The sequence below is a fragment of the Erinaceus europaeus genome, chromosome 14, assembly GCF_950295315.1.
Source record: "Erinaceus europaeus chromosome 14, mEriEur2.1, whole genome shotgun sequence".
Classification (NCBI taxonomy): domain Eukaryota; kingdom Metazoa; phylum Chordata; class Mammalia; order Eulipotyphla; family Erinaceidae; genus Erinaceus; species Erinaceus europaeus.
In genome coordinates, this window is record NC_080175.1 from 18246662 (window position 1) to 18535019 (window position 288358).

Genomic DNA, 288358 nt, shown 5'->3' on the forward strand with positions numbered 1-288358 from the left:
CTAACTTATTTCTCTTAATAAAGAGTTCAAGGACCATCCATGTTGCTCAAAATGTCAAAACTATCTTTTTTTAAATACTTATTGTTGTAGTTATTATTGTTGATGTCATCATTGTTGGACAGGACAGAGAGAAATGGAGAGAGGAGGGGAAGACAGAGGGGGAGAGAAAGATAGACACCTGCAGACCTGCTTCATCACCTGTGAAGCGACTCCCCTGCAGGTGGGGAACCAGGGGTTCGAACCGGGATCCTTATGGCAGTCCTTGCGCTTGGCGTCACTTGCACTTAGCCCACTGCGCTACTGCCTGACTCCCAAGACTATCTTTTTTTGAATGGATATAAATGTCACATCTTCCTTATACAATCATTCATCTCAGGGATATTGGGTTTCTTCTATACCTTGCGTATTGCAAATAATGCTACAATTAATACAGGGGTTCACATGTCTTTTCAAAGCATCATTTTTGCTTTCTTCAGGCAATACAAAGAAATGGGATCACTGCATCGTATGGTAGTTCTACTTCTAATTTTCCAGTCCTCCAAACTGTTTCCCATAGAGGCTGCATTCATTTACTGTCCCACCAGCAGTGCACAGCTCTTTTGCCCCCACAGTTCATCTATTTCCCTTATGTTATTTGTATTTTGAGTGTCATATATGAGAAACCTCTGTCAAGGCCAAGATCACAGAAATGTATTCCAGAGAGCTAGGTGTTGCACCTGGTTGAGCACACATGTTGCAGAGGACAAAGACCAGGGCTCAAATCCTCAGTCCCCATGTTCAGAGGGAAACTTTGTGAGCAGTGAAGCAGCCTATCTATATCTATCTATCTATCTATCTATCTATCTATCTACCTATCTATCTATCTATCTATCTATCTATCTATCTATCTATCTATCTATCTTCCCCTTCCATCTATCCATCTATCCATCTATCTATCTATCTATCTATCTATCTATCTATCTATCTATCTATCTATCTATCTTCCCCTTCCCTCCTCTATCTATCTATCTATCTATCTATCTATCTATCTATCTATCTATCTATCTATATCTTCCCCTTCCCTCTCACTTTTTTCTATCTCTATCCAGTAAATAATTAAATAAAGATATCTTTAAATGTATTCATGAACTTTATTCTAAAATGTCATAGTTCTAGTGTTTTACAGTTTTTAAAAAGATCTTTGATCCACCTTTAGTTAAATTTTGTCGATGGATCTTCACTTGGCCCAGCACCATTTGTTAAAAAGACCTTTTCTTTTTTTCCTCCATTGAATGATCTTGGCACCTTTGTTGAAAATCAATTGACCACAAATATGACAGTTTATTTCTGGACTTTTGATTCTGTTCCATTGATCTGTGTGTCTCTCCTTAGGCTGACATTACTTAGCTTCATTACTGTAGCTTTATAGTAAATTTCGAGATTGGGAAGTATGAGTCCTCCAGTGTTGTTTTTCTTGTCAAAATGTTTTAGTTATTCTGAGGCCTTTGCATTTATATGCAAATTTTGGAATTAGTTTATATTTGCAAAGAAGACAGTTGGAATTTTGATAATGGTTGCTTTGAATTCTGTAGATCAATTTATGGGATAGTACCATTTTGATATTACCAACATTTCTAGTTTTATGAATATGTGCTGTTTTCCATTTATTTAGGGTTTTACTTTCTTTTTTTTAAAATTTATTTTTATTTAAGAAAGGAAAAATTAACAAAACTATAGGGTAGGAGGGGTACAATTCCACACAATTCCCACCACCCAATCTCCATATCCCATCCCCTCCCCTGATAGCCTTCCCATTCTCTAGCCCTCTGGGAGCATGGACCCAGGGTCGTTGTGGGTTGTAGAAGGTGGAAGGTCTGGCTTCTGTAATTGCTTCCCCACTGAACATGGACGTTGGCTGGTCGGTCCATACTCCCAGTCTGCCTCTCTCTCTTTCCCTAGTAGAGTAGGTCTCTGGGGAAGCAGAGCTCCAGGACACATTGGTGGGGTCTTCAGTCCAGGGAAGCCTGGCCGGCATCCTGATGGCATCTGGAACCTGGTGACTGAAAAGAGAGTTAACATACAAAGCCAAACAAATTGTTGAGCAATCATGGACCCAAAGCTTGGAATAGTGGAGAGGAAGTGTTGGGGGGGGGGGGGGTTTGTTACTCACTGCAAACTCTAGTGTACTTCTGCTTTCAGGTATATATTTTGCACTTGTTTATGGATACGTGTGAACATATGCTCTCTCTCACAGAACCTAGTGTATATCTAGGTTTTGGGATTTTGTTAGAAAGTGATCCACCTGGGATGGAATTAGAGAATGCTATGAAAGGAAAGGTCTCACCTGAGTAATGAAGCTGAAGGGTTGTCATTCCACACCTGAAGTCTCTGGACACAGTCTGAGCTGAAGCATATTGAGGTGGCAATCATTGCGTTGATTAGGTTGTGATCGGCTGATGCAATATTATTTGATATGGATTGGGAGAGGCATATGGGAAAGTGGGCCCTATCCTAAGGTTCCAGGACTGGGAGAAATATAGACTCTATAGTGGAGATGTGAGGTTCCTGCTGTCTTAGGGTTCAAAAAGACAATCGATAGTTAATGTTATCATCACATTATTTGGTAATTGGGTTAACTTTGAAAGGGTTTTACTTTCTTTCAGCAATACTTTTGCAATTTTGAATGTAAAATATTGCATTTCTTCTGATAAACTTATTCCTAAGTATATCATTCCTTTTGATACTATGATAGTATCAGTTACATTTACAATAATGTAATTGTTTTCTAGACATCATTTTTGGCTGTTCATTACTATTGTATAGAAATATAACATTTTTGGTGTATTGCACCGAAGCAGAGGACTCTGGGGAAGGAGAGAGAGGGACAGGTTGAAAGGACATCGGGATCTTGGTGTATCTCCTAGACATCAATCAAGGGAAGATGAGAGGCTGTGTCTATGTGTTAAAGACTATACTGTAAAACATTAACCCTATCAATAAAATTTAAAAAAAAAGAAATATAACTTGGCGGCTAATTGGCAGTAAGCTTTAAAGCAGAAAATGTTTAATAAACAGGAACTAAAAAGGAGAAATAGAGCAGATGAGAATAGGCATCTTAGGGAGGAAAAAGCTAGGAAGTCTCTTTTAGGTATGTTCCCAGGAGCCCGTCACTTTTTAGTAATTTATGTTAAAGCTTGATAACTAACATGGGGGTGGACAAAAATATTGTCTGAGAAGATGGTGTCAGAGTGGAGACTGGGGCTAGAAGCTGGATATAGGTAGAGAGTAGCTCTCAAACTTGAAGAAAATATACTTAAACCTAGGGCCTACATATATTCATATTTAACAAAGAAGCCTATATGACCTCCCAGTCCCTACTACTATGAACTTGTAGTCCATGATCACAGCTGACAGTGTTCTAGGCTGCACCCATCTCAGGGCCAGCTCTCTGCAAATGGCAGGGTAGGCTGACCCAGCCTCCCTTTTGGAAAGTCCTTACCATTACCAGTTTATAGTAGTAAGGGGAAGGTCCTGGTGGAGCCCACAAAAGGGCTAACAGCGTTCCTGATGGAAGTAACCAGTGATGATGGAAGGAGGGAACTGTTAGCTGTCTAGGCTGATTGTTTCTATGGGGGAATCCAAGGATACCCTGACTAGGGCCCCAGGTGATGGGGTGACCTGATAAGAGACCAAAAATACCATCATCAAGTGAGCCAGTCTCTTGCCCTTTTCTAGCTTTGGTGGTCTCTTCTTTATCTGATGAACCTAGACTTTCTCCCAGAGTTTCGTTTGTTATATCCAGACTGGTATTAGGTTTATGGCATCTGGCCTCATGTTAAGGAGGAAATATACCTAGGATTTCAGTGGGGTCTAAGTTAGCCTCAAATTTGACTGCATTTACTTATTTGGTGATTCTGATAATGGTTGTCAAAGGAGCAATAATGTTCTTTTAATTAATATATAAACTTATTTACTTATGTATTTATTTATTTATTGCCTCTAGAGTTATCACTGGGGCTCAGTGCTGGCACTAAAAATCTATCCAGTGGCCATTTTCCATTTTTAATTTTTTAAAAAATTTTATTTGATAGGACAGAGATAAATTGAGAGAGAAAGGGGAGAGAGAGAGAGAGGGAGAGAAAAAGATAGATACCTGCAGACCTGCTTCACCTCTCATGAAGCATCAGTGGGAAGTGGGGGCTTGAAGCTGGGTCCTTGCGCGTGTCCTTGGGCATAGCACTATGTGTGCTTAACTGGGTGCTCCACCTCCCAGCCCCCTAGTTGATATACATTTTTTTGCCATCTCTGGTTTGGCATTTCTGGATATACTCCAAAGCAAAAAGGCAGTGGTGGCATAATGTAGCATTGTGGCACTGGTTACTTTGATTTAGTTGAGGTCAGCAGAGGCAGTATGACAGGATAAGGGACTGAGAGGAGAGGAATCAAGAAATTCAAGCAGGGGGTCGGGTAGTTACGCAGCGGGTTAGGCCACATGGCGCAAAGTGCAAGGACCAGCGTAAGGATCCTGGTTCAAGCCCTGGCACCCCACCTGCAGGGGGGTCGCCTCACAAGCAGTAAAGCAGGTCTGCAGGTGTCTTTCTCTCCTCCTTTCTGTCTTCCCCTCCTCTCTCAAATTCTCTCTGTCCTATCCAACAACAATGACACCAATAACAATAATAATAACCACAACAACAATAAACAACAAGGGCAACAAAGGGGGAAAAATGGCCTCTAGGAGCAGTGGATTTGTAGTGCAGGCACCAAACCCCAGTGATAACTCTGGAGAAAAAAAAAAAAAAAAAGCAAAGTCCCAGTGGTTCCAAAACTAGGGAAAATATAGATTTTAAAGAGAATGGGGAAGGTTTCTTGTAGTCTTAGTGTTTAAAAAGGCAACAGATAATTTTTATTATAACCAAGTTAGTTGGGAGCTTCTTTTTCCCTGAAAAAAACCTCATGGTTGTTACTAATAGGTGTCATTAAATGACATAAAATACAATGAGGTGGTATAGTACTGTAAATTCCAACCATGGGATTTTCAAAGACCCAAGATTTTTTTTTAATTTCTTTGTTGGGGGATTAATTGTTTACAGTCAACAGTAAAAACAATATTTGCACATGCATAACGTTGCCCAGTTTCCCACATAACAATACAACCTCCCACTAAGTAATGACTCTGATCTCTCTTTTTAATATTATTTATTTATATATTTTTTAAACTTTAATTTTAAATTTTTATTACTTTTATTTATTTATTAGATAGAGACAGCCAGAAATCAAGAGAGAAGGGGAGGTAAGAGAGGGAGAGATAGAGAAAGACCTGCAACCCTGCTTCATCCTCTGTAAAGCTCCCCCTGCAGTGGAGGCTGGGGGCTTGAACACAGATCCTTGCACACTGTAGCATGTGCTCTCAGCCAGGTGGCCCCTATTTATTTATTTATTATTGGATAGAGACAGAGAGAAATTGAGAGGGGCAAGGGAGATAAAGAGGGAGAGAAACAGACACCTGCAGCCTTACTTCACCACTAGTGAAGCTTACCTCTCGCAGGTGGGGACCAGGGGCTTGAACCTGGGTCCTCGTACACTGTAATATGTGTGCTTAACCAAGTGCGCCACCACCTGACTCCAAAAAGATAATTTAGTTATTATTTTATTTATTTATTTATTCCCTTTTGTTGCCCTTATTGTTTTATTGTTGTAGTTATTATTGTTGTTGTTATTGATGTCGTCGTTGTTGGATAGGACAGAGAGAAAATGGAGAGAGGAGGGGAAGACAGAGAGGGGGAGAGAAAGACAGACACCTGCAGACCTGCTTCACTGCTTGTGAGGCAACCCCCTACAGAGAAGGGGAGAGAAAGATAGACACCTGCAGACCTGCTTCACCGCCTGTGAAGCGACTCCACCACAGGTGGGGAGCCGGGGACTGAACCAGGATCCTTATGCCAGTCCTTGCGCTTTGCGCCACTTGTGCTTAACCCGCTGTGCTACCACCCAACTCCCTAATTTAGTTATTATTTTTTAAAATTTATTCTTTTCTTATTTTCTTTCTTTTTATTTTATTTTAATGAGAGATACAGAGAGAGGGAAAGAGAGATAAGAGTGCTGCTCAGCTCTGGGATCTTGGAGCCTCAGGCATGAAAGTCTGTTTGCATAACCATTATGCTGCTATCTCCTCAGCCCAGAACTAAGGCTTCTGTATGCACAGTTTCACAGCTATACATCACTTCATTTGTTCACTCACTCACTCACTCACTCAGAGAGAGGACATACACAGCATGGAAGCATTCTCCACTGCCATAACACCTGCTAGGTGGAGCTGGCAATGGGCCACACACAGCAAGGCAGGCCTTCTAGCTGATAGCAAGCTCTCCCATCCATTGGGGAACACTGACAAGTACAGATTTCCTATGTGCTTCAGGAGATGGCACAGTGGATAAAGTGTTGGACTCTGAAGCATGATGTCCTGTGTTTGATTCCTTGCATCACACGTGCTAAAATGATATGTTGGTTCTCTTTCTTTCTCATAAATAAAGAAATATAAAAAACCATATAAAGTGCAGATTCTCAGGCCCCACTCTCAGATAGTGATGGGGCCTATGAATATATATGAAGAGTTTTTTGGTTTTTTTTTTTAAGTAGAAATAAGGAGGCAGAAAGAGAGTGAAAGAGATCATAGCACTGAGGGTCCCTTCAAAGCTGGGATTGGTGGGGTGGGGGTGGGGGTTGGGGAGCTGGGCTCAAACCCAGGTCGCACACAATCTGAGTGAGTTATTTCACCAACCCAAAAGGGTATTTGGCATATTGTGCTCAAGCTTGCCACTAGTCAATCACCGGAGTGCTTCCCACAAAGCCAAGTGTGTGGGAAGACAGGGTGAACAACTGGCACAATAGGAAGCCGAGGCTCTCTGCTCAGTGTTGCATCCCATGTGCCGGGGGGAAAGGAGGCAAGTTAGTACTGAGGTTCAGAGTATTCATCCCACTCTGGCTTAACCTGACCTGTAGCATCTCATTCGATTTTTAGATTTAGACCTCTGTCCTCCAGATCACTCCTCTATAGATGAACCATGTGAGGCTCAGAGGAATGGAGCTGCCTAAGGTCTCAACACGCCTTAGAGACTGGCTTCGAACAGGCACTGCTTAACTTGGCACTACTCTTTTTCCTCTCTGGACATTTCTCTACCCTGCATACACTCACGGTGTGCTGAAAGCCAAAGCACAAGTTAAAGTGTGGTGGCTGGGGCTGGCAAGACAGCAAGCCTAGGAAAGCGCCAGCTTAGTCATGTACAAGATCCAGGTTTGCGCTACTGTCCTGGGGGACACTTTGGAGCTATGGTATCTCTGTCTCTCTGAAAAAGTTGGCTCAGAGCAGTGAAGGCCTAAACACACACACACACACACACACACACACACACACACACACACTTCATTTTAAAGTCTAGGAGCTGAACGGGTCAATAAGGAAGGAACAAGATTTTTGATGTGTGGAATCTATGGTGAAGTTCTGGGTCAGACATTGGGAGGGGAAATTCAGAAGGGAGACAAATAGAGGGGAAAGAAGTTAATTTAATTTTAATTTTATTTTAGTGAGGCAGTGCACACACAGTTTATAAGCCCTTTGAACAGGGCTTTCTTGCCTTTGTACACTTGCCTGGCTTGTTACCAAATGCTCTCCCATCATGGTCAGAAACTCCTGTATGGAAAACATTTCTTAGCACCTAAGACTGAAAGCATGTGCTCTCAGGTGCTAAAGCTTATTTAGACATTATTTTTCACATGAGAAAACAAAGGTGCAGAGACATTAAATAATGTGCTTAAAACTGCACAACAAGTAAGTCATAAGACAGAGACAGAACCTTTGTTTTGAACACCTAGGCCAATCTCTCTCTCTCTCCTTTTACATTCTTTCCTTTCCTTTTCCTGCCAGGGTTATCCTTGAGACTCAGTGCCTACACTATGAATCCACCACTCTTGGCAGTCATTTTTTTCTTTCTACTTTTATTTGACAGGACAGAGAGAAATTGAGAGGGGAGGGGGGAAAAAGAAGAGAAGAGAAAGACAGACACCTGCAGATCTGCTTCAGTGGTCATGAAGCATTCCCCCTGTAGGTAGGGAGTAGGGGTTTGAGTCTGGGTCCTTGCATATAGTGATATGTACACTTAACAGAGTGTACCACTGCCTGGCTCCTACCAATGCTCTTTCCCTGGTGGAGTGAGTCTTAATTCCGAGTGCCTTGTGGGTTTCCTGTGGATTCTGATGACTGCTCTTCTCCATGTTGTGAGTGAGCACCATGGATGAGTGTGCTTGGAGGTGCTCAGAACCTAGGGAATATACTCCTCTTTGCTGTGAGGGACCCTCACGGAAGCAACAGTTTCACAGCCATGGATTATCCTCTCTCCAAGACACAAAAGAGCTGCCTAATCACAGGATTCTTCACAGACTGAAGGGGACCCGGAAACCATCAAAAGCTGAGACTGGGTAACCCCTGCTTCCTGCTTCTTGTCTCACTCCCCCACAACCATCACCACCGTGACCACGAAAATTGAGACCAAACCCATCACATGCCTTCTCTAAGTCATTCTCCTGTGATTTATCCACCTGTTTCCTGCTGATCTTGAAGGCTGTTCTAGTTCACAGCCTCTAACTTCTGTTTGCAGATCCTGGTACACCCCAGTTCTTCTGCCTCAAGAGGAAACAAGTATTTAAAGAAGAAAGTAAGAGAAGGTGGTAGATGGGTGATAGATAACAGGGTCTTGAGGGGTCAATATCCAGCCTCTCACCCATTTTTTCTAGAAAGGTGAAGCACCCCAGGAAGCGATGGTGCCTGATATGGGGGATCCAGGAAACTATGGTATAGACAAAAACGTGGGTAAGCTTTTCTTTGCCAAGGGCCATTTGGATATTTACAACATCACTCAAGAGTCATACAAAATTGTCAAATTAAAAATTAACACTTAATGTTGTTATGAAAAAAAGCTCCTAGATTTTTTGAATTTCAGTTCCCTTGCAGGGTCAGACCAAATGATTTTGAGGGCCTTATATGGCTCACTAGATGTTCCCCACTCCTAGTGTAAGCCCAGTTCAAACACTGCTAGGGACATGTTGAATGCAGCTTTGGACTAGTAAACCCTTCCTCCCACAAATGATTGTGAGGGTGTGGAAGGTAAAATAGCTATTTGGAATGATCCTATCATCACTGGGAGAGGACTGGTACAGGCTCAGTGCTATCACTATGAATCCTATCACTATTCTCAGCAGCCATTTCTCCTCTCACTGCCATTTATATTTCGTTTGATAGTACAGAGAGAAATTGAGAGGGAAGGGGGAGATAAATAGATAGATGGATAGATAGATAGATAGATAGATAGATAGATAGATAAAGATAGACTTTTGCAGACATGCTTTATTGCTTGTGAAGCATTGCCCCTGAAGGTGGGGAGCAGGGCTCAAACCTGGGCCTTCGTCCATGGTAATGTGTGTATTTGACCAGGTGGGCCCCCTCCGCTTTCTCTCTTTTATCTTGTTATGGCTCCAGAAAGGACTTAGCCTCACAGAAGGCAATGTTTTGGGTGGCTTGGGAGAAGGAAGGGGGTCAGGAAGCAGAAGCTCCCTCTGCACAGCTTAGGGATATAGAGCTGAAGGACAGAAGGCCTCTTCTTGGGAGCCAAAGCAGAGGGTTAAAGAAAATAATTTTCTAGCTCAAAGCGCAAGGACCGGTGGAAGGATCCTGGTTTTAGCCCCTGGCTCCCCACCTGCAGGGGAGTCGCTTCACAGGCGGTGAAGCAGGTCTGCAGGTGTCTATCTTTCTCTCCCCATCTCTGTCTCTTCTCCTCCTCTCTCCATTTCTCTCTGTCCTATCCAACAACAATGACATCAAGAACAACAATAATAACTACAACAGTAAAACAAGGGCAACAAAAAGGAAAATAAATAAATATTAAAGAAAAGAATTTTCACAGAGGACTTAGAATGCTCCCAAGCCTCTCTCTTCCCCACAGCCCCTGGAAATACAAAATCTTGAGAACAGAGATGGCTTAGACAGAGAATGTTGCCTGTGTTTGGTTTGATGGTGGTAGGTGGGCCCAGGCGGAGAGCAGATTTCCTTCCTCCCTCAGTTGCAAACTGTGCTGTGAGCCTTGGGCCTCTGGGGACAGGCCACAGGGCTGGTGGCTGAGGCTGGGTTCTCTCAAACAGCCCTGGGCTTCCCCTGAGTGCTGTCATCAGCAGGGCTGAAGAGACCCCGGTCTTTATTGGAAAAATTACCCACTGGCCCTGTGGAGCTGCCCAGGTCTGCCTCATAAGTTGGCACACTGGGGGCAGAGTGGAGATGGCACCAGGCCACTGAATTAGGGAGGGGAAGGGAGGGGGCATCAGCAAGGGAGTTCCAAGCTGCCAGGCCTCAGGCAGGAGGGCAACCCCTTGTTCCCACTGCCCTCCACGCCCTACTCCCCACTGCCCCCTCCCTGGGCTCGCCAGCCTTTGTCCAGCAGGCCCTGCTCACTGGCCTTAAAGTTAGTGGAGGCCCAGATGGAGGCATGGCAGGGAGCCATCTGGTCTTCTCCCAAGTCCCTCAGCATCCCCTCCCCAGCGTCTCTGCCTGCCTTGCCCCAGCCCTCCCTCTCTTCTCTACCAGAGTCTTTCTCTGTGTTTACTCTCTGTCAATTAGGCAGCCTCAATACCAGGCTTGCAGAAAGCCAGCCAGTCAAGCATGGTGATCCCAGCCCCCTCCCCTGCCTGCCTCACTCTTCCTCTAGCTTGGAGGTGGGGGTGAGGGGAGGAGGAAGGCACTCTGCAGTCTCTCCTCCAGCTAAAAGTGACCGTGACCATGGCTGGGGTCTCTCTGCAGTTGGCTGTTCCTCCCTGACCATAGTCGGAACTCCTGGGGTTCTGAGGAGGGATGTAGGCATGCAGACGTGTGTGTGTGTGTGTGTGTGTGTGTGTGTGTGTGTGTGTGTGAGCTGGAGGGTGGGGGTGTCGTTGCCATGGGACACGAGATCCCTGATTGACTAGAGGTTGACTCTGTTAACCTTTCCAGTTGAACAGTTGCAGGCCATTAACAGGTGTGTGCAGTGACCTGTCCCCAAGTGTCACTGGATACTCAGCCACATCTCTGACTACTTTGAGGCTTCTAGCCACAATGCTGGGAGAAAGAGACAGAATGAGGGTAGAGGAAAAGGAAGGCAATAGGAAGGGCATAGACACAGGGAATAGAGGGACACTCGAAGTGATGACATCAGGGTGCCTGGAGGGGCCCAATTCCAGGGCCAGGCACTTGACTTACAGATTCACCTGCAAAGCCCATTCCACAAGACAGATGAGCACATGTCCGTGTTACAGCTGAGGAAAAGGAGCTCAGAAAAGACATTTGCCGGTAGTATCTCTTCAGAAACTTTGCTGCAGACTTTCTGGCTTCAAAGGCCACCTGCTTACTCTCTCTCTCTCTTTTTTTTTTTCTTTTTCTTTCTTTCCTTTTTTTTTTTTTTTTTTTTTACAATATTTTATTTATAAAATGGAAATATTGACAAGACCATAGGATAGGAGGAGTACAATTTCACACAGTTCCCACCACAACTCCGTATCCCATCCCCTCCCCCTGATAGCTTTCCTATTCTTTTTCCCTCTGGGAGTATGGATCCAGGATCATTATGGAGTGAAGAAAGTGGAAGGTCTGGTGTCTGTTATTGCTTCTCCACTGAACATGGGCATTGGCAGGTCGATCCATACTCCCAGCCTGTCTCTCTCATTCCCTATGGGGCAGAGCTCTTTCTTTTCTTTTCTTTTCTTTTTTTTATTTTTTATTTAAGAAAGGATTAATTAATAAAACCATAGGGTAGGAGGGGTACAATTCCACACAATTCCCACCACCCAATCTCCATATCTCACCCCCTCCCATGATAGTTTTCCCACTCTCTATCCCTCTGGGAACATGGACCCAAGGTCATTGAGGGTTGCAGAAGGTGGAAGGTCCGGCTTCTGTAATCGCTTCCCCGCTGAACATGGGTGTTGACTGGTCGGTCCATACTCCCAGTCTGCCTCTCTCTTTCCCTAGTAGGGTGTGTCTCTGGGGAACCGGAGCTCCAGGACACATTGGTGGGGTCTTCAATCCAGGGAAGCCTGGCAGGCATCCTGATGACATCTGTAACCTGGTGACTGAAAAGAGAGTTAACATACAAAGCCAAACAAATTGTTGAGCAATCATGGACCCAAAGCTTGGAATAGTGGAGAGGAAGTGTTGGGGGGTTACTCATTGCAAACTCTAGTGTACTTCTGCTTTCAGGTATATATTTTGCAGTAGTTTATGGATACATGTGAACATATGCTCTCTCTCACAGAAACTGGTGTATATCTAGGTTTTGGGACTTTGTTAGAAAGTGAACCACCTGAGATGAAACTAGACTATACTATGAAAGGAAAGGTCTCACCCGAGTAATGAAGTTGAAGGGTTGTCATTCCACATGTGAAGTCTCTGGAAACAGTCTGAAGTGAAGCATGTTGAGGTGGCAATCGTTGCGTTGGTTAGGTTGTGATCGGCAGATGCAATATTATTTGATATGGATTGGGAGAGGCATACGGGAAAGTGGGCCCTATCCAATGGTTCCAGGACTGGGAGAAGTAGAGGCTCTATAGTGGAGATATGAGGTTCCTGCTGTCTTAGGGTTCAAAAAGACAATGGATAGTTAATGTTATCATCACATTATTTGGTAATTGGGTTAACTTTGAAAAGTCCTTTTGTTAGGGTTTGCTGTATAGTACCCAGTATCTTGTATATAGCTGTGCTATTGGGGGGCAGAGCTCTTTCTAGCCTTTTTTCCAACTCTGACACCAACTCCCCAGACAATATCTTTGGTCTGCCTGCATGTTAGCTGTCAGGCTGTGCCACGGTGGGGAGAGAAGAGATCGGAGTGGAGAGGGAACACAAATCTTTATTCACGTGGGTACCTCTGAGAGAGAGAGAGAGAGAGGACAGCGGTTGGGGCCATGTGGAGCTAGCAAAATGGCCACCTCCTGCTATGTGCAGCAACCCTTCTCTGTGTCTGGTCGCTGAGGTGAAAAGGGGCAAAAAGAGAGGGGAGGAAGCAGAAGGGATTTTATGGGAGAAATTCCAGAAGTGACAAGTCGGGACAGGATTGGCTAGGAAACAAGGCACTCTGGGAATAGAATTTCAACTCTCGCAGGAATTGACAATAATCTGAGGGGACAACATGGTGGATGTGACTGCATCTGCACAATTTCCCAACAGTTAGCTAGTTGGAAAAAATTAGTAAGGTCATGGGCCCCTTGGAATACCCCTAAAATAGACCTACTGGCTTTTTCCAAAACGAAGACCCCAAATCTCATCTGCTATATTCTTGCCTTTAGGTTCTTGATCATTTAACGATTTGTTCTGCTTTATAGCTTACTCTCATCTTGATCATCTGTTTCTGCCTGCCTCACTCCCCTGCTGTGGAGTCCTGACTCTTAGCCTGGTCTCAGTTCTGGCCACTTTGCTGGTCTCTCAGCTCTTGGTCCCAGGTGTGGTCAGGCCTGATTCTCAATCCTGGTTGCACCAGGCTGGGTGCTGCTTTCTCAAGGGAAGCTCATGGGTGATTTCAGACTTTAGATCTGACCTGGAAGAGACTGTGCAGAAGCAGGGGCTCACGCGAGCTATCCTGACAGCACCCCCACACTCAGACAGCCCTCTTCAGTTCTCAGAGAAGTGGGGGAGCAGAGGAAGCAGGGTCTCTACAGATATATTTTGGTTCAAAGTCTCAAGGGCCAGAGACCCCACCATGGACTCCCGAGCCCTTAGCACTGTCTTGGCAGGGTGTTTAGCCTCTATGGGCCCAAGGTTCTTCACTCTTAACATGGGAGACATCTCCAGGACAAGGGTCCGGGCAAAAGCCCCAGCAGGTGATTTTAGGCAGATCACCTATTTCAGGGTCTGTCTTTACTGTGTTTTCTGCACCAGACTGACCTCACCCAGGCCCACTGCCTCACACTCCAAAGATCTTGGGACCCTATAGCTGGCGGGGGTAGCAGCCCACCAGGCAGAGCTGGAGTCACCCACATTTGATAGAGATGGATGCTAACCCCTTTCTGGTGGGACTGTGGATTCATCCTGTTTTGTTCAGTGTCAGTGTCACCTGTGAGGAGGGGGTTCCTGTGAGGGTCAGCTTCTCCTGGGGGGAAGGGAATAGTCAATGCCAGTATCTGGTCTTAAAACCAGGAGGCAGGCCTGGGACAGGTAGAGAGGCAGCAGCCGGTTTGGGGGGTTGGGTCTCTCTCTGCCTGTCTCTCTATCCTGTGAGAGCTGTTCTGCCACCTCCAGAGAAGCCCTGCTTAGAGGGTGGCTTGCCCCAGACACACACTGCTCCATCCAGGAGGACCAAGCCCTGGGTGCCCCCACGTGTCCTGCTGATAAGACCCAGTATTTGCTGTCACTGAAGAGGCTTAACACAGAGGGAAGGGTGGCGACCCAAGTGGAGTGGGGTGGGGGCAGCGGTGGACTTTGAGTGCAGAGACCACACCCAGACACAAGCCCTGCTGTGAGCTAGAGCTTCAGCTTCATGCAAGAGGTTTCCATGTCTTCTCTCACCTCTGAGTTTCTTCATAGTCTTCTTGCAGCCACAGATGGTTGAAAAATATTTTTTACAAGAGTATTATTTGGGAGTCAGGTGGTAGCACAATGGGTTAAGCGCACATGGCAAGAAGCGCAAGGACCAGCATAAGGATCCCAGTTCGAGCCCCTGGCTCCCCACCTGTAGGCGAGTTGCTTCACAAGTGGTGAAACAGGTCTGCAGGTGTCTGTCTTTCTCTCCCCCCTCTGTCTCCCCTCCTCTCTCCATTTCTCTCTGTCCTATCCAACAACGACAATATCAGTAACAACAACAATAACTACAACAATAAAACAACAAGGGCGACAAAAGGGAATAAATAAATAAATATTTTTACAGTATTATTTTTATTTAGAGAAGAAGAGGAGTGAGAACAAGTATCACTTTGACATACATATTGCCAGGAATCAAACCTGGGACCTCATAGAGTCCAAGGCTCTATCCATTGTGCCACTTCCTGGGCCATGGAAGATACTTTCTTTCTTTTTTAAATTTTTATTTATAAAAAGGAAACACTGACAAAAACCATAGGATAAGAAAGATACAACTTCACACAATTCCCACCACCAGAACTCTGTATCCCACCTCATCCCCTGATAGCTTCCCTATTCTTTATCCCTCTGGGAGTATTGGAAGATACATTTTTTTTTTTTTTTTTAGATATTTACTTATTTATTATTGGATAGAGAGAGAGAGAAATGGAGTAGAGAGGGGGAGATAGAGAGGGAGAGAGACACTTGCAGCCCTGCTTCACCACTTGTGAAGCTTTCTCCCTGCAGGTGGGGACTGGGGGCTTGAACCCAGGTCCTTGCGCCCTGTAATGTGAACACTTAACCAGGTGTGCCACTACCTGGCTCCTTAGAAGATACTTTCTCAGAGTAATTATAGGAAGCTCTGTTCTCCCTTCTTTTCACTGGTGATCAGGATGGTATTGGGGCTATATGTTCAGCCTGACTGCAGCCCTAGGGGCCATAGCTTCAACTCCTAGCACTACCTTGTGTTAGAGCTGAGCAGTACTTTGGTCTTTCTCATAATAATAAATAAATGAGAGAGAGGGGAAGACACACACACACACACACACACACACACACACACACACACACACACACACACACGGGTGGAGAGAAATGAGTTTTGGTGCTCTTGGAGAAAAGGGCCCTGGTTAATAGCCCAATTAGCCTACACCTCACTCCAGCTCTGAATCTGACAGCAACACTTTGGTTCCTCAAATTTCCAAGCCAAGAAGAATTCTTTACATATGAAATGTGTAAGAGGACCAGTGCAGCAGAATCCTAGTGCTTCTCCAGGCATGAGCTCTCAGCAAAAAAGGTAGTGTTGATGAAAGAATTCAACAGAAAAGTCTGCTCCTGAGAGGAATGAGCAGCCATTGTTGGGGAGGCAGTGGGGGGAAAGAAGAGTAGGAATTCACAGCATGTCCTCCAGCATCCCAAAGAGCTGGTCCTGCCTGTACCAGGTACCACTCTGCAGCAGCCAAGAAGAAGCCATCTCCCCTCAGAGGAAAGCATCCATGTGACAGTGTCTGGGAGGACAGTGTGGGGAGAGATCTATATTTGGACAAGGACGCTGGGGTGGGCGGGTGGTGCCCTGGCTTTATCAGGCCTCCACAGTCTAGCATGGCACTGGGGAAGATGGGCTGAGCCCTCTCCACCCTCTTGCACTTGGCTCAGTCCCCGTGAGAGGGAGGACCTTGTCTTCACACACTCCTGTGCTCAGTGTCAACCTACCCCACTGACCTCGCTGGCCTCCATGCCACAGTCCAAGTCCAGAGGGGTTGGCTGACTTTCAAAGTCAGGTATGAGGTGATGCCCAGCACTGCTGGACCTGGGCACATACCCTCTATGGCAAAAGGCAGGGGCGAGTGTCTGCAGGAAGATTAACACCTGTTTGATGCCAGATGGTTTAGAAATGAGTTAAACAGCTCAGTCAGAATCCATTAAGTTTGGAATATTAATCACATTTCTCCCTAGTAGCCAAGTGACCATGGCTTAGCTAAGTCAAGGTAGCAAATTGTGGAGACTGCTTTCCCTTCCCCAACCTGGAGGGGTGACGAGGCAGCACTGAGCCCAGGCTGGCATATCTGATGCTGCTCTGATACTAGTCATGTGACCCGGACAAGATAGACCTCTGCCTAGAGGCTTGCTGTCCTCATCTGTAAGACAAGACTGCACCTGGTTGAACGCACATGTTACAGTGCTCAAGGACCCAGGTTCAAGCCCTCAGTCCCCATCACCAGGGGGAAAGCTTGAGAGTGGTGAAGCAGTGTTGCATGTGTGTCTCTCTGTCTCTCCTCCTTCCCTCTCAATTTCCGAATGTCTCTCTCTAATAAATAAAAATGAAGGGGAAAAAAAGGCACAAGGACAAGACTGCCTTTTGAAAAAAAAATTAAAACATAGTTTGACATAATAATGGGTGTGAACTACAGAGCCTGGGAAATAGCAGGTGCTTGCTAGGTGTTCCCACCTTCCAAAAAATCACTTCCCTTCCTTCCTCAGTGTGTTCACCTTCTCATTCCCACTATTTGATATGGGCGAATTCCCATCATTTATTATACCCTGTGACTTAAAACTATGACCGTGAATTTGTTAACAGTCCTCTTAATAACCTCCCAGTGAAGATGGGCTCGACTTTGTGTCAGGTTTCTAATGAAGAGGATATGGCAGAAATGGGGTGTGTGACTTCAGAGGCAAGGTTACAAAAGGCTTGTGGTTTCTGCCTAGTTCTTTCTTGGGCGCCACCCTGTCCTGAGGAGACCCACAAGGGAGGATCAAACTTGCCAGCCATCCTGGAATCAGAACCTCCAGCTTCGGTCCAGCCTTCTTACAATTGCAGCTCTGGCTGATGCCTTTACTGCAAATTCTTTCACTGAGTATATATATATATAAATTCGAAAGGCCCCAAGGCAGAATGCTCTCACTTTTCTGAAGCAAAAGAACTGTGAACTGTAACAGATACAGTATTTTCTGAAAAATACTTTCAGTACTTTCTGGAAAGGTTTGAAACTATTTATCTATGAAGGCATAACAAAGTAAATAGTAAACTATTAAGACAAGATTTGAAAGGGGAGTGAGTAAATGGGGCACGTATAGGGAAGAGTCTGACTGTCCCAGTGATACTTCATACATTCATAAGCAAATAATATACCTGTTGGTCCTTTTATCAAGTGGTATCATACTAAAGACACTGTCCTGTGTCTATTATTATTAGTATTATTAATATTAATTTTGCCACCAGGGTTATCACTGGGACTTGGTGTTGGAACTACAAATCCACTGCTCCTGGTGACCGTTTTTTCCTTTTCTACTGAATAGTACAGAGAGAAATTGAGAGGGGTGGGGGAGATAGAGAGAGAAAGAAAGACACCTGCAGACCTGCTTCATCACTCATGAAGGGTCTCCCCTATAGGTGGGAAGCGGGGGCTCAAACCCAGGTCTTTATACATGATAGTGTGTGTGCTTAACTGGGTGTGCCACCACCCAAGCCTCCCACCCTTTATTATTCATAATTAATGTGACATAAACATAACATTTCTCATAGTTGTCACACCTTTTTCCCCCTGAGTTTGTTAATATTTAGTTATTTATTATGGGTGAGAGAAAGGACCGGACGGAGTACAGCTGGCTCTGGCATAAGGTGGTGAGGGGATTGAACCTGTGGCCTCAGACATATATTTAAGTTGGTGCTCTGAGCTAAGCTTAGCTCTAAGCTATTTCCCTGGCCCTGTTTTTACTGAGTTAAAAAATTGTTTTTTCTGTTTAAACTTTGGAAATATAAGAGTCAAGGAAGTAAATAGCAATTGTAATCCCACCACTGAGAATTCAACACTGTTAAGTGTACCCAGTTTGAGTGTATTCTGGCCTGTTTTCTCGCTCTCAATCTGAATATGAATGTGTTTAATATGTTTAATTAAAAAACATCTGGCACCAAACTGCAGACAAAGTTTCATGTTCTGGGGTTTCCCCCATTAATTTTTATATCTCACAATTACTCCCACCATAGATTGTTATACTATGAGCAGGGTTTTCTTAAGAAGAATTTCTTCTCTTTTTAAAAAAAATATTATCTTTATATTTATTGAATATAGACAGCTAGAAATACAGAGGGAGAGAGACAGAGAGACACACCTACAACAATGCTTCACCATTTGCAAAGCTTTCCCCCTGTAGGTGGGGACTGGGGACTTGAACCCAGGCCCTTGCACATAGTAACATGTGCACTCAACCAGGTGCACCACCACCCGGTCCCAGAATTCATTCTCTTAATGATATTCTCCCCCATGCAGGATGGATTTGACCCTGCCTTGTCAGGGTCTACTCTGTGCTATTGGGAATAACTTGGGCCAACCTCTGTTATCAGGGCATCTGCCAAGAGGGAAATGCTAAATGATGAAGCATCAATTGAGTTCTTTCACAGAGAACTTTCTTGGATTGCCAAGAGGAGACATTTGGGGTTACAAAGTTGCAGGTGACCAGCTCCTGCATGATGGCACTCAGCCATCATGGGACAGAGTTCCTTTTAGCGAGAGCCCCTAAAGTGGTTGCATTCACTGTGAATCTTAGAATCACAGAGCTCTACTCTTGCCCTATAGGATCCTCCGGGAAGTTGTCTTAAATCAGGTATTTCCACTGATTTTTTTTTTAAGTGTTCGCTTTAAAACACCTCTTTTGGAGAACGTAAGTACAAATCCTTCACCCATCATCTTCCCAGGGCACCAACCATACTTTCCAACAAGGTTTCTTACTGGAGAACGGTAAGTTAAATATGGTTAACTCTCCACTTCCTCATCTTCTATCCCTTTTCAGAGATTGGAATACTGGCTATATTTGTGCACAGAATTCTCAAGAGGAGACAGGAATAACTACATGTCAAATGGCTCACAGTGAAAGGAATCAGTTAGTTATAGTTTCTCTTTTCTCCTGATATGTGTTTTACTTCCAGGAGATAAAGAAGTCATATGATGAAACTCTCAACATTAATCGAAGGCTTACTAATAGCCAGGCTCCACACTGTGTGTAATGGGTACATTATAATCTTGAGGAATTCTTAACTTCCTCTCCCTCAAGAGCTTGGTTTATAGAAAAGTGAAGAACTAGAAGTCAAACAAGTCTCTGCTTTATGGCATACTCTCACTTTAATTACACTACTGTTTTATTATCAAACAGAAAAAAATGGTACAATTTCAAATGTGAGAAATTTCAGGGCATTCTAGGTAAAAAAAAAATTTTTTTTTCAGTAAGATGTTACAAATCTATGTGCTATAGCTTGAGTATTCTATCACTGAAGTGGCTGGGAGGGAAAGAAAACAGAAACTGAGTAGAACACAAGTTTATTTAATTAATGTCTGCAGCCCCCAGAATCCATGTAAATTAAGAACTTAAGACAGCAATTAACCTTGGGAACTAAAGATAATAGAAGTACAAATGCTCCAGTTTGATCACAGAGGTCAGAACCCCAACTTTGCAACTTGCTAATTGTGTGACCTTAGGCAACTTCTCTAAATTTCAGATTTACCACTTGTAAAATGGAGGCTAATAGGATCTGCCTCAGAATCGTGTTGTATTAAGTGAATGTATTCATTTTTAAGCACTTTTAAGCACTCCTTGTGCTGTCAATTCCACTACTAGGTTTTCTTTACAAAATTATGATGTTGCACCAGTTTTTTAAAAAAACATTTATTTATTTATTCCCTTTTGTTGCCCTTGTTGTTTTATTGTTGTAGTTGTTATTGTTGTTATTGATGTCGGTGTTCTTGGTCAGAACAGAGAGAAATGGAAAGAGGAGGGGAAGAGAAAAATAGACACCTGCAGAAGCTGCAGACCTGCTTCGCAGCCTGCGAAGCGATCCCCCTGCAGGTGGGGAGCTGGGGGCTTGAGTTCCACCAGTTTTTATGATAGCTGTCATCAGTTAATTAGTGAAGGCCCAGTGAGCAAAACATCAATTAAAATACTATACTGTTGATCAGGATATAGTAGAGATAGTGTCCTTCATTGTATTATTATACTTACTTGTAGACAGATTTGCTAAGGAAAGACCAGTGACACAGTTTTCTATTTGTAGATTCCTCCATGTTGTTCTTGGGTTCCTGAGCAAGAGCCTGGTGCATCCTTCACAGGAAACACCTTCTGAGTTAGTGAACGCCAGTGGGCCTTCTGGCAAAAGGCTATTATTACCACCAAAGGGATAGAGAGGACATGTGATTTAGAATCAAAGCCACTTTGCTGTCTAACGTGAGCCTCGTTTCTTTTTTCAGAAGGAGGAAGCATAGGCCACTCTTTCTGATTCTCTTCTATCCAGTTAATACTCTGGAGGAACATCTTACAATGACCCCCTCCCTGTGTGTATTGAAAGTAGAGTCATCACTAGAGTTCACTTATTTCCTCTGGTCAAATTGTGCCTTCAGAGAGGCCAAATTAGTTTGCAGGGAACATATGGCCATCTTCACAGCTAGTGTTTTGGTAGGAATTGGCTTGTCTTTAGTCTTCTGAGGTAGATTCTGGTGTGAAATGTTAATAACCCCGTCTGATTGCCCTGAGCACTCTCACATGGGGCTGATTCTACTGTGAGAGTCAGCTCGGGCTGTTTCTCCTCTCTGGACCTCTCCCATTCCCCAGTAGCTGGGCTCTCTGGCCTCTCCTGGATGTGGTTCCCAGAACTATTGCTAATGAGGCTGGAGGACCAGAGGTAGCCCTAGTTCTGGGCTGAGGAACTTGCTCAACACACTCCTGCCTACTGTCAGTTGTGACTTTGTGTCTTGGTTCTGACACTGCCTTGCTCCTGGGATTGTGAGCAGTGTCATGTCCCTCAGCTCTGCTAACAAGATCCCCATCTGTCATTCTCCTTAGCTCGGAGTTCCTGTCCTGAAGAACTGTGTTCTATGGGCTCTTGTAGCTCAAGGCCCTGTCTTGATCTTGCCATTGCCCCACAGGAAGTAGAGGAAGCGCTGCTCTTGAAGCTTAGCCTGAGGTGGGGCTCCTTAAAATGCTACCAGACCTTTGTAGTTTGCTTTCCTGCTCTGGATTCCTGAGTGGGACTTATACTGCCCTAATGCAGACCACTTTACCAGATTGTGCTTTTGGTTGATTGCCATGTCCTTCAGACTCTGTTTCACATTTTGGGCTGGACTTCCTACAGTCTTGCAGCCTAGGCTGTTCCCCCAATGCTCGACTTTGTTCAGTGAGTGGGTAGTATTACAGAGCTTGCCCCACCCAGTCTGCCCTGTTCCTCAGCAGTTAGTTGAGCCACACTCAGCTTGACATTAGCAAGGATATGTGTGTGTATGGACTCTTGCATAATAGTAACCTAGAGGCCAAAATGGAGACACGAGACACCTATGTATAAAATCATTTCCTATAGCGGATGCTGAAATAGAAAACTAAAAATATTTTTAAAACAAAATATCTCAGTTACATATATATGTATATGAATGTGTGTATATATATATTTTTTTATAGGATAGAGAGAAATGGAGAGGGGGAAGAAAAGAGACACCCACAGCCCTGCTTCACTTGTTTGTGAAGCTTCCACCCATGCAGATGGGGACTGGAAGCTTGAACTCAGGTCCTTGTGCATGTTAATGTGTGCACTCAACTGGTGCCTCACCACTTGGTCCCCACCAATTTACATATTTTAAAGTGCCTATATACTCAAATATCTGGATGCAGTGGAAGATCCACTCCCAACTCCTCTCCCCTCACATGGACCAGTAAACAATGCTTGGAAAAAATATATATACATATATATTGGTTGTCTTGAAAGCCTCAACTGAAGTAATTGAAGGCAACATTTCTAAAATTGAAACCAGTTAGGAAGTAATGTTTAATCTTAACTTGTTAGCCCAGTAAATACCTCTGGAAGAGAATGCTTGTGCCTGCCAACAAGTTGGCTATATATACATGGTCTCTCATAAAACTGAGATCATCTATTCTTAAGTCAAAGTCTATCTAGCCAGTCACCACTGAAATCCAGCCCCTGGAGTGTTACTCAAGAAAAGGGTGAGTTATATAGTACAACGACTTCCTCTGTAGCTCCTGCTCACTAAGAATCTTCAGAAGCTATTCCTTTGGTTAAAAAAAAAGTTTAGATCTAGTTTATGAAAGAAAATGCCCTCCTTACTTTGAGGACAGATATTCACTAGTCTGGCAAGCCATTGAAAAGGTCTCTTAACATGGTAGTTTCAGGTCCAGGCTGAGACTGTCTTTACCAACTTTTTTTTTTTTTAACTCAGAAAGGATGATTTAAGAGTAGGAAACCCACAGAACAGTCTACTTTTTAGCTCATGCATTTGTATAATTATACCACTTCTTTTTTTCCCCACCCCTCATCTGTTAGATTATTACTACTTTAAGAAATCCAAGTAGTGGGTGGGAGTAGATAGCATAGCGGTTATGCAAAGAGACTCTCATACCTGAGGCTCCAAAGTCTCAGGTTCAATCCCCCACACCCCAAGCCAGAGCTGAGTAGTGCTCTGGTAAAGAAAGGAAAAAAAGAAAAAAAAAAAAAAGAAAGAAAGAAAGAAAAAAGAAATCCAAGTATTGGGTTGGTGGGATAGCTCATCTGGGAAGGCACCTGTCTGCTATGTGTGCAATCTAGATTCTAGCTCCTTCCCCCACACCCTCCAAGGCACTGGGGGAACGCTTCAATTCTGTGGTCTTTCTCTATCCAAAAAAGTTGGCCTAGATCGGTAAAGATCCAGTGACAAAATAAATAAAAAAGGGAAACAGCATTTTCTTGAAAAATCTTGTCTATCAAGCTGTCTGATCTAAAGAAGTTCAATTAATTCACACTCCAAATTGGTTTTTGCATTGAGCTTTCACAAATCACTGGCTTTTTGAGGGACAGTCTAATATAACTAGACAATGAGGAAAGTCCCATCTCTAAGATTTTGTACTACAGATTGGTTCTTACTGCCATTTTGAAAGCATATTAAAGATGTTCTTGGGAATTTAATATTCTGTAGTGTACAACCAAATTAGATTTATTAAAATCTATGCCACTGATTTTAAGGTATGACATTTAGCAAGGAATTAGTATTTTGTTTAGTGACAGAAACCACCTGGGATGGAAAATAAAGAACTTAGTTTGCATACAAATAAAACAAAAGCTAGCTTAATCAACAACCTTTACTAATGCTTTAGTAAGATCAAACCAAAAACAACCTTAAAAAAAGACTAGACTTGTGGCCAAGGAGGTGGTAGTGTGATGACCAAGGTTTGATGCCTAGCATTGCATATGAAAGTAGTGCTCTGGACTCTCTCATATAAATAAATAAATCTTGGGTGTATTGCACCAAAGTAAAAGACTTTGCGTGGGAGGGGGGAGGGTTCAGGTCCTGGAACAGGATGGCAGAGGACCCAGGGGGGTTGTATTGTTATATGGAAAACTGGGAAATGTTTTGCATGTACAAACTATTGTATTTACTGTACCGTAAAACATTAATTCCCCATAGAGAAATTTTTATTAGAAAATCACCTGAAAAAAATAAATCTTTAAAATATGCTTGTGAACTGGCTATATACCCATCTCTTTCTACTAGATAAAACAGAAACATTGTTCTTGATAGCTGCATAGTATTCCATTGTGTATCTATACCACAGCTTTCTCAGCCACTCATCTGTTGTTGGGCACCTGGGTTGCTTCCAGGTTTTAGCTATTATGGATTGTGCTGCTATGAACATAGGAGTACACACCTCTTTTTGGTTGGGTGTTATGGAGTCCTTGGAGTATAACCCCAGGAGAGGAATTACTGGATCATATGGAAGGTCCATGTCTAGCCTTCTGAGAGTTTTCCAGACTGCTCTCCACAGAGGCTGTACCAATTTACATTCCCACCAGCAATGTAAAAGGGTTCCTCTGTCCCCACAACCTCTCCAGCATTTGTTGCTGCTGTCCTTTTTGATGTATGCCATTCTTACAGGAGTGAGGTGGTATCTTAGTGTTGTCTTAATTTGCATTTCTCTGACAATCAGTGACCTAGAGCAGTTTTTCATATGTTTGTTAGCCTTTTGGATCTCCTCTGAGGTGAATGTTTTGTTCATATCCTCTGCCCATTTTTGGATGGGGTCATTTGCTTTTTTGGTGCTAAGTTTGCTGAGCTCTTTATATATTTTGGTGATTAGTTTCTTGTCTGATGTATGGCATGTGAAGATCTTCTCCCATTCTGTGAGGGGTCTCTCTGTTTAATAGTTTCTTTGGCTGTGCAGAAGCTTTTCAATTTGATGTAGTCCCATTGGTTTGTTTCTGCTTTAGTCTTCCTCTGACCCATCTTGGACAGAGCTAGAAGGAATTATGTTAAGTGAGCTAAGTCAGAAAGATAAAGATGAGTATGGGATGATCCCACTCAACAGAAGTTGAGAAAGAAGATCTGAAAGGGAAACTAAAAGCAGGACCTGACCAAATTGTAAGTAGGGCACCAAAGTAAAAACCCTGTGGTGAGGGGTAGACATGCAGCTTCCTGGGCCAGTGGGGAGTGGGAGTAGATTGGAGGGATGGGTCACAGTCTTTTGGTGGTGGGAATGGTGTTTATGTACACTCCTAGTAAAATGTAGTAATCTAAATCACTAGTTAATATGAGAGGGGGAAAATTAATTGTATGTCTCGAGGTTTTTTAAAACACAGACTGAATCTTTTTAATATATAGGCTGTGTATTTGATAGGCGGACTCTCTCAAAAGCCTAGACCAAGTAGATCAGAAGCAACCAATAGCACAGCTATATACAAAATACTGGGTACTGTACAGCAAACCCTAACAAAAGGACTTTTCAAAGTTACCCCAACTACCAAATAATGTGATGATGACATTAGTTATTGATCTTATTTTTGAGCCCTAAGACAGCAGGAACCTCACATCTCCACTATAGAGCCTCTACTTCCCCCAGTCCTGGAACCCTTGGATATGGCCCACTTTCCCGCATGCCTCTCCCAATCCATATCAAATAATATTGCATCTGCCGATCACAACCTAATCAATGCAACAATGGCCACCTCAACATGCTTCACTTCAGACTGTCCAGAGACTTCACGTGTGGAATGACAACCCTTCAGCTTCATTACTCAGGTGAGACCTTTCCTTTCATAGTATACTCTAATTCCATCTCAGGTGGTTCACTTTCTAACAAAGTCCCAAAACCTAGATATACACCAGTTTCTGTGAGAGAGAGCAAATATTCACACGTATCCATAAACTACTGCAAATATATACCTGAAAGCAGAAGTACACTAGAGTTTGCAGTGAGTAACACCCCCCCTCCCCAACACTTCTCTCCACTATTCCAAGCTTTGGGTCCATGATTGCTCAACAGTTTGTTTGGCTTTGTATGTTAACTCTCTTTTCAGTCACCAGGTTCCAGATGTCATCAGGATGCTGGCCAGGCTTCCCTGGACTGAAGATCCCACCAATGTGGTCTGGAGCTCCGCTTCTCCAGAGACCCACCCTACTAGGGAAAGAGAGAGGCAGACTGGGAGTATGGACCGACCAGTCAACGCCCATGTTCATCAGGGAAGCAATTACAGAAGCCAGACCTTCCACCTTCTGCAACCCACAACAACCCTGGTTCCATGCTCCCAGAGGGATAGAGAATGGGAAAGCTATCGGGGAGGGGGTGGGAAATGGAGATTGGGTGGTGGGAATTGTGTGGAATTGTACCCCTCCTACCCTATGGTTTTGTTAATTTATCATTTTTTAAATAAATAAATAAATAAACAAAAACAGAAACATTGTTGCAATGGGAGGGATATAAAAATGTGCCAATTTATCACCTATGTACAAATGACACTTCAAATGCCAAAGTGGCAGCAAAAGAATTGGCATCATTTAAAAACAAAGGTATACTTGACATAGGGCATTAACTTAGTTTCAGGTGTATAATATAATGACTTGATAGGAAAAATCATAATAAGTCTAGTCATCATTCATCACTATATGTAGCTATACTTTTTGATGAGAACTTTCAAGATTTACTCTTAGCAACTTTCATATCTGTAATTACAAAAATATTATTGACTATTTTACAATGCTGTAATATTGCATCTCGATATCTTATTTTGTGACTGGAAGTTTATACCTTTGAACCCCCCTCACCATTTCATCTGCAGTCATCAATGTATTCTCCGTATCAGTGCACCTGGTTTAACCAATCAGTACCTTGACTTACGAGAGAATATGCAAAAACCTTCACTGAATATCTAATTGGCTGGAAACTATAGGGAGAAAGTTCTAATTAATATATAGCTTGAACTTTTCATGTTTCTAAACATATTTGCAGATAATTTCAAGAAAATTGCATATTTCTCTATTCTTTGGTTAAGATTTGATAGGTTTCTAGGGAAGATGGATGAGATGCAGGCTGTAAAGACCTCTGCCTGAATCCTGGTTAATAAGAACCACATGCTGGCTTTTCATGAGTTAGAACATGACACTAGGCTATAAGTAATGGATATAGTAGTCATTTGGTATCTATCAACTTTCCTCTACTTTAAACTGAATCTAGAAATGTACAACTCTGAATAAAATTCTAAATCTAAGCCCAAAGCTACTTTAAAGGAAATTCCCTCAAATGTATTGAAACTAAATTTAGACCCACGATTGCCCTCTAATGGCCATATCTTAGAAATGAACCCTCTTTGAAAACTATCAAACTTTAGATTCAGTTTTTCCCCTCCAAAGCTCCCCCAAGCTTATCTTTAACCTCATCTATTGAATGTACACAAGGTGTCTCTCCCAGGGATAATCTCCAAATGTATTTAAGTAAAGTTGAATGTTGATTATTTATATTTACTATCATTAAAACTCCATCTATAACTAGATCAAATCTGAACCCTAAATCTTCAGTTTTTTACAGTTAACACTTCTCTTAGAATGGTTTTCCTATTCCCTCCAGAATTGAAAATCAAAAAAGAAACATTAAAAGCAATAGATAAAGGGCTTCTACCAAAGACTTTGTTGCATCTTAAGCAAAAGTATAAGGAAAAGTCAGTGGCTGGTTCTTCACGCTAAACGATGTAGTCATTACTGGCTGTCCTCGTTTGCGAGATATTCACCACTCTTCATTTTTAGGTGGCATATTGAAAACAAAATCTTCCAGATAAAAAGTTAATGTTTAATCCAAAACCTACATGCATCAAAACATGAATTCTTCATGTCTGGCTTAAGCCTGGATTAAGTTCAAACTAAGGAAAACACTTTTTCCCAAATATACCACAAAAACACGCACTGGAACCACAGAGCTTAGCAATCTCTAGCTGAAGTTTAGAAATATTAGTGCTTCCTTTCCCTTCTATCAGCCTTAGTTTCATTATCTACAAAATGAGGATAATTCTGTGGTCATGACTAAGAACATTCCAAGCTGCCCCAATATCAACCCATCTTTCTCAGGTGTAGCATAGTGTGTTGTCCAGCCTCCCTTCGGAGGATGGAACAGTCTCTATCGTTTTTGATCCAAGTTGAGGGCAAGGTCCTATGGGGGCCCACAAAGGGGTCTATTTTGTTGTTCCTGATAGAAATGACCGGTAACAATAGAGAGAGGGATTTATTCGAGGTCTAGGCCCATGTCTGTGTGGGAATCTCAGGACTCCCCAACTAGGTCCCCAGCTGATGGGGTGGCCTGATAGTGACTAAAGAGTCGTCATTAAAGTATGCCAGTCTCTTGCCCTTATATTCAGCTTTTGTAGTCCTTGCTTTGATATGGTTAACTTAGGAGTGACTGAGGGAAGTACAATAGAAAAAAAAAAAAAGGACAATTATCTACTTTGCCAGGATGCTGGGAAGACCAAATCAGTTAAAACACGAAAAGTAATTAGCAGTATTTTTGAAACACAGAAGGCAAAAAGTGATAGATATTATCAGCTATCTCTAGTCAGATAATGCCAGTCACTGAAAGCGTCACAGCAAGAAAACTGGCCCCTGAAGAGTAATTTTCTACCATGATTTTTTTCCTCTGAGACTCCATCTCAAAAACTTTCAAAGTTCTCCAAGGCCAAATTAGAATATCCACTGGTGGTATTGGCATAGTTGAAAAATGGCTCACCAGACAAGGACAGTATAGTGTGGAGGATAATAAGCCACAAAAGAAATGTTTGAACAGTTCAATAAACACGGTAGTGCTTCCAGAGGGGAAAAAAGTGCAAGGACTAGAAATAGTAGGTTTGTTAGGTCTAGTCCACCCTCTAGTGGTCACAAAGCAGACTTAAAAAAAAAATCCTGGTTTGGTCAAGACTGAGTTGGATGCGTAACTACCAGTTGCTAAATTAAAAACACAACAAAACAAAAACAATCAGCTTGTCTGTGGTCTTTTTTTTTGGTCTACCTCAAAAAACATTAATGCTATAAGCTCTTAAGATTGAACTGTGATCACAGTTTGATCTACTTGGCTCTCGTTATTCCTTGCTGAATGAAAATACTAATCTACAGAGGAAAAGACACAGGTATTACTACCTTTCATGTTCTATGGGTTCTCAAAGAATTTTGCTTTATGGAAGAGGATTTTGAAACGAGCATCCTTCCAAACAGCAATTTTTTCACCACATGGTTATTCACAAGCCAAGGTAATAATTAAAAATCCTCAGGACGATGAATCTATTCTCCTGTCTTAACCCTTCATTTTTATAATGGATAATTATAGTAAAAACTTCACTTAACCAGAACCCTCAATTAACATGATTTCCCCTCTTGCACTCTATTTTAGGACAAAGTAGGGGAAAACATAAGAAATAAATCATGTAAGGTATTTAGCATGAGAAATCTCTCAGGATGAATTATGTTAAGTAGGAAAAAAAACTTAGAATAAAGATAGTTTGTAATAGGATGGCCAATATATAGAAAACATAGCTGAACAAAAGCTGGAAGGGCAAAATGCTCAAAGATCCAGGTTCGAGGCCCTGGCCCCCACCTGCAGGGGGAAAGCTTTGCGAGTAGTGAAGCAGTGCTGCATGTCTCTTTCTCTTTCTCTTTCTCTGAATAGTTTTATTATTACTAGATAGAGACAGAAATTGAGAGAAGAGGGGGAGAGATGGGAGGGAGAGACAACTGCAGCACTGTTTCACTACATGTGAAGCCTTCCCCCTGCAGCTGGGTCCTTGTACACTGTAATGTGTGCACTTAACCAGGTGTACCACCACCTGGCCTCCCTGCGGGTATCCCTCTATCTTCCCCTATCCTCTCAATTTCTAGCTACCTCTATCCAATACATACAGATAATAAAAAATAAAATAAAATAAAAAAGACTGGAAGGGAATTTTTCTCAGGTTGGTGTGACTGAATTGTAGTTTCTCTTAGTTTCTTTTGTTATATATACTGCTACATAAATAAAAATCAAAAAGAGTAACATACAAATATGCAATATTCTGCAACATTTTCTACTCAACATAGATATGAATAGCAGAACTGAAATCAAAATCAGAACCCTAAATCCTTCAAAGATCTTATAGGTTTCAGAGATACAGTTAAGGTTGAAATCACAATACTGAGAAAAAAAAGGTCACTTTCCTCCAATATCAACTGAAATAGGGTATCACATAGTTAATTTTCAATTATTTTGAAATAATTGGATACCCCTTATTTAGAAGTATCAATCAAGCTCAAGATATTGACAACCTTACTGCAGCAGAAACTCCATAGTCTATAAGATATTCAGGCTAAGTAACAATCCCCGAATTGAAAGATCATGATACCAAGCCAATCTACTTAAAATACTGTTTATTTGTGATTTAACATTAATTAGCATTACATCTAAGAGCAATATCAGATAACATTTATACATTTTCCACAGGACACAGAGGTTCATTGGCTCATTCTTTATGCCAAAGCAAGTAAATAGAGGCATTAGCAAAAGGTGCAAATAGTTCACTGTTGCATTTAAAAAATATTTATGCACATTGCATTCATTTAAGATATATATATATTTTAAAAAATTATGGAAAAGCATAGTTCACAGGTTACTGTTTCCACATACATAGTAATACAACAGAAATGATGAACAAAACAGGACTTCAAATACATAATTAGCAACTGAAAGTTTCCACTAAGAGATTAAAACACCGATTCCAGTAGTTAGTGAGATCTAAAATGAAGTTTCCAGGTTCTGTTTCAACTTTGCATCATCATACACACACAAACAGAACCAGTCTGAGAACACACTGTAATCAATGTAGTTTTTTCACATGCCGACTCACCCTCCAGAAACACTTGGGATTGTTTATACTCACTGACCATTTTGATCATTTAATTTTACACTGATTTGTGACATCACTTGGGTGAAGGGGGGAAAAACTATATTAAGTCTAGGTTTAAATCTGTATTTACATTAAAAATAAAGGTAACTGAAAAACAAGAACGATTTGTAAAAAAAAATCAGTAAGTGGTAGTTCTCTCACTGGGGGAATTAGAATCACTTTTCTTTTAATGTTGCCCTCTAAGATTATATATGTTAGAGATTTGACCCTTTTAAAATGAAAATATCAACCAAAAAATACAATGATTTTGGCAGAGAATTAGAACTTTAGAAAAACTGGATATGTTTCAAATAAGCACTATTTCCAATTCAACTGTGAATAAATAGGTCATTATGAAACTAGAATTCTTTCCATCACATCTTTTTTTGGTTCCCTTCTATTTGTTTCTCATTCTTTTTCCTTTGGTTACCTAATGAAAGCTTCATTTGTCAGCAATACTAAGAGAAAATATATTAAAGATCCAAATATGAACTTAAAGGTATAACCTTTAAATGTGATAATCCCCTTTTTGATACCAAGTCCCAGGATTTTTGAAATATATTTAAGTATACTTAGTATAAAGCAGACTCAAATATGCTCTACTGTTAAATGACTGGCTAATATACTTCTGACATTTTTATACTGAATGGTATACAAACACCTCAACATACAAAAATTGGTTTTGCCATAGTTAAACTAACCCATGTTATGTATACAAAATCCCCTTTGTTGAAAAATATGGGGCTTTCTAAACTAATAAAAAAGGAAGTTTTCAAAAATTATAGCTTACTAAAATGATTTTTTTGGCAAAGTAAGTTACTTTAGGTGAAGAAATTTTATACTTTGAATAAAATTTCAAACGAGGTTTTTCTTAAATTTTTTTTAAAAAGTATGTGCCAGTGTATTCTAATGCTAGAGAGTATTATTTTAGAAGCTTTTAAAACATTCTGCCAATACCCACTGAAACAATGGGAAGCACAAAGGTACAGTCTATAATCATGATAAAAAATTATAAACTGATTACCAAATGAACCAAGTGTAGAGAAATAAAAATTCTTACTTGTTCACTGGTAATTTCTTTCCAAGAGATGTTCTGAAGGCCTGAAGTAACTCAGGCAAATCTGTTTGAGGTGAATTATAAATGTACTTCACGAGGGCAGAGCTAATTAAAACTAGTCATTGAAAAATTTGAAGCCATTTTTGACATATGAGAGATGAACTTGAAAATATCTTTATATTGTTTTTCTTTTAGTAAAATCTTTTTCCAGTTCTGAAAGTCCAGTTTGCTACAGACCCCCAATCTGATCTACCACTGCATAACAATGATCAACTTAAATGCGGTATTTAAGTGTGCAACATCACATTGTAGTAATAATAACTATAAAAGAGATTTTAGTTAGGCTTCAACTTTTTCCTTTTTTTTGTTCTTTTTCAGAAATGAAGGAGTACGGAATTTCTTCTTTTTCTTGGATGGTGATTTTGAAGGGGATCCTTCAGCTGACAGCACTTCTTCGATCTTTTCTGGAGACTGAATAGTAATCTCGATGTTTTCTATGGTCGTGCTTGTAGTCAACCTACTCACTCGCTTGGCAAGCTCCTCTTCAACATCATGCACATCATCCTTGCCATTCATTATCATGACAGGCACATCCATGGAGGTGAAGCTCTTGGAAAATAGCTCATGGTTTTCTACAAAAGGGGAGGTGTTTTCATTTTGTTATTTTATATGATTAACATTTTTACTTTATTTTACAAAGTTGAAATGTTTGTACTAAGGTATTACTTTCCAACAAAGATAGATAATTATTTTATTTCCTTATGGATTAGCATAAAGCTAATTTTCTTATATGATAAAAAGGGGAAGGTAACAAAGTTATTAGATCAAAGACTGAAGGCTACATAAATATGATTGAATGACTTGACAGTTCATTGGAAATCAAGTTAGTAAGAAGGACAACATGTTTTTCTTTAACTTGGGGGGTCATTTGGCAATCAAAACAATAACAAAACAAGTTCATGCTTCTAACTGAAAAGCATAAACAAATTTTGATTTCACAAATTCTTAAAAAGTACAGGTTACCAAAATCCAGACTAAAGAAAATAGTGAACACAAACACTGAATGAAAGTAGCAACTCATTTATTAAAAAGCTTAAAATTATTGGGAGCTTTAACTAAAATCCATGGGAAACTTACTGCTGTAAGATGTTCAAATTATCTAGTGGGGAAAAAAAAAAAGGCAGAGGGACAGAATTAAGATTAACTTAAGAGAATGCTATGGGAAACTGCATTCAATACCTTCTAATTTTTCAGGGATATTTTGCGGTGACTGAGGTTGAGACTGAATTTGTGAAATAGATGAAGCGTCATCTGAGAGTAACTCTTGCTCTGCATCTGTTGGATAAGAGTTTAGTTAAAAGCCATGCAAAACAAAGAAGCAGAAGATTTTATGGCGGTTAGTGCATATATCAAATGCTTTTACACAGAGATGATAGTCTCTTCAATAAGCTCAGCATGCTAGCAGTTATTCCATATGTTGACAATTATGTATTAAGAGAATATTAATGTGTTAACATTTTTGGCTACTTAATAGTAATGTGACATACAGACTTACCAAGGAAGCACAGCACAGCTACTAGCAGCTCAGTAAATAATAAATACGCATTTAGATTTTGCTAGTGTTAAGAAAACAAAGTACATTGGACAGCCAGATGCAAAAAGTTATTAAGCCTTACCAGTGATGCAACAGTAAAAAATCAGAATGGTCCACTGCTGTTGTTGGATAGGACAGAGAGAAATCGAGAGAGGAAGGGAAGGCAGAGGGGGAGAGAAAGAGACTCCTGCAGACCTGCTTCACTGCTTGTGAAGTGACACACCCCTCCCTTCAGGTGGGAAGCTAGAGGCTTACCTAGCCATGTGCCTACATTTACTTTAGTTATTAATCTTTTACTCATTTGAGGATTTCAGTTTACTGACTTTCTAGCAATCAGATGCCTTTGAGGAAGACAGTTTTCTCTGCATGGCAAGTTATATGGTCTGTGGCAGCTTTCTTCATGTTAGCTCCACCTATCATCAGGACAGAACCAGGAGAGATGGCAAATGACAGTCCACTGGAAAGGGGAAATTAAAATAAAACTTTTACAGCCTTCTATCATCCAACTCTAAGTGCTCCATTACTAGCAGCGTGATTATCCCAGGCTTACCAACAGTTTATCTTGTCTAAAAATCAACTGACCTTCCAGGCCTTGTTGCTTACGTTCGATTGTCTTCTTATACTCTTCAAGTTCTCTTTCTGTGAGATGGCTGAAGGGGTTGGGAGGAGCTGGTGGGGCTTGATCGTCATCTTCAAATTGCATGGTCTTAAGATGAAAAATATTGACTCATTAAGAGTTTTAGTATATCACTCTACATATCTCTGTATTTATACACAGAACACACACACACACATATATATTCACATATGTACATATAAATGTAAACATGATGCTAGCAACACCTCACTTGACAATAATCATAAGAAGTGATAAACACTATTGGCTTAAAAATTTCATATCAGATTAGTGCTTTTTAAAAAATATTTAATTTATTTATTCCTTTTTGTTGCCCTTGTTGTTTTATTGTTGTAGTTATTATTGTTGTTGTTGGATAGGACAGAGAGAAATGGAGAGAGGAGGGGAAGACAGAGAGGAGGAGAGAAAGACAGACACCTGCAGACCTGCTTCACCGCCTGTGAAGCGACTCCCCTGCAGGTGGGGAGCCGGGGTTCGAACCGGGATCCTTATGCCGGTCCTTGTGCTTTGCGCCACCTGCGCTTAACCCGCTGCGCTACAGCCGGACTCCCAGATTAGTGCTTTTTGACCACCAATCCAACAGACTAAAATTGCCAATGAAATTTCCTCAATAATCCTATATTTTAATATTAACAATTAAAAATAGTCAAGGTCTAATGAGTTTTACATAATTAATAAATATCTTAAAAGCAAATTAATTCCTCCATCTCAAAAAAAACCTTTGTAAAAGAAGGCTTAGAAAGATGAAATGTACCAAAAGAACTTTGAAAATGAGACATTTAGCTAACTCTGGCAGGCTGAACATCTGGGGGTTTCCCCAGAGAAATACCCTGCTTCATATCCAATCACCCTATAGTTAAGCTCATCAATGCTCAAACCTTGCACATGTTTAGAGTCTGACTGACTTTCAGTGTCTATTATTAAGCAGACTGTCACCGATTACCAGAAACTTGAGGTAAGGTTCAATATGGAAGAGAAAGGCCAGAGTAGACAATAAAATGTGAACTCAAGAAACAAAGATAATAAAAGCAACTGAAGAAAATTTAACATTGATTCCCTTAAAACAATATGAGAATGGGGTTAGAATGTTTTGCAGAAAACAGAAATTTTATACATGTACTAACAATGGTATTCACTGTAAACCATTAATCCCACCAATAAAATATTAAATAAAATTCAAATAAAGAACAGCAAGAGAAAATATTATATTCACTAAAGAAAAACAGAAATTCAGGTTTTTAAAAAAGAAGAACATTTGGGAAACATAGCTTAACAATTTAAAAAAAATATATAGAAATAGAAAGTTAAACAGAATAATTAGAAAATAAAATCAAGCAAAGAAAATTAGGATAAAAAAATAAATGCAAAGTAAGAAAAAATATCAGAGGCTTGATAAAAGAGAAACACTGTTTAACAGTATTTCTTTATTTTTTAACTAAAATATTTATTTATTCCCTTTTGTTGCCCTTGTTGTTTTATTGTTATGGTTATTATTGTTGTCATCGTTGTTGGACAGGACAGAGAGAAATGGAAGAGAGGAGGGGAAGAAAGAGAGGGAGAGAGAAAGACAGACACCTGCAGACCTGCTTCACCGCTTGTGAAGTGACTCCCCTGCAGGTGGGAAGCTGGGGGCTTATTCCGGGATCCTTACTCCGGTCCTTGTGCTTTGTGCCACATGCGCTTAACCTGCTGCGCTACTGCCCAATTCCCACTAACAGTATTTCTTGACAGAAAAAGAAGTTTCAGAAAAAAATTCCCTCAAATGAATATTACCTGGCAGGTTTAAAGTAGTTACTACATACTAAAATAAAGACTAGAAAGATATCGACTATAAAGCACTTATTACATTATATGACATCATAATATAACACACCACACTTTTTTTTTTAAATATTTATTTTATTTATTTATTCCCTTTTGTTGCCCTTGTTGTTTTTTTTTATTGTTGTAGTTATTATTGTTGTTGTCGTTGTTGGATAGGACAGAGAGAAATGGAGAGAGGAGGGGAAGACAGAGAGGGGGAGAGAAAGACAGACACCTGCAGACCTGCTTCACCGCCTGTAAAGCGACTTCCCTGCAGGTGGGGAGCCGGGGTTCGAACCGGGATTTTCTTATGCGGGTCCTTGTGCTTTGCGCCACCTGCGCTTAACCCGCTGCGCTACAGCCTGACTCCCTACACACCACACTTTTGAACAGCAAGGATAAAATGAAGATCTAGAAGATTAAATAAAAGGGTCCTCAAACAAGGTACATGAATCCTAGTGCTCTTCAACTTCTCCACAATACCATTGAGTCAGGGGACAAGAGAATGATGTTTTTCACATTTTGGAAGAAAATCATTCCCAAAGTAGAATTCTAAGCCCATTATATGCACTATTTAGCTCAGCAGTGAAAGTTTAATGATACAAACACTGAAAGCTGAATTACTACAAGAAATGTGTCATTACCTGACTGGAAGTGTGAAAAAGGAAAATGGGTGTTAACAGTTTAAATCCTCATCTTCCATAAAAAATGTATGTCACATCTTTAATTAAAAAAAAATATTTATTTTTCCCTTTCTGTTGTCCTTGTTTTTTATTGTTGTTGTAGTTATTGTTGTTGTTGTTATTGATGTTGTTGTTGTTGTTGGATAGGACAGAGAGAAATGAAGAGAGGAGGAGAAGACAGAGAGGCGAAGAGAAAGACAGACACCCTAACCCTAACCTGCAGACCTGCTTCACTGCTTGTGAAGCTACTCTCCTGCAGGTGGGGAGCCGGGGGCTCGAACCAGGATCCTTATGCTGGTCCTTGCGCTTAGCACCACGTGCGCTTAACCTGCTGCGCTACTGCTCGACTCCCACATCTTTAATTTTATGATATACTTTACTTAAACAATTTCCCATCTCTGAAAATGGACTTCATCTTATAACTAATGGATCGTGTTGTATAGTTAGAACTGTCATTATTATTTTCTCTTTTAGTGATACATAGCATACTCAGTAGAGTATGTCCCTTACCATGTTTGAGGTCCTGGGGTTAAGCCCTTTAACCATGGATGGCTCTGGAGGGAGCTCCAGGGATGATGGAGCAGTGCTGAGGTGTCTCTCCTCTCTCTTATCTCTAAATAAAAAAATTACAGACTTGGGCCTGATCAATAATTTTGTTATCTTGCTATGAAAGAGACTAGCCTGCGCCCAGAAATGCAGTATGTGTATCATACTTTTTTAAGACCAAGATTTTATTTTTTTTAATTTTTAAAATTATCTTTATTTTATTTATTGGATAGGCAGCCAGAAATCAAAAGGGAAGGGAGTGATAGAGGAGAGACAGAGACACCTGTAGACCTGCTTCACCACTCACAAAGCTTTCCCCCTGTACATGGGGAAGGGAGCTTGAACCCGGGACCTTCTACACTGTAACATGTTCACTCAACCATGTGTGCCACCGTCTGGCCCCCAAACCAAGTTTTATTATGAGAGGCAGAGTATGAGTGAGACTGTGTGTGTCAGAGAGAGAGAGAAAAAGAGAGAGAGAGAGGAGAGAGAGGAGAGATTGCACTGCTCAGTTCTAGCTAAGATAGTGCCAGGGACTAAACCGTGGCTTCTGGGTCATCGGACGTGCAAGTTGGTGCTCTAAGAGGCTGAGCTGCCTCCCTGGAGATTTACAATTTTTTTCTTTTTTTTTTTTAAATATTTATTTTATTTATTTATTCCCTTTTGTTGCCCTTGTTTTATTGTTGTAGTTATTATTATTGTTGTTGTTGTTGTTGGATAGGACAGAGAGAAATGGAGAGAGGAGGGGAAGACAGAGAGGAGGAGAGAAAGACAGACACCTGCAGATCTGCTTCACCGCCTGTGAAGCGACTCCCTTGCAGGTGGGGAACCGGGGTTCGAACCGGGATCCTTATGCCGGTCCTTGTGCTTTGCGCCACCTGCGCTTAACCCGCTGCGCTACAGCCCGACTCCCGGAGATTTACATTTTTAAAGGCTACTTTAATTCTAAATTTTATGGACATCTTCAATGATACAAATCCATTTTCTTTTCTTTTTTATAATTTTTAAAATTATCTTTATTTATTGGATAGAGAAAGTCAGAAATTGAGAGAAAGGGGAGACAGAGAGGGAGAGAGACAGAAAGCACACCTGCAGCCTCGCTTCACCACTTGTAAAGCCTTTCCCCTGCAGGTGGGGACCAGGGGCTCAAACCTGGGTCCTTGCGCACTGCAACATGTGCGCTTAACCAGGTGCGCCACCACCTGGACCCACAAATCCAATTTCAAGGAAGACTAAAACAAAAATAAACCAATGGGACTATATCAAATTGAAAAACTTCTGCATAGTAAAAGAAACTACCATCCTCAAAAAGAGACTTCTTACAGAATGGGAGATAAACAAATGACCCCATCCAAAAATGGGGGGGAGGATATGAACAAAATATTCACTAAAGAAGAGATCTAAAAGGCCAAAACATGTCAAAAAATGCTCCAAGTCATTGATTGTCAGAGAAATGCAAATGATAACAACAATGAGATACCACTTCACCCCTATGAGAATGTCATACATCAGAAACGATAGCAACAACAAATGCTGGAGAGGTTGTGGGGTCAAAGGAATCCTCCTGCACTGCTGGTGGGAATGTAAATTGGTCCAACGTCTGTGGAGAGCAGTCTGGAGAATTCTCAGAAGGCTAGAAATGGACCTACCCTATGATCCTGTAATTCCTCTCCTGGGGAACCCAACACACCCATCCAAAAAGATTTGTGCATACCTATGTTCTTAGCAGCACAATTTGTAATAGCCAAAACCTGGAAGCAACCCAGATGTCCAACAACAGATGAGTGGCTAAGATAGTTGTGGTATATATACACAATGGAATACTACTCAGCTATTAAAAATGACAAATTCACTTTCTGCACCTCATCTTGGATGGAGCTTGAAGTGAGATAACCCAGAAGGAGAAGGATGGATATGAGATGATTTCACTCATGGACAGAAATTTAGAAGAAAAGAAGGGGAGATTCAAAGTAAAACCTGGACTAAGTTTGGTGTATTACACCAGTGTAAAGGACTCGTGTGTGTGTGTGTGTGTGTGTGTGTACATGTGTGTGACTTTCTGCCCCTGGTGCAAGATGATGGAGGAGGGTCTATTATGTGTGGGGTTAGAGTGTTTTGAAGAAAACTGACAAATTTTACACATGTACCAACAACTGTATTTACTGTTTACTGAAAACCATTAATCCCCAATTAAAAAAAAAAACTAAAGAAAGAAAAATATGCAAGCATTAAAAAATCCTAATTGTTATTTGCAATTCAATCACAGTCAGTTTGAAAATGGAATAAAACACTGTTAAGATGACTGAAATTTGGTAGCATTTTAGTGTTGTTTTTTCTCTTTTGTGAAGTGTTCTATTACATACATGCTCAAGTTTATTTTTTTGTCTTATTCTGGGATTACAAATTTACCACAGGTATCTTGATTCAGGAACATAGACTACAGGTCAGTCTGATACTAGCCATTAATTGTCATATGAATATAGGACTTAAGACTAAACTTTATGTCAGTAGAATTGTAGTGCTCATGCCACTTAATAATCATTTTCTTTAAAAAATAAGTTGAGGGGAGTTGTGCGGTAGCACAGCGGGTTAAGCGCACGTGGTGCTAAGTGCAGGGATCCGCACAAGGATCCCAGTTCAAGACCCCGGCTCCCCACCTGCAAGGGGAGTCGCTTCACAAGCAGTGAAGCAGGTCTGCAGGTGTCTATCTTTTTCTCCCCCTCTCTGTCTTCCCTTCCTCTCTCCATTCTCTCTGTCCTATCTAACAATGACGACAACAATAATAACTACAACAACAATAAAAACAACAAGGGCAACAAAAGGGAAAATAAATAAATAAATAAAATAAGTTGAGTGTAGGGGTTGGGGAGACAGCATAATGGTTATGCAAATTACTTTCATGCCTCAGGCTCAGAGGTCCCAGGTTCAGTCCCTAGCACCAGCATAAGCCATAGTTGAACAGTGTTCTGGTGTTTCTCTCTGCATCTCTCTCATTAAAATAAAATAAAATATTTTTTAAAAAGCTGGGCACACTGCAATTTCTCTCCTGGGGATAATCTATCCTAAGGAACCACAAATAACCATCCAGAAAGATTTGTGTATACCTGTGTTCACAGCAGCACAATTTGTAATAGCCAAAACCTAGAAGCAAGCCAGGTATCCAACAACAGATGAGTGGCTAAGAAAGTTGTGGTATATACACATAATGGACTATTACTTAGCTATTAAAAATGGTGAATTCACCTTTACCTCATTTTGGATGGAACTTAAAGAAATGTTAAGTGAGATAAGTCAGAAAGAGAAGGATGAATATGGGATGATCACATTCACAGAGAGAAGTTGAAAATACTACCATGATGCCAATCTGCCTTCCGTGGGTCGACAACCCCACCTCCCCTGAGCCCTGTCCCACTAGGGAAAGGTACGGACAGGCTGGGGGGTATGGATCGACCTGTCAACACCCATGTCCAGCAGAGAAGTAATTACAGAAGTCAGACCTCTGATCTTCTGTACCCCAAAAAGATCTCTGTTCCATACTCCCAGAGGGATAAAGAATAGGAAAGCTTCTAGTGGAGGGGATGGGACATGGCATGCTTGGGGTGGGAGTTGTGTGAATTGTGCCCCTCCTATTCCACAATCTTGTTGATCAGTATTAAATCACTAATAATAATAATAATAAAAGAGAAGCTGAAAAGTAGGAAAACACAAAGCAGATACAGGATACAGGACTGGGTTTGGTCATAAAAGACTCTGGGGTGGGGTGGGGGTTCAGGTTCTGGAACATGGTGGCAGAGAAGGACCTAGAGGGAATTGTTGGTATGCATGAGACCCCTTCTGTTTCATTTGGTTTAAATCCCCCCTGCTTAACACTATTCTATTTACATAACCACTTCATTCTATTTACATAACCGCTGTTAACAAGCACTACCCTCCCTCCAGGGCACTGGTTCAATCCCCACTGTTTCATGATATGTTTTTGCTCCACCCTGATCCTCTCCTTGTCACACTCTGATTGTCACCAGTCACTATTCTCTCCACCCTCTCTATGTCACATCTTTATATATACTTGGCAAGTATATATAAAGACAGCATTGTGAGTTTTAGGGTACTTGAGTTTAGCTTAGCTCGTCTTAGATTGTGCTGCGTCCTGCATGAATAAAGAGATACTGCCTACAGCTCAACCATGAGTCCCTGGTCGTCTGTTACCCGCCCGTGAAGCCAGCCCGGCGAAAACAACATAACCCAGCGAAAACAACAGGGAATTGAACTGTTATGTGGAAAACTGAGACATATTACACATGTACAAACTACTGTATTGTATTGTTGACTATAAACCATTAACTCCCCCAATAAAGAAAATTTAAAAAAAAGTTGGGCATGAGAAGTTGCTCAATGGTATTGCATGTGTACAAGGTTGGTTTCATCCCTGGGTGCCACGGGGAAAAAAAAGCAAAATAAAGATCCTCTTTAAAAATGTGAAGGTCAATATTAGAAACAATGAAAAGAACAGAAAGTTTGAAAATTGGGAATTAAAGGTGAGATTTTAATTCTTTTTAATTAACTGAATTTTTAATTTGTGCTTTTATTAAGTGTGATAAAAATATAAATACTTAAATTAAGATTTTTTAAATAAAAATCAAACCAAATCTTCATGGACTTACAGAAGGAGGCTTATCCACAACAATTCCAGCAAGTAATTGAGACTGCGGTCCTGCTGTTTTTAAGTCATATCGGTTTTGTTCTCGAATCTGAATTGAAAAACAGTAACACATTCTTCAGGATATCTAAGCAGGTGGCCTTTACCGTCTCTTTCCCTTAAGTTAACTACTGTTTGACTACCCCAAAGTCAGAGCCTCTTACTTTCATAACTATTATTGCTATCCTAAGTACTCAATCTCTTCTAGTCTTCCTAACAAGTGACTTCCTGTATTTTCTTTCTTTTTTTTTTTTTTCCCCACTAAATAGTACAAAGGCTCTCTGTCAATTGTCACCAGAGTTATTACTGGGGCTCAGTACCTGCACAATGAATCCACCATTCCCTGGCCTTATTTCTTTTGCTTTTTTTTTTTTCCCCTCCCTCTCATGTCTTTTTCATTTGATAGGACAGAGAGACACCTGTAGTACTCGCTTCATTGCTCATGCAGGTGGGACAAAGGCTCTTAAAGGCAGAAGTAGGTTTTTCCTATGTAGCACACTTAACTGTGACTAGCACAGATCTGGAGGTGTTAAATACAAGCTAAAATTACACTGAATTAAACTTTAACTTCTTCTGTGTTCCATCCCCAATTTTGGTAGTAGTCAGATTTAATCACTAGTGAGCCAAACATGAACTAGCAGTAACAATGTCTACCCTGGCCACATAAGACTATTTCTTACCTTATTTCTCTTTTCTAGTACCTCATTTGGGTTTGTGTTTAAAGGGACAAATTGGTTTGGATCTTCAATTTTGATAGGTGTTCCACTACTGACTTTAGAGGAGTCCTCTGTTTTCATCCACTAAAGAATAAAGAAAAAAAAAATCTAGAATCAAATTTTGTGTTAAGGAAATACAGGTTTTAAATAACTATTGACTCAAGGAAGAAGAATATACATTGTCAAGATTTAGTGTTTCTGAACAAGTAAATGTCATTACTATTCACATAAATACTGCTAATTAAACTTTCTTCTCTTAGTGCTTTCAAATTTGATGATACAAATATTTTAAGCATCAATACAGAGATTGATCTTACATTAAATCTTATATTCAGCATTGTCTCTTCCATTAAAGTTTCGTCAGTTGTGAAAGTCAAGAATGTATCAAAATAACCATAAAATCTTGCCAAAGGGTAGCTCAGGGCAGTCATCTGTAAAACCTTAACTTTTACAGTTCCCATAACTTTTATAGTTCAAATTCACTGGCACAATATAAGTTATAAAGCAGTATCATGTAGTGGGTAAGAACTTGGATCTAGAGTCAGGCTGAATTCAAATACTTTGCCATTCACAAATGACTGGTTAACCCCTCTGTGCCTCATTTTTCTCATTTATAATAGAGAGAAAAATAGTGTTCTTTTCATATTTGGAGAATTAAACAAGAGACAACTCAGGTAAGGCACTATGAATAAAGTGCCTTGCACAAAATTAATACCTAAGAAATGACAATGATACCATTATTGTTAACATTACATTCTACGTCCACAACATTTTTGATATAAACCATTCAGATCATGGATAACTAGGCAAACATTTACGACAGGCAAACGCTATAAAGTAATGGCATACTGTGATTTTTGTTCTGGGACTGGTTTCCCCATTCCGAGACTCCTCAGGCACATTCACTTTCATGTAAGTATTTGGTGAGTTCAGCCATCTTGTTTTTTCACGCTGCTGTCTCTGTGCCATGTACTTGAGAGGAGACAGTGGCACTGTATCATCTTCAAAGGAGAAAGCAGTCACAGTTGCTGGGATTTCCACATCACTCTTGTGCCTAGGCTTCTCTCGAATGAGAGGATGCCTATAAGCATAGCCTGTTCTATATCCCTAAAGGAGGGAAAAACCGTAGCTGAAACAATCAAATCTGTACAACATAGAAGTATTTATATCTTAATTCTTTTTAAAAAAATTATTAAAATAAGACTCCTTGGTTGAAAAAGAAATAAAAGGAGAAGTTTCTTTTAAAATTCCACATGATGTCCACATAATACTTGTGTTGGAATAAAGCAAATTTCAAGATCTGATTAAAACTGATTCCAGCTGACAATGTGCTTTTCTCTCAGAACTGTTCCTGACAAAGGCAATCTCAAAACTGCTGACCAGAAACATTTTTCTAGCTATAAACTGTTTTTCTCCAAGCCAAATTGGGGTGCTCATTTATATGTTTGCTCCTTGCAATCTGCCTTCTTCCCTTTCGTTGAAGTAAAATCAAAAGTTAGATGACATTTTCATGTTCCCGTTTGATTCTTTAAAAATGTGATATGATTACACTAGAATGAGTAATTTCCCAGGGTTAAACTTAGCTCCTGGAGGAATAAGGAACATGTTCCAAAACTAAAGGGAGATGGGAACATCTGCTTTTGAGTTTGAAGACATGAATCCAATTTCCCACCTACCAAATTGTCCAGAGTCCTCATCAGTCCTTCAAACTCAATCTCGCCAACCTTCCATTTTTGATGGGAGCTCATATTCACACCTCCTCCTCCAGCTGCTGCCACAGTGTGGGTGAAAGCTTTAAACTTCTGAAGATCCAATACAAGCAAATTGTCTATTCCACCTGCCCCTGCTAGTGCCTTCACCTGTAACCAAAGGTAAACTATATAGAAGCCCAAGACCAACAACTACAGTGTTTTGCTTTTAAAAAGGTTTAGATTCAGCATATACCAAACATTAATTTCTCAGGCTACTACTAACAAAAACAAAAACAAAGCAACATATGTGTGAAGTAGGCAGCTGAAGGATCTTTCCACTGAAAACAGGTACCTTCTAGGATGCAGATTTCTCTGATTAAAAACACAGTTAGAGATTTAGAGCCATACTTTAAACACATTTTAAGAAACTGAGACTTTCTTGCCATTTTCTGGTGTCTAGTCACAGATAATACTTTTACTGAAAGTTATAATTTTAAAGGAGCACAGACATTATAGTGTTAACTGAGGGATGTTTAGGCAGAAGTTAATTTATGTTTAACCAATCTTCTATATAGCCTCATTTGAGAAAAGGACAGAGCATTAAATTAAAAAAAAAATGCTGTTTAAGACAAATTAGTCGGTAGAAGAAAAAATTTTTTTTTTTTAATAATTACTCTGTTGTACCCATTCTAATAGAGTAAGATTATTAGTGGGGCTGGGCAGTGGCACACCCAGTTGAGTGCACATGTTACAGTGTGTAAGAACTGGGGTTCAAGTCCCCAGTTCTCACCTCCAGGAAGGAAGCTTCACAAGTGGTGAAGCAGTGCTGCAGGTCTCTTTTCTTCTCTACCTCCTGCCCCTCTTTGTCTTTATCTAGTAAACAAATATTTAAAAAAGATTATTATTTGCTTAAGAATATGCTTGACTATTCCCAAGAAAGAAATTTGGGCCCTTAAATACATTCATCTTCTCTGGAAAAAAAAAGTAGTTTCCAACCTGTTATAATAATGGGACTGAGGCTGTGGAAATGTTAACTCCTTGAACTCATAAAACTCTTGGCTCTATTCTCACATTTTTTTTATAACAGTGACTACAACATATCTGATCTTTTTGACTAGCATTTACCTTTGTTTCTCAATTAGCATCTAACATTAGAAGGTGAAGGTGGAAAAATGGGCAATTATAGTATTTAAAGAAGTAGCCCTAGGGGAAAATGTTTATGAAACATGTACATTTAAATGGCTCGATGTGAATTTAAAACTTCTTTTCCTGGGAGTCGGGCAGTAGCGCAGCCGGTTGAGTGCATGTGGCGCAAAGCGCAAGGTCCAGCTGAAGGATCCTGGTTCAAATCCCCAGCTTCCCACCTGCAGAAGAGTCACTTCACAAGTGGTGAAGCAGGTCTGCAGGTGTCTATCTTTCTCTCCCCCTCTCCATTTCTCTCTGTCCTATCCAACAACAACGACATTGGCAATAGCGACAATATAACTACAACAATAAAAATAGGGTAACAAAAGGTAATAAATAAATATTTAAAAAAAACAAACTTATTTTCCTATTTTTCAATTCAAAAGTTAAGTGAGTTGATCCCTTTTACTCAAGCAAAACTTTAAGTTTTAAAAGACAAAATAGAGACACCAACTAATATATATATATTTGAAAAACAAGCAAAACCCAACAAAACAAGCATATAGTAAAGTGAAAAATTAAAGATATGTGTGTGTTGGATGGTGGGGAGGTAATTTTTCCTACCTGAATTTCACAGGCTTTCTGTGCATTGAAAATATAGTGAAAAGCCTCTTCAACTGTTTCTCCTAGTGCTACCACACCATGATTTCTGAGCACCAGCACCTGAAATAGAATCCCAAAGCAATCACTTCAAATAACTAACATAGCTCACAGTTTTCATCAACAGCAACAGTAATAAAAATAGATCCTTAGAGAGAAACTCCACTACATACCTTACAACTTGGCCCCAGAACTTTCTGCAATTGAATTCTCTCCTCCTGTTCATCAAGTGACCCTTGGTAATCATAATAGGCAACATCTCCCAGGATCAGGGACTCTTGAGAAATTGGAAGGATCCCACACTTCATGGAGGAAACCTATTTGATTGGGTCCGTGACACACAACGTGTTTAGTTACTAAATACACTTTCATAAGAATCAGAACCTGAACCAGATTTTTAAGTTAGTCCAGGAAGCTTTTGAAATTTAGAGTACATTCACTGTGTTCACCATTCCAGCCTACCTCCCATTTTTTAAAATTTCTCTCATCTCCCCCTTTAATTCTTGACCTCAGTCAGGAATGAAACAAAAGGACTTATAAATAAAATATTATGAAAGATATCTTGTTCCAAAGAATTTAATGACCCAATTATTAAGCTGATTGGCTTAAAATCCAAATGCTCTTTTGCTTTCTGGGTATGCAGAAGATTAATATTTTGAGAATGATCTTATTATTTATTTATTTATTTTGGCTTCCAGGGTTATCACTGGGGCTCAGTGCCTGCACCACAAATCCACTGCTCCTGGAAACTATTTTTTTCCTTTTTGTTACCCTTGTTGTTTATCATTATCATTATTGTTATTGCTGTCGTTGTTGTTGTATAGGACAGAGAGAAATCGAGAGAGATGGGGAAGACAGAGGGGGAGAGAAAGACAGATACCTGTAGACCTGCTCACTGCATGTAAAGTGACCACCTGCAGCTGGGGAGCCAGGGGCTCCAACTGGGATCCTTGTGCCGGTCCTTTGTCTTCCCACCACGTGCACTTAACCTGTGGCGCTACCACCCATCCCCCAAGAATAATCTTGTATGACTATATCTAAAAGAATGCAGATAGTAAGGTCTTGTGTAAAGAAAGCTATGAAAATAATACACTTCCCAAACTCATTGTTAGTTTGGGACCTTCCAGACTTACAGCTGCTGTGGCAAGGGTATGGATGTGTACCACACACTTAACATCGGGACGTGTTGAATAGATTGCAGCATGAGGACTAAATCCTGTATGGTCAATTTTCAAATTGGTACTTCCTTGATCAACCACTTCTCCTATTATATTGACTTTTACCTGAGGGGGGAAAAAAATCGCAAATACTTAAGAGGTACACATGTATCAAAGTTTGTCTGTGTCACCTGGGAAAGTGAAAGTGAAACCTGGGAGAAGCAAGGTTTTTGGTAAAGGTCAGATGGTCAATATTTTAGACTTTGTGGGCTGATGCTCCAACTACTCAACTCTGTCACCTTAGTACAAGAGCAGCCATAATGGTTTTACAGAAGTTGCTTGGCTACTTTTGGAGTGCTCTTGTCTTGGAACTTTAAGTCTCCTGCTAACTTGTACATCAAATGAATATCGATGTCTTTATGATGACCGTGGGGTCCTATGTCCAACTATGACACCATAACCCCAGACAATACTTTTGGCACACCTGCATATTAGTTGTCGGGTTCAGGCAAAGATTAGTAAAGTCATGAGCCCCTTGGAATATACCTAAAATAGACTTACTAGCTTTTTCCAAAATGGAGACCCCAAGTCTCATCTGCTACTTTTTTACCTTTACGTTCTTGATTAATTAACCATTTGTTTTGTCTTATATCTTAATGCTTTACAGCCACCAAAAGTTGCAGATGCTATCATGACGTCAACCTGAATTCCCTGGGCAGAAGACCTCACTAAAGTGTCCTGGAACCCTGTCTCTCCGAGGCCTGCCCCACTAGGGAAAGATAGGTTGGGAGTGACCCCAAATCTCATCTGCTATGTTCTTACCTTTAGATTTGTGATTATTAAACAATCTGTTTTGCTTTGTATCTTATGCTTTTTCAGCCACTGAGTTGCAGATGCTACCATGACACCAACCTGACTTCATTAAACAGATGACCTTATCAGTGTACCCTGGAACCCCACCTCTCCAGAGTTCTTCCCCACTAGGGAAAGATGGAAACAGGCTAGGAGTATGGACTGACCTGCCAATCCCTATGTCCAGTGAAGATGCAATTATGGAAGTCAGAACTTCTACCTTCTACACCTCATAGTGACCCTGGGCCCATACTCCCAGAGGGATAAAGAATAGGAAAGCTTCCAATGAAGGGGAGGGTATACGGAGTTCTGGTGGTGGGAACTGTATGGAACTGTACCCCTCTTATCCAATGGACTTGTCAATCATTATTTTAAAAATATATTTTTTTATTCCCTTTTGTTGCTCCTGATTTTTATTGTTGTAGTTGTTGTTGTCATTGTTTTTCGATAGGACAGAGAGAAATGGAGAGAGGAGGGGAAGACAGAGAGGGAGAGAGAAAGATAGACACCTGCAGACCTGCTTCACGGCTGGCTTGTGAAGCGACTCCCCTGCAGGTGGGGAGCTGGGGGCTTGAACCGGGATCCTTACTCCAGTCCTTGTGCTTTGCACCACATGCGCTTAACCTGCTGCCCTACCACCCTACTCCTGTCAGTCATTATTAAATCAATATTTTAAAAAGTGTGATTCTAATACCTGAAGGAAAAAAAAAGATGTGTCCCCCCCATAGAACTTTATTTATAGAAAGAGTCTGCAACAAACATGTATTTAGCAAGAACTAGTGTCCAAAATAATGTGTAAGTTAATCTCTTACTCAAGATTTAAGTAAGTTTGGCCTTTACTGAACTGGCTGGTAAATTTCCATTTGCTAACACTGCAGCAACTAGATAGAACCAGTGCAGCTCCTGCTGTTCTAGAGGCCAATGACTCCTAGAGGCTAGGAGTAAAGTCATGGGAAAATAAAATGCTGGGTCAGGTTGTTGGAAAAATCATGATGTATTTTTCTATTTTTTTTGTGTGTGTTTGTGCAAAATATGTCATTTTTTCTGACAACTCAGTTTTACTTCATCAACTAAATTTTGTTTAACTCTGTAAAACATACATGAAGTTTTTGTAGGTATGTGATTTATTTTTAAAACAAATTCCAGAGTGTATAGAGGAAAAAAAATTAAGAATCCTTTCAAAACATAAAGTGATAAAACCACCTCACTAGTTTTTTCAACTATTTTGCATTTCTTAAACTCTAAAGTGTTCTTTTCAAGCTCTTTCCTAGTTCACTAGTAAATATTAGTTTATCCATACCTTTTCTCACTCTATTCTGTTCTAAATGCAAAAAAACAAGCAAACAAGCTGAGAAAAATTGTAAGAAGGCTACCAGGAAACATAGAATAAAATGATGTTAGAAATTAGAACTATACCAAATTGGAGACTGTGGCTTCTGAAAAAGACAGGCCTCTAGGAATTATTATAATGTGGTCTTGCTCCTTACTTATTCTTACCTAAGAAAAATAAAAAGATAAAGGGAATTAGTATGAGATGCTCATATTTTTGCAGTGTAAACGCAACCACAACTATATTTATAATCAACAATTATGAGAGATCTGGGAAAAAAAAAAAAAAGAACAAAGCAAGCAAAAACTCAGGGTGTGAGACTCTGAAACTTTCCTTGAACATTTTTTCTTCCCTCAACCCTCAAGTATTTGTTAACATTTGTTAATTCCTGGACTCACGTGAAATGAAATTTTGAGCACTCTATGGCTGCTCGAGTTCAGCTATGTTCTTGAAAAACAAAGGACAAATTTGTTCATTTAAGAGTGATCATGGCGAATTTGGATGTGTAACAGTGGAAACTAAGGGAATGTGTAAAGAAAAGAGAATAAATTCTCTTCGTAGCAAGGAACTAAGATGAAGATGGGAGTAGAAACCAAGAAGTGGCCGGGACAAAGAGAAGACATTTACAAGAAAAGTTTACCACACATCTGTGTGCCACCACATCTATTTCCAACACACAGTATTTTAATATATATTTGCCTCCAAAATTTGATTTTCTTCCAAGTGTGGCAACATGAAGAAATAATAGGAAATAGGAAACATAATAAAAAAATGACCACTGAGGAAACTTCTCTGCACCCCTCTATTTGCATTGTCCCAAATGATTTTTTTCCTATATTTTTCTTTTCTTTATTTATTATTGACACCTATAGCTCTGCTTCACTACTTGTGAAGTGATCCCCCTGCAGGGGGGGACCGGGCCTTGAACCTGGGACCTTGTCAAATTTTGCCAAAGAAATTTTTCCTGAACAGTTTCTACAAATAATCTGAACTAAAGGAACAACACATGTAGTAAATGGAGCAGAGAGTGAGGGTAACTGTTCCCTCAGAAACAGAGTTTACATCAGGAGTAGGTTGTGGTCTAGCATTATAGATTCAGAGAAAAGAATTTAAAAACTGGACTTCAGAGGGAACGTGAGAAGAATATAGTTTGCTTCTAGTTGGATTTTGTAAAAAGGAACTGAAAAAACTTACAGAGATATATGAATTTGCCAGGTGTGCCCATCCAAACAAGTCCACAAGTCTATACAGGCTGGCAAGTTTACAACGACTAAGTTTTTCTCCCTTCACGTATGAGGAAGTATCCACTCCTGGTAGGTCATTGATAGGTGTGACCATGCCAAGACCTGAAGGAGGAAAAATTGTGGAGACATTCGGGTTAGCTAGTTCCCTACCTGGAAATTAGTTCACAGAAAACAACCGATTCTAGGGAGATCGCAGCCTTGTAAATAACGACTTGAGGTTTATCAGCTCCCACAATGTTTCATTAGTTTATCTTCCTTCAGAAAAGTATGCTAAGAGTAAAAAATAAGTATCAACTATATTAGCTTGCTTGGTAAAAGCTGTCTCATCTAGTACATGACTGTATCACAAGCTCACATCACTGGAGGAAAACAGTTACATGATCCTGGAGCCAGGAGACAGTTTGCCAGGGAGAGCACACATTTTACCATGTGCAACATCCACATTCAAGCCCCTGGCCACCATAGGAACACGTGCAAAGGGGAAGCCTTCTGAGTAGTGCTCTGGAGTCTGTTCTCTCTCTCTCTCTCTCTCTCCCTCCCTCCCCCTCCCTCCCTCTCCCTCTCCCTCTCTGACACACATACACACAACAGCCTGGAATCACACAGACATAAAACCCCAGTGAAGACCTGGGAAAATAAAAAAAGAAGAAAATAGTTCCTAAAGGGAAGAAGTATTAATACTGGTGTCACTGCTTAATGATAAAAAGTTCTCAATAGAGATTTACTTACTTTCCTAACACCTTTTTTGATTTGTTCAAACAGAAAAAAATGAACTCAAAGAGCAGTGTGACTTGTCTCACTAAGCTACAAAAATTAGTCTTGGTCTCTAATAATATACCTATCAAGGTCACCTTCTACTCAGTTCATTTCCTCTGGCCTCTTTACAATGTGAGACCATTTACCATCACGTCTTTCCTAGAATTCTTTGGGCTGTGTGATCCTATCCTGAAGCTCTTGTTCCCTTTTCACCTACTACTTTCTACTTCAACAATTCTCCCCTTTCTTTTCTCCAATGGTGGCTCTTTCCCAAAGCTCAGTTCCTTCACTGTGTCCCTTTCTTGTTATACTTTTTTTTTCCTGTGAGAATACTATATACTTTCAAGCCTTCTATTTTTGTGCAGATGTCACCTCAGTGTTAATGGCTGTCCAGATGGTCTTGTCCATTGTTCTATTGTTTCTAACTGCATGCAACACAAAAACATAGGTTTTTAAAGGGCCTAGAAGTTGTTCTAGCATCCTTGATTTTTCCTATCTACTTTCTTCTCCCTACTGTTCTAATCTCAATGGTATTAGAATTCTTGATGGCTTAAAAGTGATCTTTACCTCCTCTTAGCCTTTCCTGGACCACTAGATGTAGTTTTTCACAAATCCTACCAGACTTTTCTTCACAAGGTCCCTCATTTTCCATATTAAAGTTCAGGTTTTATCTCACAAATAATCCTTACAGTATGTATTTTTTAAAATTTCTTTGTTTTGCCTCCAGGTTTATCACTGGAGCTCGGTGGCTGCACTATGAATCCACTGCTCCTGGAGGCTACTTTTTCCCTTTCTGTTTCCCTTGTTATTGTATTTATTGTTATTGCTGTCATTGCCACTGCTGTTGGATAGGACAGAAAGAAATCGAGAGAGGAGGGGAAGACAGAGGGGGGAGAGAAAGATAGACACCTGTAGACCTGCTTCACTGCTTGTGAGGTGACCCCCTACAGGTGGGGAGCTGGGGGCTCGAACCAGGATCCTTGCACTTTGCGCCATGTGTGCTAAGCCCACTGTACTACCGCCCAGCCCCCACAGTATGTATTCTTATCTTTGCTTGTGGTACTCTGTACAATCATCCTGCATGAAGTCATCAGACTGAAGTTCCTAATGCACCACCTTTAACCTGACCATTCCCTTGCTCAAAGGTTTGCAGGAGCCCCAAACTTGAAGGTTACAAAATTGGTGTAAATATACAGAACTTGGGTCTGGAGCAATCTGTAGGCTATTACATAGTACATGCCTGGTTTGGTTTAAGGAGGTAGCTACAAACTCCGAAGTCAGTCCTTGTTACATAAAAATCTAAGACCAGGGATACTGTATATTGAAAAAGAAGTCTCAGATCAATACTGCAACATGGAATAGTCTTATCTGGAAATGCTGCAAACTAATGAAAAGAAATACTTCTCATGTGTAGGCCATACAGGATAGTATAATTTCTGCCTTTAACCTATCTCCTATTCTCCTTACTCTACTAACTTTAACTCTCATTTTTCAGACTGTAATGTAAATATTCCAGTTAAATTGGTTGACTTCCACTCCTTGACCTCTGAGAATTGGGACTTGACTTTCCTGCTGCCATGTCTCTGTGCATTCCAGCCAGGAGCCCCAGGAGAGATCTGTAACACTCACAGGACTGCTCACCTTACTATTTCTGTGTTCCCTGATAATTCTCCCAATGTTTTTCTTCAGACTCTTACTCTCTGCCTAGACCCTCTTGTACAACTTTTTAATCAACATTCATAGCTGAGTAATATTCCTCAGCGTCCAACTATGCTATACTTTTACGCTCCAGGACTACAGTTTTTTTTTATTTTCCCTTTTTGTTGCCCTTGTTGTTTTTCATTGTTATTGTAGTCATTATGGTTTTTGTTGATGATGATGTCGTCGTTGTTGGATAGTACACAGAGAAATGGAGAGAGGAGGGGAAGACAGAGAGGGGGAGAGAAAGACAGACACCTGCAGACCTGCTTTGCCGCTGTAAAGTGACTCCCCTGCAGGTGGGGAGCCGGGGGCTCGAACCAGGATCCGTATGCCGGTCCTTGCGCTTTGCGCCACGTGCGCTTAATCCCCTGTGCTACTGCCCGACTCCCAGGACTACAGTTTTAAATGTTGCAATGTGTTGGAAACTCTGGCATACCTAGAGTTGAATTTAATTTCCCAAGTCAAACTAGATACTCAACTTTGGAATTCTTACTTACTTTTAAAAATTTCTTTATTGGGGAATTAATGTTTTACATTCGACAGTAAATACAAGTTTGTACATGCATAACATTTCCCAAGAATTCTTACTTTCTTAAAACCAAGAACCTCAGTTAATCCTTACAGAAAGACTATACTGAGATTCCTGCCGAATAAGGCTTTCTAGAGTTAGAATAAAAGTCATACTTCTAATTCTGGCTGTGAAAACCTATGCAATTTAGCTTCTATCTATGTCTCTCACTTCACATTGTTCTACTTGCTCTGTCAGAAACCATGCTTCTAACCATAATCTAAATCATTACTCCTCAAAGAGCCTGTTAGGTTCATTATAACATGAAGCTTACACTGTTCCACTTACTTAGAATGTTTTTTCTTGATCTTGATATGGTTTCTTCCTTCCTGCTATTCAGATAAATGTTGCCACCTCAAGAGAGGTTTTAATGATTCAATCTAAAGAAGCCACTTAGTTATTCCAACTGAATAATCATATATTAATTCTTTGCATAGCACTTTCTATCTAACTACTTTGATTACTTCCTATATTCTATATTCATAAACACAAGAATCTTGTCTGTGTTATTTATCACTGTATTCCCTTCTTCCTAGCAGAGTACTTGGCATATAGTGGATGTTCACTATTATGGAAAGAGTGACCTAAGTTAGTTCAACCTTTGAATTTATCTGTTTCTTCAGGTTGAGTATTTCTTCCAACTAAGAGAAGTCAGTAGCTTTGAAACTCATTGCTCTTTCTACTCTTGCCTGGTGCCTCATGAAACCTGTTGCAAAGATTATTATTCATTGGCTATAACTTTGTGATTACCATCTTCCTTCTTGTACCCCCAATCATTACTTTAGTTTGGCTTTTGTATCTTACATTGGAATTCTTTCAAATATCCTTTAATGAGTATGTTAGGTGCCCGTAAATTGGACCCTTAGAAACTCTGCAAGTGCATCCTCAACCATGAATGTTCTTACCATCATGTCTCTTTGTAAGCCATTCTTCTATTTGGAAAGTATCTGCACTGAACTTGTACTTATAAATTTTTTTGGAAAAAAGCAAAAAAGGAAGGTTGAGAAGGAAAATTCGTTCTTCCTTTCTTCCCCCTTCTCTCTCTTTTATTGCCACCAGGATTACTGCTGGGGATCAGTGCTGTCACTAAGCATCCATCACTCCCTGTGGACACCACCCCACCCTTTTAAAGAAAGGACAGAGAGATACTGTGAGGATGGGGAGACAGAGATAGACAGAGAAAGACAGACACCTGTAGACCTGATTCACTGCTGGTGAAGCGAACCCACTGCAGGTGGGAAGCGGGGCTTCAAACCTAGGTCCTTGTGCATGGTAATGTGTGTGTTTAACTGGGTACACCACAGCCCAGTCCCTGAAAATTCTTTAACTGTGAAAGAAGACATCCCTTGACTCAGATATGAAACAGTCTCTGAAGCTGCCCTCCAGAGATCTGAGTACCTGCCCAGGTACTGAAGTGAGTTCTGTACAAATCTCACTGAGGAGTAAAGTACTTAAATTCAGTCTCATGAGTCTTGGTATCTTTATGATCAGAAGCTCATCATATTGATGTTATTACTAAAAAGCTGTTGAATGAATAAAAAGTGTTAACCCCTTTTTTACAAAGAGTTGTAACTATTCTGTTCTTCAAAGCTTTGTTAATTCAGGTCTCTCTTCTATTAAATTTTCTCAGTCTGCTTCAACCAATAATCAATGCTAACTCTTGAGTCCATTGTATGAATTCAGGTCACTAACCATGTTAAATTAGCTGCTTTATATTTTTTCCTCTATAGTTATTTTGCAGGCTTACTCTTTTGTGGTATGTATCCTCAATTAAAATATATATTCATCTAGGGCAGCGACAGCTATGTCTTAAGAGTTATTTTATAATCCCTACAAAGAACAGCAAGTGCCTGGTTAATAAGAAAAAAGAGATTTTGACATTATGTTACTCTAAGTATTAGATGCCATAAACCTAAGGAATGAAATTGAGCATAATATGCTGTTAGAGATGTACAGTGTTCAAAGCAGAAAGTTAAAAAAATTTAAACTTTCCAAAACTGACATACTGAGGGGAGATGAAGTAAAGCCTGAAAAAGAATTGGCCATGATGTAGTCAGCAATCTGTTGTAAAGCTAGTAATCCAGTTGGGTTGTGGCCTTTCTTCATTTGTTCTTGAATAAGGCATTCCAGGTCTTCTCGAAAGGCCTGTAACACACAAAAATAATCAACTGAATGCATATATCTCACTTGAAGTAGACTGACCCAAGCATAATTTGCTCTGATGTAACTTGCACTTATTCAACCAATCTTCCCCATATCTCTTTTGAAGACAAACAGGCTTTCATCTATTTTAAAATAAAAATTAAACATAAAATAATAAAATTAATACTGGGCTCAATTAAAAATAATACCGAGAGAAGCTTGCTTTCAAGGGCAGGAAAAAATCATTAGGCATTCTTAATTGTGAAGAAAATGAGATGTAACATCTGCAATATACAGGCACAGGTGAAGTAGCTCTGTTAATAATAGACAACTACAGACTGATTTAAAAAAAAAGGCTCCTTGCCTAGCAGTTTCATTATCTGGGTTAGGATAAAGCCCATATTTGAATGGGATACCACTACACAGTGATTCACAGCAAGTCTTCACTAAAAATAGGAAACCATGGCTTCCATTTTATATTTTCCATGGCAATTTTTTAGCTCCAGAAATTCTGAAAGCAAACTGATAATGAAGAGCTGGAAATTAGTTACTCTACTCTGTAACACTGTAAAACAAAGGTCATTCCCTCCCACAATTGGGTCCTGTATGTTACTGTTGTATCTTTTCTTTGGGGGCAGGTAGTGGCAACAGAAACAGTATTTATAAAATTCTGAACATTAGGAGAAAAGTCCTTATCCAGTAACCTTGAATTGCTAATGTAATCCATCATTTTGAAACCTCTCCAAATCCTTCACTTAGTCGAAATGGATGGCTTTATATCTCCATCACACTCAACTGCTGTTATTATTATTTGTAGATACATAAGTTGTCCTCTTGCACATGTCTATTTTATTCTAAACAAATGCTTTTGCAATATAAATCACCTAAATCTTACTCTTCTACTTGATTGGTTACATATGTAGTAGAATGTCCTGTCCAACATAAATTCAATTTTTTCCCACTTCACCTAAGAGAGAAAGCATAAACTGCTTCAGTAACAGTACTTCTAAGAGAGATTTGAATGAACACATTGGAGGAAGTCTTCCTTAAGGTAAATCTCCTTTGTGTCACTGACAGTAACCTTCTTCATAAGGCGGGAAGTCAGATCTCTTGTAGTCCCTGCTTAGATGTATCTTTGCTTAAAGGATAACTGAATAACTCAAAGTTGTTCAGAAAGAGAACTTCTAAAAATGGCATGGAAGTCTATAGTGGGAAAGGAAAATGTGGTTCTGAGGCTATAATGTAATTGATAGGATCAGTCCTTAGTGCTTACCTTGCTTTTAGAATAACAGCTGAGCCATTTGTGTTAGAGACAGGAAAAGCTCAGTGCTAACAGTTACGATCTTGGGAGTGCAACAATGGGGCAACATGGAACTCAAGGCACTTAACATAGGAAGAGACAGGCTGTCTTCTCCTGATGCAACACAGTGGTTTGCACAGGTATCTGGGTAAAAAATGAACCTGCATCCTCCATTGGGCTTAGCAAGTGTGTGTGTGTGTGTGTGTGTGTGTGTGTGTGTGTGTGTGTGTGTGTGAGAGAGAGAGAGAGAGAGAGAGAGAGAGAGTGAGAGAGAGGGAGAGAGAGAGGGAGATGGCTGCCAAAACACTGCTCAGCTCTGGTTCATGGTGGTGCTGGGGTTTGAACCTGGGACCCAAGAGCCTCAAGCACGAAAATCTTTTGCATAACCAATATGCTGTCTCTCCAGCCTAGCAAGATAAATTTTCAACAACTGGAAGGGAGGTGCATTAACAGTGGTGGCCTAAACAGACTTTATTTAGCATTTCTCTTTCACATCCAATGATATGACACATGTACACATATGAAACATCAAACATCATGGATATGGAAGCAACTAATGAACTCTTTTGAACTGTGTAAGCCACTGAAGTTCTTGGGACAATTTAAGGGAAAGCAGACACATTCTCAGAGAAAGATGCTTTGCTTCATGCTAATATACTGGGTGGATGTTTGGGTAACTTAAAAGATACAAATTATGGGAGTTGGGCACAGCGGGTTAAGTACAGGGGGCGCAAAGCGCAAGGACCAGCGTAAGGATCCTATTCAAGCCCCGGGTTCCCCACCTGTAAGGGAGTTGCTTCACAAGCAGTGAAGCAGGTCTGCAGGTGTCTATCTTTTTCTCCCTCTCTGTCTTCACCTCCTCTCTACATTTCTCTCTGACCTATCCAACAACAATGACATCAACAACAACAACAATAATTACAACAATAAAACAACAAGGACAACAAAAGGGAATACATAAATATTAAAAAAAGATACAAATTATGATTAATTTGAATTCTGAATTCATGGAGCAATCTATACAATTACACATTTTTCCAAATTCAGGTTTTATTAAACACAAATTGTGAACAAAGTTATAAAAATTCTAAACATCTAATTCCACTGATTGCACCTAGCTAATTTGGTTAAGATATGATTTAAACTACAGAAATATTCTATAAAATATCTTCTTGAAAGACACATTCATCAGAGAACTGCCCTATGATTTGGCAAATCCTCCCCTTAGGGTCTATCCAAAAAAAACAAGATAACCCATCCAAAAAATATCTTTATAGATCTATGTTCATAGCAATACAATTTTTTAAAATATTTATTTCTTTTTTGTTGCCCTTGTTTTATTGTTGTAGTTACTGATGTCATTGTTGGATAGGACAGAGAGAAATGGAAAGAGGAGGGGAAGACAGAGAGGCGGAGAGAAAGACACCTGCAGACCTGCTTCACTGCTTGTGAAGAGACTCCCCTGCAGGTGAGGAGCTAGGGGGCTTGAACAGGGATCCTTATGCTGATCCTTGCACTTTGCGCCATGGTGCGCTTAATCCGCTGCGCTACCGCCTGGCTCTCAGCAACACAATTTTTAATAACCAAAACATAGAGACAGCTCAGATACCCAGTCAAAGATGAGTGGTTAAGAAAGCTGTGAAAACACACACGCACACACAGACACACACAAATACTTGACTATAATTATAAATGATGAAATCATTTCCTTAGTCTCATCTTGGATGCAATTTGAAGGAGTCATGTTAAGCGAGATTAGTCAGAACGAGATCACTTTTAGGTAGAACGTAAGAAACAAGGTAAGAAAGGCAAAACACAAGGTGAAAGTTGGACTAGGTTGGTCTGTTGCAGCAAGGCCAGGGACTGGGGAGAAGGGGGTCAGGTTAAGAGTAGGGGGTTAAGCAGTGTATGATGCTGGAGGAAGATCAAGGTTGGTGATGGGAATGATGTACTGACACCTATAACAGAAAGATGAGAAACTGTACCTGTGTAATAACAACTGTCTTGTAAATCATTATTACCTTAATAAAGCAACTGAACCCCCCTCAACAACAAACTGAAAACTCCATTAATTCATTGTAAAGATCTTGTGAACATAAAATGGTTGGGAACTGTACAAGATGGAAGGATACCTTCATATACATGAATATTCTCATGTTTAAGGAAAATAATCTTTTTTATTTATTTTTTAAATTTCTTTATTGGGGAATTAATGTTTACATTCAACAGTAAATACAATAGTTTGTACATGCATAACATTCCCCAGTTTCCCATATAACAATACAACCTCCACTAGGTCCTCTATCATCCTTTTTGGACCTGTATTCTCCCCACCCAGCCACCCCCACACCAGAATCTTTTACTTTGGTGCGATAGGACAATTCCATTTCAGGTTCTACTTTTTTTTTTTTTTCTTCTTCTGATCTTGTTTTTCAACTTCTGCCTGAGAGTGAGATCATCCCATATTCATCCTTCTGTTTCTGACTTATTTCACTTAACATGAATTTTTCAAGGTCCATCCAAGATCAGCTGAAAACGGTGAAGTTACCATTTTTTACAGCTGAGTAGTATTCCATTGTGTATATGTACCACAACTTGCTCAGCCACTCATCTGTTGTTGGACACCTGGGTTGCTTCTAGGTTTTGGTTATTACAAATTGTGCTGCGAAGAACATATGTGTACACAGATCTTTTTGGATGGATGTGTTGGGTTCCTTAGGATATATCCCCAGGAGAGGAATTGCAGGATCATAGGGTAGATCCATTTCTAGCCTTCTGAGAGTTCTCCAGACTGTTCTCCACAGAGGTTGGACCAATTTACATTCCCACCAAGCAGTGTAGGAGGGTTCCTTTGACCCCACACCCTCTCCAGCATTTGCTGCTGTTACCTTTTCTGATGTATGACATTCTCACAGGAGTGAAGTGGTATCTCATTATTGTCTTTATTTGCATTTCTCTGACAATCAGAGACTTGGAGCATTTTTTCATGTGTTTCTCGGCCTTTTGGATCTCTTCTGTGGTGAATATTCTGTCCATGTCCTCCTCCCATTTTTGGATGGGGTTATTTGTTGTCTTGTTGAGTTTGGCAAGCTCTTTATATATGTTGGTTATTAAACTCCTGTCTGATGGATGTATGGCATGTAAAGATCTTCTCCCATCCTGTGAGGGGTCTCTTGGTTTGGGTAGTGGTTTCTTTTGCTGTGAAGAAGCTTTTTAATTTGATGTAGTCCCATAGGTTTATACTTGCCTTAGTCTTCTTTGTAATTGGATTCATTTCATTAAGGAAAATAATCTTCTGGATACATTTATTGTTACACAAACTCTTAAAACTTCTGGACTCCTAGAAATGGGCCAATTTGCTTTTCTAAAACCTTCCCTTCCCTTCAAAAACCAAATGCTATTTAGACATTCTTCAAAGTTCAAAGCAGTTATAAAGAATTATTTTCTGATTTAGTAAAAAAAATTAATATATGTCATAGAATTTTCTAGACATTGATCAGATTTAAACTCTCTAGAAAGCAACATGAATCAAAATTATCTGTTTAGTATGTTGATTTACAATGATGTGAAGATTAAAAGCCAACCAGTTGCTCAAGATAATCATGACCATGGAACTGTTGAGAAATTTCTACTCGAAAGAGAAAGTTAAATAAGGTTGAGAATCTATTCAAGGTCAGATATTTAGTAACTGTCAGAAGCAACAATTCACAGAGATGCTTTTTTTTGTATATACTTTTTTATGTTCATATATTTCACAGCAAGGTTAATACCATCTTTAAGTTTTCAGATGATCTGTGGCATCATGGAGGACTGTATATATCCTTCTGAAATCAGTAAAGCATGAATTTTCCCTCTAAAGCTAGTAAATAGCTTCTATGCAACACAGGAAAATAGTTTTCAAAGTAAATTTCACTAGCCTTTTTACTTCAATAGGTAGGAATCGTTTTATTGTAAAAATTGATATTTTTGCCATGAACATTTATTAACTCATTTTTTAAATGTTTCAAATGTATCTAAAATATTGCTTAGAAGATTACTGATATCATTTACTGGTTAGTATGAAAATTACTGTTATAAAATTATTCTAGTGCTTTTCAAAATACTTATCAATGAGCTTATTAAGTTTACATGACAAGCTTATAATAAAGTTTTACTTACCTTTATGCTGGATAGTTAATTATATTTCCACTAACATCTACTACTGTTACTACTACTGTTAATAAAATGATATTTGAATCATCTTTCACTATAAACTCTTAATTTTTAAATTATCTTTTTATTATTTTATTATTATTATTTTTTATTGCCACCAGGGATATTGCTGGGGCTCAGTACTGGCACTCAGAATTCACTGCTCCCAGTGGTAATTTTTTTTCACACTACAAACTCTTGATATAGGCTATGATTTAGTTGTTTACTACATAATTAGGTGAAGAAAATAAAGATTCAAATTTGGAAATTTCGGTTGGGTACAAGATCTTTTTCTAAGTTTATCAGAGTTAGATTGGATCACTAAAAGTAAATACAACTAAAAAGACAGAAAGTGTGCTGTGATCAGAAATACTGGGTTAATATATAATTACATATAACATGTCTTACAGTATGTATAACCAACCAGCAGATGATCCTCAAAGTACTTGCCTGAGTAGAGCTAAAAATTTTCCTATCAAAGCAAAATGAGAAACTTATAAATAGGGCATCAAGGTCACATGCTAGGTTTCTGAAGTCAGATCAGGCCTACGATTCCATAAAGTCACTATCAGAGAAGAGTCTAGTTAAAAGACCAAACACCAATATAACGAGGTTGTTATACTTGGAATACATGAATATATAAATGTTAAGTCAGAGTGCCACAGTGATAGATTTTTTCACCTTCAAAAACAAAATATGGAATTATGATGATAAGATTAGGTTATAAAATTTTATGATAAAGTGTTGTCACAAAAGCAAAACATACTTAAAATTAGCAGTTTAAATTTTATGTATGTTATTTCCACAAAGGCAGTTGCCTACGATATGTTAGGCACTGCAAGACATGCTTTTATGTTATATGTAATAATTACCCACATGAAATCCATTTTTACTAAGGTATTTCCTAATGTCACATAGCTAATAAATGCTGAGTAAAATGATGACTGGAATCTAGATCCAAAACAAACACCATATACATATGATTATGTATACAATAAAATTACTATGTGAAGATTGAAATAAGAAATTATGCAAAAATGTGCTGACTTGTAACTTTATAGCAACCTCATGCTTGGGAGTCTAACACTCCATCCACCAAAGACCACTTCTAGGTGGCATGGTGGATGTAGCACTTCTGTGGTGCTCTGAGACCTTTTTGAGAGCAGCACTGATAGATGACATATTAGGACTCAATCTCCAGAGAACAGACTGGGGTCCCTGCCAGTCATTGGGGGTGTAAATTCTGAGAGAAGAGTTTCATCTACCTCTAAGAAGTAGCTGACTTAGCTACAGATTGAAAGACATTTATTAAGAATAACTCCTGGCAGACAAACTGGTCTTCACTAGCTCACATCTGATTGAGAACAAGCAAGCAGTACTCCTATAGCCAGCAAACACCCTGTGGACTTCCCCAAGCATAGCCAGTTAGCAAGAGGAAACTACTGCCCTCTGTGTTCCCTTGCTGCCAGCCCTAGGCCCCTTTCAGATCTGAGCCTGTGCTTGTGACAACCTGTTTAGATGGTGACAGGCTCAAATTCCTAGTTTACACCCTAGCCCTAGCCCACTCAAGCACAAATCACTGTCACAGTTCCTCAAGTACTGTGTTTAATGAGAAGAAAGCAGAAGTAACTCTAATTGATGATCAAGACAAAAACAGAAAACCAAACCAAAACAATCAACAACAACCATAAAATATATATATCCCAAACACAACAGAGCTATTTAAATGTCCCATAAGGACTTCAAAAGGAGTAGTCCTAAGGATACACACTGAAGTGAGATTATCAATGTGAGAAAACCTCAACAAAATTAGAGAGTGCAAGAGAGAAAAGTACGACAAAAGTCCTCATAGAAATCATCTACTAAAGAATATAGTTGCTGAATGAAAAATAGAGTACAGCATCTGCTCAGCAGTGAGGACAAAGGACAAGTTAGTAAACTTGAGGGTACAGAAAATCATCTAAAAAGACCAACAATAAAAAATGAAGATCATGAGAGTTATGGGATATTAAAATAAACAATAATTCATATCATAGGGGTTCCAGAAAAGTCGAGTGAGAAAGAGCATGAGAGAAAAAGAGAACAAGTGAGAACAAGAGAAAATTCTTATTAGATGAAATACAGAGAATTTGCTAAGAGAGAGAGAGAGAGAGAGAGAGAGAGATAGATGCAGGTCTAGAAAGCTCAAAAAAAAAAAAGGCAAAACAGATGCACATCAAGGCAGGTTATAATTAAAATGGCAGATCAAAGATAAGGAATGAATCCTAAAAGCAGTTAAGAAAAAAATCAAAGAAAGTCAGATATAAGGGAACCTTCCCTAAGACCATTGGTGGATTTATTAACAGAAATTGAAAGGCCAGAGGGAAATGTCATATTATATTCAAAGTGCTGAATAAAAAAGAATTTCAACTTTACCCAGTTAGATTAGCACTTTGATTTGAAGGAGTGATAAAGAAATATATAGACAAACAAGAATTAAAGGAATTCATTACCAACAAGATGATCTTACAAGAAACAGTAAAGGTTATTCTATAAAATGAAAATACTAGATGATCTCCCTCATATGTAGTATATCAAAGATCAAAGCAAGGGTACAAAGTCAATTGAAAACAAACAATCAGACTTATACTGCAGAACTGAGGTTACCAATGGGAGAGGGAGAAGTGGACTGAGTGTGTGGAGGAGAACCAACAGACTTTTGATTTGATTTGGTGGGATATTAGTACTTTGGTTGTGGTATGATATAGTAATATATATGTTTTAAGAAGTATAAAATTATACTTCTAAAATATATATAAACCAATGCTACTTCAATTACATTAAAAAATCTGCTATCATCTTGACTGAGCTAATCATAACAAAGACCCATTTCATAGATAATTGTTAGCACTGATACCTGGAGCTCTAGAATGGGAAATTCTACCTGTATAATCAGATCTGTCAGTCATACATTGGGATCAATTAATCTTTTCTTTTTAAGAAAGAAAATCTCCATTGTATGTCATTCATTTTAAAAACATCATTTAATTCCCTCAGTCAAAATCCTGCTTTAAAACTTAGTTTGTCCCTAGAAGTTCTGTAAATTGGACAGTTCTCTCATCAAACACAAGTTCAAAAGAGTATGGTTAAAAAAAATTACTAGGTGAAAAAAATATTTACATTAGAGAGGGTGTCATAACAACCTTATCAGAATTGCATACCCTTTTATTTTATAAATTTTATGCCAACTATGAGGGAGTGACCTGTAAACTTTGAATTAAAAAATTTTGTAAGAACAGGCAAATCAGAGATGAGTTTCATGTAGGCTAGGAATATAGTTTACATACATATCCATGTATAATACAAACCAAATACAGAATTAATGTGAAATATTAAGATACTAAAGCTTCTGTGTGCATGTTAGATCAGAACTTTCAGGAGAAAGTAACATTTTTTTCAATCACACAAAAGAGGACCAATATATCATATGAAACTGACATAATATAAATATTCCAGTCAATGCAAAAAATCATACATACTGATTTATCAGCAATGTCTAACTTAAATGAAAATCAGGTAGCAGAAAACTGATAACTCATTAAGATATCATAGATGGACTTTAAATTTCCACACATGGACATTCTACCTCATAATTATCACTAGAAAGAAAAATTGGAGCAGAAACTAAAAAAGATTAGACTTGCTTGGTGCTTCCAGGCACCTTGCAATTATCTTACTAGTTCTCTCCTAAAGTGGGATTAGGAGCATAACAAACTTACTTAGAATTTCTCCATTAAGAAATGTATTCATTTGGATATAGATTACCACTGGTCCTGTTGAAAGGAGAAAAAACAAATAAACTAAATTTCTTCTGGATGATCTTTTTCCTGTTTCTAAGTTTTCATTAATATGAAGCTAAAGATTAGAAAACCTTTTCTTGAAGCTAGTATGTAATAAAAATGCTAGTAAAGTCTAATAAAAATACTTACATCTTAAGCTTCCGAACTGACCAAGTAAGTCATGATAATCTTCACCATCTATTTTAATTAAGGAATCCTGTTAACACCTTAGGTCTTTAATTATAGTGATTATCTTAGAAGGTATGAGGCTGTGAAGTTTCTCATCTTCAAATGCATGCAGCACTACACATCACCCTGTCAACAAGGAGTTCTAGCGTATCATGTATCTCAACTATCACTACCTCCATTCCTATGCTGGTTTGAAGAGTACCACTGCACACTTATCAGTCACTCCAATTTTTTCATATAGTGTTAATATTTAAGAACTTTAACCACCCCCTGAAATTCACTGTTTTCCATACTAAGTAAATAAGTTCAGCAGGAGCTTGTTGGATAATATTCAGGTATTTAATAGCACAAAGGCCACTCAGCTATTCATATATCCAACTGCCTATGTATTTAGAATTTCCTAAATATCTTGTGTATACAATGTACTGTGTGTTAGTTCTCAAACTTACATATGCTTCTGTAACTTTGGTGAGTAACCGTATAATTCCAAAAGACTGCCTTGCACATTTCATTATGAGATAAGGGGGTAAATGACATTCTACATGATTTTTTCTCTCTTCCAATATATGTACACACACATATATAAGTACAAGTTTTCTTTGACCAGTCTATTTTTTCCTAAATGAATTCCACATTTTTCTTCTGAAATAGAAGGATTACAAATTTGTTATTAACAAACATGAATTAGTGATCCTTCTGAGTCTGAATTTTATTGGTTATGGGTGTGTCTAATAGTATCTAACCCAAAAATTCACAGGAGAGCATAGAATGTTTAAGATAATTACATTAGTAGAAACATTTGACACTTTAGGCTTAAAGGAACGGAGACAAGAACAAAGGTCTCTGAATCCCCAAACCTCTGTGCAAAGTGAACAGGTCGAGAAAAATGTAGTTACAAAAATGAGCTACTTTTCAGGGAAAAGGAGGGATGACTTTGAAAAGGGGAACCAAAAGCCCAGAAAGCAGAGCCAAGAGCTAGGGAGACTCATCCCTAATAAATAGTTCTTGACAAGACAATCTCCAAACAAAGCCAGATGGATTTTTTTTTTAATTACTATGAGTTAGTGACTTCTTTTTTATTTTTTAACTAGTGTTTTAATTGGTGAGTGACTTCTTTGTACCCTTAGTGTGTCCTTTTTTGAACAGAATTAACTATCACAATAATGACCTGCTTGCCCCACATTTATCTTTTGTGTGCGTGTGTGCGTGCATGAGCACATGAATTGGGGTGGAGGCACTAAAGGCAGATATTTTTTTTTCTTTTCTTTAGTTCACTGGTCTATAGAGTGAAAATTACTACAATTGCATAATTATACTTAAAGAATTACACCTGAGAAGTAACATCTGCACCTAAATCTTAAATCAGAGTTAGAAGAGATTTTGGCTTTAAGCTAATGTTATAATGGAGTGAGATTTATTTTTGAAGAATGTTAAGAGATGGTGAGTTTATTTGACTTGTGGAAGGATGGTAAATAAATTGTGGTAAAGAGCAGGCTGTGGTAGTTTTAAAATAAACTGATTCGAGAGTGGAAAACCTTACTATCAAAAGATGGTGCTCAATTTTTCTCCTTTAGAATATTGAATTTAGTGACTTCTAACTAATAAATGTGATTGAATGTAAAGTCTGGGATTAAGTCATGAAAGCCATTGAAGACTGTTCTCATTCAGACACTTGCTCTAGAAAAGAAAACTCAGAGTCTTAGGTAAAGGTTTATGTGGTCTTTTGCAACAACAACCTTGCGAGTGACCCATTTTTAACAGTGGCTCCTCCTGCCTCGATCTAGTCTTCAGATGACAGCAGTCCCAAGTAATATTTTGACTGCAACATCAAAAGAAAGTTTGAGCCAGAATCATTCAGGTAAGTGCTTTGGAATGTCTGGCCCACAGAAATGATAATCAAAACTGGTTATTTCTTTGTAAAGTTTTTACTTATCAACGTAAGATATTAGGGGGAGAGAGAAGAAGAGAAGAAGGGAGGGAAAGAGAGGGAGAAGAGAGAGGGAGAAGGAAAGATGGGAGCAGGGGGAGAGAGAGAAAAGGAGAGAGGGAGAGAAAGAAGGGGGAAAAGGGAAGAGAGAGGGAGAAGGAAAGATGGGGGCAGGGGGAGAGAGAGAAAAGGAGAGAGGGAGAGAAAGAAGGGGGAAAAGGGAAGAGAGAGGGAGAAGGAAAGATGGGGGCAGGGGGAGAGAGAGAAAAGGAGAGAGGGAGAGAAAGAAGGGGGAAAAGGGAAGAGAGAGGGAGGCAAAGAAGAGAGGAGGAGGAGGATAGAGAAACTAATGAATTACTTTGGCATATGGAATACCAGGGATTGAATTTGGACTTCAGGATTTCTAAGATGGGCACCATACTCACTGCACTACCTCCTGAGTTTGAAATTTGTTATTTTTAAGCTGCCAGTACATGTATCATTTCCTTTGATGAAAAACTTGTATTGAAAGAAATTTATGCACTTTTCTTAAAAGAAAGGAAAAAAGATAGGGGCCAGGTGGTGGTGTACCTGGTAGAGTGCACACATTAGCATGTACAACATCCTGCATTCAAGCCCCTGCTCCCACCTGCAAGGGGGTGAGTGGGTAGGTAGAGGGAATCTTCAAGAGCAGTGAAGCAGGTCTCCGGGTGTCCTTTCTCTATTTTCCCCTTTCAATTTCTCTGTGTTCTATCAAATAATGGTTTGTCAGAAAAGTCATTATACATTTTTTTGCATAGATAAAAAATAAATGAAAGAAAAAAAAAGGGGGGAAACTCAAAAACCTTTTAAAATGTAAAAACTCACTAGCAAGGATCTATTTTAAAAAAAAATGATCATCTCCTAATTCTTTTAAGCACCTACTTTCTCTCTTGGGCTAACAGTATCACTCTTGCTAAGTAAATATAGAAATTTATGTCTGAGGGGAGTCGGGCGGTAGCATAGCGGGTTAAGCGCAGGTGATGCCAAGCGCCAGGACCGGCATAAGGATCCTGGTTCGAGCTCCTGGCTTCCCACCGGCAGGGGAGTTGCTTCACAGGCTGTGAAAGAGGTCTGCAGGTGTCTTTCTTTCTCTACTCCTCTCTGTCTTCCCCACCTCTCTCCATTTCTCTCTGTCCTATCCAACAACAACGACATCAATCATAACTACAACACTAAAACAACAAAGGCAATAAAAGGGAGTAAATAATAAATAAATATTAAAAAAAAGAAATTTATGTCTGGGAGTTGGGCATTAGCCTAGCAAGTTAAGCGCACGCACATGGCACAAAGCCCAAGGACTGGCTAAGGATCTCAGTTTGAGACCCTGACTCCCCACCTGCAGGAGGAGCCGCTTCACAAGCGGTGAAGCAGGTCTGCAGGTCTATGTTTTTCCCTCCCCCTCTGTCTTCCCCTCCTCTCTCCATTTCTCTCTGTCCTATCCAACAAGAAGAATAACTACAACAATAAAACAAAATGGCAACAAAAAGGGAATAAACAAAAAAAATATAAAAAAAAAGAAATTTGTCTGCCACTTTTCATAATTTCATTATGATTTCCAAGTTGTAAAATGATACATTTAATAAGAGAGCTACAAATAAAAATCATAGAAATATAGTTTAACAATTTTTTTTTCATTTAAATTTTACAATTAGAATTGATAGATACTCTTGGAAGGGTTTCTCAGATCTCAATATTTAACATCCTTGAACAAAATCAGAATTTCTCCCTTTCTGCAGTCTCCCTAAATTATGTGAGATTGCAATCATTTGGTAAGCACTTTCCTTTGAAAGTGGACCTTCTTTAGAGGAGGAATATATCTATGTTGATCCAAATAATCAGTATGTATGACTTTCAAGTACATATAAACACAGAAGTTCAGTTGCATAAAGGCTCTGGTTGTTTATTCCCTCAGGATGACTTCTCTGGCTACTCTTTCCATGGGAAAAGGGTTTAAGGATTTAAATTATAGCTTCAGATTTAAGCTATACTTAAATTTCTCAAAGTTTGCATGGCTTTTACAACTTGTAGTTGTCTTTTTTGCTTTCTAGTTATCACCAGGAATTTGAAACTCTAGGATAATTTCTTCAGATACACAGAGACAGCAAGAGAGGGAGAGAATGAGACCACAGCACCAAAGCATCTGATAGTGTGGTGGGGGCCAGGTTTGAACCTTGGTTGCACTCAGGTGACCTACCGATCTCACTAGTTTTTTGTGTTTTTATTTATTGTTTTATTTAATTTAATTAATTTTTTAAAATATTTATTTTATTTATTTATTTATTCCCTTTTGTTGCCCTTGTTGTTTTATTGTTGTAGTTATTATTGTTGTTGTCGTTGTTGGATAGGACAGAGAGAAATGGAGAGAGGAGGGGAAGACAGAGAGGAGGAGAGAAAGACAGACACCTGCAGACCTGCTTTACCACCTGTGAAGCAACTCCCCTGCAGGTGGGGAGCCGGGGTTCGAACCGGGATCCTTATGCCGGTCCTTGTGCTTTGCGCCACCTGCGCTTAACCCGCTGCGCTACAGCCCGACTCCCTATTGTTTTATTTTTAATCTACACTACTGTTAAATGGGAATTACTCAAAATGGAATTCCTTTTCAGCCTTGGACTCCAGCTTTATGGTTAAGTTAGCAAGAGAAGAACAACAAAAATTACCATGGTCACCACAGAGAATCTATATTCAGGGGTTTACTTTAGTACCTAATTTTTAAACCTAACAGTACCCTAAGATGGGCATCAAGTGTCAATGGGTGCTGAACTTTGACTTACAAGCCTATGTCTATAAACTTTATTATGTACAAAGTTCTGACATAATTTTGTACTTGAATAAGATTATGCTCTTATTTTCCATCCCTTCTATGCAACTTCTGCAATTCCACTAAACATTTTTTTTTTCTAGAAAGGTAACACATCACAAGTTTACAAAGTCTGAATATCAATATGCAGACAAAATTTCCACTTGAGTTGTGTTTATTATTCATTTTTAATCTAGATGATATGCTGTGTATACAAATAGGTGTGCCTGCATTAGATTAAAGTAACACTGAATCACAAACTTCTTAAAAACCTAAAGTCTTCCTATATGTTTCTAAGTGTCAAGGTACCCAAAGGATTAATGTTTCTGGCTCATTTCATGCTTCTTACCACTTCACATGTTTTTTCTTCACAGATACTTAGTCTGAATTGGGTATCACATGTACCATTTATTAAGTTGCACTACACCCAGAAATAACAAAGAAAATTTACAACACCAGAGACAAAACTAATTTGTTATTAAAGCTTAGGTCATCAGAGTAAGTAGTTAGACGCTCAATTTGCCTCTGAAAGATTAGAGGTAACCAATCACTCTTCCTCCACTCCATTTCCACTTTGAGTATAGTTTAAGATAGCTTCTACTTCTTCATAGCAAAATTTCCAGAGTGAAAGAAAAAATATAGCCATCTAGTTATTTCAACTCACAGGGCTTTGCAAGATTTGAGTAACTCGCTTCCTCTGCTCCATCATATTGAAGTCTTGTCGTAGATCAGGAGACATGTTCCTCTCCCGAAGGTATTCTGGGTCATTTTCATTGATGCGGTCAAAATACCTCTCTTTGTAAGGCATGCTGGGAGGGGGAGGAGTGGTGATTACGCCTTGGCTGGAATCTGAACTCATGCTTCAAGTCTGCTGATTCTTCTTGTTATCTGTATTAATACACACAAAGGAGGTCATTCATGATAAATTTGTTAGTAAATTCTAATATTTTATACATGTCAAACAGATCTTTACTTTGTCCTCAGGCTAATAGTTATAGTTTTCTTTAAACCACAATTTCTAAAATATTAGAACAATTTTATTAAGGTAAAAATATTTTAGATTATGATGCTAAAATGATAATTTGTTTACAGAGCTAGTAAAAAATTTGCCATTCAGCTGTAACTAGCAAATAAAAAATTTTCAATTAATTTTTAATTTAATTTATTTACTATTGGATAGAGACAGAGAGAAATTAAGGGGGAGAGAGACAAGAGAGACGCCTGCAGCCCTGCTTCACCACTTGTAAAGCTCTCCCCATGCAGGTGGGGACTAGGAGCTTGAACCTGGATCCTTGCACACTATAAGGTGCGCATTTAACCAGGTGTGCCACCGCCTGGTCCTGCAAATGAATTTTTAATGAAAGGATCAAAATATCTGAAAATAAAATGCCACAATTAAGATGGCAATTTTTCATCTTTACTGAGTTTCTCTTTTTTCATGCTTTTTTATTTTATTTATTTAATTTTTTAAATATTTATTTATTTTCCCTTTTGTTGCCCTTGTTGTTTTTCATTGTTGTTGTAGTTGTTATTGATGTCATCGTTGTTGGATAGGACAGAGAGAAATGGAGAGAGGAGGGGAAGACAGAAAGGGGGAAAGAAAGATAGACATCTGCAGACCTGTTTCACCGCCTGTGAAGCGATGCCCACTGCAGGTAGGAAGCCGGGGGCTCGAACCGGGATCCTTACACCGGTCTTTGTGCTTTGCACCACATGCACTTAACCTCTGCGCTACTGCCTGACTCCCTCATGCTTTTAAAGTAGGTCAAATTTAGGCCCAATCCCTGATAACTACTGCATTTTATAATGGGTGTGATTTACTAGCATATAAAAGAAAAACATTCTTTCAAATGATGCAACAATTTCACAGAAGAAAAAAAGTACTATTAAGGTTGTTAGTGTAACTTCGGCAGTGTTTCAAGTCCAAGTAAAAAATAATAAAAAGTTATTCACAAACAGTATGAGCAGCTAATTACTGCTATTTAGGATAATCCTTGATTTTATGCCAAGAGAAACATTCACTTGGGCTTTACTACAGAGGAGCACCTCCCTAATCAGCTCTACCAACAGAACACTATCTAACATGCTCCTTACTGTGCCCACCTGTAATCACCTGTGTTAGAAATGATGAAGTTTAATACTTCCCAAACAGTCTCTGACGTAGGACTTTCTCCATCTCAATGTGGGAGTCAATTTGTCAAATACAAAATAACGCACTTATATGTTATGATAGTGCTAAAGTGCGATAGTTTCTAAATGCTTAACTTCATATTCTGTACTTGCCACAGGCAAGTCTGCTAAGAGTCTGTAGACTTGAACTGGAGCCTGGGCTACATTGAAGAGCAGTGCTGACCTAGCGAAGCATAATACTCATTATCAACTTTGAGAAGTGATATGGCATAAACCTAAATCAAGAGAAAGGGAGATCACTGGTCAGGGGATCAGTTTCCCTAACTATTCTTTTGTACTGGGTTGTCTGAAAAGTCATGACATAGTCTGTGTTTTTTCTATGTAAAAATGCATCATGACTTTTCTTCTTTTTATTAATTAATTAATATTTCATAGAGACAGAGAAATTGAGAGGGAAGGGGAATACAGAGAGGGAGAGAGACAGAGAAATAGCTGAAGCACTGTTTCACTGCTTGAGAAGCTTCCTCCCTGCAGGTGGGAGTTGGGGGCTTGAACCTGGGTATTTGCTTATGGTAATGTGCCAGTCACATCATGACTTTTTTTTTAACAACTCTGTATTTACCATGATTTTTCTACTATTTATAAATGTGCTGCACAGTGTAACAACTATAAGAAACCTTCTTCCCGTTCTGGTGGTGGGAACGTGTGGAATTATTCCCCTCTTATCCTATGGTCTTGTCAATATTTCCATTTTATAAATAAAAAGTTTTTAAAAAAAGAAACCTTTTCCCACATCTAGGTGGGTCACCAGAAGCCTAGAGTTACAATCATTCTTTGGAACCAATTTTTTATTAAAAACTATTTAGCCTAGGCATATCTCAACTTCTCTTCAGCTTACTGAGAGTAGATAGAAATTTCAAGAAAAAGTAAAGGTTTTTAAAAGCAAACGAGAGTTGATAAAATAGCCCACCTGTAACATACCTGTTTTGTCATGTATGTGAGTCTGGCCCCCACTGTATCAGAGGAAGCTTTGGTACTGTGGTGTCTTCCCAGCGCCCCCCCAATATAAAATATACTTAATAGATCTCTGAAAATGTAAGCCTAGAGTAGTGAAGTGACAACAAAAGAGAAAAACAACTGAAAAGCAAACAAGTAAACTCAGATATATATTTATAAATGTTGTGCTGACTTCTAATGGTCAAGTGCTGATTAAGTGGATACTCAATTTATAATAATGATTTTTTTTTTTTGCCTCTAGGGTTATTACTGGGGATTGGTGCCTGCACTATGAATCCACTGCTCCTGACAGCCATTTTTTTTTTGGGGGGGGGGGCTAGGACAGAGAGAAACTGAGAGAGGAGGGGGGAAACAGAGGGAGCAAGAAAGACAAACATCTGCAGACCTGCTTCACCACTTGTGAAGCGTCCCCCGCTGCAGATCTTTGGGCCTTACCCTGCGCTTAATACTATATGCGATTAACCCAGCATGCCACCGCCTAGCCCTCTCAATTTAAAGTTGGAATAAGTTAAAATGCCATGAACTGTTATTTTAAATCAGTTTCTGGTGTCTTAAATCATTTTTAAAAGGCAGTGGGGGGGGGTAGCATAATGATTATGCAAACAGACTTTCATGCCTGAGGCTCCAAGGACCCAGGTTCAATCCTTCCCCAGGGCCATCAACTAGAGCTGAGCAGTGCTCTGGTAAAGAAAAAGAAAAAAAAAAAAAAAAAACAGTCCACAAATGATGCTTTAATTGGATTTTAGATAGTCCTTAATCCCAGAAGCACTATCTAAATGGAGAATACAGTTAGATGATAAGCTTGTGTCTAACTGAATTTTCTGATGCTTATAGTGTAATTTTACCAAAATACTAAAAAACGGCATTGTGGTGGTAGATTCTTTTGATTATCCCAACCCTGATTTAAGAAACAGATTAAACACTGAAAAGTAAAAATTTATAGGAATGAAACATATCAATGATATCAATTTATAGGAATGAAACATATCAATGTTCTAGAACTTTCTTTTTAAAAATCAACCAGTTCAATTGTGATGCCAATATTATACAATTATCCTTTTTAGTATTTCAGAACATCATATACCATTGCAATATAATTCACATCAGTACAAACTATTGGGGGAAAAATCATTCTGGAAATAGTGTTCTTTTAGTTGAAAATGGTGCAAAAATCTTGTTAAAAATTCTTAAAAGAAGTAATGTTATAAAACCTGTTGTCATCACTAAGCATTTTCCTCTGGCCAAGAAGATTAGAGAAAAGATATTAAGTATAAACAAATCTGTAGTTAAAAAAAATTTTTTTTAAAAGATTTTATTGATTTATTTATTCGCGAGAAAGAGGAAGAGAGAAAGAAAGAACCAGACATCACTCTGGCACATGAGGTGCTGGGGATTGAACTCAGGACCTCACTCCTGAGTCCAGTGCTTTATCTACTGTGCCACTTCCCAGACCACAATTTAAAAAATCTTACCCAAATATTTGTGCAGTAGCTATCCAATATGTATGTTTAAAGAATATTAGGTTCAAGAAACAAATAGGTGAAACACTTTAGAATGATGGATTTCAAATATTTTTAAAAAAGTAATCTACATAGTTAAGAAATGTACTTTATATTACAGTCACATATAAAAGCACAAGACATAAAAAATAAATTTATGACATTTTTTTGCAACTGTGTGGTACTTTTTAACATTTTAATATATTTCATTATTTTAATGTAGTAGCCAATCTGATATCAAAAGCAAAAATAAACTGAGTTGCATTGATCTAAAAATCTTCTGTTCAGCTGAGGAAGTCATCAACAAGATGAAGAGGCAGCCTACTTAATGGGATAAGATACTTGCAAATCATACATCTGATAAAGGTTTAGTATTCAAAATACACAGTGAGTTCATACAACTGAACAGCAAAGTCCCCTCCCAACAATCTGATTAAAAATGAACAGAAGATCTGAATAGACATTTTTTTTCATGAAGATATTTAGATGACTAACAGGTACATGAAAAGACATTAACCAACATCATTTTTTAATGCATTATCTTTATTTAATGGGTAGAGACAGTCAGAAATTGAGAGGAATGGGGAGATGGAGGAGAGAGACACCTGCAGCCCTGCTTCACCACTTGTGAAGCTTTCCCCCTGCAGGAGGGGACCAGGGGCTTAAACCAGGGTCCTTGCGCACTGTAACAGGTGCCCTCAACTAGATGCACCACCACTGGGTCCAATTTTTTTTTTTTTTTCTTTTTTACCAGAGCCGAGCTCTGGGCTTCTGGTGGTGCAGGGGATTAAACCTGGGATTTTGGAGCTTTAGGCATAAGAATCTCTTTGCATAACCTTTAAACTATCTACCCCCTCCCTGATAACCAACATCATTAAACATGCAAAATAAAATGCAAAACAAAACTCCAATGTACCACTTCACATCTGTTAGAATGATTTACATTAAAACTATAAAAAGTAAAAGTGTTGGCAAGGATGTGGAGGAAAGGGAACTTTTGTGCACTAATGGTGGGAATTTACATTTGGAGGTTCACTATGGAAAATGAGTGATGACAGCAAAAAGCTACTAGATTTTCAGTTAGAAGTCATAAGGACATAATACCCAGCATCACAACTCTAGTTATAATTCTTTTTAAAAAAATTTTATTTAGCCGTCCGGGAGGTGGCACACTGGCTATGGTACTAGACTCTCAAGCGTGAGGTCCTGAGTTCAGTCCCTGGCAGCACATGTATGTACCAGAGTGATGTCTGGTTCTCTCTCTCTCTCTCTCTCTTTCTTCTTTCTCAATAGTAAATAAATAAAATCTTAATTTTTTTTTAATTTAAAAATGGGAACACTGACAAGACCATAAGATAAGAGGTACAATTCCCACTACCAGAACTCTGTATCCCATCCCCTCCCCTGATAGCTTTCCTATTCTTTAACCCTCTGGGAGTATGGACCCAGGATCATTATGGGGTGCAGAAGATGGAAGGTCTGGCTTCTGTAATTGCTTCTCTGCTGAATGTGGGCACTGACAGGTTGATCCATACTCCCAGCCTGTCTCTCTCTTTCCCTAGTGGGGCAGACCTCTGGGGAAGCAGGGCTCCAGGTCACATTGGTGGGTCTAGTTATAATTCTAAAACATATGAAAGTTGCTAAGAGAAAAACCCTGAAATTTCATCATAAGAAAAATTTCTTAACTATGAGTGGTGGCAGATACCATCTAGGCTTAATGTGATGACCATTTTGTAATATGTACAAATTGAATCATTTTGTACCTGAATCTATACTACCAGGATATATATGATAGTAATATATCATATGCCAATCATACCTCAATAGAAAAAAATGCTGGTCAAAATGCTTCATGAGTTACTAGTGAATTGCTACCTACTATTTATAAAACACTGTCCTAGAAACATCACCCATGGTCATAGGGGAAACAGAAGTGGAAAACTGTATACATGTGAGATTAAGAGACATGGGGGAGGAGAGGAGAAGGAACATGTTATAGAAAGATGAGAAAGAATAGAAATGATCCCTTAACATTTAAGGGAAACACTATATATGTAATTTTTTTTCCCTGCAAAGCCAGAACCTACTTCATGAGAGAAAAAAAGGAGAGGGTTCTCAAAAGACTGTTTTACCATTCCCAATACTGAAGTTTTATTTATAAATCTTTAATTAAAGTTGTTTTTACAATTTTCCTCTAGAACATAAGCAAAAAGACTGCTATTACTTGCAAGCATCAGGTACACTGTTCCACACTTAAAATAATTATCACAGACTTGCAAAAATTTTAATGTAGTATATACTTGGTTGAAAAAACAAAACACTAAGAGGCTGGGGAGATAGCATAATGGCTATGTAAAAGTCTCCCTTGCCTGAGGCTCTGAGGTTCTAGGTTTAATCTCCAGTACTTACCATAAGCCAGAGCTAAGCAGTCCTAGTGTTTTTCTTTCTCATTAAAAAAGAAATTTAAAAAAGCATCAATAAATGCTAGTATATAAAGTTAAGAGTTAGGGAGTTGGGCGGTAGCACAGTGGGGTAAGCGCACAGGTGGTGCAAAGCCCAAGGACCGGCGTAAGGATCCTGGTTCGAGTCCCCAGCTCCTCACCTGCAGGGGAGTCACTTCACAGGTGGTGAAGCCGATCTGCAGATGTCTGTCTTTCTCTCTCCCTCTTTGTCTTCCCCTCCCCTCTCCATTTCTCTCTGTCCTACCCAACAATGACTACAACAATAAAACAATAAGGGCAACAAATAAATAAACAATAGGAATAAACAAACAAATAATAGGGAATAAATAAACAAATAAAATTTTTTTAAAAAAAAAGTTAAGAGTTTTCTTGAAGAAAGTTAGTATGAAAGTCTTAGGAAACAATTTGGGTTGACAAACTGGATCCTCAGGTGAGTCAGTGAAAATTTTATTCACTTAAAATTTTTGTTTTAAAAAAATGAACTTCCTTCAATTACATAGCATAATATTGCTTCCTTAAAGCTCTGTATACTTGATTTTTTCCCATCAGTCCTTAACCAAATCAAGTAAATAAAATGTTTGACAACAAAGAATGTTAGGTGATGAGCAAAACAAGTTTCATGAGATAACCAAGGATGGATGATGCCCTAAAATATCATATTTTATCTTCAAAACTCCCAACAGTTTTGAATGGAAAACAAAACAAAATTATGTGCAGGATAAGGGCCTTTAAACTAGCTAACGTCCATCTGTAAAGACCACTCGATTGGGCAACGACTAGTATGTGGCAAGATAACTGTTATCGTAATAGTTATTTTTTTAAATCAGAAGGTATTAAGACAACATTATGTCCAGAGTTACAAAATGCTAAAAGATAAGCGCTTATACTTTTACCTCTAATGTTAGTTTAGCATAATTTGAGAGAACCAAGGGTCTTTATTTACAATGAAATAAATCAACCCTCAGAAAAAGATTCTGCTGAGATTCACAGATTAGCAAACTGAGGTTTAATGGTGGCCAGAGAGTGAGACATTTGGTTAAGCAAACATGTTACCATGTGCAAGCACCAGGTTCAAGCCCCTGGTCCCCATCTGCAGGAGAAAAGTTTCAGGACTGGTGAAATAATACTGCAGGTAACTCTTTCTCCCTCTTTCTATCTGCCCTTTCCCTCTTGATTTCTCTGTCTCTATCCAATACAATAAAAATTCATAAAGTACTTTTCTTAAAAATTTTTTTCTTTCTAATAAAGTACTTTTTAAAAAGAAAACAAAACTGAGGTTTAAAGCTTGTTGCAGGAAGCCCTGCAGGTGGTGGCACACTAGTTGAGGACACACATTACTGTGTGTAAGGACACAGGCTTGCATCCTCGATCCCCACTTTTAGGGGAAACATTTCACAAGTGGTGAAGGTCTGCATGCGTCTTTCTCCCTTACTATCTCCCTGTCCCCTCTCAATTCTCTCTGTCCTACTGAATAAAATAGGGAAAAAAAAGGGGGGGGGGAATAGCCACTGAGAGCAGCAGCTGTGTAGTGTTGGCACCGAGACCCAGCAATAACCCTGGTGGTAATTAAATTAAAATAAATAATAAAACTTGGTGCAGATGACCAAATACTAGTAGTCTCCAAATAAGTAATTATCCAAGACTTGAGTGTGGAGAAAAAAGATAGAATGACACAAGGAATGTCATTTCCTACTAGAAGCATATACAGATATTACAACTCTGGTTACTGTCTTTATTAGCATCATTGGGAATATGTGATAGAGTCATTATTCAGCATCAAAAATATATATGACAAATATCCTTAAAGTAGTAAAATGCCAATGCTTTGTATGGCTACCCAACAAATAGAAAAGTGGCAACTTAATTAAGTCTATTGTTATTATCTTCTGATTAAGCCAAATCATTGTTAAATCTCTGAAATGACATTTGTCTAGTATATTTTTACAATAAAAACTGTATTGGGGCCCGTTAGGTAGGGTAAGTGTACAGACAGGTGCAGAACCCAGGTTCAAGTGCCAGTACCACATGGTAGGAGCTGTGGAAATGAAGGAAACTGACATTGCGGTGTATTCTCTCCTCCCCCTTCCTCCCTGCTGCCACCCCCCCCCCACTATCTAAATAAAAAGTACTGTAAACAATTTGAAGTTATGCATGTACAAGGTCCTGGTTACAAACAAACAAATAACAGTTTCTAACCTTCAATACAAAAGTACAGGAAACAATGAGTCTACAGTTGGTCAGTAAGACACTGCTGATCATAGTTGAAAGTGTAATTTAAAATTAAGAAAAAACCAATTAACAAAGTAGCAATAGTAATAACTATGCTACTAGGTGTCTTATACCTAATGGAAAGTTAAAGCTGACTCAGCACTCATAAAAAAGTAAAATATAAATACAATTGTAAATCAAAGGACACAAAGATTAGACTATTGCAGTTTAAAATTTTATTTTATAACATATACCGCTAATTAAGGTATTATTTTAGTAAACATGAAGATGCTTTTGGTGCTTGTACAGTTGGAACACAATCGTAGGTAGAAGGAATCACAGGTGTTGAACAACAAAAATGAAAATTCGAAGAAGGTCATTGCTAGGTCAACATGCAACAGGATAATACAAAGACTAAAGGCATTCACTGCTGGACTATGTGGCGCAAGAAACTACTTTAATCCTTCTCAGAAGAGTCCCAATACCTCATAAGGAATATTTTAATGCACAACAATCCATGTTGTAAGGAACAATCAGCTGAACTTCTTACCACATTTGAAGAGTGGGGTGAGGAAGAATGGAGGCTGTTACTTGTTTAGACATTGGTAAGTGTAAAAATAATACTCATTGGTAAAAAAAAATTATTTCATAACTGATTGTGATCAGCTACCCAAAGCCAATCATTAGTCAAGTTACCTGAGAGAAAGCTGACCTGAGAGTTGCTTGGACATGGGCAGGCATGTTTTCTGGGTTTGATGTGACAGGCCCAGCTTCCTGACTATGAAAACTTCCCATCTGGAGCTGCTTCTCCCATACACTAGGACCAATGAAACTGCCAGGGAATCAGGGCAGTGGCAGTCTGGGAAGATTGTTCCACACAGAGCAAGCATACTCCAGCTCTTATCCCCACATCAACTCCAGGAGGGAACAGAGGCTTTTCTACCCCAAGGAGAGCACTGCATCAAAAGAGCTCCAGTATTCTTCCCCACACTGATCTCAGCCCCAAGAATCACATAGGGATCCCTGGATTTGCCCTGGGGTCTAGGGTCAAGTCTTAGTACTCAGCATTTAAAACTGGATAGTCACTGTGAACTCTGTTAAACAATATGACATAAATGTGCACACCCAGTTGAGCACATATATTATTATGTGTGAGGATTCAGGCTCAAGCCCTTGGTCCGAACCTGCAAAAGGGAAGCTTGGGCTGCAGTTATCTCTATCCCTCTCTACCTTCCCTCCCCTCTCAATTTATGTCTGTATTATCAAATAATAATGATCATGATAATGATGATAAAGAATCTTAAACTATGCGGCTATAGAGTTGCAGTCAACAGTTTGTCAACAACAGAAGAGTCAACAATTTGTTCTGCTTTATATCTTTACTCTGTCAACAATTTGTTCTGCTTTATATCTTTACTCTTTTTCAGCCATCAGGTTCCAGATGCTACTACCATGATGCCAACTGGACTTCCCTGGGCAGACAACCTCACCAATGTGTCCTGGAACCCCATTTCCCCAGAGACCCAACCCATTAGGGGAAGAGAGTATGGATGGACCTGCCAATTCCCACGGTCAGTGGGGAAGCAATTACAGAAGCCAGAGCTCCCACCTTCTACACCCCATAATGATCCTGGGTCCACACTCCCAGAGGGATAAAGAATAGGGATGTTGTCAAGGGAGGGGATGGGATATGGAGTTCTAGTGGTGGGAATTGTGTGGAAATGTACCTCTCTTATACTATAGTCTTAGTCTTATCAATATTTCCATTTTATAAATAAAACTTCTCAAAAAAGTTAAAAAAAAATTCTTTCACTGTTAATAGGTCAAATGTACTATTATAATGTCCAGAAAAGCAGTAGTCACAAATTGAGAACATGTTAAAAAAATTCAGTGTGTTTTCTTGAGATCTAAACTCAATTATTAGTCAGTATACAAGCCTGAATTGTTTCCGCATGAATCACTTGGCAAAGCAAATTTGAAATTGCTTTTAAAGATGTAAATATATAGTCTTGTAAAATAAGTAAAATAACTATCTCAATGCTCTTGCAGAATCCCAAACACATGGCCTCCGTGCATCTACCACTTTTTTTTTCTAGAAAATATGATGAATGTTCTCTCTATATTACCTCAGTCATCATTTGTCTTCAACACGGAGTTTTTGGAAATGGCTGGGGGAAAAAAAAAGAGGATTTTTTTTTTCCCCTAGGAAAAAGTTGACAGACACTAGTGGATTGATTACTCAAATCTGACTCTCAGACATTTAGTTTCTATTATTAAGTCCCTTGGTATGAGTGAAATTAAAAAACTGAAATCCAGGAAACTATCCAGAGCCCGACAGTTCATAATAAATGAGAGATTTTCAAAATGTGGAATCACTGAGATGATGATTTTGAAAGAAAGATTCATAGCTCTCAATTTCTGAAGATAACATAAATCGTTGGCTCCTTATTATTTGCTTGTCCTCTGGGGGCAAAAGTTTACTTTTTTCTTTAAGACATGTCAGCTCTCACATACTTCATAAATTGAAGAGTGTAATCATCTGTACAGTGAGCTGGAAAAATTTAAAGTCTGCTTTTGACATTTTTCTGACAGCAATATTTGAGGTACAATTAATTCTTATCTGTTACTGCATATCTATTCTAGACATTTCAGGTGTCTCTGTTTTCTTTCTTTTGTTCCCCATGTGAGTAACAGGATACAAGAAATATAAAACATAGTTCGTCCAATTCCAGTTTTATATCTACCTATTTCTCAAGAACCCTAAACTGAAGAAATACTAGGTCCTCGTATGAAGAAATGCAAGTAATCCTACAAAGCTCACTGCTATGCAGTGAATTGAGTTTTACATAAAATGAACACCAAAAGACTAGTTGTTGGGACTATGTGTAAGCCTGATAGAGCTTAGGGAGAACTACCCCCATCCTTGGATGGAGGTCTGAGAAGATAACCTCTTGGTGAGTCTCTCTCAACCGAGGTGAGCAAAAGGGGGGAAACTCAGACTTAGTTCTTTCCTTCTTGACTCTCAGGCCCACAGAAACCCCAATACTTCCCTCCATTAACTGCAGGCCACATGGCCGCAGATTCACTTATTCAAAGTCACCTTCTGATCACAGAAGAACACACCTTATCACACACTCCTAGTAGTGCACTTTGATGTCCTCAATTTGCATCAAACTTTGCTTATCTTCTATCTTGCCTTAACTGGCTCTACCCCTCTCCTCCCCTCAAAAGCCTTTGGGTAATTAAATGCCTGCATCAGGAGACTAATTATCTTGACCTTTATGTATCTGCATCAATTCCTGTCATACCAGCCCCCTACCATAGGGGCAAGCCGACCTTTTAAGAAACCTGTAATTTCTGACATATTTCAATAATTCCCTTTGTTTTTCTATTTAACTCATGTCCACCTTGCTAATAAACAAGTTCTGAGCACGCTGAAGGGCTCCCCGGTGTCTTTACTCTAAGAAAGAACCGGTCCGTTACCTTTCCCCTGGAGATCACCCTGCCAGAGACCCTACAACTAGTTAGGAAAATTGACTTGCTAATGTGCCATTCCTCAATTTATCTTTGTGATCAGTAAGGGATATGAGAGAGGCTGGGAATGCACAACTATGAGGCAAAGTTCCTTATTTTTAAATTATAGAACATGTACAAAAATATTAAGGAAACAGGGTTTGAGTATGTCCCAAAAGTTAATTTTTGATCTACTATTTCAGATACTTTAAAGATTTTTAGCTTTTATAGTCATAATTTTAAAAAATTAGCCATAAAAGTAGATCTATAAGCTAGAGGTAATGTAATACATCATTACTGCAAAAGAAGTCAAATTTGAAGGAGTTCCTATTTTCAGATTTTGACTGGCAAGAGGGATTTCAAGACCATCACAAGCTCATCTGCTATCTGTATGGAAAGTGTAGTGTTGAGGCATAAGAATGAGATTTGTTAAGTATAAGTAATGGTTCTTGAAAATTATTTTCAAGGGGGTTGGGCAGTAGAGCAGCAGGTTAAGCACACACAGCGTGAAGCACAAGGACCAGTGTAAGGATCCCAGTTTGAGCCCCCTGTTCCCCACCTGCAGGAGAGTCACTTCACAGGCGGTAACACAGGTCTGCAGGTGTCTTTCCCCCTCTCTCAATTTCTTTCTGTCCTATCCAACAACAATGACATCAATAACAATAATAGCCACAACAATGATAAAACAACAAGGGCAACAAAAGGGAAAAAAAAAGCCTCCAGGAGCAGTGGATTTGTTGTGCAGGCACTGAGCCCCAGCAATAACCCTGGAGGCAAAAATAAAAATAAAAATACTTGGTCATATCTACTATCTTAGAACTCTGATAATGATTTTAAGAGTGAGGGTGAGGGGCATCCGGTCTGCAGGCTGTATGTGGCCCACAAAATCATTTGGTTTTGCTCAAGGAGCTTTTTTCACGGCAACATTAGTGCCAATTTTTAAGTGAATAATTTTTGTGAAATACACCAATGATGTTATTATCAGTATCCAAATGACACTTAGTAGACATTTTGCTAGCTCAACGTGGCCTGAACCGCTGTGCCCACACCCAATTCTGGGGCTTCTGAGTGAATAAAGATTTACATTCCTGCTCTGCCACAAATTCCTGGTCTCTTCTCTCTCCTCCATGACACAACCTGACAAAACCTGTTTTTTGTGAAGCTAGTCTTTTAAAATGAATCATACTTCAGATTTAAAGTCTGATATTATATAGTGTACTAGCTTAAATAGTGTCCCTTAAATTCATGTGATTTTACTTGGGACTATATTTTAATTAAATTAAGACTAGGTCATACTAAGTAGAACAGGCTGAACCCAAATATTGATAAAAGTGAAAGCTGTGTTTACAGAGACACATAAGATAAAAAGGCCACATGATGTTGGAGGCACAGACAAGACTGCCAACTGCCTGTTGGAAACACCAAGGACTTCTGGCAACTTCCAGAAGCCAAGGAGAGGGGCTTGGATAAGATTTTCCCTCAGAGGTTCTCCCCTTCCACCCACACCTCAAGAAACCAATCCTGCTAACACAATGATTCTGAATATCTGATCTTGAAAAATGTCAAACAATAAATTTCTACTGTTTTGAGCCACTCGTGTGGTGAGACTTTGCTATGGCAGCCCTAGAACATGAATACGATACTGGAATTTTTATCCATCTCAAATAATACCTATTTTACCGTTACTAATAGTACACAGAACTGAAGCTAGTTCTTTAGAAATAACAGAAATCCATCAAAATAACAACCTGAACTACACTTGACATACATATGTATGAAATGCAATATACGTTTTTCATAATGGCATACTTTTAATATTTGATTAAGCCAAAAGTAAGTAGTAGTCTGGTATATTAAAAAAAGTCACTTGTCCAGGTTAGCAGGTTTCTAGCTATGCATACATGCACACCACATTTCTGCCCACATTAGAGACTATACACAGGCATGCACATGATTCAGTCTTCATGCCAGACTCTGGTTCCCTGGGGTCAGGAGAAACCGTAAGAAATCAGGTTATCAGTTTAGTATCAAGTTATTTATTTTTTTTGCTGCTCTCATTCTCATTAATTTTTTAAAAAATATATTTCTTACTGGAAAGAGACAGAAATTGAGAAAGGAGGGAGAGAGATAGGGAAAGAGACAGACAGACAGACAGACACTTGCAGCCCTGCTTCATCTCTTTTTGAAGCTTTCCCCCATAGGTGAGAACCAGGGGCTTGAACCTGGGTTCTTGGGCACTATAATGTGGGTGCTTAACCAGCGTATGCCACTGCCTGGCCCCTTAAGCCTTTTTTTTTTTTCTGCCTCCAGGGCTTGGGGCTCAGTGCTCAATCCACTGCTCCTGGAAGCTATTTTTTCCCTTTTTGTTTATTATTATTATTATTATAGCTGTCGTTGTTGAATAGGACGGAGAGAAATGGAGAGAGAAGGGGAAGACGGGGGGGAGGGGGAGAAAGATAGACACCTGCAGACCTGCTTCACCACTTGTGAAGTGACCCCCCTGCAGGTGGGGAGGCGGGGGCTTGAACCGGGATCCTTAGTAAGCTGGTCCTTGCACTTTGCGCCACCTACGCTTAACCCACTGCGCTACTGCTGGGCTCCTCCTTTAGCCATTTAAAAAATTATTATTATAATTATTAATTATTATTTTTACCAGAACACTGCTCAGCTCTGATTATGGTGGTATGGTGGTGCAGGGGATTGGCCCTGGGACTGTGGAGTCTCAGGCATTAGAGTCTCTTTGCATAGCCATTATAATATCTACTCCTGCCCTCATTAATTTTCCCTTCAGCAATATGTCTATCTGATGCTTAATAATAAAATCTGCTAATCTCTAAACCTATTCAGTTACTCCCAAAAAGTCTAAATCTCTTTCTTATTCATCAGGTAATTCCAAATACCTTAAAAATTGGAAATCTATACCTGAATCCTATTTCCCACGTTTTGGTCTTTTTTTTTTTTAATTTATTTACTTATTTCCTTTTTGTTGCCCTTGTTGTTTTTGTTGTTATTATTACTGTTGTTGTTATTTGATATCTTCGTTGTTGGATAGGACAGAGAGAAATGGAGAGAGGAGGGGAAGACAGAGAGGAGTAAAGAAAGACAGACACCTGCAGACCTGCTTCACCATCTGTGAAGAGACTCCCCTCCAGGTGGGGAGCCGGGGGCTAGAACCGGGATCCTTCTGCCGTTCCTTGCACTTTGCGCCACATGCGCTTAACCTGGGGCGCTACCACCCAACTCCCCCACGTTTTGGTCTTAGCCCTTGTCTTCACTTAAGATTCTTTGGCAAATGTTTCCAACTCTTCTCCTACCCCAGCCCCAAACCTATAAGGCAAACAAAGCAAAATATCTATTTTCAAAGACTGGATTTTTTTTTTTCCCCATTAAGTTTATCTGAATTTATCAGCCTAAAGTGCACGGTTTGACACTCAGGAACTTAACTATTATGCTGATAAAAAATTAAATCCCTTAGTTACTAGCCAAATTTAGTCTTTCACAATGTGCAATTTAAACTACAATTAAAACTGTGAGCTTAAGAAGTAGGAAGAACTCCTCTAAACCCCAACATCTACATTACATCTGCCCCATTATCTCACCAAGAACTGTGCTGGATATTTATTGCCATACCGACTTGCCGGTTCATTTAAAGAGGTCTAGGCTCTGACTTTGTATATGACTGAACCTTGAAAAGCAGTCCTTACAGATATCAATACATCTTGAGTGTGCGTACAAATTTTGGTATTTTATGACAAGTAACTTACATAAGAAAAAATATGGAAATCCTTAAGGATTATTTTATTTATTACATGAGAGAGAAAGAGAGAAAGAATTTCACAGGAGACAGAGACAAGCCAGAGTATCACCAGTACATGTGCTGGGGACTGAACTGGGAACCACAAGCATGGAATAAGGCTAATGCTCTAACAGCTGAGTTACTTTCTATGCCACAAAATTCTTTTCTGTCATCAAGAAATAGTGAGATGAGATGCTGGAAAGAAAAACAAGTAAATCCCACATCTCAAATGCACAGCTAGAAAATGAACTCTAATTTTGGAGGGAGTAGTAGGTGGTACAGAGGACTGCTCAACTTTGGCTACTGCTGGTGTCAGGGACAGAACCTGTGATCTCTCAGATGCAAGTCCTAGTCACTACCACTGCCTATCTCCCTGGCCCAGAAAATGAATCCTTTTTTTTGGGGGGGGGGGGTCATCACTGGGGTTCACAGCTCTGAGATGACTTTTCAGATAGTAACAGAGACAAAGGGAGGAAGGGAAAGACACCACAGTACTGGAGAGTGGTGGGGGCTGGGCTCAAACCTGGATTATGTGTATGACAACATGTAAACTTTTTGTTTAGGTATTTCATTTCCCCCAGAACACTACTCAGTTCTGGCTTATGGTCATGTGGGGGATTGGACCTGGTACTTTGGAGCCACAGGCATGAGAGTCCCTTTGTATAGCCATTAATTGGGCTCTCTCATCCAACAGATGAACCCTTAATGAAAAAAAAAATCTGAAAGAAGATTTAAAATCAATTTCAGGGAAAAACAAACATTCAGCTCATTCATCATTCAACTTATGGTGAGTTTATTAAAAACAAAACAAACATCAGAATTGTAGATCTTTAAAAGGAAGATTATTTTTGTAAGGATAACAGAAAAATAAAACATTCATAAATTCAAGTAAAAATTTTCAAAGAAATGAAACACTGTTTTCTCTAATATTCCCTAGTTAAAATTAAAAGAGATTGGCAGCAAAATAGTTCATTTGGATAGCAGGCTGCTTTGTCATAGGTATGTATGATACAAGGTCAAGCCCAGAGCCTAATGCACTGAAAGGAGTTTCAGTGCTGCAATAGCTTTCTCTCCACATCTGTCTCTTTCTATCTGAAAAGGTCAGCCTGGAGTAGTGAAGCCTGTGATAGGTGAAAGAAAACAAAAACAACAACAACAAAATAGCATGCTTAGAATTTAAAGATGGTGGGCAGGCAATGGGTGCACCCAGTTGAGCACACATATTACCATGCACGAGGACCTGGGTTCAAGGCCCCAGTACCCACCTGCAGGGGGGAAGCTTCATGAGCGGTAAGGCAATCTCCAGTCTGTCTCTATTTAGTAAATAGAAAAAATAATAAAAATATGAAAAAGAATTTATAAGTGTTACAGCTTAATAGGATATAAGATATTCTTGCATTTAGTCCTACCCATTCATTTCTCCACAAGAAACAGGTCCCAAAAAGAGACTGATTTGAACAAGTTCATCACTTTATCATAGTCCTTTTCACATGACTTAAAGTAGCATATGATATACAGAATATAGATCCAATTTTATGTCAATGTTATGAAAGAGCTAAAAAACTATATTAAAGTTACTTTAACTAACTAAATTAACTACTTTCAGAAGTGATCATAATAAAAAGATTGACAAAGATACTTGGTGGGGACCGGGCCTGGGTTAAGCTCACATTGTGCGAAGCACAAGGACTGGGGCAAGGACCAGTGTAAGGATCCTCCCGGCTCCATACCTGCAGGGGGGTCGCTTCACAAGTGGTGAAGCAGGTCAGCAGGTGTCTTTTTCTCTTCATCTGCCTTCCCCTTTCTCAATTTCTCTTTGTCCTATCCAACAACAAGAACAAGAACAACAACAACACTAATAATGGGGGAAAATGGCCACAGGAGCAGTGGATTAGTAGAAGTGCAGTCACCAAGCCCCAGTGATAACCCTGGACATAAACATAAACAAAAACAAAAACAAACAAAATACTTGATGTCTCAAAGCTCGACTTTTTAGTGTTTTTTTTTAATGTTTATTTATTGGGTAGAAATCAAAAGGGGAGGCAGAGAAAGAGAGACACCTGCAGCCCTGCTTTACTGCTCATGAAGCTTTCTTTCCCCTGAGAGGTAGGAACCGAGGGCTTGAATTTGGGTCCTTAACCATGTATGCCACCGCCTAGCCACTCTCCATTTTCTTCATTTAAGGAATTTGTCGATAATTATTTAGTTAAAACACTCAATAGATTTGAATGCTATTTTCATAAGAATTTAAAGCAATACTTTATACCACCTTTAAATAATGAAGTTACGTTTTTTGTTTGATTCTAGGGTTATCACTGGGGGTCCATGCCCACATTAGGAATCAAATGTTCCTGGTGGCCATTTTTAAAAATTTTTATTAAATAGGACAGAGAAAAATTGAGAGAGCTGGGGTAGAAAAAGAAGAAGAAAGAAAGACCTGCAGACCAGCTTCACCGCTTGTGAAGCTACTCCCCTGAAGGTGGGGAGCAGGGGCTCAAACCTGGATCCTTGAGCGGGTCCTTGTGCTTCGTACCATGTGCGCTTAAATGGGTGTGCTACCACCCAGCCCCCATGAAATATTTCTTTTACAAAGCTTATGATAATTCATTAGAGAGAGTAAACTTTATGATTTAGCTTTTTATGCCCAATCACATGCCTGAAAGTTAAATTGCTTCAGCATTTAAGCTCACACCATGCTTTATTTGTTTGCTAAATTTTAGACTTGGTCTTGAAATAGGATTTTTGTTTGTCTGAGGCTCACATCAACTTAGTCAATCCTATAGTGCACATTTAGCTGAACTTAAAGAGTCTACATCAAATACCTTATTGTCAATTAAAAAACAACCTTCATGGAACTTAGTAACTTAAGTAGTTCTCTAGAGCTTGGTAAAATTTTTTAGGTCTACTTTTGACCTCTATCGTCAAGGAAAGATTCTATAAAAATAAAAAGTGCAACGGAAATGTCATTTTAAACATCTAAAAGGGAGTATGGTATGAATCTTTGTGGGTTCTAGACTACAACTGAAAAATACAAAGTCTCCAATTATAGTTACTCAAAACACCGTAAAAAAAAACCATGCTGGAATTCCATTAAAAGCTATGTGGGAATCAGTCTAAAGGCATCTAAAATTTAGGCTCTGAAAACAGGATAGAAAACGCTTCAAATATATATATATATATGCCCTCATAGATTTAGAGGGAAATGATGACTTTCCTAAACAAAAGTCACTTCCCTGAGTGGTGCTTTGCTTTACCTTATTTTTCACAAACTGGAACTGTTTCTGCCTCTCATGCGAGTTCATTCAGATTTTAACCCATACTTTCAGGCCTTACTTAAAAACCAACTCCTTGTTAACAGCCCTTTTCTACCCTTTGCTCTCAGAGCACTCTGTCAGTCTCTACTGCCTTTAACATCTGTCTTTCTGCCCCAGTAACTGTGCCAACATTTCCTCCCCCACTTTCTTTGTTGCCCACTTACAGTTATTCAGTAAGAACTTATTAAACTCTGGAAGGTGAGTAGGGACTCTGATTCAAAATATTCTATTCTGTTGTCTTAGGGTAAATTAATGTTAGAATAGATGTTAACCATGGAGACCAACAAAATGTTGGGAATCGTGTGGCCAACCAAGATGGTGGGAGACCTACCTGGCTTAACTTGTCACAGTGATCATCTAGCTTTTACCTGAGCAAGTCGCAGGACTGCGTCAGTTCATACAAATATGTATTGAATAGGACTAAAGAGCATAAAAATTCAAAGGTGGATGAACTTTGACCCCGGACCCCCTTGACTCCTTTCTAGAAATACCCACTTTTGTGGGTAGGGGGTAGACTATTTCCTAAATAAACTTACCCTTACTTCTTGTTCTAATAAATTTTCTTAACTCACTAATGGTTGCTGTACACTGACAGTTCTCACATTTGGCTAAATCCTTCCCAACACTAGTAAGAAGCTGGAAAAACCCAAAGGGGTTGTGAATTACCTAGTAATGCTATGACAGAGAATCTTGAGTAGTCCTTGAAAACTGGGCTAATCATGGTTTGAGCAGAACTGCTAGATATCCATGGTGATTAAGGTAATAAATATTGCAAAGTGTTTTAAGCTGATTAAAAGGTAATCACAATAAGTTTAAAGATAAATAAAGTGCAATTTTTAAAAATCTGTACTTAACTACTGCGTTTGGACACTAGGTATGAGTAATGTTACAAAAAGGTTATCTTTAAGAAAATTGATCAGATCAATCAGCAAACATGAACTCAACTGGTAAATAATATAAAGCAATTTAGAGCACAGGTCTAGGTCCTGTCCTTAAGTTAAAACAACATATGACAAATTACTAATAGTAAAAACCAGCATATGGAAAACTGCCAAATGAAAGAGATAAGATATTCAAGAGTTATTAAAGGTCTGAATTATGATTATAAAGAAAGATTCCAATAAAGAGGTAAGGTCTAAATTTCTTTGTTAAATATGAGGTGGTTTTGCTAGATGATTTCTTAGCTTACCTTCTAGCTCTAAAGTTTCACTGTATTCTTATCAGAAAATTATACTAGTGACTTGACATTAACTGGTAAACCCTGAATGGAGTTTTCTTATTCCTAGCCATTATGAAATAACAGCTTAGGAAAAACTTTTCATACTCAAATATGAAATATCAAATCACCTTAAACATAAATGTCCAAAACTAAATGACTTATTTCATAAGATAACTTGAGTCTGAGGTATTTTCCCAGTTTTGGTATGGCTTTCAAAACTTAAAACAGGCTTTTAAAATATTTTTTATTATTTAATTGAGAAGGTTAATCCTTTATAGTGCACTGATATACATACGATTTCATTATGTACCAGCTCCCCAAAGTTTTCTTCCTCTCCTCCTCCCCCTTACTCCCCAGAGTCTTTCGTTTGGTGCAGTACAACAGGTCCAGTCCATGTCAAAACAGGTTTTAAAATGAACATTTTTTTTGTGTGTGCCTATTTGGGAGATCTATTTGAAACCACTTATTTTTATCCCTCTGTGAACTGGAAGTAAAACACATCTTGTTTTTTTTGTTGTTCTTTTAAACTGTCCTGGCTTTTATGCCTTGGTTACTGATGGTCAAATGTATTCTGATGTCCAGCCAAAGAGGTTGTGGTGTTTTTTTGTTTGTTTCTTTGGTTTTTTTGGGGGGGTTAACACTCAAACAAAGCAAATATTGGCTTAGTTATGACACTTGTTGTTCTAATACATTAATAGCCTATTGTTCACTGTGGTTGTCTCAACAAGATAATACACTGAAAAACAGTATTTCCTGAGAGGAAGTTAATTCCCACTGTGTGTCACAGGACCCTAGGCCAAAAGCTGAGCTCTAAAGGAGAAGCAGCAGTCCCTCTGGAATTGTATAACAGATCAAAGTAATGCTTAGGCTTTTTTTTTCTCTATGAATCTGTCTTACAAAATGGCTTTATGCTTAGCTAAAATCTCAACCTACTTGATTGATTTTGCTATCATAAAATTGTTTTTATGAAAGTTTCAAATGCTTTTGAAAAAAGTAAATTCAACATCCTGTAGACAGCAATATCCTGTATATTTCTAACTACGGAGCATTTCCTTAGTTGTAAATGTCACAATAGATGAGGTAGCTTGACAAAGAAGCTATCAGGATATGTCATCAAGACACAGCATGACTATTTCAAGGTTAGTTTCATACAAGCAATTGTTCAGTCATTAAAATATGTGAGGCAAATAATTACTAGAGGTATAGATAGTAATTGCATAGGTTTAATATACTAGCTATATTTAAGTAGGTGAAAACTGACAATCTGTACAAGCAGCACAACTTTGGTCATTTTGCTAAAAACTTTATTAGTGGGAAACTGAGGTCAGTAGCAGATCCACACAGAGGAGTGCTGACACTGCTTTAACCAAACATTAAGATTCCCTTTTAAATGGTAAACATTTTCTGACTTTATCTATTTTCATACACTCAATTTTCAAAATCTTTCTATACACTAGTCCAATTACTTGGGGATATTAGAAAACCCCAGGGGTCAGGTCATGGCATACTTGGTTGAGCACACACATTATCATGTACAAGAAGCTAGGTTCAAGTCCTCTGTCCCCCCTTGCAGGGGGGAAGCTTCAGGGACAGTTAAGCAGTACTGCAGAGAGTCTCCATCTCTCACTCCCCTCTCAATTTCTCACTGCTCTATCAAAATAAATAAAATAAATAAATAAATAAAAAGAAAACTCCAACAATTGAAGAAATAAGAACAATTGTCATTTTAGTAGATTGAAGCAAGATTATATAAGTCATCTACTTCTACCATTTATGCATTACTTGGCTTCTAGAAGGTATAATACACTATGCTAAACTGAACAGTTAATTGCCAATAATCTATGTGAAAATTAACATGGAATACCAACAGTATGATTACTTAGAATTACATATACATATACTGATCATTATCTCGGGTTTTAGAAGAATATACTTATACTTACTCTAGCATTCTGCTAAGAAGAGTTACCTAGGACAGGCAGACAGACACACTCTCTCTCATCCCACCCCCACACCCCTCTCATCTCTCATTGTCTCCCCTTTTATCTTTAGACCATGTAAAGGTCTTTTTTTATTTCCCTGTTTTGACTGTATAAATCAAATAATGCTCTTGCACTATTTTGCTTTTAGGACAGTTGTCATTTGACAGAATAACAAGAGTAAAATTGTGAAGCCGCAATGCTAATAAACATTCTATGTGTGGTGCAGCACAATTTCATGTTTCTGTTTCTTAATAATTTTGCTGGCAAAGTGATATTACGTGGTTCATCTCTCAAGGCTGCTTTCCCAGCACCAAAGCAAAAAAACGTTTAACTCTGTAAACATTATCAGTTTTAGCATTCAATGAAACAAGGAGATGTATTAGAGGGCTAGAATGTGTAAGTAATTTAAATAAGGGCACTGAAGCCAAGTTTCACAGCCTCATTATTAGCTTTGAATGGTTGGATTCATTGAAAATTACAAGGATTCATTTTAAAAACAAACATCACTTCTTTCAGAATCTCTTCAAGTATTCAAGTTTGAGAAAAGGAGTTGCTTTTAATTCTAGAAAGGGTTTGGTACTTTGGTAAAAAATTTTCCAGAGAAGGGTAGTTTGCATAAAATACAGTATTAAATCCAACTTTTCATTTTTATGTTCATAAACTTTCAAATTGCTTAGGCCTTATGGCAGGTCAAAGAAACTATAGAATATAAAATATATACAAAAGGCATTTTTAATTTAAATAACAGAAATTTCATAAAATTTTAGCTGTATACCCTTAATCAATATTCCAACAAAATACTGTGTAACTTATAGTTGGAAGGAACATTCAAACTGATCTATTCCAACTTCCCATAATTTTACAAATGTTAAAAAACTACGGATGATCAAGCAGGTTAGATGATGTGTCTATAATTGCATAGTTAAGTCACTAGGCAATGAAGTCAATGGTTTTTCATTCATCTGCTGCAAAATGATGTCCATGGCAATTCTTGCATGCTCATCAATGTTTGGGACAGTCTGACCTATCTTTCTAGTAAGAGAAGTTGGTGAAGGGTTTCTCCATGTTCAGTGAGCACGACCATCCTTTTCCTATCACAGCTGAGTTTTGTGTTCTCTCCCAAGATGAAATATAGAAGAGCCTACTGATATTATTGATATATGAAATAGAGGAGAAACGTAACTAAATTATTCCAAGCTGTTTCCGTATCAAAAGATGAATGACTGAATAAATTACACTAAATTCACTCAAATACTGAAGTACTTCACAGTTATTAAAAAGGCCAGTTTAGTGGTATGTGCAGTGTCATTTTATTTGAATTTTGAAAAATGATATTCACTCACATTTATAGAAATTTTCTAGGGAAACAGATGAGTTTCTTCCTAGGGAATAGGGCTCTGACATTTTATCCTATGCCCCTTTATATTATTTCATTATTTCACTATGTACATTTTGCACACTCAGTTATGGTCATTGGAGGTGTCAGGGGTCATACCCAGAACCTTTCACATACTAGTACTATGCATTACTGCTGTGCAATTTCCCCAACTCTAAAAATTAATACCTTTCAAAAGCACATTAGAATTCAAGAAGATGGGTTCAGGAGTTGGTGCAGTGAATTAAGTGCTAGACTCAAAACCATGAGGTCCTGAGTCAGACTGTTGGCACCCCATGTGCTAGAGTAATGCCTTGGTTCTATCTCTACTTCTCTCTTTCATGAATCAGCATTTTCTTTCTTTCTTTCTTTCTTTCTTTCTTTCTTTCTTTCTTTCTTTCTTTCTTTCTTTCTTTCTTTCTTTCTTTCAAGCAAAGTGGGCTGGAGAGTGTGCAGACGACTTGCATACAAGAGGTACTACCAATAGCGAAAGCTGAGTAATATTTTGCTTAAAAAAAAAAAAGTTAAAAAAGTAAAGAAGACTAGCACAATAGCTCACCTAGGAGGATGGCTGATTTGTCAAGTTCAAGCCCAGACCTATCACACTAGGGGAAATGTCCAAATCTTTCCCTATTTTTGTATATCAAAAGGTTAACTTTGAGAAAGAAAGAAAGAAAGAAAGAAAGAAAGAAAGAAAGAGAAAGAGAGAGACAGAGAGAGAGAGAAAGGAAGGCAGGGGAAGGAAGAAGAAAGAAAAGAAAAGAGAGAGGGGGCAGGTGGTGGCTTGCCTGGTTAAGCGCTCACATTACAGAGCACAAGGACCCAGGTTCAAGCCCCTGGTCCCCACCTGCAGGGGGGAAAGCTTCACGAGCAGTGAAGCAGGGCTGCAGGTCTCTCTCTCTCTCTTTCTCTCCCCATCCCCTCTCAATTTCTCTCTATCCAATAATAAATGAATAAAAATATATGTACTTAAAAAGAAGAAAGAGAAGAAGATTGGGACAACATAGGCAAGAAAGATAAAGAAAGATGTTCTATTCTATTAATGGTAATTTGATAATCTGCATCTTCTTCTTACCCCTTTTTGCCACCGGAGTCACTACTGGGGCTCCATGCCTGCACAAATCCTTTGCTTTGGTGACCTCTTTTCCCCGTCTTTAAAAAAAATTTTTATTAGTGATTTAATATTGAGTTACAAAATTATGAGATAACAGAAGTATAATTCCACACCATTCCCAGCACCAGAATTCTGTCTCCCCGCCCCCTCCATTGGAAACTGCAGTATTTCTCCCAAGGCCACAGGTATGGGTTGACTATATATATTTGCCCAATTTTTTTTTTCCTATGGTCCTGCCTTCTCTTCCTTTCTAAGTCACACCCACACCTGTTACTACTATTAAACATCTTTCCTTTTTTCCTCTTCTCTCTCCAGGTCCTGATGGAATTGGTGTTTCTCTTTTCTTTTCTTTTCTTTTCTTTTCTTTTCTTTTCTTTTCCTCTCTCTCTCTCTCTCTCTCTCTCTCTCTTTCTTTCTTTCTTTCTTTCTTTTTAAATAGAGGATATGGAACAGAGAGAAAGAGAGAGGTAAGTAGAAACAGCACAGAATCACTCCATGGTTTAAGAAGCTTCCTTCATGGTGGTGCTCCTACGTGGTAATGAGGGGCTTAAACCATGTCTGCACACATGGTAAAAGCGTGTGCATTAGGTGAGCCACCTCTCAGTCCAACTCTCTGTATCTGATTTATATAACATTTTGGATCTAATTTCCTAGGAGAGATATCCTGGTGTTTTTTCATGTTAGGTACTTATAATGTTCACTAATACAGCATGCATGATCAGTAAAATTTGTGTAGCATAATTGAGTATACAGGAGGAGAACTGGGTGGGGCAGTGTTTCAGGATGTGGTAAAGCAAAATGACTCCACTGTATATAGCATAATTACTACAAGAGAAAAATGAAATATTTACTGATTTTAAACAAAAGTTTTAATTAATATCTATTTAGGAAATCTTGTAATTTTAAATTAGGAGCTAACTGGTTGGGAAATTTTACTTTAGAGCAACTAAAAAAAATGTCTATTTACCTCCAGTTCAAAGAGACAATAAAAACCACCAGGAAAGGTAGACTGAAAAATAACAACAAATAAAAAAATAAGATAGATCTCATTTAAGGTAAAATTTAAGAAAAATAAGTCAGAAAAGGTAAATACAAATGAAAAAGTGGACTGGGTAGGGTGTACTGCACCAAAGCAAAAGACTCTAAGAAGGGAGGAACTAGGAGGGGGTGAAAAGGATCTTGGGGTATTGGTAAACCCATGTATCGGTGGTCAAACTGTAGACACTAACATCCCCTCACCAATAAAATGGGGCAAAAAGAAAAGTAAAAAGAGGAGTGTTTTCTGTGCTGTCAAAGGAATTTATTTTAGAGGTTAAAGTCATATATGTATGTATATAATGGGTGATGATGAAAAAATATACTGACAAAAGGTTTCAAAGCCACTTACCCAAGTCTATATAACTAAGGTTACAGAGGACAATGTTTAGCAAAGATTACACACCATTTATGGCTAAAATTCACATAATTTCAATTTGAAATTGTATTTTATTATTAAGGAGGTGATTTAAATTCTACTAGTATAAATTCCAGCCTATGCTACTGCTCAGATACGAGAAAGCAAATTTCTGATATGCACAATTTATTTAAAGCAAAGTTTAGTTTCCTTCTTTGCTTCCTTCCTTCCCTTCCTTCCTTTTATTATTATTTTTAAAGATTTTATTTATTTATGAGAAAGATAGGAGGAGAGAGAAAGAACCATACATCACTCTGGCACATGTGCTGCCGGGGACCAAACTCAGGACCTCATGCTTGAGAGTCCAAAGCTTAACCACTGCACCACCTCCCGGACCACTCTTCCCTTCCTTTCTTTCTCTTACTCTCTTCTTCCTTTCATCCCCTCTTGCTATTTGTTTCTCCCTTCTTTTCTTCATTTCCTTCTCTTTTTCCCTCCCTTCCACAATTCTTTCTTTTTTCATTTTCTCTTTCCTTACCATAGCCAGTGTTATACTTTTGATGTGGCTCTGGGGCTCAAACCTGGGCTGTAGGCATGAGAAAGTAGGCCCCCTGCTCAGTGAGATTTTTCTTCACTCCAGAGCTTTAGTTTTCACATTATTTATATAAGTGACTCTGGGTTAATGTTTAAATATTTTTTTTCTTGATTCTAACAAAGTTTTCTTATTATTTTTAGAGATGGTATTTATCTTTACAAAGAGAATTAGGCTACTTTAAACTGGAATAGATCTTTGAGAGCTAACCCACAGTCCTAATTTTATAGGTAATGAACTAAGGTCTAAAGAAACAGCTTCTTAATTCCCAAGCCAAAGATCTTTTCTATTATTCCATGCTTTTACATTATTACTATCATTATTTACTCTTCTTATTTTTAACTCAGTTCTGGCTCATGCTGATTGGGGGGTTGAACCTGGAACTTTGGGAGCCTTAGGCATGAGAATCTCTTTGTATAACCATTATGCTATCTACCCCGCCCACCTTATCCTTATACTGTTGTGACATCAGAAGATGGCTAAATACAATTACCACCAAGCTACAAAGAGGAAGTTAAATAAGGAAATACTAGTAAGTTGAAGTCTTTATAATAACACCACCCTTACAAGCTTTACAGAAACCTTCCCTTCTCAACACAGTTCTGATTTCAACTGAGGCAAGTGATTCACTGTGCTTGTACCAAATGGGTGTGTCTACCCCACAAGGGTGAATATAAAGAAAGAAAACACACAGAGGAAGACAACAGTCATTATAGATAACACAAAACAGAGTCTCTCAGTAGGACCACTTTAGTCAGAGAAAAATTAAATACTTCACAGGCATTTAAAAGCCCAGCTACAAACAGAACCCCAATATGTGGTATGGAGGGACAGTTAGATCCTATGAGCAAAGAAAAAAATTTGAACACGGATCTCACTGAATAACAATTCTCCTACAGTTCAATTTACCATTCATGTCACAAATTCTAGAAAGAACACAGAGGCACAGACAAGGCACGGAACAGAACTTTGGGCTGTAGCCTTCCCAACTCTTGTAACAAATACCCAATAGCAGCAGGACAAAGCATCATTATGACAGAAATGAAAGGCTCTTAGATGATGCCTTTTTTTTAAATTCAATGGACCTACTCTTACACACAAAGTTCATGCCACGATGTCTCAAAATACAGTATGCCAGATTATGATATTAATGGGTCCAATAAATTCAGAACAAAATATTACTACTTTAAACATTTTTATGTCAGGTAATTAACATATTTGGGAGACTACTAGCATTCACTTAAACAGTCAGTGTCATCCTCAAAAAATGAAAGAAACAAACTACTTAAGAGGGAAAAAAAGCAAGTGAATAGAAAAAAATTCAATTTAGTTATTAAGTCACAGGCTCGTCCCCTAGAAGAATACTGCATGCTACTAGCAGCTGACTCAAAATTAAACGTCTATCTTATCTATCTCCCCTCAAAGCTGTGCACTATCAGCATTACAATAGACAATCCATTACTTACAGAAAACTGAAGCTGCTGTTCATTTCTTAAGCTGGTTTTTGTGTGGCAATTCTGATGCAATGCTCTCCTAAAAGTGAACTTTGTTTTAAACAGCAAGATATCCACACTCCGTGCGGTTAGAGCAAGGGTGGAGCCCACTCTAGGGGAAACAACACACCCAGGCAGACTTCAGAGAGAGCAAACTGCACATTAATGCTGCCACAACATTTCTCAGGGCTTTAGAGTCTAAATTAATTGTTTAATCCTCCTCAAAGTAACAGGTAAAAAGTTCATACTGGTAATCACCTTTACTGCTATGAAGTGAAAAATAGACTCCTTTCTTTCATCTGTGTGAAGAGTGTAAAAATGCAAGGTAGATCACCGCATCTCAAGCAACAGAATGCTAGGTGGAAGGAAAATACTATAAAGGAAGTCCAACCATACCAACTTCTAAGTTTAGCAACAGCAACTTCTACTTATCTCAAGGTGTCAGCAACAGTACTGACTCTAGAATTTATTTTGCTCTGGTCAAAACAGGCCACCTGAATGTTGGAAAAGCATTGCCAGCCCTTTTCTATCAATGTTCTAACTAGCTCTCCTAGAGATGCAGAAACAAACTGTCTTATTGTCAACTAGCTAGCAAGTATTGCTTTGAAGAAATAAAGGACTTGCTTTTTATGGACTTGCTTTAGTAGAATACTAAAGTGAACACCATAAAGTGGAAATTATTTTGATGAAAATTACTAATATACGTTCTAGAAATTTTTTATAATCACCTAACTTTCCGATAATTTTATAATTGTTTTTAAATTTTTCAGCTCTATTTCCAACTAAGATACTCAGTAAACTATTGTGTCTAAAATACTTAATTTACAAACATCTGATTATTGTTTTTTTTTTTGCTTCCAGGGTTATGGCTGGGGTTTGGTGCTGGTACACTACAAATCCACTGCTCTTGGAGGCCATTTTTTTTCCTTTTTTAAAAAATATTTTTTTATTGGATAGGAAAGAGACAAACAGAGAGGAGGGCAAGGGGGAGAGACAGACACCTGCAGACCAGCTTCACCGCTTATGAGGCAATCCCCCTGCAGGTGGGGAGTTGGGAGCCTGAACCAAGATCCCTGTGTGGGTCCTTGTACTTCGTACTATGTGCGCTTAACCCAGTGCATTACTGCCCCTCCCCAATCTGGTTACTGTTCAAAGTTATTTCAATTAATACTGCTTATATGCATAATGAGAGATAAAACCAACAGTTGCTTTTCAATTAAACTAAAATTCATGAAACAAGCTTTGCTGGAAAAACTCACGTAAAAATTAAGTTATATAATCATTTACATAGAATTTTAAATAAACAATGGAAAAGTCTTTGGGAAAAGACCAGGGAAATGTTTTCCATACTAAATACTGTCACATTACTGTCAACTGCTACTCCCTCATACTGGAACAAGCAATCAGTTTGGAGCATTGAACACTACTGTTTTGAGAAATGGCACAGAAAACCCCTTCAGAACCCTAGGAAGGGAATACTGACTGACCTAGTCTTTTACTGAAATATGAAGTTACTCTTGCCACATGACGAATTAACCCTTTCCAAAATATTCCCTTCACAGTTCAAATGCCTAATTTTTTAAACCAGTGCACTGCTAAGTTCTGGTTTATGGTGGTGCTGGGGACGGAACCTAAAACCTGGGAGCCTCAGGCATGAGAGTCTGTTATCTTTCCTGCACTGTGATTTAATTTTTTAAATCATATATGTAATTTTTAATTCCTTGCTGCCCTGTCCTGCTCTTCCCAGCACTCTCTCACCCTACCTGAATAACTCAAAAGTAGTAGTTTGATATATTAGAAGAATCTCATCATTATGAATTTAGAATTTGCACTGCTGGAAATGGCTGTTTTCAAGTCAAGCTTCACTTTCACAGCTGCAAAGGAAATGACAAGAGAAGAAAAATACAGCCAATATATATCAGCAATTAATTCCATCCACAACTGCCCAGCTGTTTGTGCATGGAAGAATCAGTCTGTTTCCTTTGGGGCTTTCACCACTGAAAACTGATACTGCACATTCAGGGACACAAGCTGTTTGTAACATGTCAGGAATGTGCACAGGATCACACAGAGTTGAAGAGACAAAATGAAATCCAGATCTAGCTTTCTTGGAATTTGCCAGTTTTATTTCATAGTTTTAAAAAGTCCCATTAAAAACTCCTCAATCACTGAGCAAAATACATTAAAAATTATTCTCCCTTCTGAATGTCATTCTTCCAATAAAGAGGAAAATCGGTATCAAGAATATACACTGATTTACTGGCACAGACAAGGTGTGACATTCTTAGGAATCCACATGTCCCTAGTATGATAAGTCTAGTCAGTACTTTGTGCACTGCACAGATGTTTGCCCAACGTGTAGCTAGTCCTTTAAAAAAAAAAAAAGCCTTATAAACGTGAAAGCTATTGGTAACCAATGCTTTCACCAGTCATGCAGAAAAGCAAGTTTTTCTTGGTTTGCCAGATATTTCTTGGCACTCACATACACCTGCCTGTTTCTGGGATTTATGTAAATTTACAGATCCAATCTTCCAGGACAACTCTCAAACAAATTCCTCTATCTCTTCCATCAGTTTTTTTGGCTTTTAAATAAAAACACAGCACTTTCTACTGACTGCCAGAGCCTTGATAATTATGTGGGGGCTTGTGCAGCTAAGAAGTATTCTATCCCTCCCTTTTATTTTATTTCAAATATTTCACTTAACTCATAGAATGCTATTGTTTTGTATTTTCAAACATTAGCATTAAAATAGTTTTCAATATGTAAAATGAATTACAATCATTATGAAAGGGAAAGATAAAGACTTTTATAATAACGTGGAACATATTTCAGTTATCTTTCTGGATTTTTATATATGACACTTGGCATATGATTGGATTTGCTGTTCTAAATGTCAGTCTCCCTCCCCAACTTTATTTTTCTGGCTAAAAGCACGTGTTCCTTATGTCTATATATTCCCAAAGACAAACTGGACGGAACATTCATTCTGGGTACCAAGAGAGACTAGGGTTTAACCAATAAAAAGATAAGCACTGCTCCAAATGACAGCAAGAAGGCATTCCATAAGGTTCAGAATGAAGATGACCTCAAGTTCAAGAACTCAAACCAACACAAAGAGAAGCTATCTCTAAGTACAGTTCTATGAGAACAGGACGTGTAATCTGTTAAAGAAGTACACAGCATTTCAGACAAGTGGAAGACTGAAAAGTGAAATGCAAAACCAAAGATGGGTTTTCCCTTAAACTTTTGATCTAGGATATGTCTCAGGTAGGAGAAGGAAAGAGAAGAATTTTAAATTGGGGCTGAAAGTGACACACTAACTTTTAGAAATATGGTATAACTATTAATGACTCAAAAAAATTACAGGGATAAAGCTTTGGTTGGCAAGCTTCAGTTCAATGGGACATTTAGATTAGTTTGAAATGTTTAAGAAAAGGAACCACCCTACCTACAAAGTTGGCCAAGGAAAGACAAAGGTCTGTCTGAGTTTAAAAATTCATGAGAGTCTTAACTAGAGCCTGGGATGATAGTAACAAAGAGCCCTCAATGGAGAAGGATGCTATGAAATTATTGACCCATTTCAAGTAATTTTCCAATGACTTTAAAAAAGCTTTTTAAGGTTTTTATTTCATATTAGACAAAGGAGAGAGTGGGGTGACCAGAGCACCATTCTACTACATGTGATTGTGGAGTGTGAACTAGGAGCCTCAGGCATGTGAGACCCATGTTGTATCAGCTGAGCTATCTCCCTGGCTGCTTCACTTTTGATTTAATATTTTAAGATCTATAGATGTGCTTATGAATTACAATTTTTCAATCTACGGAAAAGTTGAAAGAATTTTAGTGTGTAGCACTAACTAGACTGTACTATTAACATTTGTTTTACCACATCACATCTGTCTATTCCTCTATGCATCTATTCATATTCCCAATGCATTTACAGCCATAGATATCAGTATACTTATCCCCAAATATCTGATATGTATATCATTTCCTAGAGCTCAATACTATTTGCTTATAACTCATCTATTTGGATGTAAAATTCACATGCAATAAGATGCAAAACGTAAGTATGTACTGGTAAATCCCAAATCTTAGCAAGATACAGAACATTAGTTTTACTCCAGAAGGTCCTCTCATATCTACTTTTTGATCTGCACCCCTACTTCCAAAATGCTTTAGCTAACAGCACTAGAGCAGACTCCTTATACTAATTAGCTGCTTCCATGGGCTTCTCTTGACTCAAATGGGGGCATTTCAGATTGGCTGCTTCCATGGGTTTTCCTTACTCAACTGGGAGCTTTTTTGTATTCTAATAGCTAGCACAAGGCCTCACATTAAAACCATCCATAACTGTCTGCTGAATGGAAAAGGCTGAATAATGGGTATTCAGCTATGAGCAAAGTAGAAAAAGGAACAAACAAAAAACAAAACGAGGGCAGAACACACACTTTTCCCCAGAAAAATGATGGAGAGGACATGAGATGACGATAGACCATATTAAAAGATATGAATTGTTTGAAAAGATTAAAGGCAACTGTGCAAACTTTCGTGTGTTTAGAGAAGCGGCTGCTGCTAAGAATAATCGACCTAGAATAATCTATTTACCCCATGCTCCTCCCACAAAAATCCTAACAAGGTAGTGCTATTATTCTCACTTTATAGATGAGAAAGAGGTTAATAAGGTCAGCCAATTAGTGACAATGGAGGCAAAATGTGGAGAACTGGCTTTTCATCACAAGTGATTTTCACGATAGGTCATTTTACAGCGTGGGGAGGGCTGGGTCACAGAAAACTGAGGCAGTTGTAAGGCAACCAAACACTACAAAGTGATTCAGCTGAGGTAGGAAAATTGAAGGGGAGAAATAATAAACCGGGGGTGGGGAGGGGACAAAATAAAACAAAAAGAAAAAAAAAAAAGCTGGCATGCTAACAGCTGAGTTCTACATGGGAGATAACTTCATGGAACAGTCTGCCAACTTCCAGTAGTCAAACCTCAGTCAGAGATGGCCCTAGACCAAGAGGAGCACACAACAGGAGCTTCTGCTCCCTCATGGTCATTTCCCAAACTATTTCTCAAAAGTGATTATACAACCTGGATAACAAGTTGTTTGAAATGCTGACTGCGGTGTTCATGCTTCAGTAGATGAAAGCCAAGCTGGTGAAATGTGACTCGTCTGCAGGCACCTCTGGCTACTTGCTGTGATTTATCAGTTGACAAGCCTCTGGGGCTTTACCTCCTTTACAAAGGTGGATGTCTGGATAAAAACAATGTCTACAACAAGGATCACAGTGATTGACAATTTAAGTCAAATAGAGCTAAGTTTTAAATTGGGTAAATCACTAAATCTAATGGTTAGGTATGGTCTCTATTTGAAGCAAAAATTAACCAAACTAGTGGTCCGGGAGGTGTGTGCAGTGGATAAAGCACTGGACTCTCAAATATGAGGTCCTGAGTTTGATCCCTGGCAGCACATGTACCAGAGTGATGTCTGGTTCTTTCTCTCTTCCTATCCCTCTCATTGATAAATAAAAAAAATATTTTTTAAAAAAATTAACCAAACTAGTAAGCTTGTATTATAACCGGACATTGCTAACTTGGAGAACAGTACAATTTTAGTTCTGTTATGATATAAAAGTCTCATAAACAATGTACTAACTACCTCCCTCTCAGATGAAGACCCAAGCTACATGAAAAAAATCACCCAGGATAAAGTAAAGAGTAAATAGATCTGTTATTTAAAAAACCTACATTAAGAAAAAATACTATAGGGAAAAGTCTAAAAACGTAAGAAGACACGTAAAAGTAAAATAATGGTCACACAACATATGAAGCATTCATAATGCACTTTCTTTTTAAAAAATATTTTGTTTTAGTTTATTTTGGATAAAGATAGAAATAGAGGGTACGGGAAGGTAAAGAGGGAGGGAAGGAGGGAGGGAGGGAGGGAGGGAAGGAGGGAGGGGGAGTGACAGAGAGAGAGAGAGGGAGAGAGAGACTTGCAGCCCTGCTTCATCACTTGCAAATCTCTCCCCCTGCAGGTGAGGACTGGGGGCTAGAGCCGGGGTCCTTGCACAATGTAACATGTGCGCTCAACCAGGTGCACCACTACCCAGTCTGCATGCAATTTCTTATTTAAAAAATCTTACTTTTGTTTATATATATTCAAGGCTACAGGACTATGTAGTCATTTAAAAAAAAAATTATTATCTGTATTTATTTGATAAAGACAGTAAAAAATCGAGGGTGAGAGACAGAGAGACACCTGCGGCACCGCTTCACCACTTGTGAAGCTTTCCCTCTGCAGGTGGGGACTGGCAGCTCAAACCTGGGTCCTTGTGCGTTGTAATATGCGCACTCAAACCAGGTGCGCCACTACCCAGCCCCTAGTCTTTTTTTTTTTAACTTGCTTTCTCCTTCTAAATACAAAATCTCCTTATCTGAAAAATGTTTTATATTTCAAATAATTTACTCTGCCAAAAAGATATATCAAAATATTTTAATCTTATATCAAAATTTAAATAGCATCTTCCAAAACAAAATGAAGTGCTTAGCTTCAAATATTGCCATAAGACAGGTAGGCAGTCAAGCATACAGATCATATACCTTAGAGGACTAGCAATTTTAGCTTCTCCAAAAACAAGCGCTAGACATGATGCCTGTCATAACAGTTCACTTCTCATCCTCTAAGTCTTCAGCTTTTAGTCTTCAAATACAAAACTTATTTCCAAGATAGGCAGGAGACACCTGTACTTCTGTTCCTCAACCCCTACACCAACTCAGCCTGTCCTTACTGAAGGATCTTTGATAGTTGGTCTATTTGACACCTTTCTGCTCTGGCAAACTGGCAGCATGACAGAAAATTTAATTAATGGGGGCGGGTGGTGGTGCACCTGGTTGAGCGCACATGTTACAATGTTCAAGGACCCAGGTTCCAGCCCCTGGTCCCCAGCTGCAGGAGGAAAGCTTTGCAAGTGGTGAAGTAGTGCTGCAGGTGTCTCTCTGTCTCTCTCCCTCTCTATCACCCTCTTGATTTCTGGCTGTCTCTATCCAATAAATAAAGATTAAAAAAATAGAAAAAAAGAAAATTTAATTAATAAAGGAAAATTTGCAGGGCCCAGAGAGGGATCATCTGGTTGAGCGCACACTTTATCACACAAGAGGACCTGGGTATGAGCCCCTCCCTGGTCACCAAGAAGCTTCAGTAGAGCACTGCTGTGGTGCCTCTCCTCCTCTGTGGCTAAACTGTACAGGCACAAAGCCTCAGGAAAAAACTCTAATAGCAAAAAAAAAAAAAAAGGTGTTAAAACAACAAAAATATTTTTTAATAGGCTCTTGTTTACTATACTTCCTGCCCCCAAGTTACTATTAGAGAAAATCAACTTGTTCTGTGCCAAATCTAATACTATACTGATATTTTAAATGATTGGTCTTAAATTTAAAAAGAAACATCTAAATGCTAACTTGTTATGTTATCAAGAAATAACTCTACCTTCTGCTTAAATTTACTTATTCTTTTAACAATTCATCTAACATCTATTATATGCCACAGTAGAAAAGTAGAATAGAAAAGGACAGGGGGGAAAAAGACAACGAACAAGCCATTTTCACTGAATTTAAAATACTTTTAATCTTAGTGCTTGCAAGGAGGTATAGAGAGCCAGTTTCATACAACAAAGCTTACTCTATTGTTAGAATAAATGTATTACAGACTCAGACATAGAATCAAGTTTAAAATTTCTCAGAAATTACACTAAAGCTTGATCTTAAGAGAACAAGTGTTGTATCACTCTAGGAGAAAGATATGCTAAGACAACACAATTATTAGCAAGTGTGTACTTTAACGTATGGCTTTAAAGTTTCACAGATTACACATAATACTAAGGTAAATTAATATTGTCATTAGCTTGCAGCTTATAGAGACCTGTATAATATAAGCTACAGGAATGCTACAGTATAAATGCAAACCATAGTTTTGTGTCACCTGCATTTCAAATTCACCCAAATCTTTCAACTTACATGGTACTAAAAGAAATGCAAAGCGATTTATATCTTTTCTTGGAACAATGCTTGTCCTTACACTGCGCTAACCAATGACTTAGAAGTAATTAACACAAACTATTTTGAAGCTAAACTATAATTTGCCACCACATCTTCATGGAAGGAGGCAAAAGAATGTCCTAGGTAATGCCAAGGTTAGTAAACAAAGACAGAATCAACCTGGCACAGGTATACCATATCCTACAGACTTAAATTCCTAAGGTTTCAAGTACAAACCTGAAAGCTTTAATGGGAGAAGGGGGGGGGGGCACACACAAATGATTATAAGCATTATGTTTGAAAGGCACTAAATTCTCAACTTTATTGTCTCAGGAAGATGTAGATACACAGAAAATAAAGTCACTTTCATGGTTTGAAGAAAAGTGGGTTAATCTGACAGAAAAAAATGAAAAGAATGCCATATTAAATTGCTGAGAACAGAACACCCATTTTGATCAGGTTACTATTAAAGTGAAGAGATCATGAGGTTAACTAGCATTTAAAACGTTTTTACAGTGAGCTACACATAATAACAAATCTCACCTTTATGAATAATGCAAGAGCATTAGTTACAATATACACTATGTGATAACCAGAGTAAAAAAAAATCTACAACAGTGAGTATGGTAGGAATTTTTATGTAAATTCCTTACTCTAAAGATTACTTCCCAGGTTCTTTTAAACAGTAATCTCCCTGCATTTAGTGTATAATGCTGGGTGGGATATAGCCAACTTTTTAAAAGCACATTATTTTACATCAACTAAAATTTATCTGTATTTTATATTCATGAGTTCACATCTACAGTTCCTAAGCTCTGATGAAAAAGAAAAAAAAAAAAACTCTTACATTTCAAAATGATAAACTTGAGACTTAAACCTGGAGTAGAAATTAACAAAACAAGTATGTTTGGGCAGTGGATACGTAGGTTCCTCAATATTTAGTGACTAAGAAAAATAAAACAATCAACCCTCGTGAGAACTTTCTCAGACTGGATTTTTTTTTTCTTTTTTTTAGAAACAGGTGACCAGACCAATACCAAAACCAGGTAGAAGGCAGAAAAGGGGGAGCTAAGGAAGCAGTTGGAGAGACAAGGAGCTGAGAATGAGCCAGATAAGGGGGATCAAGTAACTGACAGCAGCATGAGGCCGGCACACCCACAGGGAGCTATGTGGTTTATTTCAAGGGGTGGAGCACTGGGAGAGCAAGTGGGTTTAACAATTTTAGTGTGTTTAACTGAAAGTCTGTGCAATCCTCAAATGGGAGCAAAAAAAGGAGGGTGCTTCTCCAATAGAGAAAAGTTGGGATGTAATTAATCACTTAAAAACAGATCAAACAAAAAACTCATTTGGACTTTGGTGGTGGGCACAGTGACTTACATACACACAAATGAATGTGAACATATACCTCCCAAATCATGTAATTTTGTAAACCAATGCTAACACACTAATAATAAAAAACTATTTAAAATAAATGCTACTCTAGCTAAACATAAAACAAAATGGAGAAACTATGGCTACTGTCACCAGCTAGAGGACATGCATGTGGACTAAGTGAAAGCATGAGAATCTTCAAAATAAGTGGGCATACATCTCTGAATCTATCATATTTGAAAATAGATGGAATTCAAGGTGAGTGTGCTAAGTTAAATAAGTAAGGTCATGAAAGACAAATCATCAGATAGTTTGACTCACGTGATGCAAATAACTGAAGCAAATTGGCAAACAGTTATAACCAAATTCAGAGGGAATAGGGAAGAGATGTGGAGAGAATGGGGAGAGGGCTTTTGGTGTAATGGTAGTGGCTGTGGTGAATCTTATACATACGTATGGGTGTGGTACATCTATAGGTTTATATATTTAATATTGTAAACCAATGTTAAATCAATCAGAAATAATAAAATTTAATAATTAAAGCATGTTATCAAACAGAAAGTGCAGTGTCTTATAAAATGAAAAACTGAGAACTCTAAAGAAAAGCAATATAAATTCCACATAAAAGTTCAGACCTGCTTAACTTACTGTCACAATGAAACTTTTTGTCCTGTGGATTATGCTATCCTTCAAACAACAGAATCCCAAAAAGCATACTGATAGGAGTTTTAAAGTATAAAGGTCACTTTAACTTTCAACTTGGCAATTCATAGAAATAATTCTAAATGGCTGAATTTTTAAAACTTCAAGATAAGCAGGACTGTGACATCCCCCCAACACCCCCTCCCCCCAATCTAAAACAGTTCTCAACCTCTTACACTGATTCCTACTGGTCCAATATAGTAAATGCTGTTTTCATTAAAAGAAGGGGAAAAGTGCAAAGGACTACCTTTGGTGTTGTTGTTTTTTTAACTTTAAAAATAATGAAAATGGGAAGCTACAAGATAATGTCCTTTTTATTACTGCACTTTTTAATCATGTGGTTAGAAACTACTGAAAGGATTTTGGAAAGGCTTTCTGCCAGAAGCAAATCACTTTCTTTCATTTCATATTTAGTGAGGCGGGGCAGTAGCGACATAGTGGTAGAGAAAACATGTTACAATTTCAAACTAAGTAGTTATTTATTACCTTTACTTCACCCCCAAAAACAAGTTAAAGGAAAAAGAACAAAATAAAACCAAGATATGTCAGGGTTTTTTCCAGATTACTACATAATCAGATCTTTTTACTCTTCTAAGCAGTTAAGAACACCTTCTTATAGGAACAGAGTAATAACACTGTACATTCACCAAGTGTTACCATTATCACAACACAGAAGTCAAGTTGAAATGCTCCTGATAAAATTAGTTAAGTACTTGTGCTGTTAACACATTCAAAAGAAGTCAGTAAGTTTCAGCTTTAACATACTGCATATTGATTCACAGACTTTTAAAATAAAAAGTAATGTCTAGCTAGTCCTCTGAGGAATCTAAAAATGCAAATTCTTAGTATAAAGTTATTATACAAGGAACAGAGATCATTAAGAAATGCTCACTGGCTGAGCAAGTTGTGGTCTATATACACAATGGAATACTACTCAGCTGTAAAAAATGGTGACTTCACCGTTTTCAGCCGATCTTGGATGGACCTTGAAAAAATCATGTTGAATGAAATAAGTCAGAAACAGAAGGATGAATATGGGATGATCTCACTCTCAGGCAGAAGTTGAAAAACAAGATCAGAAAAGAAAACACAAGTAGAACCTGAAATGGAATTGGCATATTGCCCCCAAGTAAAAGACTCTGGGGTGGGTGGGTGGGGAGAATACAGGTCCATGAAGGATGATAAATGACATAGTGGGGTTGTATTGTTAAATGGGAAACTGGGGAATGTTATGCATGTACAAACTATTGTACTTACTGTTGAATGTAAAACATTAATTCCCCAATAAAGAAATAAATTTAAAAAAAAATGCTCACTAGGACTTTGTGAGAACTATAGTGGTTATCACTGAGAAGGTGGGGGCATAGAACTTTGGTGGTGGGTGTGGTGTGGAACTACACCCTGTAATCTTATATTCTAAATCACTATTAATCACACATAAAAAATGGCTTAGGGGCTAGGTGTGGCACACCTGCTTGAGTATACATGTTATAATGTGCAAGGACCCAGGGTTCTATCTCCCCCTTCTCAATTTCTGGCTGTCTCTATGCAATAAATAAATAAAGATAATATTTTTTTTTCCTCCTCCAGGGTTATTGCTGGGCTCGGTGCCTGCACCATGAATCCACCGCTCCTGGAGGCCATTTTTCCCCCCTTTTGTTGCCCTTGTCGTAGCTTCGTTGTGGTTGTTATTATTATTGCCCTTGTTGACGCAATTCGTTGTTGGATAGGACAGAGAAATGGAGAGAGGAGGGGAAGACAGAGAAGGGGAGAGAAAGATAGACACCTGCAGACCTGCTTCACCGCCTGTGAAGCGACTCCCCTGCAGGTGGGGAGCCGGGGGCTCAAACCGGGATCCTTACGCAGGTCCCTGCGCTTTGCGCCACATGCGCTTAACCCACTGCGCCACCGCCCGACCCCCGATAATATTTTTTTTAATATTTGAAAATACTCATACTCAAAAACATTAGACACTTAACTATATCACAAAGTAAATTACTTGAAATTTATGAAAAAAATTTCTAATCATGGGACCAGGTGGTAGCACACCTGGTTGAACACGTTACAATGCACAAGGACCCAGGTTCGAGCCCCTGGCTCCCATCTGCAAGGGGAAAGCTTTGCAAGTAGTGAAGCAGTGTTGCAGGTGTCTCTCTCTCTCTCTCCCCCTTTTCAACTTCTGGCTCTCTTATCTAGCAAATAAAGATAATAAAAAAATTAAAAAAAAAATTCTAATCGGAACCACCTCCCCAGATCCCTGCCCCACTAGGGAAGACAGAGACAGGCTGGGAGTATGGATCAACCAGTCATCACCCATATTCAGCAAGAAAGCAATTTAAGAAGCCAGAGCTTCCACTTTCTGCACTCCATAATGACCCTGGGTCCATGCTCCCTGAGAGTTAAAAGAATAGGAAAGCTATCAGAGGAGGGAATGGGCTATGGAGTTCTGGTGGTGGGAATTGTGTGGACTTTTACCCCTCTTGTCCTATGATCTTGTCAGTGTTCCCATTTTATAAATAAAAACTTAAAATTTTTTTTTAATCATCATGGTTAACTTACCACAGTAAGATGAATCCGAACAACAACAAAAAAAATGTTTCTAGGTCTTCTGAAAATGATTTGTTCAATATTGTGTTAAAAAAAAAAATTGCTTTTGGAGTAGGGCACCAAAGTAAAAATCTCTGGGAAGAGAGTGAGGGTGGAGCTTAGCATCACCGGGGTAGGGGGTGGGGATGGGATGGGACACAGTTTTTTGGTGGTGGGAATGGTGTTTATGTACACTCCTATTAACTTGTAGTAATATAAATCACTATTTAATTAATATGAGAAAGGTGTGGAATGTCAACCCTTCAGCCTCATTATTCTGGTGAGATCTTTCTTTTCAAAGGATTCTCTAATTCCATTTGAGGTGGCTCACTTCCTAACAAAGTCCCAAAACCTAGATATAGACAAGGTCCCATGAGATAGGGTATATGTTCACATGTATCCATAAATTAGGGCAAAATAAATACCTGAAAGCCAAAGTGCACAATAGTCTATAGTGAGTCAGTATATGCAGCAAGCAAGTAGAAAGATCTAGAAAGACACCATAAGGTTATAATGAAATAGTGTCTACTTAGACCTAGATACCTTCCTCACCTACTTCCTATTATACTTCCTTCAGTCACTCCAAAGTTAACCTTATCAAAGTAAGGACTGTAAAAGCTGAGTAAGGACAAGAGACTGGCATACTTTACAATGACTCTTTAGTGACTATCAGGCCACCTTATCAGCTGGGGCCCTAGTTGGGGAGTCCCGAGATTCCCAAACAGACATGATGGGTCTAACCTTCAAATAAATCCCTCTCTCCATTGTTACTGGTCACCTCTATCAGGAACAACAAAACAGATCCCTTTGTGGGCTCCCACTGGACCTTGCCCTCAACATGGATCAAAAACGGTAGAGAATGTTCCATCCTCCAAAGGGAGGCTGGACAACATACTCTATCTTCCACCTGAGGAAGATGGGTTCTGAAATTGGGGCAGCTTGGAACGTTCCTACTTATGACCACAGAATGTGAGCTCAGATCTACAGGGATGCAGAGGTCACATAGGCTCCTAAGCTGAATATGGGCCCCAGATCACATCAATTCGATGGGGTTTACAGTCAACAATATTTATATACTTTTCTCATATTTAGGAACTTTGCTGATCTAGCTTTCTAGCCTTTTTTCCAGCCATGACATCATCTCACCAGACAATAACTTGGATCCACCAAGTTATTATCAGAAAACAAAAAAACCAGAATAATCATAGGCCCTTTGGAATATAACTAAAATAGGCCTACTATCTACAAAATGGAGACCCCCCACATTTTCATCTGCAATATTCCTACCTTTAGGTTCAAGACTAGTCAACAATTTGTCTGGCTTTGTATGTTAACTCTTTTTTCATCCACCAGTTTCCAGATGCTACCATGATGCCAACTGAACTTCCCTGGGCAGATAACCCCAACATGTGTCCTGGAGCCCTGCTCCCCAGAGCCCTGTCCCACTAGGGAAAGAGAGAGACAGGCTGGGAGTATGGATCGACCTGTCAATGCCCATGTTTATTTTGGAAGCAATTACAGAAGCCAGACCTTCCACCTTCTGCACCCCATAATGACCCTGGATCCATACTCCCAGAGGGATAAAGAATAGGAAAGCTATTTCGGGAGGGGATGGGATATGGATTCTGGTGGTGGGAATTGTGTGGAGTTATACACCTCTTATCCTAAATTTCTGTCAGTGTTTCCTTTTTATAAATAAAAAATTTTAAATCAGAGTCAAATTTTTTTTACAAGAAGTGAATTATAGATCCCCATAGCCATTCTTAAGTACACATAAGACCAGAAACTGGAGAAGGAAAACAACAACAACAACAACAACAAAACCCAGAAACTAGAAAGGCCATACCCTCAGTTAAAAGGTACACAAAGAAAAAAAAAATACACCAACAATGGTAATTAAAACAAACAAACAAACAGAATACCAAACAGTCCTTCTTTCTCTTTTCCCAGAATGTTGAGAGGTTGAGAGCAAGGAAAAAGTAAACTCCTGAGATTCTAACAATAGGCCTATCCTCCCAAGAATCTGTGATTTGAATGTATATACCAGTATTGCGGAAAACTAACTCCAAGTCAAAAGAGTAATAATATAAAGTTGGTTAGAATTCTAGACAACTGGCAAAAGGAAACGTAAATCCTGTCTCAAGAAAGATGTCCTTAGACTTCTTATAGATAAAATCATGCCAAATTCAAAGTTACAAAGCACACAAGTAAACAAAACATATTAAAGTCAGCAGAAACATAGCTGACCTTGACACCTCCCTAGAACTGCAAACAATGGAGTGAGATAAAAAAAACATTTTTACAATGTTCAAAATCCTTAAAGACAGACTTAGAATTCAGAGAATACTGTAAGAAAAACCAATAGGTCTGAATAACTACTGGAAATAACAACTGAAGACACACAATGTATGGATTACAGAGCACACCAGCCTCAAATGGAAACACGGAGAAACAGAAATGGAGTATGTAAGACAGGTGAAGAGGCACAGAGAATAAAGAAGTCAAATACACTTGAGTCTCTAAAGAGAAAAACAGAGAAGCCAGAGGCAAGATTATATTGAAGATTTTCCAGAGTTTTAGAGACGAATCACTCTCGAAAGACTGACAATCACACCTGGCGGAAATTTCAAAAAAAAAATAAAATGTCGGGGGTGGGGGTAACTCAGAGGGTTAAGTGCACATGGTGCAAAGTGCCAAGGACTGGGCTAAGTTTCCCAGTTCCAGAACCCCGGCTCCCCACCTGGGAGCAGTGGATTTGTAGTGCAGGCACCAAGCCCCAGGAATAACACTGGAGACACACACAAAAAAAAAAAAAGAGAGAAAAAGCAAATGTCTTGAAGACACAGAAATATTTTCAGAGTGCTGAGAAAAGTTAGATTGTTAGGTTAAAAATGTGTATGAAAATAACTTTTCTTTTTCTTATCTTTTTTGCCACCAGGGTTGTCATTTGGATTCTATGGCAGATGACTCTACCACTCTAAGTAGTCTTGTTTTCTTCCTGTTCTAGTTTAAATAGAGGAGGAGATACAAAGAGAGGAGAGACATAGCAGCACTACTCCACTGCTTATGAAGCTCTGCCCTGCAGCACTCCAGTGTGGTGGCAGAGGGCTAGAACCTGGGTCTCAAATGGTAATGTGTATACTCTTCCAGGGAGCCAACTCCCTACCCTCTCTGGAGAGTTCATAAAAAAAAAACTCATTAAGAAAAGATGAATTTCAGAAAGATTATAGTGGAAGAACTAAAATGGAAGATGAACAAAGGAATTTGTAAACTGAGTTACACTGTAAACTGGGGGGGGGTTGTTTTAAAACAGGCAAATGGCATAAAATGTGTTAGCAATTTTTCAACTGCCTAATCCTTTAAAGGTTTTGCTCCTAAGAAATAAAAGCTCAGCTGGTATATGAACACTAATGATGTGTGTTCACTTCTTGAAGCACTGTCCCAAAAAAGTGTATCTGTAAAAATGAGAATTTATATAAGACAGTAATAGTAATAAAAAATGTACGAATCAAAATACACAATCTTTATAAAGTAACTTAAAGATATAGAGACATAACTCTTAGCAGAAAGCTTTAAAAAAAATTTTTTTTTAATTATCTTTATTTATTGGATAGAAACAGCCAGAAATTGAGAGATAGAGAAACACCTGCAGCCCTGTTTCACCACTTGCAAAGCTTTCCCCCTGCCCCAGTTCAATCCCTGGTACCCCCATCCCTACTACTCTCCATCCCCAGAGTCCTTTGCTTTGATGCAATACACCCACTCAATTCAAGTTGACTTTACTTTGTGTTTCTCTTTTATGTTCTTGTTTCTCAAGTTCTGCCTGCGAATGAGGTCATTCCCATATTAATCCTTCTCTTTCTGGCTTATCTCACTTAATATGATTCCTTCAAGCTCCATCCAAGATGAGGTGAAGGTGAATTTATCATTCTTAATTAACTGAGTAGTACTCCACTGTGTATAATACCACCACTTTCTTAGCCATGCACCTGTGTTTGGACACCTAGGTTGCTTCTGGGTTTGGGCTACTACCAATTGTGCTGCTGTGAACATAGGTACACAGATCTTTGTGGATGGGTCTGTATCCTTAGAAGAGGAGTTGCTGGGTCATATACTAGACCCATTTCTAGCAGTCCTTGAGTTCTCCAGACTGCTCTCCAAGGTGTTAGACCAATTTACATTCCCACCAGCAGTGCAGAAGGGTTCCTTGACCCCCCACAACCTCTCCAACATTTGTTGTTACTGTTCTTTCTGATGTATAGCATTCTCACAGAACTGAAGTGGTATCTTTATTTGCATGTCTCTGATAATGTGTAACTTTTAACGTTTTTTCATATGTATGTTTGTTGGATCTCTTCCTTGGTGAATGTCCTCTCCCTACTTTTGGATGAGGCTTTTTTGTTGTTGAATTTGATGAGCTCTTTTATATATTTTGATTATTTGCCTTTTGTCTAATGTATGGCTGTAAAGATCTCCCATTCTGTGGGAGTCTCTTTAAGAGATATGGTTCTTTGCTATGCAGAAACTTTTCAATATGATGTCCTATTGGTTTATTTCTGTTTTTGTTGTCCGTGCAACTGGATTTGAGTCACTGAAGACACCTCTAGACTGAAAAAGGATTCTGCCAGTTTTTCTCTAGAAATCTGATTATTTTAAATCCTTGATCCCTTTGGAGTTTACTTTTGTGTTTGGTGAAATGTAGTGGCTTAGTTTCATTCTACTGCATGCTTCAACCCAACTTTTTCCCAACACAATTTGTTGAAAAGACTCTCTCCACTTAATATTTTGGGCTCCTTTGTTAAAAATCAGATTGTCTATAGGAGTGGGGACTCTCCTTAAGTTTGTATGAATTTTCTCTAGGTACCTCAGTTTCCTGTTCTTAAAACCTAAGATCAGATTACTGCTGTGTTACACCAATGAAAGTGACTATTACTGAGTAAGTCAATCTATAACCCCCTGCCCTGCTCACTATCTATACTATGAGGAGGACAGCAGCATTATCTTTGTCTACACAGTTTATGGCTCCTTTGGCTAGACTTTACCATCTGTAACACTGGTGTCATCTTTCTAAATACCACTCAACTGGCTTAATATCTTTTCACTTGTCATATTATATAATGGGTTTTTGGTAGTAAGAGACACTTATATACTGAGAAATAAACATTGTGTCCCCGCAGAGCTGGGTTTCAAGACTGTCAGAATCTAGCAAAAAGACCTTAAATAAATCGGCTAGTCCAATTTCTCTTCACTTGTTAAAAAAACTCAGAGCTGCTTAAGGCCACTATCTATTGTCACTCAGAATGTTTTCTTCCTGACTTTAGTCCAGTACTCTTTCCACTCAAGAAAAGAATACTGAAAGTTGGAATCATTTCTCCTATGGAACACGTGATTGTATATTCTCTGCATCATCAATGAAATAGTCTACTTGAACTCACATAAGATCATTGAAAAACATTTTCAAGCTATCTGTTCAAATGTCAAGAAAGGAATTTCAAGGTATATGAGCAAATTAATATCTAACATCATTGTATAAACGTTGAATGAAAGAAGAGCTAGGTAATTAGTGTTCTGGTGGTAAACAAAGATTGTTAGGATAGCAAAAAGAAATAATACCCTGAGTTTACTCTAAATCCTTGAGAGATTAAAATAGTTGAATTGTTGGCATACAGAGAAAGTACTTGATTCTTTGTAAAGGAATTACAGCATGTGCATAAGAAATCAAACTAATTCAGCTATAGCATTAGTCTAAAATATTAAAATGTTCTTGGGACTTTATTTTAAAATTTTATTTAGAGAGAATTTTGTGTTATTAATTTTTTTAAAATACATACCTTGCATTGAATTCACTTTGCCTATAACCTAGTATTTTAACTATTGTTAACATTCTCATCTGGGCATATATCCAACTTCCTGCTCCCTGAAACACTGTGATAAACTTTAATATGTTAGGAAAATAGAAAAATTAAATGAACAGGAGGAAAAGCAAACAGATTTTCATACAAACTACAGGATACAGCTGTGATCTGTCAAGTTCACAGGACTATCTCCTAAGCTAACAGCATAGTTATAGGACTTTCCTTAGCTGAAAAGGAAGTAACAATCTAAAAAATATAAATGTTCCCAAGGCCCATTTTTATTCATTTCATTCCACATTTACAGAATCTACTCACCCTTTGACCAAGCCTGTGCAATACACCCAAACGGTTTTGATGAAGTGTTAATGATGTCTAAGGATGGCAAGTATCTTGAGTCCAACCCTTTAGCTATAATGTTTTCAAAAAGAGAAAAAGAGGGCTGAATGGTGGTGCACTTGGTTGAGTGCACATGTTACAATTCACAAGGACCTGGGTTCAAGCCCCTGGTCCCCACCTGCAGGGGGAAAGATTTGCGAGTGGTGAAGCAGTGCTGCAGGCGTCTCTCTCCCTACCTCTGGCCCTTGCTCTTTCTCTCCCTCTCTCTCTCCATTTCTGATGTTCTCTATCCAATAAATAAAAATAATTTTAAAAAATTAAAGAAAGAAAGAGAGAAAGAAAGAAAGGAGACGAGAAGGAAGATAAAAAACTTTCCATCATTTATGGAGGAGTGTTTAATGATTTACGTTACAGTTGTTGACACATGGGTAGTTAGTTTCTCATCTGCCAGTGAAAGGTATCTGGTTGTACTCTTCTGAAGATGTAACAAGAATGACAAAACCACACTTGGATTTCAAGAAATACATACTTGTATAGACAGTCTTTAATTTATAATGTATGATATTTCTATAATATCAAAATATAATAAAAACTATTTAAGTTCCTTTTTAAATACTTAACAAAATACTAGATGGGCTTACAAATATGACACTTAACCTAGGGCCAAGACAATGGATGTAGAAAGTGGGAACTTCTTAATGGACCTAACATGTGATTTATAAAAACCTAGTATGTGTGTGATTTACAAGCCGTAATTTAAAGAGTTCAGACCAAGGAGAAACGCAGCAAGAGGATAATTTAGACAGTTGAAGCAGCATGTGCAGAAGTAAGGGTACACTTTTGGGGCCAGTGATAATTAACAGAGTATGGCAGATCCTACAGTTTCTTGAGAGAGGGTTAGTAATTTTAAAAAGAGAGGTCTTAAAGTGAATTAGCAGGAAATCATATTCCAAATGGTAAATAAATAAGACACAATAGTGAAATGGGTATGTTTAGAGGAGAGTTAGTGGTAAGCACTTTAAACAAAAATAAACAACAAACACTATAGAATGACTTCAAAATACTACTACTTTTAATTGCTTCATTTTCCCAACTTACCTTTTAAATCAAGTGGAGAGGAGCATAGCAGTGTTCAGATAAAATTCTATCACCATAGATCTGTTATACTAAAACAGTGCTAACTCTCAAACAGGAAGTCACCATCTTGTCAATCAGATGGTGCACATTAGAAATAACAAGATCCGCTGTATGGAAAAAGCAATAAAAAAGATGTGTAATAGAGAGGAGTTCTTAGCATGTTGCTCTTTCCCTCCCACAGCAGGCTTCACAAGTTTAGAACAGCTGGGAAATTTCCTCTGCACAGGAAAAGGATGACTTCTTAATATTAGAGTGGAAGTGACAAAAACTGACTATGTCACACAGAAAAAAAGGTGTTTCCTGAAGAAAACAAAGCACTGCATTTACTAATACACAGGAGGAGGGGGTAAAGCAAAATGCAAACATGCAGCAAGCAGAAAAAAAAATCTTTATCAAGAGATAAAGGAGAAAAATAATCAAATCAAAGAATGTTTTGTGGTAGAAAAGTTTTTCTCAGTGGAATAATTATTTTGTCCCAGTGGGTTATCTCAAATACACTTAAAGGAAATGATAAGAACATATCTGTATCTCACTCTCAGACATGGATTTAATCCATGCTTCTTTAATGAATTATCTAATTTTAACTTTTCCTCCACAAACATACAAAAAAAGGACCCAGGTTTAATCACTTTTTTTTTATCACTTGCTCTTACAGCTCAGATTATTATTATTATTATTATTCTTTTTTTACCGTAGCGAATGACCATCTTCTGGGAAGTACAGGTTTTGAACCTGAAAACTCTGTCTGTCTCCTAGTCCACAGAAAGAGCCATTAGCCCAGCCAGATCTCACTCAGATTATTTTAAAGAACTGATGTTTGAATGGTTTATTCCTTTTCTTCCATCTGCTGTTTAAGTAAATTACACAAATTTTTAACAAGCATATTCTTTGATTTAACAAAATTCTTTGAGCACCTATCTACAGTAGATAACATTTTTCATGTTGAAGATACTAAAGAGAACATTTTCTTTGTCCTAAAGGAGATCATGTTATTCACAATTGTGAATGATTTGTTTAAAAAAATTATTCATAAAGATATGTAGAAGACTCACAGACACATGAAAATAAACTCAACATCACTTATTAGGGAAAATCAAACCAAAACCAAAAGAATGTGCCATTAAATGCTAGTAAAAACCTAAATCAAAAAGACTGGAAACAAGTGCTGGCAAGGCTGTGGTGAAAAGGAAGAATTTTGGTAAAACTTTTGGTTGTGGAATGTAAACTCCTGTGGAAAATGGTATGAAGACCATTACAATCCTGCAGTCTTACTCCTAGGCATCTATCCAAAGGACATGGAAACACTAATTTGAAGGCTGTATCCACTCTGTACTATTCACAATAGTCAAAATATAGACCTAAGTGTGCATTGACAGATGAATGGGGGGGGGGGTGGGACTATGAGATATGTACTAACAGTAATACTATTCTGTCGTTAAGAGGTGAAACTATGCTTTCTGGGCTAAAATAGATGGAGCCAGAGGTGATTATGCTAAGTGAAATAAGTGAGGAAGTGAAAGACAATTTCTGGGACTTCCAGAGGTATGGCTATGGAATAGGAGCCAGTTCAGATTGTGCTCCTGATAAAATAGGAAAAAAAAATATATACCTGAAAACTCAACAAACTACAACTAGGATTTCTTCAGAAACTCACCAAGCCACAGCCACTAAATTGTGAATGTTACTACAATTTCATCCTGAAACTCCCTGGGTAGACAACCTCACCAATGTGTTCCAGAACCTCATCTCTCCAGAGCCCCACTGCTACTAGGGAAAGATAGAAACAGGCTGAGGGTATGGATCAACCTGTCAACACCCATGTCCAGTAGAGAAGCAATTACAGAAGCCAGACCTTCCACCTTCTGCACCCCATCAATAATTTCAGTTCATATTCCCATAGGGGTAAATGTTAGTGGAAGATGACCAGAGGGCTTTGAACTCCAATTTCATCAGGACCCAGAAGAGGAAAAATGACACTCTGAAGTAGTAGGTGTGACTTGGAAAGAAAAAGAAGGCAGGACCACAGGGGAAAAAATGGATATATATATATATCCCCAGATAGTTATAGAAAAAATATAGTCAACCCATATCTGTGATCTTGGGAGAACTAATGCAGTTTCCAATGGAGGCAATGGAGACACAGAACTCTGTTGGTGGGAAAAGTGTAGAATTATACCCCCGATGTCTTATAATTTTGTAAATCAATTATTTAAATCACTAAAAAATTTTTTTAAAAGAAAGGCAATTACTGGATAATTTCATTCATCTGTGGAATATAAATTAACTGAAACAAAATAAATGGATCCCTCTGTCCTTCTGTATCTCATCTGAAGAAGTCAGCTTGAAGCAGTGAAGCCTGGATAACAACAAGAGCAACAAAGAGAAGGGACCAGGCAATACTAAAGTTGTATTTCTAGGAACAATTGAATTAGCCCAAATCAGTATGTTTTGGTTCTCAATGGAAAGAATATTGGCGAAATCACTAATTAAAATATAGGGAGTATTAATATTGTACAAATGAAGGCAACAGAAGCCAAAAAACAAAGTCCTATATAAAGTAAAATATAGTCTCTTTAAATTCCATACTTTTTAGTTCAGTTTATTTAAGAAGCAATTTTAAATCAACTTGTCAAAACAAAATAGAATAAATTTTCCACCCATGAAAAGATCATTCTGTGCTTAAAGTATTAATTAAATAATGTGAAGTACTAGGTTTAATATAGTCATCATGGATGAAAATGGGAGGAGCGCCTAGGTGACAGCACTATTTTGGTGTCTGTCACTCTTTAAACATAAAAAGTACCATAGCAGTACCACATTTGTGCAAGACCTTAGGTATCTGTATATCCCCTAATACCACATTATACAAAATTGTAAGTGGATTTATAAAATTCAAGAGCTCCCATTAAGCAAAAATATTTGATAGGACAGAAACTGAAAGGGATAAGGGGAGATAAGAGTGGGAGAGAGAGATACACTTGTAGCAGTGCTTCCCCACCCATGAGGCTTCCCCCCTGTAGATGGGAACTGGGGAGTCTGAACCTGAACCCTTGCACATGTTAATGTATGCTGTCAAACAGGCTTGCCATCTGACCCCAAGAGTGCCCATTTGGTCCCCTTTTTAGAGAATACACTATTTTAAAACTTGCATCTAGAAAATTTGTTAATCCCTAGTTTATAAATCCTTGTCCCTATCCAGTTCACTGTACCCAAATCCTTCTATCAGATTTTTAAAATATTTATTTTAATTTTTTACTATCTTTATTTATTTATTGGGTAGAGACAGCCAGAAATTGAGAGGAGGAGGGGAGAGAGAGAGAGACAGGGAGACTCCTGCAGCCCTGCTTCACCACTTGCAAAGCTTTCCCCCTGCAGGTGGGAACCAGAGGCTTGAACCCGGGTCCTTATGCACTGTAATGTGTGCGCTCAACTAGGTGAGCCACCACCTGGCCCCCAAAAAATATATATATATTTTTTAACTTGACAGGACAGAGAAATAGAGAAGGGAAGAGGAAACACAGAGATAGACATCTGCAGCACTGCTTCACTGCTTGTGAAGCTTCCCCCTTGCAGGTGAAGATGCCGATCAGATTTTAGGGTAACTTCCAGGTTGCTTTCATCTTACAGATGAGTCATGAGTAATTTTTCTATAATTATATTATGTATCACAATATTCACTATACTTAATTTTTAGAATATAGCTTTCCCTGTGCAGTGAATATTCTCAATGCTTTGAGTATGTTCCACGAGCATGACTCAAGGAATGTAGTTGGTAGTAGTTTGATCTACTATTAAAATACATAATGAAAAAATAGTACACACAAAAAATAACATACACAAATAAAAACAATACCATTTCTAAGTTGACATATCATTTATCACAGTGTATTATCTTTAACCAAATTCAATTAAAGTCATAAAAAGTAATGATTCTATGCACAATTCAGCCCATGTTACAAAGAATATTTCCCAAGCTTTCAAAATAACTTTCTCTTATTGATGACTAAAGTACTATCTAGTGGCAAAACCAAAAAAAAGAATTGGTTAAGTAAAAATTCTTCCATCAGCTTTTCAAATGAAGGAGAATTTTCCAGAGCAACTATTAAAGAAAATGCCTGGCCATTATTTTTGGATGTTATAACATTCTTACATCTTCAATGTAAAGAAAAGTTTGCTGCCATAGTATGCATTTAGAGAAGTGTGCTGTAGGGCAGAAGAGGTTAGTAAGTGGAGAATAGGTCAAGAAAAATAGCTTTGCTTAACAGATTTCCTAACAAATAAGTTCAAAATCACTACATTAACCATAACTCTTATCAGTGAAGTCATCGGAAGGGTTTGCAAACCAGAGGAACTCTTGAGGAAATCATTGGGACCTGTTAATAACCCTGTGTTTCCTTATACCACTGACCACAGGAATCCAAGCCACGTTCTAATAAAGACATAGGTCTGGAATGAACCAAAATAATCTAATTATAATTCCATTTTACTGTTAACATAAATATTACCCAAACAAACCTTTGGAGGTTGAATCCAAAGAGTTTACTACTACCTCTAAATGGAAGGTGGACTATAAAATAACTTCATTCAATTTCATCTGGAAGGGGTGTTGGCTAAGGATCTTGGGACTTACATTTATGACAGAGGCTTTAAATCCAATACGTTTGTCATATCTATTCAGTGTTGACAGAAAAACTTCATTTGTCTGTTGCTTATTTCCTTCTATTAACTCTTGTTCAGACCACATTAACACTCTAAACCACAAAGTTGATTTTTCACTTACTACTCCAAGTCCTAAAATTATTTTACAAAAATAATGGAGTTGTTTTTCTTTGTTTTTTCATTTCTTCACCCACCCCACCCCCCACAAAGGGATCTCCTTCTAGGTCTACTATTATTTATGATGGGGTAAAACCTAATCATTTTATTCCCAATTTAAAAAAGGTAAACACTAATTTTTAACTGCTTCTAGCTTTCACTAGCACTTTTCTATTTTTTTTTTTTATAAATATGACTATTTAAGTCAAAAACATGAGCATGGGAGAAACTAATTCCTTAGAAAATACACCACTCACTTTAGGGCTTAGTATTTGTGGCTCATGAGAGCTCTCATTTGAATTAAAACAGTTCTGGATTAAGGCTTCCCCTCCAAGTGGAAACTGTTAACTCAAGGAGGGTGCCAGTTATGTAGTAAGTCATTTCTTTGGGATCTTGGTACATGATGGTGGGAAAGGACCTAAGTTGGAGGGTGAATGCTTTGCAGATGATGGGGCCAACAGCTATATCATAATCTGTTTCTTCCCTGACCCACCCTCAACACACACAATAAAGTTTTGTCGTGTTTAAAAAAAAAAAAAGTGAGAAGGGAGAAGATAGATTAGCAACAGCAACAGCACCGCCATCACCACCACCTGGGATACCAATGTATAAAGCCCTGGGTTCTAGCCTGACACATAGGAGGATGCAATGAGGGAGCTCCATGGATGGTGGAACGGTGCTGTGGTCTGCCTATCTCTTCTACTTTTTTGGATCAAGTATAAGCCAGAGTCAAGTATAAGCAATTTCATCTCTTCCAGGTTGATGTTTTCATTTTTTTTTTTTCAGAGACTAAGACACAAAATGGGAGAAATGACATAAGATCCTTTGTCATTCCTTGGTGCCAGAACATTCCCATGTGGTGCCAACAAAAAGTGGGTCATGTGCATGACAAAGGCATGTACCCAGAAAGGTGAGCTGTCTAGGCTGTTTTCTGCCTCCCTTCCTCACAGACCTAAATAAGCTACATTGAGGGGGGGAAATGGCCTGGGGAGACTACTCCACACTGGTATCTGAACATGTGTGAGGCACAGGATTCATTCCCTGGTGCTCCGTAAAACACAGAATGAGATAACACTTGGATAGTGATGTGATTTGGGACCAATGTCTTTGCTGATTTATAAAAATCTGTTTGGAACTCAACACTTCGGATCATAAACTCATTCGTATATATGCTACCACAAGTCAATTTGTTTATTTAGGTCAAGCAATTTCATGGATTTACCATTATTGTCTCTTTATATTAAGAAAATTGGCATAATGAGCTTTAATCTCAGGGAGTAAAATGAATACACACCATACAACAAAGTCTAGATGAGAAAAATATTGTGTAATTTATCTGAAATACAATTTCATATCTATTGTTTTATTTTATGTTCAAAACACCCCCCAATTTTTTAAAAATATCTTTTAAGTATTTATTTTTGAGAGAGATGTAGAGAAAGACACAGAGAGAAACACCAGAGCACTGCTCAGCTCTGGCTTATGGTGGTGCAGGGGATTAAACCTGGGACTTTGGAGCCTCAGGCACGAGAGTCTCTTTGCATAACCATTATGCTATCTACCCCCTCGTAACTCGAAAAAATTTATCACTAACAAAGATTAAAATCAATGCACTGAGGGAGCTCCATGGATGGCTAAATAGTGCTGTGGTTTGTCTGTCTGTCTCTTTTCTTTTGATGCAGGAACACAGACAATGAGTGATAGAATTAGGATGAAAATTCAACTCCTCTTTACTCTCAAGTAAACTGCCATACTTCATTTAATTTTTATTTTACCCATTATTTTAATCTGTCTTTTTCTTAAATTTAAATACAAAAAACAAGCCACTGACATTGAGAATATTTAGAGTATGGACCTTAAATTATACCATTACCCCAATAATATGTAGTAAACCTTCACTTAACATCATAAATAGGTTCTTGAAAACTATGGGGGAGTTGGGCGGTGGCACACCTAGAAGATTCATGAGTGGTAACGCAAGTTCTCTTTCTCCCTTTCTATCTGTCCCTACCATATTTATCTCTGTCCTGTCTAATAAGGAAGAAATGAAGGATGGAAGGAAGGAACGAAGGAAGGGAGGAAGGGGAAAAACAGAAAAGAAAAAATAGCTTTTAAAAAAAAGGCTGCCAGGAGTAGTGGATTTGTTGTGCAGGCACTGAGCCCCAGTGATAACCTTGGTGGCAATGAAAAATTAAAGTATGGACTTGAAATGAAATATAAGGCAGACCCTCATCTTTTTCTCAATCTTCTCATGTTCAGGTCACTGTGGGGTTTGGACCTTCTCCCTCTGTGTGGATTTTCTCCGGGGATTCCTGTTTCTTCCCACAGCGCAAGGGTATGCATGTTAGGATTACCAGTAAGACTCTGTGAAGGTCACAGTGTGGTTCCTGTCTTGTGCTTGAGTTGCTGGTATAGACTCTCTAGCAATGTGATCCTGAAGTGAAATAAGTACTCAATATAATTTATTACTTAAAATTAGAATATATGGTGTCTTTAGAAGTCTGTTAATATTTTTGTAATAAGTATTTCATAGGAGCATCCTCTTATTTAAACTATAAGAAGAGAACAAGAAAAATATACAGGGAGTTGGGCGGTAGCACAGTGGGTTAAGCACAGGTGGCACAAAGCGCAAGGACAGGAGTAGGGATCCCGGTTCGAGCTCCCAGCTCCCCACCTGCAGGGGAGTCACTTCACAGGTGGTGAAGCGTGTCTGCAAGTGTCTTATCTTTCTCTTGCTCTCTCTGTCTGCCCCTCCTCTCTTCATTTCTCTCTGTCCCACCCAACAACGACAACATCAATAACAATAATAAAGCAACAAGGGCAATAAAAGGGAATAAATAAATATTTTAAAAAAGAAGAATAAAGAAAAACATACATAGAAAGCACCACATAGAAAGGGGTTTGAGGTGGTCTGGGAGGTGGTGCAGTGGATAATGTGTTGGATTCTCAAACTATGAGGTCCCGAGTTCAATTCCCAGCAGCACATGTACCAGAGTGATGTCTGGTTCTTTCTCTTTCTCCTTCTATCCCTCTCATTAATAAATAAATAAAATATTTTTAAAAGGGGGGGTTTGAGTTGCAGACTAGCTCACAAGAAAGAACAACAGTTCAGCTAAATAAGCCCAGTATCACCCAGCTTCACATCTACTCTGCTATTTATGGCACCTTCCTTCAACAGCTCTGTAGACCTCCTCCAACAGCTTTGTCCAGTACAGCAGCCTGTGGCCCTGGTCCACTCTCAAGGCCCTGCTTCACACGTATTGCACAATGCTTTGCAGCTGCAAAAGACCATTCTGCTCCCAAGGGTTCCACTCTGTTCCCTCTTCTGTTATCACTTAGTTCACATCATACTGCACTGGGAGATAATAAGCTACATTGGGAGAAATCTATAAAGACACAAAACTTTAAGACAGAGTGAGCAGGGGTGGGCTGACCCCAAATCTTGGCACTTTAATGTCATGGCTGCTTGTCCCCATAACTTTGTAACAGCAGGAAAGGGGGAATCAGTTATAATCCATGTGGGAACTGCAGTTGTAGCATGAAAGCAGACATTCTGGAATTCAGTTTCCATGGCAACTACCATTGGGTTAGAGCCAGGGAGAAGAGTTCTATTTACCCAGTCTATGATATACCTTCAGTCTCAAACATCTGGTTTGGGAGAATGTCACTGTAACAGACAGTCAGGCACATCTGACTAAGAACCCCACACTTTCTCAAAATACAACCTCCTAGCAACAACCTTCACAGAGAACCAAACAATGGGAACACAGAAAAAAATAACCCACGATATTGGACCAAGACAGAACATAAAAAAAAAAAACCCTCAAATTTTACAAAGCTATCTTCTTAAAGGTTTCAAAGCTCCAGTGCTAAGGATGCTCACCAAGTTTTTTATAAAACTTCAACAAAGTCAAAAAAAAGCATAAATGAAATCGCAACATGAGAGAAATACAGAATACAGGGTGAAAGAAAGGAATACAGGAACTAGGGGGCCAGGTGGTACACCTGGTTAAGTGCAAACATTTCTACGTGCAAGATTCAAGCCCCTGGTCCCCACCTGCAGGGGGAAGGCTTCACATGTGGTGAAGCAGTGCTGTGGGTGTCTCTCTAGCTCTCTTTCTCCCTTTCTATCCCCCTTTCCTCATAATTTCTCTCTGTCCTATTAAATTAAATAAATAAAGTTTTTAAAGAAACCATTTTAAAAATAAGAATACAGGCACTGATCTACAAAAATAGTAAAGGGATCCAAGACAGAAAAAAGACAAGCTGAAGGTCAAAATGGTGAGCTGGAGGAAAGGAAAGAAAGCTATGGAGTAGGCTAGGGTGTCAGAATGATGATCATGAAAAACAATTCTCATGCCTGAGGCTCTGAGCTCCCAGGTTCAATCCCAAGAGTACCACCATAAACTAGAGCTGGGCAGTGCTTTGGAAAACAACAACTATGAGGTGTTATCAAGAGCATCAATATTTGCATTATTGGGGTGCAGAGGGAGAAGAGAGAAAGAAGGGACATAAATTTTATATTAAGAAATAATGGCTAATAATTTCTCTTAATTGTGGAAGGAGACAGAGCCTCATATCCAGGGAACTCTTAAGAGCACCAAGAAAAATCCAAACCTAAGCCCACCAAGGCACATAATAACTAAAATAGCAAGCATCAAAGATAAAGAATGTTAAAAGCACCTAGACAAAAGCAAAAAGCCACCTATAAAGAAACTCTCACAAGACTGTCAACTGATTCCTTTACATAAAGACTTGCAAGGAGTGACAGGACACATTCAAAACTAAATGGAAAGACTTCCAGCTGAAAACACTCTATCCAGCTAGGCTACTAATCATATTTGAAGGAATGAAGGTTTTTCAAAAGAGCAACAGTTAAAGAAATTTACAACCCCATGCCATTCCTACAAGAAATACAACAGAGATGTAATAAAAGGAAAATACTGAATGCAAATAAATAAATATAGAAGCAAAAGCAAGGAAACAAGCAAAGTAAATGAACACAAGACTTTGGTCTCTGCAGAACTGAACTTCTCAAGAGCTCTGGGGTGGGGAGTGTAGGTTGCAAAGGTGTATGGGATGTAATGGACTTTGGTAGAGGTATATTAGCGGCTTAGTGGGAGACAAAATGTGGCAAACATACTGCAGAAATGGAAATTGAATTTAGTTCTGTTAAACAGTTACCTGGAACCAAAACTATTATTAAAACACATATATATGCATGTATAGATGATATCTTGAGAAATGATCATCGGAAAGTGAAGAGCTTTGTTATACCTCATTACAATTTACCACACACACAAAAAATTCACATTAAAGCAAGCAGAAACTGGCATAATTTAAGTTCACAACTTTGATATGACTCAGTATCCTATTACTACTGAACTGAATTTGAAAATGTAGAAAACTCATTTGATTATTGAGTTTATTTCTCCCTTCCGCTATGATTTTATGCTCTCAGTTATGTAGATTATATTTACTGTACTACTGAGAACCTATATTTGCTCAATAAAAAAACAAGTCTATCATTTTCATTGTGTTTATACAACTATTCCCAAAAGTTTTTTTTTCAAATTCTAAAACATATTTTTTCCACTTTAGAAGAGATTCTTGAATATTTCATTGTTTTTAATTCAATATAATGTTATACTTCCTTAAAAGAATAAAGCTGTTTCAACACTGTAAACGAAGGTTTCTTTAAGATCTAATGAAATTCTTCAATCCAACTGTACAACAACTTTGTCATTGAAAGGGCACTTAGTTCTTATGATAATTGTGTTAACTTGATTGACCAGAATTAAATATTATTTCTAGGTGTGTCTGTTAGAGCATATCTGGATGAAATTAAAATGTGAATTAGTAAATTTAGTTAAGTATATGGACATCTCCACTGTGAATAGGCATTGTTTATTCCATTGAAAGCCTGCTTAAAACAAAAGGCAAAAGGAATTTGTTTTTCTGCCTTACTTTTCTGAGCTGGGACTTCTCATCTTATCTCCAGCCCTTAGGTTGGGACTCATAGAATCAATTTTCCTGGTTTCCAGGACTTTGACTCAAACTGAATTATACCATGAGCTTTACTGGGTCTCCAGTTTACAGCTGGCAAACTATGAGAGTTTTCAACCTCCATAACCATTTAAGTAGATTCATAATGTTTAATTAATAATATACCATGTCAAATCATCACCACTCTCCTACTCCAGGCCGTTTTCATTATTCTAAACAGAAACTCTAAAGAACTCCCACTTCTTGCTCCCTTCAGTGGCTGGCAACCACTATTATATTTCCTGCGTTTTAGGCATTTGCCCATTATATACAGACCTAGAAGTAGGGTCTTCCAATATTTGTTTTTCATATATGGCTTACTCCTCACAGCAAATTTCCAAGGGTAAGTCAAGTTATTACATGTATTGGAAATTTATTCCTCCTAAAGACTGAGTAATATTTGAGTGCTTGTATATACCACATTTTCCTTATGCTTTATCAATAGACAATTAGGTCACTGCTACCTTTTCGTTTCTGTGAATGTTACTACAATAAACAATGATATACCCATATCTGTTTAAGTACCCTTTTTCAATTTTGAGGGTATTTATATAGAAACAGAATTGCTGAATTATATAGTAACACTATTTTTTATTGAGAGGTTAATGGTTTACAGTGCAGTTGTTGGTACATGAGTACAATTTCTCATCTTGCCATAAGTAACACTATTTATGACTTTAAGAATCTCCAAACTTGAGTCCTAGAAGTGGCTTGGTGGATAGAACATTGGACTATTGAACAAGAGGCCCTAAGTTCAATCCCCAGCATCACATGTGCCAGAGTGATGTTCTGATTCTTTTTTCTCATTAATGAACCTATAAAGATAAAATAAAAGTAAAGAATCTCCCAACTGTTTTCCCCAGCAGCTGTATCATTTTACTTCCCATCAGCAATCTCCAATTTCTTCACATCCTCACCAGCATTTGCTTTCCATTTTTTGATAACAGTCAACCTAATGGATAACTACTGATATTGAGCATCTTATTATTTACTGGTTGTATTATTCTCCTTTGGAGAAATGTCAAGTTTTTATTTACCCATACTTAGACATCTTTTAACTGAGCTGTTTGTTGTACTGAATTCTTTAAACATTATAACTAATATAAATATACACTTTGGTGTAATACACAAAAGTTTTAAATTTAAGACCAATTTATTCCTATTGCTGTGCTTGGCGTCACATTCGAGAAATCACCAATTCCAATTTCAAGAAATCGCTAAATCCAACTTCATACAGGTTTCCCATGTATGTTTTCTATGCATTTTATGTGTTTAGCTGTAGTTTTAGTTAATTTTATTTTTGAGAGATATTTTTAAATATTTTGACTGTTTACTCATTTACTTGGTAGAACAGAGAGAAGCTAGGAGCAAAAGGGGAATAAAGAGAAAGAGAAAAAGAGAGACACCTATAACACTGCTTCTCCATTTGTGAAGGTTTGCCCTTAAAAGTGGTGATTGGGGGGTTGAACCTGCATTCTTGCTGGCATATGAGAGAATCTAGTTACCATATCCAAGTATTTCTGAGAGCAGTCAAGTATGTCTTGAGACAGAGTATATTTTATATTGTACTTAGGTAGGCAGTGCTACTATATTTGTAAATATCACACTTAGATAAATCTTTATCAAAATGTTTCAATGGGCTGGTAGTTCTCATCAACTGAGAATGATTTAAAAATACTTTGTGAGCATCTTGGTAGCAAAGTAAAATGAATAGTATGAGTTAGTTTTTTTTTTTTTTAACAAATTTTACTTGTAAAATAGTTCTTAACCAGGAAACTACATAAAGATTATGTAGGCCTGAACCCACAGAGATTTTAATTTAGAAATCCTGGAATGGAGCCCAGCCAAATATATTTGGAAAATGCTGGAGCCTGACTCCAATTCATCTCCCTGCTGAAGAACCACTAGAACTTAATTTGACTATGACAATTCTAAGTAGTAATAATTTTGTGTAATAGAATTCATTTATAAATGAGTAACCTAAGACTAAAAGTTACCCAGGTAGCTTTCCTATGGTAGTGCAACAGAATCCAAGTCCTCCAGTTTTAAGAACACTAAATAAATCACTTAAGCCCATTTTATTCATATGCCTACTGAAAGCATTTTAAATTTGTTGTTTTTTAAGATGTTATGATATGTATTATTAAGTTTTAACTATCTAAGTTATTTATCAATAGAAAAACTCTTATAACTACCTTAAAGGGAAAATGCTGGAGCCTGACATTATTAGAGAATAATGAAGAACATATTTAGTCACTTTGAACTAGGTAACTTTACTACTCAGGACACATTAGAGAATCATGTGTAAAATATACCAAATGATCTGAATTTTTCATTTCACTGTCTCAGGAGTCAATAATGTAGTTCAGTGGCATGGAGGATGCTTTGCATGTATGGGCCCTGGATTTAAGACCTGGTACTCCACTAGCAAACACACACATACTAGACATTTCACCCAGCAGTCAGTATTGTGATCTATGGGCAAATATCATGGCTGATGGCAGACATCACTTCAGATTCACAGTGGATCTTAGCACTGCTTGAATACAAACTCTATAGACCAAATAAAATATCTTTGATTATGACAGAGATTATACTATGTTTCAACTTCTACGCTTTTTCAATTCCAAACCAAACCTTCTCAAACCAGTATTATATGACACTTTATTATCAACACTAATTTTGAAGCATTTGACATCCAACCGTCATTAAAAGCACATAGTAATTAATTTTGAGGTGTGAGTCTACATATATATTACACATAAATATTTATGTGTATTTATTATGAGTACTAAAAGTACAGCATTTGATTTGATCAAAGTAGTATATTTCCAAAGGATAAGTCACAACAATTTTCTACTTTGAGTTAAATGATCACTATTTTTTAATTTTAAGGGAAAAATCAGGAAACTTCACTACTCATTTTTTTACGTATTTTTATTTTTTAGGCTACAACTTGATGTTGAAGGAGTGTATTTGCTCCCATCCTCATGACAATGCCATCTATCTCTATCTTTAAACTTAATAATACATACCATAACATCTTAAAAGACAACAAATTTAAAACGCTTTCAATAGGCAAATGAATAAAATGGGCTTAAGTGATTTTATTTAATGTTCTTAAAACTGGAGGACTTGGATTATGTTGCACAACAGAATAAACATTTTAGCAGTCTAGAAAGTTGTACAGCAGGTAGAAACATCAAGATCATGGGTCACTGTGGCATAAGTGGTGGCGGGGATTGAACCTGCACCTCTTGAATGCAAGTCCTTTGCTCTATTGGCTAATTCCTTGGTTATTTGACTAAAAATTAGAATGGCACAACAATCACACAGATCAAAGCCTTTAACATACAATTCAAACACAAAATAATAAGGTCCTCCCTAGGCTCTTAAACAGTGTGGAGGTAAGTTTGTTAAAGTCAAAGTTGTTAAATTAGTATTCTTGACCACTGGACCAGGATTAGTCATTACTGGCCCAATGAAAGCAACTTGCCAAAAAGGTGAAATAAGCAATTTATGAGAAATAAAGAGTGTCCCAAGAAAACTCACAGGTAAATAATTACACATTTTACTTTGTTCATAACTAGTTTTGTTTAAAATTAAGATTTTCTTTGGTGGGTGTACAATTTTGGACAAATAATAAAATCAAATCTTTTCACCATGAGTGGAAACATTCTAATAAAGTAATAGTAAAGATTCTTATCATATTTATTTGTAAGTATCAGGCAGAATCACATCTGGTTCTTGAGTCTAAGAAATGAAAAAAAAAAACTGATGAAAAAGATGACTGTACAAAACACAATTATCAACACATTGGGGGAGAGCCAACAGGGCACTGATAGCAGGATCTACTTTCCTTTGCCACAACAAAGTCACAGCATACATAAGAGACACTGCAAGGAAATGGGCTTGGATATTAAATAAACATTCAGAATAAAAATCTCAATATCCAGGTAGGGACACAGACAAACACACTCACCAAAGGTTAAAAGCTGATCCACACTGTTCCATGCAACAGTAAGTCACAATCTGAAAGAGACCCATAAGACATACAATTTTAGGGTGAGCAGGAGAAAGGCTGAACCAAAATCCTTGTACACCAATCATGTAACAGGTTTTTTTTGTTTTTGTTTGTTTGTTTTTGTTTTTTGTCTACAACTTCATAATAGCAGGAAATGGGCAATTAAAGCTAAAACCTCTATGGGAGTTACAACAGCTTTTTTTTTTTTAAGACAACCTCAGTAGGTTGTGAACAGCCATGTTGGAATTCAGTTCCATAGTAACAGACCCTGGAGCAGAGCAAGGAGAAGCACTCAAACTGCTATGAAGAGCCTACCAAAACCTACTGTATCACCCATCTTCAATGTACTTTCAATTTCAAACTTCTAGTTTGGGACAACCTTAGTGCTCTAAACTCAGACATTTTTGACAGATAACCCTTGATCACTCACTTTCTATGCCCACTCAAACACAGGCCCTTGGCCTTAGGCTTCCCAGAGAATCAAAAATAATGAGGAAGTTACCTAACTGAAGAAAACCCCAAATTCAACAGAGCTACAGAAATTTCCCCAAAAAGACTTCAAAGCTATTGTAAAAATGCTTACAAAAAGGAAAAGTTCAACAGGAAAAAAAAAAAACTTTCAACAGAAAGGCAAAGAAAGCATGAAAGAAATCATAACAGAAATCAAAGATAAAGAATACACTGGGCTGTGGTCCGGGAGATGGCACAGTGGATAAAGCACTGGACTCTCCAAGAAGGATTCAGAGGACCTAGTGGGGGTTGTATTGTTATATGGGAAACTGGGGAACGTTATGCATGTACAAACTATTGTACTTACCATTGAATGTAAAACATTAACTCCCCTATAATAAAAAAAAAAAAAGCGCTGGACTCTCAAGCATGAAGTCTTGAGTTCAATCCCAGGCAGCAGCACATGTACTAAGCGATGCCTGACTCTTTCTCTCCTCCTATCTTTCTTATAAATATTTTCTAAAAAAGAATACACTGGGTTGTCAGAAAAGTCATGATATAATTTTGCAATAGATGGCACTAGTTCATTTTTGGAAGTACTAGAGTCATATCTATGGTATTGCTATGTCATTTGACAGGTGACAGTTCTAGCTTCATAAAAAAAAAAAAAAAATCTGAGCTCTCTGAGTTTTGGAGATTTTCCAAGTTTAAGATGGGAAACCAAACTGTATTTTCACCATATTTTACTGCTTTATTTCCATAAAGAGAAGAACACATGTCAACCCTGTGAAAAATTGCATAAAGTTTATGGTGACAACGCTCTACAAAGAACATTAGTGCAAACAATGCTTCATGAAATTCTGTCCTGGTGATTTCGATCTCAATGACGTTCCTCATTCAGGCAGGCCCACCAAGGTTGATGATAAATTAAAGGCACTGAGCAAGTCAAACCCATGTTACGGGACATGAAAGAATGCAGAAACACTGAACATCTATCATCTAAGTGTTCACAACTATCCAAAGAAACTGGGATAAGTTAGCAAGTTCGGTATTTGTGTTCCTCATGAACTCAAAGACATTAATTTAACAGTGCATATAAACATCTGCAATATACTTATTAAAAGTGAAGAAAATGATCCTTTTAAAATATTTCTTTGTTTTATTTTAATGAGAGATACATAAAGATAGAGAGAGGGTTACGGATAGAGATAGATAAGATAGATATCAGAGCACAGCTCAGCTTTGGCTTATACTGGTGCTGAGGATTGAACCTGAGACCTCAGAGCCTCAGGTATGAAAGCTTTTCACATAACCTTTATGCTGTCTCCTCACCATGAAAATGATTCTTTTTTTTTTTTGAAGCAACTGATAATTAATGAGAAGTGGATTATTTAAAACAATGTGATACACAAATGGTCTTGGTCCCAACTGGATGATTCATCTCAAATGACATGTAAACATTCATCAGAGGAAGATTATGTTCTCAGTGTGGTGGGATTTTAAAGGTGTGTTTTTCAAGCTGCTACCAAATAACTGGACAATCAACTTGAATGTGTGCTGTCAGCAACTGAACAGTTTGAACAAATCCATCATCCAGAAATGTCCAGGGCTCATTAATTGTAAAGGAATTGTGTTCCATCATGACAATGAGATCACACACAAGTTTGATTACCAGTCAAAAATTATTGGAGCTTGGACAGTATGTGTTGCCACACCCACTGTATCTGCCTGAATGTATGCTGTTAGACTTCCAATTGTTTAACTCTTTTCAAAACTCCTTGCATGACGTAACATTCAATTCAGACGAGGCTGTAAATCAGCACCTTGTTCAGTTTTTTGCAGATAATGACAGGTCCTTCTATGAACAAGAAATTATGAAGCTTACTGAAAGGTGGCAAAAGCTTATCGAACAAAACAGCCATTGTATCACTGATTGATCTTTGTCCTTAATATAAATAAATGACTATTGGGGGAAAATGTCATGACTTTTCCAATAATCCAATAGTAAGTGAGCTAAAAAATACAGTAGAGAGGAACACTTAAGGTCAAAAAGGTGAACAGAATAGAGGAAGCCATCTATAAAACCATGAACAAGAAAAAAGAACTAAAATAAATCAAGATACTATAAGAAATTTATGGGACAATATTAAGAGCACCAACATTTGCATCATTAGGGTACCAAAAGGACGGGAGGAGGAGAGAATAACGCAAAACTCTTAAATAAGAGATGACAGGTGGTGGCACAGCTGGTTGAAAGCACATGGTACCATGTGCAAGAACCTGGGTTCAAACCCCTGCTCCCCACCTGTAGCGGGAAAAGCTTCTAAAGTGGTGAAGTAGGGCTGCAGCTATCTCTTTCTCCCTCTCTATCACTTCATTCCTTTCAACTTTTCTCTGTCCTATCAAATAAAGGGTATAAACTATTGTATTTTACTGTTGACTATAAACCATTAATCCCCCAATAAAGAAATTTTAAAAAAAGAAAGGAGGAGTATATTTCCACTTTGAGAAAGGAGATAGAACCCCATATTCAGGGAACTCTGTCAGCTCCACACTCTTTAATATGATATGAAATATGTTGTTATGCTATGTTACACATAATCCAAAAGAAAAAAAAATGAGACTCACTGATTTGAACTAACTCCATTATTTTAAGGCTACAGAAACCTAGCTCATGATTTTCTTTTTTTTTTATTTAATTTTTTTTTGTAATTTTTAAAAATTTTATTTATCTTCCCTTTTGTTGCCCTTGTTGTCTTTTTATTGTTGTTGTAGTTGATGTCGTCGTTGTTAGATAGGACAGAGAGAAATGGAGAGAGGAGGGGAAGACAGAGAGGGGGAGAGAAAGATAGACACCTGCAGATCTGCTTCACCGCCTGTGAAGCGACTCCCCTGCAGGTGGGGAGCCGGGCACTCGAACCGGGATCCTCATGCTGGTCCTTGCGCTTAGCACCACCTGCACTTAACCCGCTGCGTTACCACCCGGCTCCCCTAGCTCATGATTTTCAAATGATCTTCTCAGTCACACAGGAGTCCTAGAATTTCAAACAATGCCATTTCTTTTTCTTTTTTTTTTTTTCCTTTTTGAGAAATGTAGTGTTTTTTTTTTTGCATTTTTTTCTTTATTGGAGAGTTACTGGTTTATAGTCAACAGTAAAATAAAATACAATAGTTTGTACATGTGTAACATTTCTCAGTTTTCCACTTAACAGTTCAAACCCCATTAGGTCCTCCTCTGTCTTCTAAGACCTGAACCCTAGCCCCACCCCAAAGTTTTTTTTACTTTGGTGTAATACACCAAACAATACCATTTCAAAATAAGATTAAATTGAACTCCCCCCACACCCCACTGCCCTCTACATGTTCACTATAAACAATCTCATCTGTCCCATAACCTCATTTCTTGTCTCACAATTCACCTTTATTTCCTATACAAACTGCTTGTTTGTGCTCCAAACCTGTATGCCTAACCTTTCTATCTCCTACTGCTGTCCAAGTCTTTCAACCTTTACATGTTTAAAAATAAACTCATTACCCACACATTCTTCTACAGAGATAAGATCTTTCTTCTAGTTTATTCTCCATGCCTGCCAGAATTCAAGAGTTTTTTTTTTAAACTTTCATATCCATGAGTGATCAAAGCTTTTTGGTTTTACTGTTTTTCTTCTCAGATCAATCTATTTCCCATTCTCTCACTGATACTGACTTATTTCAGGCACCCATTTTTTCTCTCTTGAAATATCATAGTCTTTTTAGTGTTAATCTTCCTCAGTGTATTGGGTTGTTGGAAAAACCATGACACATTTTTGCACAGAAAAATACATTATGACTTTTCTGACAACTCAATATTTTAATACTATTTCCAAATGGATTTTTGAAACAAGTCTGCCATCGTTTCATTGCCTATAAATCCTTCACTAGTTCTCTAAATTTGAAATAGCAGCTCAAATTCCTGAATAATACTTGCAAACCTGTGATATAATCTTTGCTATAAAATTACTATCTGCTTTGTACTACAAGGGAATAATGAGAAACTAAACTTGCAATAACTACTTCTAATTATGGATGATTACTATTAAAATTACAAGTATGTATGTATTAATTGGCACATAAATTAACTGGCTAAACTTGATGTGTGCTATGTAATCCTGCCAGAGTCAGTTTGCTCAATCATGTTGCAGATAAGATGACCCATTAAGCACCTTTCAGTTCTGGCAAGGGTTTTTGTAGGATCTGTCTTCATTAGGTTGAAGAACAGGCCACATCATATTTTCACCCAGACCTCATTCACACAAACATCGCTGGCAATGTCTTTTAAACTTTTTTTTTAAATAAGGTAAGGGTTGGAAATCTGTGTGTAGGGGGAAAGCTAATTTCTCTAATAATTTACCTGAAAAACAGCAAAGGTGAGGCCACCAAGGTTTCAGCCTAGCCCCCACTGCACTGGGGGAAGCTTCAGTGATGTGCTATGTGTCTCCCTCTCTCCCAGAAAAAGTTGGCTTGGAGAGATGAAGTCCCAGTAAGAACAAATTAAAATAGCACTGGTATTCTGGGAAAACCATCTCTGAGATGGTTCCCAGTGCTTATATACCTCTTAGTCCTTCTCATGCCATATCATAACTGACTTTAGGGCACATTAACATATGACAGATGCAACGCTACCTTACCAAGATCAGGTTAGAAAAGACTAACTTCCATCTTAAGTTTCCACTGTATCCCCTACCCTTCCTTAACTACTTATCTATCCTATCCAGCAATTATAGTGGAAGTAACGTCTTAGGACAACTAGACAGCTTTGTGGAAAGGCTCATGTGGTAAAGAACTGAGATATTCCAAATGCATGAAGCCAACACGAAAACACCAACAAGTGAATGAGGTTGGAAATGCCAACACGTGAATGAAATTCCTTGGACGTTGTGTATTTAGCCCCAGACAAGCCTTGAGATTCCTGATGTCCCTGCCTGAAGCTTGGCTGCATCTTCACAAGAGAACATAAAGAAGCTGAACAACCCAGCTAACCTGCTTGTGGATTCCTGACCCACACAAACAGTGAAAATTTAAAATATATGTTCTTCAGAACTACTAACTTCTGGGATGATTTGTTATACAACAATGCATTTCATTGTTCCTTTTTTTTGTAATTTTTTCTTTTTCATTTATTTATTTATCCTTTTTGCCCTTGTTGTTTTATTGCTGTAGTTATTACTGATGTCGTTGTTGGATAGGACAGAGAGAAATGGAGAGAGGAGGGGAAGACAGAGAGGGGGAGAGAAAGATAAGACACCTGCAGACCTGCTTCACCACTTGTGAAGCAACTCCCCTGCAGGTAGGGAGCCAAGGGCTCAAACCAGGATCCTTACTTGGTCCTTGCACTTTGTGCCATGTGCGATTAACCCATCGCTCTACTGCCAGACTCCCATTGTTCCTATTTTTGTGATTCATAGTGGCTATAAGAGTATAAGACTGCCAGGATATATATATATATATATATTCTCCTTTGTGAAATTCCTATGTGAAACTCTGAATCTCATATGAAAGAAATCTTTAATAAAATGGCTACTACTAAGGTAGTATGGGATGTATAATATTTCAACACTAGCTAGTGACCAAGCAAATAATTTTTAATATAATGCTCCTCCTCATCTCCTTCCTTGTCTGGCTCCCTCCTCTCCTTTTTGTAAATTCATGTGTTTCAATTCTCTGTTTCACACATAAGCAAAACTATCTGGTAGTTGACTCTTACCTTCTTCTAACTTCACTTAGTATAACTACCTCCAGTTCCAACCTATTTGTCCCAAAGGACACAGTATCATCTAAGTAGCAGAGTAGTATTCCATTGGGGGAAAATATATGTACACATACACATAAACGTGTATGTGTGTTTCCCACTACTTCTTTATCTAGTCATCTGTTGATGGGCATTAAGTTTGCTTCTATTCCTTGCTATTGTGAATAATGCAGCTATGAGCAACAGCAACACATATGTCCCTTTGAATTAGTGCTTCCATATCCTGGATGACATGAACAAATAATACAATGAGCAAGTTGTAACAAAACAAGATAAAAAAATTTTTTTTTCACATTGCTCTCCCAGGTTTGAGTGCTAGTTGTAAACAATTACTGTGGGTTCCTTCATGTCCTTTTCTCTGAACACCAATTGGTCACAAGGAGACCCAATATTGGTGCAAAATGTGAAAGCCCTCAGGGATGAAGTCATTAGAAGAATCAGCCTATGTCTCAGAACAAATACTTTTCTACCTCCAGCACAGCAAGCCCACCCCTACTTTAACTGGCTAGCTCTAAGTGGCTTATTGCTGGGTTTTATTTACTAGCTGGTACTTGTACTTCCTGAGCATTTACAATGAGCTTGTGTTATTTTTAGTCAGGAAGATGGGTGAAGGCAGGGATTGAAAGTTCGCTGACCTTATCGAGCATAAGCCCTGCTGTAGTGAGATGCTCCATTTGAGCCCTACAGCATATCATGGGAACACCAAGCACAGCAGCAGGAGGAACGCTATAAATGGTGGGATGGTACTATGGTGTTTCTCCCTCTCTCCTCTTTGTGTTGACCTTTCTCCTTTCTCTAAAATAAAAACAAAAAGGTTTCTGAGGAGGTTTTCTTATATGAAGTTCAAGGTTCATTCCCTTATACAGTTAAAAAAATAAAATAAAATAAAATAAAATAAAATAAAATGAGTGCCAGAATAAAAAAACATGATAGTGTCCTTTGGGACAAAATGGATGGAACTAGAGATGACTATGCTTAGCAAAATAAGTGAAGAGAAGAAAGAATTATCAGGATGGCTTCACTCAAATGTGGAATCTAGAGATCTGATACACATAAACTTGGGGAAAAACAAAAGAAGCAAGCAAACTATTTTTAAGACCTATAAGAACTATGGTGGTTATCTCTGGGAGGTAGGAGGGAGGGGATACAGAATTTAGGTGGTGGGTGTGGTGTGGAATTATACAGTGTAACCTTACAATCTTGTAACCAACTATTAATCATAAATTTAAAAAACGAAAAAAAAAAGTGTCAGATACACATGCGCTTTCCAAGCATGCTGACGTTGCTAGTCTAAAAGGATGTAAGCTATCATAGGTAACAGAAAAGGAGAGAGGCCCCACTACAGGTAGCTGACAAAGTTCTACCAGAGCAGTTCCTCTGAAGTCTGCTTGTTAGTGTAGCTTGTCTTTAAGACATTAATTTCACTTCTGCTGCTGAGCAGTTCCTTCTGGGCAGAGTGAGTTATCACTCTACTTTAGGTGCCATCATGAACAATATGTTTCAGAGTAAAAAGTTTGTTTTACTTCCTATTAGCTGTAATTCCTTTAACACATGGAGTGCTGAAAGAGTAGAGCTGAAGATGAAACTGGTAAGGGAACATCAACAAGGAAGAGTTGAAGGAGGCTGAAGGTCATAGGGGTAGTTACCTTATGATGAATAAAGAAAGCAAGCTTATGGATCTCATACTGTAACATTAGCAAAAATGTTATTTTGTATTTAGTATGAAAGAACTGCACTTTCAATTCCATTTGTGGTTTGATGGTCTAGTAATAAATACTACTTACAACTAAACATGACATTTTTGCATAACCATTATGCTATCTTCCCAGCCCCTAAATTATGCCATTTTTAGTAATTCAGCAAATGACAAGCCAAAGCTAACAGATAAATAGTCTTCCAAATGAAACTGAAAATATAATATTGTCTCACGGTTTGGTTTGGTGGTTAGTGGTAAGAGGAATATTTTCTGTTAGGAGATTGTATTTATACAGCGCACTTCCCAAAATCTGAAACATGATGGCTTAAGCTTTTTGGATGTAATTTATGCATGATTCACATAGACTTGAATATATTTAGTACTTTCTATTATTCACAATATGACATGACTTTTCGGTTTGTCCCCTGGAAATGGCCAAGATCCACACTAGGATATAACATTAAAAAAAAAAAAAAAACTCAGATGTCACTTTTGAAGAATTCATAGAAAGTAAAGAAATGCTTAAAATCCTTGATGTATATTCAGGTTACAGAATATAAATAGCAGGATCTGTTTGATAAGGATAAGTAATTAGTCTGCTTTTAAGATTTCCTTGTCTAAGTTTCTAGACTCAAATCTCACTAACTTAAGTTATTAAATGTTTGATTTTTCTTTCCAGTTGAAATAAAAACAATTACAGACTGCCCTAACTGCTAACAAAACTTCACCTTAAACTAAATTGAAAGCTAATCTTATTATTGAAAATACATTGCAAATTAGGGTGAAAAAAAAAAAGCTTCTTAAAACTATCTGGCTAAATCAGAGGGAGTAGTTCAGTCTGTTAGAGTACCAACTTAAATACCTAAGACCCCTAAGGCAGTCAGTCCCCAGCACCACCGTATTCCAGATTTGTGCAGTGCTCTTGGCTCTCATTCTCTTTCTCCAATATCTCAATCTCTCTCCTTCATAATAAGTAACTTTAAAAAACAACTGCTTGGAGCTTGGTGGTAGCATGGTGGGTTAAAGCGCACACGGTGCAAAGCGCAGGGATGGCGCCAATGATCCAGATTCGATCCCCCAGTTCCCTACCTGTGGAGGATGGGGGGAGTCACTTCACAGGCGGTGAAGCAGGTCTGCAGGTGTCTATCTTTCTCTCCCCGTCTTCCCCTCCTCTCTTGAGTTCTCTCTGTCCAATCCAACAACAACGACAGCAAGAACAACAACAACAGAAATAACAATGATGGCTAGCTATCGGGAGAGGGGGTGGGATATGGAGATTGGGCGGTGGGAATTGTGTGGAGTTGTACCCCTCCTACCCTATGGTTTTGTTAATTAATCCTTTCTTTAATAAAAAAATAAAAATAAAAAAAATTAAAAAAAAAAAAAAAAAGAAATAACAATGATGAGTGGCTGAGCAAGTTTTGGTATATATACACAATGGAATACTACTCAGCTATTAAAAATGGTGACTTCACCATTTTCAGCCGATCTTGGATGGACCCTGAAAAATTCATGTTAAGTGAAATAAATCAGAAACTGAAGGATGAATATGGGATGACCTCACTCTCAGGCAGAAGTTGAAAAACAAGATCAGAAGAGAAAACACAAGTAAAACCTGAACTGGAATTGACGTATTGCACCAAAGTAAAAGACTCTGGGGTGGGTGGGTGGTGAGAATACAGGTCCAAGAAGGATGACAGAGGACCTAGTGAGGGTTGTACTGTTATATGGAAAACTGAGAAATGTTATGCATGTACAAACTTTTGTATTTACTGTTGAATGTAAAACATTAATTCCCCAATAAAGAAATTTTTAAAAAAGTAAAGAAAAAACAATGATGATAAACAAGGGCAACAAAAAGAAAAAAATGGCCTCCAGGTGCAGTGGATTGGTAGTCCAGGCACCGAGCCCCAGCAATAACCCTGGAGGGAAAAAAAAAAGAAAGAAAGAAAGAAAAGAAAAGAAAACCACTGGCCTACCAGAATATAGTTTTTAAACATAAGGAAAATGCTATTTTGTAAATGGCATCAAAATGTCCCACAAGAAGTCAGTATCAATTTGAAGACAATCTATAATAATGAACATGTTTATGCAAAGCAGCCTTTTAATAGTGATTTTTTTTTAATTTCCCCTTTTGTTGTCCTTATTGTTTATCATCATTGTTGTTGTTGTTGCTGTCGTTATTGGAAATGACAGAGAAATCTAGAGAGTAGAAGACAGAGAGGGCGAGAAAGACACCTGCAGACCTGCTTCACCGCCTGTGAAGTCTCCTCCCACCCCACCCTGTCCCACAGGTGGGGATCCTGATGCAGGCCTGTCCGCTTCCCACCATGCGCACTGACCTGCTGTGCCACCGCCCAGCTCCCATAATACTGATTTTAAAACAAAACTATTTTTAAGGCGCAAACATCAAAAACCCAGGTCAATGTATCTACCAAATCTAATTTTAACTGTAATTTTTCAAAAAGAGAGTAACCACAAAAACAAATGAAGATGCTAGCTCATTACTTAAGGAGACTGGTTTTCTCCAACTACGTTTTAAGAAACAAGAATTTCACTTTCTATTAAAACATTTTATTGTCAAGATTAAATCTTCTAATTGATATAACATTTGAGAGAAAGATTTTGCTTGATTTTCTAAAGGTAAATTCAATACTTAGCAGAACTTAGCTTCTGCATTGCTAGTATTCATACTAAGCCTTTAAAAGTGCAGAAAGTGGTTTCCCAAATACATTTGCAACTGTTTTCCCTGGGAAGTCTCTTAGAACCAGCAATCTATAGAAAAATACTGTGGAACATCTATGACCTGAGGCAAACTACTGCAGTTTCCAATGGAGGGAATGAGAACACAGAACTCTGTGGTGGGAACAGTATGGAACTGTACCCATTATCCCATAATTTTGTAAATCAATATTAAATCACTAATTTAAAAAAAGGGTAAAAAAAAAAGAAAATATTTTGGGTAATGCTACTCTAGAACATAAGGTTTCTAATGTGAAAATGAGTATTTCTTCTGTGATTCTCATCTTTGAGGGAAAAAAATCACAAGACTATATTTTGTAGTTACAGATACCTTGGCATGGAGATATGATGCTTGTGTCTAAAATTTTTATTTTTAAAAATTACTATGTGTTTTAAAACCTGGCACCTTTACAAAGTAGTGTTAATTCTATAGTACAAGTTTAAATGTATAAGTGAAAGGCTAAGAAGGACCCACATCTATTCTTTAAGTCTTTAAGTTCTATGATGCTTGAATTCCTTGATATTTGTGCCAAGAGGCCTTTAACAAGACCTATCTACTTGCTTATCTTAGACCATTAGCTTAATAGGAGTTTATTCTACACAGAAAATTAAATTCCTATAGTGACTATGTTTAATCCACTTACACTTCAGTGTCTTTCTTGTTCATTAAGAAAGAAGTAATTTATGATTCCAGGAACTCAAATCAAAGACTAAAAACCAACAGAAGCGGATCAGGTGGTAGCAGCGGGTTAAGTGCACGTGGCACAAAGCGCGAACTGGTGTAACCCCGGTTCGAGCTCCTGCCGGGAGTCGCTTCACAGACGGTGAAGCAGGTCTGCAGGTATCTATCTTTCTCTCCCCCTGTCTTCCTTTCCTCTCTCCATTTGTCCTGTCTCCATTCCTCTCTCCATTGTCTTGTCCAACAATGATGACATCAACAACAACAATAACCACAACAAGGCTACAAGAAGGGGAACAAAATAGGGGAAAATGGCCTCCAGGAGCAGTGGACTCATGGTGCAGGCACTGAGCCCCAGCAATAACCCTGGAGGCAAAAACAAATGGAAAAAAAAAAAAAAAAAACCAGAGTACACTACAGCAAAGCCAATGTCCTTGCCATTTGTCATTTGTAACAATCCATTAAGTATCTGCAGTGTTTACACTACATATACACAGTATAGTAAGTGAAAATTTTGAAAACTTACTTGTAACTACTTTTTAGGCTGCTTCTGCATTTATTAGTAATTTAATATTAATTTATAAAATTATAGGCTAACAGAGGTGTAATTCCACATCTTTACCACCATCAGAGTTTTGTGTACCCATCCCCTCCACTGGAATCTGCATTAGTTCTCCCAAGATCACAGATATTATTTCTGTAACTGTATAACTATACACATACTATATATATTTGCCCATTTTTTTTCTATAGTTCTACCTTCTCTTCCTTTCTTTTTTAAAAAAATTCTTTATTGGAGGATTAATGGTTTATGGTTGACAATAAAATACGTTTGTACATGCATAACATTTCCCAGTTTTCCATATAACAATTCAAACCCCACTAGATCCTCCTCTTCCCATGTTCCAGTACCTGACCCCCCCATCCCAGAGTTTTTTACTTTGTTGCAATACATCAACTCCAGTCCAAGTTCTGCTTAGTGTTTTTCCTTCTGATCTTGTTTTTCAATTTCTGTGTATGAGTGAGATCATCCCATATTCATCCTTCTGTTTCTGACTTATTTTACTTAACATGATCTCTTCAAGCTCCATCCAAGATGGGGTGAAGATGGTGAATTCACCATTTTTAATAGCTGAGTAGTATTCCATTGTGTATATACATCACAACTTGCTAAGCCACTAATCTGTTGTTGGACACCTGGGTTGCTTCCAGGTTTTGGCTATTACAAATTGTGCTGCTATGAACATAGGTATATACAAATCTTTTTGGATGGGTGTGTTGGGTTCCTTAGGATATATCCCCAGAAGAGGAATTACAGGGTCATAGGATAGGTCTATTTCTAGCCTTCTGAGAGTTCTCCAGACTGTTCTCCACAGGGGCTGGACCAATTGACATTCCCACCAGCAGTGCAGGAGGGTTCCTTTGTCCCCACAACCTCTCCAGCATCTGTTGCTGCTACCTTTTCTGATCTATGATATTCTCATAGGAGTTAAGTGGTATCTCATTGTCTTTATCTGCATTTCTCTGACAATCATAGTAACTATACTTTAAGATCTGTTTTAACAACAAAACTCCATTCCTCAGAAATGGGCTCATCTGACTAGTATAACTAATGTGCCAAATGGATAGATACCAAGTGAATTCCAAATTGGCACTTGGCAAAATATTCCTGTACGCAGTATTTTATACAAAACACAAATTAAAAAGGCATTCTGGAATTGTCCTGAGAACGATTATATGCTAAAGTGAATACAGTTATCTATTTTCTTTATACTAAATGTCCTAGGACTGAGCAGTCCAAATAATATTTCAAATTGTTTAAATTTTGCTTACATCTATTCTGTAATAGCTTGTTGGCATCTAACACTGGATTAGCAAAGACTGCCTCTGGTTGTTATAGTAACCCTTTACTAAGTTGGTCAGAAGCTGAAGATCATGATCTTAAAACAGAAGCAAATCAGATTTATTGATATGCATATGTGTCAAAACTTAAAAAAAGCCATTCAGTAAATCTTTCACTTAAACACTATAGAAATACTATGTGGTTGCTTATGTGCTCATGCATTTATATAATCAACTTACAAAAGTCAACTTTTATAAGGGGCTAGAGGATGAATGATTAAATTAAATCAGCAATCAGGTCTACATTTCCTTCACCCACAAGGCTGTCATTGCCCCTTTTATAAAGTCTAGGGAGCCAAATTAACCCTATTTAAGTTTGCCATTTAATTCGAAATTCCTTTAAGTATAATGTGGGTGTTCCTAGGGGTACATTTCCCCTTTTATTAAGTGTTAGGAAGGCAACATTTTAGATGAAGAATAAACAGTAACATGAACACAACATATGTGCACCTACACAGAGTTTTCAAACCTGTCATGATCTTACTGAATCATGAAGGAAAGTCAGAGGACAATGATTATTTCGGAATCTTTAATTTCTAAAATTACATGGGTAGGATGATGATAGAACTGGAAAAATGGAATCATCTAATTAGAAATCTGATTTTCTTTCTTGTATATAACAGTATTTTTTCTTAAATAAGTAACAGCACTTAACAATCTACATAACCTTTAGAATTATAAATGTAATGTCCATTTGTATGTATAAAAGGGATTTGCAATTTAAATTTGCCCAAACTCCCTATGGTCTATTTAAAACTTTACTTCTTGAAGCTCACTGTTCTTTCTTTTCTCTACCTATATTTCTAAAGTCACCAGCACTTGGCTTGAGCCTGAATTAAGGCAGCAGTGAGTAAATATAGTATCTAGGTTTCCAAAGCACTAATGATTTGCAACTATAGCTATTCTAATTTACAGGCAAATATGCCAACACAAGGACTATTTCTTCTTGCCTTTCATTCTTTTTTAATTATTTATGTTTATTTTATTGGATAGAGGCAGAGAAATCAAGAGGGTAAAGGGAGATAGAGATAGAGATAAGACACCTGCAGTACTGCTTCAGCAATCAAGCTTTCCCCCATGCAGGTGGGGGTGGGCTTGAACTGAGGTTCTTCTGCATGGTAATATGTGCACTCACCTAGTCTCCTTGCCTCTCATTCTTAATGCAACAATGTCAAGGACACAGATGACCCCTAAGGATTACACAAGACTTATCCAGCTCAACATGCTTTTTCTATCCCATTATTCCCCTTCAACCCTGTGTGTCTATAAAAAGCTCTTTCCTTACATGGCCTGTCTCTGAAGTCTAAGATTTGATATCCTGACATTGAGAGGAGTCTCTTCCTCTATCTCTTCCTGAAGATATCTAAAATATTTTTTGTTGACTGGTTTTCAGAGTGGGAATGATGCTCTTACATGGGAAGCCTTTAGATTACCTATCCTGCTCAAGAGCCTATGAGTAAGCTTAAACCTCTTCATTCATGTTTGGACCACTCACTAGGTTCCAGAAAAGGAAGAAGAAGAATATGGAGTAGTGATATGATATTAAAGTCATCCAAAACAAAGGAAATCTGCTTAAGAACAGTCAACACCATTGTACAAGAGATTCCTTTACATATAACACTATGGTTTATGTCTAAGGACACATGATAACTCATGGAAAACAATGAGGAGGGCATAATAGAGCAGAAAGAACATAGTAAAGCTATTGACTCTAACAGACATGAACTACAATGAACAGGAATGCTGATTCTGCCACTTGCTATCTGAATTCCAAGTAAAGCTAATATGCATTTGAATCTCTTTGTCTCACAATATCCATCTTGCAATACTGATGTGAAGATATATTGTAAAATATCAAAACAACTATCTGGTACATGGTAGCTGCCCAGCAAATACAGCCAAAAACTTATTTTAGGCACTTGTCTTCAAGGAGAAGCTGGTCAGTAGTTACCGCCTATCAGAGGAGGTGGCTAGAGTAAATTACAATACCTCATGAATTATTACAGTTAGAGAAAAATGAGGGGTTGTGCAAACTTATAGGCAAAAGCGCTTAAAACAACATTACAGTATAAACTGGCCCCTTGCCAAGTCAGCTGCAATAGTTATAAAGATCTCTTAGCAGATTATTTCTCTGAGCCTCTGCAAACTTTCAACAGTAAAAACACAACATAAACTTGTCTTTTAACAGCACTGTCCAATAGTTATAATGTAAGCCACAACTTATTTTAAATTTTCTAATAGTGACACAATGAAAAAATGAGAGACCAGTGAAATATATTTTAATATATTTTGAGTCAAACACACCAAAGTACTTTACATGAAATATTCCATTTATTATTTAAAATATTAACTGTATTAATTTGCACACACAAGAGAAAGAGCAGAACACGACTCCAGTATACAGTACCAACTATTGAGCCTGGGGATCTCATAAATGCAAGTACTGCACTCCTTTGAACAATTTCTCCAGTCTCAATAGTAGTTAAAAGTTGAGCTATTTACATACTTGTTCTAAGTCTTAAAAGCCCTCTTCAGTATTTTACAGTTAGCAGCACATTTAACTACATTTCAAGTGATTCAAGAATCACATTAGTTAGTGGCTACCATACTGGACAGTGGGGCTCTACAATACTGGCACAAAGCCTAGGCTCAATTCAACAATCATTCCATAACCCTGACTTAACCCTAGTATACTAGGTACCTAAAAGCTTTACTAAAATATTTCACTTTCACAAATGTAAACATCTGGGGAAGTAATCAGCTGGTATTTCAAGTGAGATTATTTTTAACAGGTTAGCTACCTAGGAAGTCAAGTGGAAAAAAGCAATGGAAGCTAAAAAGGGGGATAATAAGAAAAAAAATTATTTGCATTTATTTACTTTTAATTGACACCAGGGTTATCACTGGGGCTTGGTTCCCACACTATGAATCTACCACTCTCAGCAGCCATTTTTTGCATTTTTTTTTTGACAGGACAGAGGAGAAATGGGGGGGTGGTGGCAGAAATAAAGAGGGAGAAAGAAAAATAGACAACTGCAGATCTGCTTCACTGCTCATGAAGGGTCCCTCCTGCAGGTAGGGAGAGGGGGCTCAAACCCTGGCCCTTGTTGCACATGGTAATATGTGCACTTAACCAGGTGTACCACTGCCCAATCCCCAAGAAAGAAATCTTAAGGAAACCAGAGATATATTTTGCCTAGGTTATAGGGTAGCCTAGATCCAGATTCATCTCAAATCATCTCACAAATTTCACTAGATTGCCAAATCCTAGAATAAGGACTTCAATAGTAAGATACCAAGTAAGATACACCAAATGTTCAGTTAATTATGACAAACATATCCACAAGTATATAACAACTGTCCAGAGCCTCAAGAAACTGGGTGAGGAATGCCAATCAGATCAGTCACACAATTTCTTCAATGCCTATGAGTTGAGTATATTCCAACTGAATCAGAACCTTCAAATTTTTACTAACCAGAAATAATTTTTAGTAAGACTTCTGTAAGAGATCACTAAAACAAGTATCTGGCCAATTTTAAAAAGCTGATAACCATATTACCTCTGGAGTACCCTGAAAAATCCATGCATGTGAATGACTATACCTTTGGTTATATCAAGTTTGTTAAAAGTTCAACTATAACTGTATAAACAACTCAATAGGATAAGGAAAAGTCTGTATCAGATGGGATTTTTTTTTATAATTCAAAAAGTATTTTTAAAGTATGTAATATAAAGTACAACCAGATGCTATTGGCAAAGAACTGGGTTTTCAAATGTGATCATTTTGCAAAAGCATTATCACAGATGTGGCTTACATTCTGGGTAACTATAAAACTTAAATTCATATCAAATCTATTCAGAAGTCTCCATATTTTCCCATATTCCTGTGACTAATTTTCTCAAAATGCATATTGATTAAAAGCCCCCTCGTCTGGGGCTGAGAATCAGCTCGCTGGGTAGTGTGTATACCATGTACCATGTGGTCCAAGCTAAGAACCCCAACACCAATGGATGTCCCATGGCTGGGAGGAGGGGAGCCTCAGGTGCTGTGGTGGCTCTCTATATCTGAATGACAAAGTCACAGGGACTGATGTAATAGTACAAATTAATAACTGAGCAAGAATGGATCATAGGCATTATAATATAAAGCTTAATCACCAGGTGGCAATTTTTCTTCTATTCAGTTTTCCTTTGTTCCACTTGCTACAAAAGTTTACAACTATCAGTAAATAATTACCCAGCAAAATTTGCTATCCAAAGAATATGCAACACACAATTAAATTCTAAACTGCATAATCCCTCTGATAAAACTTGCAGAGATGGAAAAATTAAACATTTTTATCACCTCTAAAAAAAGCAAAAGCTCTGAGTTTTTCTCTTAATGAGACAAAGTTACTGAAATTAAGTAAATGTAGTTGTTTAAGAATTGTGCACGATATTGGGGTCTTCATTTGGAATGCTGATTTTAAGTACAACAGACTAACATGAGTCTATAAGCACTGACTACTTCCAATACATATATGGAACCCATCTGATTTTTTGTTTGTTTTTGTTTTTTAATCTTGAGCACTGCTAAACTCTGTCTTCTGGTGGTGCTGGGCATTGAACCTGGGACTTTTCCTGCCTCAGAATTTCAAAAATTGAGTTTCTACCTAATAGACATTTTACTTTCTATAGACCTAACTCTGGGGAAAAGTGTCAATAGGAGGTTGTCTGCTTTGTTGTTTTTTTTTTTTTTCCTCCATAAAAATTGATCTAGGAGGTTTTAAATACAAATGATTTCACTAAGAAACAAATTTCCCCTAGTAGCTTAAATCACCTTAAAGCAATAAATTCCTAAAAAATCTTGCTTAAAAATAGACAAAAAAAAAAGCCTTCTATGCATAGTAAAGTCAAAAGCAATTATATTTTATTTAGGCTCCAACTACAAAAATGAATCTGAAAGTTCCTCAGAAGTCTGCATGTTGAAGATTTCATTTTGAAAAGGCCAGCCTATCTTAAAAATCATCTTCTAAAATTGTTGTCATAAAACCAAATGTTAAAACAAAAAATGAAATAAAAACAAACATTATTGATTCCAAAGTCCTTGCAATGATGAAGCACAGACTAAATGTATTCCTGATGACTAAAAACTTTACTGATAAATGAGTTTAACCACAAAATTAGACTAAAACACTAACATTGATAGTATGACAGGTTTCTTCCTTCACTGTGCCTTATGTAATGGCCCACTTAGTCAAAAATAACGGGGACAAAGGGGTCATAAATCCTATAATCTATTTTACTCAACCAAATGACCTGAAACTTTCCCTTTGCATTGGAGGGTAGAACTGTTTCTCATTTAAATGTGTTCTTTTCCAAAATAAAAAATACATCAAGACTGCCAAATACATCTAGCTTGATTTTTCAATATAATATTCCTAAGCATGTCGGAAACATTTACCATGCACATGATCTGCTTCAGTGATGAGCATGCTAAGTCTGGAATAATATACAAAAGATCAGAACAGTTTTTTGTCAAGATAAAAAAAAAAAATCACGGCACATTCCAGATTTTTTAAGTAAATCTCTTCAAAAAACATCCCCTAATTAGATAGTTGGCTTTTAAGATTTGGAGGGGAGTAAATTTGTGTGACCTTAATTTAAGAATTGACATATATCAGTTTTGATCATAATTTTTACTTATATGTGGGCATGAGCTGTATCAGTTTATATGGTTTTTAACTAATATTTTTTCTTACAAGAAACTCAGACAGAAGGTCTATGGGAGGGCCACGAAGAGGGCTCAGTGTGAAGGACACATGCTCCCTCCCTCAAGAACCTGGTCATAACTGCATTCTTTCATGACCTAATTCTGAGTTAATGCCCAGTAAAAGATGACTAGTGCAAAATTTGAAAAATGCTAAAAAGCAAAATAACAAAGAAAAGCCTCTCTACCAAAAAAAAAAAAAAAGAAAAAGGAGAGGGGGAGATAAGACCTACAAAGAAATGGCATTCAATTAAATAACACAGCATTCAGAAAAAGGAAAGAAACAGTCTATTAACATTAAATATAGTATACCAGGTTATTACAAAGCTTAGGAAATATCTTCTATCTTGGGTGGACAAAAACAAAACCAACAAAATAATGGCCAAGTACTAAAAATACGAAGTTTTAGAAGTTTAGTTCCAATAGGCATAATGAGGTAGATGCATAAAAATGGTAGATTATACCTGATCTTTTCTTCACCTGCCCTACCAGAGAGTGCTTTTCTATTGGAAGAGTTCCCAACCAGAATTTGCTTTGTTTTGTTTTAAGTTATCTGTCACTAAGATATGACTGAAAGACCATTACAGCTATCAACTTCTCCTTTCCACATGGCTATTCTACATGGAAGCAAAGTTAGGAAACACCGCTCTTTAAAGGGAGAGGGAGGGACCGGCAATCACGCTAAGATAGAGTAGGCTAGTTCCCCAGGTTGCTTGCTTGCCTGCCTGCCTCCTCTCCCTTCCTTTCTTGCTGTTTCTGGGGCAAGGTGCCACACACTCTGATTCCACAACTCTTGGCAGCCATTTTTTTCCATTTTAATTGAATAGATGGAAAGAAACAGAGAGGAAGGGAGACAGAATGAAGTGTCCCCCTGCAGGTGGGAGCCAGGGCCCAAACCCTGGTTGTTGTGCTTAGTACTATATGCACTTAACGGATGCACCACCACTCAGCCCCCAAAATATATTTCATTCACTGCTACAGGTAGGCAGTCTTGATTCAAGGATTTTAAGGAGGTCTGGAGATAGCTCACCCAGGTGAGTGCACACTTTACTACACTCAAGGACCCAGGTACGAGCCCTTGGCCCACTCACCAGTACCATGGTGCAAGGGAAGATTCACTAGTGGTGGAGTTCTACTTGGTACCTCTCCTCCTGTTTCTCTCTTTATCTAATATATATATGAAAGGAGAAGACCTGAGTGGTTTATAAGTGTCGTTATTTACTCATTTGTAGCTTTTGGATTTTATCCCATGTGTTTGTATTTCTTATTCAAAAATAAATTCCAGCAGCTAGGAAAGTGACTCAATAGTACAGAAGGGAAATTGTATGCCAGACACCATATAAGTTAGAGTACAACTCTGACTTCTCTCAGTTTCAGTCTCTCACACATAAAATACGTAATTTTTCTTAAAAGAAAAACAATTTCAAATATTTCAAGTGAAACTGATTTCTAAAAATGTGACTTAAAGATTACTTTAAAACCTAACCAGTAAAATCACTGTTGCTTTTAAAAAAAACCTCAGTAGGAGTACTCTTCTTGGGGCCATGCAGTAGTGCAGTGGATTTAGTATACGAACAGGTGTAGGGATCCCAGTTCGAGCCCCCGGCTCCCCACCTACAGGGGGGTTGCTTCATAGGCAGTGAAGCGGGTTTGCAGTTGTCTATCTTTCTCTCCCCCTGGCTTCCCCTCCTCTCTCCATTTCTCTCTGTTCTATCCAACAACAACAGCAATAACAATAATAACAATGATAAAAAGGGAAAAAATGGCCTCCAGGAGCAACAGATATGCAGTGCAGGTACTGAGTCCCAGCAATAACTCTGGAGGAGAGAGGAAAAAAAAAAAAAAAAGAGTACTCTTCTTGTGACCTGGGAAGTGTCACAGTGGACAAGAGTGTTAGACTTTAAGCATGAGGTCCTACCCAACTTCAAATTCCAGTATCACATGTAGTAATTAGACTGATGTGCAAGTTCTCTCTTTCCTCCTCCCACTAATAAATTTCTTTCTTTTTTTTTTTTAAGTGTATTTCTTAGGGGCTGGGTAGTGGTGCACTAGGTTGAGTGCACACATCATAATGCACAAGAGCCTGGGCTCATCTGTTGGGGGGGACATTCACTAGCAGCGGAGCAATGCTGCAAATGTCTCTCTCTTCCTATCTCCCCTCTCAGTTTCTCACTGCCCTATCAAATAAATATTTTTTAAAATAAAAAGAGTGCTCTTATTTTATTTATCTACTTTTTTTTTTTCCCAGAGCACTGCTCAACTCTGGTTTATGGTGCTGTGGAGGACAAAGCCTGGAATTTGGAGCCTCAGGCATGACAGTCTCTTTGCATAAAACCATTATGCTATATCTCCTTTGCCCAAGAGAGTACTTTTCTTCTTTATAGATTTTTCAATGTATCTTATATTCATTAAGTATTTTAAATTTTATTAGGAGTTGCTTTTGAATAAATAAGTTATTTCACACTTATTTAATACACAAAAAATTTAAGCACAGTTTTACAGTGCAGTATTTTGAAGTTTGTTCTGTCAAATCCAGTATTTTCTCCCACCTGTTTATAAAATCACTATTTACAAATATAATACCCTCCTAGTTACATTGTCTTATTAAAAGAAGCAACAAACAAGAAAATAAGGACAATACTTCCTATAAATAAGTTGAGACATCAGGAGAAAAATATTTTGTTAATTGTTTCATTATGCAAATATGCAAAAGAAGTCTGACTGGATTGGATTCTCCACCAAATTTACCCAACAGAAACAAAGGATTTTGTAAATGCTCCTTTGAACATTCTAATTGTTTTTTACAAGTGCTAGTTACATGTTTACTTTTGAAGTTCCAAAGTAAAGCACTAAAATTCTTAAAGGAAGACTTCATGACAGCATAGTACAATCTTTTATATATATGAACAGAGAGGTAGAGAGGCAAAGAGAGTGAATGAGACCACAGCACTGAAACTTTCTTCAATACAGTGGGAGCCTGGTTAAAACTTGGGCCTTGTAGATAGCAAAGCAGTGCACTATCCAAGCAAGCTATTTTGCCAGCCCAGCATAGTACTCCTATAACAACAGCATGTGATATTTAATACAATACTTTTACATATCTTTCTTCACTCAACTACACAAAAGTTTGAAGGTCTGAAGAGAGTTCAGCCAATAGAGCACATACCTTGCTGTGTGGGAGGCCCTGAGTAGGAATCCAGCACCACATAGGTACATCACTATGAATAGCAAAACTACAATGGATGGTGGAGTGGTGACTTTGTGTCTGAGGCAGTGCATTCTAAGAAAAAGGGGGGGAGGGGTAGGCGGGTGGTGACACACCTGGTTGAGCTCATATTCCAATGCACAAGGGCCTGGGTTCAAGCCCCTGGCCCCCACAGCAAGGGGAATGCTTTGCAAGTGGTAAAGCAGTATTGCAGTTGTCTCTCTGTCTTTATCACTTCCTTACCTCTTGATTTCTGGCTGTCTATCCAATAAATACAATAAAGATAATAAAAAAGTTAAAAGAAAGAAAGAAAAGCCTTAAGAATATAAAATTGGGGTTGGGAAGATACCCAGCGGTTTGTGCATGTGCAAGGCTCTGGATTCATTCCCCTCCACAGCATTAAAAAATTTAAGGGGGGGGGGGGGTCAGATGGTAGCGCAGTGGGTTAAGCGCACATGGCGCCAAGAGCAAGTACTGACGTCAGAATCCGGGTTCAAACCACCGGCTCCCCATCTGCAGGGGAGTCGCTTCACAAGGGGTCAAGCAGGTCTGCAGGTGTTTTTCTCTCCCCGTCTTCCCCTACTCTATCCATTTCTCTCTGTCCTATCCAACAATGATAACATCAATAACAACAACAACAATAATTACAACAAGGGCAACAAAAGGGAATAAATTGATTAATTAATTAAAAAAAACTGAAGGGGGGGCTGGGCGATGGCGCAGCGAATTAAGCGCGCACATGGCGTGAAGCTCAAGGACTGGCGCAATGATCCCTGTTCCATCCCTTGACTCCCCACCTGCTGGAGGGAGTCACTTCACAGGCGGTGAAGCAGGTCTGCAGGTGTCTATCTTTCTCTCCCCATCTCTGTCTTCCCCGCCTCTCTCCATTTGTCCTATCCAACAACAACAATAATAACAACAACAGTGAACAACAAGGGCAACAAAAGGGAAAAATACCCTCCAGAAGCAGTGGATTAGTAGTGCAGGTACAGAGTCCTAATGATAACCCTGGAGCCAAAAAAAAAAATCAAATGAATCAAAGAAAAGTCATAGCATAAGAAAGCTGATTCATGTGGAAACAAAAAGCTTATTCTTTAGCTAAATCATGACTATTCAACCACTTCCAAGTACATGAATAAAAAAAAAAAAATTCAAAGACTAGACAACTGGGTAATAATTGGAAAGCAGGAAAAATAAGATATTTTTTAGTTAGAAAAAATTAAGAAATGATTAAGTTAAAGTCTCATATTTAAGTAAGGAAAAAATGCTATGAAACTCACCAAACTTGTACTAGTTTCTAGTAATATAGGTGCATCTTACCTCTGTCATGAGTATTAGAAATGGAGTAAAATGAAGCATTTAAATCTCTACCCTTTTAATAAAAACTATAGAAAGGATGCTTTAAATTACAGTCTTTCTACCCCTATAATCAAATATTCTTTTAACCCCACTTTGCCTCTAGAAATATCCCATCCTTGCACTACTAATCTTACAGTCCCTGCTTTTTAGTTCATTTACTTATCTCGGAGTGTCTGCTAACTTGTCTCGTTGCCAACATTCTCTCCATCAAAGCGTTTTTCACACCCCCAAATCTTAGACACATCTGATTACACCTCTCATCAGCTAAAATAGGTGCTAAATCCAAATTTCTTAAAAATAGCACTCAAGATATTCATAACCTGGTACTTTCACCATACTTCTCCTGCTTATTTCCCCACTATACTCATCTGATAGACCTATATGCTTTTGCGTATTCTGTTATCATGGTCTGTAATTCATTCCCCTCTCCAATATTTTAGAGCTCCTCTAAAGCTCAATTCAAATGGCACCTTCCTCCATAAATTATCCCCAATGTGATAGATGTCCCTTCTCTGTATTTTTGTTAAGCCTTTACAAAAATTGGACTCTTATACTGGTGTTGGAGTCAGTTACTTAAGTATCTATCTTTTTTTAGATAGCATGTATCTAGTTCATGTATTTGTTAGAATGCTTAAAGTATATCAAATATAGACCTCTGTTCTCTACAAATCTTCATTCTAATAAAGGAGTATCTGTTCACAGAAACATTAAATCTTACAGGATTCAAATAATTAGTAAAAGTAACATTTATATTAAGTGTTAGGATGTCAGTTAAATCTCAAATCCTTTCATGGACTTCCTACATAGGCAACTGTTTGATGGTAAAATATTTTTAAGAAGGTAAATACTGAGCAAGGAGATAGTGTAGCAGTAGCCAAAGGATTTGTATCTTGAGAGATCACAGGTCTGATTCCTGGCATTACTAACTGTAAGACCTGAGAGGTATTCTGATCAAAAAGGAAAAGGAAAAAGAAAAAGATATATATATATATATGTCATCTTGGTTGGCTAAAAATATATAGGTATACAATGTAAACTCAAAAAAATGTAAACTCAATTTACTTAAGATTTAATGAACTTATTTTTAAACTGCTCAATGCTCTATGAAGCCCACTGAAAGTATAATCATGGAGACTTCTTTTGCTTAAGTGAGCCATCCCCAGGAAATTTGCTAATAGGGAAAAAAAAAAAAATCAGACTTGCCAAGGATAAGACTACAACCTGTCTCCTGACTTCTACCCGGATAATCTTAAGTACCTAAATTCCTTTTTTTTTTTCAATCCTTATTTAATCTTTAACATTTCCTTATTCATCTCCCAATGTCTTTTCTATTACTATTAAGGTATCTTAATTCTGCATCTTTAGGCAAAGCAAGGTAAACCAAGATCTGTCATAGTTTTGCTCCACCTTTCTATTGCAAAGTGTATTTTAGAAACAAGGTCCACATTAAGCTGTTTCACTTGTTCTCATGCACACCCATTGTTCTGTTCCTAGTGTCTGTTTTTCTAAAACACAGATAAAACTCACATACCATAAAATTCACTCTTTTAAACTGTACACTTCAGTGGTTTTCACTACTCTCACAATACTGAACAACTATAACTACTACTTACTTAGTTGAACTTTTCATCAACCCAAAGGAAAACCCAGTAACCACGAAGCCGTCACTCCCTACTCCCCTTCCCCCAAGTCCCTGGCAGCCACTACTATACTTCAGGTCTCTATGGGTATGTTTATATATGCATTTCATATAATGGTATAATCTTGAAATAGAGTTGAATTAACCCTTTTAGCAGCTAGTGGCTCAATATGCATGAGACTGAGGGTTAATTTCACAATGTCTTATTGAAAAATGTTAAGGTTTTAGAAGATAGATTAAACCCCTTTAAAACAATGCATCAAACCCTTACTAGAATAAAAACTTTTTCAAAAGGGTTAAATATGGAAACATTAAAAATGAAAGGGAAACAACAGTTGTGATGATTATATAGTTAGTAATTATATAGTGATTTCATTCTTAGCAACTTCCTCAACATCCCCAAACAGATATCTGATAGACAAGACACCTATTCAAATTTAGCATGTTTCTACCGAACTAATCTTTCTCATTCCCCAGACTACTTTCTTCTATAAATGTATGTCTAGGCTCTCAAACCCATGGAGTCAAACCTGACTTCTCTCTCATGCTGTATGACACATAATGGCTCTACTTACTGAATAGGTCCAGAGTTCAATCAGATCTCACCACTTCTATCAAACACATCATTAAGGTTACTGTGCCACTACGGTGTAATCTTGAAACAGTTGCATTAATGCTTTTAGCAGCTAGTCAAATGGTTTAGTGTACAGAGCACAGGAGTTGTATATCTGAGGCCCTAGATTCAATTCCCAGCACTACTGATGCTGGAGGATGCTCGACTGTCTTTTTAAATCTCTTTCATAAAAGAATTTTTTAATATTCTCTTGGGACCAGGTGTCGGCACAGCTGGGTTGAACACACCTCACCATGCCCAAGGACCTGAATTCAAACCCCTAGTCTCCCTCTGCACAGGGAAAGCTTTCACAAAAGTGGAGCAGTGCTGCAAGTATCTCCATCTGATTTTGTTTCTATTTCTGTCTCTCACCTTCTATGTTGAAAAGAAAAAGATAAGAAAAAGAAAGAAAAAGAAAAGAGGAAGGACAAAAGAAAAAGGGAAAAAGCCCCTGGAAAAGGTGGTGGTATTGTACAGGCACTGAGTCCCAGAATAACCCTGCAGGAAAGATCACCATCACCTTCATCACCATCTTTTAAAAAAAAATTTTATTGATAAAAAGGAAACATTGACAAAACCATAGTATAAGAGGGGTACAGCTTCACACAATTCCCACCACCAGACCTCCGTATACCACCCCCTCCACTGATAGCTTTCCTATTCTTTAGCCCTCTGGGAGTATGGACCCAAGATCATTGTGGGATACAGAAGGTTGAAGGTCTGGCTTCTGTCATCACCATCTTTATACATGCTAGATCCTATCTTGTCTCTGAAGTCCTTCAGTTGTTTCTCAAAGTTATTCCGTCATTTTGTTTCTTTCATACTTGGGTCTCAGGACTTTTGAACTTGTTCTGTTCTGTGACATGACCTTCCCCTCAATAACACACACACACACACACACACACACACACACACACACACACACACACACACACACACTTCTTTACCCTCAAAATCTTCTCACATGCTACCTTCTATAATGAGGACTCAACTGAAATTTGTCATTACCCCTTCCTTGCTATAGGTTTCTCCATAACATTTGAATCAGCATGAAATACAATTTGTTTCCATTTACCTCTAAGACTATAAACTCCACCAGAGCAATGAGGCTTGTCAGTAACTGGAATGTCCAACACTTTGAACATGCCCTGGCACATAATGTCCAATACATATTTGTTGAATGGCTAAGTGAACAAATAAAAAGGAAACACAAAGCAATTTCCCCACCTCCAACTCTCCCCAATAAAGAGCTAAGCAAAGGTCACAGAGAGATTTATAAGTAATAAATTAAACATAACAAATTCAGTTCATTAGCGGAATGAAACATTTCTAGAAAATAAAAAAGCCCCAATAATTCCACAGTTTGCTGTAAGAAAAGTTACTTTTCAAAAAACAAATGAGTGAGAATAGCATCTGTCCATTCCCAATAGTCCTTCTAGAGAACTAAAATAATATCTGGAAGTTGACAAGTTCTTGGAGCGATGTTAGTCTCCTCTAAATTGCCACAAATGCATAAAGCCAAGGACTTGACCATCTATCAGATCGATTCCCAGGATTTTCACAGAGTACAATCACAGTTTCTTGGCCACCTTCCAACTTAAAACAACTAACTGCTGAATTGACTCTCACTGGAGGTACAAACACAGCATCCTCAAACTGAATTGAATTGTCAGGTGATCTGACCCAACCCAAGAGAGAGAGAGAGAGAGAGAGAGAGAGAGAGAGTCTTAACCTACTGAAGATACCCAATAGTCAGGTGGGGGAGTTATCATAATGGTTATACAAGAAGACTTTAATGCCTGAGCCTTCAAAGTTCCAGGTTCAACCCACAGCACCACCATAAACCAGAGCTGAGTAGTACTCTGGTAAAAAAATAAATTAGTTAATAGCTACTTGAAGTATTTTTCAAATACTAAGTGATAAACATTACCAAGTCTAAGATAATTCAGTTTGAAACAAGTACTACAAAGTCTCAAAACAATATTATTTATAAAAATCTTAAGCAGATTAACGGTTAATGGTATTTATACACTTTCCTCATATTTGGGATCTACTCTCTGCCCTAATCCAGATTTCTAGTCCTATTCTCAATTCAACACCATCTTCCCAGCCAATAATATTTTAGTCCACTTGCATGTTAGCTGTCAGGCTTAGACAAAAATTACTGAAATCATAGGCCCCATGGAATATACCTAAAATAGATTTCCTAGCTTCTTTCCACAGGAATACCCTTTGCTCTATTTCTACCTTTGGGTTCCTGTTTATTGAGCTTTATATCTTATCACTTTCAGCCACCAAGTTTCAGATGCTACCATGACACCATCTTGACTTCCACTGGCAGACAACCTCACCAATGTGTCCCAAGACCTCACTTCTCCACTATGGGAAAGATAAACAGGCTGGGGTTATGGGTCCACCTGCCAACATCCATGTCCAGTGGAGAAGCAATTACAGAAGCCAGACCTTCCACCTTCTGCACCCCATAAAGAATTCTGGTCCATGCTCCCGAAGAGGGATAAAGAATAGGGAAACTTCCCATGGAGGGGATGGGACATGAAACTCTGGTGGTACAAACTGTGTGGAACCCTTGTTATCTTACAATCTTGTTAGTCACTATTAAATCACTAATAAAAAAATGTCAAAATAAAGGGAACAGTAGAGCATGTAAAAAAAAGTTAAGAAATTGGGTTCAATTCCTCAGCTCCCCATCTGCAGGGGGTCACTTCACAGGTGGTAAAGCAGGTCTGCAGGTGTCCTGTCCATCTTTCTCTCTTCCTCTGTCTTCCCTCCCTCTCGCGATTTCTCTGTCCTATCCAACAACAACAGCTATGACAACAATAACAATAGTAACTACAACAAGGACAACAAAAATGGGAAAAATGGCCTTCAGGAGCAGTGGATTCGTAGTGCAGGCACACAGCCCCAGCAATAACCCTGGAGGCAAAAAAAAAAAAAAAAAAAAAAAAAGAAGATGCAGTTCAGGACAGAGGGTAGATAGCATAATGGTTATGCAAAGACACTCAATGCCTGAGGCTCCAAAGTCCTAGGTTCAATCACCCCTACCACCATCAGCCAGAGCTGATCAGTGTGTTCTGACAAAAAATATTAAATAAAAAAAGTTAAATTGTTATCTCATACTATAAAGAACTATCTACTCACATAATAAGATTTAAAAGTTACAGTGGAACTATCAAAAGAACTATACTCTAGCATTCAACAAATAAAATAGACAAGCTCAGATATTTAAAGAATGTATACCTTTTCCTAAAAGGTGGTGTTGGACCAAGAAAGAGCTGTAAAGCCACTTCTGTGCTAACAACTTTCCTAAACATTAACAGCTTCAACGGAAGTAGACAGGGTGCAAGCTCAGTAGTAAGGCGCATGTCTTGCATGTTTGAGACCCTGCGTTCAATCCCTAGAGCCACCTACTAAGAAAAACCAAAACAGAAAAGCATAGTTGGCAAAGCAGTGGTCTCGTTTCTGTCACTCAAAATAAAAAATAAAAGAAAAAGAAAATAGTACAAGGATAAATCCAAGACCAGCTGCAGTCAGGTAGATTCCAAGGGAGCAACATTCAAACCTACCTAATCTTAACTACCACCACTACTCTCCCTCCAACATTGCTGCGTTATCCTAAAACACCTCCTAGGGAAGTGGGCCACTGACCTGGTTACTGATGAGTATGCCGTAGCTTTCAAGTGCTTTACTTTACAGAAAGACTGCAAACCTATAACCTAATGAGTTACAGAATAAGTGGTATATGGATAGTAATTTTGTGCCAAAATTCTCTCCAAATCCTTTATCCACTGAAATCCTATCCTGTCTTTCAAAGCCCAACCTTGTTCTTCCCTGAGATCTTTTTGTGAACACTCCATCTACAGGACTTGTTTCTTGACCAGCTGACCTATTATGGCATTTGCTATGTATTCATGCCTTTTAGCATTATCACATACTAGCAAATATCTTCTGTACTCTTGTTGACCTACTATTCTAATGTTTGAGTGAAAAATCAAGATCAGAGTTGTAATCCTAGGAATTATTCCTTAACTTTTGTCCATTTCATATATACTTTCTAATTCTAGAGAAATTTAAAATTTTATTTAGACACTTAATCACCCTCTCAAACAAGCAAAAAAAAAAAAAAGACACCAATGTTTTCCAGCAGATATAGATAGATTCTGATTTTGATGCAAGTCTTTTGCAAAGTCACCAGCAAGAATAAACTTAAATAAGCAGTATAACAAATATTTAAAATATCCTTGGGCTCAAATCTTGGCTCTGCCATTTGTTGATTGTGTGATACTGGACAAATTAGTTACCTAAACTAGATATTTTGTGCAAAATGTATGATTCTTGGAGGATTTAAGGGCTAAAAAATGATCACTGATTAATTTATATGACACTATACATTATATGTCATGTAAATACCTAACAACAAAAATCATCTACTTATGATAATTTCAAATTGTCCATCAATTCATTTTGTCAAAATTTTTTCTTCTCTGGCTCTGAAAGTCTAATCCAGATATCAAAAATATCAAAAATCTTCATTGATATAACTGGATTTACTACCTCCAGTTGTACTCATGGCTATTCAAGGAGTTTCTATTAGTCAAAAAAAAAAAAAAACTTGACAAAACTTCTTGACCACTTAAGTAAACCAAAACAACAAAATCCTATTTTAACAGTTTATTCACTCAAGTAAAAAATCACTGCTATGGAGACAGACAAAAGTAAAAAAAAAAAAAAAAAAAAAAAAAAAAGCAAACTAACAAAAACAAAACAAAACCAGTCTATAAGTGCAGTTGACACCCTTACCTCCAGTTAAACAATTTATTTCCTTGACAATTTTAAGTACAAACAAAATTTAAACATTATTGTATGCAGAAGCCATGAACAGCCAGGATTCTTAACAAAACATACTTTATCAAAACAATTTTGTTTACCACTTTTAATACTTATTTCACCATTCCTAGACTATTTCTTAATATAAAGTCTCAACAACTTCTTAAAGTTTCTCCTTTCCCATGCATTCCAACAAGTGCTGAATTAGTTCTTCATCATGTGTTTTGGTCTCCTGTGGGGAAGCATAATTAAAATTAAACAAGCAACAATTCCTCTTGGTACTAAGACCCTGTCAAATCCTTCAATGAAGTTGTGCCTGGTTTCAAAAGTGTCCACTAAGCATTCTATAAGAAAAAGTTGGAGCTGCTCAACACGATTCTGGTCATTCAGATGGCACTCTTCCCTTTGTACCTAAATTAAACTCTTAAGTATGTCCTGTCACATGCAGGTGTGATACAAAGCAGAGATTCTCTCTTCAAAGCATTTAACTGATAGTCACATTCCTCTAGACTACATTCATCAGAAGCTGATAGTCTAGTCAAATACGTAGGAAATTTAGGGAAATACAGATTTTTCATTAACTAGTTTCTTTTTCTTTCTTTCCTGGGACTTTGGAGCCTCAGGCATGAAAGTCTCTTTGCAATAACCATTATGCTATCTACCCCCGCCTGAAATTCAGATTTTTAAAAAAAAATTCTTTATTGGGGAATTAATGTTTTACATTCGACATAAGTACAATAGTCTATGCATGCATAACATTTCCCAGTTTACCATATAACAATACAACCCCCACTAGGTCCTCTGTCATCCTTTTTGGACCTGTATTCTACCCTCCACCCACCCCAGAGTCTTTTACTTTGGTGCAATATGCCAATTCCAGTTCAGGTTCTACTTGTGTTTTCTCTTCTGATCTTGTTTTTCAACTTCTATCTAAGAGTGAGATCATCCCATATTCATCCTTCTATTTCTGACTTATGAAGTTCAGATTTTTAAGACATCAAACACAATACAAAATTCAACTAGCTTGAGTGATTATCAAGTAAAAAGCTTCTCAGTCTTTTCTATATCAAGCCAATAAACTGTTGTTACTCTTCCCTATTATATTATTAGAGAGGTTAACAGCTTTCCAGTGGCCAGTGGCCAAATGCTGGTCTATCTAATGAATATTTTGTTAGGGTATTTGATAGCGAAGGTTTAGAGAACTATGAATTTGTCATTATCAAGATTTTCACTAAGACCAATGGAAGACCAGACACTTTATTTGAAAATACTTTAAAAAGACTGATTTAATTTCTTTTGTAAGAAGGAGAGTGGGAGGGGGAAGACTAGAGAACCCCTCAGGTTCTAGTAGCACCATGAGTAGCCTCAGGCGCACAGGTCCCTCACTCTACCAATGGAGCTATTTTTAAGAATAACTTTTGATAACCACTAAAAAGAATCGAATTGCTTAATACAAAATTACTGTATTGATAGCTCTGCAAAAAAGTGTTTAAAGTAATATAGATGCATTTTGCTTTGACACACAACAGTTGCCATCTATTGGGCAATGAGTACAGTGTCTCACATTTCCACTTCAGATATCTTTTTTATTATTACTATTATTTAAAAGGCCCAGAAAAAAAAAAAAACAAAGGAAAATCCTATTAATGAAACCTCAAACTAAGTTAAACTTTCAAATCATCTTAAATTTTTTACCTTTCTTGGGGCCAGGAAATAGCAAATCTCATAGCGCTCACATATTACTATGAAGGACCTGAGTTCAAGCTCCCAGTACCCACCTGTTGGGAGAAAGCTCTGTGAGTGGTGAAGCAGTGCTGCAGGTGTCTCTCTGTTTTTCTACCTAACTCCCCCTTCCTTCTCTATTTCTGGCTATCTCTATCCAATAGATAAATTTATTTTTTAATTTTTGTATCTTTCTTTAGAAATGAAAGAACTCAACCCTAGCAATAAAAATATATGAGAAAGACAAGGTGAAAGCAAGACTGTTTTTAATTTAAAAAAATTAACGGGTGTAGGTATAAGGAATGATTAATCTCATCTCCCTCTCTACTATTTGTGTCATTCATCCTATGCTTTTAAGGCCATTCATAACGTCACCTGCAATCTGGCCAGCACCCTTTCCCAACAGCTTCCTTAGGTAATAGAAGGCTAATCTTACAGAATTTTTTTTTTTACAGAAATCTTTAGATGTCCCAAGACAGGTAAGGTTAGAAGTGACAACACAGCTGATAGTGATTAATCTCTGAAGGATTCAAAGTAGAATGTTCCTAAAGAGCCTCTAGAGGACCATAGTCCCAAAACACTTCTTAGACATACCAAGTAAGTTCAATTACCTTCCTTGAACATACTGAGTAAGCCATCTTTCTGCTATGGGACACAGTCACTCCAACAGAATGAAATCTCAAAGAATGAAAATTCTGTATGGAAAGGTAAAAAGAAGATACTGTCCTTGGCAAAAGATGAGCTGAACCATTGTAGAAATTCAATGAAGCATTGCCAAAAGTGACAGTAAAAGAATACACCAAGTTTCCAAGATAGTGAAAGCCGTAGTACTACAACCAGGTTGATGTCTACATTGTTGGAATTACAGCTCCCCTAGCAGACAACCAACAATGGCCACAGGAGCTGAGTCCTCATGACTCCTAAATGCTCGCCTCGCTGTTCTTCTATTATACAAGAGGTGAGCATTACTTGGTAGGGGGTAGAAGAATGCAAAATCTTATAAGTTGAAAGTAAAAAGAACAATAATGTCATGCAAATTACATGGAGTTAGGTTTCTATGTTGTACTATGCATACTGTTACTCAAATATTTATTGGATGAATCCTTAACTTTACCTAAATGGAAGAGTGTCTGTTGTTAAAATTCCGGAAGGCTCTTGCCGGCCGGCTAGCTTCGCGGTGGTGAACAGAGACGCGGAGACAACGGCTGGGCAGGGAAGCTGTATTTCTTTATTCAGGAACAAAGATTCACAAACTAAGACAAACTAATCACCAAACAGAACTCTGCTGTCTCTTTGCAGCGGCACAAGCACTCCCTCTTACTCTGAACTCAGGAACTCTCCAACTCTGGAACTCTCCTACTGGGGAACCCTCTGAAACTCTCGCACTCTCGAACTCAGGAACTCTGTCACTCTCGAACTCAGGAACCCTCTCCCGGGGTTCCTTGGGGCGGGGCCAAGCAGGCCCGCTAAATTAATAGGACTGATCCAATTCTCTTGGCGGGGGAGGGCTAGAACAAACCAATGTAAAGCATACGACAAGTGTCCCTTGAACACTTGGTAGGGGGTAGAAGAATGCAAAATCTTATAAGTTGAAAGTAAAAAGAACAATAATGTCATGAAAATTACATGGAGTTAGGTTTCTATGTTGTACTATGCATACTGTTACTCAAATATTTATTGGATGAACCCTTAACTTTACCTAAATGGAAGAGTGTCCCTTGAACAGTATGGTTACAAATGTATAGCCTTAACTAACAACTGTTAGAATAAAAAATAATTGGGGCTGGGTGGTAGAATGTACATGTCACCATGGGTAAGGACCCAGATTCAAGTTTGCCAGTCCACCTGCAAGAGGGAGCTTCATGAGTGGTGGAGCAGTGCTGCAGGTGTCTTTCTCTCCTTCTCTATTTCTCTCTATCAGAAAAAAGGAAGATAAATAGTTTCCAGGAGCAGTGGAACTGTAATACAATACCCCTGGTGGAAAAACATAAATTAATAATAGTCTAATTATTCTGTAAACTATACAGAATAAGGGATAACATACTTTCTTTCAGAGTTCACTATCTATGAAAGACCTGTAACCTGTATGACTTAAGAGGAATTTTTAATATAGTACGCCATCACAGTAAATCTGACATTATGTTGGCTTTTCTCCAAGAAAATTTAGTCACTGACAAATTCCAAAAGACCTCATGATAATCTCATCTATAAATACTCTGGCATGAACTCCAAGATCAAATGATAGGCTATTAATATAAAAACCACAAAATAAAGGACTAAGGCATCATTCTGAATCTTAATGGCATGACATCCTATGCTCGATTTCAAGTATGATATTTGTGCTTAAAAGGAAGGTTAGTTCAGCCCCAGGAGGTGACATAGGTAGGACACCATGTATATGAGGTCCTGAGTTCCATATCTCAGGCATTGCCTATACCAGGGTGGTGTTCTGGCTCTTTCTCTCAACTCCCCACCCCCAGTTAAATAAAATACAGAAAGATATAATGATAGATATAAAGATCAATATAGGTACATGAACTGCTAGCATTCTTAAGTAGACAGTTAAACTTTTTGTATTTAAACTTCATATATTTCCAAAAGATTTTTTCAACAACATTGCATTATAGTAAAAAAATTAATAAACAATAGTTGCTTGTGTCTTTTAAGCAGTTATAGCTTTTTTTAATTCAATAATGCTCTTTAAAGAGAAATTTTTCCTAACACTACATTTTACTAAATTATCAACAAAAGACCAGCTCTCTACAATAATAACAACTCCCATTGTAGATTATAATTAATTTCCTTGGCCTTTAACTTCACTGATGAAGCAGCTGTAGACACTTCCTTAAGGAATGTGATTGACAAAGTATTCAATGCAAACCACATGTTACATCTTTTCAGACAAAATTAAATTTTAGGAGGCAAGTCAAGTGAAATTTAGAATAAGCTTAAATTGATATGATGTTGGTAATCAGAAGATGATCTAATCTGCTGACGTAGTGAAGAATACGAACTGCCCCATGAAATGCTCCTGCCCATTGGGAAAGCTGAAGCCCTAAACAGTCAGCAACTTCAATAACTTAATTAAAGAAAAGAAAAAGAAAACATACCTAGCCAAATTCTCACAGTGGAGCTAAACATATTTTGTATGAATCAAAGACAATCTTCTTCTTTTTGTTCTATTTAGCACAGACTAATAATCACCCTTCATACTTAAATACAACCTGTTGGTTGTTTTAGTACAGAATACTTCGCTAGACAGAAACACCTGCACAACTGTCAGTTTTATTTATCATAAGTAGCAGGGCCAGTAGTGAATGGACTCTAAAAGTGACTCTGAGTTTATTATCAGCCTGTACCACCTAGCAGTTGGATACCTTGGGCAAAATATTTAACCTAAGTCTCTGTTTAGTTGCTGGGTTATAAGAAATCATAAAAAAAAAAAAAAAAACTAAGCATGGTATAAAACTAGAGCAAATTAAATACTGGCTACTATAAATAGTTGCTGAGTCTTCTTTAACTGGACGCAACTACTTTTTTTTTTTAACTTTATTTACTATTGGATAGAGACAGAGAAATTCAGGGGAAGGGAAGATAGAGATAGAGAGAGACAGAGAGACACCTGCAGCCTTGCTTCACCCCTTGTGAAGCTTTCCCCTTGCAGGTGGGGATCAGGGGCTTGAACCCCGGGTCCTTGCACACTGTAGTGTGTGCACTTAACCAGACGAGCCACCGCCTGGCCCCTGCAACTCCCTTTTAAAAAGTCATTTATAGGGAGTTAGTGGGTTAGGGCTGTGGGTTAAGCGCACGTGGCTAATGAAACTGGTTCCAGCCCCTGGCTCCCCACCTGCAGGGGAGTTGATTCACAGGCGGTGAAACAGGTCTACAGGTGTCTTTCTCTCCCCCTCTCTGTCTTCCCCTTCTTTCTCCATTTCTCTCTGTCCTATCCAACGACGACATTAATAACAACAACAACTACAACAATAAAACAAGAAGGGCAACAAAAGGAAATAAATGTAATAAAAATAAAAAGTCATTTATAAACTACTGACAACACACACACACACACAGACTCTATCCTAAGCATTTTACACACAATGACTTGATTAAGCTATTCAATAAAATTCTGATATCCTTACCCAACATTCTACAAATCCACTTTGTTCAAAGGTAAGGTTCTATGGCTGTATTTGATTTCTTCCTTCAAAAGAAATGCTTCCAATGTTGCCATGTATTTAAGCTAATCAACTATTTTGAGATAAGAGAAATAAAACAACTAACAACCTGTAGGCTCAAGGTGTAACAAAAAAACTCAGGCCTGATAAATCTACTTCAGGAAGCCTTGTAACCTCAAAAATTGGACTCCACCCTGGATGTGGGCTTTAAGATTTCATGTAGAAGGTGGTTGATGATGTTATCTTGTCTCAAGACTTACACAGCCCAAATCCATACTTTAAACATCACTAAACAGAATTCATGTTCTTCATGTACTGATAAAAGGGGTTAAAATAGCTAAGTATAGAACTGTCTCATTAATTTTCAGTATGTAAAACTGAGATCTTGATAATACACTCTTTACTCATACAAAGTAAATATTTTCCAGCTGTCATAAGATCATATACCATAAATGTTTACCAGCAAGCATTTCCTAATATCATACATATAAAAAGCCGAGACATATTGAAAGTCTCAATTACTTTCAATTTTCAAAATAGATTTTTTTTTTTCCTTTAAAAGCAACTTGACCAGCATGTTAACACTTGAGATCAATTTCTAGAGCAGACCCAACTCTTTGGAAAAATGAAGAGTCAAATGTAGCAAAGGCAGCTGAAGGTTTTTTTCCTCTCCTGGTAGCCCTTTCTGCAAAGTTATTAATCTCCTCAATATAAACAATAGAAAAATCAACTACTCTACAATGCCAATGCAATCGAAACTTAGATATGAAAACTTTCTACAAATGCTCCAAACAGTAATTTAAGACTATAGACGAGTTGGTCCCATACTGTAATTACTCAAAACTTTTTTAAAAGCCAAGCAATTTATCTTTTAAAATGGCAAATAACGCTGTGGTTCTAATTTTTCTAATAAAGACACACGCCACTGCAGGAAAAGCAACCATTTCACGCTGCTCCACACAACATGATCACCGGTACCTGTAGCTGTTCCAAGCCTTCAGCATCTGCAACCAGTTCCTTCCCCAAACTTGCAAGTTTATACACCGCCCCACCCCAAAGCCTCTTTCTTCTCTACACCATTCTAGCAAGGCAATTTGCAGCAGCACATGTGCCAAAGAAATTAGTGGTTTTCCTGGTAAGTTCCGCATTTTAAACGGGCACCTACCTACTTTGCAGTTAAATCTCTGCTACAACAGCAAGGACTACGACAACAACAAAAAGTTCACCTCAGGCCATTCTCGTCATTGAAATGGAGGCCCAGCTCACTCTACCTGTCTCTGGGGTCCGGCTGAGCTCAGCTAGCTATATGAGCGGCCCCCCACCACACCCCCCACCGAAAGTGTCTCGTTTGCAGGGATGTGTGTGTGTGTGTGTGTGTGTGTGGTATGTTGTGGTGTGGTGTGTGTGTGTGTGTGTGTGTGTGTGGTATGTTGTGGTGTGGTGTGTGTGTGTGTGTGTGTGTGTGTGTGTGTGTGTTGCCACCCTGGGGGTGGAAGAGCAAGCGAACGTGTCTTGTTTGCAGGGGTGTGTGTGTGTGTGGTATGTTGTGGTGTGTGTGTGTTGTGTGTGTCGCCAACCTGGGGGTGGAAGAGCAACCGAACGTGTCTTGTTTGCAGGGGTGTGTGTGGTGTGTGTGGCTGTGCGCGCGCGCGCGTGTTGGGGGTGTGGCGGGAGCGCGGACTGCAGAAGAAAAGGTGGCTGAGAACTTTTCAACTTGTCCTAATAGTTCTTTAAACCAAGAAAGGGAAAACCAAACCAAACAAAACCAAAAAAACACCAACCGCACGCGCCCTCCACCTTTTGCAAGCGCGGGAACCTCCCACCTTCCAGGAGCGCCGCGCCAGGGAACCAGGTCCCCCGGGTCACGCCAGCTCTGGCGAACGCTGGTCTTGGCGTTTTTCTCTTTTTTTTTTCCTTCTCTAACTCCCCGCCAGCCCGCGCGCCCGGGGACTCCGCCACGTCCCGAGACCCTTCCCCGAGGAGCCCGCCGCCCCGGGAGGAGGGTTCACCTGAGGCCGCAGGGGCAGCCAATGGCAAGTGCCCGGACCCCCCAGCCCCGCGAGCCCCCCGGGGAAAGTCCCCTCCTGCAGCCCGCGCGGGGGCCCGCCGTCCTCTCCGCGAGGAGGGGCCGGACCACGGAGCCTGCGAGCCCCTCGGGATTACCTCGCCGCGCGCCGGCTTTGTGTCGCCCTCCCCGCCGCTCCGCCGCCGCCCGGGCTGCAGCGGCCGCCCGCCCCGCCGCCGCCGCCTCTTAAGCGCCAGAGGGGAGAGCTGGAGGGAAGGGGGCGGGAGGAGGGAGGGACCTGGGCCGGGCACTATGGGGCAGGAAGCCGCGACACCTGGGTCTCCCAGGACGTTGGCTCGCGCTCTCCGCTTTTAAACCCGCCTTCCTTCCCCTCCCGCCCCTCGCCCAGGCGACCGTTAGGGGTGGGCGGCTCGCGCTCTGGCGGGACTGGCCCAGCGCCGGCTTAAGAGGTCCCCAGGCCCCGCCCCTAAGGCCCCGCCCCAGGACTCTAAGCGCCCCTGGCCCCGCCCCCTACTGGCCAACCCCTTGCAGCCCCAGAGAACCCCCTAGCCCCGCTTTACGGGCCCCCGAGTGTCCCAGTCCCGCCCCCCAATCACAGGACGCTCTGGCCCCGCCTCCTCAAGGCCCCGCCCCTCGATACACAGGCCCCTCCCTCCATGTAGCTCCGCCCTCGCGCCCCCAATGAGTTTTGGCCCCGCCCCTGCCCTGCCAGCCAGTCTGTGCAGCGCGCTCCGGGGGCCTCCCGGCCTGGCATCCATCCCATCGGCGTCCTCTTCAAACCAGGCAACCTAGACTCGCGGCGTCCCCGCTAGGGGGGAGACAACCCTGATGGAAACCTGACTGCTGGGGAAGGAAGGGGCAGCCCCGACATGTCTCCCGCTCTGACCTGAGCGAAGCCACCTACCACCCTCCCTTTTGAAGTCAGCCTCTGCTGCCCCCACGGGCGGCTGGCTGGGTCTCCATCTCCTCCCCACCCATAACAGAGGCAGTCCTGTGGGGGCACGTCACCCCACTATTCACCTCCACCCAGGGAAGGACCGGGACTCAGTCCAGCTCCTCCGAAACCCGGAGGGGGCGCCCCTACTCCTCCCCCCCGCCGGAGGCACAGTCCCTGGTCTTGTGACCTTAAGCGAGCTGACCTCTCGGTGGTGCAGAGCCATCCCTCCCATTGCATCCGGGGCGGGGTAAACTTTGCAGTTCTCAATTGCAGAAACGTGTGGCTCCATCCACAGGTGACACCGAGCGCCCACCCCCCGGTCGCCCAACCTCTCCTCGAAATAGACCTGCCAGCGGCGCACACCTCTCCGCCACCCACGACTGGCACATCCCTCCTGCACACATGCCCGCCCCAGGCACGAATCCACTCTGCAAGCACAGTCCTCCGAGCGCCATTCTGGCTCTTCAGGGTCCCTGGGGCCCACCCCACCCTAACACACAACAAACTTCACTCCCCACCCTAATCTCCCCCTCGTTTCCAAGGCGCTGGCGAACAAGACCATTTCCTTCCGCCTCTGCAGGCCCTTCGCTTTCTTCCCCCTCAAATACTTCACGCCATCCCCCTCATCTTCATCCCCTCCCTCTCCTCTAAAAATGTGCTAATTAAAAAAAAAATGTAGTTTCCTCTTCCCACATATGAAGTGTGGAAAATGAATGTTGGCACCAACTGTGATTCATGTATCTTCGTTTTCTCTCTCCACCGGACTAAGGCTATATAAAAATTTTGGTCAACCACCATCTCCCATCTGCTCAAAATCGAAGCATGCATGTTTTATGGTTTTTAAATACCCCCCGCAAGCATGGTGGGGGAGACATTCTGGCTTTAGGCTGGAAATATTTAGAAAATGCAGAGCCTGTCATTTTATTTGGTATTTAAAAATATCTGCAGTGTTTGAGATATTGGGAGTGGCTGAATGTTTTCTTGGATTTAAAAAGCCAAAAAAATGCATGCATAAAGGCTAGTGTTTTATGAATTGAAAAATAAAAGTATAAGGGTTCATATCAGACGACAGTCAAATAAGTGTTTGACTGTCACAAATTTATAGTTCCCCTCCCCAGAAAGGCAAATTAAAACAGTCCATTTTAAGCATGTCTGAACAGCAATCTTTTCTCAAGATCATTCCCTTTCTCACAGTTTCTGGACAAAAGGGATTTTTAAAAATCTACTTACCCGCTGAGGATCCAAGGCTTTCTTATGTCCAGGGGAGCGAGACGTGTGGTGTGTGTGTGTGTGTGTGTGTGTGTGTGTGTGTGTGTGTGTGTGTGTGTGTGTTCTGTAGGTGTGGATTCTGCAGTGCTGCACAGAAACCCACTGCAGCTTCAGATCAGCAGTGGCGGCAGCAGCAGCAGCAAAAGCTTCCCCCAATGCTGAGTAGTAAAGTGACTTAGTAGAGACTCCACAATTACCATTAGGCGTTTGCTTCTTAACAGAGAGGAGGCGGAATCTTTCTTAAAGGAATGGGTTTTGTTTTTAGCTCTCTGCTATTGCTTCAGTTGATGCATAAAGAGTGAGAACAGGGAGGTTTTAGAGGACTGGGAAAAGCTGTGGGAGGTCAAGGTTAAAATTAACTGGGTGATCGCGGGACCTGATTAGTGTGTGTCAATGAAATGCTAGCTGCATTACTTTTAAAAAGCCTTGCTAACTTTAACCATTGGAGTCCGTGGCAAGTATAAAGCAATGTGCCCTGAAATCTATTAGTGTGTTGTACTGATATTTAATCTTCTGCACTAAAATATATGAAAGTTTATATAGGAATTTGTTTTAAAAAGTGTGACAAGAATAGTTAAATAGAAGTCATGTGACAGGGAGCAAAGGAATCAAGTTCCAGTAACACTTATACCTGGAATTCCTGTGAATCTCAGTACTAGAAAATATGTGGTTAACAGGAATCAATTTGTCCATTCATGTGATAAAACAAAAAATATCCTATCTAAAATAATTCTAGAAAATAATAACTATGCCAATTCAGAGGCAACTCAAGGATCAGCAGAACTAAAAAACTCACAAGTGGTTGACTTAGGTTAAATGCCCAAGAATCTATTTACACTACCAAAATATGGCATATCCACTTGAAAATTTATATCATAACTTTAAATTTTATTTTCTATATTATTCCTTGACATAAGTACAGAACATTTGTCTAAAAGAGGTATAGTTTCTAAAAATAAATAGAAAGCTGCAGAAAATATTCTTTAGTTGATTGACTTTGCAGACTTTTTAAACTATCTGTCATCTTTAATAAATAAATAAATAAATAAATAAATAGCCTTATTTGGCCCTACATTTCTAATTTTATGAAATGACAATATTGGATTGAAACTTTCTATTAGTATTCCAAAATTTTTTGGTTTATGATATTTGTACATTACTATTTTTATTGTTTTATGTATCTGCTATAATTTTTCCTAAAATTTTGGATTAAGTATTTATTTTTAAATGTATAACTTAAGTTTGATTTTACCACCATTTGCAACTTATTTTGCAAGTTGAATGGATAATCATTTTTATAAGGTAAATACATTTAATTTTAGCTGACTTAAGTTTTTTTTAAACATTTTTAATTATTTATTATTGGATAGAGAGAAATTGAGAGGGGAGGGGGAGATAAAAAAGCAAGAGAGACAGAGAGACACCTACAGCTTTACTCCACTTGTGAAGCTTTCCCCCTGCAGGTATGGACCATGGGCTTGAACCTAGGTCCCTGTGTACTATAATGTGTGCACTTAACCAGGTGCACTACTGCCTGGCCCCTCATTTTCCCCACCACCACCTCAAAGAGCTTTGCAGGGGCTTTATACCATCACTCCTGGCAAGCTTTTTTTTTTTTCCAGAGAGAAAGGGAATGAGAGAGAGGGAAAGATATACACAGAGAGAAAGAGATATACCACAGCACCACTCCTCCACTCATGAAGCTTCCCTTGTATGTAGTGCTCCCAGGTACTACCAGAGGATTGAGCCCAGGTCCTTGAATATGGTAAAATGTGCATTGTATTAAGTCAGCTATCTCTCAGACCCCTAACTTTTGATTTTGTACTCAACTCTGCCCAGATTTTCTGCAGCAAGATATTACTATATTGCTAAATACACTGACTGATTGTAGTGCATGATGTATGATTAATAATAGCAGAAATATATTTCAAATATATATTCAAAGCTGGATAGTCATCAGATAGTAGAGTTTGAACAGATTTTAAAGCTTACTGTAATTTTACATGTGAAATAATGGGAAATCCTTACAATTTAAATGGGTATAGAGCTGAAGTTAATACTGAGTCTGGAGTAGGGGTAGATAGCATAATGGTTATGGAAAGAAACTCATGCCTGAGGCTTCAGAGTCCCAGGTTCAGTCCCCCATACCACCAGTGCTCTGGTAAAAAATAAATAAATAAAAATACTGAGTCTGTACCCTTTTCACATACACAAGACAAAAAAGCAAATGGCACATAAGAGCATGTACATACACAAAAAAAAGAGCATGCACACGGCATCCTATATCTACAGAGGGGCTGAGCAGGGCCTGTCACAATACAAAATGGTAGTTTTAATGAATAAAAACTATTTGTGTACATGTCGTGTAAACCAAAGAACTATATAAAACAGTACTTATAATGTACACAAACCTTTTAGACATTTATGTACTATGAGTGAGGACGAGTGTGCTGGGAGACAGCACTGTTCAGTTCTGCATCTGGTGTGGTCTTGAGGGCCTCAGACATATAAGCTGGTATTCTATCAGGTTGAGGTAGCTCCCTGAATTTGTAAATATCAACATTAGCAATAAAGTTACCTTCAGCTTTGGTGGTGTTTATGCTAGAAAGTAAAAAATGAAAAAGTAAAATGTCATCCAGGAAAATGTTTTAAATAAACACATAACAGTTTTCACCTGGATAGTACACTTGCTATGTACATCGTCCAATTTCTAGCCCAGTGGCCACCATACTGGAGGAAACTTCAGTGCTGTGGTGTCTATCCTTCTCTTTATCTTAGTCGACCCAGAGAGGTGAAGCTCCAGCTATGACCAAAAACAAAACAAATCAAAAAACAAGAAAGCACATTGGCAAATTCTTGCTTATCTTCTACTCAGTTGACTAGGCATTCAACTCTGTCAGTTGTCTCCTTGAATCAGTTGGTATCTCTTTTCCCCTTTAGTCAACATCCTCAAGTATGCCTAGAAAGAGGAAACCCCTATCTGGGGCCCAGGCAGGGCAAAGTATTGTATATACTTAATTCTGGCTTTCACAAATACCAATTGAAAGTCAGTTTCTTTGGGTTAGATACTGACATTTTCTCTGAAATCCTGCTCTGGTAGTCCTGATAAGGAACCTACCACTAACCTAAGACTCACTCTCCCTAGTTTCTAGGGAACACTACAGTTAGTCTGCGTTGTGTTAAATGACATAGCAAATTTGATGTGTTTTTGTACTTGTCAGAACAATTTATTACCTAGGGGTGTGTGTGTGTGTGTGTGTGTGTGTGTGTGTGTGTGTGTGTGTGTGTGTGTGTGTGTTTTAAAGCTCCTACAGGGAGATAATTGAATGAAATTAGTTGCCCAGTTTCTTCATCTGTTTTTGTTTATCTTGCTCTTTTGCAAGGAAGGCTTTTCATTTCATCTACCAGGTGGTAACAGACAATGAATAAAATGGCAATTATCTGTACAAACCCCTCCCAATTAAATGCATTTCTTTGTATCTCTTTGAAAGTGCTGAATAGTCTCTTATAGAAAGGCACTTAATAGATACTTTAAAAAATGAATACAAGAATTAATGAATGAATAGCCTCCAAAATATCCAGAGACTGATTACAAAGCGTTTTTGTTTGTTTGTAATTTGCATTATCTAAAACAACTGACTCCATTCTACACCTCCCTTTTCTAACACAGTCATGATCGAAGAGAAACAATCTCCTTTCTGTAGAGCTCTTTAGGCATGCCTGATTTGTATTCTCCAATTAAATTGGAGCCACAAATCTCCACATGAACTCTGGGTAGTAACTGAAACACTTTCTGCCAAGAAAACCAGGCATAAGTTTCAAAATTCCAGTGCTCTAGTTCTAGTTGTGACACCAATTGGCTACGGGACTACAAACATACTTGTTTTCAGTTTAGACATCTTTTAAGTGGGCGTGACGGTAGAGTATGTACCTGCTGTACCTACTCTTCATATGCTTATTGTAGGGATCAAATGTAAGGACAAATGTAAAAATGCTTTGAACTTGTGAAAGCTCAGCGTAAATATAAGGTATTATTATAGACAGATGTATTTAAAATCAATTATCTAGTTCAAGGGACTTTACCCTAAACAACCTGTTTTACTACTTATTGTTTCAGAAAGCAAACAGGTTTATCTCTCTCCTTGTAAGTCCCCCCCCCACACACACACACACATCCTGCTGCTTCCAATTTAACTATTTCACGGCTCTGAAGTCTTGCTCCTATGCTGGGAAATATGCATCTACAGCATGAAAAGCTAAGGATTTATATGGAAAGTCCTCCTTCATCCCTTGCCCCTAATTTACCTTTTAAAAGCTTTCAGAAAAAAAAGTAAACTCAGTGAAGTAAAGCAGTCTTTTCATAGTATGTAATGCCATGTATTTAATCAGTGTGGTTAGATGAGCCATTCATTTGAAACTTGGCCTTGCTATGTCCATTTTGATCACCCTTTTATGCCAAACCCCATCTGGGAAGTACTTGGGGAACAGAACAGGCAGGGCTGACATGGGGTGCATGCTAATGAGGTCTTCATTCCCCCAGGAGACTTAACCAGGACAAGAATCAAGAACTCATCAACATAGTTTTATTAACACTGTGTGACCTATATGTTTTATTTTAAAAGAATTACCTGACAGGTCCTTAAATGAACCTGTGAGTAGTCAGACCTCACAAAGTTCTTTAGTATGTTCCTCTGTAGCCTCCTTTTCTTCCTCCAAGTTATTTAACATAATTTACTCATTTTTCATCTGATGAGGTTTTTTTTTTAACATTATCATGGCTCAATAAATGACTGTCCATAAGCAATTAACTAATAAAAAAAACTGCCAAAAATAAGATATTCTGAATGAGAAGCCTACTCGTAAACATGATATCAAAGTTCATACAATGGAATTGTACCCCTCTTTTTAAATTTTTTTATTTATAAAAAGGAAACATTGATTAAACCATAGGATAAGAGGGGTACAATTTCAAAAAATTCCCACCACCAGAACTCTGTATCCCATCCCCTCCCCCATAGCTTTACTATTCTTTAACCCTCTGGGAGTATGGACCCAAGGTCATTGTGGGATGCAGAAGGTGGAAGGTCTGGCTTCTGTAATTGCTTCCCCACTGAACATGGGTGTTGACAGGTCGATCCATACTCCTAGCCTGTCTCTCTCTCTCTTTCCCTGTTGGGGAAGGGCTCTGGGGAAACAGTGCTCCAGGACACATTGTCGGGGTTGTTTGTCCAGGGAAGTCTGGTTGGCATCATGCTAGCATTTGGAACCTGGTGGCTGAAAAGAGAGTTAACATACAAAGCCAAATTGTTGACCAATCATGGACCTAAAGGCTGGAATGGTGCAGGTGAAGAGTTGGGGGTGTCTCTGTTTTGTAGATAGCTAGTAGACATATTTTAGTTATATTCCAAAGAGCCTGTGGCTATATTAGTGTTTTTTTTTTTGTTTTTTTTTTGCCTGAGCCTGAAATCTGATATGCAGGTGGATCCTAATTATTGTCTGGGGAGATGATGTCATGGCTGGCAGAAGGAACAGAAAGCTGGATCAGGGAAGAGAGTAGCTCCCAAATATGGGAAAGGGGTATAAATATTGTTGACTGTAAACCCCATTGATTTGATTTGGTCTGGGGCCCATATTCAGCTTAGAAGCCTATGTGACCTCTGCATCCCTGTACATCTGAGCTCACATTCTGTGGTCATAAGTAGGAATGTTCCAAGCTGCCCCCATATCAGGAGCCATCTTCCTCAGGTGTAGCATAGAGTATGTTGTCCATCCTCCTTTTGGAGGATGGAACTTTCTCTACCATTGTTGATCCAAATTGAGGGCAAGGTCCTATGGGGGCCCACAAAGGGGTCTATTGTGTTGTTCCTGATAGAGACGGCCGGTAACAATGGAGAGAAGGGTTTATTCAAGGTCTAGGCCCATCATGTCTGTTTGGGAATCGCAGAACTCCCTGACTAGGGGCCCAGCTGGTGGGGTGGCCTGATAGTGACTAAAGAGTCATCGGTAAAGTATGCCAGTCTCTTGCCCTTATTCAGCTTTTGCAGTCTTTGCTTTGATGAGGTTAGCTTTGGACTGAGTGAGAGAACTGTAATAGGAAGTAGGTGAGGAGGGTATCTAAGTCTAAGTAGACACTATTTCATTATGAACTTCATACTGACCCACTGTAGACTATTGTGTACTTTTGCTTTCAAGTATATATTTTGCCCTAATTTATAGATACATGTGAACATATGCTCTATCTTATGGGACCTGGTCTCTTTCTAGGTCTTGGGACTTTGTTAGAAAGTGAACCTTCTGGAATGGAATTAGAGAATACTACGAAAGCAAAGATCTCACCTAAGTAATGAGGGTTGACATTCCATGCCTGACGTCTCTGGACACAGTCTGAAGTGAAGCATGCTGAAGTGGTACTCGTTGCATTGATCAGTTTGGGATCAATGGATGCAGTACCATTTGGTATGAATTGAGAGAAGCATGCAGGAAAGTGAGCCCCACCCTAGAGGTTCAAAGTTCATACAATGGAATTATACCCCTCTTATCCCACAATCTTGTCAAACATTATTAAATTGCTAATAAAATAAAATTTTTTTAAAAAACTCATACAAAATCCACTGTTAATGAATAATTAACTTATGTGCCTGAATTAAATGATCTTAAAACAGGGTGTTTTTTTCAGCTATAAAGATGATTTATTAAATATTGTATATTCTCCTTTTCATTACTATCATTTATTTGTAGAAGTGTCCCAGTAGGGAAAGAGTAACCATATGAAAATTAGTAATATTTTATTAGTGATTTAATATTGGTATACAAATATCAGGTAAAAGGAATATAATTCCACAGCTTTCCCACCACCAGAGTTTTGTGTCCCCATCCGCACCATTGGAAACTGCATTAGTTCCCTCAAGATCATAGACATGGTTTGACTATTATTTCTATAACCATCTATCTGTATGTACTTATATTTGACCATTTTTTTCCTATAGTCCTGCCTTCTCTTCCTTCCGAAGCTACACCTACACCGGTTACTACTTCTGAATGTCGTCCTTTTTCTTCTTCTCTCTCTCTGGGTCCTGATGATATTGGATGCAGAGTATGGGAGGTCTGACCTTTGTAATTACTTCCCTGTTGGACAGGGGTAAGAGCAGATCAGTCCATATCCCCAGCCTAAAACAGGATATTTTAATCTTTAATCTTTATGACACTACACCAAGAATGTGATCAGCAACTTCCTGTAACAATCACTGTGAATGTTTCTTAAAATTCTGACTTCAGGAGGGATGGGGAGATAGCATAAGACTTTCATGCCTGGGGCTCTGAGCTCTCAGATTCAATCCCCAGCCCCACCATAACCCGGAGCTAAACAGTGCTCTGGTCATTCTGTCTTTTTCCTTTGTATACCTCATTAAAATAAAATAAATTTTTTAGAAAGAATATTTAGTCATGGGCCCCTTGGAATATACCTAAAATAAACCTACTAGCTTTTTCCAAAATGGAGACCCAAATTTCATCTGCAATATTTTTGCCTTTAGGTACATGACTGGTCAACAATTCGTTCTGCTTTATATCTTAACTCTTTTGCAGTCATCAGGTTCCAGATGATACCGTGATGCCAATCTGACTTCCCTGGGCAGATGACCCCACTAATGTGTCCTGGAGTCCTGCCTCTCCAGAGCCCTGCCCCACTAGGGAAAGAGAGAGGCAGGCTGGGAGTATGGATCGACCTGTCAATGCTCATGGTCAGCAGGGAAGCAATTACAGAAGCCAGACCTTCCACCTTCTGCACCCCATAATGATCCTGGGTCCATATTCCCAGAGAGACAAAGAATAGGGAAGCTTTCAAGGGAAGGGATGGGATATGGAGTTCTGGTGGTGGGGATTGTGTGGAATTGTACCCCTCTTTATACTATGGTCTTGTCAGTATTTCTATTTTATAAATAAAAATTTTTTTAAAAAGAATATTTAAAATTCTGACTTCAGGCCCCTATTACTGAATTAGAATGTCTCAGGTTAGGGCTCTGAATCAGGGTTGTTGTTTTTTAATATTTATTTATTTATTCCTTTTTGTTGCCCTTGTTATTTTACTGTTGTAGTTATTATTGTTGTCATCGTCGTTGGATAGGACAGAGATAATGCATAGAGGAGGGGAAGATAAAGGGGGGAGGGGGAAGATAAAGAGAAACACCTGCAGACCTGCTTCACTGCTTTTGAAGTGACCCCCTGCAGGTGGGGAGCCAGGACTCGAATCAAGATCATTACACTGGTCCTTGCGCTCTGCACCACCTGCACTTAACCCGCCGTGCTACTGCTGGACTCCCTGAATCATGGTTTGTAAACATCCCAGTGAGTCTCATGTACCAGAATTGGAACACCAGAATTTGAACACCATTGTTCTATAGAAATGATGCAATGTTTGTAGAACCTCAATGCAATGCAACAGGGCCTTTGACATCATGTTAAGGAGATTCTGACTCCGTTATTTCTGTCATTTAATTTATGCAAGATTCATAGCCTCTCTGTGAACTAGTTTCCTCATCTGTAAAATAACACTTCCTTGAACTTGTCTTTGCGAGGATTAAATGAAATACCATATAGAGAATTTCTACTTTCATGCTTGACATATAATGGGACTTGAATATGCGTGTTCTCACTCTTCTGGTTCAGAAATGAATTTCCAGGTGTATTTTTGTCCATCTTCCTTCCAAGTATACTTGAGGAGCCGGGGCCTCGAACCGGGATCCTTAAACTGGTCTGTGCGCTTTGTGCCACATGCGCTTAACCAGCTGCGCTACCGCCCGACTCCCTAAGATTCCAATTTATAAGTCAATCTCTCAAAAGGAATAAGCAACTACAAACAAACAAATAGAGCTAGAAATGCAAGCAAATGAATGTCTTTAGGTGCCTACTTTAGAAGACATTGCAGAGTGTAGCATATATACATACATATATATATATATTAGGCATTCAGAAGTTTTTATTGAATGAATGGAAAGCAGAACATTTTTTGCTAGCACCTACTTAAGCAATTGGCATGTCTAGACTTAAATTTTTTAATTTAAAGCAAATTAATATGATTTTTCCTGAATAGTTTACATTCTGACATAATGTATATCACTAATTTCTAGAGCTATAATCATCATATAATTTTAACAAATAGTTCTTTAGCACTTGTTATGATCTATGAAGGAATATTTTGTTAAAAAATACTTAAGACAAAGCTTATGCCTCAAACATCTAGTTGGGAAATAAAATACAAATTTATGAAACAACTATATTGGATAAACTGTAAAATCACTACATATGAGATATCCAATATATTAACAAATAATAAATGTTTAATACACATCCACATTTAAATCAATAGACTACTCTTTCTTTTTCTTTCTTTTTTCTTTTTTTTCTATAACTGTCAGGGTTATTACTGGGGCTCATTGCCTACATGATGAATGCCGTCTTTCCTTCCTTTCTTCTTTCCTCCCTTCCATATTTCCTTCCTTCTCTTATTTAAAAGGACAGAGAGAAATTGGAAGAGGAGAGAGGAAAAAAGAAAGAAAGACACCTGCAGAACTGCTTCACTATTTGTGAAGCTTTCCCCCTACAAGTGGGAACTGGGTGTTGAACCCCAGTCCTTTTACATGGTAACATGCATTCAGTTGTAAGAGCCACCAACCAACTAACCCCTCAGTAATACTACCTTCTACTCTAGTAATTATTCAGACATAAATATTATATTTTTATTAACAATAAGAGGAAGTGATAATTATCATAGCCACTATTTAGTAGTTTATGTGTTAAGCTCTGTGCTTGACATTTACATATATTATGTTTAATTATGCTTTCAATCTTCATAAATAAGTATTATTAATAATTTTAAATGTTTATTTATTTTATTAGGACATTGAGAAATTGAGAGAGGAAGGGAAGATCGAGAAGGAAAGAAGAAGAGAAACACCTGCACAGAGCTCCACTGCTCATGAAGCTTCCCCGCTACAGGTAAGATTACTTCTGTTTTTCAAATGCATAAATTAAGGTTCAGAGAGGTTAAAACCTTGCCCAAAGCATGTTTGGTAAGTATTTCACAGTCAATCTACCAAGAATTCAAAGGAATCTTAAAGAAGAGGTCAGTTTTTGTTAGAGAAAACAGAAATGACATCTCTAAGTAGGAAGAAAATGAAATCAGATGATTGCTATGGCGAAATGATGGAGAAGCACCTTTGAGAAGGAAGTGGCAGGAGCAAAAACATATATCTGAGCTTTCTGTGGCAGCTCCCCTAACATTTTGCTTAGGGCCATGTTCATGGTGAGTTCATGACGCAGGCCTCTTCACTCAACAGAGAGAGGAATGTATGAGGCATGTTGATAAAACACCAATAAACTTGTTTGCCTGGAATGAAGAATTTGTGTAGGGTAAAGTTAGGATTTAGATAGAGCCAAACCCATGACCCTGAATATTCAGTTCTCATTTACTGATAGCCTGTTTAGGTAGTCCCACCTTAATAAATAAGGACTTAAGTATCACTTATTTTCATTAATTGAGACAACAATATTTACTAAACTCCTACTATCATCTACAATCACTGTTCTAGGTGTCAGGGATAGAGCATTCAATTAAAAGGACGAAAAACCTTGCATTTGTTAAGTTTTTATTACACTGGAAAACAAGATGTTAACTTATAAACCAGTAAAAAAGTGAGGTAGTTGCAGATGCTAAGGGGTATGAAGAAACTAAAACAAACCATTGATAGTAACTACAGTGGGGTGGGGGTGCTCCTTAAGATGGAGGAAGAAGTCTGCTTTGAGGAGATGACATTATGCCCAAATGATCTGAAGTTGTCAGTTGGAGGAAACAGCAAGTTTGAAGGTCACAAGGAAGAACAAGCAGGTGTATCTGAGAAGCTGAGAGGGCATGGTGGTTGAGCATGGTGGATAAAGGACAGGAGGTTACAGATTGGTTGTCTAGAGAGCTGGGTGTGGTTGTTGGAGGTCTAGGTAAGAGTCTGACTCAGGGAAGGTTTTAAGCATATTTGAAATTTCACTCTGGCTGTTCTGTGGATAATAGACTCTAGAGAGACATCATTAGAGGTAGGGAAGTCAGTTAGGCAGTCATTAAAGTCATCTATACACAAGAAAATGAGCTCCTATTGTGGAGATGATTGTGGAAGTGAGACGCAAATGAGCTTTGGCTATTTTAGAGGTAGAGCTGACATGACTTGACAACAGATCACATTTGGGAAATAAGAGAAAGGAGGGAAAGAGAAGAATCAAATGTAGAGTGATCTCCAAGACTAAGATACTTTGTGGATGGAGCATCACTAAGTGAAACAGAAGTCTTGAGAAGAATTAGCATGACAAGTAAAAAAACGAACTCTGCTGTTTCATTATACTAAACTTGGGATCATCTTCTTTTGTTGTCTTCAGAGTATGTACTCTATTCTTCTTGTTCATTTTTGGGTACTTGGTTATTATTAATTCCTTCTGGCCCATAAGAACCTTCAAATTACCAAACCTTGTTTATGTTGCTCATTTTTTTTTATCCCTGTAGTAAAGGACATTGACTAGGGAAGAGTATATGCTCAGTAGACACTAACATTTTTCAGTGTGATCCTGAGAATTAAATGCATCAAAACCACCTGAGAAACTTTTTTTTTTAATTTAGAATTAACCTTAACATTAAATTCTCTCAACAGAACTCTGCTTTAGTTGCAGATAGGCAGTGGTCTACAATGTAAACCAGTGACTTAGATTAGTGGTCATTCAGATATTTACCTCAAGAAGTCATATTTCAGTACCATCTCAAAAGACTACAAAATATAGATTTTAAGAATTGAAAAAATTAGGGAGTTGGGTTAGCGCAGTGGGTTAAGCACACGTAGTGCAAAGCACAAGGACCAGCTTAAGGACCCTGGTTCGAGCCCCCAGCTCCCTACCTGCAGAGGAGTCGCTTCACAGGCGGTGAAGCAGGTCTGCAGGTGTCTATCTTTCTGTTCCCCTCTCTGTCTTTCCCTCCTTTCTCCATTTCTCTCTGTCGTATCCAACAACAATGACATCAATAACAACAACAATAACTACAACAACAATACAAAACAACAAAGCCAACAAAAGGAAATAAATATAAAAAAAAAAGGATTGAAAAATGGTATTCTCAAACCATAAGGTTCTGATTTAAAAGAACTTGGAAGAAAACCATTGAAAAAATACTGAGGTTGTTATCTTTTGACTGGTATACTAACATTGGTTGGTATTGCCATTGGGGACCAGAAGTGAGTCTCCAAGAAACATTTTTATAAACATAGACCTGACTTCTGAACAGTCCTTCTCTTTTACCACATTTCCAAAGTGTAAAGTCCTGTGTGTTTATAGGTATGTGATATCCCTTAACTTGGTTAGTTTAGACAGTATTTATGTTTATATACCATCTATCCCTTTTCTAGTAAGATTATTTCATATTCTTTTGTGGATATATATATATATATATATATATATATATATGTGTGTGTGTGTGTGTGTGTGTGTATATATATGTATATATATGTATATAACTATTGAGGAGAGAGCAATAGAAATAGAACAAGAGCATCATTCTGGCATATGTGATATCAGGGACTAACCTCGGGAGTCCATGTATTTGGTGAACTTCTCCTGTGAACTTCTAAGGCTGCATTTCTGTGGTGCCCTTTTCCATTCCATTGCTGCCATCTTTGTACCCTGAACTTTCTGTGAGCAAGGGGTTGGTCCCAAACTACACCAACAAAATTTTCTCTCCCTACCATTTGAATCTTGAGTAGTATGATACAAAGGCTTATAAGACCTGAGTTCATCTTGGGAGGAAATGTGACTAGACATTGCTATAAAGATCTCACAGAATTGACTCAACTCCTATCCTTCCCAAGATCTGATTCTTCAGCCTTTCCTTTGATTCCATGAATTATGAGCCTTATCCTTCTAATGCACTCCTGTTTTGCTTAAGTTAATTAGTGGTCTCTGTTGCTTGCAATATAATCTGTGACCCAGCGATTAAAAAACTTGCAATCTATAATTAAAGCTTTCCAAACAAATCCTTCCTGGGAGCAGTAACACATTGATAAATGTTTTTACAAGTTTTAAAAAATGCCCAAGAGCAGGCATCATCAAGCATAGGAAAGTGAAAGGACTCCCTGATTTGATATTAGTTCTACCACTGAGGTAGAAAATGAAGGACTGGATGGGTCAAGACACATAAACTCTACTTCACAATATTGCCCTCAGCTTCCACATGAGATAAAAACCTTGCAGGAACCTTTGAACATTTGTTTCTCGGTTTCTATTGATAGGAGTTGAGTTCTCCCAACTTCTGACTTTCTAGTTTCAGAGTAAATATCCAGAATAAACCTTTTCAAAGCATAATTATTGGGTCATATGAACCTAAGACATGAATTTATGAACATGAGAACTGATAGTATTAAATTTAGTTCTCATTTCCTTCTGTGGCCCCTAGAGGAAAAAGAAAACATCCTGTCCTTTTAATCATTTGGGTTAAATTCTATTTATTTGTTGACTTCTCCTCTTTCCTCACCCCACCCCCACTTTTTAAAAATAACTCTTTAGGTCTAAGAAATTAATGACTTAACTCATGCCTTGTAAGCAATATTCTTTGAACATGACAAGTTTCTCATAACCTCACTTGCGATGGTTACAGAAGTTAAGTTGGATAGATAAGATGCTGAACAATGCCAACATTATGCTGAGTGTGAACCACACCCAAGGAGAGATAAGGAACTTGTTATAGTTTCACAGATGTAATAAAAATGAAATCTAACCAGCTACAGATTATATGGCATATAAATGGAGGTGCAATGTGAAAGCCAGTTTGGTTCATTTATTTTCATTTTAATGTTGGTTGCTATTTGTGAAAAGTAAACATAAAAACCAATTATAGAAAAAATATATATATACTAGTTATACATATATAATGGTTGTTTCCATTTCAAATTGGGGAGAATCCCAGTTGTTAACATTGAAACATGAAAGTGTATTACTAACATTTGTTGAGTACTTGTGATGTGCCTAATACTATTCAAAAGTGCTACATTACATAGCCGTCTCATTTAAGCTTTATAACATCCCATGAAGTATTAACTTTCTACCCCTGGTTTAGAAACAAGAAAACCGCTAGGCAGATATCACAACAGTTGAGCACAGGACTTGCTTGCATGAGATCCTAGGCTTGATCTTTGGCACAGCATATGCCAACAGCTTAGTAGAATTCTGATACCTCTCTCTTCTTCTCTCTCTCTCATAAACATTTTTTAAGTAAACAGAAACAAGGGAAGTGAGATACTGAAAAGAATTTCCTCAAATAGTAGATAAATGGTAGAAACTGGATTTTGAAATCTATGATAAAATGGTCCCAGAATCTGGGCTTTCTACCACTTACTTCTCTTATCACTTTCCAACACTGTTTGGCCAGTTAATGACACTGCACTGGTTCTTTTCCTTTTAACTGTACTTGAGGCCCCCCTTGTTTGCTTTTTTTCCCCCCCTGCCAAGGTTATTGCTAGGACTCTGTGCCTGCAAGATTCCACCATTCCCAGAGACAAGTTTTTCTTTCTTTTTCTTTCTTTTTTTTTTTTTTTAATAGAGGATGAGAGACAGAAAATTTAGAGAGGGAGAGAGACAAAGAGAAAGAGAGATAACCTGTAGCACTGCCCCACCATTCAAGAAGCTTTCCCTTCACAGGTAAGATGGGGCACTTGAACTTCACTTTGAATATTTAAAACTATGTTTTGAAAATTACCTTAACATGGTAATCAAAATAAGTAGGCTTTCCTAAAGTCAAATTACATGGTTGTTAATAGTTAACTAAATGGTTAACGTTTCCAGCAGCACTGACAAAAGCTGACTTACCCAGATTTTATACTAAGTAAAGTAGTAAGAATTTAGGACTCTAATGTCACTCAAGTCTCCAAATGCGTGAGCCAAACCTTTGGTTTCCAAATTTTACTAAAGATTTTGTACTCTATGCGAGAATGGATTTGGGCTGGAGGGTGAAGGGTGAAGGGGGAGCAATAGGTGGCAGTTTCAGTAAAATATCTTCTATTTTTGTTTGTTTTGTTTTGATAAGCAAGGTTTATGTTCTTGACAGGGAAGTAACTAAAGGGCCAGTCTGGGACTTGTGTCTGGAGACAACTTGGACATGAAGTAGGAACAGCACATTCTCAAACACTGGATTTTCTGAGCCAGTCTCTCTGCAGTTTGCCCATGACAGAGTACACTTTAGTCCATAAGGTGGTAGTTGCTGAAAGCTGCTTCTTAGACTTTTTTCTTTCTTTTCTTTTCTTTTCTTCTTCTTTTTTTTTTTATAGGATGTAGGTTGGGCTTAATTTTTATATGTTAGGTGGTATATCACCTCTTCTCTTTCTCATGCCACTATTTTCTTTACATATCACGGTGATATTTTTACTGTTGGGTCAGGAGTACTAGGCATTTTTTGAATGAAAGAATGTAGGCTGTTACACCAAAGGTGATAACAAATGACCTTACCCTTTGTACCTTTGCTCTTAGAAGAGAACAATAAGAGGATAACAAAGGTATGGTATTCCCTGTCCCAATCTTATATTTGTTGTAGTAAATCATGATACTACCTAGTTTAGCCAAAATCACAAACAAATGAGTAATGAATGCAGAATGATCAAAAGATTGAAATCTTGGAAATAGGTGTGAAAAGTCCTCTTAAAGAATCACTATGATGATCTGGTTCTGTATTAGGTAGCAGTGAACTTGATCAAACTCCTTACTGATTGTGAATGCCTTGTTTCCTAATCTGTAAAATAAGCATGGGAGTTAAATTATACATTGGTAGGTTGGGAAGGAAACTTCTTAAATGTCATTTAATTTAGCCTCTGATCCATAGCAAGAATTTTGTCTACAATATTCTTAGAAGATAACCAATTACCAACCTTCCACTCATTATCTCCCTATTTTCCTTACTCTAAGCTTAAGTCTCCATCTCTTAAACTCTGTTTATTGGTCTTCGTCCTTCCCTGGGAAATTCTGAGTTGGAAACTTGGATATAAGGGAAACAACACAGTGTAATGGAAAAAACAAACAACAGCAACAACAACAAAAACTAGGGGACCTGAGTCTGGATGTCATTTATTATTATTGTTGTTGTTGTTAATAGTTTTTGTCACTAGAGTTATTGGGGCTGAGTGCCTGCATTATAACTCTCCCACTGCTAGTGGCCATTTTCTTTTCTTTTTCATTGATAGAGGTGAAAGACAAAGATACATAGAGGGAGAGTGACAGAGAGTAGAGATATCTGAAGCACTGCTTCACTATTAATAAAGTGACGCCCCTGTAGGTGGTGACAGGGGGCTTGAACCTGAGTCCTTACACATGGTGATATGTATGCACTACTAGATGTGCCAACACCCAGCCCTATGAACATTATCTAAGCACTTCATTAGCAGTGAAATATTGACCAAATTGCATCATTTCTATGATTCAGTTTCTTTATCTGTTTAATGAACGAATTCCAACCTACCCTGCCAATTTGTTGGTAGGAATAGACTCATTTATGTAAAGTGACTTCACATATAAGGTACTTCACAAAAAAAAGACTATTAAAATTCTTTGTCTTAAAATACAATAAAATCAGCATTTATTGAGCCCCAATAAATTGATACTATGATTTCAGGTCCTTGATTTGATGATTTACTCTAAGATTTTTTCCTTGTTTCATTACTAAACAACTAATCCAAGGATTTCCCTCTCAATCCTCTTGTCTTTTTGCTTAGTTTTTTTTTGTGTGTGTGTTTTTTTGTTTTTTTGTTTTTGCCTCCAGGGTTATCACTGGGGCTCGGTGCCTATTCTATGAATCCACTGCTCCTGGTGGCCATCTTTTTTTTTTTTTTCCCATTGTTGTTGTAGTAACTGTTATGATTGTTGTTGTTGCTACTGTTGTTGAATTTGAGAGAGGAGGAGAGGCAGAGAAGTAGAGAGAAAGACATCTGTAGACCTGCTTGCTAAGGGACCTCCTGCAGGTGGGGATCCCGGGGCTCAAACAGGGATCCTTGCGCAGGTTCTTGCACTTTGCACTATGTGCATTTAATCCAGATGCACTACCACCAGGCACTGAATCCTCATGTTTTTATATGATTTGAGAAGGAAGAGGAAAATTGAAATAGACTAAATGAAATTTGTGAGTGAGTGTATGCTGACAAATTAAGAAAATAATCCACAGTATAATTAGTGTTTACATCATACTTTAACGAGACTCTTTAATCATTACCAGGCCACCCCATCACCTGGGGCCCCACGGTATCCTGGGATTCCCACACAGACATGATGGGCCTAGCCCTCCAACAGACCCTTCTCTCCACTGCCACTGGTCATCTCCATCAGGAACAACATAATGGACTCCTTTGTGGGCCTCTACAGGACCTTGCCCTTAATGTGGATCAACAGTGGTAAGGACTATTCCATTCTCCGAAGGGAGGGTCTGCAACATACTCTACCACTTAAGGAAGATGGGTCCTGAAATTAGTGCAGCCTGGAATGTTCCTAGACATGACCACAGAATGTGAGCTCAGACATACAGGGATGCAGAGTTGCATAGCCTCCTGTGCTGAATATGGGCCCCAGATCAAATCAATAGGGTTTACAGTTAACAATATTTATATACTTTTCCCATATTTGGGAGCCACTCTCTTCTCTGATCCAGTTTTCTAGTCCATTTTCCAACTATGGTACTCTCTTCCCAGACAGTACCTTGGGTCCACCTGCATGTTAGCTGTCAGGCTCAGGCAAAAACTAGTAAAGTCATGGGCCCCTTGGAATAAATCTAAAATAGACCTACTAGCTTTTTCTAAAATGGAGACCCCAAATTTCATCTGCAATATCCTTGCCTTTAGGCTCATGATTAGTCAACAATTTGTTCTGCTTTATATCTTAAACTCTTTTTTCAGCCAGATTCCAGATGCTACTATGATGCCAACCTGACTTCCCTGGGCAGATGACCCCACTAATGTGTCCTGGAGGCCCACCTCTCTAGACCCTTGCACCACTAGGGAAAGAAAGAGACAGGGTGGGAGTATGGATCAACCTGTCAATGCTCATGGTCAGCGGGGAAGCAATTACAGAAGTCAGACCTTCCACCTTCTGCACCCCATAATGTCCCTTGGTCCATGCTCCCAGAGGATTAAAGAATAGGAAAGCTATCAGGGGAGGGAATGGAATGTGGAGTTTTGGTGGTGGGAATTGTGTGGACTTGTACCCATCTTATCCTATGGTCTTATCAATGTTTCTGTTTTATTAATAAAAACTTAAAAAAAAAAAGAATAGGAAAGCTTTCAAGGGAGGGGATGGGATACAGAGTTCTGGTGGTGGGAACTGTATGGAATTGTACCCCTCTTATCTTATGGTCTTGTCAGTATTTCCATTTTATAAATAAAAATTTAAAAAGAAGTGAAGTAGGAAGGGCTTCTGAATTTTGTTGTAAATAAATGATCTGCTTTTGAAATGCAAGAGAGTTTGGAAAGGGGCTAAAATTTGCACTAGGGTGAGAGATTATGGCAGCAAGCAAGCTTTACTGGAGTGAAAGAAATTCTATAAATATAGCAGTGAGATAACCCTGAGTTATCTTACAGTCAGTTGAAAGCACATAAAAGTTTCCTTAAAAATGGAAACTTTCGGGGTCGGGTGGTAGCAGCGGGTTTAGCGCATGTGGCACAAAGCGCTTGGTCCGATCCCCCAGCTCCCCACCTGCAGGGGGAAAACTTCAGGAGTGGTGAAGCAGTGCAGCATGTCTCTGTCTCTCTTCCTCTCTCTCCTCCCCTTCCTTCTTGATTTCCGGCTGTCTCTATCCAGTAAATAAATAAAGACAATATTTTTTAAAAATTAAAAAATGGAAAATTAAAAATTCTTCCTTCTGAATTTTGATCATAACTAGATAAAATTTAAACATGTGAGTCTTTGACCAACTACATCCACTTAAAAGAAGCTGCCTCCCTATGGAAGTCCTTGAACAAACATTTAAGCAAGATAGGGTTATCACTGCCACATGGTCTTCCCCTGTGTCTGAGGCATTCATTCTATGTAGAGTTGGAATTTTAACCTGGGTAACATGGCAAGGCAGGCACCCAACAGGATGAAATGTCACTCCAATACATGAAGCTATTTGGTGCAATACTCCAAATCCAGTCCAAGTTTTACTTTGTATTTTCCCTTTCTGTCCCTGTTTCTTAAGTTCCACTGGTGAGTGAGATCATCCAGTACTCATTCTTCTCTTTGTGGCTTATCTCATGTTACATGATAGGGTGCATACTTGTCAAAAGTGTTTTTAAGGGAGTTGGGTGGTAACACAGTGGGTTAAGCGCAAGTGGCGCAAAGCACGGGACCAGCACAAAGCACAAGGGTCAGTGTAAAGATCCTGGTTGGAGCCCCTGGCTCCCCACCTGCAGGGGAGTCGCTTCACAGGCAGTGAAGCAGATCTACAGGTGTCTCTCTTTCTCTCTCCCTCTATGTCTTCCCCTCCTCTCTCCATTTCTCTCTGTCCTATCCAACAGCAACATCAATAACAACAACAATAGTAACTACAACTAAAAAAAACAACAAGAGCAACAAAAGGGAATAAATATAAATAAGATAAGTATTTTTTTTAAAAAAAAAGTGTTTTTAAAAGTGTTTTCATCTTTTTCTTTATGGGGGGTTATGGTTTACAGTCAATAGTAAAATAAAATAGTTTGTACATGTGTACTATTTCCCAGTTTGTTGGAAAATTGTGCAGATGTGGTCGAACATTGGCAGGGCCCACAAACTACTATATTTCCATGAAAGTATTATTTACAGATCCCCACCATGTTATCCCCTCAGGGTATTTCTAATTCAGTTAAAACCATTGCAACAGTGGCTAAGGATGCTTCCACCTTCCCAACATGCCTTTTGCCTCTCTCCAACCCCTTTCCTAGCCAATCCTGTCCCCACTTGCCACTTCCGGAATCCTCCCATAAAAGCCTCTCCTATTTCCGCTTTCACTCTCTCTTTGCTCTTTTCTCTTCCTTGACCCGACCTGGAGAAGGGCTGTTGGGCATAGTGGGAGGCGGCCATTTTGCTAGCTCCACGTGGCCTGAATCGCTGTGCTCGTACCCAATTCTGGGGCTTCCGAGTGAATAAAGATTTGCGTTCCCACTCCACCATGAGTTCCTGGTCTCTTCTCTCTCCCCCGAGAGGCAACCCGACACCAGTTTTCCACATAACACTTCAACCCTCCCTAGGTCCCCCCTCTGCCATCATGTTCCAGGAACTGAACCCTCTCACCCTCTCCCCTTCTCCTCAACCATCCCAGAGTCTTTTACTTTGGTTCAATACACCAAACTCAGTACAAGTTCTGTTTTGTGTTTTCTTATTTTTCAACTTCTTTTTTTTATTATTAGTGATTTAATAACAGTCAACAAGATTGTGGGATAGAAGAGATACTTCCATACAGTTCCTACCACCAAAATACCATATCCCATCTCCTCCATTGGAAGGTTCCCTATACCTTTTTCTTAAAATTCAGGAGTCCTCACTTAAATGGAGAGAAAAAACACTTCTCCACTTTTGACTAATTCTGCTATTTCATATCTTCAATTATCAATATATACAATAAATCAGAGGTAGCCACAATACATGTGACTAACATAATACATGTGACAAACATCAAGAGAAACCACAGACATTTCATAACACAGTTTAGTCTTCCAGAAATTCTGAAATTTCATCTATGCACAGCATTACTTTAACAGTTCAGCTGGTAGAGTACAGGACTTGAATGCCCAAAGCTCCCAGCTTCATTTTCAATACCTCATCTATGTATCACAGTGTCTTCTCTCACTCTTTTATTAAAGTAAATAAAATAAATCTTTGAAAATTATAATAGGACCATAAAATAACTTACCTCATAGAGAATATACCATATTATGAACAAGGACTTGGGTACAAGCATCCGCCACACACCAAATGGGAGCACTATAGATGGTACCTGGGGATTCTCCACAGATGATGAGTTGGTGTGATAGTTTCTTATTCTCACTATGTCTCCCTCTCTGTCTCTATCTGAAATAAAAGGAATGAAAAAAGTGAACCTGAGGAGTAGTAATTTCTTGGCTCTGCAAAAGAAAAAAACATGCAGATACAAAATAGTTATTAGATCTGCTAGAAAATGAGGATTATGTTAAGAGGTACATAAATAATCAAACCTCATATTTTGTTTTATATCTTAATATATGTATAATGTATTTCTTATGTATTTATTTTGTGCATTTAAAAACAGTGTTCTGAACTGAGTACATAATGTGTATTTACCATGTATGAAAATGTCCATAATAGTGCTATTCATTAAAATGAAAAGCTGAAACTGAAAGCAAACTCCATGCTAATCAATAGAGGAATAGATGAATCAGTAGTGGTATATTCATACAATGAAATAGTACCCAACACTGAGTATGAATAAACAATCAGTACATTCACAACATGGGTAAATGTCACAAGCAGAAGATTGGGAAACAGAAACTAGGCATTAAAGGGAACATACTGTATGATTTGATTTATATAAAGTATAAAAACAGCCCAACTAGATTATCCCAAGGATATGAATGCTGACAGGAAGGGACACATGCACCCCTATGTTCATAACTGCCTTATTCACAATAGCCAAAGAGTGAAAGCAACCTAAGTGACCATAGACAGATAGCTGGATAAGGAAATTATCAGATGTATATTCCATGGAATAACACACTGCAATTTAAAAAAAAAATGATATTGTGTCCCTGGGTACTAAATAGATGAAACTGGAGTGAAAGACAACTACTGCATAGTTTCATTCATATGTAAACTCTAGAGAGTTGAAACACATGAACTTATCAAAACAAAACAGGAAAACTGTTTGACTTGGTGGTTTTCATTGGGAGAATGGTATCACAGAAATTTGGTGATGGGTGCAGTGTGAAACTATATCCTGTAATCTTATAATTTTGTAAAACATTACTAAGCACTGATAAAATTATTTAAAAGTAGGCTAACTACTCTCTAGTGTTAGAAGTCATCATAGTATTTACCCTTTTATGAGGTGATGACTGAGAGGGGTGGGTTTGATTTGGAGGCTACTTGTAGATCCAGATGTGTATGTACTCACCTCATACAAACTTATTGAGCAATCCACCTATATTTTGTGAATTTATTATTTCTATGTTTCAGTAAAATTTTGCTGAAGTAAAGTCTGTCAAATGTTCATAGCACAGAAAATTAAGGACTTCTGGCATAGCTGGAGATAGAAATCCAGAAAAACTACCACGATGCACCATGCTCTATAGAACCTGGATTTTCCAGGACATTCCTGACCCCAATAGTCTACCCTAATGACTCCTAAGTATAACCCATGGTTTTCAGACCAGTTACACTGTTTTATATGGATATTGTGGCTACTGAAGCTCTAGGAAAGGAATTACAAATTATTGTAAAGCACAGAAAAAGGAACCATCAATTCTGCTGAGGATGGCCAGGAAGAAATTTCACGAAGCAGATGATATTTGAGTGGGACTTCAAAGGACAAACTGACACTCAAGGGAAGGACTTCCTGTCAAAGTGAGCATCAGGAAAAAGTAGGAAGTGTGCTGTTTGGAGAACATTGAGTCATCTGGCATAACTGGTTCATGGGGACTACAACTGGGGGTTGGGGGGGGCAAAGATAAGATACATAAAAGACTGTGTCATGCTAAAGGGAAACAATCAACACTATTGATTTTTTTTTTTTTTTTTTTTTTACTGAAAGAACAGATGCAGAGAAGAGTGCATAGCTTGGCAAATTTTTACAAGCTGAGCAGATCTATTTTGCCAGTATTGGGTCAAGAAATAGGGCATTAACACTATCCAAAAGGCCCTTTCACAATTCCTACTAGCCACTACTATTTATCTGCTTAGTACTCACCATCCTAACTTCTTTTTTTTTCTTTTAATCACTTTATTGAAGTATGACTGGTATGTAAAAATCTAAACATATTTAATGCATACAACTTGAGAAGTATGCTACACCTATAAAACTATCAGCAGCAAGTAATAAATATATTAACCCAAAGGCTGCTCCCATCATCTTTTAAATGATTATTTAAGCAGTTTAAATAACAGGGTGTACTAAAGACATTTAGGGTTGGGTGGTGGTGCACCTTGTCGAATGTATTAGTTACAATGTACAAAGACCTGGGTTCAAGCCCCTGCCCTTGACCCTTGGGCAATGAGGGAAGGGGAAGATTCAAGAGTAGTGAAGCAATGCTGCAGTTTTCATTCTCTCTCCCTTTAATTTATTTTATTTTTAAAATTTTATTAGATACTTAATATTGATTTATAAAATTATAAGATAACAGGGGTATAATAACACACTGTTCCCACCACCAGAGGTCTGTATCCCCATTCTCTCTACTGGAAGCTATAGTAGTTCTTCCAAGGTTGCAGATATGGGCAGACTATTATTTCTATAACTACCTGTCTATACTTATATATATATTTGCCCATTTTTCCCTATCATCTTGCCTTATTTTATACAAGTCACACCTACACCTATTAATATTTCTGATTATCCTTCCTTTTTCCCTCTTCTCTTTCCAGGTCCTCACGGAATTGGAGTTCAGATCCCTTTGGTTATCTCCCCATTAATATATTTCCCTCTGGGAGCATGGACAAAAATATTTTTGGGGTGCCAAAGGTGGGAGTTCTGGCTTTTGTAATTGCTTATGTGCTGGATATGGACATTGGCAGGTCAATCCATACTCCTAGCCTGTTTCTTTTTCTAGTGGAGTAGGGCTCTGGAGAGCCTGTCCTGGAATATATGGTGAGGTTTTCTGCCCAGGGAAGTCGAGATGGAATCATGATAGCATCTGCAACTTGGTGGCTGAAAGGCAGTAAGATATATAAAGCAGGACAAAATGATTAATGAACAGGAACCAGAAAGGAGAAATAGAGGAGATAAGAATTGGGATCTAAGGGTGGAAAGAAGCAAGGAAGTCTATTTTAGTGATGCTCCAAGGGGCCCATGACTGTAGCTTTTGCTTGAGTTTGATAGCTAACATGGAGGTGGGCAAAAACTTTGTCTGGTAGGATGATGTCAGAGTTGAGAATAGGGCTAGAAAGTTGGATTGGGGCAGAGAATAGCTCCCAAATATGAGTAAGTATATAAATATCATTACTGTTAACTCCATTGATCTGACCTAGGGCTCATGTATATTCATATTTAGCAGAGGAACCTGTGTAACCTCTAAGTCCCTGTCTGTCAGTCTGAGCTCGCTGTCCATGGTCACAGCTTGGAAGATTCTAGGCTGCACTCATGTTTGGAACAGTCTTCCTCAAGTAGGGCAGTAGCAATGCCTACCATTGCTACTTTATAGAGAGAACAAATTCCTGGAGTGGCCCACAAGATGGCTTATGATAATGGAAGGGACTAGTAATGATGGAGAGAAGGATCTATTTAGAGGTCTAGACCCTGGCTAGGGCCTCACTCTCCCTTTATATCTTTCCCTTCCTCTCAACTTCTCTCTGTCTCTTCCCAAAATAAATAAATACATAAATACATTCTCTAAACAGAGCATTTAAAACAAGAAGCACATGTTTTGCAAATAAATCTTAAATATATGACACAGTATTGTTAGCCATGAGAACCATGTTGTACCTTCAGAACTTATCAAAACCATGCTGATTTTCAGAGCTTGTTTATCTTGCCAAATTGATTTTTTTTTTTTTACCCTTTGATCCAAGTCTATTCACTTCACCTTCTGAAAACTGCTATTTTCCTTTTAGCTTATGTAAGCTTGACCAATTTAGCTTTCACACATATGTGAGGTCATGTGGCATGTATCTGTCTGTGTATGACATTCATTTAGTATGATATTTTCTAGCTCTATTGCAAATGGCATGATCTATTTCTTTTGACAGGCTGGATAGTGTTCTTTTGCATGTATAAAATATATTTTCTTTATCAATTTTTATGACTATGGGCAATACGTTATTTCTGTATCTTGACTACTGAGAACAGTACACAGTAGACATGGGAGTGCAGATACTCTTTCAGATCTTGATTTCATTTCCATAACTTGGATTGCTGGATTATATAACTATTCCTTTTCCTTTTTTTAAAATTATTTTTATTTATTTCCTTTTGTTGTCCTTACTGTTTTATTGTTGTGGTTATTATTGTTGATAAGTGAGGCACTGTAGGTCACTGCCATCCAATTTTTAATCAGCAGAATGTCATGGACTAATCTATGTGTTAGAAAAATCACTTTAGTAGATTCAAAGAGGGTGGAGTAGAAAGGCAGAAAGTCCTAGAACTAGAGTAATAATCAAAGTGAGAGATGATGAGGGCCTGACCCAGAGCCTAGGCAGTAGAAAGGGAGAAGAGACCCACAGATCAGAGTCACTCAGAGTTCTGAAGAGGCAATTCAAAACATATGTTCCATTTATAGTGTCCTTCAAACACAGAGAAGAGTACTTAACTGAGTGCTCAGAACCAGAGCAATGTTAATTGACCATGGCATTAGCTTGGGTGCTTTTCAAGATTTAAATGAAACAAGCTACATCCCTGCCCCCCTCCCCACGAGTCTATTGTCAGATGACAGGGATGAGACAAACCAAAAAAGCCAACACAATGTGAATATGAACAATGTGTGTCCCATGAGATTTTAATGATCACAAATGGTTACTGAAAGAGTTTTGTAGCTGTTTTTTTTTTTCTTTTTCTTGTTTTGAGCCTCAGTTTCACTACAGAATCTAGATTTGTTGGAAAAACAAAACTCAAGACTGAAGAGACAACATGGGTAAGGGAAAGTTTTTTTTTTTTAATTTTTAAAAAAAATTTTAAATTTTATTTATTTATTCCCTTTTGTTGTCCTTGTTGTTTTATTGTTGTAGTTATTATTGTTGTTGTCGTTGTTGGATAGGACAGAGAGAAATGGAGAGGGGAGGGGAAGACAGAGAGGGGGAGAGAAAGACAGACACCTGCAGACCTGCTTCACCGCTTGTGAAGCGACTCCCCTGCAGGTGGGGAGCCGGGGTTCGAACCAGGATCCTTATGCCGGTCCTTGTGCTTTGCGCCACCTGCGCTTAACCCGCTGCGCTATAGCCCAACTCCCAAGGGAAAGTTTTAGTAGAAATGTGAAGTCATGAGACTGCTCAGAGTCTAAGATGGGTGTAGGGACAGACTGATGGGAAGATAGTTGGTAAAGTGAGAGTTTATTCAGCATTTATCTCAGTCAAATATCTCAAACACAAGTATACACATCCCTCCCTGAGAACATGCCAAGAGGAACTTGAGTTGTCCAGTAAACATGGAACATTTTCTTTTTCTTTTTTTTTCTTTTTTATTGGGGAATTAATATTTTACATTCAACAGTAAATACAATAGTTTGTACATGCATAACATTCCCCAGTTTCCCATATAACAATACAACCCTCACTAGGTCCTCTGTCATCCTTGGACCTGTATTCTCCCCACCCACCCACCCCCACCCCAGAATCTTCTACTTTGGTGCGATACGCCAATTCCATTTCAGGTTCTGCTTATTTTTTTTTTCCTTCTGATCTTGTTTTTCAACTTCAGCCTGAAAGTGAGATCATCCCATATTCATCCTTCTGTTTCTGACTTATTTCACTCAACATGATTTTTTCAAGGTCCATCCAAGATCGGCTGAAATGGTGAAGTCACCATTTTTTACAACTGAGTTTATTCCATTGTGTATATATACCACAACTTGCTCAGCCACTCATCTGTTGTTGGACACCTGGGTTGCTTCCAGGTTTGGGCTATTACAAATTGTGCTCCAAGAACATATGTGTACACAGATCTTTTTGGATGGATGTGTTGGGTTCCTTGGGATATATCCCCAAGAGAGGAATTGCAGGATCATAGGGTAGGTCCATTTCTAGCCTTCTGAGAGTTCTCCAGATTGTTCTCCACAAAGGTTGGGCCAATTTACATTCCCACCAGCAGTGTAGGAGGGTTCCTTTGACCCCACACTCTCTCCAGCATTTGCTGTTGTTACCTTTGCTGATGTATGACATTCTCACAGGGGTGAAGTGGTATCTCATTGTTGTCTTTATTTGCATTTCTCTGACAATCAGAGACTTGGAGCATTTTTTCATGTGTTTCTCGGCCTTTTGGATCTCTTCTGTGGTGAATATTCTGTCCATGTCCTCCTCCCATTTTTGGATGGGGTTATTTGTTGTCTTGTTGAGTTTGGCAAGCTCTTTATATATGTCGGTTATTAAACTCTTGTCTGATGTATGGCATGTAAAGATCTTCTCCCATTCTGTGAGGGGTCTCTTGGTTTGGGTAGTGGTTTCTTTTGCTGTGAAGAAGCTTTTTAATTTGATGTAGTCCCATAGGTTTATACTTGCCTTAGTCTTCTTTGTAATTGGATTAGTTTCATTGATGGTGTGTTTAAAATGTATGCGGAAAAGAGTTCTGCCAATATTTTCTTCTAAGTATCTGATAGTTTGTGGTCTAACATCCAAGTCCTTGATCCACTTGGAATTTACTTTTGTATTTGGTGAAATACAGTGATTCAGCTTCATTCTTCTGCATGTTTCAACCCATTGTTTCCAACACCATTTGTTGAAGAGACTCTGCTTTCCCCATGTAATAGTATGGGCCCCTTTGTCAAAGATTGGATGTCCATAGGTGTGGGGGCTCACTTCTGGACTCTCAATTCTATTCCACTGGTCAGTGTGTCTATTGATGTTCCAGTACCAAGCAGTTTGATGACAATGGCCCCATAATACAATTTGAGATCTGGGAGTGTGATGCCTCCGGTTCTGTTCTTTTTTCTCAAGATTGTTTTGGCAATTCTAGGTCTTTTCTGGTTCCAGATAAACATCTGTAGCATTTGTTCTATTCTCCTAAAAAATGTGCTTGGAATCTTGATGGGGATAGCATTAAAATTGTAGATGGCTCTGGGTAGTATATTTATTTTGATGATGTTAATTCTTCCAACCCATGAACATGGAATATCTTTCCACTTCTTTTTGTCTTTTTCAATTCCCTTGAGTAGTGACTCATAATTTTCAGTATACAAGTCTTTTGCTTCTTTGGTTAGGTTTATAACTAGATATTTTACTGTTTTTGTTGCTATAGTAAAAGGAATTGATTTCTGGATTTCAATTTCTTCTAACGTAGTGTTTGCATAGAGGAATGCCACTGTCTTTTGAATGTTAATTTTATAGCCTGACACCTTACTGTATTTCCTGATGATTTCCAAAAGCTTCTTGCTGGATTCCTTAGGTTTTTCTGTGTATACTATCATGTCATCTGCAAATGGGGAGAGTTTGACTTCTTCTCTTCTAATCTGTATCCCTTTAATTCCTTGCTCCTGCCTGATTGCTATGGCAAGAACTTCCAACACTATGTTGAATAGTAATGGTGATAGTGGGCAGCCCTGTCTAGTATCTGATCTGAGTGGAAATGCTTCCAGTTTTTCACCATTGAGTATGATGTTGGCTGTAGGTTTGCTATATATAGACTCCATTATCTTCAGGAATTTTCCATCTATTCCCATTTTTTTGTAGTGTTTTGATCATAAAGTGATGTTGGATTTTGTCAGAGGCTTTCTCTGCATCTATTGATATGACCATGTGGTTTTTGGTCTTGCTTTTGTTGATGTGGTGGATTACATTGATTGATTTACATATATTAAACCAACCTTGCATGCCTGGGATAAACCCCACTCAGTCATGATGAACAATTTTTTTAATATACTGCTGTATCTGGATGGCTAGAATTTTGTTCAATATTTTCACATCTATGTTCATCAGAGATATTGGTCTGTAGTTTTCTTTTTTGGTTGTGTCCCTGTCTGCTTTTGGTATCAGAGTGATGTTGGCTTCATAGAAGCTGGCAGGGAGTACTCCAGTGTCTTCAATCTTCTGAAAGACTTTTAAAAGTAGAGGTATTAGTTCTTCTTTGAAGGTTTTGTAGAATTCACTTGTAAAACCATCTGGTCCAGGAGTTTTATTTTTGGGGAGGTTTTTGATAACTGTTTCAATTTCATTGGCTGTGATGGGCCTGTTCATGTTATCCACTTCCTCTTTACTTAGTTTTGGAAGTTGGTAGGTATTTAGGAAATCGCCCACTTCTTCCAGGTTCTCTAGCTTGGTGGCATATAGTTGTTCATGAAGCCTCGCATGATATGTTGAATTTCTGCAGTGTCTGTTGTGATATCTCCTCTTTCATTTACTATCCGATTTATTTGGGTCTTCTCCCTTTTTTGTTTTGTGAATCTGGCTAAAGGTTTGTCGATTTTGTTTACTCTTTCGAAGAACCAACATTCACTTTCGTTGATTTTTGTATGGTTTTCTTATTCTCAATGTTATTTATTACTGCCCTAACTTTAGTGATTTCTGTCCTTCTGGTTGTTTTAGGGTTCCTCTGTTCTTCTTCTAGGTCTTTAAGATGTGCAATCAGGCTGTTTATTTGTGCTTTTTCTTGTTTCCTAATGTTTGCTTGTATAGCTATGAACTTCCCTCTCAATACTGCCTTAGCTGTGTCCCAAATATTTTGATATCTTGTGTCTTCATTTTCATTAAACTCTCGAAATATTTTGATTTCTTCCTTTATTTCCTCTTTGACTCAGAGGTTGTTAAGAAGTATACTGTTGAGCTTCCACATTTTGGGACTATTACTAGTTTTTTGTTGATTGTTAAGTGTTAGTTTAATTCCACTGTGGTATGAGAAGATGCTTGGGATAATTTCAATGCTCTTGAATTTGCTGATGCTGTCTTTGTGTTTTACCAATGTTTTCCTCTAAGTGTTTGATTGTTTCTGGTCTGACATCCAGGTCTTTGATCCATTTGGAGTTGATTTTTGTTTCTGGTGAGATAAACTGGTTCAATTTCATTCTTCTGCATGTTACAACCCAGTTTTCCCAGCACCATTTATTGAAGAAAGCCTCCTTCTTCCATTTAATGCTTTGGGCCCCCTTATCAAAGATTAGATGTCCATAGGTGTAGGGTGTGGTCTGACTGTTTATAGAAGACCTTTCAGAGCATCTTTCAGGGCAGGCTTGATGATAGTTGATTCCTTCAACTGTTTCTTGTCTGAGAAGGTTTTGATGCCTCCATCTAGTCTGACAGTCTAGCAGGATATAGTATTCTTGGTTGAAAGCCTTTCTCATTGAGCACTCGATAGATATCTTGCCATTCTCTTCTGGCCTGTAGTGTTTGTGTGGAGAAGTATGCTGCTAATCTTATGGGTTTTCCTCTGTAGGTGACTCTTTGTTTTTCTCTTGCAGCCTCCAGGATCCTTTCTTTATCCTTATTCCTTTCCATTGTAAGTATGATGTGTCTTGGTGTCTTTAAGCCTGGGTTAATTCTGTTTGGGACCCTCTGGGCTTCTTGAATCTTTATGTCTTTGATGTCTAGACTAGAGAAGTTTTCAGCTATTATGGCCTGAAGAATGCTTTCTTCCTCTCCCTCTCTTTCTTCCTCTGGTAAGCCAATAATGTGTATATTGTTTATTTTGAAGTCATCCCATAGGACTCTGTTGTTGTTTTCAGCATCTCTTAATCTCTTTTTGAGATCTCTTACTTCTTTTTTAGTTGTCTCTAATTCGTCCTTGATCTTGCTAATTCTGTCTTCAGCCTCATTGATTCTATTCTCTCTGCCCTCTACTGTTTTCTGGAGTTCATCTATTTTGTTACCCTGTTCTGATACTGTTTTAGCTTGTTCAACTAGTTGTGTTCTTAGCTCAGCTATTTCAGCTTTCAGCTCTCTAATAACCTTGAGATAATTAGTGTTTTCTTCCAGAGTCTCATTTGTTGTTCCTGTATTTCTGACTACAATTCTTTCAAACTCTTTACTCACTCCTGTGATTATTTCCTTAGCTAGTGTTTGGATGTTGAACTCATTATTTTGTTCTTCACCCTTGGGGGGGCTTTTGGCTGGACTATTGTCCTGGTTTGTTTCTCCATTATTTCTTCTTGTTTGTTTAACCATTTTATATATTATGTTATGAGTTCCCTATCTCAGTAATTTTCAAATTACTGATCACTATTGCCTGGATTGACTTGTGTCTAATTAAGGTAATTAAAGGGTTCACAGTGGTGGAAGTTAACAGTTGTTTCAATAGTATTTTAATTCCTGAGTTGGAGCTCTGTTTAAAAGCCTCTTTTTCTTTTTCTTCCCTGTAGGCTATGGGAGCTTGAGGGCTTTTAAACTACAAGTAGGCTTTTAGCTTAATCACTGACTCCTGATCAAAAGATAAAGCCGGGTGTGGCAGAGATACTCCAGTGGTTATGCAAAGAGACTTTCACAGCCCCACCACTATGCCACTGAGGTATAGGTCTTCTGAGTTTCCTGGCTAGATCTCTGTCTCCCTGCCACTGTTCCAGACTCTCAGGGCAGTACCAATGGAGACCAGAATTGCACTTGGTGAGTCTCCGGGGAGTCCTCTCCTCCCCTCAGCTGTCCCTTGTTGGTGGAACAGACTGGAGGTGGTGTCTCAACCGACAAACTGCCAGACTGTTACCAGCCACTTAATCTCTCCCTAGGCTCCTCTCTGTCACCAGCCACATGTGTTTGCACTCACCGGTCACCTGGTGGGTTCCTGTAGTCATTCTAGTCCTGTCTTGTTTAGGTCCCAGGTGGTCTCCTTTGGTATTCCTAGCTGATCCGGGAGAGGAGAGAAAGAGATCTGCTGCTGCTCGTAGCCCCGCCTCCAGAAGTCTCCAACATGGAACATTTTCTCAAGAGTCCATTTTACCTCAGGGTTGAAAAGAAATATATCATTTATATAGAAGCAAACAGTATGCTTTGAAGTGAAAGATAAATTTTCTGTGAAGGTTCAAGATAAAACACAAGACTTCACTTTTTTTCTCTGGTGAAATGTCTTGGTCTCTGGCCCCATTACCTCCCTTGCCCTTCAGTGGAATATTTTTTTTTTTGCCTTTAGGGTTGTCGCTGGGGTTCAGTGCCACTGTTACTATTAACCCACTGTTACTGTGGATTTTTCTTTTTTAATAAGACAGAAGAAAATTGAGAGGTGAAGAGAAGATAGAGAGGAGAGAGAAAGACACCTGCAGACCTGCTTCACTGCTTCTGAAGTGCCCCCACCCATGCAGGTGGGGAACCCGAGTTCAAACTGGGGTTCTTGAGCAGATCCTTGTGCTTCCTACCATGTGCTCTTAAACTGGTGGCCACTGCCCAGCATCTTGAGTGAAATTCAGAGGAAAAGTTTTGAGTAATCTCATCTTCATCATTTCCAACTCTATGCTCCAATCAATATACCATATCCCTTCTAGACTGTGTAGTGATGCTCATTCAGACATATTCTCTCCTTCCTCCACTCACTAATTCCAATAATTTAAGCAAGAGCCTACCAGATAGTAGTTACTGAGAGATGTTCTCCACTACAATATTATACACTCCAAAAAGAACTATGTTTTTTAAAAAGTATATTTAGAGTCCCCTCAGCAGTTGTCAAATCTGGCACATATTAGATGTTCTAGAAAATGGGATATTTACTAAAAACCCAAGGAGGAGTTAGGAGAGGTAATACTGAAGGAGAGAATAAAGAATGGATGCATGTGAACTAACTGCTAAATATGATCTAAACATATTACTCTATGTATGAAAGACCATGAGAGAGACTTAAAATCATATTCATCTTACAGTCAAGTAAATTAAGGTTGAGAATGAACAAAGAAAAGTGTTTAAAGCAGTATAACTATTGAGTACCAAAATATAGATTCAGTTCTAGGTTTTTCTGATACTAAGGTGCATGGAAATGTTCTATAAAAATGTAAAATGTCTGTGTGTCTTTGACTCGGCTATTCTTTTTTTATTTTTTATTTATAAAATGGATATATTGACAAGACCATAGGATAAGAGGGGTACAAGTCTACACAATTCACACCACCAGAACTCTGTATACAGTCTCCTCCCTTGAAAGCTTTCTTATTCTTTATCCTTCTGGGAGTATGGACCCAGGGACATTATGGGGTACAGAAGGTGGAAGTCTTGCTTCTATAATTGCTTCCCCACTGAACATGGGCATTGGCAGGTCGATCCACACTCACAGCCTGTCTTTTTCTTTCCCTAGTGGGGCAGGGCTCTGGGGAAGCAGAGCTCCAGGACACATTGGTGTGGTCATCTGTCCATGGAGGTCTGGTTGGCATCATGGAACCTGGTAGCTGAGAAAGAGTTAAGATATAAAGTAGAACAAATTGTTGACTAATCATGAGCCTAAAGGCAAGGATATTACAGATGAAACTTGGGTCTCCATTTTGAAAAAAGCTAGTAGGTATATTTTAGGTATATTTCAAGGGTCCCATGACTTTCCTAGTTTTTTGCCTGTGCCTGACAGCTAATAAGCAGGTGGACCCAAGGTACTGTCTGGGGAAATGGTGTCATAGTTGGAAAAAGGACTAGAAAGCTGTATCAGAAAAGAGAGTAGCTCCCAAATATGGGAAAAGTATATAAATATTGTTAACTGTAAACCCCATTGATTTGATCTGGGTTCCATATTCAGCACAGGAGCCTGTGTGACCTCTGCATCCCTGTAGGTCTGAGCTCTCATACTGTGGTCATGGCTAGGAACAGTACAGGTTGCACTAATTTCAGGATTCATCTTCCTCGGATGGTAGGTAGAGTTTGTTGCCCAGCTTCCCTTCAGAGAATGGAACAATCCCCATCATTGTTGATCCACATTGAGCACCAGGTCAGATAGGGGCTCACAAAAGGGTCCATTATGTTGTTCCTGATGGAGATGACTAGTGACAGTGGCGAGAGGAATCTGTTGGAGTTCTAGGCCCATCATATCTGTGTGGGAACCCCAGGATTCCCTGACTAGGGCCCCAGGTGACGGGGTGGACTGGTAGTGACTAAAGAGTCATCATTAAAGTATGCCAACCTCTTGCCCTTATTCAGCTTTTGTAGTCAATACTTTGTCCAACAGGGTTAACTTTGGAGTGATTGAAGGAAGTGTAATAGGAAGTAGATGAAGAGGGTATCTAGGTCTAAGTAGAAACTATTTCATTAGGTACTTTATGGTGTCATTTGGGGTCTTTCTATTTGCTTTCTACATTTATTGACTCACTGCAAGCTATTATGCACCTTTGCTTCAAGGTATGTTTTCCCCTAACTTATGGATACATGTACATATGCCCTATCTCATGGGCCCTGGTCTATATCTACATTTTGAGGTTTGTTAAGAGGTGTACCACCCAAAAAGGAATTAAGGAGTCCTTTGAGCTAGGAAAGGTCTCACTCGAGTAATGAAGCTGGAGTTGACATTCCACACTTGACGTCTCTGTACACAATCCTAAGTGAAACATACCGAAGTGGAACTGATTGCATTGATTAGGTTGTGACTCACCAATTCTATTTTTAGGAGTTTATACTTATGATACTGTGGTTTATAATAAGAAATACATACTTATTGTTTGGCTATATTTCTGACATTCTTAGAATTTCCCAAGTGATAATGCTAGGAAAGAAGTCTTCTGTTCTATCAGTGAGGTAAATTTTGGACCACATTTAAAGACAGGGACTTGTTGCCTGTGAAGTTAACAATGTGATTGGGAAGGCCCTGGGACTAAATATTCAGTTACCAATGGCCAATGTTTAATTGATTATGGAAATGCAATAAAATCTCCATAAAAATTTCTGAAAGATTTGAGGGGGTGGAGAGGGCTGGAGAACTTCTGGGTTGGTGAATGTGTGGAGATTTAGGGAGAGTCATGTGGCTGGAGAGAGCATGCAGGTGCTGTACCCTATCCGGGTAGATTGCTTTCCATTTCTTCCACCTGGTTAGACCCACATTATATCCTTTCATAATAAACTTGCATTCTTGTATGTGAAAAGTTCTCTGACTTCTCTGAGTTGTTCTAGAAAATGTATCTAATCCTAGGAGGAATTATTGGAACTTCCAAGCTGTAGTCACAAATTACCTGATCAGAAGCACAGGTATTAAATACCTGATATTTTAATACTGGCATCTGTTCTTTCTCTCCCATGAAAATTAAATAAATATTTAAAATGTAATTAAAAGATAAAGAAATATATGTATGTATATGGAGTATATATATGTATATGGAGTAGAAATATATATATATATATATGTATATGGAGTAGATAAGAGCTCCAAGGGACAGAAGAAAGACAGTTGAAAATAAAGTAGACAGAGCTAAGGTATAAAAGAATTAGGAAAAACTGAAATGGTGACATTGGTGAAGTTCATGTCAAGGCTTTTTATTTTCTATTGGCTTAAACAACAGAAATGTATTGCCTCACAATTTTGGAGACTGTATCTATCAACTGGAGTTAATTTCTTCTCTGGTCTGTGAAGAAGAATCTGTTCTAAGCCTCTTTTGTAGCTCTTGATGGTTTGCTTATAGTCTGACTTTCTTTGACTTGCAGTTCTCTTCATTTGCCCTTCTTCCTATGTCTGAGTCCAAATCTTCACTTTCTCAAAGGATTATCAGTCAGATTAGACTGGGGACACACCTTACTACAATAAGACCTCATCTTCACTATAGCTGCCAGAACTGGGAATTAGGACTTAAATACTAAAATATAGGTGGAAGAAAGATACAATGCAGCATATGAAAGTTGACACAGAAATTGTGAGAATTTGGAGAGATAGCTCATCAGATAAGATGCCTGCGTCTGGGACCAGGCGGTGTTGCACCTGGTTAAGTGCACAATTACAGTGCACAAGGACCCAGATTCAAGCCCCTGGTCCCCACCTGCAGGGAGGAAGCTTCCCAAGTGGTGAAGTATAGCTGCGGGTGTCTTTGTCTCTTTTTCTCTATATCCCCAGCCCCTTTCAGTTTCTCTTTGTCTCTATCCAATAATAATAATAATAATAAAGGATGCCTGCCTCATCATGTCTGCTACCCAGGTTCAAATCCTGACACTACATGGGAGGTGCTATGAAAATGGAAGCAGTAGTACACTAGAGTTTGCAGTGAGTACCTCCCTAACACTTCCTCTCCACTATTCCAAGCTTGGGATCCATGATTGCTCAACAAATTGTTTGGCTTCGTATGTTAACTCTCTTTTCAATCACCAGGTTCCAGATGCCACCAGGATGCTGGCCAGGCTTCCCTGGATTGAAGACCCCACCAATGTGTCCTGGAGCTCAGCTTCCCCAGAGACACACCTTACTAGGGAAAGAGAGAGGCAGACTGGGAGTATGGACCCACCAGTCAATGCCCATGTTCAGCGGGGAAGCAATTACAGAAGCCAGACCTTCTACCTTCTGCAACCCTCAATGACCCTGGGTCCATGCTCCCAGAGGGCTAGAGAATGGGAAAGCTATCATGGGAGGGGGTGGGTTATGGAGATTGGGTGGTGGGAATTGTGTGGAGTTGTACCCCTCCTACCTTATGTTTTTGTTCATTAATTCTTTCTTAAATAAAAAAAACCAAAAAAACAATAATCTACGAGATAGATGTCTTGTCCACATCTACTAATAAACTTATTTAGTAAATTAAAAAAAAAAAAGAAAATGGAGGAAACTTTAGTGCTATGGTGTCTCTCCTGTCTCTTTTCCTTGTCTTTTCTGAATGAAAAAGTGACTCAAAGCAGTGAAACACCACACACACACACACACACACACACACACACACTTTTTTTCCACCAAAGAAAAAATGAAATAGGGAGCTAGGTGGTGGCACATTTGGTAGAATGTAAGTGTTATAATGCAAAGAATCCTGGCTCAAACCCGCTCAGTGGGGTAGGCTTGACAAGTGGTTAAGCAGTGCTACAGGGGTCTCTCTTTCTTTTTCCATCTCTATCTTTCCTTCTCTCTCAATTTCTTTCTCCCTCTATACAATAAATAAATAATTTTTTTAATAAATTAAGTTTATTTATTTATTTTTATTTTTGTTGCCCTTGTTGTTTAACATTGTTGTGGTTATTAATGTCGTCGTTGTTGGATAGGACAGAGAGAAATGGAGAGAGGAGGGGAAGACAGAGGGGAGGAGAGAAAGAGAGACACCTGCAGACCTGCTTCACCGCTTGTGAAGTGACTCCCCTGCAGGTGGGGAGCCGGGGGCTCGAACTGGGATCCTTACGCAGGTCCTGGCGATTTGCGCCACGTGCGCTTAACCCGCTGTGCCACCGCCCGACTCCCAATAAATAATTTTTTTAAAAAAAAGGAAAGAATTGTTGTAAATGGTTGCATCATGTGTAGACTTGAACTTCAAGGATTTTGGGTTGTCCATTTTAGATACAGACCAAAAATTTCCTGTTAAATACACAGTATACTAAGCACACTGGTTTCTAAATTTTGGTTCCATATCATATTTTATGCATAGGAATCTCTGGGGATATTTACAACACTGAAAGAATCAGTATCTCCAGCTGACTAGAGATCAACATGAACTGAGTGGAAAGCTAGAGGAATTCAGGTGAAGGGTACTTGAACCTTTGGTTTCAGTTGTTCTTTCATTCACTGTCCACTTACACTGCTTAGCATTCATGCTGCTGGCTGACTTAATGAACTGCGATTTCACCAGTGAACTTCCACAATCTGGACTGAAATGCATGAGACTGTTTAAAATAGTTGTACATATGCTTGTAACAAACTAAACAAGATCTCAGGGCATCTTCCACTCTCTCTCCTACTCACTCACTTTGCCTGTTGCTTTTTAATTTAAATCTATTTTTAACTGTTATGAAATATATGTAAAATTTATCATCTTAACCATTTGAAGTGTAACTCATTATTATTAAGTGTGTTCACACTATTTGTAGTTAGTCTCCAGAACATTGTCATCCTGCAAAACTGAAATTGTATGTCCAAGAAATAACAACTCCCCATTCACCTTCCCTGCCCAAGTCCCTGGTAACTACCATTGTACTTTCTGTCTCTATCAATCTGACTGTCTTAAATACTACATGCAAGTGGAATCAAACAGTTTTGTCCCTTTGTGCCTGACTTATGCTACACAGAATTATGTCTTTGAGATTCATCCATGTTGTACTAAGTGTCAATTTTTTCTTCCTTTTAAAAACTGAATAATTATCTACTATAGGGGACTAGCAAAATTATTACTTGCATAGTGTGCCTGCTATGCCATCCTTGCAAAAAGGTTTGAGACTGGCCCCAACCTCACTGGAGGGAACTTTGGAGTTATGTTATCCTTCCCCTTCTTTCTCTGCCTCTATCTATCTGAAAAGAAAAAAAGAAAGGAAGGAAGAAATAAAGGAAGGAAGAAAGAAGGAAAGAAAAAGGGTCCAGAGCAGTAAGTCCATGGTAATGAAGAAATAAAAAGAGAGACCAGGTGGTGGTGTATCTGGTTAGGTGCTCAAGGACTCAGGTTCAAGCCCCTGGTCCTCACCTGCAAAAGCTTCACTAGTGGTGAAGCAAGGCTTCAGGTGTCTCTCTGTCTCTCTCATTCTCTATCCTTCTTTCTTCTCAATTTCTCTCTGTCTCTATCCAATTATAAATAAAGATATTCCACTGTATCATATTTTGTTTCATCCACTGATTTTTCTATGGATAACTGGGTTACTTCTAACTTGTGGCTATTGCCAATAATGCTACTATGCATATGTGTATAAAAGCTCTTCTTTGAAATTCTCTTATTTTTATTTTTTTAAAGATATAAACAGAGAGAGGCATCAAAGCAGAGACAGAGTAAAAGAGAGTGAAAGAGACCACAGCACTGAAGCTTCCTTCAGTGAGCTGGGGGCTAGGCTCAAACCTGGGTCACGAACATGGCAAAGCAGCACACTACCCAAGTGAGCTATTTCACTGGCCCAAAGTCCTCTTTTGAGTATATATCTATAAGTGGAATTCTGCAATTATATTTGGTTGTTTTTAAATTTTTGAGGAGAAATCATGCTGTTATAAGACTTTTAAATTGTGATATACTTATTGCTTTGTTAAAAAGATAAAAAAGCAGAGAGATAAAATAGTGGCTATGCAAAAAGACCTTCATGTCTAAGGACATCAAAGGTTCAGGTTCAAACCCCAGTACTACCAGAAACCAGAGTTTAGCAGAGCTCTGGAGAAAGGAGAGAGAAAAATAGAGAGAGAGAGAGGATGAACAACAACAACACAAGTGTCTGTTTCTCAGTTTATAAGTTACATAAAACCTAGGGAAGTAGCTTTGGCATCTGTAAATAGAGATTTTTTAAAATAATTTTTAAAAATATTTTATTTATTTATTCCCTTTTGTTGCCCTTGTTGTTTTATTGTTGTAGTTATTATTGTTGTTGTCGTTGTTGGATAGGACAGAGAGAAATGGAGAGAGGAGGGGAAGACAGAGAGGAGGAGAGAAAGATAGACACCTGCAGACCTGCTTCACCGCCTGTGAAGCGACTCCCCTGCAGGTGGGGAGCCGGGGTCTGAACTGGGATCCTTATGCCGGTCCTTGTGCTTTGCACCACCTGTGCTAAACCCGCTGCTCTACTGCCCGACTCCCAAATAGAGATTTTTAAAAAGAGCTTTGTGACTTTGGAACAAATAGTGGAGCATGTATTTAATAGTTTGCCTGAGAAGTAGAGAAGGGAAAAATAATTGCTGACTAAGCTGCTTAAGGAGCTAAATATTTTCTACTAGAAATATTTATCTGTTTGGTAGAGTTCTAGGGAGTGTCCTCATTAGAAAAAAGCTCATGATTCCAGGAAAACTTGGACAAATTACCATGGTGACACAGAGTGACCCATTTAAAGTGTAAGGACTATTGTGAGTTGAACTTCAAAAGAGGTCTGTATAGAAGTTCCTCTTTCGTTTTCCACTGACATAAAACTTGAAATCAAGTAGTATTATTATGTCCATTTCTTTTGCAATCTGATATGTGAAGGTGGGTGTACCAGGAATATACAAAGATGGGGCCAGGTTGAGCACACACATTACAGTGTGCAAGGACCTGGGTTTAACACCCTGTCTTCTCTTGTTGGGGGGAAAGCTTCATGAGCTATGAAGCAGTGCTGCAGGTCCTCACCCCTCCCCCACTTCCCTCTCAAATTCTGTCTATCTGAAATGAATTTTTAAAAAGGAATGTACTATCATACTAAGACGCCTTCAGTGTCTTTTTTCTGACTTGGCTCCTCCTTAACTATGTGATTTTGCACTAGTCACTTAACCTGTCCAATCTCAGAGGGATGTCCTAAAGGTGTTTCTAGTGTCCCTTTGGCTTATGAATTTTCTTCTTTGCACAAATAGATAATTGTTTTAGTACCTTCTTGTCTGGTACTGTTCCCCTCTAGAAAAAGTCCCCATAAGACTTCCCCTAATCGAATATCATGGAAAGTAAAGAAATAAGCCAAAAGTTACTGACCGGAAAAATATAACAGCAAAGTCCATGTGTAGCTTTTTCACCTCACTGTTTTCCTTGGACTTCAGCTGCATGTGGGGGTGAGTTACTCACACTAATGGGTTCACATCATCTTTCATCTTTAGTCTGAACAAGGCCCTTCTCTGTTAATCTTTCACTTTCTTCTCTTGTGCCTCCCATCTTCTTTCTCACATTTAGACACCATGCTCGATGGTATAAAAACTCTGTGTTTTATATTTAACTATTGCATTTAATTTTTAAAAGTATTTTATTTTAATGAGAGAAATATAGAGGAAGAGCAGAGCACTGTTCAGCTCTAGTTTATGGTGCTGCTGGGAACTGAACCTGGGACCTTAGAGCCTCAAGCATGAAAGTCTTGCATAATTATTATGCTGTCTTCCTAGCTCTACATTTAATTCAAATGATAATGGTAATTCAAATTTAATTCAAATGGTAATGTTGTAGAATATATATATATACATATATATATATGTATATATATATATGTATATATATATATACATATATATATATATGCCAAAGTTTTAGAGATATTGAGGGGTGGAAATAACATATCAACCCAGTTTGACAAATCCAGAATTTACACTACTAAACATCTCACCAACTAGTCAAGAAAATTTGTTTAATTTTCCCTCTATATACCATGTGTGACTGAAAATCAGAATGTGTTTGTCATTTTCCATCTTACTTATTTCACTTAGCATAATTCTCTCTGGGTCTATTCATGTTGTTGCGAGTGACAGGATTCCATCTTTATTTTGAATAGCATTCTGTTCTGTACACAGACCATATCTTCTTTATCCTTTTGCCAGTTGATGGTCACTTAGGATGAAGAGAATTTGTTTGAAATGCAACTTGTCTTTATGTTATTCCAGATGTCTGCTAAAGCTCACCCTCCTCCAAAAAATAATAAATGTGACCAGGAAATATCTTACCCAATAGAGCATGTTTTTTTTTTTTTTACCATGTGCAAACATCTGGGTCTAAGTCTCTGGCCCCCATGTGGGAACAAAGGGGAAACTTCATGAGTGGTGAAGCAGTGCCAAGGTGTCTCTCTCCTTTTCCTGTCCCTCTTTCTTTCTTTCACACTCTACTTGAGAAAAAAGAAAGCTCATAGAGAGTGGTAGAATTGTGTAAGTGTGACATGCAGGTGTGTCACACATGCAAAAGTGTCAGCAGATCTGTTTAGAGGGACTTTGTGTCTGTCTCTTCATTCATCTTTTACATAACTTTATCACCAGAGGGTTTCCCCCCCACCCCCCAAGATCACTGCTCAGCTTTGGCTTATGGTGGATGTGATAGGGGGAGGGGAATTGAACCTGGGACCTTGGAGTCTCAGACATGAGAGAGTCTCTTTGCATAACTATTATACTCTCTTCCCTGCCTCCAGAGGTAGTTTTCTAAAGTTAGGATCACCTAACTCATTGGATTTACTTTGTTTCATTTTTCTTGTAAAACCTGGAATAATAATTGTCAGCCTGGGACATAACTTCTACTGCTTGCTAAGTAAGAGCATAATTCAAATGACATAATATACCAGTCCACTTACAATGTACTCTTTCTGTAGCTCATTTATAAGAGAATGGTGCTGGTGGGTAGAATATGTTATGGAACTCACATTTGTCCCCTGGATATAAACAAGGAATGCGGGGATTTATAATAGTGTATCTTAGTTAAGGTAAGTCTGTCCCTAATAGATGGTTAGCCAAAGTGATGACCAATGAACATTCCTGGCATTCTTAGAACAACTCTGACACATGATGGGACAAGACCATTTGTACTGACTGCATTTTGTTTGTGTTCTCTGGTGGGAGAGTAAGAGAAGTTGTAGGAATAAGAAAGCTTAAGGATTTGGTTGACAAACAAGATTCTTTCTATGGGAGTCTGAAGAGAAATTACCAGAATGAGGAAATCAGGTCACAGTTGAGAGGGGCCAAACTAGAAAGAAAAATAAAATAATGATCCTGATAATGTCAGTCTCTGCTGAAGTATCAGGAATTGGATTATATTACTTCATATGCTTTCTCTTATTTAATTTAGTCTTCCCAATAGCTTCAGATAGGTACTGCTATGGTGATATGGAATAGATAGTATTCCCCCTTAAAGTGGAGGAAATTGAGTCTTAGAGAACTTAAGTAACTTATTTAAGAGTAAATCACTACAGGCTGGGGTGATATCATGATGGTTAGGTAAAAGGCTTTCATGCTTGAGATTCTAAAGTCCTAGGTTCAGTGCCCAACACCACCCAAAAACAGAAGTGAGAAGTGTTGTGGCAAATAAATAAATACATTGCTAAAGTCAGCAAAATAATTCAGATGGAAACTATGTCTGCTCTGGCGGCCATATATGAGACCCAGGTTCCAGCCATGCCCCCACAGCATTGGAAGATTTGTCTTTCTCTCTGTCTCTCTTTCTGAGAAAGTCAACCTGGAATGATGAAGCCTTGGCAATGATAAGAAGGAGGAGGAGGTGAAGGAAGAGAGAGAGAGACGAGGAGGAAGAAAAAGTGGAGCCGGAGGAAGAAGGGAGGAAGAAGGAAGGAAGAAAGAAGGAAGAAAGGAAGGAAGGAAAAAAGAATGCATTGCTACTTTTTTAGGACTATGTTTTTAGCCGCCATAAGCACATAGTAAGTGACCTTTGGATCCAAGGGATGGGGTAAAGATAGAAAAAGAAAAGGCGCAACTCAGGAAATGGTTTGGTGATAAAAGGTTGGATTTGCAGTCATGAAATCCTGAGTTCTGTCTTTGGTGTTCTGTGCCAGGGTTATCCTCTAGTCCTCACTCTTATTCTCATTAACCAACAAATACATCTAAAAATTATGTTAAAGGGATGGGAAGAAGGGGTGATTGAGAAAGTCTAAAATGGGACTGTGTGAGGATCCATAATTTTACCCGAATTGTAGAACAAGCATGCCTGGTGGTCCTTCTGACCTGTGCCAAACATTCATAAACTTAGGCCAGGTCCACACCCTTTTCTTAGAATTGTCTCTTCATTATCTTCTTCCTAATTTTAAGGACATGCTATTATATAATTTGGATAGTACAGCCAAAGATAATTTTCTGCTTGAAACAATCAGCATATTTTACATTGATTAGTCTGACTAAATAAAAGACTTTTTTTTTTCCCCCAAGGATACAAATTAGCCTGTTAATTGTAAAAAGTCCTTGCAAATATATCCTTAAGAATGATAGAAACAAATAAACAAAAAAAAAAAAGATAGAATCAAACCCTCGACTTAAAAGAGCTATCCCTAAGACTTTCTAGATCTTATAGTTATGTAGTCTCAGTACTGAATTCATAAAGAGCCCCACCAGAGTACACTAATGGAATATTTATGCAGTGTCTTTTATTTTGCATTTGATTCCTCTGTACAAATGAGTCATTGATTTTCAAAAAATTTTAAATGTATCCAGAAACTTTTTTTCCCCTTTGGCTTTTGTTTTGAGCAGTCATTCAGAAGCCAAAGCCAGTAACCCTGTCCTTTCTCCCTGCTGCTTTGCTGTAAAGATAGTTTTCCTCTAGATGGATCACAGTGGTTCCTTTGACAAGAATGAACAACCATCAACCAGCCAAATTGTTGGCCCATGTGAAGAAAGAGCTTCACAAATTCTTTCTAAAATGTTGTCCAGTAATTATTTTGTTAACACTTATGTGCTACATTCTGGGAAAGCCTGAGAATAAAAACAATAACAATAAAAAAAAGAACTTTAGGGACCATCTCAATTCTCTGTGTGATTTATGAGGTATTCTAATCTAGAGTTCCTTTAGAAGTCTTTAAAAAGTTTTAGGGTAGCTGACTGGAACCTCACCATAAAACTGTGGTTGGGTATAATAACCCCCTAAAGACTAGTCAAAGGCAGACTTACTTGATGCCAAATTCTTTTCTATCATCTAAGAGTGGCCAACGAGACCAAGGGTGGGAGAGAGAATTCACGAGGGTTTTCAACAAAGCATTCCAATAAATTAAAAAACAAACAACTTTTGTTAGAGAAGTGTTTACTGATGTTGACTGGTTAGAGCGCCCTCAGGTGTCTGAGTCTAATTCAGGCATCAAAAGACTACATTATTTCATAGCACATTCTCTTTCTTCCCACTTGGTTCCATGGTCACAAATGAAGCTCCTTTTACTTTGAATGCTAAATAAAAATTCCTGGTGGTTATTATTTCTTTTATCAGAGACTTCAAGCATAGTCTATCTCATTTTCCAGAGTATATGCATGATCAATAAATGCTTGGTGAATTAGTGCTTATTGAAATATCAACTCTTTCCAAGAGAAAAACTAACCCAATGTGCATTAGCTGGTAAGTCAGCCGAAAAAAAAAAAGAGTAGTAATTCATGCAGTGAAATACTACTTAGTAGTAAATAAGGAAGGACTTCTGGTATAACCAGCAACTAAAGCCTCTATCAAGTAAGAATTCGATTGTGGAGTGCAGACGCCTATCACAGAAAGATGAAACATTGCACCCATGTGATGGCAGGACTGCTAATCATTATGTCCTTAATAAATTAATAAGAAAATTCAAACAGCAAGAAGAAAATAAGTTCAATTGTGGAAAACCAATACAGGTCAAACCAGGGGGAGCCAATGATTGTGGGGAAAGGATGGGATAGACCACAAAGAGATCTCAGGAAACATTTTGGGGAGATGAGGGTTTCAGTCATCTATCTGATTTGATTTTGGCTACATACCTAATAGTCAAAACCTACAAGAACTTCAGTGGTGGTTATAGTGTGGAGCTGTACACTGCAATCTTAGAATTAAACCTAAGACTAATGAAAAAAAAAAAAAAAAAGAACCTTTCTCAGAACTGGCCAAGCTGGTATGATGCTGAGTGCTATAGCTGCCTTCAGGGTTCAACTCAGTGAACTAATTACACTCTCAAAAAAGGTGAAACTAACTGCATGTAATGTATACCTTGATAAGACTCACAGAAAGTTTTCTTGAATTCTTTAAAGGATTACCATAGGCTTTTTTTTTTTCCCCCCAAAGTACAATTGCCCTGTCTGGGTTAATCCGTTGGCCTCATTTTCTTTGCCTGTTTGTAAAAGATATGACGAACTTTTGTAGGTTTGCAGATTCCACCTCAGCTCAAAGCCCCAGAGGGGCCAGCTCACATTCCAAGCAGTCCACTCCCTGACTCTACCATTGTGCCCAAGAGAAGTATACAGGGACACAGAGCCTCCAGCGCCCTTGAGTATTGAAAAGGCACACATCAAAGTTCAGGGTCAGGGCTGAACCTGCTACCAATAAGGAGGAACACCTTGAAGGAAAATAAGAACTTGTCTTGAAGGCAAGTCCGTTCAGTTTGCTCTCTTGAAGACAACAGTCAGTAGTTCCTGAACAGAATGTTGAGTCTTGCACAAACCAGCAACGGACTGAATGTTCTATCCCAGGTAGCATCCAATGATGGCTTCTGGAAAATAGTTCACGTTCAGTGGCTAAAAAGATGTTCCGCTTACCTTCATTTGCAGTAATGATTACCCATAAGGTTGTTTCAAGCACAGATTTAAAAATTTTTATTAAGCTCCAACTTTAAAAAATTATTAGTAATTTTATTCACTTTTATTATTTAAGATGGATTAACAAGATTGTAAGATAACAGGGATATAATTCCATACCTTTTCTACCACCAGAGTTCCATGTCCTGTTCTTCCACTAGAAACTCCCCTATTCTTTATCCCTCTGGGTGTATGGACCACTATTCTTTATGGGATGCAGAAAGTGTTAAGTCTGGCATCTGTAATTGCTTCTCCACTGGATATGGATGCTGGCATATCTATCCATACCCCCAGCCCATTTATAAGTTTCCGTATTGGGTTAGAGTTCTGGAGAGGTGAGGTCCTGGGACACATTGGTGAGGTTGTTTGCCCAGGGAAGTCAGGATGTAGCATCTGCAACTTGGTGACTGAAAGGCAGTAAGATATAAAGCAGGACAAATTGTTTAATAAACAGGAACCCAAAGGTAGGGATAGAACAGATGAAATTAGGGGTCTTTGAATGGGAAGAAGCTAGGAAGTCTATTTTAGGTATGCTTCTAGGGGCCATGACTTCAGTAATTTTTGCCTGTGCCTGATAGCTAACATGCAAGCGGGATACAGTATTGTCTGTGAAGATAGTGTCAGAGTTGAGAATAGGACTAGAAAGCTGAATCAGGGCAGAGAAAAGCTCCCAAACATGAGCATTAGATAAACATCAGTTACCATTCTACCCGATCAATAAAGACTGAGGGGAATATTGCAAACCATGAACAAAGAGAATTACTTCAAAGAGCTTTTCATTTCAAGCTTAGACATCACCAAATACTTCAAATAGCAAAGGGAAATGCAACTGCTTTATCTATCCTACATTCCTAAGTTCTTTGCCTTGCTTTAAAATTTAAAAATTATAAAATTAAAAGTCACGTTGGTTATAATTCTAACATCAGTTTAGTTTTCATTATAATGATATTTTTATTTTTATTATTTGTATACCAGAGCATTGCTCAGCTCTGGCCTATGCAGGTGCAAGGGACTGAATCTGGGTCTTCAGGCATAGAAGTCTTTGTGTAACTGTTATGCAATCTCCTCCACACATTTTCACTGTAATGTTCACTGTAGAAGAGTTTTGGACTGAGAAGATGGCATAATGGTTATACAAAAGATTTTCATCCCTCAGGCTCTGAGGCCCCTGGTTTAGCCCCCACAACTGTCATAAGCCAGATTGAGTAGTTTTATTTCTCTTTCTTCTTTTCTTCCTTCCTTCCTCCCTTTATTTCTTTATCTCTTTCTTTCTATGTCTCTCTCTTTAAAATAAATATATAAATATATATATAAATAAATACAATGTTGAAAGAAGAAATGACTTGTATAGGGAAGTATGAGTACAGTAGAAATTTTATTCCTTCTTTTGATTATGAATTAATACCTGGGTATGAATTCACAGAAATTTATATTTATTTATTTATTTATTTATTTATTACCTCCAGGGTTATTGCTGGGGCTCGGTGCCTGCACTACAAATTCACTCTTCCTGGAGGCCATTTTTCCTTTTTAAAAAATTAAAAAAATATATTTATTTATTTCCTTTTTGTTGCCCTTGTTTTTATTGTTGTTGTAGCTGTTGTTGTTGATGTCATCGTTGGATAGGACAGAGAGAAATGGAGAGAGGAGGGGAAGACAGAGAGGAGGAGAGAAAGACACCTACAGACCTGCTTCACCGCCTGTGAAGCGCCTCCCCTGCAGGTGGGGAGCCGGGGGCTCCAACTGGGATCCTTTTTTTTTTTTTTTTTCCAACTGGGATCCTTACCGGGTCCTTGCGCTTTGCATCACGTGCGCTTAACCTGCTGCGCTACCACCCGATACCCTTAAAAAAAAAAATTTTTTTTTATTTGATAGAACAGAGAGAAATGAAATGAGAAGGGGAGATAGATAAGAGAGGAAGAAAGAATACCTGCAGACCTGCTTCACGACCTGCAGGTATGGAGTGTGGGGGGTGGGGGGAGAGACCCTCGAACCTGGTTCCTTGCTTGGTTCTTGTGTATCACCACCGCCTGGCCCTAATCCACATGAAATTTAAATTAAAACTTTTTTTTTTTAATTTGGAACTGTTTTGGGGGGATTCTGCATACCTTCCCCCCATTTTCTTTCTCTTACTCACATGTCCCCATTTACTAGTCACCCCATTAAATCCCTGGAAATATAAAGCAGAGTTGGGGTGCAGGAATAGTTGAGCCAGCAGGACTTGTGCTATACCAAGCATGGAACCCATGGTTCAAATCCTGACATTCCACCCACGGGGCAACACTATGATACTAGTACCAGGGGAAGTCCCACAGATGGTGGAGCAGTGCTGCAGTAATATATATATATCAACTTCTAAAAATTACTTTGGAAGCAGTGGAATCATGCTTGTACAAGGCACTGGCACCAGACACACACAAAAGGAGCCTATGTAAAGACTGGGTCAAATCCACATGGGAACTATCATCATAAACTTGAAGATTTGTTCTTCTCCATTCCTAGAACATAAGAAACTCCAACCATAGTTTTATCATGAATAAAGACAAGATAAACTGACACATGAAGTTGGGAAAATGAAGAATCTGATGATCCAGAGGCTATTATCCTCCAAATCAGTGGAGCAGAAAATCAAATGAACATAAAAAATATCAACTGTAGTGGCTGAAAGTAGTGGTATTCTAACCATCTCTACTCTGGGTTGAAGTTGTCTCTTTCTCTTTCCCTCTCTTATTTATAAAATGGAAATATTGACAAGACTATAGGATAAGAGTGTAACATTTCCACACAATGCCCACCCCCGGGGGTTGAAGTTTTCGTGAATTCTCTTTTCATCTTGGGAAATAAGTGTGACCTATAAAGTCCCTCAGAAGTCATTTTCTTTCATGTATTATCAGAGAAGAAAATCTGTCAAACCACAGTCTGCAATGTGTGTGTTGGCGGGGTGGGACTGGGGGGAAGGGGAGGGGGTGGCCACCAGTCAAGACAATCATTCTACTAAAGTTGAGCCAGGGAATCAAACTGGGGCAGTATCATTTTGCTTACAAATGGCCCAGCAGGCTGGAATCCCTGCCTGCAGACCTTCACATGTCACCAAACCCTTGCTAATAAAATAGACCCCTTCTTTACTTAGTTACTTCTTGGCATCTGCTCACTGCTTTCTTTTTCAATTTTCTACTGCCCATATTTCAATATCCTGCCTTTGCATTCTCCTCCTGCTCTTGTTAAAATACTGTTTCTTTTCTCCCTTTTTAAAGATCTCTTTTAATCAGATAGCTCCTGCTAGCATGAGCCGTCCAAGGTATTCATTTCAGTGGACTCTGGCCTTATGCTGCATTACCTTGGTAACAAGATTTAGAGGCAAAGGTCTGGCCTTGAACTTGTCAGAGACTCCAGCAATGTGAACTCAGCACATATTACTTTCTACCACATCAAGTTGTCATGCCAACTGCTAACAATAAAAACTCATCTCTCTCTTCTAGGGCTTTAATTCAATAACTTTCCAAATTGGTTCCTTCTGTAATTCAATTGCTCTGAAAATGTAATATATGTGTATATGTATGTGTGTTTGCATGCATGTGTATGTGTGTGTGTGTTTAACCAGTCACTAATGGCCTTCACAAAATGACAAGAGGTTGAAAATGCTATTTAGGTCAAAAGTTCATCAAAAAGCAAAGAAAAACTAGCGCTGTATTGAAATAAAGGAGTCTGTGAGCTAGAGACTGAACAGAGAGGTAGTTAAACAGTCTCATGAGCTGACTTCTGCCCTCCGGTGTATGCATGTATTTCCTGTTGGCACAGCTGCATACATACTCCACAGCCAGAAATATTGTTCCTCCATGTATATTCACAGTTCCTTTAGTTCATTTTGAATAGGCAACCAAATTTCATTTCTTTTAAAAGAGAAAAGAGGGCACCAAAGTAAAAACCCAGTGGTGAGGGGTAGACATGTAGCTTCCTGGGCCAGTGGGGGGTGGGAGTGGGCGGGAGGGATGGGTCATAGCCCTTTGGTGGTGGGAATGGTGTTTATGTACACTCCTAGCAAAATGTAGACATATAAATCAGTAGTTAATTAATATGAGAGGGGGAAATCAATTGTATGTCTCAAAGTTTCTCAAAACACAAACTGAATCTTTTTAATATATAGGCTGTGTATTTGATATGCGGACTCTCTCAAAAGCCTAGACCAAGTAGATTAGAAGCATCCAATAGCACAGCTATATACAAGATACTGGATACTGTACAGCAAACCATAACAAAGGGACTTTTCAATGTTAACCCAGTTAACAAATAAAGTGATGATAATATTAACTATCGATTGTCTTTTTGAACCCTAAGACAGCAGGAACCTCACATCTTTACTATAGAGCCCCTACTTCCCCCAGTCCTGGAACCCTTGGATAGGGCCCACTTTCCTGTATGCATCTCCCAATCTGAACCAAATAATATTGCATCCGCCGATCACAACCTAACCAAAGCAATGATTGCCACCTCAATATGCTTCACCTCAGACTGTATCCAGAGACTTCACGTGTGGAATGACAACCCTTCAGCTTCATTACTCGGGTAAGACCTTTCCTTTTATAGTACACTCTAATTTCATCTCAGGTAGTTCACTTTCTAACAAAGTCCCATAATCTAGATATACACCAGTTTCTGTGAGAGAGAGCTTATGTGCACACGTATCCATAAACTACTGCAAAATATATACCTGAAAGCAGAAGTACACTAGAGTTTGCAGTGAGTACCTCCCTAACTCTTCCTCTCCACTATTCCAAGCTTGGGATCCATGATTGCTCAACAAATTGGCCTCATATGTTAACTCTCTTTTCAATCACCAGGTTCCAGATGCCACCTGGATGCTGGCTAGGCCTCCCTGGATTGAAGACCCCATCAATGTGTCCTGGAGCTCAGCTTCCCCAGAGACACACCTTACTAGGGAAAGAGAGAGGCAGACTGGGAGTATGGACTGACCAGTCAACGCCCATGTTCAGCGGGGAAGCAAATACAGAAGCCAGACCTTCTACCTTCTGCAACCCTCAACGACCCTGGGTCCATGCTCCCAGAGGGCTAGAGAATGGGAAAGCTACCATGGGAGGGGGTGGGTTATGGGGATTGGGTGGTGGGAATTGTGTGGAGTTGTACCCCTTCTACCTTATGTTTTTGTTCACTAATCCTTTCTTAAATAAAAAATTAAAAAAAAAAAAAAGAGAAAAGAATGCAATCACTGAAGCCAGACCTTCCACCTTCTGCACCCCACAAAGAATTTTGGTCTGGGAGTCGGGTGGTAGCGTAGCAGTTTAAGTGCAGGTGGTGCAAAGTACAAGGACCGGCGTAAGGATCCGGGTTCGAGCCCCTGGCTCCCCACCTGCAGGGGAGTCACGTCACAGGCGGTGAAGCAGGTCTGCAGGTTTCTGTCTCTCCCCTTCTCTGTCTTCCAAATCCTCTCTCCATTTCCCTCTGTCCTATCCAACAACAATGACATCAATAATAACTACAAGAATAAAACAACAAGGGCAACAAAAGGAAATAAAGAAATATTTAAAAAAAGACGTAAAATTTTTTTTGGTCCATAATCCCAGGGGGTAAATGTTAGAGGCAGCTAACAAGAAGGCTCTGAACTCCAATTCTATCAGCACCTGGAGAGAGAGGGTGAAAAAAAGATAATAATAAAAAGAAGGACACTTGGAAGTAATAAATGTGACATAGAAAGGAAGAGAAGGCAGGACCATAGTTAAAAAAGGACAAATATATATATATATATGTATATATAGTTATAGTTATAGTTATAGTTATAGTTATAGTTATAGTTATAGTTATAGTTATAGTTATAGTTATAGTTATAGTTATAGTTATAGTTATAGTTATAGTTATAGTTATAGTTGTAATAGTCAACCCATATCTATGATCTTGGAGGACTGATTAAGTTTCCAATGGAGGGAATGGAGACACAGAACTCTGGTGGGAAAGGTGTGAAATTAAACTCCTGTTACCTTATAATTTTATTTATTAATTTAAATTTTTATTTAAATTAATATAAAATCACTAATTAAATAAAAAATACCTTGTGTCCCTTTGCCCAAGTGAAAAGCGGGCAAGAGAGGCGAGGGGTGGAAGAAGAAGGGTTTTATAGGGCAACAACCAGGAGTGATGTGTCGGGACAGGATTGGTTGAAAAAGGCACTGTGAGAATGAGAATATCACGGGAAGTGGCAAAGCCTGAGGGGACAGCTTGGCAGATGTGACTGCATCTGCATAATTCCCCAGCAATAAAGTATCTAATGAAATAGTTTATACTTAGACCTAGATACCCTCCTCATCTACTTCCTATTACACTTTCCTCAATCACTCCAGAGCTAACCCTGTTGAAGTATTGACTAGTAATTTTTTTTTCCCAGAGCCTGAAATCTGATATGCAGGTAGATCCTAATTATTGTCTGGGGAGATGAAGTCCTGGCTGGAAAAAGGACCAGAAAGCTGCATCAGGGAATAGAGTAGCTCCCAAATATGGGAAAGGTATATAAATATTGTTGACTGTAAACACCATCGATTTGATTTGGTCTGGGGCCCATATTCAGCTTAGGAGCGTATGTGACCTCTGTATTCCTGTAGATCTGAGCTCACATTCTGTAGTCATAAGTGGGAACATTCCAAGCTGCCCCCATTTCAGGACCCATCTTCCTCAGGTGTAGCATAGAGTATATTGTCCAGCCTTTCTTCAGAGAATGGAATATTCTCTACCGTTGTTGATCCAAGTTGAGGGCAATGTCCTATGGGGGTCCAAAAGGGGTCTGTTTTGTTGTTCCTGATAAAGATGACTGGAGAGAGGGATTTATTTGAGGTCTAGGCCCATCATGTCTGTTGGGAATCTCAGGGCTCCCCGAATAGGGCCCCAGTTGATGGGGTGGCCTGATAGTGACTAAAGAGTCATCACTAAAGTATGCCAGTCTCTTGCCCTTACTCAGATTTTGCAGTCTTTGCTTTGATAAGGATAGCTTGGGAGTGAGTGAGGGAAATATAATAGGAAATAGGTGAGGAGGGTATCTAAATCTAAGTAGACACTGTTTCATTATGAACTTCATACTGACCCACTGTAGACTATTGTGTACTTTTGCTTTCAGGTATATATTTTGCCCTAATTTATGGATACATGTGGAACATATGCTCTATTTCTTGGAACCTGTTCTATATCTAGGTTTTGGAACTTTGTTAGGAAGTGAACCACCTGGAATGGAATTAGAGAATACTATGAAAGGAAAGGTCTCACCTAAGTAATGAGGCTGAAAGGTTGTCATTCCATGCCTGATGTCTCTGGACACAGTCTGAAGTGATGCATATTGTGGTGGTACTTGTTAGGTTGGGATCAGCAGATGCTGATGATTAACCCAATTGCCAAATAATAAGTGTCTATTGCCTTCTTAAACCCTAAGCCAACACGAACCTCCCACTTCCTCTATAGAGCCTGTATTTCCCCAGTCCTTGAACCTCTAGAGTGAGGCTTGCTTTCCTGCATGCTTCTCTCAATTCATACCAAATGATATTGCATCTGCTGATGCCAGCACTTCCTTTTTTTTTTTTTTTTTGCCTCTAAGGTTACTGCTGGGACTCAGTGCCTGCACTATGAATCCACTGCTCCAGGAGGCCATTTTTTCCCCTTTTGTTGCCCTTGTTGCTTATCACTGTTGTTATTATTATTGTTGCTATTGCTGTCATTGTTGTTGGATAGGACAGAGAGAAATCAAGAGAGGAGGGGAAGACAGAGAGGGGGAGATACAGACACCTGCAGACCTGCTTCACCACTTGTGAAGTGACTCCCCAGCAGGTGGGGAACCGGGGCTTGAACCAGGATTGTTATGCATTGCACCGTGTGCGCTTAACCCACTGTGCTGCCGTCCACCCCAGTTTCAGCACTTCCTTATCAGTTTGCCAACTGTACAATTACTTTTTCATTTTATCTTGTGGTTGACTTATTTGATTACATAAATTTAGAAGGTAAGTTTTATATGACAGACTTGATATTCTTTTAGAATCTACCATTGGGGAATGAATATTTCTCACCTTTTGATAGCTGACACTTAGAAAGTTGATATACAAGTGTCACGAAAATAAGTTCACATATTAACTTATTTAATCCTTACTACACAACTACAACCTTTTGGGCCAGGTAACTATTTCTATCACCCCAAATCCTTAAGAGGAAGAAACAGACACAGAAAAAAGGTTAAACAGCATGTCTACATTCCACAGCTAGTAAGTGCTGAGACTAGAGATCAAACCCAGCAACCTGGTTCCAAACTGTCAAATCTGTCTTCTGCTTTTTTGAGTTCTGACTAATTGTTTGAGCCTGTTGGGAATGTTTTGTTAAGCAGTATCAGTCACCTAAATTTGCAAACATTTGAAATCCAACATTTCTCTTTCCTAGTACTTAGTCGAATGCATAATAGCTGTTCATATGGTTATCTTGCTAGAAAGAGAGATCTAGGAGATCCTAAAATATCAAATTCAAGGACACATTGAAAAATACAATCTTTGGGCAGGAAGATAGCACCAGTGGTTAACACACTAGAGTGATGCACTTGCCATCTCTCAAAAAAAGAAATTGCAAAGGCTTAGTTAGGTTCAAGCTCTCCAGTTCCCTCTGCGTGGGGGGTGGGGTGGGGGGGGAGCTTCATGAGTGATGAAGCAGTGCAGCAGGTATGTCTCTTCCTCTTTCCCTCTGTATGACTCCTCAATTTCTCTCTGTCTAGGAAGAGAGAAAGAAAGGAAAGAAAGAAAGAGAGAGAAAGAGAGAAAGAAAGAAAGAAAGAAAGAAAGAAAGAAAGAGAAAGAAAGAAAAGAAAGGAAAGAAAGAAGGAAAGAGAGCAAGAAAGAACAAACTTCTGAGAATAGTGGATTCATTGTGCAGGCATCAAGCCCCAGTAACAACACTGGTGGGATAAATAAATAAATAACCTGATGGCAATAAATAAATAAATAAATGAATACTTTTATGTTGCAATAATAGTGGCTATCATCACCTTCAGCCTGTAGATATATAAGGTCTTCTAGAGATTAAACTCGTTGAGAACAGAGGCCATATCATAGTGTGACAGGTATTCTCTATTGCTTCCACCAGACACTTTCCACCCTTCTGCCATTTTTCTTTTTTTTTAATATTTTATTTATTAATTTGAAAGATAGGAGGAGAGAGGGAAAGAACCAGACATCACTCTGGTACATGTGCTGCCGGGCATCAAACCCAGAACCTTATGCTTGAGAGTTCAGTGCTTTATCCACTGTGCCACCTCCCAGATCCCCCCTCTTTCTTCCTATTTTTTTTTAGATTTACTTTTTATTGCCATCAGGGTTATCACTGGGGCTTGGTGCCTTCACAATGAATCCACTGCCAGTGCCCACTTTAAAAAAACATTTATTGGTGGGAATTGTGTGGAGTTGTACCCCTCTTATCCTATGGTTTTGTCAATGTTTCCTTTTTATAAATAAAAATAAATGAAACACTCATTTATTTATTATTGAAAAGAGAGATAAATTTAGAAAGTAAGGGGAGATAAGAGAGGGAAAGAGACCAGGAGACACCTGTATCTCTGCTTCATCACTTGTGAAACTTTCCTTCTGCAAATGAGAACCAGGGGTTTGAACCTGGGTCCTTGTGCACTATAATGTGTGCTCTTAACCAACGCCTGGTCCCCCAGAAATCATTTTTTCCCTTCACCCTCTCTTTTACTTGATAGGAGAAAGAAATTGAGAGGAGTGGGAGATAGAGATAGATGATAGGAACCGGAAGCCTCCCTCCTAGAGGTCAAGTGTTGGGGGCATGGACCCAGGTCCTTGCATCAGCAACTGCCCCACCCCACCCCCTTTCCAGACTCTTCTACTTTACTCTTGGCTCAGGGCACCTGACTTTTACAAACCGCACCAACTGTCTTGACTTAGGAGTCACTGGAAGGAGAACGAGAGAAAGTTTGGAGTATGTGCTTGTACTTGGCTTCTTCTCAAGGTATAGTTTGGTAAGTGGTTATTGTTTCCTGTACCAAAGACTGATCCTATTGAGCGGCTCTTTCCTACAATTACAACTCTTGCTGGGCTGGTAACATCTTCCTGCTAGTACCAGTTCTTGGGTACTTCATTATTCTTTGTTGATGTCTTGCAATTGAATGAGTGTTTATTAATAATCTATCCAATAAATATATCCTCTGTCTTCTGGCAGGATTTTGGCTTTTACAACTGTCACCTGATCCGGTGCATCTCCCATGACCATCAACCCTTACAGATCTTGCTAAAATGCAGAATTTGATTCAGAGTAGGGGAAATGGTGCTAGCAGGTGGAACCTGAAATACTACATTTCTCTCAAGTTCCTACCTCCACAAGTGGATGCTTCATAGGCCATACTTTGTAGTGGTAGAAGACAAGTAGATGATATATAATTATTACTAGATAGGAATCTTAAGTAGAAGAAAAGACTGCTTGAATAAATGACTTGGATGTAGTGCCGAATTTATCAAACTGGTAAAGGAAGCTATGACTTCGCCACAACCATCATTCTAAAACTTACCTTGAATTTCCAGTGCAGCTGTAACAGACCTACTTGGTCACACTATGAAGCTCATTTATCATAGATAACCTGGTGAGTCTCATCCTCCTTCGTTAATATTATTTATTAAAAATGGTAGTGGGGACTGGGTGGTGGCACACCCAACTAAGCACACATAGTTCTAAGCACAAGGACCTGCACAAGGATTGGGTTTCCCCGCTTCCTGCCTGAAGGGAGGATGCTTCACAAGCTTAGAAGCAGGTCTACAGGTGTCTCTCTTTCTCTCTCCTCTGTCTCTCCCTCCTCTCTCAATTTTTCTCTGTCCTACCCAATAAACTCAATGGGATCAACAACAACAACAACAACAAAAAGCAGCTACCACAACTACATTTCCAAAAATTAGAATCACACAATTTTTTTTTCCATTTAGAGATAAAAAAATAAGACTGGTTTATGTTATCATCAGCGCACACCCTTACTGAGTGAAAGGTAGTAGAGAAATTCAAAGGAAGTCAGTGAGTCTTATTTGTTTAGAATTTGTATAATCTTGTATAAACAGTATCCACGGATAGAGGCAAAGCCAAACCCGAAGATATCATTCAAAACAAGACTCACATTAAAGCAAATTATAACTAACTGTGCAGGTAAGCAGATCTGTCAGGAGATCTGGACTCCCTTTTATAATTAGCAACATACACCTTTTGAAGACCTATTAAGTGCCTGCCACTATATCTCTTTACAAGTCATGATGAAGTCCAGAGGAAAATCTTAGTAACTTCAAATATGAAAATACTGAATATTGTCGGGGGCGGGGCGGTAGCACAACAGGTTAAGAACACAGGACGAAAGCCCAAGGACTTATGTAAAGATCCAGGTTAGAGCCTCCAGCTCCCCACCTGCAGGAGGTCGCTTCACAAGCAGTGAAGCAGCTATGCAGGGGTCTTATCTTTCTCTCCCTCTCTCTCGATTTCTCTCTTTTATTCAAGAACAGCAGCAGCAATAAAAATAATAACAACAATAAAAATGGTTAAAAATGGCCTCCAAGAGCAGTGGATTCGTAGTGCAGACACTGAGCTCCAGCCATAACCCTGGAGGGGAAAAAAGCAATACTAAATATCGTCATTCACATAACCCAAGCTTGAGCCAGGCAGGCCCCTACCACTTTGGAGCAAGCTTTGGTGCAGTGGTGTCTCTCTCTCCCTCTGCCTCTCCCTATGAGAAAATAAAAAATAAACAGAATAAAAGTCATCCAGAATAGTAAATCCTTGATGGCAACCAGAAAAAAATACTGATGATTCAAATTGACTTTAACCTTCATGTGACTGTTTCAATAATCACACCAAAAGATTTACTATGCTAACTAATAGGTTAGAAATTTACAAATCCCAAACAAACCAAAATAAATGATTTTCAAGATTTCTCAAGCAGTTCAGAGAAGCACATTTAATCATGTTGACTGTCATGCTAGTTGAAAAAACATTTTTTCAGTGGTCCGGGAGGTGGAGCAGTGGATAAACCATTGAATTCTCAAGCATGGGGTCCTGGGTTCAATCCCCGGCAGCGTGTGTACCAAAGTGATGTCTGGTTCTTTCTCTCTCGCCTATATTTCTCATGAATAAATTTTTAAAAATCTTTAAAAAATTATTTCAAATGCAGTGTGATATCTCAGATTATATCCTGAAATGTAAAACTGAACTTTGGATGAAGTGTTGAAATTAGTTCACAGTAATGTGCTAATGTTGGCTTCTTAGTTTTGACAAATGTATTATGGTATTGTAAGATGTTAATATTTTAAAAGTCTGCGTGAACAATAATATGGGCATCCTTCACTACATTTGCAACTTTTCCATAAATGGAAAATAATTCCAAAATTTTAAGGTTGATTTAAAAATCTATGCATTCGGGAGCTGGGTGGTGGCGCAGCAGGTTAAGCGTACATGGCGCAAAGCGCAAGGGTGGGCGTTAAGGTCCTGCAGGGGGTTCGTTTCACAGGCAGTGAAGCAGGTCTGCAGGTGTCTGTTTTTCTCTCCCTTCTCTGTCTTCTCCTCTTCTCTCGATTTCTCTTTGTCCTATCCGACAACAATGACAGCAATAATAACAACAATAATAACAACAACAATGACAATAAACAACAAGAGCAGCAAAAGGAAAAAAAATCTATGCATTCATTAAATCTGAGAATCCAAGAATTCTTATTTGAGGCACTGAGTTACTTACTGAGCCCTGACTGGCACAATGCCGAGTGTGCTACCTACATTCTCACAATAACATTATGAAATATGTATGATTTGTTACCTCATTTTAAAAGCTCAGAGTGATCAGTTGTCCAAAGACACAGATAAAAATTGATGGTGCCAGTATATGACAAGTTATATATATATAGTTTCCAAGCCTGGTTCTCAACTCCAGAACTCTCCATGGTGTTACCTCTTTTAATCTGAGTCCCTTTGTGTAAAAGAGAGTTATCACATATCCAGGCTGGTGTTCATCTTTCATTTGAGCCCAGTTGAAACACAGGAATCCAGTTATTTGCACTGCGCCTTTAAGTAAACTAGATTATAACTTTGAAAGTAACCAAGTTCAACACAAGGTCAAGTCCTTCACCTTTCTGCTTTGCTGAACAGGGCTCTTTAATTTTCCTGGAGGAGAGGGAAGGGAGAACAGAACTTGGAATATTTTCAGAACGTAGCAACACGCCCTTTCCCCTTGGATCCTGTTTTCTTGTGTCCATCATGTGCACCCCTTGAGACACTGGGCCGAAGCCCAAGAATCTTCCAGCACTTTCCAGTAGGAATCAGGCCACAAATGACCTTCAGAAATGGTGTGTGGTTTGAGGTAAAAAATCCCAGCTCTAATGCAAATAGAGTAACTGGCTCATTCAATACAATTACTACCGAGGGCTTTGAATAGCCTCTGTCCTCAAATATCACGCCCTGTAGTCCAGCAAAGTGCATGAGGTCACTTAACTCATGTTCAGTGAAGTACACTATTTATATTGAGCACGAGTCTTTTCATAGCACCTCAAGGTTTTGCTCAGTACATCCTTCAATATATTCCATGGATCTCTCCATCCTAGTCATAGTTTGACCTGGCTTAATCCATCCTTTATCCCCTCATGAAAGAGTAAAGATGAGAACAGAGTTCCCATTCTATACGCTCTATTGATAAGCAGAGAGAATTAAGTATTTGTGAATTCCTTTACCCTTTGAGAAAGATTCTGTTATAAACCAGATGAATGTTTCCTTACGTTAATATGCCAGGAGACAGGAGTATATTAACCATTAAGAAAGATTTTGAAGAAGATCTAGGGTGGGGCCAGTTTTTGTGAAACAGCAACAACAGAACAGTGGGCTGTGCATTAAGGTAGAACTGTGAGTTAAAGTACTATCACTCTACACCAGATTTTCTTCACTTTAAAAACATTAATTTAACATTAATTTAAGAGAAGGAGTCACTCTTGCATATGCAATTCCAGAATCTATCTCAGGACCTCACATGTGAAAATTCTATGCTCTACTGCTGAACCCCATCCCCAGTTAATTTGCCGTAATTTTTCTTTCTTGGTGTTCAAATAATAGAGGTAAAGAATAAGTCTGAGATGTATTCAATACTTGGACATAGCCCAGGGAGGTAGGACAGAGAGTAAAGTACTGGAATTAAATGCATGAGCTCCCCAACTTTGACCCCCTGGCATTGCATATGTCAGAGTGATGCTCTAGTGTTCTTGCTCTCCCTTATCTCTCTCTCTCTCCTTCCCTTCCTCATACCCCTCTATTCTCTCTGACAAATAAATACATATTTTTGCAAAAATACTTGGATGTAAAATTATCTTGTCAATGTATATGCTATCAAAGACAAAAAACCAGCAAAAATAAACCAGCGGAGCTACATCAAATTAGGAAACCTCTACAGTGTAAAGGAAGCCATTATAAAATAAAATAAAAACACCGAAGGAATGTGAAAAAATTTAATTGTATTTTATAAACTATCATTATCCAAAAAGTATTAAAAATTCATTTTATTCTATAGCAGCAAAACAAAAGCAAGCAAAAGAAACCCAAGCAATTTGATTAAGAAACAGGTTAAGGATCTGACTAGACAGTTTTTCATAGGAGATGTACAAATAGTTATGTGAAAAGGTGGTCAGCCTCTCTAATCATCAGGGAAATGCACACCCAAAAGCAAAAGGAGATGTACATGCTTGTTAGGAGAGCTATTATCAAAAAGATAAGAGATACCAACTACTGTTTGTTGTATGCTTTACATTAGGTTGTTCTAGCTCTCCCCCTGCCAAGAAAATTGGATCAGCCCTGCTAGTTTCACGGACCCGCTTGGCCCCGCCCCAAGGAACCCTGAGACGGTTCCAGAGTTCCAGAGTTCGAGAGTGCTTGGCGCCGTCGCGGGGGAAAGAGGCAACAGAGTTTTGTTTGGTGATTAGTTTGGGTTAGTTTATGAATAGTTGTTCCTGAATAAAGAAATACAGCTTCCCTGCCCAGCCGTATGTCTCTGGTCGTCTCTGTTACCCGCCCGTGAAGCTAGCCCAGCCAGCTAGAGCATCCGAATTTTAACAACAACTGTCAAGGATCCTTGTACATTGTTGGTTATCATGTAAATTGATGTAGCTACTATGGAAAATAGCAGGGACATTCCTCAAAAGATTAAAGAAAGCACTGCCACATAATCCGATAATTTCACTTCTGGATCTAGATCCAAAGGACTCAAAATCACTATCTCAAAGAGATTTCTCCATTCCTGTGTTGTCATCTTATTTCCAATAGCCAAGATATATGGAAGCAGTTTAAGTGTCCACCACCAGATGAATGGATCTAGAAGTGTGGTATGTGGGAGTTGGGCAGTAGCGCAGCAGGTTAAGCACAGGTGGCGTAAAGCCCAAGGACCAGCACAAGGATCCCGGTTCGAGCCCCCAGCTCCCCACCTACAGAGGAGTCTTCACAGGCAGTGAAGCAGATCTGCAGGTGTCTATCTTTCTCTCCCCCTCTTTGTCTACCCCTCCTCTCTCCACTTCTCTCTGTCCTATCCAATAACAATGACGTCAATAACTAAAACAACAAGGGCAACAAAAGGGAGTAAATAAATTTTTTTTTTAAAAAGTATGGTATGCATATACACACAATGGAATATTATTCAGCTATAAAATGCAAGACAACCTGTTATTTGAGACATGGTTGGGAGCTGGGGGCATTCAGTGATACAAATCAGACACAGACAAATACTTTATAATCTTACTTGAACATGGAAATCTAAAAAAAAAATCTTAGACACAGAATAGACTGGTGATTGGGATAAGACTAGTGGTGATAAGTGAGGATGAATCAAATGTGTGAGCATAGTCAAAGGGTTCAAATTTCCATTTGTAAGAAAAATCAATTCTGGGAACATATTGTACTGTCTAGTGACTTTATTTAATAATACTGCATTGTATGTTAGAAAGGTGCTAAGGGAGTAAAAGTTTTCACCACAAGAAAATGATTGTGGTGGCCTGGGACATGAAAGAGAGGCTAGAGCAATAGATATGTAAATATGAAGTCCCAAGTTCAATCTCCAATGTACATTTGCCAGAGTGATGTTATGGTTCACTCTTTCTATGTCTGTCCAGATTTCTCTCTTAGAGCTGGGAAGATAGCAAATGGTTATGTAAAAGGATTCTTAGTGTGAGACACCAAAGGCCTCAGGTTTAACTGCCAGCATTAGCATAAACCAGAGCTGTGTAGTACTCTAGCAAAAAAAAGACCTTTTTTCAAAGAAAATACATAACAGTGTGGTTGATCTTAACTGAACTTACTGTGGTGATTAGTGATCATTTCACAGTACACAAATATATCAAATAATTACACTGTGTCCTTACACCAATACAAGTTTACATGTCAAGTGTATCAACAAAACTGGAAAAAACATTTTGCAAAAGTATAGCTTTAGGCTGATGGGTCTCTGAAAATTCTTAGTGGTTCCACTGCAAGGTGTAAGTTTGTGATCAACTTTTTTCAGAATAAGCTATCCACCAGTGACAGGGAACTAGGCACACGGGGGAAACTAAAAACATTGAGAGACTTGGCATTGAACCTCAATGGTTGTTAAGAGTTTACAGAAGAGAAGATTAGACATTAGAAAGCAAACCCTATAAAATAGTCTTGACCTAAAAATCAAAGCAAGGTAAAACAAGTCTGAAACTGGCTAAGCTTTCAGATGTAATTTTTAACATTTAGGAAGTTAGGAAGGAGTGAGAGAAATGTTACACTATGCCACAGAGATGCAATCAGCAATATTCTGACAGAAAGAAACTGAGAGAAAAAGAGACATTCCTTCAATAATAAGTGGAAGAAGGGGAGAAACTGAGGGAGACATAATGGTATTTATTTTTGTTATTTTCAAAAAGCTTATTACAATGTATGGATCTTATCTGAATCCTGATTCACATAAGAAAAGAAATTGTAGAATTCATGAGAACATTGGTAGTTTGAAAACTTAATGACTAATGATGCTAAGAAATCATTGCTAATTGTTTTGGGTGAAGATATGGTATTGCAGTTTGCTCATAAAATAATTTTTATCCTTTAAAAATATATACATATACCCTCCACCAAAATCCTGTGCCCTCCCCCATAACCATCAGTCTTTACAAAGTCTGAGAGATAGAGCAGTTACCTTTTTTTCTGCAAGTTCATTTATTTTAGGCATCTGTATTTCCTATATGAATGAAGCCATATACCTTTATATATCATACAATTTTGTAGAACACTGTAACTTACTACCAATACAATTATTTCCTTTTTAAAATTTTTAATTATCTTTATTTATTTATTGGATAGAGACAGCCAGAAATCTAGAGTGAAGGGGGAGATAGAGAAGGAGAGAGGCAGAGGGACACCTACAGCCCTGCTTTACCACTCATGAAGCTTTCCTCCTGCAGGTGGGGACCAGGGGCTCGAAGCTGGGTCCTAGTGCTTAACCAGGTGCTCCACCACCTGAGCCCTTACAATTATTTTCTAAGAGACATAAATGCAAACATATTCTCTGGTATAGGATTCAAATTATATTGGGAAGAGGTGAATGCAGTGTGCAGGGAAATTGGCCACAAGTTATTGAAAATGATCATAAAGTTGCTTATGTCAAATTTCTAATTAGCATTGATTTGAGACCCTCCATAAAAAAACAAAAAACCAACAAACAAAAAACATCAAAGGGCCTGTGAAACAGCTCACTTGGATAGTATGCTGCTTTGCTATGTGCGTGAACCTGGTCTGAGTCCAGCCATTACTGGACTTAATGCTTATGGTCTCTTTCACTCTTCTTGCTCTTTCAATCTCTAAATCTAAAAAAAAAAAAAAAAAAATCAAACAAAGAAGAAAATCAGAACATGATGCATCACTTCTGTCATAATCTGACTACTTTGCAAGACACTATAAGTTACTTCTTAATACATAGTTCAGAAGCACTTAGCTACCTTATCTCTTCTCCTTTTTAGAAAATATTTATTATTATTATTTTTTAATGATTGCCATACAGAGAGACAGATACAAAGAGAAAGACTAGAGTACTGCTCTGGCTTATGCGGTGCTGGGGAGTGAACCTGGGGCCTTGCAACCTCAGGCATGAAAGTCTTTTGTATAACCATTATTCTGTCTCCCCTACCCTTTTTCTTTTTTTTTTTTTTCTAAAGAAGTTGTAGAAGGGCCCCACTCTCCCTTTCTTTCTATTTATAGATAGGATTTGGGTGAGGAAATTAAAAAAAAGAAAGAAAGAAATATCACTCTCCATTCTAGATGCTCAAAAATGCAGATAGAGGACCAGCAAGCTGAACTTTCTTGGATTGTCAGAAAGCATTTATTTAACTGAGACCTTGCCTGTGGTGAGACTGTTCCACACAGCACCTATCTTTAAACAAGAATGTTTACCAACAATCAGTTTCTCTCTTCACTAGTGACCACTGCCCTGAACTCCCTGCTGAGCTTCCCTCATGAGTCTTCATTGACTCCCATCTGCCAAAGTCAACGAACTCTTATCTTAAATAACCTCTTTAGCACTCGTCTGTTGCCAGTTCTCTATAGCTGTGTCCCACATGTTGATAGTTCACCAGGTTGACGGGTCCAGGTGCTTTCTAGTCATTATTTATTTAATCCACCCAACTTTAGGAGGGAAGTTGTATTTCCTACCACACTCTGAGTTCTGCAAAAAGAGGAAACTGATTCAGAGAAGTTAGTAACTTATTTAACCTTGTAAAGCTAGAAAAATGACAAATAGAATTAAACACTGGATTATTTGATCTTGAAATAATAATAACTACTATTGTTATTATTGTTATTATTTATTAAACTATTTTTTAAACTATGTATTAAACTATGTTATTGTTATTATTTATTAAACTGTAATACATAGCTTAATAAACCACTATAATATAAATATTTTATTTATAAAAGGTTTTGTAGTACTAAATTTGTTAGACTATTGTTATTTTATACCAGTGGCTTCAGCTTTCAGATTTTACAGATTAGGAAAAACAAAAAATATTTGGGGGCTCCAATACTAAGCTGACAAATACAAGTGTGGTGGTCTGGGAGGTGGTGCAGTGGATAAAGCATTAGACTCTTAGGCATGAGGTCCTGAGTTTAATCCCTGTAAGCACATGTACCAAAGTGATGTCTGGTTCTTTCTCTCTTCTCCTAACTTTCGCATTAGTAAGTAAATAAAATCTTAAAACGAACAAATACATGTGTGTGTGTTCTTCAGAACATTGAAAACTACAACACACCATTGCTATTATTTAACGAAAGATAAAAGATTTTCTAAAAGTACTAGTATAAAAATAAATTCTAATATATGTTGGTGAGTGGACCTGGCAAGATAGCTCACCTCAGAGAGTGCCTGTTTGTCCAAATATGTGACTTAGGTTCCAGCCCCTGAAACACTGTAAGGGAGTATTGTAAGAATAAGGCAAGCTTTGGTGTTATTATCTCTGTCTCCCTCTCTGAAAAAATTGACAGGGAGCAGTGAAGTCTCAGTGATATCAGTAACAAATTGTCAATAAGTGAAGGAGAAAAGGGAAAAAAATGAAAAAGAACCTGTACTATTTTGTATTTTGTCATCAACCAGGGTTATCACTGGCGTTCAGTGCCTACACAACTCCACTGTTCCTAGTGGTCATTTTGTTTTTGGTAAAGGGGGAGAGATTGAAATACAGAGGGAGACAGACAGAGAGAGAGAGGGAGAGGGAGAGAGAGTTACAGATAGAAAGGTGAACACCTGAGACACTATTCAACAGGTTGGGACCAGAGGTTTGAACCCCCATGTTGTCATTCTTGGTGGTGTGTGCACTCCATAGGTGAACCATCATCCACTCCTGCTATATATAATATTAAATGAGTTTCTACAAACACATCTACTTGTTTATTCACAGAGCACAACTTAAAAAACAAGATGTCAGGAACAGTGACTGAATCTCAGAACCAGATAAGAGGATAAGAGGGATATTTCCCATTTTGTCAGTATAGGAGGCATTTTATTTAAATTTTGTGTGAACTATTTCAAAGGACAATGAGTTGAGGGCCATGGAGATACACAGCTGTAGTGGATAAGACTTGTATGCAAGAGGCCCTCCCAGGGTTCAGTGCCTGGCACCACTAATAGCCAGAGTTGAATGACGATCTGGTCAAACAAAGCAAAACAAGCAAAAATAAAGCTAAATGAACTTAAAACAAATCTCTAAAATAAAAGGTATTACTGTAGTCTAAGTGTTTGTGTCCCTCCAAATTCATATGTTCAAACATAACCCCTGTAGATGATGCCATGAGAGTAGAGTCCTTATGAATAGAATTAGTATCTTTTAAAAGGCACATGTGAAGATACAGTGGACCATGCTGACACACTCATCTTGGACTTCCCAGCCAGAACTGTGAACAATAATTGGCCATTTTTTAAAATAGTCTATGGTATTTAGCAACCTAAGCAGACTAAGATACTTTAATCTCCAGAAATATGTTAATATAAAAATCACAAAATAATTTGAATACATTTAACTTTACTCTGATTTTTTGTTTTTTAATTTAAAAATATCTTTATGTATTTACTGAATAGAGACTGCCAGAAATCAGAAAGGAAGGGGGGGTAGGGAGAGAGAGACACCTGCAGCCCTGCTTCACCACTTAAGAAGCTTTCCCCTGCAGGTGGGGACTGAGGATTTGAATCCATGTCCTTGTGCATTACAATATGTCCTCTCTCTCCCTCTCTCTCTCTCTCTCTCTCTCTCTCTCTCTCTCCCTCTCCTTATAAAAATACATAAACATACTTCTAAAAACCTCTAAGAGAGGGGCCAGGTGGTGGCATACCTGGTTGAGTGCACATGTGACAATGCACAAGGACCCGGGTTCAATCCCCCAGCCCCCACCTGCAGGTGGAAAGCTTCACAAGTGGTAAAGCAGTGCTGCAGGTGTCTCAGTCTCTCTCCCTCCCTGTATCCCCACTCCTGTCTTGATTACTCTGTCCTACCCACATAAATTAGTAAATAAATAAATATTTAAAAAAACAACAACATCTAAGGGATGTACCACCCAGACCCTGATTTTCTTTTTGAGAGCTCTTAGTGAAAGCCCCATCAGGATCTGATAGTAAGTATATACTTCAAATTGACCCCCATTTCCTCACTAATTTTCTGAGAATGTGTGGAAGTGAGAAGGTTCCTTCTAAGTGGTGAAGATTAAAAAATATATATATAGGGATTCAGGCGGTAGCGCAGTGGGTTAAGTGCTAGACAGGACAGAGAGAAATGGAGAGAAGAGGGGAAGACAGAGAGGGGGAGAGAAAGAAAGACACCTGCAGACCTGCTTCACTGCTTGTGAAGCAACTCCCTTGCAAGTGGGGAGCCAGGGGCTCGAACCGGGATCCTTAGGCTGGTCCTTGCACTTTGAGCCACATGCACTTAACTATAACAACAATAAAAAACAACAAGGGCAACAAAAGGGAAAAAATATATATCCATCACTAGAACACAGACGGGGGAGTTGGGTCCAATAGGGACCAGTTGCCTAAGTTTAAGAAGTTGGTAGCATAATGGTTATCCCCAAAATTTCATGCCATCCAGACTATGTATCTTATGAACTGAGGATGATGAGTTTTAATATTAATTTAAGATTTTCCTTTAAAAAATGTTAAAGAAAAATCAAGAAAGAAAACAAACAGAGATTCTGGGATTAGTGACAGTCAAAAGTCAAATAAAACAATCCCCTCCCCCAGGACACCAGAGGTCAGACAGGATATATCTCAGATGGAAGTCCATGGATGCAAACAGGATCTGGAGAGAAACTGCAATTTTTCCTTTTCACTCTGAACCTCCATCCAACCAGTTCAGGAAACAGTCCTGATTAGAGCATAATTGATTTGGACTCGGGGAGCAGAGCCGCCAGGCCTGCACACGGCCTTCCCGTGCTCCACAAGCTGTTCAATATCATCTGACTCTTTACTGTATTAAAAACAATATGATGTGACATGTGCTGGTTTTCTAACAACATTTACAAACTAAGTAAGATTATATAGTCAACGACAGTGCCAACCTTTCTTGAGAGAAACAGCAGGGTATTTCCATTCAGTTCCCAGGCAAACTAGGGGCATTATAGTTGCATAAATACTAACTTAGGTCACAGAGGATTTGAGGTCTTTTGCTGGTCAAACAATCAAGTATTACTTTCAAAGCTGAATCAGTTATTTCAGTTTAAACAAAGATTCTAAACAGTTTGCTTTTGGGTTTTCTTTTCTTTTCTCTCCCCCCACCCCATAACACACATCATAGAGTAACTATAATTCAAATTTATCAGGGATTGAAAAATCAAGTTAAATAAACAAGAATCTATGGTACCAGAAGGCTGGGAGGAAGCGCGTTGAGTCAAAGAATTCCAGTGGGGATTTTTTGGTCAGTGTGCTAGACAACTTACTTTCAAGTAGTTGTTTCCTCTTTTTGCCCTCGTCTGTGTTGAGACCCCACTGCACTGCAAGCGGGCCACCAGCCAACTAAATCTGAAGCATGTGAGCCAAAAGCAACTCCCAGATCCACATAAAAGTTCTACCCCTTGAGCTTGTTTCCCAATATTAGGTCTGCATAATTCACTTATCCAGGGAAGTGGGGGTATCAGCAGTACTATGCACAGATCATCTGTGAATTGACTGGTGAGCCTAGGCATTCAGCCATTAAATACTGCGATAGTAAAATATATTTAGCCCATAGTTCCAAATTCCTTGGTTGTTCTAGTGTACCATTTCATCTTGTTCTATGTAGAACTGAAACTGATTTCTTTCATGTGAAACAAACAAATAAGCAAATAACAGACAAATAGTCTATTCATCCTATTTTGCATTTTTATGATAGACTATCCATATTGCTGAAAACAGTCATTTAAACCTCTGCATTAGAAAAAAATTCAAGGATTGTGCAAAAAAAAAAAAAAAAAGTAGAGAGAAAATATAACACACTGAAATTTTAAACAATGGTTGATTTATGGCTTATCTCCAATTTCTACCCAGGGATCATTTTCAAACAAATTTAGAACATCCTATCATTTTCATCTGCGAATGTTTGGTATGTAGCTTTAAAAGATAAAGACTCCTTTCAAAGCAAAAACACAATACCATTTCATCATACTTTAAAAACTGACATTAACTCCTTCATACCAAGCACTACCACTACTAATTTTTAGTGAAAAAACCTTACAGAAAGTCATGCTGATGCGAACCCAACAATTCCTTCATTACCATAGGAGCTGTGTGATGCTCCCCACCTGACACCCCTAAGGCAGCAATGCTTAAGAATCAGATGCACAAAAGTCCTTTCAATGACTTGAAACTGAACTCATGTGTCAAAACCTCCCGGGCTGTGGAGATGGGATTGGAGTCTCCAGCACTGTTGACTTTGGTCTGTATGTTTATCCATTCATTTTTCAGACCTCCAGTCGCTTGTTTATCTTGGCCATCCCTTCCCAGTCAGAGACTTCCCACACCCTGCCATCTGGCACCCTCTCTGGTTTCATTCCCACAGCCCCAGCTTGCAGCAGAAACCTCAGCAGAAGCCCAAATCCTACAAAAGGTCCTGATTACTGGGCCCAGACTTTGGTATCCAGGTCTCCTGGCGAGAAAGAAGGGAGCACAGAGGATTTTTAGAGAGGTCCCTCAAGATGCATTACATTCGCTTGTCAATTCATAGTAAATATATTAATCCTTTTATGATAAGCTTGGAAATTGTAAAATTAAGTGGGAGAAGTATACATAGTGTTTTTTCTTCTCCTTTTTTTAAAATCCAGAATATCACTGATTAATCAACTGGTGAGCTTAGATATATAAATTGCTATAGTTAAAGCAGGTATTTATTTATTTTGTTTATGAGGACTTACAATTTTATTTAGACTAACAGCATTTTTTCATGGTAAAAGATTTTGAGTTAATTCTATGAAAAACAAAAATAATTAGGTTACTGGTTTCTAGTGAATAAAACTACCACCATCATTCCCTAAAAGTGCCTCTCCCCCACCTACAGGGGAGTCGCTTCACAGGCAGTGAAGCAGGTCTGTAGGTGGTGTCTATCTTTCTCTCCCCCTCTCTGTCTTCCCTTCATCTCTCCATTTCTCTCTGTCCTATCCAACAATGACAACATCAACAACAGTAAAACAACATTGGCAACAAAAGGGAATAAATAAATAAATATTTTTTTAAAAGTGCCTCTTACTTTCTTGCTGTCCTAGGGATCTTCTCTAATTTACCAATCCTTGAAGGCTCTATTGACCACTCAGTTCAAAGAGATTCTCTCTCTAAATTTCAATACAAATGACAGTGTTTCCTCCACCACCCATATCCAACAGTTTTTGAGAATTTACTATGTGTTGGGCACTATTATCTTTACTGCATGCTCTCCTTTGCCTCTTAGTGTCTTATCTCAATTAAACAGTTCCAGGAAAAAAGACATCATATTTTTTCCAGGAGTAGCAAAACTTTAGGTGAACACTCAGTATCACACAGGACTATTAATGACAGAGCTGACTCTACAGAGCTTAGGGTTCTCCCCTCAATCTTTCAGTTTACATTGCCTTTAAAAAGATCTGTTTCAAGGTCCAAGAGGCAATGCAATGGATAAGGTGCTGGCCTCTCAAGCATGAGGTCCCAAGTCTGAGCTCCAGCATTGCTTGTACCAGAGTAATGTTCCAGTTTTCTCCCTCCTCCATTCTTTCACATTCATAATTAATAAATATTTGTAAAAATCCTATTCCACTTTGGGTTGTCAACAGCAGGTTTATGTTTGTGTACACATGCCCTTGGCTTGGTGTGGTTAATCTAAAATTAATCTAGAGGAATGAGCTCAATGTCTGGCAAATGTAGGTGCTTGATGCTTGATAAATGGTAGTTGTTATTGTTGTTACCAACAATAATTTGCCATGTGACATAGAACAGTCTCATAGCCAAGCTGCGTGCTGCTGTAAAGGCAAAAGCATGAGAGTCTGGTCTTATTGCCACCAGATGTAGCGTATGAAAATCCCGTGATGCTCACTTGGGACACACCTATACTAAGCTAGTATTTATTGTTTCTCTAGAATTCAAATTTAACTGAGTATCATGTATTTTGTCTGGCAATGCTAGTGGAGAGATTTAAGAACAGTTAAGAAAGATGACCAAAGCACTACAGAGCCTGTTCCCTACTCAGCCATGTGGTGCTGATTAGCTGTGCTGCAAGGAGGGTGCATTGGGTGCTGGGTAACCAGAACGGACTTCATCAAGGAGGTGGGCCTTCCCAGTCAGGCAGAGTTGGGGAGTGGGTGGGGAGATTGGACTTCATCAAGGAGGTGGGCCTTCCCCGTCAGGCAGAGTTGGGGAGTGGGTGGGGGAGATTTTGAAGACTTTTAGTTTATAGAAAAGATTAAAGAAAGCAAATATACCATGTGACCTTAAATTGTGTGGACAATGAAAACAAACTGAGAGGATAAAGGTGCAAGAAAGGGAGGCAAATCTTTTACGATGTCTGTCAAAGTTCACAAGACCACTAGTTGACCACAGCAATAACTCAGATTGGCACAGCAGCACAACTTCTGCAAGGTCGGAGGGGTCCACGTTCCTGGTTTCATTAGGAGATGTAAAATAAGCACCGACCTAACTTCTGGGGACCCATGGGGTCTCAGAGAAGAAGCATGGTGGTGTGTTGAGGAATTCGCTAATTATGATCTTTGTTGGGGAAAAGAAAATAGCACCCAACCTCTATCCTGGAGAAATGTTCCCTCAAGCAAAGGCGTGACCCTAACCTCCTCCTCCTCCTGTGGAGATGTGACACCATAAAGATCTAGAGGATGTAATATACCACATCATTCACTCAGTGTTTCTCTCATGCTATACAAACATGATGTAAATAATTTTTCATAAGAACCCTATTTTATATTGTGATTCCCATTTTATGAAGGAGGAAACCAGTTTGGAGACCTCAGGGAATTTCCACTGCAGATCACTCAGCCAGGAAGTTACTGAACAAGATTCACATTGAAGCCTGTCAGATTTCATGTTCTGCTCCCATCCTCCTTCATGATCCTCAGTTCTCCCATGAGTCAGTTTCTCCCTCAACCATTTTATAGGAAGTGTTCCAGTTGTCTTTGGTCTCTGGGACAATGACTATACTTCCACCCTTGGTGACGGATTTCTTCCAGCTCAGATTAGTGAGTCCCCCTGTGTAGCTGGGATTTCCTTCCAAAGGAGTAACATATTTGTGCCCATGGAAGGGAAAATTCTCCCTTGGTGCTTTCATCTGGATCCCTCAGACATCTTCTGCTAGAGTCCTAGGTGAATCCTCAGCACTGCCCAAGTCCCCTAAGTACCCTCAGTCTGGGTTAATGACAACACCAGAGATGTCTCCTTATACAAAGGTGACTGCAGCTTTGTGTAAGGTGTTTCCACCAAAGAAAGGAGAGAAATAAAATGCATCCAATTATAATAACTTTTCAAGTATAGGAAACAAAACCCAGGTAGATAACTGACCAGGGCAGGGCATTAGCCCTTGCAGATGTCTGGAGAGAACCTACTTAGGATGCAGAGTGGAGGGAAAGACACTTGCAGACATAAAAAGAACCAAACATTAAAGCTGAAAGGCTATGAAAACAATGGATCTCATTTATTCGAACACATTTTTCTAACAGCTTTGGTTTAGAACAGTGATTGCCTCCTGCAGGGATTTGTGACCTCATCCTTTCTCCCCCACTCTCCTCAACTGTAGCAACAGGGTTTCCAGTTATAAACCTCCTCACATAAGGTTTGCAGCAGGAAGTGCAAAATCCCAGGAATGAGTAAAGGCTCAGGTTTCAGACTCATGAGAGCCTCAGGTGAGCTGCAAGGAATGACCTTTGTTTCCTAGGAAAACAGAGTTGAAAAGAGAAGTGTTTAGTGACCTCTTGGTTTGGAATGAAGTAATTAGTTCTCCAGAAACTCCCTCTGGTTTCCTGGGCAACAAAATCAATGTGCTGTTGATAGAAAAAACAGAAATAATAAATTGGCTTAAATTGCAGAATTTCTTTCTTTCTTTCTTTCTTTCTTTCTTTCTTTCTTTCTTTCTTTCTTTCAAGTCAGATTTTCTCCCCAACAACCCAAAACTATAAAACAAAACAAAAAGCAAACAAGAAATTCAAACAATGCAATACACAAATGTCTCCACACAGAGAGCACACAAGCACACATAAACCAACCCCTCCTTCCTTGCCCTTTGACTCAGCCTCTCTCTTTTTAAAAAGGTTAAGTTCAGTGCTGTGTGAATGTGGTTCTGCTTGAGAAGACAAAGAGAAAAAGCAAATCCCATACACCACTGTATAGGGAACAAGGCAATCTTGGAAATTCTTTAGGTCAAAGGTTCTTACCCAGAGTAGCTGATAGCAGCAGTCAGCACAAGAATTTCTGATAATATGAGAGGGCAGAAATCAGTATAAGATTTTCTTCTTCTTTTTCTCCTCCTCCTCCTTCTCCTCCTTTTTCTTCTGCTTCTTATTTTTTAAATAAAAAATATTGAGGGAAAAATATGATTACTGGACTGGATGAGCACAAGGTCCTAGGTTCCTGCCCCAGGATCCCACCTGCAGGGAGGGAAGCTTCATAAGTGGTGGGTAAGTGCTATAGACATCTTTCTTTCTCCCTTTCTGTTTTTTCCACCTCTGCCATGAAATAAGAAACAAGGATGGAAAGGGAGAAAGAAAGAAAGAAAGAAAGAAAGAAAGAAAGAAAGAAAGAGAAAGGAAGAAAGACAGGAAGAAAGAAAGAAGGAAAGAAAGAACAGGAAGAAAAGAAAGGAAAGAAAAGGGAAGGAAAGAGGAGATGGTGTGGTTGTGGCAGGCACAGTGGGTCAGGATAACAGTAGTGGGGGAAAAAGAATTAAGAAATAGATAAGACTGAGAAAATTGTGTAGGCTGCCTTGATATTTTGTTTGTTTAAGTTCAAAACCTACTAAGTACTCTTTCTCTCTCTATTATTACTGGGGTTTCACTGTTTGGGATCAACTTTTTCAGATATAAAGAGAGAGAAATACAGATAGGAAGAAATAGGGTGGGGTTAGATAGCATAATGATTATGCAAAGGAACTCTCATGTCTGAGTCACCAAAGGTCCAGGTTCAGTCCCCTGCACCACCATAAGCCAGAGCTGCTCAATGCTCTGGAAAAAAAAGAAAAGAAAAGAAAAGAAACAGGAAGAAATAGAGGGAAAGATACCACAGCACCTAAGCCTCCTCCAGTGCAGTGAGGATTGTACTTGAACCTGGGCCAACTCATGGCAAAGCAAGATCACTGTCCAGGTGAACTCATGTCAGTCCTAAGTTTTATATTTTAATGTCCAATTGAAAAGTTTGGTAAATCGAGTGGTCTTCTTCTTTTTTTTTTTTTTTAAATTCTTTATTGGGGAATTAATGTTTTACATTCGACAGTAAATACAATAGTTTGTACATGCATAACGTTTCCCAGTTTCCCATATAACAATACAACCCCCACTAGGTCCTCTGTCATCCTTTTTGGGCCTGTATGCTCCACCACCACCACCCCCGCGCCCCCATCCCAGAGAATTTTACATTGGTGCAATATGCCAACTCCAGTTCAGGTTCTACTTGTGTTTTCTCTTCTGATCTTGTTTTTCAACTTCTATCTGAGAGTGAGATCATCCCATATTCATGGTTCTGTTTCTGACTTATTTCACTCAACATGATTTTTTTCAACGTCCATCCAACATCGGCTGAAAACGGTAAAGCCACCATTTTCAATAGCTGAGTAGTATTCCATTGTGTATATATACCACAACTTGCTCAGCCACTCATCTGTTGTTGGACACCTGGGTTGCTTCCAGGTTTTGGCTATTACAAATTGTGCTGCCAAGAACATATGTGTACACAGATCTTTTTGGATGGGTGTGTTGGGTTCCTTAGGCTATATCCCCAGGAGAGGAATTGCAGGATCATAGGGCAGGTCCATTTCTAGTTTTCTGAGAGTTCTCCAGACTGCTCTACACAGGGGTTGGACCAATTTACATTCCCACCAGCAGTGCAGGAGGGTTCCTTTGACCCCACAACCTCTCCAGCAATTGCTGCTACCTTTTCTGATGTATGACATTCTCACAGGAGTGAAGTGGTATTTCATTGTCGTCTTTATTTGCATTTCTCTGACAATCAAAGACTTGGAGCATTTTTTCATGTGTTTCTTCTTAGAAGTCTTATTCATAGCATTTCTGGTTCAAATAAAAGTCATTTATTTATTTATTTATTTATTTATTTTCTTCCCCTTCATAGTGGACACTGGAGAGCTTTCACAGTCTGGTCTGAGAACATGGACCAGGACCAACTGCTTGGGTTTTACCCTAGAGTTCCCATTTTCTATATTTCACCACATTTAAGATATCACTGATTGAAAGACACATCATTATTTTAAACATCACTAAGAATGGGGAAGAAAAGCTGCCAATTAAATTATGACACAGTGCTGATATGCTAGCAACTGTGGGCACAACTTAATTCAGTGATGTTCAATTATGACAAAAAGCTGTCTTAGAATTGATGAAATATGATAGTTGAATCTTTTTCTAACTTCACCTCTCTGTTTTATCTTCTGACTTAAAAGAAAGAAAAGAATAAAGGTAACTGTCTCATAGTGTTGGGTTTTTTTTTTAGTTTTTTTTTTTATTTATTTAAGAAAGGATTAATTAACAAAACCATAGGGTAGGAGGGGTACAACTCCACACAATTCCCACCGCCCAATCTCCATATCCCACCCCCTCCCCCGATAGCTTTCCCATTCTCTATCCCTCTGGGAGCATGGACCCAGGGTCATTGAGGGTTGCAGAAGGTAGAAGGTCTGGCTTCTGTAATTGCTTCCTCACTGAACATGGGCGTTGACTGGTCAGTCCATACTCCCAGTCTGCCTCTCTCTTTCCCTAGTAGGATGGGTCTCTGGGGAAGCTGAGCTCCAGGACACATTGGTGGTGTCTTCAATCCAGGGAAGTCTGGCCGGCATCCTGATGACACCTGGAACCTGGTGACTGAAAAGAGAGTTAACATACAAAGCCAAACAAATTGTTGAGCAATCATGGACCCAAAGCTTGGAAAAGTGGAGAGGAAGTGTTAGGGAGGTACTCACTGCAAACTCTAGTATACTTTTGCTTTCTTACTTTGGTGCCATACTCCAAACTCAGTCAATTTCTGCTTTGCGTTTCTACTTCTTTTTTTTTTTTACATGCATAACATTCCCCAGATTCCCATTTAGCAATACAACCCCCACTATTTCATTCATCATTTTTCATGGACCTGTATTCTCCCCACCCACCCACCCACCCCAGAGTCTTTTACTTTGGTGTAATACTCCAATTCCATTTCAGGTTCGACTTGTGTTTTCTTTTCAAATCTTGTTTTTCAACTTCGGCCTGAGAGTGAGATCATCCCATATTCATCCTTCTGTTTCTGACTTATTTCACTCAACATGATTTTTTCAAGGTCCATCCAAGATCGACTGAAAACGGTGAAGTCACCATTTTTTACAGCTGAGTAGTATTCCATTGTGTATATATACCACAACTTGCTCAGCCACTCATCTGTTGTTGGACACCTGGGTTGCTTCCAGGTTTTGGCTATTACAAATTGTGCTGCCAAGAACATATGTGTACACAGATCTTTTTGGATGGATGTGTTGGGTTCCTTAGGATATATCCCCAGGAGGGGAATTGCAGGGTCATAGGGTGGGTCCATTTCTAGCCTTCTGAGAGTTCTCCAGACTGTTCTCCACAGAGGTTGGACCAATTGACATTCCCACCAGCAGTGCAGGAGGGTTCCTTTGACCCCACATCCTCTCCAGCATTTGCTGCTGTTACCTTTTCTGATGTGTGACATTCTCACAGGAGTGAAGTGATATCTCATTGTTGTCTTGATTTGCATTTCTCTGACAATCAGAGACTTGGAGCATTTTTTCATGTGTTTCTCGGCCTTTTGGATCTCTTCTGTGGTGAATATTCTGTCCAAGTCCTCCCCCCCATTTTTGGATGGGGTTATTTGTTGTCTTGTTGTTGAGTCTGGTAAGCTCTTTATATATGTTGGTTATTAAACTCTTATCTGATGTATGGCATGTAAAGATCTTCTCCCATTCTGTGAGGGGTCTCTTGATTTGGGTAGTGGTTTCTTTTGCTGTGAAGAAACGTTTTAATTTGATGTAGTCCCATAGGTTTATACTTGCCTTAGTCTTCCTTGTAATTGGATTCGTTTCATTGAAAATGTCTTTAAAATTTATGCGGAAAAAAGTTCTTCCAATATTTTCCTCTAAGTATCTGATAGTTTCTGGTCTAACATCCAAGTCCTTGATCCACTTGGAATTTACTTTTGTATTTGGTGAAATACAGTGATTCAGCTTCATTCTTCTGCATGTTTCAACCCATTGTTTCCAACACCATTTGTTGAAGAGAATCTGCTTTCCCCATGTAATAGTCTGGGCCCCTTTGTCAAAGATTAGATGTCCATAGGTGTGGGGCCTCATTTCTGGGCTCTCAATTCTATTCCACTGGTCAGTGTGTCTGTTCATGTTCCAGTACCAAGCAGTTTTGATGACAATGGCCCTATAATATAGTTTGAGATCTGGCAGTGTGATGCCTCCGGTTCTGTTCTTTTTTCTCATGATTGTTTTGGCAATTCTAGGTCTTTTCTGGTTCCAGATAAACATTTGTAGCATTTTTTCTATTCTCCTAAAAAATGTGCTTGGGATCTTGATGGGGATAGCATTAAATTTGTAGATGGCTCTGGGTAATATATTCATTTTGATGATGTTAATTCTTCCAACCCATGAGCATGGAATATCTTTCCACTTCTTTGTGTCTTTTTCAATTTCTTTGAGTAGTGACTCATAATTTTCAGTATACAAGTCTTTCACTTCTTTGGTTAGGTTTATTCCTAGATATTTTATTGTTTTTGTTGCTATAGAAAAAGGAACTGATTTCTGGATTTCAATTTCTTCTAACTTAGTGTTTGCATAGAGGAATGCCACTGACTTTTGAATGTTAATTTTATAGCCTGACACATTACTGTATTGCCTGATGATTTCCAAAAGCTTCTTGCTAGATTCCTTAGGTTTTTCCATGTATACTATCATGTCATCTGCAAATAAGGAGAGTTTGACTTCTTCTCTTCCAATCTGTATTCCTTTAATTCCTTGCTCCTGCCTGATTGCTATGGCAAGAACTTCCAACACTATGTTGAATAGTAATGGTGATAGTGGGCAGCCCTGTCTAGTACCTGATCTGAGGGGAAATGCTTCCAGTTTTTCACCATTGAGTATGATGTTGGCTGTAGGTTTGCTATATATAGACTCCACTATCTTCAGGAATTTTCCATCTATTCCTATTTTTTGTAGTGTTTTGATCATAAAGGGATATTGTATTTTGTCAAAGGCTTTCTCTGCATCTATTGATATGACCATGTGGTTTTTGGTCTTGCTTTTGTTGATGTGGTGGATCACATTGATTGATTTACGTATATTAAACCAACCTTGCATGCCTGGGATAAACCCCACTTGGTCATGATGAACAATCTTTTTGATATACTGCTGTATCCGGTTGGCTAGAATTTTGTTCAATATTTTCGCATCTATGTTCATCAGAGATATTGGTCTGTAGTTTTCTTTTTTGGTTGTGTCCCTGTCTGCTTTTGGTATCAGGGTGATGTTGGCTTCATAGAAGCTGGCAGGGAGTATTCCAGTGTCTTCAATCTTCTGGAAGACTTTTAAAAGTAGAGGTATTAGTTCTTCTTTGAAAGTTTTGTAGAATTCATTTGTAAAACCATCTGGTCCAGGACTTTTATTTTTGGGAAGATTTTTGATAACTGTTTCAATTTCATTAGCTGTGATGGGCCTGTTCATGTTATCCACTTCCTCTTTACTTAGTTTTGGAAGTTGGTAGGTATCTAGGAAATCATTCATTTCTTCCAGGTTCTCTAACTTGGTGGCATATAGTTGTTCATAGAAGCCTCGCATGATATGTTGAATTTCTGCAGTGTCTGTTGTGATATCTCCTCTTTCATTTACTATCCGATTTATTTGGGTCTTCTCCCTTTTTTGTTTTGTGAGTCTGGCTAAAGGTTTGTCGATTTTGTTTACTCTTTCGAAGAACCAACATTTACTTTCATTGATCTTTTGTATGGTTTTCCTATTCTCAATGTTATTTATTTCTGCCCTAACTTTAGTAATTTCTGTCCTTCTGGTTGCTTTAGGGTTCCTTTGTTGTTCTTCTTCTAGGTCTTTAAGATGTGCAATCAGGCTGTTTATTTGTGCCTTTTCTTGTTTCCTAATGTGCGCTTGTATAGCTATGAACTTCCCTCTTAGGACTGCTTTAGCTGTGTCCCAAATATTTTGATAGCTTGTGTCTTCATTTTCATTGAACTCTCGAAACATTTTGATTTCTTCCTTGATTTCCTCTTTGACCCAGAAGTTGTTAAGAAGTGTGCTGTTGAGCTTCCACATTTTGGCACTGTTACTAATCTTTTGTTGATTGTTAAGTGTTAGTTTAATTCCACTGTGGTCTGAGAAGATGCTTGGGATGATTTCAGTGCTCTTGAATAGGCTGATGCTGTCTTTGTGGCCTAACATATGGTCTATCCTTGAGAATGATCCATGTGGATTTGAGTAAAATGTGTATTCCAGTTTCTTGGGATGAATGACTCTGAAAATGTCCAATAGTTCTACTTTATCTATCTCTTCATTTAGTTCCCTTATGTCTTTACTGATTTTCTTCCTGGATGATCTGTCAAGTTGAGATAGTGTGGTGTTGAAGTCCCCTACTATGATTGTGTTACTGTTACTATATTGCTGTAGCTCTTTCAGTAGAAGTTTGATGTATTTAGATGACTTCTCATTGGGTGCATAGATATTAATAATTGTTAAGTCCTCTTGATTGACTGATCCTCTGAGCATTAAGTAGTGTCCATTCCTATCTTTTTTAATCTTATCTATTTTAAAGTCTATCATGTCAGATATGAGAATAGCTGTTCCTGCCCTTTTTTGTGGGCCATTGGCTTGAATGATAGTTTTCCATCCTTTCACTTTAAGTCTGTGTTTGTCTTGTTGAGTTAGGTGAGTTTCCTGTAGACAACATATTGTTGGGTTGTGTTTTCTGATCCATCTTCCTACTCTGTGTCTTTTAATAGGTGAATTCAGGCCATTCACATTTATTGATATCAAAGATTGAAGATATTTTAATGCCGTTCTTGTAGAGTTTTAGAGTGTTTTGATATATGTTCTATTTGTGGTGGTCTGGTTGTTTATAGGAAACCTTTCAGAACTTCTTTCAAGGCAGGCTTGGTGATGGTTGCTTCCTTCAACTGTTGCTTGTCTGAGAAGGTTTTGATGCTTCCATCTAGTCTGAATGACAATCTAGCAGGATATAGTATTCTTGGCTGAAAGCCTTTCTCATTGAGCACTCGATAGATATCTTGCCATTCTCTTCTGGCCTGTAGTGTTTGTATAGAGAAGTCTGCTGCTAATCTTATGGGTTTTCCTTTGTAGGTGACTCTTTGTTTTTCTCTTGCAGCCTTGAGGATCCTTTCTTTATCCTTATTCCTTTCCAATCTATGTATGACATGTCTTGGTGTCTTTAGGTCTGGGTTAATTCTGTTTGGGACCCTCTGGGCTTCTTGAATCTTTATGTCTTTGGTGTTGTCTAGACTAGAGAAATTTTCAGCTATTATGGCCTGGAGAACGCTTTCTTCCTCCCCTTCTCTTTCTTCCTCTGGTAAGCCAATAATGCGTATATTGTTTCTTTTGAAGTCATCCCATAGGACTCTGTTGTTGTTTTCAGCATCTCTTAATCTCTTTTTGAGATCTCTTACTTCTTCTTTAGTTGTCTCTAATTCGTCCTCAATCTTGCTAATTCTGTCTTCAGCCTCATTGATTCTATTCTCTCTGCCCTCTACTGCTTTCTGGAGTTCATCTATTTTGTTGCCCTGCTCTGATACTGTTTTAGCTTGTTCAGCTAGTTGCCTTCTTAGCTCAGCAATTTCAGCTTTCAGCTCTCTAATAACCATGAGATTATTAGAATTTTCTTCCATATTCTCATTTGTTGTTCCTTCAGTTCTGATTACAATTTTTTCAAATTCTTTACTCACTCCTGTTATTATTTCCTTAGCTAATGTTTGGATGTTGAACTCGTTGTTTTGTGCTTCGCCCTCTGGAGGACTTTTAGCTGGACTCTTGTCCTGGTTCGAGTCTCCAATATTTTTTCTTGTTGTTTTAACCATTTTATATAAGTTAACAGTTTTTTCAATCCCTGAGTTGGAGTTCAGTGGTGTAAAAGCCTTTTTTTTTCCCCTGTAGGCTATGGTAGCCTGAGGGCTTTTAAACTATCAATAGGCTTCTTGGCTTAATCAATGACTCCTGACCAAGAGATAAAGCAGGGTGTGGCAGAGATAATCCAGTGGTTATGCAAAGAGACTTTCACAGCCCTTCAGCTATGCCACCGAGGTATAGGTCTTCTCCTGAGTTTCCCGGTTAGATCTCTGTGCCCTGGTGTCCCTCCCTGTTGCTGCTCCAGATTCTGAGGGTAGTAGCAATGGAGACTCAGAGTTGTACTTGGTGAGTATCTGGGGAGTCCTTTCCTCCCTTCAGCTGTCCCCTTGTTGGTGGAGCAGACTGGAGGTGGTGTCTCCACTGACAAACTGTCGAACTGTTAGCAGTCACTTAATCTCTCCTTAGGCCCCTCTCTCCTCTCTGTCACCAGCCACGCGTGTTTGTACTCACAGGTGATTTACTGGGTTTCTGTGGTCATTCTAGTCCTGTCTTGTTTCGGTCCGGGTGGTCTCCTTTGGTATTCCTAGTTGATCCGGGAGAGGAGAGGAGAGGAGAGAAAGCGATCTGCTGCTCGTAGCTCCGCCTCCGGAAGTCGAATCTTTTTTAGTTTTTATTAAAGAATTTTTTTTATTATCTTTATTTATTGGCTAGAGACAGTCAGAAATTGAGAGGGCAGGGGAGATACAGAGGGAGAGAGAAAGAGAGACACCTGCAACCCTGCTTCACACTTGCAAAGCTTTCCTTCTGCAGGTGGGGACCGGGGGCTCGAACCCGGGTCCTTGTACACTGTAACATGTGTGCTCAACCAGGTGTACCACCAGCCAGTCCCCATAGTGTTGTTTTGATGACTGAGTTGATTGACTTAAAATGCCTAGAACATTTCTTGCCAAATTAGCTGTTATTATCATTATTATTCAATAAATATCACTCAAACTGACAAAGACTTGCTCAAATACAGTGTGGAGATTTTCATGGCCATTATTTCTGCAGTGGTGGAGGGGAGGGGGCAGGGAAAAAGCCTGCATGGTAACACTCACACATTTGCAAACTGACTTAGGAGAAATAACAGCAGGCTCTGTTGGGAGGGTGGAAACAGGCCGTTTCTCTCTGCCTTGGTCTCTGGGTGATTTCTTCAAGTATACACTGGTTCCCACAGAAAAGTGTCTGGTAATTATTCTGCTGTGTGAAGAGTTTTTGCATTTGTGATGCTTTTTTGGATTATTTTGCCAAGTTTTTTGTTGCTCCAAGCACTTCCAGGAGGCATCCCAGTCACAGGAGGGTTTTTGACTTTAGAGGGATGCCAGGCAGGCCTTGATGCAAACAATCCATGCTGTGCATGGGCCAGATGGTTCCGTATAATAAGCACTGTTGTTTCATTCATGAAAAATCAGACACAAGCTGATTTCCCCCATTTTCTCCCCAATAAATGGAAAGGTGAACAACCCTGTCTTGAGATGCATATTCAGATTGATGCAGCTGATTTGTGCAAGTTGAGGAACATAGGTGCAAAGGAGAATTCCCAAAGTAACTGCTGGTTTGATGTAGTTGACTCAGAATTAAAACCCACAAGGGCAAGGCTCCAAGTCCACATATGTTTTCCAGTCTCTTGGAAACTCTTGCATTTTGTTATTGTTGTTAGCCTTCTGTTATCCTTAACTTCCTCCCGAGGTTATTGAAGAAATAGATATTTTAATGATTAGAATGTGATTTAACTGGCATTAATTTAAAGGCACACATTTGCTTTTACACCCAACCAAGTATGATTTAAAAAAAAAAAAGAAAAGAAAAAGGAAAGAAACTATGAGGGAGTTGGCACTTTAGAATTTAGGATGCCTAGCTCCAGAGTTTGAGAAAAAGAAAACAAAGCATTGAACTGGGATTTAGGAGACCTAAATTCTAACCTCTCTTTTGAATAATCCAGTTACCACAGTCTAATTCTCCTCCTTCTCCCCATTCCCTCCCCATGCCCTCCGCCTCCCCTTCCCTCCCTCTTTCCACTCCTCTCCTCTCTCCTCTCTTTCCCCTTCCCCCTCTCTCCTCTTCCTTGCCCTCTTTGTTTTTGTTATTGTATCTAGGACTTCATCACTGCAGATTGAGTTTATCAGATAGAAAAGTAGAGACAGAGAAACAGATGGAGAGACAGAAAGACACCATAGGAACAAAGCTTCACCCAGTGAAGAGGGTGCTATCCTGAAACTGAGTCCTGTGCATGATAAGTCAGCCCCTTCCCAGGTGAGCTATGCTGATGGATCCATAGTCTAGTTATTCTATTATTATTATTCTGTTAGTAGCAGTAGTTGTAGTAGTATTGCCAAGCCAGTGTCTCATGCATGCACAATTTCACCCACTCCAGAGCCACTTTTTCCTTCAAATAGAGAGACAGAGACAAACAGAAACAGAGAAAGAGAGACACCACAGCATCCGAGCATCTTTGTTGTCACAGCACCTCCTGTGTGGGGCTCCAACCTGGGATACACCCATGGCAAGCCATGCACCACAATGGGTGAGCTATCACTTCAGGCTTGTAGATTCTTTTAAAATGTTTTAATTATGTTATTTATTGATTGGATAAAGATAGCCAGAAATTGAGAGGAAGGAGTGATAGAGAGGGAGAGAGATAGAGAGACACCTGCAGCCCCTGCTTCACCACTTGCAAAGATTTCCCTCTACAGGTGGGGACTGGTGGCTTGAACCTGGGTCCTTGTGCACTGTAATGTGTGCACTTAACTAAGGGCACCACCACCCAGCCTGTAGATTTTTATTTGAAAAGTCTCTCCTAGCCCTAAACATCTATGATGTAAGGAACTTAATAAGCATACAGTTCACTGATCACCTTGAAACACTGCATGACAGTTGTTTTATGTGTCAACTGCCTAGGCTAGATATTGCTGTGTATGTACTTGAAGGCCCTATGGTCAATTAACTTTCTATAATGTGGGTGGCACTGATTCAATTAATTGATGGCTTCAGAAGCAAAGACTGAAGTTTCCTGGAGAAGAAGGAATTATACTTCAAGACTGTTAGATGCAAATCTTGTTGGCCTGTCCTACATAACTCCTACTCAAACTTGCAACACCAGTTCTTACTCTAATTTCCAATCTGCTGGCTTTCTCTGTGAATTTCAGAGTTGCCAGACCCACAGGCTCATGAGCCAATACTTGACAACAAATATCTTTTGCTTCTCTCCGAAACTAATATTTTCTAGTGGACCATTTACCCTGATTCACTGTGCCCTTGACCTGCCCACTTGACCTTCTTAGCTTCTGGCTTATTTTCCTACATATAAGCCTGCCTCACCCTCTCACCTCTTAACCTTAGATAACCATGATTTAAACTTTCCTTCAAAACTATAGGATGGTCTCACTTTTATGTGGAATTTAGAGAACTGAACACAGATACTTTTTTTTCAAAGGGGAAAATAAATAAATATTGATTGATTGAAACTCTTCAGTGTACAGACCACAGGCTGAGTCTTTGACATGTTGATTCTCCTAAAAGCTTAGACCAGCGAGAACAGAAGCAACCATTGGTGTTACTTATAAGACACAGCTATATATAAACAATGTCAAAGGACATAACATAAGGATGTGTAGAATACAGCAAATCCTAACAAAGGGATTTCCAAAGTCAACCCAATTGTCAAATAATCTGATTACAGCAATAACTATCAATTGCCTTCTTAAAACCTCCTGCTTTCTCTATAGAGCCTATATTTCCCCCAGTCCTGGGACCTCTAGGGTGGGGCTCACTTTCCTGCATGCTTCTCTCAATTCATACCAAATGATATTGCATCTGCTGATCCCAACCTAATCAACACAAAGAGTACTACCTCACCATGCTTCACTTCAGACTGTGCCCAGAGAAGTCAGATGTGGAATGTCAACCCTTTAGTCTCATCACTCAGGTGAAAACATATACTTAAAATAAACAACCAGATACAACACAACCCATATATAAATTGGGAAAACTATAGTGGTTACCTAGGGGGAGGGGGGAGGGCATAGACTTCTGGTGGCGGGGAAGATGTGAAACTCTAGTCCTATAACTATTTAGTCCTATCAATAGTAATACAGCATGTGTGTGTGGGGTGGATAGATCTAATATCTCAAGCTCCCTAACTGCCTGGACCTTAGCCCTAAACACAAATATTAGCTTTTGCTAATATTTATCTTAGATTTGCAAAATGATCATACTTTAATAAGGGGATTAATTGTTCATGGATCTCTAAAAATGTAACTGAAATTATAGCTCTGCAAACATCTAAATCAACTAACTATAGCTTTAGGCCAGACAGGTCAAGACCTTTTGACCTTGTAAGTATTTAAACTACAAAGAGGTTCAGATACCACTAAAAGAATTCAAAGCATAGTGAAGTCAAGTATATTAATACAGATACTAACCCCTCCAACTAACCTGGCTGTGATAATTAAGTATTGATCTTTTAACTCTCTCTAAGACTATGAGAACCCCCTTGCATTCCCTTTAAGACCTGTATTTCTCCTAGTCCTGGTACCTCTAGGATATGCCCATCCTTCTTGAAATTCCTTCTCTATAGTTCCTTACCACCATAACAACTTTGTCAACTTCAACCAAATCGCTGTTGGTGCTGCCATCCCACATTATGCTGCTATTGAAATCCTACTCAGGACTGTAACCAGAGATACCAGCCTGAGAACTCAACCTCGCAACTCTTCAACTCTGGTGAGACCTTTCCTAACACATGGGACTACCTACATCCAAGTTAGATGGCACGTCATTTAACTAAGTAACAGATACCAGATTAGGCTAGGGTTTAAGGTTCTGGGTACAGGTGTATACTTATCCATAAACAAAGGGCAATCATATAACTCAAAGTCACAGTGCTCAATAATGGTTAAAGTGCCTAAAGAAGGCATCATAAATTCTCTAATTGACTGGATTTAGACCAAATTAGCAAGACATCCTAGCAGAAATTCCCAAAGAATACAGATCCCAAAAACCTAACTCTGGTTGGGCTCAACAAATGACGCTCAATGCCTAACAACTGAGAGAAAATCTAAGCTCATCAGATAAAGAGAGGACTACAAAAGTTGGATAAGGGCGAGGGTCTGGCCCACTTAATAATGGCCTTTTTGGTCAATATCACACCATGTGGTCATCTGGGGACCTAGTTAGGGAATCCTTGGATTCCCATACACATATGATGGGCCTTGACATCTAAAGGCCCTCTTTCCACTACCACTGGTTGCTTCCATAAGGAACAGCATCTTGTGGGCTCTCTCAGGACCCTGGCTCTCCCTAACAGTAGGGATAGCCCCAGTCTCTGAAGGGAGGTTAGGGGAATCCTGCTGTGCCACTCGAAAAAGACTGATCCTGAAATGAGTGCAGCATGCAATGTTCCTCAGATGTGTCCATGAGCTGTAAACTCAGACCAACAGGGACTTAGAGGTTACACAGGCTCTGGTGCTAAATATAAATATGCATTTACATATGGGCCCTGGAGCAGGTGGATGGAGGTAAATAGTTAATTTTAGCCACAGAAATTTATTTTCCCTTTTGCTGCCCTTGTTTTTATTGTTGTTGTAGTTATTATTGTTGTCATCATTGTTATATAGGACAGAGAGAAATGGACAAAAGAGGGGAAGACAGAGTGGGGGAGAGAAAGATAGACATCTGCAGACTTGCTTCACCGCCTGTGAAGTGACTCCCTTGCAGGTGGGGAGCTGAGAAATTTTTTTTTTATAAGAAAGGGAGCTACTCCCTGCCCTAATCCAACTTTCTAGATCTTTTTTCTACTCTGACACCATTATCTCAGACAATATTCTCATCCAACCTCATGCTAGCTACCAAACTCAAGCAAAACTACTATAGTTGTATGCCCCCAGGAACACGCCTAAAATGGTTCTCCTAGCTTTCTTCTACCCTAAAATCCTAATCTCATCTGCTCTGATCCTACTTTTTAGTTCCTGTTCATTAATCATCTTGTCTCAACTTAGGTCATGCCACCTTCCAGACACCAAGCTATAGATGCTACCTTGACTCCACCCCGACTTCTCTGGGCAGATGACCTCACCAATGTGTCCTGGACCCTCGCATTTTCAGAACTCTGGACCACTAGGGAAAAATATAAACAAGCTAGGGGTATGGATCAACCTGTCAATGCCCATGCTCAGTGGAGAAGTAGCTACAGAAGCCAGAACTACTACTTTCTGCTCCCCATAAACAGCCTTGATCCATATTCCCAGTGAGGGAGAAGTGATAGGACAAAGATAAGAGGACTCTGCACTCCAGCTCCATCAGTACCCAGAAAGAGAAGGAAAAGGAGAGGGACATATGGAGGTCACTATGATGCTATGAGTGGCTTAGAGGGACATATGGAGGTAGTTATGATGTCATGAGTGTCTTGGAGGGGAAGAAAGGAGTGAATCAGAAAAAGAAGGGGCAACTATGTATGAATGTGGACAGACAGTTGTAGAGAAGATGGTTGGCCCATGTCTACAACTTTAGGGGAACTGTGGTGGGTTACAATAGGGAAAATGAAGATTCAGAGCTGGTGGTGGGAATGGTGTGAATTCAAACCCCTGTCGACATGTAATTCTCGAATAAAAAAAAGAAAAATATTAATGAACAAGCTATCTGGATCATATAGCAAACATATGCTTAACTTAACAAAAAATAACAAATCATTTTTCAAAAAAAAAAAAAACTTCCCTTCTGGCCTGGCAGCTGTTTATTCCCCCTGAATAAAGGTTCCTCTGATCTGCGTCCAAACAGGAGACCTCGTGGACTAATTTTGAGGGGCCTACCCAGGTATGAGTGAGCTCAGCTAGGTGCACAAGCAACTGTCCACACACTTGCAACCTCCAGGAATCCTGCCTTCTATGGCTCAGTGATTTACAGCATTCTTGCCCTATATAACTTCTGCTCAAAGGCCACACCTGATGTTCCTTTACTTTTGTAAAGGGTTAAACATCAGCTAGACTCTTTTTCCATCTCCTGGGTTTTGTTTTTCTTATTCATGTCACAGAAGATGTGTGGTTATGGAAGGACATGTTTGTTAATTAAAGAGGAGTGTGCATAATTACCTTTTGCCTACTCAAAGGGAGATTATTAAAAGTATTATTATATGCATGTGTGCAGTTATTTTACAGTAAATATTTGCAAAGCTCTTTGAAAGCCACAGATAGAGATCACTTCGCTAATGCCAACAAATTATTAGAAATACAGGTTTTGCTGTTGTTGATCCTACCCTAAAAAGACTCTTATCCCAGAACAAGTGTTTGCTGTTACAAGAGACATTTCACAAGAAGTCTGGGGATTCTGATGACTTCAATGCACTATCTGCCTGTTAAGTTCTAACAGGTTCTATATATGGTCTTTCTGTCTGCTGTGTATTGAAGACATTTAGCTATTTCACTTTCCCTTGCACTTGAGTGGAATGAGGCAGAGTTCATGTTATATAACACCACCGCCTCACTCTGTAATAAGCAACTTCTAAAGAGGAGGCAGCAGGGAGAACAAAGCTACCTGCCCTTTGCCAACCCCTCCATGCTCTGCCAGTGCACCTGCAGAGAGCACTGAGGGCTCAGCCTGGAAGAGAGACTGAAAAAGAGAGACTGCTTATTATGTTTCATTGTGGCAAACGCTAGAAGAAGATGTTTCATTGTGTAGATGACACAGGGCCTTTCCAGGACAGGCTGGACTAAAATAAAAAGTCTCTGCTTTGTTTCTTGGCCAGGTTTCATCCAAGGCCTCCCAGGGTTTAAGGATCATTAAACAGCTGCCTTGCTGAACCCCTGCCTTTCACTTTGCCTGCTTTGAGAAATCTGATCAATTCCAAAAGAGACATGAATTATTCAAAGAAAATTCCCAAGGATCAGTGTCTCAATAGCTCAAGGGTTAAACTGGGGAAGTGTCACATGTTAGCTATGCCTCAGCAACACTTGTCCACAGTCCCAATTCAACCCACTGGTGTGCTAAGTCAGATTGAAGTTTTGTCATTATTCTTAAATATAAGTAGGATAGGCATCACTCTCTCCCCCATTACCTGTCCAAGTTAGAATAGGAGAGGTTATCAGTTAGGGCCCTTTCTGTTGAAACAAACTCAACTAAAAAAGGTTTAGGTGAAAAAGAAAATACATTGGATGAACCAACTAAGTAGCCCAAGGCTAGATTAGCTTTAGGAGTGAGAGGCTTCATGGCTCAAACAAGGTCATCCAAACTGGTTTCTCTCCATCTCTAGGCTCTGCCTGCTGCTTATTTGGCTTCCTTCTCAGCTGTCATGTGGTAGGCCCCAGCAATTCCAGACTCCCCCTTGCGGTGACAAGATGGTTGTAAAATCTATAACATATATACATATGCTTAGGCCAGCAAGCCTTTCTGTAAAGGTGCCAAAAAGGAAGTAGTTTTTGAAAATGTTTTATTTATTTAAATAGAAGCAGGAGTTTAGAGGGAAGGGGGAGGTAGAGAGGAAGAGGGAGAGGGACACCTGTAATACTGTTTCACTGGTGGTGAAGCTTCCTCTTGCAGGTGAAGACTGAGGACTTGAACCCAGGTCCTTGCATACTGCTATGTGTGCAGTCAACCAGGTGCACCACTGCCCAGCCCTTATAGGAAATATTTAGATATTGTAGGCTATGTAGTTTCTGTCACAAATATTGTACTTTGAAGTTTGGGCATATGAGCAGGATAGATAATATATAGGTGAATGATTGGTTTGCTCCAGTATAACTTTATTAAAAATAAAAGCAGTGGACTAGATTCAGCATTAGTTTGTTCAACCCTGAATATATAGAGTTGTTATTGTAAAATCGCTTCCCAGTCAGGAACTAATCACCCAGTTTATAGCTGGGCTCTACTTAGTGGGACATGAGTAGAAATTATGTATACTGTTATCTACTCAACACTTTCAATAATCAGATAGATTGTTTCACATTCACTTTAAGTTCTGAGATTGGATACAGGTGATGAAGGAATTCTAGGAGTGACAGAACCACAGGATATGATTATGAGTCCTGAGTCACTGCATGAAAGGGAGCAACCCAAGCACTATGATCACCTGTCTCAGACTATTATCTAAGAGGGAAACAAACTCAGTCCTGCTCAAGTCACTTTACACTTTAGGTCTATTTTAAATAACAGTTACTTCAAAAATATGATCCCTGACAATAGCTTATAAGCAGAAAGGAAGAAGAGAATCCACAAGCTTGGAGAAGTCGACTTATTGTGAACCCCAAACAGTAAGAAATAAGATGAAAAAAATTAAAACACAAAACTTGGACCTTTCCAAGTTTTGACAGTGGACAAAAGTCTAATAAGAATTAGCAAATATATATAACAGCCCAGTTCCTAGACAAACATCAGATTAAGGGTATAGTCTTTCCACTGAAATCTTTTGTTTAGATAGCCTCAAAGTGGTGGCCATTAAGTTAAGAGAAAATTATGGAGACAAGGAAGCAAATTTAGGTTCCAGAATTATGCCCTAGAAAGTAACCAAGGTATGGTTACTGACCCTGAAAGCAAATAAATAAGAAACCTTCTAAATTGTTGAGAGGATTCTATTACTAAGGAAGTCACAAATTATATGAAGTAATCTTTGGTCAAACTTTATCCTTTAGTTCCAAATTTGCATAAGCAGAAAGCAGGCTATGGAAAATGTGTAGTCTTCAGGGAGGGACTGCAGACTTAGCCCAAAGGAATGATAGACAAGAAAAATATCCAAGAGAAAAAGAAATAATTTTTAAAAAGAGAAAGATATCTCAGAGAATAGAGTAAAGGATACTAGATAAAACAAATAAGGCATTGCTCCCAGAGGGTAGATTTCATGACTCATCAAGATAGCAAGGGGGGGGTGTGTTTGGTGGTGGTGGGGGGTAGGTCAGGGAGACCTCGTAGTGGTTATTCAAGAACAATTTCATGCCTGAGGCTCCTAATTCTCAGGTTTAATCTCCAGAACCATCATAAACCAGAGCTGAGCAGAGCTCTACTCTCTCTCCTTTATTTTTCTCTCTGTAAAGCTTTGATTAAAATAAAAACAAATAAAATATTGGGGGTGGGGGAAAGAGGGTGGTGAGGTAGCATGATGGCTATGCAAAGAGACTCTCATGCTTGAAGCTCTGCAATCCCAGGCTCAATCCCTGCACTTCCTCAAGCCAGAGCCGAATAGTACTCTGGTAAATAAACAATTTGGTCAAGAAATATATTCCTCTTTTATCAGGCAGATCCTTTCACACTGTTCTCTAAGCAAGGTTCAGTCATGCTATTAACCAAGGACTCTGCTTCTCTTACTCTTCTTTAAAAAAGATTTTTTTTGGGGGGGTCAGGTGGTAGCGCAGTGGGTTAAGTGCACATGGCGCCAGGAGAACCCTGGCTCCCCACCTGCAGGGGGGTTCCTTCACAGGCGGGGAAGCAGGTCTGCAGGTGTCTCTCTTTCTCTCCCCATCTTCCACTCCTCTTGAGTTCTCTCTATCCTGTCTAACAGCGACAACCACAATAACAACAATAATAATAACTGCAATAACAACAACAATCATAACCACAACAATGATAAAACAAGGCCAACAAAAGAGGGAAAAAAGCCTCCAAAAGCAGTGGATTTGTGGTGCAGGCACTGAGCCCCAGCAATAACCCTGGAGATAAATTTTTTTTTTTTCATTATCTTTATTTATTGGGTAGAGACAGCCAGAAAATGAATGGGAAGGGGATGATAGAGAGGGAGAGAGAGACACCTGCAGCCCTACTTTACCATTTGCAAAGCTTTCCCTCTGCAAGTGGGGATTGGGGGCTCAAACCTGGGTCCTTGCACACTGTAACATGTACTCTCAACCAGGTGGGACACCATCCAGCCCCCCCCCCTTGCCTCTCCTAAATGGAAATCTTATTGGAGTTATCAAGTCCATGTTTCACCATGGCATAGTGGTTGGGCTAAAGGGATAAATAACTAATTGGTCAGATAGGTAATTAGTTACCAAACCATTATCATATGTATTGACATCACCTTGACTGATACAAAATTGGGCGCTGCTGAGATAAAGTATTAAGTTATCAGTTAAAAAAGCAAGTATTTACCAGGAGAGAAAAGAGAAAAAGGAGAGGGACATATGGAGGTAGTAATGTTGTCATGAGTGGCTTGGAGGGGAAGAGAGGATTGGATCAGGAAGAAAAAGGGGGTGATTGCATATAAATGTAGACAGTTGTAGAGATGATGGTTGGCCCATGTCTATAACCTTAGGGGAACTATAGTGACTTGCAGTGGGAGACTGAAGATTCAGTACCCTGGTAGTGGGAATGGAGTGGATTTATACCCCTAGTTGGCATGTAACTTTGTAAATCAATATTAAATCACTAATAAAATTAATAAAGTAAATAAAAAATTTTTAAAAGCATGCATTTTATGAAGACTGATAAACAGACAAGTGAAAGGCAAAGGCAAATAAAAACCTGCCTATGCCTCACCGAAATTAAAATCAGTGAGTGATCCTGATGCCACTACGCCTATTAAAGCAGTAGCAGTATAGATACAGAAGCTGAAGTAAGGCAATCTAAGGTACCTTCTGGACTCGGCACCCAAAGCCCTGAAGACACCTCTAGGTTTTGGCAAAAGCTACCAGAATTTCCTTTTGGAGAAGCGGTCTTCCTTTCCTCCCAACGGAGCACCTGAGAACTCTAAGCTTAGGCTCCTATTGTTTTTAGCAAACTAGTCTTCCAAGACTCTGTCTTAAGTGATTTGCAAGCCTTCCACACTGCCTTTTACTACTAGTTGAACTTTATACTTGGATTGTTGTAATGTAGACTTTCCCTAGTAAAATCATATTTGATTATAGACCACAGTTTTGAGTCAGGGTAAAACCTCACCACTATTGTGAGAGCTCACACTTTTGAGATCCATAACCTCATAAATAATGCAACTATAAGGAGACACACATAGACCTGACTAAGGAAATACCATGTTCTAGAGAGTCTCAGACTTTGGGGTCAATGTTGTGTCTGAACAGAGAGCTTCCATGGCTGTAGATTGTGTCCTAGCAGTGTAGAAAGAAGGGTAAAAATGGATAGTATCTGCAAGGGGGAAACTGTGATAGACTAGGAGAAGCTTACTAAAAAAAAAAAATCTCTTTATGACTACACAGCATGTTGTGGGGTGCACAGCAGTTAGATGCAGCTGTGAGTAAATTCTAACCAATAGAACTTGAATGGATGCGATGTAGACTATTTCTAAGACAGAAAAGGTTTGTGCTCCCCCCCCCCCTTTTTTTTACTCATTCCCTTTCCGCTGGCTGGTCATAGATAATGATGAAATTCTAGACCCTAGGGGACAGTGCAATCACAAATAGAGGGAGTCTAAGTCTCTAAATCATCACATAGAAAAGAGCTGTTCTCAGATTGTTGAGTAAATGAAAAATAAACTCCTATTGTTCCTTAGCAATTATACAATGTTGTGCACTTGTTACCACAGTTTAGCCTGTCTTAATTAATACAAGAAACAGCATGGTCTCTCTGTGTACTGCTTAAACCTCTCTCTCTTTCTGAAGATGAGATTTCCTTCTCTCTCTCTCTCTCTCTCTCTCTCTCTCCCTTTCCCAGATGTTAACTGTCTCCTTATGTCCCAGGTGAAGTGGAATGAACTCCTAATACCTTGTGCTGTGGATCACCAAACTTCTGGGGGATGTCTCTGACTTCCCAATAGAACTTTCATTTTAATGGATTCCTTTCTCTATTCAGTTCTTCAGCTCCTTTGATCTCTGTCCCACCCCACATTTGACCAAATATGTAAGTAAAGCCCTTTTTTGATTTATGTGCACATTTCTCTCACACAAATTGTATATAAATATGAAAGGCTGTTCTGAGAAATTGGTGAGAGAATGTTACCATTCTTAAGGCATCTCCCTATTGGGGCATTTTGTTGCTACCTATACCTAGTCTGAACTTTTATCTTTTTCATTCTTTTGTTCTTCTTATTATTTTACTACACAGCATCAATTTACTATCATAATAGACCTGCGTCTTTCTGTTTCCCATTTACTTTGTGGACTGCAACAATGACTGCTATGAAATGCATTTAAAGCATAAAGAGGAAAGAGTCTTATTTTTATTTTTTTTTATTTTTAAAATATTTAGTTATTTTCCCTTTTGTTGCCCTTGTTTTTTATTGCTGTTGTTGTTATTGATGTCGTCGTTGTTAGGACAGAGAAATGGAGAGAGGAGGGGAAGACAGAGAGGGGGAGAGAAAGATACCTTCAGACCTGCTTCACTGCTTGTGAAGCTACTCCCCTACAGGTGGGGAGCCGGGGGCTTGAACCGGGATCCTTATGCCAGTCCTTGAGCTTTGCTTAACCCGCTGCTACCACCCGACTCCCTGAAAGATTCTTCTCACCCCAACTGAGGTGCCTCAACCCAGAGAACAGTCAACATGTTATTCTGAGTAACATGCTCTGTCTTTACAGATTTAGGCTCAGTTTATAGAGATAAGTTACAGGCATAGAAAAAAAAAAAGTATAACTGAATTTTTGTGTGTGTGGTGCTGGGGTCCTTGTGTGATTTCACTGTTCTTGGGATGATTCTGTCTTCCTCCTTTCTTCCTTTCTTCCCTTCCTCCATCCCTCCCTCCCTTTCTTTCTTTTTCTTTATTATTATTATTATTTTTTTCACCAGAACACTGCTCAGCTCTGGCTTATGGTGGTTTGGGGGATTGAACCTGGGACTTTGGAGCCTCAGGCATGAGAGTCTCACAAACATTATGCTCTCTACCCCTGCCCATTTTTTCTGTTCTTTTGATTTCAGATAGAGTGAGGAGAGTTACCACAACATGAGAGATTTTTCAGGCACCCTGACAAGCCCATATACCTCAAACCTGGGTCACCATCAAAGGCACAAGTCTAGCAGGGTGAGCTGCCTTCCAGGTTTACATAATTAGTTTTTTTTTTTTTTTAAGGAAAGAAGACATTTGGTTTATTTCCAGCAGTTTTAGTTTACAGAAGGAAGCTGAATTATTATTAATCTTTTTCTTTGTCAGTAATGGGGCTTCATGGCTCCTAGCCAATTTTTTTTTCTCAGAAAGAGAGACACATAGCTTCCTCAGTATCACAGTTCTTCCAAGTTGTGCTTTGTGGACTTGATACTGAATAGAGTAGTAAAGGAGGCTCCCACCCAGGTGAGACATCTTGCTGCCCTCCCAAAAAGGCTGGTTTCTAAGACTTAGTTAAGAGATAAAGCAGAAACATGGTTCATAACTTCAAAGCAATCCTGTGGTAAATTATAAAGTTGATTTAGTCTGAATGATTATGTTTGGGACACCATAAGGAGCAGAGGTTATTTGATTCTTTTACCCTAAAAGTACTCCTCTGGTCACGAGAGCTTCATGCTGTCATCTTTGGCTTCTTCTAGTGACTTGCAAATACAAGAGGAGGAGGCATGGACAGTGGGCTCTCCAAACATTTCCATTGCTTCTCTCCTCCGAGTTTCTCACAAAAAGAAAGGAGTTATTACATTCTTGACTTCAGCAACCCCTGAGATCACTGGCTAGGGTAAAAGCAGATATTTAATAACAGAGGGAAAAGTAGAATTTTCCTATTTTGGTCTACAATTTATATCAAAAGCTATACAAAAGCTTCTGGATACTGTGTCCAGTGAAGTGGTTCGATGGTAGAGTGCAGGACTTGTGTGTATGAGGCCCTAAATTTGATCCTTGGTTCTGCATACATTAGAGTGAGGCTCTAGATTTCTTTCATTCTCATCAAATAAATAAATCTCAAAAATAAAAAAACTATAGGGAAAAAAGCAATTAGATGCTATTGTCAGTTTAATAATTTGCCACCCTGGGGAGATGAATAACAAGATGTCTTTTCAAATCAATATTTGGAAGGGATGCAGTGCCCTGCATGGAGCATGTTGGTGGGTAGAGGCAAAGAAGGAGGCTCACACTGAGACTATATACACTGTTATGCTAAATAATTCAGCTCTGCTCCAGCCATGCACAGTTAAGAGTAAAATTAAAGATTTGTGCTTAACTCAACTTACCCTCTTAGGAATTTACTGTTTTCAAACAACAATCTGTTTCTATACAATCATGTCTTGGGCTCATCCCAGCTCCATATGTCTTATCAAAATATCTGTTATGAATTTACCCTTTTCTTTCTGTGAAAGATTTCTGTAACTTCGAGCTTCCCATTTCTTTCTCTTTTGTTTGTTTACTTATGTATTTTGGTGGGTTAATGCTTTACAGTGAATACAGTGAAAGCGGTTGTTAATAACTGTGTAAGATTTCTGAGTTTTCTACAAAACACTCTCACCCTCAGCTTAGGTCCTCCTCCACCATCATGCACCAGAACCTGAAATTTCACCCCCCACCAAGTACTTTGGTGCAGTACACTAAGCCCAGTCCAAGTTCTACTTTGTATTTCTCCTTTCTATTCTTATTTTTCGGCTTCCATCTATAAGTGAGATCATCCCATATTCATCTTTCTCTTTCTGGTATTTTGTTTGCTTGTTTTAAGATGAAATTTCTATATGTAACATTTGTAAAAGAGAGGAATGTTTTACCCAGTGAGGCAAGAACGGGTCTCCTCTGGAGCAAGGAAGAAAAATAGAGTTAAAAACCAAACAAGAGACTGTAAGGTTGAGCCCATCCATTACATACACAAGCACCCTGGTTCAAGTCCCTGGCCTCCCTGCCCCTGCAGGGGAAAGCTTCACGATGGTGAATCAGGGCTGCAGGTGTCTGTCATCTCTCTCCCTCTGTATTCCTTTCTTCTTTTTAATTAATTAATTTATAAAATGGAAACACTGACAAGATCATAGGATAAGAGGAGTACAGTTCCCAGTACCAGAGCTCCGTATCCATCCCTTCCCCTGTTAGCTTTCCTATTCTTTCCTATTCCTCTGGGAGTATGGACCCAGGGTCATTCTGGGGTGCAGAAGGTGGGAGCTCTGGTTTCTGTAATTGCTTCCCCGCTGAACATTGGCATTGACAGGTCAACCCATACTCCCAGCCTGTCTCTCTCTTTGCCTAGTGGGGCAGGGCTCTGGGGAAGTGGGGTTCCAGGACATATTGGTGGGGTCGTCTGCCCAGGAAAGTCTGGTTGGCATCATGGTAGCATCTGGAACCTGGTGGCTGAAAAAGAGTTAAGATATAAAGACATACAAATTGTTGATTAATTGTGAACCTAAAGGCTGGAATATTGCAGATCAAGATTTGGGGTCTCTGTTTTGGAAATAGGTAGCAGGTCTATTTTAGGTATATTCCAAACGGTCCATGGCTTTATTAGTTTTTGCCTGAGCCTGACATCTGATATGCAGGTGGATCCAAGTTATTGTCTGGGGAAATGATGCCATAGCTAGTAAAGGGGCTAGAGAGATGGATCAGTTAAGAGAGTAGCTCCCAAATATGGGAAAAATACATAAATATTGTTGACTGTAAACCCCATTGATTTGATCTGGAGCCCATATTCAGCATAGGAGCCTATGTAACTTCTACATCCCTGTAGGTCCAAACTCGAATTCTGTGGTCATGAGTAGGAACATTCTGAGTTGCACCAATACCAGGACCCATCTTCTTAAGGAGGTAGGTAGAATATGTTATCCAACCCCCCTTCAGAGGATGGAACATTCTCTGCCATTGTTGTTCCACATTGAGGGCAAGGTCCTATGGAGGCCCTCAAAGGGGTCCATTATGTTGTTCCTGATGGAGATGACCAGTGATACTGGAGAAAGGGATCTATTTGAGGTCTAGGCTGATCATGTCTGTGTGGGAGTCCCAGGACTTCTCAACTAGGGCCCCAGCTGACAGGGTGGCCTGATAGTGACTAAAGAGTCATCATTAAAGTATGCTAGTCTCTTGCCCTTGTTCAGCTCTTGCAGTCCTTACTTTGATAAGGTTAGCTTTGGAGTGATTGAGGGATTCTGGTTTATCTCACTTCATATGATTCCTTCAAGCTCCATCCAAGATGAAGTGAAGAAGGTGAATTCATTATTCTTAATGGCTGGTTATATTTCATTGTGTATATATACCACAACTTTCTTAGCCACTCATTTGTTGTTGGATGCCTAGGTTGTTTTCAGGTTTTGCTTATTACAAGTTGTGCTGCTATGAACATAGTTATATACAGATTTTTTTTTTTGATGAGTGTCTTTGATTCTTGGCATTTGTATAGTAGTGATGTGTCACTGCTGCATATAAATGGCATTCAAGGCAGTAGCATTACTTCACTGCTCTTGAAATTTCCTCACTACAGGTGGAGACTGGGAGTTTGACATTGGGTTTTTAACATGATAATATGTGGACTGTGCAGGAAGAGTCATTACCTGGCCCTGGAAATTTACTTTTTTCTCTCTCTCTTTTATTTGCTTTTTTTTTTTAACTTATAAAAGGAAACACTGACAAAATCATAGGATAAGAGGGGTACAACTCCACACAATTCCCATTCCCAGAACTCTGTATCCCATCCCCTCCCCTGATAGCTTTCCTATTCTTTAACCCTCTGGGAGTATGGACCCAAGGTCATTGTGGGATGCAGAAGGTGGAAGGTCTGGCTTCTGTAATTGCTTCTCTGCTGAACAAGGGCATTGGCTGGTTGATCCATACTCCCAGCCTGTCTCTCTCTTTCCTTAGTGGTGTGGGGTTCTGGGGAATTGGAGCTCCAGGACACATTGGTGGGGTTGTCTGCCCAGAGAAATTCATTTGGCATCATGGTAGCATCTGGAACCTGGTGACTGAAAAGAGAGTTAACATATAAAGCCAAATAAGTTGTTAACTAATCATGAACCTAAAGACTGGAGTAGTGCAGATGAAGAGTTGGGGGAGCCTCCATTTTGTAGATAGCTAGTAGGCATATTTTAGTTATATTCCAAAGTGCCCATGACTATATTAGCTTTTAAAAAAATATTTATTTATTTTTATTCCCTTTTGTTGCCCTTGTTATTTTATTGTAGCTATTATTGATATCTTCGTTGTTGGATAGAAAAGAAATGGAGAGAGGAGGGGAAGACAGAGAGGGGGAGAGAAAGATAGACACCTGAAGACCTGCTTCACCACCTGTGAAGTGACTCCCCTGAAGATGGGGAGCCGGGGGCTAGAACTGGGATCCTTATTCAGGTCCTTGCACCTGCACTTAACCCACTGGCTACTGCCCTGCTTTTTTTTTCCTGACCCTGACATCTGATATGCAGTTGGATCCAATTTATTGTCTGGGGAGATGATATCCTGGCTGGAAAAAGAAAGCTGTCTCAGGGAAGAGAGTAGCTCCCAAATATGGGAAAGGGATATAAATGTTGTTGACTGTAAACCCCATCGATTTGATGTGACCTGGGGCCCATATTCAGCTTAGGAGCCTATATGACCTCTGCATCCCTGTAGATCTGAGCTCACATTCTGTGGTCATGAGTAGGAGAGTTCCAAGCTGCTCCAATATCAGGACCCATCTTCCTCAGGTGTAGCAAAGAGTATTTTGTCATCACCTGGCCCTTGAAATTTACTTTATACCTAATATACTTCATACCCTAATCATTTCAAGATAAATTCAGCAGGATGTATTTATGTAGGAGAAACAGGCATTGGAAACCTTATCTGTGGTAATGACATGTCTTCTTAGTTCCTGGTACAGGAAAGGCATCCTTTTATGGAAGAGTAATTTCTTGTTTTCAGAAGATAGAGAGAGCTAAAAGTATTTCTTCATCATTTATTTTTCAGGAACATCTCATTTGAAGTAATAAATATGCCACTTTGACTCATTTTGGAGGTGACCTTTCCTGAGTCCCAACGTCATGCCCAGTAGTAGAGGATGTATACCCAATGATTCTAGAAAGCACCTTTTAGACTTTGGTCTATTCTACTGGTAGTCTCTAGAGTTGTGTAGTTTCCTGAGGAAAACAGTCACCAGTTTTGAGTCAGATCTCCATTCCTATCCAATCAAATATGCCTAGAGTAGATATATAATACTGTGAACACATGGATTCAGAACTTCCATTCTGTGGGGGGGTCTGTACAGGCAGAGTGAGAGACAGTTCTTTTTTTTTTTAAATTTTTTATTTAAGAAAGGATTAATGAACAAAAACATAAGGTAGGAGGGGTACAACTCCACACAATTCCCACCACCCAATCCCCATAACCCACCCCCTCCCATGATAGCTTTCCCATTCTCTAGCCCTCTGGGAGCATGGACCCAGGGTCGTTGAGGGTTGCAGAAGGTAGAAGGTCTGGCTTCTGTAATTGCTTCCCCGCTGAACATGGGCGTTGACTGGTCGGTCCATACTCCCAGTCTGCCGTGAGAGACAGTTCTTACAGAAAGGGGATGCATAGGAAGGATAGACACACTAGAATAATTTGGCATTGGCATTGACAAGGGTCAGTGATAGAAAAAAGGTGAGTAGACAGAAGATGGGTACAAACATAATCTAATCCAAGCTTTATTTAATTGCATGCTATGACTCCTTAATGAGCTGTGAAATAGATTTAGTGAGTCACATTAAGAATAAAAAAGTAATAAAAGAATATATCAGCTGTGGGGCCGGGTGGTGGAGCACCTGGTTACAATGTGCAAGGACCCAGGTTTGAGCATCCAGTCCCCACCTGCAGGGGGAAAGCTTCACAAGTGATTAAGCAGGGCTGCAGGAATCTCTCTGTCTCATGATTTCTGACTCTCTCTATCCAATAAATATTTAAAAAAAGAAAAAAAAAGAAAATATCAGCTTGTCACCTAGAAAAGAAACAGTAGTTTATAAAATGATGTTTTAGTTACTTGGATGTATGTACAAAATCAGTTTATAAAGTATGAATTGTGATACAAAATGATTATGCAAATTACTTTCATGCCTAAGGCTCCTAGGTCTTAGGTTCAAGTCCCCCACACCACCATAAGCCAGAGCTCAGTAGTGCTCTGGTCATTTTTTCTCTCTCTCCCTCTTCCTTACCCTCTCAATAAAATAAAATATTGAAAACAATTAACTATTTTTAAATACATTAAAACATTTAAAAATATTTTTTAAAAAGATCAAACAGGTGGTGGTGCACCTGGTTGAGTGCACATATTATAATGTACAGGAACCTGGGGTTCAAGTCCCCTGTCCCAGCCTGAAGGGGCCAAGCGTCACAAGTGGTGAAGTTGTGTTGTAGGTGTCTCTGTCTCTCTTCCTCTCTGTCTCTTCCTCCCACCTCCCCTCTCAATTTCTCTGTCCCTATCTAGTAAACAAATGAAATTTAAAAAAGAAATGTCTTCTTAAAAAAATTTAAAAGGGAGTCAGGCTGTAGCGCAGCGGGTTAAGCGCAGGTGGTGCAAAGCACAAGGACCGGAGTAAGGATCCCAGTTCGAACCCCGGCGCCCCACCTGCAGGGAAGTCGCTTCACAGGCGGTGAAGCAGGTCTGCAGGTGTCTATCTTTCTCTCCTCCTCTCTGTCTTCCCCTCCTCTCTCCATTTCTCTCTGTCCTATCCAACAACAATGACAACAACAATAATAATAACTACAACAATAAAACAACAAGGGCAATAAAAGGGAATAAATAAATAAAATAAATATTTTTAAAAAAAATTTAAAAACTCAAAAGTAAAACTAAAGACCATACCAAACAGACCCTCACTCCGCCTTGCCAGACCACAGGTGTGGTGCAGAGGGCATCATCCCAGAGCATCTCCTTATGCTTGGTCTTTCCAGCTGCTCTTGCTCTCTTACTGGTTTCCTTAGTTCCCCCACAGCTTTGTTTCTGGTTCTTGCTCCCCATCATCCAGGTTTCAAAATTTCTTGTTCTCAACTCCAGGTCCAGATACACCTCTGGGAAATTTAGCCTGGTTGGACTTCTGGCACCCTCCAGATAGGAAAGTTGGAAAAATTATAATAATTTAGGTCTCCAATCTGAGCCCTGTCTTGCTTATTTACCAGTTAGTCTGACCGTAACCATTCTTTGGTTCCTGAGCTACCCTTATATTGGCAGTTAGATTATCTGAGTCTCTAGTCTTCACATGTAGAACTTCAGGGGAGTGTTGCTCACCAGCTTACCAGAATCCCAGTCGTGCTTGCTCCCTGAACTGCAACCCATGACTGTCTTTGCCTAATTGAAACAACTGGGCTTTTAAACTTTGCTTTGTACTCTGTGTTGGAGTTCTACATGCTGCTTAGCCCTTACAGGCCAAGTTGCCTTGGAAACTGGACAATATTCCTAACACTCCCTCTTGCTATTGGCAGTTGCACTAATTGGGTCCTTTGATTGAACTGATTGCCAAGATCATGTCTCTGCTGCCTGCTTGTCTTCCAGTGTTCCCTTTCATGTTCCACCCAAGGAGGCCACTTAGGAATCAGCTGAGGACAAAAACTCTACATCAAGTTTAGACTCAGGAATACCCTCCTGTGACTTCTCCCACCTATGAATTCCTTCTCTGAAGTTCTGAGTTTATCATTCCTGAGAGCTGTTTCCTGAACTTTCATTTCAAGGACTAGCTTGTATACCCTTCTCTGAGTCTCTGACCTTTATCTTTTCTTTTTAAATATTTTTTATTATCTTTATTTATTTATTGACTAGAGATAGTCAGAAATTGAGAGGGAAGGAAGTGATAGAGAGGGAGAGAGACAGAGAGACACCTGCAGCCCTGTTTCACCACTTGCAAAGCTTTCCCCCTGAGGTGGGGGACCAGGGGCTTGAACCTGGGTCCTTGTGCATTGTAACATGTGTGCTCAACCAGGTGCACCACCACCTGGCCCCTGATCTTTACTCTCGATTCCTTTCTTTTTTTAACCTCTCCAATTGCTCAGCCTTGGAAGTACCCCCACAACTTTTTCTAATCTCCTTATCCCCAGACACACTGAGTTACCAAATATGATAAATAAGAATATAAGGAATTCTGTTAAATTTCAGATGCAAATAGTATTTGCATGTCCCTTTCAATATTTAGGATACACATATACTAAAAGATTGTTAATTATTGTTCTGAAATTCAAAGCTAGTTGAGTGTCCTGAATTGTACTGAGCAATCCAATACGACTGTTTCTTTTTGACAGGATGGTCTTCCTTAAACACAGGTAAGTGGTTTTGTTCCATTGAACCTCATTTCTATTCCATACCACCTTCAAAGTTAGAACTACTTGGATGAGGGGTGAACACTTGACCTATGAGGTATCCTGATAAAAATAGTCCTTAGTAATTAAGTAAGATAATTATAAGTTCTTTTCCAGGGGTTTGAACTCAGTAAATAAAAATGATAGTGTACTTTCTTTGCCATGCCCACAAACTAGATTCAAGCCTGAGCCTTATAACACTGAAGGAAGCTTTTGGTGTCATGGTATATTTCCTTCTTTGTCTCTGTCTCATTATACCTAATAAAGAACTGGCCCATAGCAGTGAAAGCTTAATAATGATCAAAACAAACAAACAAACAAACAAAAAAAGAAACAAAATAATTAGAAGCCTGCCTGTGTATTTTAACTCGTCTGCCTACCTATATAATCGTTTTATTTATTTATTTATTTATTTATTTATTTATTTATTATTTATGTGTTTACTTATTTGTTTTTGGTGGATCCAAGGTCTCACACTTGGACAGTTTCCCACTCGTTTCCAGAAGTTGTTGTCAGTACTCAGGCCAGTGGCTCCTTCTCAGTCGCCATCTTGGCTCCGCCCCTCTACCTATATAATCTTAGGTGAGTTACTCAAATCCTGTCTTTGCTTCCTCCTCTGTGAAAGGAGAGCAGTGCTATGCACTTCTTAGGCCACTGTGAAATTAAAAATAAAGTATGTTTGAAAGCCTATACATAATAAGCTCTCTAAAATTATTCAGTGCATCTGAGTATTCGGAAGTTGCATTTTATAGAAAGGTTTCACTATCTAAGATATCATGTCAGTCAAAAGCAAATAAATGTCTTGATGCAAGATTTTTCCTGCACAACAGGATGGTCGCCATTTGTCTTGATTTACTATACTTGTCTACTCACTGGTCTGTCTGGTTGAAAATTTTGTAATTTTGAACAAATTTTAAAGTATATTTCCAGCACTGAAAAAAAAAAAACAAAAAACCTTGGTGTTATCACTCTTCATTACACACTTAGATATTTTCTCCAACCAAATTTACTTAAAATGCGCTGACCTTTTAGGGCACCAAAGTAATAACCCTGAGGTGATGGGTAGACATGCAGCTTCCTGGGACAGTGGGGGGTGGGAGTGGGTGGGAGGGATGGGTCACAGTCTTTTGGTGGTGAGAATGGTGTTTATGTACACTCCTAGTAAAATGTAGTCATATAAATCACTAGTTAATTAATACGAGAGAGGGAAAATTAATTGTATGTCTCGAAGTTTTTCAAAACACAAACTGAATCTTTTCTCAATATATGCAGTGTAATTGATATGCAGACTCTCTCAAAAGCCTAGACCAAGTAGATCAGAAGCAACCAATAGCACAGCTATATATAAGATACTGGGTACTGTACAGCAAACCCTAACAAAAGGACTTTTCAAAGTTAACCCAATTACCAAATAATGTGATGATAACATTAACTATCAATTGTCTTTTGAACCCTAAGACAGCAGGAACCTCACATCTCCACTATAGAGCCTCTACTTCCCCCAGTCCTGGAACCCTTGGATAGGGCCCACTTTCCCGTATGCCTCTCCCAATCCATATCAAATAATATTGCATCTGCCGATCACAACCTAACCAACGCAACGATTGCCACCTCAACATGCTTCACTTCAGACTGTGTCCAGAGACTACACGTGTGGAATGACAACCCTTCAGCTTCATTACTCGGGTGAGACCTTTCCTTTCATAGTATACTCTAATTCCATCTCAGGTGGTTCACTCTCTAACAAAATCCCAAAACCTAGATATACACCAGTTTCTGTGAGAGAGAGCATATGTTCACACGTATCCGTAAACTACTGCAAAATATATACCTGAAAGCAGAAGTACACTAGAGTTTGCAGTGAGTATCCCCTTAACACTTCCTCTCCACTATTCCAAGCTTTGGGTCCATGATTGCTCAACAATTTGTTTGGCTTCATATGCTAACTCTCTTTTCAGTCACCAGGTTCCAGATGTCATCAGGATGCCGGCCAGGCTTCCCTGGACTGAAGACCCCACCAATGTGTCCTGGAGCTCTGCTTCCCCAGAGACCCATCCTACTAGGGAAAGAGAGAGGCAGACTGAGAGTATGGACCAACCAGTCAACACCCATGTTCAGCGGGGAAGCAATTACAGAAGCCAGACCTTCTACCTTCTACAACCCACAATGACCCTGGGTCCATGCTCCCAGAGTGATAGAGAATGGGAAAGCTATCAGGGGAGGGGGTGGGATATGGAGAATGGGTGGTGGGAATTGTGTGGAATTGTACCCCTCCTACCCTATGGTTTTGTTAATTAATACTTTCTTAAATAAAAAAAAAATGCACTGACCTCCACAGTTTAGGAAAGACAGCAGTGGGAAGTGCTATTTGTGAAGCAAAATGGATGATTTTTCATGGTCCTGCACAGCTGTGTGCTCCTGCATCACTTTAAATTCTGGATCTGCTAAGCATTCACTCTGGAATTTTTAAGATGTCATAACAGTGTGCTTTCAAAATAACGAGCTCATGCACCCCACCCCCACATGTGTAATATTGTCAGGATGTTTTATCTGGTGCAATATATCACACACATGACGAATCCATTTCCCCAAACAAACCATCACACACGTCCACACTGTCTATAAATTTTGAATTCTGACACTCGTACACTTTGACATGTAGATTGGCCAGAGTTAGATATAATGGTGGTGGCAAAGGGGGGCATGTGATGGTCTTAAGGAATGAAGGGGATGTCACTCTTTTCTCCCAGATGGCTTCCCCTTTGGAGAAAGTGATATCAGAAACATGCACACCTTAATCCTGCTGGGCAAAGTCCCAGATACTCTCCCCAGGGCACCAGGAGATTAAACAGGCCTGATCTGTAAGCCTCCCCACTCCAGGGGTGATAACAAGGTCACTCTGTACTTAGGTTTAACTTTACAACAATACATCTGGCAATCAGAAGCTTTCCTCCTTTCCAAAGTGCTTTCCTATTTATGATCTAATTTTGCCCTCACGGGAGGAGGAAAGGAAGCTAATCTGTATGAGCCAACCTGAGTTCCTTCTACTGTGGAGGTGGGCAAAGTTTGCTTCACTTTCCTAAGCCTTAGCTTCTCAACCTGTAAAGTAGCATCAGAATTGCTCTTGGCTGTTTGTAGTCAGTAAGTGCACAAAGTGCTTGTGAGTTAAGTAGGGGGAAGGAAGTGCTTTGGGAAGGCAAAAGGACTGTATAGAGAAATGTCCTGTGGGGCCAGGCAGCAGCACACCTAGTTGAGCATAGACATAACCATGCTAAGGACCCGGGTTTAAGCCCCTGGTTTCTACCTGCAGAGGAGGAAGCTTCACTTGAGGAGAAGTAGTGTTAAGGGTCTCTCACTCTCTTTCTCTCTCTCTCTCTCTCTCTCTCTCTCTCTCTCTCTCTCTCTCTTAATTTCTCCTTCTCAAGTTATCTCTGTCCTATCAAATTAAAAATAAATATCAATAATAGTAAAAACGAATGCACTGTGAAGATAAAACTCATTGATATATCCTGAAAGTTGTAGAATTGAAAGTAGAGAGGTTTTTCACCTCTATCCTATGAACAGGACACATTATTTTGTGAGGCTCAGATTCTAGGTCTCTCACTTCAAGAGACACCTGCTTCGTAAGCCAAGTGCCCTGGATGGTGTCAGATCTACTCCATTCTCTCTCACTCAAGGAAATATATTAGAATGTAAGTAACTGAAGTTGTTCTATAGGAAACATTGATTTCAATTTATCTTTGTTCAGTTTATTTTCCAAAAATACTCAGAAAACAGATAAACTAAAACAAAAAATTAACATTTGAACTATAAGACCAGTTAATGGTTACTACGAGAATGATAGGGAAATAAGAATAGATGTAGTAAAATATGGAACCAAACTTTCAGTAGCCATTTTATTATTATTATCTTTATCATCAGATTACTTCATTGCTCCAACCTGACTTTTTAATTGGAAAGAGAGATAAGCAGAGTAAGGAAGTAAGAAGAAGAAAGAAAGAGAGAAAGAGAGGAAGAAAGAAAGGAAGGAAGACAGGGAGGAAGGAAGAAAGAAAGAAAAAGAAAAAAAACAAAGAAAAAAGAAAGAAAGGAAGGAAGGAAGGAAGGAAGGAAGGAAGGAAGGAAGGAAGGAAGGAAGGAAGGGGCACTGGAGTTTTCTCTTACTGCCCTGGGGACCTGAACTCAAACTGCATGGTGCACACTGCTAAGCAAACACACTCACAGGTACATTATCTTATCCAAGTCAGTAGTCAATTTAATGGTGTCTATATACATGTCAATATTCAATGATGTACACCTGAAACTTATATAATAATAAGGAAATGTTGCCTCAAGAAATATATGTTGGCTGTTTAAAACCAAACAACTGCAAACAAAAATACAAACACAGGATTTTTGTGTGTAACAAAGCCCTGATGTAAACTGGCTTAAGCAAATAAAGTTTGCTGCCTTGTATGATAACAGAATATCCAGGAGTAGATACTTCAGTCACGGCTGGATCCATAGGCTCAACTGGTTTCATCATATGTTCATCATATCTTTCATCATATATTCATCTTATCCATTCTAGGTTCTGCTTTTCTTACTATTGACATTTTTAGAAAAATCTTTACATGAATTATAAATGGCTGCTAACCCCTTGGGCTTATATTTTCAAAGCTTACCATGTAAACAAAACTTTACTTCCCCAATAGTTCAAGCATGAATCATAGGATTAAGACTCATTAGATTCAGAAGTACCCCTTAACCACTTATTCACTGCCCCTTAACCAGCCATAGGATCTTGGTTAGTGGGATATGATGACTGGCTAGGACTTTATTTTCTCTTTTTCCTCCAGGGGGTAGGAATGGAGGTGAGATCAGACTCCTCTGGGCCATTTAAACCAAGTTTGTGTGGGGTATTCCTTAAAGGAAGATTAAGAGGTTATTACCAGGAATGAGAAAAATAAAGTGTGGGTGGGCAAAACCAAAACGTATTCACTACAGTGAACATGATACTAGATGTTATTACAAAAATTACTTTCAGTATACATTACAAATGGGCTGTGATATACCAGTGTGTTTGAGACCATTTAAAAAAAACTTTATTTATAAAAAGGAAACACTGACAAAAATCATAGGATAAGAGGGGTACAACTCCACACAATTCCCACTACCAGAACTCTGTATCCCATCCCCTCGTCTGACAACTTTCCTATTCTTTATCCCTCTGGGAGTATGGACCCAGGGTCATTATGGGATGCAGAAGGTGGAAGGTCTGGCTTCTGTAAATACTTCCCTGCTGAACATGGGCATTGGAAGTTTGATCCATACTCCCAGCCTGTCTCTCTCTTTCCCTAGTGGGGTGGGGTCCTGAGGAAGCAGGGCTCCAGGACACATTGGTGGGGTTGTCTGCCCAGGAAGTCCAGACGGCATCATGTTAGCATCTGGAACTGGTGGCTGAAAGAAAAGTTAACATATAGAACCAAATAAATTATTGACTAATCATGAACCTAAAGGCTGGAATAGTTCAGATGAAGAGTTGAGGGGCCTCCATTTTGTAGATAGTTAGTAGGCCTATTTGAAAGTGCCCATGACTATACTAGCTCTTTTTTTTTTTTCTCCTGAGCCTGACATCTGATATTCAGTTGGATCCAAGTTATTGTCTGGGGAGGTGATATCATAGCTGGAAAAAGGACCAGAAAGCTGGATCAGGGAAGAGAGTAACTCCCAAATATGGGAAAGGGGTGTAAATATTGTTGACTGTAAACCCCATCGAATTGATATGATCTGGGGCCCATATTCAGCTTAGGAGCCTATGTGGCCTCTGCATCTGAGGTCACATTCTGTGGTCATGAGTAGGAACATTCCAAGCTGCCCCAATTTTAGGACCCATCTTCCTCAGGTGAAACAGAGTATGTTGTCTAGTCTCCCTTTGGAGGATGGAACATTCTCTGCCATTTTTGATCCACATTGAGGGCAAGGTCTTATGGAGGCCCACAAAGGGGTCTATTATGTTGTTCCTGATAGAGATGACTGGTAACAATATATAGAGAGATTTACTGAAGGTCTAGGCCCATCGTGTCTGTTTGGGAATCTCAGGACTTCCCAAATAGGGCCCCAACTAATGGGGTGGGCTGATAGTGACTAAAGAGTCATCATTAAAGTATGCCAGTCTCTTGCCCTTATTCAGCTTTTGCAGTCTTTACTTTAATAAGATTAGCTTTGGAGTGACTGAGGGAAGTATATATAATAGGAAGTAGGTGAGGAGGGTAGCTAGGTCTAAGTAGACACTAATTATGAACTTGATGGTGTCTTTTTAGGTCTTTCTACTTCTTGCTGCATATATTGACTCACTGCAGACTATTGTGCACTTTGACTTTCAGGTATATATTTTGCCCTAATTTATGGATATGAACATATGTGAACATATGCCCTATCTCATGGGACCTAGTCTACATCTAGGTTTTGGGACTTTGTTAGGAAGTGAACCACCTAAGATGAAATTAGAGAAACCTATGAAAGGAAAGGTCTCACCCAAGTAATGAGGCTGAAGGGTTGACATTCCATGCTTGATGTCCCTGGACACAGTCTGAAGTGAAGCATGCTAAGGTGGTATTTGTTGTGTTGTTTAGGTTGGGATGAGCAGATGCAACATCACTTGGTATGAATTGAGAGAAGCATGCAGGAAAGTGAGCCCTACCCTAGAGGTTCCGAGACTGGGGGAAATATAGACTCTGTAGAGGAAGTGGGAGGTTCCTGCTGTCAGAAAAGAAAATTTCCCTCTGGGCTGGGAAGATAGCAGAGTGGTTATGCAAAGAGACTCTCATGCCTGAGGCTCCAATGTCCCAGGTTCAGTTCCCAACATTACCATAAGCCAGGGCTGAACAGTGCTCTTGTCTAATATATATATATATATAAAGAAAATTTCCTCCCCAAAATGAGGAGAATATTACTTAAGGCCTGATTTATATAGATTGCAACCACATCACTTGCTGTAAGAAAAAAAAAAAAAGCTTACAAATTTAATTCCTCTGGGGTCCAGGTGGTGGCATATTGGGTTGAGTGTACATGTGACCATGTGCAAAGACCCATATGCAAGTCATCAGTCCCCACCTGAATGGGTAAAGCTTCAGTATTTCATGATAAAATAGTGCTGCAGGTCTCTCTCTCTTCCCTCCCCTCCCAATTTCTCTCTGTCTCTAAAAAAAAAAGTACCCCCAACTTTAGAGCCTCAGGCATGAGAGTCTTTTTGCATAACCACTCTGCTATCCTCCCAGGCCAGAAGGGAATATTTCTTTTCTGAGAAAATTATGAGGAGACCCTTTGGATTGAGTTCTCAAGACCATTAACTGAAGTTCAAGTCATTGTGCAGTAGAAGAAAGTACAAGTTTTATCACTTGAACTCAGAGACAAAGAAACTAAACTAGAGAAAATGAAACCTATGTTTAGGCACCTTCATAGGATGACTTGATGTTCTGCACAGGTCCCATTGTGTCTGGAAAGCTCTAAAACAAGCACTCTCAGCCTTTGAAGGGCCTTCTTGATGAGATTTCTGAGTTTAACTGGATCAAGGTACTACATTGCCTGAGGTGCATAACTAATGCATTTTTAGAGTTCAGTTCAGTCCAACAGTTATTAAGGATTCAAGAACTAGTGGTAGACTAGAAGATAGTATAATGATTATGCAGAAAGACCTTCGTGCCTGAGGCACCAAAGATTCTAGATTTAATCCCTAGTATCACCAGAAGTCAAAGTTTACCAGTGCTTTGGTAAAACAAAACAAAACAGGCATTATTGGTATAGTGGTATAACTCAACTTTTGATTATAAGTAACCAAAAATCCAGTTTCAGAAAATAATTTATTGACTAGTCTAATGGGAAAGTGGTCATCAGGTGAAACTCCAGAAATTCAACAGTATTACTAATGACCCAGTTTCCTTTCTATTTCTTCTCAGACTTGACATGCTCACTGCTTTACTCTCAGACTAATTGCTTTAATGGTCACAGGCTGGTTGCCAGAATGTTCTGAAAGTGACCTGCTTCCTTATTTACATCCGTCTGGAGAAAACAGCTGTGCAAAGAGTTTGTAAGAGCGAGGTATGTCTTTCCTAAAGAATATCCTTATATATCTCCCTCCTTCACACTGGGGCATGCTATGACAATTAATTTGTAAACCAAAACTTGTGACCTGGGGATAAGACAGGTTGGTAAACTGGTTCCATATTACTCAGATGCACGTGACTTTATTTGTGCAGAAAACATGCAGGAATGGAAACCTATGCACTGAGCATAAAAGGAAGAAACATAAATGCAAAGCAAAGCATCTCATTTGGACTACTGCCAGAAACTTGAATAGTACTGAGTATTTGTAAATACAATAAGAGAATCAAAATTTGAGGAAAGAATATTGTTTATATTTTGAACCCATTGAATTTCAAGTACTTGTAGAATACTTGGGCTATGATTGTTGAGTAGAAATTTAAGTCTGAAAGTCAGGTGTGATCTGGAGACAGAGATGTGGTAATTAAAGAAATAACAGCAGAGGCAAGGAGGTGCAGGGTGAGTGCTTAGGAGCCTGGACACCTACTAAAGTGGGAAAAAGGAAAGAGGACCATAGGGAGGCAGAGAAAGTAAGGACACTACCTCAAGCATATATATATATATCTTAACTCTTTTTCAGCCACCAGGTTCTAGATGTTATCATGATGCCAACCAAACTTCCCTGGGCAGATGACCCCACCAATGTATCCTGGAGCCCCGCTTCCCCAAAGACCTGATCCGCCCCACTAGGGAAAGAGAGAGACAGGGTGGGAGTATGGATCAACCAGCCAATGCCCTTGTTCAGCAAAGAAGTAATTACAGAAGCCAGACCTTCCACCTTCTGAACCCCATAATGATCCTGGGTTCATGCTCCCAGTGGGATAAAGAATAGGAAAGCTTTCAAGGGAGGGGATGAGATACAGAGCTCTGGTGGTGGGAATTGTGTGGAGTTGTACCCCTCTTATCCTATGGTCTTGTCAATATTTTCATTTTATAAGTAAATTAAAATTAAAAAAGAACCCTTGAGTTCTTGGAAGATCGGAAGAACATTCTTGAGTGGCATTTATTTAGTCCACTTTTCCCTTCTGTCTTCCTTTCTTGGTAGACTCACAGTGCATTCATTCCCCTTTCATTCTGATGCTAATAGTGCCCAGGCTGACCCCTCTTTCTCATTGCCTGCCTCCACCCTGGATAGGTGGACAGAACCTAAGAATGAACTATGGTGACTGGGCTTTTGTCCATGCCATCCCTGGCCCAACTCCTCTCAGTTTCTGTTGCTCTTTCAGCACTTTAGAGAGAAAATCTCAGTGAGGGTGTTTCTGAGACTTGGAGAAGAGAAGGGAGAGTTCACACTTCACAGAACGCTAGAGTTAAAGCCTCTAATTGGCACTCAGAGGCACTCTTGCGCCAGCTTTGTAATCATCTCTGCTCTTTACCTCAGACTTGGGTGTTTACTGGAAGCAAGAGCTACTTCTAAAGAGCCAGGAGAGAACTCCAGGAAATGCAGGAAGGCCTCAGAGGAGTTGAAGCACTTAGAGGGCAGTATGTAGCCTTCCTCCTCTGGTGAGTGCTGGGTACTGGTTTCCCTAACAGGGGAGCTATTAGCATTTTTTTCTGGGAATCTCACTCAATCCCACACCTCCCCTCTATATTGGACCATCAACTACTTAGTGCTCTAGGAACTCTGGCCTTGCATTCTGTCTTTGCCTGGTTTGGGCTGCAATTGGTTTAAACAGGAAACCAACCTATTCTATGCTCAGTACTGCGCACCACTGGTAGAACCACAAAAAAGCAGATTCTTTCTACTTTCAACAGCCTCCTTATGTGAATGGTCCAGCTCCAATGGCAAGTGTTCTGCAAATGAAACATTCAGAGAACCAATTAATTTTGTATTCATGGAGGGATAATGTCAAAGCATTATAGGGAGTCAGTGTAATCTAGAGTTTATCAACATAGTGATCATGTGGGATTATTTCAATGGAATTAAGTCATGAAATAAAGTTAAAAGACTAATCTTCTCAGTTATACTAGCTGTGATGGAGCTAGGTGTTTCTTGTGGCTAACCTTTCAGTTCTCAACCTGATTCTTCCTCTTTCCTATTTTATGAGCTAGAGAGGAGGGACTTCCCACTGGGTCTCAGGTTCTTGATCTCAGTGCATTGGCCACTTGGTATCACCATTCTAGTGATCCCCCTCCATGTGAAACACTACTGGGGATGGAGTAGGATGGGAATCCTGACTTATGACCTGTGACCTCCCTTTAGTTATACCCTGGTCTCTGACAAGCTGGCTGCTGAGCCTCCTTGTCTGCCCAAGGACAAGGAAATGCACAGAAGTTAGTCACAACTGAATTTAAGTATTGGTCCTTCTGCTTACTAGCC

General features: G+C 38.9%; 1 protein-coding gene and 1 long non-coding RNA gene across 16 annotated transcripts; both read right to left on the reverse strand.

The window, feature by feature from the left end:
* Positions 1 to 30256: 30256 nt before the first annotated feature.
* Positions 30257 to 174999, reverse strand: ADD3 (adducin 3). Of its 15 annotated transcripts, none has more exons than XM_060171359.1 (17): positions 174768 to 174999; positions 133968 to 134017; positions 119087 to 119232; positions 70654 to 70877; positions 55611 to 55749; positions 50530 to 50681; positions 49422 to 49502; positions 47130 to 47279; positions 46170 to 46313; positions 45961 to 46059; positions 44197 to 44379; positions 43370 to 43627; positions 42485 to 42604; positions 41770 to 41856; positions 34022 to 34145; positions 33085 to 33180; positions 30257 to 32477 (listed from the first exon to the last, which is right to left on the reverse strand). In XM_060171359.1, the coding sequence occupies exons 4-17, from the start codon at positions 70846 to 70848 to the stop codon at positions 32185 to 32187; spliced, it is 2121 nt and encodes a 706-aa protein (XP_060027342.1). In that variant the 5' UTR covers positions 70849 to 70877; positions 119087 to 119232; positions 133968 to 134017; positions 174768 to 174999; the 3' UTR covers positions 30257 to 32184. The 15 variants fall into 15 exon arrangements, with proteins under 15 accessions (XP_060027342.1, XP_060027337.1, XP_060027344.1 ...); XM_060171354.1 differs by lacking the exon at positions 119087 to 119232 and adding an exon at positions 156183 to 156296 and having other exon boundaries at positions 174768 to 174998; XM_060171361.1 differs by lacking the exon at positions 174768 to 174999 and adding an exon at positions 172738 to 173034.
* On the reverse strand, positions 164652 to 167451 carry LOC132532757 (uncharacterized). The gene is made up of 2 exons (XR_009544674.1): positions 166373 to 167451; positions 164652 to 164909 (listed from the first exon to the last, which is right to left on the reverse strand). It is a non-coding gene; the product is annotated as an uncharacterized LOC132532757 (long non-coding RNA).
* Positions 175000 to 288358: the final 113359 nt, after the last annotated feature.

Bases quoted from the DNA above. Each gene is read 5' to 3' on its own strand.
- ADD3 (XM_060171363.1), bottom strand. From the start codon at position 70,848: ATGAGTTCAGATTCCAGCCAAGGCGTAATCACCACTCCTCCCCCTCCC. The intron at 42,605-43,369 runs GTATGCCATTAC...TTTATTCTTTAG, and splicing joins GTCCCAGAACAAAAATCACA to TGGATGAAAACAGAGGACTC. The intron at 34,146-41,769 runs GTAAGTCCATGA...TTTCATCTTAAG, and splicing joins TTGTGGATAAGCCTCCTTCT to ACCATGCAATTTGAAGATGA.